Raw genomic sequence first — 288,358 nt, forward strand, 5'->3', positions numbered from 1 at the left:
CAGCGCGTAGCGCTGCACAGTGGGAGGTGAGCCGCCAGCAGCGGTGGATGTGGGGAAGTGAGATGGCGGATTTTTGAGAGCGGATGATCTGGACGTGTGTCCGTCAGAAACAGTACATTTGTAAGAATGGATGTCATGGACTGCTATATATATTATGAATTTTGAACACTATTAAGGTAAATACATTGTTTGTTCTCTATCAAAATCTTTCCTTTGCTAACTATGCCTATCAGTAGTTAGTGCCTTCAGTAGTTTGAATCTTTTATTTAGCTGGCAGTAGTAGCGCTCGCTGTATTGCAGTAGTTCGAGTAACGAAAATTTTTGTGAGGTAAGTGATTTGTGAAACGTGTAGGTTAATGTTAGTCAGGGCCATTCTTTTGTAGGGATTTTTGAAAGTCAGATTGTGTTGCGCTAAAAAATATTGTCTGTCAGTGTAGTGTTGATCAGAGTAGGTAAAGAGCGAAATGTCTGAGTACGTTCAGTTTTGCTCAGCTGTTTGAAAATCAAATAATGTAAGAGATTTATGAGCACAGTAATTTAATAATTTTTCTAAGGGGACGTTACATGTTTCTCGCGTGAGGATCCAAGGTGCGAACAGCCGATCGATGTAGTCCCACAGAGTCTCTATTGTAGTTTAATCTGTGCCGTTTTGTGGACACGGCGGTATGGTAAAATCATGCTGTTGTTCTTTGAACAACGCGCGTACAGTGCAGGCTGTGTGACACGTTTCATATTTCTGTTGATAATGCCATCGTGTCGACGGAAAACAAACTGCACATAGGGATGGAAATTGTGTTCAACGATATATGCGCACTTGTGTTGATCCATTGTGACTTCCATAATGGTGGGATCACCCAGAAAACATCACGAAAACATTCCCAGCCCACAAAACTCCCTCCTGGTTGCCGGGCTTTTGTTTTCAGACGATTTACGCCGTAAGCTTCAAAGTCCACCTGTCCCACGGAGCATAAAACGTGGTTCATCTGAAAAGGCCACCTGTCGACGTTACCTTAGGTTAGCTTAGGTTACATTAGATTAGGTTAAGTTCACGACCAGTTGTACTGGTGTGCAAATTACAGCCTTCGTCACAGATGAACAGCTTTCAGCGCTGGGGCATGAAACAGGCGCCGTCTGCGGAGGTCCATATGCTGATGTATCGTTGGAGAGACAGACACTGCTGGTAGCTCCTTGGTTTATCCGGGCAGGCAGTTGCTCAATAGCTGCACGGCTGTTCGGCCGCACACAGCTACGCAGCCGTCATTCACCCATGCCATCTACAGTCCGTGGTACACCCACAGCTTCCTCGACGCCGGCTTTTCATAGAGCCGTTTACATTTTCTCACATTGTCAGCAAGCTGTCATTCGTCACACAAATATAAATTTGATGCAACTCAGTATACTCTCATACAGTCACTGAGCAATGATAATTTTCCCGTAATCTACAGCTTCAGCATCAAACACTAGCTTACTGCTACTTTCGTCAGATCGTTTATGTATACAAATCGTTGATGTGTACCGCACTTCCCTGAGCCAAGCCTGACGATATCTTTGTCTGTGACGAACATTCGCCGCTCAGGCCACAGTACAGGAATCTGTTACTTAAGAGGTCTTGGAGGCACTCATACATCTGAGAATCGTTTCCGTACAGTTGGACCTACGTTAAAAATTTGCAGCGTTTCACTGTGTCAATTTTTCTAAATCTACGAATATAGTAACTGCCCCTTGCCCTTTACGCCTAATTCTCAGTATATCATGTGAGGTAAGAGCAACCTGAGCTTCGCAAGAGCAATGCTCTGTAAATCTGCATCTACATATATACTCCGCTAGCCATCAAGCGGTGTGTGGCGGAGGGCACAATCCGAGCAAAAGTCATATTCCCCCGCCCCCTCTGTTCCACTCGCGGATCGCGCGAGGGAAAAACGACTGTCTGAACGCCTCAGTACGAGCTCTTATTTCCCTTATCTTTGAATGATGATCATTACGCGATTTGAAAGTTGGTTGTAATAATATATGCTCTACATTCTCGGCGAAGATTCGATTTCGGAATTTAGTGAGTAGCCCCTTCCGTTTAACGCGTCGTCTATCTGCAAGTGTGTCCCACTTCAAACTTTCTATGAGATTTGTAACGCTCTGGCGTAGTGACTGATCGACAGAAGCTTTGCTCTCTCTCGAAAATGAATTATACGCGAACGTATGTTCAAGAATATTGCAGCAAGTTGACGTTGAGAATATTGATCTGTATTTTTGTGAGTCCGTTCTTTTGTCTCTCTACGCTTATCCCCAATGCTCGGCACTTTCCGCTAGGTGAGGGATTCGTGAGAAACAAAAGCCAACGCCGAGGGGTAGTCACTGTAAAATCGGATTGGGATTCCATCCGGACCTCACCATTTGTTTGCTTTCAACTCGTACAGTTACTTTTTAACGCGAGGGATAGCTATTTCTGTACCCTCGACACGAGAGTCTGTTCGGCTGTCTGATCCTATTTAGTGAGTGACTTTTTGAACACGAAGTTTAAATCTTCGTCTTTGATTTTGCAGTTTTCTCGTCCCACGTCAGGCTGGTCGACGAGAGACTGGTCAGAAGCCATTCCCCCGCATAGCGATTTTTGGTTACACCAGAATTTTCTACGATTTTCGGCAAGATCTTTCGCTAGCGTGTACGGAGAAAGCTGTTGTATCCTTCGCGCGTCGATCTTTAGTCACACGAACATGTACTAACTTTTGCCTGTAGACATCTCTCCGTTCCTTCATGAATCGAGAGTGCAACAGTATCTGTTTTCTTAACATTTTATTTTGTTATTAAGCCATGGTGTTTCTTTTCCGCCGTCAATCCATTTACTCGGTACATTTTTCTCTGGAGCGTGATTTAGTGGTAGTAGTAGTTTTATTCATGGTATATCGCTTTTACGACGATACAATACATGTCTTAGTATTAAAATCAAGAATAAAAACTACATAATTAATATATACAAGCAGGTAGACACTAACAGGTGCAGTTTGACAAACATCGGACAGATAGTCAGCTGCGGCATTAGAAACCATCCCGGCATTTTCCTGAAGCAATTTAGGCGAATTACGGAAAACATAAATCAGGATGGCCCAATGAAGAGTGGAGCCACCGTCCTCTCGAACACAAGGACGCTCTTTCTAAAAAAGTGCTACCTCGTTCGGTTTGTCGCTGGACTGCTGTACTGTTTTACAAAGAAGTTATTTAATGGAGAAGGCTAGTGCTACACTGTTCACTTCTCATTCCCAGTCACTGCATGCACTACACAAATTGTTCCATGACGTAACACGACACACACTTGTTAGCTGATGTCAGGAGCATTGCGACGATGCATGCTTTCCATTTTGTGTACGGCAGATTCCCATTTGCCAGCCAGAAATAAATTATTCGGACCTCTGTATAAGAAGTGGGATGTTGAGCTCAGAAAAAGGATAAGGTATTAGCATCACATGTCGCGTAGCTCTAGGGGTAAGTTTTAATCAGAAAGGAAGGAGAAAGTAGGAAAAACAGACTGAAAGCATTGTACGAAATGCAGGTATTTTATTATCAAGATTGTTATTTATTCGTGTCACTTCGTTCACCAACCCGGTATTCTGTTTTACCTAAAGTAGTCCTTCAGTGTATTCCTTAACAGGTACTTTTTTACTGCCATTTACAATAAGTTTGAAAAAAACTCTTCAATATCTTTGGACAATTTATTATACAGTTTTATTCCTTCGTAGGACACGCGGTTTTAAGGTTTATGTTTACTCTCTGTTGGTAAATGCAATATCAGTGCAGCACTTTTTCCATGATCATGAACAAAGCACTCTACGCAACAATTAGTAATCTTATTTTTATGTGTACAAGTTATTTTAGTAAAAGCACTCACGCCCTGCATCTACATCTGCATCGTGCTCCGCAAGCCACCTAATGGTGTGTGGCGGAGGATGCTATCTGATCTCTCCAAACCTGTTCCATTCGCGAATAGTGCGTGGGAAGAATGATTGTCGATAAGCCTCTGTATTGACTCTAATTTCTCGAATTTTCTCCTCGTGTTCAATAAGAGCGATGTATGTGGGAGAGGGGGGTTAGGGGGAATTGCACTACTGGACATAAAAATTGCTACACCACAAAGAGGGCGTACTACAGACGCGAAATTTAACCGTCAGGAAGAAGATGATTAGCAAATGATTAGCTTTTCAGAGCATTCACACAAGGTTGGCGCCGATGGTGACACCTACAAAGTGCTGACATAAGGAAAGTTTCCAACCAATTTCTCATACTGAAACAGCAGTTGACCGGCGTTGCCTGGTGAAACGTTGTTGCGATGCCTCTTGTAAGGACGAGAAATGCGTACCATCATGTTTCCGACTTCGATAAAGGTCGGATTGTAGCCTATCACGATTGCGGTTTATCCTATCGCGACATTGCTGCTCGCGTTGGTCGAGATCCAGTGACTGTTGGCAGAATATGGAATCGGTGGGTTCAGGAGGGTAATACGGAACGCCGTGCTGGATCCCAACGGCCTCGTATCACCAGCAGTCGAGATGACAGGCATCTTATCCACATGGCTGTAACGGATCGTGCAGCCACGTCTCGATCCCTGAGTCAACACATGGGGACGTTTGCCAGACAACAACCATCTGCACGAACAGTTCCACGACGTTTGCAGCAGCATGGACTATCAGCTCGGAGACCATGGCTGGGGTTACCCTTCACGCTGCATCACAGACAGGAGCGCCTGCGATGGTTTACTCAACGACGAACCTGGGTGCACGAATGGCAAAATGTCATTTTTTCGGATGAATCCCAGGTTCTGTTTACAGCATCAAAATGGTCGCATCCGTGTTTGGCGTCATCGCGGTGAACGCACATTGGAAGCGTGTATTCGTCATCGCCCTACTGACGTATCACCTGGCGTGATGGTATGGGGTGCCATTTGTTACACGTCACGGTCACCTCTTGTTCGCGTTGACGGCACTTTGAACAGTGGACGTTACATTTCAGATGTGTTACGACCCGTGGCTCTACCCTTCATTCGATCCCTGCGAAACTCTACATTTCAGCAGGATAATGCACGACCGCATGTTGCAGGTCCTGTACGGGCCTTTCTGGATACAGAAAATGTTCGACTGCAGCCCTGGCCAGCCCATTCTCCAGATCTCTCACCAATTGAAAACGTCTGGTCAATGGTGGCCGAGCAACTGGCTCGCCACAATACGTCAACCACTACTCTTGATGGACTGTGGTATCGTGTTGAAGTTGCATGGGCAGCTGTACCTGTAAACGCCATCCAAGCTCTGTTTGACTCAATGCCCAGGCGTGTCAAGGCCGGTATTACGCCCAGAGGTGGTTGTTGTGGGTACTGATGTCTCAGGATCTATGCACCCAAACTGTGTGAAAATGTAATCACATGTCAGTTCTAGTATATTTGTCCAATGAATACCCGTTTATCATCTGCATTTTTTGTTGGTGTAGCAATTTTAATGGCCAGTAGTGTAATATGTGGTCCGACTCCTGCTGAAAAGTGCTGTCCCTAAATTTCAGTAGTAAATCTCTCCATGATGCACAATGCACAACGCCTCTCTTGTTACGTCTGGCAGTGGAGTTTATCATCTTCGTAACGGTCTCCCGTCAGCTAAACGATCCCGCGACGACATGCGCCGCTCTTCATTTGATCTTCTCTGTCTCCTCTATCAGTCCTACCTTATAGGAATCCCAGATAGATGAACAATACTCAAGAATCTGGTGCCTTATAAGCCACTTCTTTCGTGGATGAGTTACATCTCCTTAAGATTCTTCGATGAATCTGAGACTCGTGCCTGCTTTTGCCACTATCTGTTTTATATCGTTATTCCGCTTAAGGTCACTCTGGATAGTTACGCCTAGATATTTTACGGCAGGTTCTGTCTCCAGGTGTTTGTCATCAACAGTTTAGCTGTACAGTAATGGATTTCTTTTCCTATGTATGCGCAATATGTTAGATTTATTTACGTTCAGGGTCAACTGACAGGTCCTGCACCATTCATCAATTCTCTGCAGTTCGTTCTGCAAATTCTTACTATCTTTTGGCGTTGATACTTTGATATAGACAACTGCATCATCTGCGAGCAGCCTTAAAGAGTGTCTGACGCTTTCTGCTATATCATTTATATATATTGTGAACAGCAACGGTCCTATCACACTTCCCTGTGGTACTCCGGATTTTACCTTCACATCTGTCGATTTAGTTCCGTTAAGAGCATCGTGTTGAGTTCTGTTTGCAAGAAAGTCTTGAATCCAGTGGCAGGCCTGCTCCGATACTCCGTAGGTTCGTATTCTTTTTTTCACTAAACGACAATGCGGGACGGTGTCAATGCCTTACTGAAACTAAGGAACACGGTATCAACCTGAGCGCCGTTGTCCACTGCGCTGTGCATCTCATGGAGGAACCGAGACAGCTGAGTTTTGCAGGATCTCTGTTTGCGGAATCCATGTTGATTTTTATAGAGGAGATGTTCATTTTCCAAAAAGTCATAATTCCTGAGCATAAAACGTGTTCCATAATTCTACAACAGAGTGACCTCAGCGATGTAAGTCTATAATTGTGTGGATCTGTCTTAAGGCCTATCTTAAAAACGGGAATGGCTGCGCTTTTTTCCAGTCGTTTGGTACCTTTCGTTGTTCAAGCGATCTACGATAAATTACTGCTAGAAGAGGAGCAAGTTCTTTCGCATAAACTTTATAGAATTTTGTCGGTATCTCATCTGGTGCTGAAGTCTTTCCACCACTAAGTGGTTGTAGCTGCTTTTAACTTCCGCTATCGCTTATCTCAATATTGCCATTTCGATGTTCATACGACGATTGAAAGGAGGGACAGTTTTACAATCTTCCGCGGCGAAACAATTTCGCAAGACCGAATTCAGTATTTCGGTCTTCTCTCTGTTATCTTCCGTTTCGGTGCCGGTGTGGCGCTGGGAGAATGAATAGATATTTTGGCCCACTTACTGATTTTGAACGCTTCTTTTTTTTTTTTTTTTTGTCAGCTGGGTTTTTACGTCTCTTGCATCTGAGATGAACTGCTCTTTTTTCCGTAGAGCTTTTCCAACACGGCTATTAAACCATGGTGGATCTTTCCCATTCCTTAAAGCCTTACTCGGAACATACTTGTTTAGGGCATGCTGAACGATGCCTTTGAACGTTTTCTATTTGTTCTCCACATCTTCGCCCTCATCACCGAATATTTGATGCTGACTTATGAGATATTCTGAAATTTGTATCTTGTCACCATTGCTGAACAAATATATCTTCCTACCTTTCTTAACATTCCTTGTAGGACCCGTCGTTGTAGATGCTGTCACAGCCTTATGATCACTGATGCCTTCATCTACGTTAACAGATAAGTTCAGGTCTGTTTGTTGCCAGGAGATATAAGACGTTACACTCACGAGTTGGTTCTCTGTCTGCTCAAGGTAATTTTCTGATAGGTCTTCCAGAACAGTGCCACACGATTCCCTGTCTCTGGCACCAGTTTTGATGGCATAACACTGACAATCTATACGTAGCAAGTTGGAGTCACCCCCTATTACAACGGCATGATCAGAAAAATTACTAATGATATTCTGCAAGTTTGACTGAAGTGCTCTACAACTACAGATCGTGATCCAGGTGGTCTGTAAAAGCATCCGATCACAATTTTTGACCGGTCTTTGATAGTCAATTTCACCCAGATCAATTCACATTCAGAATCCATGATAACCTCGCTATTGTATTGTAGTTAAAATCCCCACTATTTTCAACAGATCCTTACGATCAGTTCTACTATTGTTTTGATTGTTATTCCAACAGCCCTTTTCTGTAGTTTGCAAGCTGTGTTCGTACTTTGTGCATTTGTTACCAAGAAGAGAATTCCAGAGCTAAGAATTGAGTGGAAATATGGAAAGTATGTAACCAAGAAACACTGTCTGTTACTCAGTGATGACGGGACTGAATCAGTTTAAATTTTGCGCATTCTTCTACATCCATCGTTATTGTATAAATAGACCGCTAACAACTGATTATCTGTTCTTTTTAACACAAAACTGCCCCCGCATTCTTTATGGATTTATTGACACTTTTAACCATAGTGGATATGTTGACATCGTGATCGCTAATGCCTTCTCTGTACTGACAGTGCTGATAAGGTCACGCCCGTTTGTAGCTACGAGGTCTAAAATGTTTCCGTTGTGCGTCGGTTGTATCACCAGCTGCTCAAGGCAATTCAGAACTTCGTCGCAAGACTGTCTGTGCCTTCTGCAGGGAAATCTTAGACTTTCACTCTATACTCGGTAGATTAAAGTCGCCTCCAACTATAATTGCATCATCAGGATATTTCAACGTTACTGAGCTTAAACTTTTTTCGAGTGATTTTACAACCGTTACAGCGCAGTCGCGTGGGCCGTAAAAATTTTCCGTGATTAGTGTTCAACGTAGCGTTACTCGCGTTACATTTTAGTTGATTTGCTGCACCTATAATGTCTATCCTGTATTTTCGGTGTACGTTTTGTGTCTTGTTAAATTTTTCGGGCCTCTCTGCATTCAGTTTCAACCAGCTATTCGTTCCAAGCATAATTTGAGCGTCACAACTTCCTGGAGGTCGATAAACGCAGGGACTTTTTTAAGAAAGCTGTTAAAATCTCGACGTTAGAAGTGTCTGTTCTTCGTACCCTATCTGGAAATAACTGCGTTTAATTACTAGCCGCTATTATTTGACTGTCAGTCCAACGTCGGCAGGAAAGATGGGAAGCAGCGGCAACGTCATTGGCAGATTGTCTTTGTGTTTCTTGGGAGATGAGTAAGTGGCATCGGTAAGATGAGGCTGCAGTGATGTGACAAGATTGCTACAGATCTCACGATGCATAAATTTAGAAGAACAGTGAAAGAGACCCTCAAATAAGAGATTGAAACGATACCAATGATACTATGCTACACAACAGTCCTGGTCGTGCATAGTCGTACAGCAGATAGCATTTTCCATGACAACCAAGGATGACATCAACGATACTTCGGCATGTTGCCATCAGTGAGAAACAACATTCTGTACACATGGTGAGATGGCAACTGAAATCGGCGACACTGAACGAGGCAGATTTCGTGACAGACCATTATGTTAGTGCAAGTGATTATAAACCTATAGATTCTAACAATTTACAAAGAATTTTGAAATCGACAGCCGAAGTGTAGAGGCTGCTAACGTGCTATCCTACGCCCAAGGAGTCCCTCAATCAATGGCTATTAACTGCGGTAGTTTTAGGACAACTAGAATAGCGTAAACAATCTCAATAGTTTATATGTACTGTTTCCGCAAGGATACGATGACCAAAATGAATGAACAGAAAGAAGAGTATGCCGATTTTCGCCATAGGTGCGTAGTATCAACAGCAGCACTAGTTGTTGGGTAATTTCATAATGGGTCAATAGTACTTTCGTAGTGTTACAATCATACCGGACGGTATTTGTAAATTTGGTGACATTTGTTTTGTAGGCTGTGGTCCAAGGCATGTTTCTCTGTGTAAAATTTCGTGTCCTTATGTTGCAGAGGCTACAATAACTCAGAAAGCGGTTACAATCTGACATGATACTAGTTTATTATTTTTCCTCTGTTTCTTTGTTGTGCTGCTGGGTTTCTTTTCTTTCTTTGTAGAATCTGCAAATAGTAGACAATAGTAGTGATCATACATATAATAAGTGGCTTGAACTTTTAATTTATCATAAAGATATTAAATGTGGCAACTGAAATTCGTCATAATTAAAATACTCATTTTTATCTCTATGAATATTACTGCTGTGATACTGCAACCTGACCCCATTTCTCGAATGACATGAAAAAGGCAGCACTTACTCCGTGCAATGGTTAAACGGGGCATAGATGGTCATTAATTCACTTTAATTACTATGTTTCCTTGAGAAAGAATTACCATTTGACGTTGAAGAAATCTAGTATGGCTTATCATGTAGGCAAAATGTATGCAGTGAGCATGCTTGGGTCATAAATGTGATCCCATAAATAAATTTTCAAGAGCCTGAAAATACCGCAAATTCGAGGAATATTGCCAATACATTTTTTCTGGGTTTGTGACCGCATTGTCAATATGTAAAACTACGACGTATCGGTCACTGTTGCAAGTGACCGAAACGTCAGTAGTTTTACATATTGACAATGCGGTCACAAACCCAGAAAAAAATTTTATTGACCGTGACAATGGCCGCGGAAGCCTACGTTTATATCGAGGATTATTGTCTGGGAGATAGCACGTGCGGCTCAGAACGTCTCGACGAAAACTTATCTTCCGTAATCTTAAGCCTACTGAATGAGTGGTCTGGTCCTGATTTCTAAGGAGCTGTATTTATTATTATTTATTCATCTATTTACCTACATGACGTACCCTTGAAGCTGATTTTATGACTATTAATGATACATTACGTACTCTTGTAGATAGGTGCAGATGAAGTTATGTGGGAACATACTGCACCATCATTATACGCTGGTGCGTAGACGACTTGGTGAAACATTTAACCAGCAGTAACGGCGCAGACCACTTCAGTAACATGTGAATACACAAAATTTAAGATGCATTTATCATGACAGAGTTATTGTGAGATACATAATAGATATATTGTCTGTTTTAACGTCATTTAGCAGTTACAGTTTATGATTAAATGGTAATATTATGGTTGGTGAATATTTTATTTAGTACACAAATCAGCAGAATGATGTAAGCTGTTTCATTTGCGGCAATAGCAGAGGCCATGGACAATATCCAAACATCTTTAATTACATATAGATACGATGGGATTTAGAGGCTTGTTGCTAAAAATTTTACATACTAGTTGTACAACAAATAAAATAAAGGATAACTTCCATGCCATTAAATATAATAATACACACGAAGAAATTATATTACTGCCTTTTGTAATAAGCGACCAGTTACTTACAGAGCGGGCGTCCATATACTTGGATGCAGACTGTGTCGCATATTTGAGCAAAACTCTAAAGATATAGTACATGCAAGCTAATCTATATATCCGTATTTTAATTACAATAAAGAGACAACTGGTGTAATTCAGAATTGGAATAAACAATTTACGCAAGTGGATGCGTTAACACAGACAGTTTTGTTGTGACAGAAGTGACCTATCGACGAGAGATTCTAGGTGCTAAGTATGCAGCCGCCTCAGAGTGAATAAAGACATTCTATTAATCTCATACGAAGTAGAATGAAGCATAATGTAAAATGAGTTCCTGTTCATGTTGTTTCGTGTAAATATTATTATCAAAACTATTCATTACTTTTGTCGGTTTGATAAATTCTGTTGATGATTCCGTATTGTTCATGCATAATTAATGAAGTCGAGGTATGTAGAAGATGAGTTGTAGCTGTACCGTTCCACAAAGAGGTTGTAGTATAAAGAAGTCACCATCACCCGATAACTGCTTTCAACACTACTGTGCTTCACTAGACATGGTCTTATTACGAACTTCATGCACTTGTCAGTTTACAGTACAAAACCAACAACACAGCAGTGCAACGTAGCTTTTTCTCATACTCTAAGCATTGCGTACGGCGAAACCATGCTACGTGAAACAAGTCGTGTTATTTAACTCTAAACGATACTACCAGTAATCTGACAAACATCTGGGACACTCAGCTAAATTGTTAATTCAAAGAAATGGGAAGCTAGGACGCTCATCACAACAGACATGGCTCTGTCATCGTTTCCACAAATTTTTTGATCTACGCAGGGTGGATTGATATAAATATACAATTTTCTCTCAGAAATTAATAGTTTCTCCAGCTGTCAGCGGTTCTGTCAACCGATTGCTGACAAGATCGGTGGATCGCTTGCTTGTCACCAGTATAACGAAATAATAGCCAAGTTTTTCGTTCATTAATTTGCAACTGACAGGTTATTATTTTCTCGTGCAACCTGCTTTTGATGATGTGATAAAACAAATTAATTATCGGCGATTATATGTAACTGCAGCAGATCGTATCTGTTTTGTGTGGCTTGCTTCATTTGTTTTTCGTTGGAAAAAGGTATTATGATACGCTTGCGGCACCTTCACAAAGAACACTCCGTTTAATCTACTTTGATAGATGTTTTCATCACATAAAATTTATTCAGCAACAGTAAAAATGTTACTTTCTCATCCCGTTGAAGGTGGCGACGCGTCAAAGACAATGGCCACGTCAGCCGCTCAAATAACGTGCCCAGTTTATTTTACGGTCCTGAAGCAAATCCAGGAATTATTAGTTTCTCCGCGGTCGGAGGATGCTGATTCCGCCGCTGACTGTTCAGTTAATTATATTTACTAGTAAGAATTTTATTAAGCCCACGCTCTGTGTCGACATTTACATCACGCCCTTTGAAATGGAAATGAGAACGTCATTTTAACGCATAATATGATGGGTAAACAAATGCTTACGTAATTGGAGGTGAAAAAACAGAGCTTACGTGTGTACAGTGTAAGCAAAAAAAGAATATCTAACTTAGATCGTGCTGTACAGAAGCAAAGTCCCATTATAAAGATAATAAGTTAGGTGGCTTTCAAATATTGTGCAGAAAAACATCGCGACAAACATTTCCGTATTATCGTTATAAAAACTGTTCAAATCGATACACTAAAGTACTGGACTGCTTTAGATTTAAGTAAAGAAATACAATGACGTGTTCAGAATTCCAAACTGCATGCTTTGCCAATAAGACGTTAAAATAAAAGTGTAAAGCAGTGGCAGTAGGTGACGCGTCCATGTATAATGCAAAGTTACGTCCTCTAGCATGGAAAACGTCAAACACAGGCAACTACAGATTACCATTGGCGTAGGTTGGACACATTTATAACTGCCCTCCCGGCTAGCCACGCGGTCTAACGCACTGCGCCGGCCGAAGTGGCCGTGCGGTTCTAGGCGCAGCAGTCTGGAACCGCGAGACCGCTACGATCGCAGGTTCGAAACCTGCCTCTGGCATGGATGTGTGTGATGTCCTTAGGTTAGTTAGGTTTAAGTAGTTCTAAGTTCTAGGGGACTAATGACCTCAGATGTTGAGTCCCATAGTGCTCAGAGCCATTTTTTTAACGTGCTGCTTCCCGATCAGGAAGACGTGCCAGTCCCCGGAACGAATCCGCACGGCGGATTAGTGTCGATGTTGGCCAGTCTTTGGATGGTTTTTAAGGTGGTTCTCCATCTGCCTTGGCGAATGCGGGGTGGTTCCCCTTATTCCGCATCAGTTACAAACATTTGTGTTACACTCGTCTGATATGAGACGTTCCCCGGGGGAGGGACGGAGGGGGGGGGGGGGCACTGGTGGAACGAAAAGCACAATATACGTGGGTTCGGTGTGGGGGGACGGTGAGGTGGGTGGATTGCTGTGGCCTGTTGTGAGGTTGTGAACCACAGAGGGCTACGGCGGGACGAAGCCTCTCCGTCATTTCTAGCTCCCCGGTTCGATACAATACAATACAGTGCAATATTTACAACTACGTACATACTCTGCTAGCCACCGTACGGTAACTTGCGGAGGATATCCTATCTGTATGCCTCCGCATGACCTCTAATTTCTCGTTTCTTATCTTCGTGGTACAAATGGTTCAAATGGCTCTAAGCACTATGGGACTTAGCATCTGAGGTCATCAGTCCCCTAGACTTAGAACTACCTAAACCTAACGAACCTAAGGACATCATACACATCCATGCCCAAGGCATGATTCGAACCTGTAACCGCAGCAGCAGCGCGGTTCCGGACTGAAGCGCCTAGAACCGCTCGGCCACAGCTGCCGGCTATTTTCGTGGTCCCTATGTGAAATGTATGTTACCGGCAGTAGAATAGTTCTTCAGTCAGATTGAAATACCGGTTCTCTAAACTCTCTGTGAAGTGTTCTTGAAATGAATGTCTTTCTTCCCTCCAGGGATTCCCACTTGAGCTCCTGAAGCATATCCGTAACACTTGCATGGTGTTCGAGTTTACTGGTAAAAGGTCTAGCAGCTAGCCTCTGAACTGTTTCGATGTCTTCTTTCAATCTGATCTGGTGCGGATCCCAAACACTCGAGCAGTATTCAATAATATGTCGCACAAGCGTCCTATATGCGGTATTCTTCACAGATGAACTACACTTTCCCAAAATATTCCCAATAAACGAAAATCGGCCATTCGCCTTCCCTACCACAATCTTCACATACTCGTTCCGTTTCATATCACTTAGCAACGTTACGGCCAGATATTTCAAAGTCGTGACTGTGTCAAGCAGGAGAGTACTAATGCTGTACTCAAACATTACGTGTTTGTGTTTCCTATTGATCCGCATTAATTTACATTTTTCCATATTAAGAGCCAGCTGCCATTCATCACACCAACTAGAATATCCGCCTGGGTCATCTTGTATCAAACTACAGTCACTGATCTTCGACATCTTCCTGTAAACCACAGCATCATCAACGAAAAACCGCAGATTGCTGCCCACACTATCTGACAGATCATTTAAACATATGAAAAACAGCCAGGCTCCTATCACATTTACCTGGTGCACGCCTCATTTTACCCCTGTCTCCGATGAACGCTCACCGTCGGGGACAAATGTTGGGTTCTATTATTTAGAAGGTCATCGAGCCAACCTATTCCGTATGCACGTCGTACCTTCGTTAACAGTCTGCAGTGGGGCACCGTGACGAATGGTTTTCGGAAATGTAGAAATATGGAATCTATCTATTGCCCTTCATCCATAGTTCACAACACATCATGTGAGAAAAGAGCAAGCTGGGTTTCGCATGAGCGATGCTTTCCAAAGCCGTGGTGATTCGTTGACATGAGCGAAAAGTTCTGCTAGTAGCTACGACTACAATTTATTCTCTGAGACGCTGGGCAGAACAGGTAATTGGATTGTGGAAAGGGCCAAGGGTTGAGGTCAGTTTCTGCTTCAAATTGTCATTTATTGTAATTAGGCCTCCAACAAGAAATCTTAACAAGATAAAAATCCAATTAAGATAGGAATAAAATAATTCAAAACAACATACGCAAAGTGCAATACGAATGGCTGATGGCTACAATTAATTTCCACAATTTTAGAATATATTACCATAGACCTTTAAAGGCAGAAGGCCAACAAGAAATCTTAAAAAAATTAAAATTTCAATTCAGATAGCAATAAAATAATTAAAAGAAACAACATATGCAAGGTGCAATACCAATGGCTGAGGGCCACAATCAAACTTCAAAACAAACAACTATAAGCCTGAAATTTAAAATAACTGACAGCCGATAATTAAACACCGGTGGCACTCAGAAGGCCCCCAGGGAGATCGGTCTGCCCTCGCTCACTTAGGTGAGACAGGTGGTGAGCTCAACTATACTTGGTTTTAAGCGCGTCAGTTTGGAACCGCGTGACCGCTACGGTCGGAGGTTCGAATCCTGCCTCGGGCATGGATGTGTGTGATGTCCTTAGGTTAGTTAGGTTTAAGTAGTTCTAAGTTCTAGGGGACTGATGACCTCAGTAGTTAAGTCCCATAGTACTCAGAGCCATTTGAACCCAACTGTACTTGATGCGTCGGAACCCAACTAGGGGACAGCCATGGACCGACCGACACACGAGTTGCTTGAAATATGTATTAGCTGTCAAAATTACACACCATGTTGGACAGTGACAACAGGTGAGGAAAGGCCAGCGACCCCAGCCGACTGCACCGCGCGGAGAATTTCCCTCGTCAGCAGCAACCGACCGACTGCACTCAGAATGCCGACAACATCTAAAATCGTCGTCAGTAGATATAACGCTAGCTACACACACAACTTGACAAACACTTGCACGAAAAGCTGAACGATACACAACAGTAACTAAGCATGCACGAAGACAAATCGGGAGTCGATGCACACACACACACACGCACAGCCGACTCATGAACGATCGGCGAGCCAAAGCGACCGACCGACGATCGATCAAGACCGTGGCCCGGCTCAAGTGATGCGTGGCGGCAAAGGTCGATGCAGACCTCACAGCTCCACCCCGACAGCACTAGTGCCGTATTGCAACTCCCCAACTGGCAGGTCCGGACTGCGTTCCCGATGCGTCGCCAACCGACTGGCAGCCCGAACTCGCATCACGAACTCACGACGTGAACTGCGACCAACTGAGCTCGCCTACAACTACCAGGAAGTAATAGCAGTCGAGCAAAGATACTACGAGAGGGGACATATCGATACGCGCTGCTAACGCCGCTCACGGTCAGGCAACGCAGCAACTCTGTGACCGTAGTAATTTAGCTTAACGTAGTGAGGTGGAAGTACGTAAAAATCAGGGTGTAAAATATATGATGGCGGAAACACGACCTACGCACGGCTCATTCTCTAGGAGATATATTATCTTCGAACTCAGAATATGCTCTAGAATTCTGCAGCATACCGATGTTAATATACTGGTCTGTAATTTTGCTGGTTTGTTCTTTTACCATTCTTATGCACAGGAATCACCTACGCTTTTATCCAGTCGCACTTTTCGCTGTTGGAGAGATTCGCGACAAATGCAAACTAAGTAAGTAGGCTATGACGTAGAGTATTCTTCCTAAAACCGAATTATTTGTTTTCAACTCTTTCAGTTGTTTCTCTAGGCCAGGGATGCTTACGACTATGCCATCCATACGGGACTCTGTGCGATGTTCAAACGACGTTAATTTTGCACGATTCTACTGCGTGAAGCCGGCTGCTGTGGCCTACCGGTTTTAGGCGCTTCAGTCCGGAACCGAGTTGCTGCTGCGGTCGCAGGTTCGAATCTTGCCTCGGGCACGGATGTGTGTAATGTCCTTAGGTTCGTTAGGTTTAAGTAGTTGTAAGTCTAAGGGACTTATGACCTCAGATGTTAAGTCCCATAGTGCTTAGAGCTATTTGAACCATCTACTGTGTGAACGGTTTCTTAAATGTGAAATTTAAAACTGCGGCCATTCTTTTGCTACCTTCTGCTGCCAAACCAGACTGGTCAACGAGTGACTGGATGGAAGCCATAGACCTGCTTAGCGATTTTACATGCGACTAGAATTTTTTGGAGCTCTTCGCCAGACCTGTAGGCAATGTGTGATGGTGGTAGCCGTTGGATGTTTCATAGACGCTTGAATCTATACTATTCTTTGCCTGTCGTCATTTTCGCGTCCTATTTTGAATCTAGAGTGTAACAACTATTGCTTCCTCAGGATTTTCCGAATCTGATTATTACACAACGGTGGGTCTTTTCGGTCCTTAATCCACTTACTAGGTACATTCAAGGTAACAGTTATGAATTATATGAAGTAAAATGTAAATTATGAATGTAAATTAATTACAAACTGGGACGTGCAACCAAACACTTGACTCAATATGTAAACGTCACTACAGATATTCGGAATTAGGTAATGACATGTTACATATGTCTGACATTATTGACAGTGATGTGGCAAAGACGAATAGCGAAATTCTGCATGACCCGCTGAAGTGTCGGAACGTCTACGCTGTCGATGACCTCCTGAATGGCTGTTTTCGGCTCAGCAATGGCTTTGAGGTTATCTCTGTAAACCTGGACTTTATATAGTCCCATAAGTAGGATTCGCATGTCTTCAGATCCGGGGAATATGGCGGCCAATCGAGATCCATGCCTCTGGTATTCTAGAGTCAGAATACAGTCCCTAGAGTGCTCCTCCAGGACATCAAATACTCTCCTGCTTCGATGGGGTCGAGCTCCGTCTTGCATGAACCCACACCTTGTCGAAACCAGGGTCACTTTGGATAATGGGGGTGAAATCATCTTCCAAAAACTTCACGAACCGTTCGGTAGTCACCGTGTCATCATGGAATATCGCACCGATTATTTTGTGACTGGACACTGCACGCCACACAGTCATCCGTTGAGGGTGAAGAGACTTCTCGGTCGCGAAATGCGGATTCTCACTCCTCCAAATGCGCCAATTTTGCTTATTGACGAACCCATACAAATGAAAATGCACTTCGTCACTAATCCAAACCATTCACATCAAAGTTTTTCTGTGGCCAATAGTGTTGGCGAAACACAACCGTTGTTCTGTGGCCCTGGGACTTAATGGCTGATTGGTTTGAATTTTGTCTGGAAAAAGATCCAGGTCTTCAACAACAATTTGTTGCAGTGTCCCCCGGTTGATTTCCACTTGCTGTGCAGCTAGCCTGATCAATTTCTGAGGCTGGTTTGAAACAGCGAGTGTCTTCTCGATGTCTTGAGGCGTTTTCACCCTTTTTGGACGACCGATATTGCCAATACTGTCATCACAAACATCACCGTTTCTACCAAACTTGCGAATCAAATTCTTGATTGTTAGAACGCTTGGACCGGTTTTCTTCGGCTTCAACTCGGTCGCAAACGTCCTTTGAGCCGCAGTTGGGCTGTTATTGCTCGCATAGTAGGCCTTCACAAGCGCTATACGCTCAGGCACGCCGCTGTACTGTGAGATTTTCACGTGCAACTGGCCGACGATAACAAGGAAAGTGACATGCGCGCATGCGCATACTAATTCCCATCACGTCCTGCGGCCATATGTGCAGTTTCAACGTCGTAACGCAAACCGTTCCGAAGTTATGATGATTTTATTTTATGTAGCTCAATAACTGTCACCTAGCACTTGTCCCGAGCACGATTTGTAGTGTGTTTAAAATTTGCCCATGATTCCTCTATGTCCATCATTCTGGAACAAAATTATTACAGTTCATTGTCTAAGTGAGATGCTAACAAGTGCTTATAGGCTCTTCCTAGTAGAAACACTATCCTAGACTTATTGATTGACTCTCGTAACCATAGTCACTATGATGACATCATTGCCGGCCTAGGTGGACGAGCGGTTGCAGGTTCGAATCCTGCCTCGGGCATGGATGTGTGTGATGTCCTTAAGTTCGTTAGGTTTAAGTAGTTGTAAGTCTAAGGGACTGACGACCTCAGATGTTAATTCCCGTAGTGCTTAGAGCTATTTGAACCATCTACTGTGTGAACGGTTTCTTAAATTCTAAGTTCTAGGGCTCTGATGACCTCAGAAGTTGAGTCGAATAGTGCTCAGAGCCATTTGAACCGTTTTTTTGATGACATCATTGATCAGTAATCCCTGTCTTGACATCATCGATAAGGTCCGGCGTGTTTGTAGCTACAAGGTCGAAGGTACTCCTCGGCTGCTTACAATAGCTTGTTTGCAAACATGTAGGTACAGATACAGTCTTGCAGAGTAACTGTAAAAAAAGTTAATAACGGGGAGGCAGATGTCTGAGAAATATGTGTTTCTTGATGTTCTTCGCTTGTCGAGCGTCTCTTCCTTGCATTTTTTCAAGTGGGCGTCAGTTTCTTATTCTCTGTAATTTCGTACCTCTACCTGCACGATTGTAAACAGACTTCTGTAAACGACCCAAGACACATCTTAGTTACGCTAACACCCTCTACATTTTTCTGCGTTTTAACTCTTGCATGCTAGAGGACGTAACTATATATTCGACTAGGACACCCCATCTACTGCTACTGCTTTACACTGTTATTAAATCTAAAAATTACTTTAAGTCCTTCATTGGTAAAGCAGACAATCTGAAATTTGGAATATAGCTCATCTTAAAGTCAACTCATGCCAATACCTTTAATGTACCGATATGTACAATTTTATAATCCAAACTTGCTCATTTTTTTTCACGAGACTTTTTTATTTTTTTTATCAGTGGGTGTTGCTTCTGTACAGCAGGATATAAGTCATATATTATTTCTGTACTTGTACTGTAGATATATAAGCTTTGTTTTCCACCTCTTATTACGCAAAGTATGTATTTATCCATTATATTAGGTACTAACAACGGCAGTTTCAGATGCACTTAAAAAATGGTCTAATGTATAGGCCGAAACGGTCGTCGACTTGATAAATTTCTTATTACCTACTGGAGGGGCTTTTTTAAAAATTAATCCAAGACGCATTTCTCGACATTGTTATACCGGGAATGCTCTATATAGACAATTCTATTTAAAAAATGCTAAACATGTTGCATATATTTTTCATTTTCTTGTTTATGATCCGTTATTCACACATTCTGTAACAAGTGCGTTGGTATTTATAAGATAACTGAAAAATATCGGAGCCTTTCAGAGTTTGAAGACTAACGACGCAGAAGCAGAAAAAGCTGAAACACTCGAAGGACAGGCGTACGGCATCAGAAATCCCAACGGATCCGCGTCCCTCGCCCGCCTGCGTACATGCTTTCAACACAAACACAGCTCCGATAATTGTCCCACGGGACTCCCTAACAGGAACAACGGAAGGGGATAATCCGAGGACCAGAGGGAGACCGCTAACAAATATAAAGGCTAAGATGATGCCGGCGAAATTGGTTTCGTCGTGGGCGAGAGCTGCGGCGGGAGGAAGCCGTGGAGCGGAAATCTGACGTGCAGGTGGGGTGAGGGTGGGGGGGGGGGGGGGACAGAGCGGCACGCGGGTGCAGCCCGTCGCGCCTCTGCTCGGCTCGCTGCGGCTATCGATTGCAAGTGGCTCTACGCGAGTCGATGGTAGCGACAAACCACCGTGGGGATTTTACACCTCATACTGGCGACACGCTTCTATCTTCTTTCTCTCAAGCGTTAGAGCCACCGTGGTCGGGCTTGCCACTGATAGGCAACTGCTCATCAATTTGTAGACTATAATCTTCTTGCAAAAGAGATTAAGGGATGATGGGGAGCTATGGTGAACCTAAGGAACTTTTTTATTATTCCAGAATGAGATTTTCACTCTGCAGCGAAGTGTGTGCTGATATGAAACTTCCTGGCAGATTAAAACTGTGTGTGGGACCGAGACTCGAACTCGGGACCTTTGCCTTTCGCGGGCAAGTGCTCTACCATATGAGCTACCCAAGCACGACTCACGCCCCGTCTTCACAGTTTTACTTCTGCCAGTAACTCGTGTCCTACCTTCCAAACTTTGCAGAAGCTCTCCTGCAAAACGGTCGTGAAGGAAGGTAGGAGATGAGGTACTGGCAGAAGTAAAGCTGTGAGGACGGGGCGTGAGTCGTGCTTGGGTAGCTCAGATGGTAGAGCACTTGCCCGCGAAAGGCAAAGGTCCCGAGTTCGAGTCTCGGTCCGCCACACAGTTTTAATCTGCCAGGAAGTTTCTTTTTTATTATTGTTAATGATCGTAAGGCTGTACACTTAACATAATGGAATCTGTCCTTTAACATTCATGGGTTTTTCCATGCCTCAGTGCTGAAACAACATGAGTTTTGTATTTTTTTACATCAAAATTTTGTACTTTGACATTTTACTCTCACGCGACAGGAAAGTGACGCATGGAGTGGGGTCAAATCACATACAAACTGTAGCTAATTTATAGTTTTAAGGATCCTGCTAACTTACTTAAATTAAAGTGCTTTATGTGGTATCGTCAACATGGTACGATGGTGGGTCGATTGGCTCAATCCTCACGGTGATTTTGCCCGATTAGCATAAAGATTCTGAACTGTATGGTCTTCGAACGGAAACTTAACCTCATCATTCCTTACCTTATCAGTCCCTCTAAATTTCAAATTTCGTCTGTAGCACCACGCCTCAGATCCTTCGATTCTCTTCTGGTTCGGTTTTCCCACAGTCCATGTTTCACTACCTTACAATCCTGTGCTCCAAACCTATATTCTCAGAAACTTCTTCCTCAAAATAAGGCCTATGTTTGATACTATGAGACTTCTCTTGGGTAGGAACGCCCTTCGTGTCAGTCCTAGTCTGGTTTTGATGTCCTCCTTGCTCCGTCCATTATTGGTTATTATGCTGCCTAGGCAGCAGAATTCCTTAACTTCATCAACTACGCGACCAACAGGCGTGATGTTCTCACTCCTGATACATCTAACTCCTTTTGTCTTTCTTCGATTTACTCTCAGTCCATATTCTGTAAACATAAGGCTGTCCATTCCATTCAGCAGATTATGTAATACTTCTTCACTTTACTCAGGTGCCGGCCGCGGTGGCCGAGCGGTTCTAGGCGCTTCAGTCCGGAACCGTGCTGCTGCTACGGTCGTAGTTTCGAATCCTCCCTCGGGCATGGATGTGTGTGATGTACTTAGGTTTAAGCAGTTCTTAATTCTAGGGTACTGATGACCTTAGAAGTTAAGTCCCATGGTACTCAGAGCCATTTGAACCATTTGTGTGATGTCCTTAGGTTAGTTAGGTTTAAGTAGTTCTAAGTTCTAGGGGACTGATGATCTCTGATATTAAGTCCAATAGTGCTCAGAGATATTTTTGAACTTCACTCGGGATAACAATGTCATTCAGCGAATCGTGTCATTGATATCCTTTCACCCTTAATTTTAGTTCCAGTCCTGAAACTTTCTTTTACGTCCGTCATTGCTTCTTTGACGTACAGATTGAACAGTAGAGGCTAACGACTACATCCCTATGTTACACCCTTTTTAATCCGAGCATTTAGTCCTTGGCCGTTCCCTCTTATTATTTCCTCTTAGCTCTGGCACATATTGTACATTAACCGTCTCTCCCTATAGCTTACCTCTATTTTTCTCAGAATTTCGAACATATTGCACCAATTTACATTGTCGAACGCTTTGTCTAGGTCGACAAATCCTATGAAAGTGTTTTGATTTTTCCTTAGTCTTGCTTCCTTTATGAACCGTAAACTCAGAATTGCCTCTCTGGTGCCTTTACCTTTCCTAAAGCCAAACTGATCGGAATATAGCATAGGCTCAATTTTATTTTCCATTCTTCTTTGTATTATCTTGTCAGCAACTTGAATGCATGAGCTGTTTTAAGCTGATTGTGTGATAATTCTCGCATTTGTCAGCTCTTGCAGTCTTCGGAATTGTGTGGATGAAATTTTTCCGGAAGTCAGACGGTATACTGCAAGACACATACATTCTACACACCAGCGTGAATAGTCGGTTTCTTGCCACTTCCCCTAATGATTTTACAAATTATGATGAAATGTTATCTTTCCATTCTGCCTTATTTGATCTGAAGTTCTCCAAATCTATCTTAAGTTCTGGTTCTAAAAATGGATCCCCTACCTCTTCTAAATCGACTCCCGTTTCTTCTTCTATCACCTCCGACAAAAGTTCCCCCTCATAGAGGCCTTCAATGAACTCTTTCCACCTATCCGCTCTCTCCCCTTATACAACAATGGAATTCCCGTTGCCCTCTTAATGTTATCATTCTTGCTTTTAATTTCACTGAAGGCGGCTTTTGTCTTTCCTGTGTACTGAGTCAGTCCTTGAGACAATCATTCCTTTTTAGATTTCTTAACATTTTCCATGAAGCTATTTCGTCTTAGATTCTCTGCACTTCCTATTTATTTCATTCCTCAGCGACTTGTATTTCTGTATTCCTGAATTTCCTGGAACATTTTTGTACTTTCTTCTTTCAGCAATCAACTGAAGTATTTCTTCAGTTAACCATGGTTCCTTCGCAGTTACCTTCTTTGTACCTATCTTTTTCTTTCCAACTTCTGTGATTGCCCTTTTTAGACATGTCCATTTCTCTTCAGCTGTGCAGCCTACTGAACTAATAATTATTTCTGTGTCTACAGTCTTGCAGAACCTCAAATTCCTTTGTACTTCCGTTCAAAATGGTTCAAATGGCTCTGAGCACTATGGGACTTGACATCCGAGGTCATCAGTCCCCAAGAACTTAGAACTACTTAAACCTAACCAACCTAAGGACATCACACACATCCATGCCCGAGGAAGGATTCGAACCTGCGACCGTAGCGACTGAAGCGCGTAGAACCGCTTGACAGTACTTTCGTATCCCACCTCTTTGCATATTGAGTCTTTCTGAGTAATCTCATTAACTTCAGCCTACTCTTAAACACCACTACATTTTAATCTGAGTCTATGTCTGCTCCTGGGTACGCTTTACAATCCAATATCAGATTTTGGTATCTCTGTCTGACCATGATGTAATCTAACTGAAATATTCCCGTATCATCCGATCTTTTCCAAGTATACCTCCTCCTCCTGTAATTCGCTATTACTAGCTGAAATTTATAACGGAACTCAATTAGTCTTCCTCCTGTCTCGTTCCTTGTCCTAAGCCCATATCCTCCTGTTACCTTTTCTTGTACTCCTTCCCCTACAACTACATTCCAGTCCCCCATCTCTATTAGATTTTCATCTCCGTTTGCGTATTGTATTACCGTTTCAATATGCTCATATACTTTCTCTATCTTTTCATCTTCAGCTTGCAACTCGGCACGTATACCTGAACTATCGTTGTCGGTATTGGTTTGCCATCGACTCTGATAAGAATAACCGTATTGTTGAATTACTCATAGTAACACACTCTCTGCCCTACCTTCCTATTCATAGCGAATCCTACTCCCGGTATACCATTTTCTGCTGCTGTTGATATTACCCTGTACTCATCTGACTAGAAATTCTTGTCTTCTTTCCATTCACTTGATTAACCCCTACTTATTTGGATTGAGCGTTTCTCTTTCCACATTTTTTAGCTTCCCTGCCGCGTTCAAGCGTTTGACATTCCACGCCACGACTCGTAGAACATTATCCTTTCGTTGATTATTCGATCTCTTTCTCAAGGTCGCCTCCACCTTGACAGTCCTCTCCAGGAGATCCGAATGGGGGACTATTCCGGAATCTTTTGCCAAGGGAGAAATCATCATGACACTTTTTCAATTATAGAGCACATTTCCTATAAATATACGTTATGTGCCTTTAATGCAGTGGTTTCCATTGTCTTCTATATCCTCATGCCGTTGATCAATGCTGATTTTTCCGCCTTAAGGGGCCTTTTCCCACCCCAAGGACAACAGAGTGTCCTGAACGTCTGACCGCTCCTCCACCCTCTTTGACAAGATAGCTGGCAGATTGAGGGTGACTTCTTATGCCGGAAGTCATCAGACGACAATGCTAACAGTTAATCAAAGTTTAAGCAGTGGTCGGTTTTGAAACTAGGACCGAGGCCGTTTTGATTAGGAACCAAAGAAGCTAATCCTAGAGGATCGGGTCAATCATTTTCAATTATGAATAAAAAACAAATCAGTATAAACGACAGATACAACGCATTAATCGAATTTCGAACAATTTCAGTCAAAAGAGAAAAAATTACTTAAACAACTGTCGGACTGTTGCAAGTACCGCATTCTAAACGGCGTCTGTACGCAACTTATCCGCCTTTTTCAAATCTATCAGAGATTAGACAAAATTCTTGTTTCAAATCATTACACTTATGATATTTGATTGTAGCCGCGCTAGTTGGTGAAGCCTACCACTGATTCACATTCAGACGACGAAATTCAACTTGTCCCTTTTGTTTACGTTTTGTCTTAGCAGGACCTGCATTCTTTTTCGGAATTCTTTGTCAGCTTCCAATCTTAGCATTTTATTTGATATTCTGTTCCGATTATTTAATTTTCAACATCATTTTGCATTTCTGAATGTGGTCTTTACCAACATATGCTGCTGACGAAATCTTCTCCAACTTACATCCGGGTGGGTGCCTAAATTCAGGAAGAAGGTGTGCCACTGCAGCCAGAAGTGAACACCAGGAATGCACCCACGTGTGGAGTAGCCAGGAATCTAGCCTCACCTTTGTAACCCATAGTGGAATACTGCAATCGACATGTGAAGAACACTGAATTCGGGATCGAACTAAAACAGGTGCGGCTGCAGATGCACGACCTACCTGTGAGCTTCGGTGTAACATCTCTTTTCACACGAATACAACTTCAAGACGATTTGCTGCTCTTAACAGTCGAACAACACTACTACGAAAAAAAAATTTGTGCACACTTTTAGAGCCCATCGGTGTGGCCGAGCAGTTCTAGGCGCTTCAGTCTGGAACCGCCCGACCACTACTGTCGCAGGTTTGAATCCCGCCTCGGGCATGGATGGGTATGATGTCCTTAGGTTAATTAGGTTTAAGTGGTTCTAAGTTCTAAGGGACTGACGACCTCAGATGTTAAGTCCCATAGTGCTCAGAGCCATTTGAAAACACTTTTAGAGGTTTCCAATTCACTCAAGATTTATTGTTGAAACAGTGCTTATGGAGTACATGAAGCTATTACATTTGCTGACCAGTAGTGCAAGCGGTTTTGATCGACCAGCTATCGACCCATGCTGAAACACCCATATTAGTATTTGAGGTAGCCAGCCTCCACGGGCGTCAGGGCAGGGGCTGACTCTAGCACCAGGCGATCGTACAGATGGCGAATAATGTCCTGAGATACGTTTCGCCACACCTGCTAGACCTTTCCAAGTAGTTCTGTAAGAGTTGTTGGTTGACGAGTCACATGGAACACTTCTCGTCCTATGGTATTACACACGCGCTCGACTGGAGACGATTCCAGAGATTCTGCTGGCCAAGGAAGTAGGTGCATGTCTTGCAGATCACGCCGAGTTTCATGGGCAGTGTGCAGTCGAGCATTATCCTGTTGGAAAAACACATCACTTTCCTGCAGCAAGTATGGAAAAAAGAACGTCTCTAACAACATTCTGCACTTACCGAACGCTACTTAGCGTCCCCTCCAGAAACACCGAAGGTGAACGAGAGTTGTAGGGGAGAGGCCAATGTGTTTTGGACGAGCACACTCTACGAGACAGCGCTCACCAGTTCTACGTCGTACGCAAAAGCAATCATTACTCGACAGCAGGCAGAATCTGCTTTCATCTCTGAATACCACGGCGGGCCATTCCATCATCTAAGTGACCCTCTTACGGTAGCAGTTGACCTGTGCACATTGATGCTGTGGCGTGAGTAGGAGATGGGTTAGAGGTGTGCGTGCTAATAATCGGTTCGCAACAGTTCGTGTTGACACGGCTGGGTTCACAAGATGTAAGATCTGCCACTGCGATCCTGGCGGGTGTCTGTGCTGCGTGGGCTTCCAGAGCCTCGTCTAAGGGTGTAAGAATGTTCACGTGACCAATGGTACTGCATGACAGTTCTCGGGAAGGACCATCCCGCCACTCGGAAGGCCACAATTTAACCCTTATTTTGCTGAAGGAAGCGCTAATTCGTCTCCGTGGCATGGATGCCTGCTTGCTTCCCATGTCTGCATCGCACTAAGCCTTCTAGCTGTGAGCTTTCCCATATAGGTCGGGCTCTGGCAGCTATGCCACTACGCTATCTGTTGGTGGACGACGTTTAAACCATGAAACCATTATGAGTACATATATCGTCCCCGAGGCAGCGTATGTCGTCGTAGGATCAAAATCGACCCGTTTTTCAATAAGCACACTTTTCTTTTCAGAGGTGTGTTTGAATATGTATTCGCCACAACATTCTTAAATATGGTGGAGCTCTAAAAAATTGGTGCAGTTATAATGGGCTCGCCACTTGCCTCTTGCTTTGCCTTTCCCTGTATGGAGCACCTTGAGGAGGCGGTACTGAAAACCGCACAGCTCAAATCTAAACAGTTTTTCCACTCCTTCACTAACTCCTTCGTTGTGTGGAAACAGTGTACAGAGGCCCTGAATGAGATCCTAGACCACCCCAACAACGGCCATCAAAACGTCAGTTTATGATGGAACTAGAACAGAATTGCTGTCTTTCATTATTAAACTTTCTGACAAAATAAGGCATGCAGTTTCATAGCCTTAGAGGTCTGCAGAAAGAAGACACACACTGATCTCTACCTATATACAATGAGTTGTCATTATTCGGCTCAGCTGTATGCTGTTCTAACAACTCGTCTTCAAATAACAGGGAGAGAAAGAGTAACAAGTCGTTATCCCCTATGTTGGTCATCTACGAGAACTATCGAAGAAACGGCATCAAAGCTATCTTTGGACCACCACAAAAAAGACGAAAGATATGCTTGGCTCGGTAAAAACGAACTGCAAGACCCAGTACACACAGCATCCCGTGTAGTGTGACCTCCTGTACATCTGTAAAACACAGCACTGTACGGAATACGTTAGATGCAGAAGTCTTGGGCATAAAAATAAGTCATTAGTGACACAAAACAACCTCAGCGGGGAACGTATGTTCGAATTTCGGAAAATAAAAACATTGTGACGAACTAGTGGTTGTTGGGAGAGTATTATTAAAGAACCAATTGAAATATTGCGCCAGGACAATCTTGTCAACATCTACGAGGGCTACCAGCTATATTCGGCAAGAGCATTACCAGCTATACGCCGAGACCGTGCCCAGCAGTTGATGTTTCTCGAGTCTGTGCTATACTGAATGCACCGAGGGTCGAACAGAGTTCCGTTTCCTATAAGTGGTCGCCGAACACCGCTGGGGCATAGGGGTGGGGTCGGGTGACCGCGTTCAGTCATATATAGGGCGCCTGCGAGATCTTTACACTTCGCCAGAAGATGATGATAGTGACACTCATTGAAATGTCACGGAATTTCATTGCAACCACCCGGAGGGCACTGCACGAAGATTGCATCACTTTATAAGGCGTAGCCGTAAAAACTTTGGAATGTTGCACTTCTTTATTTGTTTATTAACATCATTTACTACATTTGCAACCGCATTATCATAATGAAATGTAAAAATATAACATGTTGCGTTATATGACCCATCCAGCAATTGTGTGCCACATTGTTGGATGTAAGGTCCGCCAGTTATGCAAAACACGGTTTTTACCGAGTTCTCAAATATCTTTCTGCACCCTTGTGACATCATCAGTGGATTTCTGTTTAATTTAATCTGTAATGTTAATATTTTTACTAAATGATTACAAAATTATGTGGATATTTAGTTTAAACAAACAATTCGTTTCTTTTTGTAATACCTTTACACTCGATTTGCGTGATATTTCAAGACCACTTGTGTATTATTTACTACGGGTACCTTGTCATCTGCAACGAAACGATGTTGATGAGAAAATTTGTTAGGAGCTAACCTACCGTTTCCTGCTCTAAACGTAATTTAGTTTGTCGCGATATTTCGCGCCTATATCCGTTTTTGCTTACGTTTTTATGTACCAAGACGTCTTATTCTCAGACTCATGGTGAGGTGTTTTGAAGCGCGCCTGAACATAACACGTATTTTCAAAAATAAGGTCGTAAATGCACATTGCACTTCACCAAAACACACTGTAATTGTGGTTGTTGTATGTCCCAGCCCAGTCAATATTCATGCTTTTAGGTGGTATTCCCTTTGGTGTGTAAAATGGTGAGTCTTTGCAGAGAGTATTGTGTCCATTCATCATGTATGTGTGTGTGTGTGTGTGTGTGTGTGTGTGTGTGTGTGTGTGTGTGTACAGGTAGACTTTTTAGCTGTTTATGTTGTCTTTTTTGTGAAGTTCCAATAATGTGTTAAGTAGTGTGCCCTTGGAGAGTGCAGTGTATTCATTTATGACCTGGTTTCCTTCTGCTATTGCCTTCTGTATGTGGAAGTATTCCTCAGTGGTCAGTTTTCTGTATAGGCAATGACTGGGTTTCAATACTCTTAAGTCTGTTTCTCTTGTAGTTGCGTGGCGACTGCAGGCTATTAGATGGTCAGCAAATGTGTGCCATATTACCCCGGCATGCACTGTATTACTAAATACGTTACAAAAAGTAGGCATCAAATGATATGCATTAACTACTCTGTCTCTGGAAACATATTAAGATTATTCCTACAATACCTGTATTTAGTAATGAATTACACAGTTGTTTTTACCTCTTAAAACTTACAGTAGAAAAATTACAAAAGCTGAAAAAACATCTATCATTTCGCTGCGCTGACAGTCCCAACTGATCGTTTCTTCATCGGGTATGATGAACTGTATGAACTACCACATGTGTGCAGACCATTCATTATCTTACTGTTTTGCAAAATGACAGGACACAGAGAAGCGAAGCGTCATATTCCCCACCCCACAAAATTTTAAAATCCTTCACCACACAGGTTGCATCAGAGATTCTTTTACATGTTTTAGCGGAAGATTCCACACTGAGGACCAAAAGAAACATAAAAAAGTTTAAAATTTCTTCTGCTTCTAGACATAAGAGAAATGTTTCCATTCTGGAAACATCCCCCAGGCTGTGGCTAAGCCAGGTCTCCGCAATATCCTTTCTTTCAGGAGTGCTAGTTCTGCAAGGTTCACCGAGCGGGGTGGCGCAGTGGTTAGACACTGGACTCGCATTCGGGAGGACGACGGTTCAATCCCGCGTCCGGCCATCCTGATTTAGGTTTTCCGTGATTTCCCTAAATCACTCCAGGCAAATGCCGGGATGGTTACTCTGAAAGGGCACGGCCGACTTCCTTCCCAATCCTTCCCTAATCCGATGAGACCGATGACCACGTTGTCTGGTCTCCTTCCCCAAACAAACCAACCAATCTGCAAAGTTCGCAGGAGAGCTTCTGTAAAGTTTGGAAGGTAGGAGACGAAGTACTGGCAGAAGTAAAGCTATGAGTAGCGGGCGTGAGTCGTGATTCGGTAGCTCAGTTGGTAGAGCACTTGCCCGCGAAAGGCAAAGGTCCCGAGTTCGAGTCTCGGTCGGGCACACAGTTTTAATCTGCCAGGAAGTTTCATATCCGCGCACACTCCGCTGCAGAGTGAAAATCTCATTCTGGAAACATCCCCCAGGCTGTGGCTAAGCCATGTCTCCGCAATATCCTTTCTTTCAGGAGTGCTAGTTCTGCAAGGTTCGCAGGAGAGCTTCTGTAAAGTTTGGAAGGTAGGAGACGAGGTACTGGCAGAAGTACAGCTGTGAGTACCGGGCGTGAGTCGTGCTTCGGTAGCTCAGTTGGTAGAGCACTTGCCCGCGAAAGGCAAAGGTCCCGAGTTCGAGTCTCGGTCGGGCACACAGTTTTAATCTGCCAGGAAGTTTCAAGAGAAATGTTACTTACATGGTGTTCAAACGCTCAGGATAAACTACACGGAAGGACGGAACTGGAGTTCATGTGAAACTCATTCATAATTTGTAAAACATTTATTATAAAAGACTGTAAAGTGCAAACATCTGATTTTACAGTACGTAAGCTTTCTGAATTTGCCAAACGGCTGTTGCTGCTCAATAAATTTAAAATGGACTGAATACAAAAAAAAGTCCTTAACAATTTAAGAACAAGCCCACAGGGCACTTATATAAAACTTGAACAACAAATAACGGAATTTACACTGATTTTAAGTTTATACATTTAGGAAAAATTGGAAAAAATTGTAAATGGCAATTACAGCACAATTACTCTGATGACGAGGACCGACTGACCTTCTAGAGCGTCAAATGACAATTCAGATTCACAAACGGGATCCCGACTAATATCAATGCAAGAACGTGATGGGTAATAAGGGCAATTAGTTACTTGTTAATGCTTCCCAATAATACATTGCCTCTATATCTAAGACCTCTTTAGTTAAGAAAAATGGAGAATTTCCAGATAATAAAATCTAAAAAAAATTACAAATTAAGGAACGACCAATCACGAATCTTCAAAAATTTAAACCTGGCCAGCGCCAGATAATAAAATTCAAGGAAATTCAGGAAACTATCGACGGCCCTGCAGAACATTTAACCAGAGTAAAACTCTGAAACTCGCATTTAGTAAAACACGAAATAGGACAATATCTCATTTGAAACAGGAAAAGAAAAAAAATTACATTTATTGCGGCAAAAGCCCGCAAAAAGCTTATGTAACTCAATTCTCTGCAGTGTTAGGTGATGCAGGAGCCGACAGGATCGGCGAAAACGATGTCGGCAGCCTATGCACACAGGTGGACGGTCCACAAGAAAGCTGTGGGGCCAACAGGTTCGGTGTCCATCGCGTCTGCCACAACAGCCGTAAGACTGGAACAAACGCGTCTAAGTTCCAGCACCACTAGCTCTGATGACGTTGTCGGGTGTTCGGTCACTAATGGATTCCATTAGCAGCCAACAGCTCGACAAAAATCAACAGTTCTCTGGACAAGGAATCACCAGTCATCCGTACAATTTTAAATATTTTCACCCTGTCAGGCTTATTGCTCAGCATAAGAACCAATAATACGAATACTAGAACCACATCTCAGGCATTGCAGCCCCTTGATTCTGCCCAGCAGCTGGAGGCAAGATTCCGTGACAGAAAACAAACTCAGACACCACCAAGATGACGAGCTTCCCCAGCAACAAAACTATTGGGCCAACACGATAATCCCATAATCCAGACGCCAAGCACCTAATGAATCAAAGTCTCCAAAACACCACATCCTCTGTGCATTAGTTCATACAAACTGAATCCCCCAAATAAGAGGAAGCTGACTTGAACGTACAAATGAAATAAATTTTGGTGCTCAAGTAATACTCGGGGCCATGATCGCTTACCATATTCCGCACTCGGGAATAACGTAGGTGAACCGCAGTGTCAAGAGGCATCGCACCGAATACTTACGGCCAGGGTGACCAAAACTGGCCCCCACACAGCGCATCACTCCCAGCCGAGCCGATTCCAACTCGATGCCGCAAACTACACAGCCGCTGACAGCAATTACCCGGTCACACCCGGCGGTAGAGCCGCGCCGCTGGTTAGAAAGCGTTCTCTGTGGCGAGGAACCGCTATTCTCTGGTGCACACGGCGGAAGATTTGAAAGAAGGAGGCAGCCACGGCTCACACGTGTTCATCCTGTATCGACGTAAAATCTAAAATCGAAATGTGTAACCTGTAACTAAATCTTTCGTAAGTAATCGATCTCTATTGTCGACACAACTCAACCGACTGATCTGCGCCTTGCATCATTGATGACTACTTGAAAGGAGAGGCAGCATTGGTCGTATGTTTTTGTTTATTATCGCAAAATCGATTTTCGGTCACCTAGTGACCATCTTCAGTGCTGTAATATATAGCTTAAATTAGTAAGCACTGGTGTCAATAAGCTTACGGCGATCACATAGACTATGGAGTAGCCAATCAATATAATTGATGACTACGTTGCTATACATGGTCTTCTGACACACAAGCAAAGTGATAAATAAATGTTTTGTTATATTGCTTGATAAATGTACTGCGTCACGCCTAATTCAGACCCTGAAGCAGGAGCGGATGAGTTAAACATCTGACTTGAAACCATCGTATAATGGAAACGGTACGTTTACGGACAAGGGTTCTTATCAAAATATTCCGTACTCACTTCCCTCTACAAGTCCTAGATGTTCGTAACTGAAATTTCCGAAGGCGCTGTATAAAATGCGGTAGACACTATCCGTATCTTTGAGGGTATAAGCTTGTGCTAGAGATTCGGAGACACTAGTACCATTTAGAAACTAATAGTTAACATCAATGAAAATTATTTAGAAACTTGTGACACCGAAAATGCAGATAAAATACCTTCTACACCATCCAAAATTTTTCAGCATTTAATATCCGTTGATAACTTGTACTATACTTCTCATTCTGAGTAAGCTTTATTACAGAAACTACAGTTAACATGTAATGGATAAAGTAGTGCATTCATTTCTGTCTGTGTATAATTGATCGTAATCATAATGTAAATATTGTAAGTTGTTGGGCAAAAGCTAAGGGTACTTTTTTTATTGTATGGATAGCAACGACGAAATGGCAGTAGCTGTGCCGTTGTTTATCTTTTTGCTTATAGAGAGAGTCTCTGTCGTGCTGCGGGACGAGAGGAAGCAGTTGGGCTTGAGTGATGAAAGAGTGCGGAAGTGATAGTTGGGCGCTCCAGCAGACGCGGTGTGAAGCTATTTACGCGTCAGTGTAAACGTATCCATGAGTAATTCAAATGGCTCTGAGCACTATGGTACTTAACTTCTGAGGTCATGAGTCCCCTAGAACTTAGAACTACTTAAACCTAACTAACCTAAGGACATCGCACACATCCATGCCCGAGGCAGGAGTTGAACCTGCGACCTGAGCAGTCGCGCGGTTCCGGACTGTAGCGCCTATAACGGCTCTGCCGCCCCGGCCGGCACGAGTAATTCGTTAACCCAAGCGTACTGAGAGCACGGTAGGTGTGGATAGGTGGTGGAAGTTTCAGTTCCAACTGTTGCCTGTTCCATAATTATCCGTGGTTCTGGAGACGACTTAGGCGTCTCAACCAGCAGCAGTAGCAGCAGCAGCAACAGCGGCAGCTCAGCACCATCGGTAGGCTACATTCTTCGTCATCCACACAGCTACGACGTCATAAGACCGTATAGTCATAAATATACTACTGTAGAGGCATTACACAGTGACATTCCTTTGTTGTTGTTATGGGCTTCAGTCCTGAGACTGGTTTGATGCAGCTCTCCATGCTACTCTATCCTGTGCAAGCTTCTTCATCTCCCAGTACTTACTGCAACCTACATACTTCTGAATCTCCTTAGTGTATTCATCTCTTGGTCTCCCTCTACGATTTTTACCCTCCACGCTGCCCTCCAATGCTAAATTTGTGATCCCTTGATGCCTCAGAACATGTCCTACCAACCGGTCCCTTCTTCTAGTTAAGTTGTGCCACAAACTCCTCTTCTCCCCAATTCTGTTCAATATCCGTGGTCTAGGGGTAGCGTCTTTGATTCATAATCAAAACGTCTTCGGTCCCGGGTTCGATCCCCGCCACTGCCTAAATTTTGATAAATAATCAGCATTGGCGGCCGAAGACTTCCGGCATAAGAAGTCAGCCTCATTCTGCCAACGGCCTTGTCAAAGAGGGCGGAGGAGCGGATAGAGGTTCAGGGCACTCTCTTGTCCTAGGGGTGGGAAATTGCCCCTAAAGGCGGAAGAATCAGCAATGATCAACCACATGAGGACGCAGAAGGTAATGGAAATCACTGCGTTAAAGACACGTAACGTGTATCCACAGGACATGTGGCCTGTAATTGAAGAAGTGTCATGATGATCTCTCCATTGGCAAAAGATTCCGGAATAGTCCCCCATTCGGATCTCCGGGAGGGGACTGCCAAGGGGGAGGTTACCATGAGAAAAAGATTGAATAATCGACGAAAGGATAACGTTCTACGAGTCGGGGCGTGGAATGTCAGAAGCTTGAACGTGGTAGGGAAACTAGAAAATCTGAAAAGGGAAATGCAAAGGCTCAATCTAGATACAGTAGGGGTCAGTGAAGTGAAGTTGAAGGAAGACAAGGATTTCTGGTCAGATGAGTATCGGGTAATATCAACAGCAGCAGAAAATGGTATGACAGGTGTAGGATTCGTTATGAATAGGAAGGTAGGGCAGAGGGTGTGTTACTGTGAACAGTTCAGTGACTGGGTTGTTCTAATCAGAATCGACAGCAGACCAACACCGACAACGATAGTTCAGGTATACATGCCGACGTCGCAAGCTGGAGATGAACAGATAGAGAAAGTGTATGAGGATATTGAAAGGGTAATGCAGTATGTAAAGGGGGACGAAAATGTAATAGTCATGGGCGACTGGAATGCAGTTGTAGGGGAAGGAGTAGAAGAAAAGGTTAGAGGAGAATTTGGGCTTGGTACAAGGAACGAAAGAGAAGAAAGACTAATTGAGTTCTCTAACAAGTTTCAGCTAGTAATAGCGAATACCCTGTTCAAGAATCACAAGAGGAGGAGGTATACTTGGAAAAGGCCGGGAGATACGGGAAGATTTCAATTAGATTACATCATGGTCAGACAGAGATTTCCGAAATCAGATACTGGATTGTAAGGTGTACCCAGGAGCAGATATAGACTCAGATCACAATATAGTAGTGACGAAGAGTAGGCTGAAGTTCAAGTTCAGGAAGAATCAATACGCAAAGAAGTGGGATACGGAAGTACAAAGGAATGACGAGATACGTTTGAAGTTCTCTAACGCTATAGATACAGCAATAAGGAATAGCGCAGTAAGCAGTACAGTCGAAGAGGAATGGACATCTCTCAAAAGGGCCATCACAGATGTTGGGAAGGAAAACATAGGTACAAAGAAGGTAGCTGCGAAGAAGCCATGGGTAACAGAAGAAATACTTCAGATGATTGATGAAAGGAGGAAGTACAAACATGTTCCGGGAAAATCAGGAATACACAAATACAAGTCGCTGAGGAATGAAATAAATAGGAAGTGCAGGGAAGCTAAGACGTAATGGCTGCAGGAAAAATGTGAAGACATCGAAAAAGATGTGATTGTCGGAAAGACAGACTCAGCATACAGGAAAGTCAAAACAACCTTTGGTGACATTAAAAGGAGTCGATTTAGAAGAGATAGGGGATCCAGTACTAGAATCGGATTTTAAAAGAGCTTTGGAGGACTTACGGTCAAATAAGGCAGAAGGGATAGATAACATTCCATCAGAATTTCTAAAATCATTGGAGGAAGTGGCAACAAAACGACTATTCACGTTGGTGTGTAGAATGTATGAGTCTGGCGATATACCATCTGACTTCCGGAAAAGCATCATCCACACAATTCCGAAGACGGCAAGAGCTGACAAGTGCGAGAATTATCGCACAATCAGCTTAACAGCTCATGCATCGAAGCTGCTTACAAGAATAATATACAGAAGAATGGAAACGAAAATTGAGAATGCGCTAGGTGACGATCAGTTTGGCTTTAGGAAAAGTAAAGGGACGAGAGAGGCAATTCTGACGTTAAGGCTAATAATGGAAGCAAGGCTAAAGAAAAATCAAGACACTTTCATAGGATTTGTCGACCTGGAAAAAGCGTTCGACAATATAAAATGGTGCAAGCTGTTCGAGATTCTGAAAAAAGTAGGGGTAAGCTATAGGGAGAGACGGGTAATATACAATATGTACAATAACCAAGAGGGAATAATAAGAGTGGACAATCAAGAACGAAGTGTTCATATTAAGAAGGGTGTAAGACAAGGCTGTAGCTTTTCGCCCCTACTCTTCAATCTGTACATCGAGGAAGCAATGATGGAAATAAAAGAAAGATTCAGGAGTGGAATTAAAATACAAGATGAAAGGATATCAGTGATACGATTCGCTGATGACATTGCTATCCTGAGTGAAAGTGAAGAAGAATTAAATGATCTGCTGAACGGAATGAACAGTCTAATGAGTACACAGTATGGTTTGAGAGTAAATCGGAGAAAGACGAAGGTAATGAGAAGTAGTAGAAATGAGAACAGCGAGAAACTTAACATCAGGATTGATGGTCACGAAGTCAACGAAGTTAAGGAATTCTGCTACCTAGGCAGTAAAATAACCAATGACGGACGGAGCAATGAGGGCATCAAAAGCAGACTCGCTATGGCAAAAAAGGCATTTCTGGCCAAGAGAAGTCTACTAATATCAAATACCTGCCTTAATTTGAGGAAGAAATTTCTGAGGATGTACGTCTGGAGTACAGCATTGTATGGTGGACTGTGGGAAAACCGGAACAGAAGAGATTCGAAGCATTTGAGATGTGGTGCTATAGACGAATGTTGAAAATTAGGTGGACTGATAAGGTAAGGAATGAGGAGGTTCTACGCAGAATCGGAGAGGAAAGGAATATGTGGAAAACACTGATAATGAGAAGGGACAGGATGATAGGACATCTGCTAAGACATGAGGGAATGTCTGCCATGGTACTAGAGGAAGCTATAGAGGGCAAAAACTGTAGAGGAAGACAGAGATTGGAATGTGGTGTCACCGTCAGACACCACACTTGCTAGGTGGTAGCCTTTAAATCGGCCGCGGTCCGATAGTATACGTCGGACCCGCGTGTCGCCACTATCAGTGATTGCAGACCGAGCGCGGACACACGGCAGGTCTAGAGAGACTTTCTAGCCCTCGCCCCAGTTGTACAACCGACTTTGCTAGCGATGGTTCACTGACAAAATACGCTTTCATTTGCCGAGACGATAGTTAGCATAGCAATCAGCTACGCCATTTGCTACGACCTAGCAAGGCGCCATTATCAGTTGCTATTGATCTTGCTAATCATGTACCATCAGACCGACGTTCACCTTTAACGGATTAAAGTTAAGTATTCCACCAGCTACGTCCGTTTTTTTCTAAAGTCTAATTTCCTTATCCTGTTCCAGACCTCACACCAGCCTGCGTGAGCTAAAACGCGTGGCTTTCGGCTTCCTCTATTAATACGGGTTGGCTCTCCTGCCAATCCACAACATTTGGCGACGAGGCCCCTACGTTCTTATCGATATTGCCCTGATTTACTTGTGTAATGGCTTCGCCACAATCTCCAGATGTACTGTCCGAATTTTATCGCTTACAGAATCAGCAGACGCAGGCCTTACTGGATGCCCTTGGACAGCTCGTCCAGGGTCAACGTACAATGCAAAACGATGCGGCAGCCGCCGCTCCACCGCTAACGCAGCCACAACACGCTGTTGCACCAACTTTTCGATCTTTTGATGCTGCACTGGAAAGCTGGACGGAGTGGTCACGCCAATTTGGATTCCATCTCGCCGCCTACAGAATTCAAGGTAATGAGTGGCAGCATTTTCTCCTTTCCTCCGTAGGGGTGCACACATGTGTGATAGTCAAATTATTTCCCCGACGGTACGTAGCAACTCTGTCCTACGACGAAATTTTGTCTGCATTAGATGCATATTTCAAAGAATCAGTCAATGTAGTTGCAAAACGGTATACCTTCTTTCGTACAAAACGTACAGCAGGTCAGACTAATAGGGAGTGGGTTGCAACCTCGCAAGGCCTTACTAGGGTTTGTGCTTTTGAGTGTCAATGTGGACTCCCTTATTCAGATACTATGGTACGTGATGCAATTGCACAGAACGTTTCTGATGTTCGTATAAGGGAACAGATTTTGAAACTAGTCAATCCCTCCCTTCAACAAGTGATAGACATATTGGATCGGCAGGACACACTTGACTTTGCCCAGGAATCATTTGAAACTTCGCCACCCGTGTGTCAGGTTAACCGGCCCGCCGGGCGTGCTGCACAGAACAGTAAACAGTCCTCGCGCCCAGCCAGGTTCTCAACCACATGTGCCGCGCAGGCAAGCAAATGCAGTGCTAAAATCATGCCCGCAGTGTGCTACTAGACATTCGCGTGAGAATTGTCCGTCACGCCAGGCTATTTGCTTTTTCTGTAATAAAAAAGACATGTTCAGAGTGTTTGCCAGAAAAAGCTCAAATCGGACACTCACAACCATTCCAGGCCCTTTGCTTCGCGCCGAATTCGAACCAAGGATACTCAGGCTCGTGAAACTGCGCCCATGGAAATTCATGTAGTTCACTCCACTCCGCCCAGTGCCATTCTAACAGTGACTGTGTTCGTCCCACAAATAGTGTGCGTCGACATTGCCAGAAATCCCGTCAAGTCGCAAGTGATTATGTACCAGTGTCAGTTCACATTCCACGAGACAGTCGCTCTTGTCGTCAGCAGGACAAACTTTTTGTAGATTTGGACATTAACGGCAAAGTGATACCATTCCAGCTCGATACCGGAGCTGCAGTTTCACTGATCAATCAAGACATGTACAAACAGCTGGGCACACCTCCGTTGCGTGCCGCAAATGTTAAGTAGTTATTCCGGACAAGATATCCCTGTATTACGACAGTGCAGTCTTCTTGCAACATACAAAGGACAAACAAAACTTGTGTCATTTTACATCCTTCATTCTTCTTCTGTGGTGAACTTGTTTAGTTTCGATTTATTTCAGTTGTTTAACTTGTCTATAGTGAATCAAGTCCTATCGGTGAACCAGACTGTGCCTTCAGACAGTGTTTCTCGTCTATGTGAAGAATTTGCAGACATTTTTGCACCGGGCCTTGGTTGCGCTAAGAACTATAATGCACATTTGGAACTGAAAGTCAACGCGCAACCGAAATTTTTCAGAGCGCGCAATGTTCCCCACGCATTGCGTGATGAGGTCGCAAAAACATTACGCGATTTGGAATCACAAGGTGTGATTGATCATGTGCAGGCGTCTATCTGGGCATCACCCTTAGTAATTTTGCGAAAACCTTCCGGAAAATTGAGACTTTGTGTGGACTTCAAGGCAACAGTGAACCCACAACTAGTGATTGCAACTTTTCCTTTACCCCGCCCGGAAGATCTTTTTGACAAACTGTGCCCAGGTAAATATTTTTCGAAGTTGGACCTAGCAGATGCGTACTTGCAAATACCGGTGGACGAAGACTCCCAGAGCGTTTTGGTGGTTAACACGCATCTTGGTTTGTATCGATTCAAACGACTGCCATTCGGGTGTGCATCCGCCCCTGCATTGTTTCAGCAATATCTACAAACTGTTTGAGCGTCGGTCCCTACTGCAGCAAACTATCTGGACGATATTGTGATCTCCGGAAAGACGGAAGAAGAACATTTAGCCAATCTCAGAACATTATTTCAGGTCTTGCGACAACATGGTCTTCGCTTGCGGAAGGACAAATGTGTGGTTTTTGCTCGTGACTTACCCTACCTGGGACATGTACTCAATGCCCATGGCATACATCCCAGTCCCGAGCACCTCCGTGCCATACAAGACTTGCCTTCGCCGCAGAATTTGAAGCAGCTACAGAGTGTGCTGGGAAAAATCAACTATTATCATAAATATATCCCACACGCCTCTTCCATTTCAGCTCCGCTTCATCGTTTACGCCGTAAAGGTGTTCCGTTCGTCTGGACGACGGAATGCGAACGCGCCTCTCGCCAGTTGAAATCGGCGTTGCTTTCCAATACTTGCCTTACGCCATTCGATCCCCGGAAGCCCCTTTTGTTGATGGTGGATGCATCGGATTTCGGGATCGGTGCGGTGCCTGCGCACAAAGATGGATCGCACGATCGCCCTATTGCCTTTGCGTCCAAATTGCTCTCATCTGCGCAAAGAAATTATTCACAGATCGAGAAAGAAGCATTGGCTCTCGTATTTGGTATTACAAAGTTTCATGATTTCTTGTATGGTCATCACTTTACCATCATCACAGACGACAAACCTTTGACATCGCTTTTTCATCCGAACAAGCCTGTACCTCACGTACAGCGCAGAAATTCATTCGCTGGTCTACTTTCCTCGCGCAGTACCGCTACAGTATTTTGTATCGGCCCACTGCTAAGCACGGAAACGCCGATGCGTTGTCCCGTTTGCCTGTTGCTGAGGATAGAGCATTCGATTCCTCCGAACTTGCTTGCATGTTCATTGATGCGGAAACCGATGACGTGGTCGAATCGTTTCCGATTGATTTTCGTCATGTAGCTCCTGCACAGCTGCCGACCCTGTCCTTGCTACAGTTCTGAGTTTTGTTGCTACGCAATGGCCCTTGTCAAAGTTACGGATCAGGGATCCGTTGGTTCGCCGATTTTTTGCTCATCAGCAGAGACTTTTGTTCGACGTGGTGTTTTGCTGTTGCGTTCTGATAATGATCAGTCCAGGGTCGTGGTTCCACGTTCGTTACAGTCCTCTGTATTACAGCTTCTCCACCAAGGACATTAGGGTATAGTGAGAACGAAACAACTTGCTCGTCAGCACTGTACTTGGTTTGGAATCGATGCTGCGATTGCGAATATGTGCTCTTCTTGCATGGTGTGTGCCGAACAACAATCAGCACCACCGCGGAAATTCTTTGCATGGCCAAAAGCCACTTCCCCTTGGCAACGCTTGCATATCGATCTTGCTGGTCCATTCTGGAATGCTCGATGGTTGGTTGTGGTAGATTCATTCACTAATTTTCCTTTTGTTGTCCGGATGTCTTCCACGACGTCATCTGCCACCATCCAAGCGTTATCTGCTATCTTCTGCATTGAAAGTCTTCCACAGACTATTGTTTCCGACAATGGCCCACAATTCATGTCCGCAGAATTTCAGTCATTCTGCAAGGCCAATGGTATTCAACATCTGACGTCTGCGCCGTTTTCGCCACAGTCAAACGGTGCCTGTGAACGATTGGTCAGGACTTTCAAGTCACAGATGTTGAAGTTAAAAGAGTCGCATTGTCGGGAGGACACGTTATTGCTCTTTTTGTCCTCGTATCGCTCTCAGCCCCGAGATGGTCGCTCGCCGGCTGAGTTGCTCCATGGTCGTCATCATCGAACCTTGATGTCTTTGCTACATCCGCCGCATCAGGTTCCTGTGCAGCGGCAGACACCTGCTTTTGCTCCAGGCGACGTTGTCTACTATCGTCACTACCGAGGTTCACGGCGTTATACGAGGATATGCATTTCCGGCGTTACAAGTTGCTCATTCGCTTAAAGTGAATTCAATTCAGTCTTTCAATAATCAAAACTAAATTGCTTGCCTTTTTCTAAATTTTCCACTACGTTACACTGAGGTTACTGGAAGTAACTTTTTTGCATAACATTTATTTAATCAGTAACTTTATTTAACATTTCAAAATTTAGTGTTTGGGAATAAGTAACTGCAAACTCAGTTCATTCTGGTTTATTTATTTTCTCGTGAACAGTTTTGCTGTCGAAAAGCATGGCAACCATCTGTTGCCACGCCAGTGATTATTTGTTTAAATTTCTTTGCCATTACCTTTCTTAAGATTCTGGAAATTCACAGCCCTACTGGGCTGGCGACCGTTTAACTATTGCATTTTTAGCTAATAAGCATGTTTTTGTATTATTAGTATTTTTGGTATTAAATATAACATTGTACCGTTTAACCTGTGTGCTTCGTGAGTGATTGTACTATTTTCCACCCATTTCAACATTATCATCAGTGTTTATTAGGTTTAGATTCTTCCTTTAGAAGGATCTGTAGTACACTTTCCTCCTACTAATCGGTACTATTTTCCTTCGGTAGCGATAGCCTTACTCACTGTAAAATTTCTATAGGCACACGCGATCACAGTCTATTATATTGCAACCCAGCAGGTCGAGTAGGAAGGGGGAGGTTAGAAACTGACGGTTAACATTAATGAAGATACTGTTCGACTAGCATCTGACATTTGGCTACCAATGTTCTTTTTTTGCCGTTTCTTATTTTCAAGATGTAAAAATGAGAAAAACCTGTGTAACATTCTTCTTTACAAACAATCGTTTTGAGTGGGATTTTCTTTCTTTTGCAGTATTAAAATTTACTATGTTTCCTTGCTTTGTAAACATGACATAACTTCTACTCTGATCCTACAGTTTACATTCTTTCTTATAAAGAAATAAAAGATCTTAGCCTCTAAGATTTTTAAAATTCAGTTTTCCTGTACTAAGAACTATTAGCCAAGACTTTGCTGGAAACACTGTGGTTATTTTCACAATGGTGCTTGAGATTACTGTTCTTGAACTACGAGAAATTCATTCGACACAAGACACATTCATTTACAGTTTTTCTCTATAAGAGAGATAGTCCCATTCCACTTTTTATTAAACACGCTATTCTTCATACAGGATCTACTTAGACAACACTGAAACAGAGCACTAGCAATAACTGCAATTTTCCTTGAAGTATGTTGCTTTACTGAGAGTAATGATCACGTTACTTGCTACGAGAGTGAGTGACTGACTAATGAACACCATATGCAGCGTATCAAGGCGAGAACAAGGTTTCCACGCGTACAACATTGCAAAGGTAAAAAGCGCAACTTAGACTGAGGAACAGGCCTACTGAGTAGCTATCTCTACATTAAACATTCATGTGTGGACTTTTATCCGAGCTTCAGATCGTTCCTTGTACAAATAGATCCTCCTCTGTACAAATACCAACCAAAAGCTCTCGCTGCTTGCGGATGAGTATCTGTGCCCATTTCTGTTGCCTCATTTACCTCTCTACGGACAACGAAGTCGATATTCGGAGATCATCGCTACCATGGGCTGCCCAGGCAGCCATGAGACGGCCGTCACGTGGTCAGAGCCACTGTCATCACACGGATAACACGCGGTACCATGCCATCCTGGACAGCACCATCGTGTCGGACCGCGTTATGCTTGCTTGTCAATGACTCACTGACGAAGTACTTTCCTAAACCTGGCTGCGACAATTGCGCCTCGAACACATATCAATAAAGCAGAAAAATTTCTCGCTTTCGACGTCAAGTCTCAGGATTCCATGTACGTGGACAACGTTTGACGTAACTAAATAACACAAAACACCGGAATGTGGAATGGATACAGAGAACCTGAATAGTCGCTCATAGAGGTTTGAAAAGAAGATACGGTTCCACAAAACCCTCTAGTATTTATCAGCTTCAATATTGAGACAACAGTTCAATTTATTTTGCACAGGCAAGCAGAAATTTCAATATTAGGTACACATAAAACATAGAAGCACTAAAAAGTAACAACTGTAACTCTACATTTCCAGAACACCTTATGAACATGAACTACAGGCCAACAGACATAAACCATCAGCAAAAAATTGTCAAATGTAGTAGCAGCCTCTCACAGAAATTAAAAACTGAAATATTTATGAAGATGGTGTCTGTTCTTTCAGACATGTCCGAAAGAACAGGTACCATCTTCACGTATATATAGTTAAGGCTCACCGGCCATTTGACCATCTTCTTCTGTGCTGATGCACAAACAGTGCCCGAACTCTTACGGGAATCGGCTATAAAGCCGCGAGTAATGAGTGTAATGGGCAGGGGCACTATGAATATAGTACTGCGGGACAATAAGTTGCGAATGAGTGTCTCACGGGAGGCGTGCCAGAGATAAGTCCCTGCAGGCTCGCTATATTTTGTGTCGTCGGTGGCTCAGATGGATAGAGCGTCTACCATGTAAGTAGGAGATCCCTGGTTCGAGCCCCGGTCGGGGCACATATTTTCATCTGTCCCCGTTCACTTATATCAACGCCTGTATGCAGCTAGGGGTATTCATTTCATTGTAACTTCATAATAACTTAAAAGCTACCAAATGTCGAACACACACACGAGTACTACACCCACAGAAAGGGATACATTTCACAATGTCTAAGATGAAAGCAAGAGTAAACATTTCCATGCAGAACACATTCAGCTGTTCAGCAACTCGTTTTCGTATCCTGTAAACAGTGAGGCAAAACAAGTGTAAAGTACAATTTGACAGTGCAGGCAATGTGAAGGGTAAGCGTATACTTACTGCTCGCGCAAATACACACACACACACACACACACACACACACACACACACACATGCACGAGCACAAATAAGATCTTTCACCTAAGGCAAAGTAATGTAAACCACAACAATGGAACACTCCCAAACATAATTTTCCCCAGTCTCCTTACCAAGATAGCTATTCATTAGATAATAAATTTGGTGATGTAATACATATCATAGTATTTGTCATTTAAAACTACATTCATCAATCAATTTTATCAGTACTTCCGTGTTTCAAAGGTAATAGTTTCATCAGTGACGTATGTTTCAACAGCAAGGAATCTAGTCCAAAGAAGCTACCATCATTGCTTGCGTTAGTTAAAATTTTATGTCTTCAAATACAGAAATACTAACATAACTGATTAATAAAATGTAGTTTTAAAAGACAAATAACGTACTGTCATATCTATTAAGTCACCCAGTTTATTATCTAAAAATATCCAAATCCTCTGAGACGGAGCGGCTATTGGGCGCACTTTAACAGCTTTCAGATGTCTTAACCACGCTTTTTGTTCTATCCGACATCGCCTTACGCGATTCGACATCCCATCTCTTTTTAAAGGTTTAGAATACAATTCAAAACACGTATCAAAAGGTACAAATTACGATTACATTTTCGCTTCTAATTAGAGAGATAGTATATTGAGTAGATTATAATTTCTCAGATTACCAAATGTTATCTGATTATGTGAAACATTGACAAATAGATACATAGTACCTCGTCGCCATTCTTAACCGAGAGCAAAGTGCAAATTGCTGTCAAAGACCAGCAGTGAAAAGAAATAGACGAAACCACTAGGCGACTTTAGGCAAGTGGCACACGATACATTTCTTTATTCACAACAAAGTTTTTCATCAGTACATCGTATGAATAATTCACTTTACATTGCCTTACAAAAGCTCTTTTTCTTTAAAAAAACATGGTCGAAAAACGGGAGAAGCCACTAGAGAACGAGGAAAAATGTCTTTTAACAAGCATAATTTTTAATTAATTACAGCTTAAAAATAGTTGCATCAGAGTAAGTTCATAAACACCATCATACTTGTATAATAATTTACAAAATATTGAAATATCCGCCGAGGAGTACAACAAATACGTTTGAAGAACAGGCGGCGCATATGTGTTGCCATTACCACCAGTAAGAACAAAATTCAGTGAAATAGTGAGCAAGCGCATAAGCGCCGCACAGGAAGGATACTTAACAATTTGAGAAGACGCAAACATCAAAATTCGATACATCAGTATCAAACATAGCACATGGTGCCCATCCAGACTGCCTCATCTAACTGAGACACACTCCTCATTTACCAAAGGTCAGTCTAACCGATAACACCATCAAGAATTACGGCCATATAAAACCAGTGCAACATTGATGATAATAATGGTGCAATGACAATTGTGCAAACATATATAGCTGATTCCCATAATCATATAGTGTACATTACCGCTTTCATTCCTTAGGAATCCAGGATCATTCTTTTACAATGGACATTGTGGACATAATCATACAATACATTTTTTTTTAATTCCTCTCATGCGGCAACCTCTTCATCTCAGAGTAGCACTTGCAACGTATGTCCTCAATTATCCGCTGGATGTATTCCAATATCTGTCTCCGCTACAGTTTTTACCCTCCACAGCTCCCTTTAGTACCATGGAAGTTATTCCCTGATGTGTTAACTGGTGTCTTATAATCCTGTGCCTTCTTCTTGTCAGAGGTTTCCGTACATTCCTTTCCTCACCGATTTTGCTGAAAAATCTCCTCGTTTCTTACCTTATCAGTCCACCCAATGTTCAACATTCTTCTACACCGCCATACCTCAAAGGCTTCGATTTTCTTTTCTTCCGGTTTTCCCACAGTCTGTGTCTCACTACCAATAATGTTGTGCTCCAAACATATATACCCAGAAATTTCTTTTTCAAACTGAGGCCTATGTTTGAAGCTAGCAGACTTCTCTTTGCCAGGAATACGCTAGTCTGCTTTGATGTTCTCCTTGTCCCTCCGTCTTGGGTTATTTTGCTACCTGGTTAGTAGAATTTCATCTCTTTGGCTATTTCGTGATCCCCAATTCTTTTTTTGTCATTTCTTCTACTTTCCATTACTTTCGCCTTTCTTCGATTTATTTCAAGTCTATAGTCTGCATTCGTTAGAACGTTCATGTCATTCAAAAGATCCTGTAATTCTTCTTCACTATCATTGAGGATCGCAATGTCACCAGCGAACCTTATCATGATATCCTCCGACCCCAAATTTTAATTCGAGTTGAATCCTTTATTTCCGCCATCGCTTCTTCGTTGCATGGGGGCGAAAAACTATGTCCCTGTCTTACATCTTTTGTAATCCTAGCACTTCGTTCTTTGTCTTTTAGTATTATTGTCTCCTCTTCGCTCTTCAGCATATTATATATACAGAGTGTATCAGAATTAATGGCGTAAACGCATACAGTTGAATCTACACGATACAAGAAGCAAAAAAGTCTCAATAAACACAGGGTCGAAAATGCATACCTTAAGAGCTACGAGCAACTTTTCATCTTCGATACCGTGAAACAAATCTCTTCTACTGCAAGTTCTTTGGTTTCCATATTTTGGGAAGTGGTAGTATGGACGAAAATAAGAACAAAATGTCCAGCTAACATGTGCTCTAAAACGCAAACTTTAGAAGTTACGAGCACTTGATTATTAGAAGAGTTGTTTCAAAGTAGCAAAGATGAACAAGTACTTATAGACCTTCCGGAATGCATTTTAGAGCACATGTTTACTGGACTTTCTTTTAATTGTTTTGGTCCATACTACCAGTTCCCAAAATATGGAAAACAAAGAGCTTGCAGTAGAAGAGATTTGTTTCACAGTATCGAAGATGAAAAATTGCTCGTAGCTCTTAAGGTATGCATTTTCGACCCTACGTTTACTGAGACTTCTATGCTTCTAGTATCAATGTCGAGAAGTCTTATGAACGTGTCTCGATTTTTCTTCAATCTTGCTTCCATTATCAACTGCAACATCAGAACCAAGAGATTGGTGCCTTTTCCTAGAGCCAAACTGATCGTCCTCTAACAGATCCTCACGTTTCCATCTTCGATATACTATTCTTGTCAGCATCTTGATCTGACTGCGCGATAATTCTCGCACTTCTCGGCTCGTACAATCTTCGAAATTTTGTGGATGATGTTTTTCCGAAAGTCTGATGTTATATAGACTGTCTCACAAATTCTACATACCAAAGTGAATAATTTTTTGTTTCCATTTTTCCCGGTGATTTTAGAATTTCCGAAGGAATGTTATTCATCCTTTCTGCCTTATTTGATTCCAGTTCCTCGAATGCTCTTCTAAATTCTGATACTAATACTGGAGTCCGTATCTCTTCCCTATCGGCTCTTGTTTCTTCTTCTATCACTTCATCAATCAACTCCTCTCTGTCATAAAGGCCTTCAGCGTTCTCTTTCCATCTATCCGCTCTCTCCTCTCCATTCAAAAGTGGAATCCCAACTGCATTCTTAATGTAACAAGCCTTTCTTTTAATTTCGGCGCAGGTTGTTTTGACTTTTCTATATTCTGAGTCACTCCTTCAGACAATCATGTATTTTTCGATTTCATGCAACCATTCCCTTTAGCTTTCCTGCACTTCCTGCTTATTTCATTCCTAAGTGACTTGTCTTTCTGTATTCCTACATTTTCCTTAACTTTTTGTACTTCTTTCTTCCGCCGGTCGACTGAAATATTTCTTCTTTTATTATTTCTTCTTTTACCCATGACTTCTTCATAGATATATTTTTTGTAAAGACGGTTTTCTTTCCAGTATCTGTGATTGGCCTTTTTTTAGTGATTTCCATCCTCCTTCAAGTGAACTGCCTACTAAGATATCCCTAATCGCATTGTCTACAGTCTCAGAACTTCAAGCGTTAACACTTAATTCTCTAGCGCTGCCGTATCACACTTGTTTGCCCATTGATTCTTCCTGACAAAACTCTTAAACTTCAGCCTACCTTTAATCACTACCAAATTGTGGTTTGAGTCTATACCGCCCCTGGGTAAGCCTTAACATCCAGTATCTGATTTCGGAATCTCTGCCTGACCATGATAAAATCTAATTGAAATCTTCCCATATCTCCCGACGTTTGACAATATACCTCGATCTCTTGTGATTCTTGAACAAAGTATTCGCTATTACTATCTGAAATTTGTTGCAGAACTCAATATCTCCTCTCTCTCATTGATACTACCAAGCCCATATTCTCCAGTAACCGTTTCTTCTACTCCTCCTCCTATAAACGCATTCCAGTCCCCCGCGATTATTAGATTTTAGTCTCCCTTTAAGTACTGAATTACCCGTTCACTATCCTCATAAATTTTTTTTCCAGCTTCCAAACCATGTTAAAACTTCTGACATTCCGTGCCCCGACTCGCAGAACATTATCCTTCCGCCGGTCATTCAATCATTTTCTCATGTTCACCTCCCTCTTGGCAGTCCCCTTCCAGAGATCCCAACCGGGGACCAGTCTGGAATCTTTTGCCAATGGAGAGATCATCGTGACAACCAAGTACAGGCCATATTCCCTGCTATACGCATTATGTATCTTCAATGCAGTGGTTTGCATTGCCTTGTTCATCCTCATCCCGTTTATCAATACTGATTCTACCACTTTTAGGGGCAGTTTCTTAGCCAAGGGCAAGACAAAGCCCTGAACCTCTTTCCTCTCCTCTGCCCTCTTTGGTAAGAACGTTAGCAGAATGAGTGTGACTTCTCATGCCGGAAGTCTTTGGCCTCCATTTCTAATAGCTTTGTATTCAAATTGCAAGCGGTGGCGGTGTTCGATCCCGGGGAGCGAGGATGTTTTGATTGCTGATCAAAGACGCTAACCCTATACCACGGGTGATGGTATCATTATTATGAGAAGTTAGCATACTTGAAGTTGGAGAAATCAAAGTTGGATGATGTCTGAAAGGCAATGATGGAGGGTATGGAGGGAGTGGGAGAGAAGGAATAGATATCATGTATGGTTCAGAGAATACGAAATTCCTTTCATGTAAATAACGATCATTATTCATTAAAATATGATATTTTAAAATCATTCTAAAATCCCAGAAAGGCAATTAACGGTGTTGGAATGAATTGTTTGGGAAACGTTCGGGGACAGGTCGAAGGGGAAAATAGGATTTAACTTGAGATATTAAAAAATGGTTCAAATAGCTCCGAACGCTATGGGACTTAACATCTGAGGTCATCAGTACCCTAAAACTTAGAACTACTTAAAACTAACTACCTAAGGATGTCACACCTATCCATGCCCCAGGCAGGATTCGGACCTCCGACCGTAGCGGTCCCGCGGTTCCAGAATGAAGCGCCTTGAACCGTTCGGTCACCCCGGCAGGCTGAGACATTAAAAACGAAATACAAAATTCTGTGTAGCAGTCTAACTACAAGTGTTGTTCAAAATGACAACTTTTAATTGAAAATAATGAGTAAGCATTGTGGAACAGCTGTAGCAGTCCTATTAGAAGGGCTTTCGGTTAATGCCACGTAGCATCAATTGGTAAGTAATAACCTACAAACATTTTATGGGTCAGTGACCAAAACGAGCGTACGACGCTACATGTATAGTGCATAATTAAGCTGTACTCGTGTTGGAAACCAGGTTTTAAATTGTAAGACATTTCCAGGGGCAGATGTGGACTCTGACCACAATCTATTGGTTATGAACTGTAGATTAAAACTGAAGAAACTGAAGAAAGGTAGGAATTTAAGGAGATGGGACCTGGATAAACTGAAAGAACCAGAGGTTGTACAGAGCTTCAGGGAGAGCATTAAGGAACGATTGACAGGAATGGGGGAAAGAAATACAGTAGAAGAAGAATGGGTAGCTTTGAGGGATGAAGTAGTGAAGGCAGCGGAGGATCAAGTAGGTAAAAAGACGAGAGATAGTAGAAATCCTTGGCTAACAGAAGAAACACTGAATTTAATTGATGAAAGGAGAAAATATAAAAATGCCGTAAATGAAGTAGGTAAAAAGGAATACAACGCCTCAAAAATGAGATCGACAGGAAGTGTAAAATGCTAAGCAGGGATGGCAATTGGACAAATGTAAGGATGTAGAGGCTTATCTCTCTAGGGGTAAGATAGATACTGCCTACAGGAAAATTAAAGAGACCTTTGGATAAAAGAGAACCGCTTGTATGAATATCAAGAGCTCAGATGGAAACCCAGTTCTCAGCAAAGTAGGGAAAGCAGAAAGGTGGAAGTAGGTTATAGAGGGTCTATACAAGGGCGATGTACTCAGATGAAATGGGAGATATGATACTGCGTGAAGAGTTTGAGAGAGCACCGAAAGACCTGAGTCGAAACAAGGCCCCGGGAGTAGACAACAGTCCATTAGAACTACTGACAGCCTTGGTAGAGCCAGTCCTGACAAAACTCTACCATCTGGTGAGCAAGATGTATGAGATAGGCGAAATACCCTCAGACTTCAAGAAGAATATAATAATTCCAATCCCAAATGAAGCAGGTGTTGACAGATGTGAAAATTACCGAACTCTCGGTTTAATAAGTCACAGCTGCAAAATACTAACGTGAACTCTTTACAGGCGAATGGAAAAACTAGTAGAAGCCGACCTCGGGGAAGATCAGTTTGGATTCCGTAGAAATATCGGGACACGTGAGGCAATACTGACCTTACGACTTATTTTGGAAGCTAGATTACGGAAACGCAAACCTACATTTCTAGCAATTGTAGACTTAGAGAAAGCTTTTGACAATGTTGACTGGAATACTCTCTTTCCAATTCTGAAGGTGGCAAGGGTAAAATACAGGGAGCGAAAGGCTATCTACAATTTGTACAGAAACCAGATGGCAGTTATAAGAGTCGAGGGGCATGAAAGGGAAGTAGTGGTTGGGAAGGGAGTGAGACAGGGTTGTAGCCTATCCCCGATGTTAATTCAATCTGTATACTGAGCAAGCAGTGAAGGAAACAAAAGAAAAATTTGGAGTAGGCCTTGGAAGAGCAGTTGAACGGAATGGATAGTGTCTTGAAAGGAGGATATACGATGAACATCAACAAAGGCAAAACGAGGATAATGGAATGTAGCCCAGTTAAGTCGGGCGATGCTGAGGGAATTAGATTAGGAAATGAGACACTTAAATTAGTAAAGGAGTTTTGCTATTTGGGGAGCAAAATAACTGATGATGATCGAAGTAGAGAGGATATAAAATGTAGACTGACAATGGCAAGGAAAGCGTTTCTGAAGAAGAGAAGTTTGTTAACATCGAGTGTAGATTTAAGTACCAGGAACTCGTTTCTGAAAGTATTTGTATGGAGTGTAGCCATGTATGGGAGTGAAACATGGACAATAAATAGCTTGGACAAGAGGATAATATAAGCTTTCGAAATGTGGTGCTACAGAAGAATGATGAAGATTGGATGGGTAGATGACATAACTAATTAGGAGGTATTGAATAGGATTGGGGAGAAATTTGTGGCACAACTTGAGTAGAAGAAGGGATCGGTTGGTAGGACATGTTCTGAGGCATCAAGGGATCATCAATATAGTATTGGAGGGCAGCGTGGAGGGTAAAGATCGTAGAGGGAGACCAAAAGATAAATACACTAAGCAGTTTCAGAAGGATGTAGGTTGCAGCAGATACTGGGCGATGAAGAGGCTTGCACAGTATAGAGTAGTATGGAGAGCTGCAACAAACCAGTGTCAGGACTGAAGACTACAACAACAACATGTTGGAAAGCTAGTGTGTCAATGGGTGTCAGATTTATAGCACTTCGTAATTAAATAGAACCAATTCAGCTGTACAGACCTCGGGTAAGGCAGGCCGAGTTGTACATCAGGAATGGTTAGACCCAAATAGGACAACCATCATGGCGTAGAGATATGATGTTACTACGAATGTCTTTTTCCGAATAGAAATGTTTCTTATTTTCAAAAATACAGGGTGAAAATGATTTAACTATATGCATAATAAGTATATTAGGTACGAAATGCAGACTTTACTCAACATGTAAATGTCACTACAGTTGTTCGGATTTAGGTTATGGTATGTTTGTGACGCCTGCCAACATTGGCGACGATGTGACGCAGACGAATGGCGAAATTCTGCATGACCAGCTGAAGTGTCGGTTAATCGATGCAGTCGATGACCTCTTGTTGGGTGTTTTCAGATCAGCAGCGGTTTTATGTTTAATGCTGTACACCTTGTCTTTAATATAGTCCCACAAAAAGAGTTGCACGTGTTCAGATCTGGAGAATATGGCCTCTGGGAGCCCCACAGCCAGAATGCGTTTCCCAAAGTCCTCCTCCAGGACATCAAACTCTCTCCTCCTTGGATAGCCTCGAGCTCCGTCTTGTATGAACCACATATTGTCGGAATCAGGGTCACTTCGGATAATAGGGATGAAAATATCTTCAAAGACTTCCACATACCGTTTGGTAGTCAACGAGCCAGGAAGGAATACTGCACCGATTGTTCCGTGAGTACATATTGCACACCACACAGTCACCCGCTGAAGGCGAAGAGACTTGTCGATCGCGAAATGCGGATACTCAGTCCCACAAATGCACCAATTTTGTTGATTGATGAACCCATCAAACTTGAAAGTGGGCTTCGTCGTTAAACCAAACCATAATGCGCACACTAATTCCCTCCACGCCACGCGGCCAACCGTCTCGTTTGAACTTCCTAACGTGAACCGTTCAGAAGTTGATGACGAAGAGGTCCCATACTCCTTGACAGAGCATAGGGGACGATGCGGGAGAGCCGCGGAGGTGGTTTGCCTTGCCACTGCCTTCCTCCGACCGTAATGGGGATGAATGACGATAATGAGGCATCGAACCCGGGACCCGCGCTCGGGAAGCGAAAACGCTACTGCGAGACCACGAGCTGCGGACGTTCGGAAGTTATGACAATTTTATCACGTATAGTTCAATAACTGACATCCCATACGCTCACTTTCTGCTCTCCCTCGTATGTTTTGTTCTTCTGGATAGAAGAAATCTTAATTCTCCACTCAGCCTAATGTTCACTTTGCAGCAAATAGTATCAGCTGCCGTTAAAGGGCCTGGAAGAGCTATTTGTTATAGACTACTATTCACGTATCTTCCATACTTTATCCTTGAACTTCTTACGGATAGTTACACACATGTGTTCAAATTCGGGCAACTTTCTTCCTAGAGCTTTATAAGGACTTGACACTAATAACAATTTTTTTAAGGAAAAGAAAATAATTGCATTTCTAGTTCCTGTTTCCACTGTGGAATCAACGTTTCTTGACACGCTGTTCCGCTGCATATTGAGAGATCCAGTCTAGTAACGAGTGCTTTTCGGAGAAAATTGAGATTCCATCTGGAGAGGAGCCAGAGACGTAGCTGCATTCACGATAAGAGGGAGCCGACGCAGCGGGAGGTAAAGTAAGCGGCGGTCACTCGGGACTGGGTTGAGAGCCCCACCTTCCGCCTGCCACCCACTCCATCCGCATCAATCCCAGCCGTAGTCGCGGCATCGGAAATTTGACTGTCGCCGGCAGACTCGGGACCCAGTGAATCTCTCTGCAGGCATGTCAGCCGAGGGAAAGAGCCGGAGGGGCGGAATACGAACTGGGCGACTTGTTGTTACCGCGTCAGGAGGTCGGGGAGGAGGCGCCCTGAAAGGCGGTGTGTGAGGAAGCATTTCTGCATGCGCGCTCACGCTTCCGCGTCGTGTTAATCGGAAGGGGCGGAGTGGGTGGCAGGGGGGTGAGAGAAGGGGTTGTGGAAGTTGAATTGCTTGGCGGCGCACCCCGTGCCACAGGTGCTGACAACGGCGACTGCGCTGCAGTGTGGGGTGGGGCCGGTCTGTGTCTCTAGGCAGCGGCGCTCATCACCGGAGACAATTTGCATAGTTCTCGCTCCGCGCCAGCACCTCGTATTCAGACAAGCGCGTGTTTGCGTTGTATGAGCTGAATTCATTATCTGCCCCACTGGCAATAACGCAGATGATTTTCACATCCGAAGCTACGTCCGGAAAAATTTTAGCCAGCTGTGAACATTCATGTAGTCACCTACACGTTCTGCAGGCTGCTGTTCACTAAAGAGCGGAAGGTTAATCGAGCACACAACGATGTACTGCAACAAATCAGTCCAGGCACAAGTAGTATGTACATTCACGTCGAAAACCCAATACTTTCGAAACTGAACACTGTGTTCGTGCAAGATTATGAACCTAGCTTCTTACATGAAATACGCTACTGGCCATTAAAATTGCTACACCAAGAAGAAATGCACATGATAAACGGGTATTCATTGGACGGATACATTTTACTAGAACTGACATGTGATTACATTTTCACGCGATTTGGGTACGTAGATCCTGAGAAATCAGTACTCAGTAGGCCTTGATACGCCTAGGCATTGAGTCAAACAGAGCTTGGATGGCGTTTACAGGAACAGCTGCCCATCTAGCTTCAACACGATACCACAGTTCATCAAGAGTAGTGGCTGGCGTATTGCGACGAGCCAGTTGCTCGGCCACCAATGACCAGACGTTTTCAGTTGGCGACAGATCTGGAGAATGTGCTGGTCAGGTCAGCAGTCGAACATTTTCTGTATCCAGAAAGGCCCGTAAAGGACCTGCAACATGCGGTCGTGCATTATCCTGCTGAAATATAGGGTTTCACAAGGATCGAATGAAGGGCAGAGCCACGGGTCGTAACACATCTGAAATGTAACGTCCACTGTCCAAATTGCCGTCAATGCGAACAAGAGGCGACCGAGACGTGTACCCAATGGCACTCCATACCATCACGCCGGGTGATACGCTAGTATGGCGATGACGAATACACGCTTCCAATGTGCGTTCACCACGATGTCACCAAACAAGAATGTGACTATCATGGTGCTGTCAACAGAACCTGGATTCATCCGAAAAAATGACGTTTTGCCATTCGTGCACCCAGGTTCGTCGTTGAGTACACTATCGCAGGCGCTTCTCTCTGTTATGCAACGTCAAGGGTAACCGCAGGCATGGTCTCCGAGCTGATAGTCCATGCTGCTGCTAACGTCGTCGAACTGTTCGTGCAGATGATTGTTGTCTTGTAAACGTCCCCATCTGTTGACTCAGGGATCGAGACGTGGCTGCACAATCCGTTACAGCCTTGCGGATAAGATGCCTGTCATCTTGACTGCTAGTGATACGAGGCCGTTGGGATCCAGCACAGCGTTCCGTATTATCCTCCTGAACCCACCGATTCCATATTCTGCTAACAGTCATTGGATCTCGACCAACGCGAGCAGCAATGTCGCGATACGATAAACCGCAATCGTGATGGGATACAATCTGACCTTTTGAAACGTCCCCTTAGAAAAATTAGTGAATTACTGTGCTGGTAAATCCCTTACGTTATTTGATTTTCAAACAGCTGAGCAGAACTGAACGTACTCAGCCATTTCGCTCTTTACCTATTCTGATCAACACTAAACTGACAACCAATATTTTTAGCGCAACGCAATCTGACTTTCAAAAATCCCTACAAAAGAATGGCCCTGCCTAACCTTAACCTATGCCTTTCACAAATCACTTACCTCACAAAAATCTGCGTTACTCGAACTACTGCAATACAGCGAGCGCCACTACTGCCAGCTAAATAAAAGATTCAAACTACTGAAGGCACTAACTACTGATAGGCATAGTTAGCAAAAGAAAGATTTTGATAGTGAACAAACAATGTATTTACCTTAATAGTGTTCAAAAGTCATAATATATATATCAGTTCATGACATCCATTCTTACAAATGTACTGTTTCTGATGGACACACGTCCAGATCATCCGCTCTCAAAAATCCGCCATCTCACTTCCCCACATCCACCACTGCTGGCGGCTCACCTCCATCTGCGCAACGCTACGCGCTGTTAACAGCCAACAGCCCAACACTGCAATAGCGAATATTACAACAATGCCACCCAGCCACAGACTGCACACAGCACAACCAATGATTTTCATACAGAGCGCTACATGGCGTTACCAATATAAAAACCTAAATAGCCTACTTACACTTATCAAAGTCGGAAACGGATGGTACGCATTTCTCCTCCCTACAGGAGGCATCACAACAACGTTCCACCAGGCAACGCCACGCCGGTCAACTGCTGTTTGTGTATGAGAAATCGGTCAGCACGTTGAAGGCGTCGTCACCGGCACCAACCTTGCGTGATTGCTCTGAAAAGCTAATCATTTGCATATCCCCGCATCTTCTTCCTATCGGTTAAGTTTCGTGTCTGTAGCACGTCATCTTAGTGGTTTAGCAATTTTAATGGCCTGTATCGTAAATATCTTCAGACACTAAACATGACCCATTAAAACAATATGGCTAGTGTCATAAACGTTTGGAGCGCAACGAATGGGACGATACTCGAAAAAAAAGCCAAGACTCGGTGTACCCATCTGTACCGACCGACATGTCATCCTCTGGCAACAGCACTACTGGATGCACTATGGAGGCCGTATGGTCAGCACACCGCTCTCCCGGCTGTCGTCAGTTGTTATAATCTAGAGAAGCTACTCAATTGGCTCCACCAGGTGGAGTGTACTCCGTTGAAGTCCTCACCCAAGGAAAAATCCATGGTAGTCCCTGGAACAGAGCGCGCGTCATCCGCATGGCACTCATGCTGAACACTCAGCTATGGAGGCGGCCGTAACACAGACAAAAGTTACAGGGTGGTTATAATTACACTCTCGCTGCTTGAGACAATGTAGACGGAAAACCACCAGTATGTACTGTATGCGTGCCCAATGTTACACTGAGGTGATAGAAGTTATGGGATACCTCCTAATATAGTTTCTGACATTCTTTTGCCCGACATAGTGGCATGGGCTGAGCAATTTTTTGGGAGTCCTGTGCAGATTTATTGAGCCATGCCCTCATTGTAGTACCCCATAATTGCGAGAGTGTCGACAGCGTCGTATTTTGTACACGAACTGACCACTCGATTATGTCCCAAAAATGTTCTATGGAATTCATGTCAGGTGATCTGGGTGGTAAATCATTTGCTCGTATTGTCCAGAATGTTCTTCAAAGCAGTCGCGAACAATTGTCATCCATAAAGCTTCCATCGCTGTCTAGGAACATTAAGTTCATCAATGGCTGCAAATGGTCTCCAAGCCGGCCGGAGTGGCCATGCGGTTCTAGGCGCTACAGTCTGGAGCCGAGCGACCGCTCCGGTCGCAGGTTCGAATCCTTCCCCGGGCATGGATGTATGTCATGTCCTTAGGTTAGTTAGGTTTAATTAGTTCTAAGTTCTAGGCGACTGTTGACCGCAGAAGTTAAGTCGCATAGTGCTCAGAGCCATTTGAACCCAAATGGTCTCCAAGAAACCGAACAGAATCATTTCCAGTCAATGATTGGTTCAGTTGCATTATGGAGCCAACATCAGCTTGCACAGTGCGTTTTTGACAATTTGGGTACCCGCATCGTGGGGTGTGCGCCACACTCCAGTCCTACAATCAGCTCTTACCAATTGAAATCGGGACTCATTCGACCAGGTCCGGTCTTCAAGTCGTAAAGCGTCCAACTGACACGCTCACGAGCCCACGAGAGGCGGTGCAGTCGATGCCTTGCTGTTAACAAAGGCACACTATCACAGTCAATTAACGCCAGATTTCGCCGCACTGTCCAAACCAATACGTTCGTCATACCTCCCACATTGATTACAGCGATTACTTCATGCAATGTTGCTTGACATTTAGCACTGGCAACTCTATGCAAACGCCGCTGCTCTCGGTCGTTAAGTGAAGGCAGTCGGTCACTGTGTTGTCCTTAGTGAGACGTAGCGCCTGGAATTTGATATTCTCGGCACATTCTTCACACCGTGGATCACTGAATATAGAATTCCTTAACGATATCCGAAGTGGAATGTCCCATGCGTGTATCTCAAACTACCATTCAGCGTTCAAAGTCTGTTAGTTAACCATCGTGCGGCCATTACTCTTCACGTTGGAAATCTTATCACATAAATGACCGATAACAAATGACAGCTCCGCCAATCCACAGCCTTGTTATACCCGCCGCCTGTATATGTGCATTGCTATTCAACAACTCTCGTCACTTCACTTTTTGCGAATAATGCTCAAACTGTCCGCTGTAGGACTTGAGTTATTAGGAATTTTAGTGTCATGACTTGCCATTAGGCACCTGCACTGGAAGCATCAATGTGCAATACATTTGCAGGCAACCAACATGGGTCTGGACAGGGCGAGCAGGGCGTTTCTCTTGCAGCTGTTCTGAGCTCATAGGCAGCACACTGCGCCTGGTACACGTGGCGCTCGGGGACCATAACACAGCTACGACACCTGAGGATGGGCTTATAACAGTCCGAAACCGGTCGTGTGAAAATAAAGAAATTTACAACTGAAGCGGTATTTTCAACCTCTGCTATAATGCTCATAAGTTCTTCCAACAGGATTGTTTGTAGCAAAAGTTTAATTATACTCAGCGTATACGTAAGAACATCGACTGCAAACACCGTCTTACAAGGTCTCGAAGTGTAATAAACTGTGCGTGGAGGACGAATTTTCGACATTTGTAAGCTAAACAGCCTTATAAACCGAAAAACTATGAGCTTGTTTGGTGGAACAAATAAGTCTCTAAGACACCATGTCTGCTGCTATGTGTCTCGGAAGTACTGCATTTTCGTCAGCTTACTTCATGTGCTTTGAAGCTCTTACGGAAGGTAATTGGTCACACGATAATCAGTCTGGTCTGCCAGTAAAAATAGCAAAAAGAAAAGCTTAATTTTTAAATTTCACGTTTAAGAAAACGTTTGCGCAGGAGAATCTAGCAAACATGCTGGCAATGGCAGAGACTTCACTACGGAATACATCGTAATAGGCATCCCAGGCGTAAAAAAAAAAAAAAAAAAAACTTAAGCAGTTGAAAACAAATAAGTTGTCAGATCCGGATGGAATCGCAGTTCCGTTCTAAAAAGAACACTCCAAGACTTTGACATCGTACTTAGCTTGCATTTATCGCAAATGTCTCGCCCAGCGCGAAGTCCCAAGCGACTGGAATAAAACTTAGGTGACCACTATATATGAGAAGAGCGAGAGAACGAAACCGCAAAACTATAGATCAATATCCTCAACAGCTGTTTGCTCTAGAATTATTGAACATTCGAATATAATAAACTTCCTTGAAACGGAAAATCTTCTTTCCACAAATCGGCACTGTTTTCGAAAGCAAAAAAATGGTTCAAATGGCTCTGAGCACTATGGGACTTAACATCTGAGGTCATCAGTCCCCTAGAACTTAGAACTACTTAAACCTAACTAACCTAAGGACATCACACACATCCATGCCCGAGGCAGGATTCGAACTTGCGAACGTAGCGGTCGCGCGGTTCCAGACTGTTTCGAAAGCATCACCCGTACAGAACTCAATTTGCCCTTCCCTCATATTACATACTGCGAGCTATGGATAAAAGGCAATAGACAGATCCGATATTTCTAATTTTCTGAAAAGCATTTGGCTCGGTGCACCATTGCTGACTGTTAACTAAGGTACGAGCATATGAAATAGTTCCCAGATGTGTGAGTGGCACGAAGACTTCTCAAGTAATAGAAGCCAGTACGTTGTCGTCGGTAGAAACTGTTCACCAGAGACAAAGTTGTCGTCAGGAGTGCCTCCAGGGAATGTGATAGGATCGCTATTATTTTCTCCATACGTAAAAGATGTGGCTGACAGGGTGGCTAGCAAATTGTGGCTGTCTGCTTTTGATGACATGGTGAATGATAGTAGTGGGATAATGCGGATTCTGGCCCACTTTTCATATCAAACTGGTATAGAACTAATTAGATATGTTAATTAATTAACCAATTAATCACCCCACACCCCCTGGTGATGTAATAGGTTTTAACCAGTTGGCACGTGGGTCCCATTCAGTTAACTCCCATCCCAGTCGCCTCGCCCTCCCCTCCCCCTCCCCAAACCGAACCCTCCCCCTCCCAACCTATGACATAATCCAAGATGGCGACCCAGGGAAAAAATTGCGTGAAATTCGCTTGGGGTTTGTCGAGCTGCTGGATTGGCAGGACCTCATGATAGTAAGCTAGTATAGCGTGCACAAGGTATTGTTTGAACAATTCCTTTAAGAATATTCTTTATTTATTTCTGAAAGCATTACACCTCCAAATTGACACTGATGATTAGACAATGTAGACGATGTTAAACAGTTGTGGAGCTTGTTTCATTCCGGTAGTGAAAAGAAGCACAATTTACACTGTCAAAGATCGCGCTAAATACTTCCGGCGATCCACCCATCAGCGTCACATCGCAGGAAGGAGCCACCTGCCAGGCTTGCAGTGTCAGACAGTTGTAGCCACAGGGCAGCACTAAGCAGGTCCCGTCTTGCTGAAAATACCTGCAGTCTTCCTCCTCCACCTTGGCACACTTTCTTTGTGGTATACAAATACCTCTTGTCATTGCTTCAGGAGTAATTAAATCTGGTGGTTAAGCAGTGTGGGGAATAATGTCACCCACATATCTTGAAGATGTCACAAAACTGTGTAAATACCGCTGCTTAAGAAGACGTGACAAAGGAAATATTAATGTCATAGTTTTCTTCACAAAACTGCTACTCGAAACACAACTGCATACAAAACACTGAAAACACTAGAAACTTAAACAAATAGCAGGGATATAGTATATTGTAAATTGTTTAAACAATGTGAGCATTGTGTGGAATATTTCACATGATTTGTAAATTAAAGATGTCACAGGAAGTAAATGGAACACTGCACAAACAGAGAGAGAGCTTTGTAGATGAAACAAGAATATGTAAACAATTTGAGATGTAATTATAGTTCTTATTCTTAGGAATACCGAGACACTATAACACAGAGTCTAGAAAGATCGCGGCGGGTTCTGGTGTACTTGTGAAATCGCCAAGTCTTCATCTAGCCTTGCTCTCTGTGACAACTCACGAGTTTTCGTGACGATCCAGGCCGTCGTAGTAGTTGGAGATCGCTATCAATCGGGGATTTATCCTAGCGGTTTGGTTTATAAAGAACTCTGAAATTCCTAAATGGTTCTCTCCTCTAGCTTTGGAAGGAAGAGGAGGAGGAGGAGGAGGAGGAGGAGTTGTAGTAGGAGGACCTACTGTGTGATAGTGTAGAGACACAGCAAATACCACTGCAAGGCAGAGTCCTCCACGATGCACTGACAAGGGGAGGCCGCCAATTGTGAAATTCAGATTCGATTCATACTGCGCATAATAAAAGCTCATGGCCAGAGGTGTAATGTGGCAAAGTACCAAGATGCACATCTCAGCCGTTGTCGAGAAAATCGACAGTTAAAAGAAACCGTTGCGGTGAAATACTCTCTACGATTAATAATTTTTCACAGCGTTGTGGCGCAGCCGTAAGTGCTCGGGTTTGTAATCCGAAGGTCGCCGAATCGAATCTCGCACCATGCAACTCTTTTTTTTTTTGTAATTCAAATGTGTATACACACACACACACACACACACACATATATATATATATATATGTGTAATTCCCGGCAATCAGTTGCAACAATTATGCATATAATAAGTTGTTGAAAGTCGTTTGTCGTGGGAACACTGGCGACTTCGAACATCATTATGTTTTCCGCAAACAAAGTTGTATTTCACAAATGTTATTAGTTGTCTTCATAATGTTAACCACATATAGTTAACGGAAGACGTAGAAACGATATTCCGAAACGAATACGTATAGCGTAAGTCAAACGTTCGAATTAGAATAGAGACCCCACGAACACAAATTCGCTGTCGCAGGTATGAAATATAAACTCCGTTACTCGCTCGTTACACTTGAAGGACAGATGTTGAATGGGCCGAAACGAGCCGCCGCATAACAGCGTAGTTGCTTGCTAACTTCGAAAGAAGGTAGATGCGGTCCCTAGCGCAACTTATAACATCGTCGAAAATCAGTGCGGACGGGAAAGCTCTGGTACACCCTGTTAAAAAAACGGAAAAATGGAGGCGGTACAATTGGAGAGCGATCCGCCTTCACCAACATGCATAAGCAATTCATTAATATATATATATATATATATATATATATATATATATATATATATATATATATATATGTATATATATATATATGTATATATATGTATATTTGAATTACAAAAAATAAATAATAAAAAAATTGCATGGCGCGAGATTCGATCCGGCGGCCTTCGGATTACGAACCCGAGTGCTTACCGCTGCGCTACGACGCCGTAGATAATTGTTAGTCGTAGAGAGTATTTCACCACAACGGTTTCTTTTAACTGTCGATTTTCTCGACAACGGCTGAGAAGTGCATCTTGTTGCTTTGCCACGTTACACCTCTGGCCATGAGCTTTTATTATGCGCAGTATGAATCGAATCTGAATTTCACAATTGGCGGCCTCCCCTTGTGAGAAGCACTAAATATGTCACAGTTAAATCACGATCCAGTCCGTGGCTAGATGTTGGAGATCGCTGAAACACTCGTAAATTCTGTGTACTCATGTCCCGATACCGACAAACAACGCGCCATTCCCCTCATATGCCGCAGCACGGTCGCTATGAGGTCAGTGAATAAAACTACATTTGCAACAGCAGGTGCAGTCGTGGACGAATGTCTATATCAGAGTGCACCAGCCCTGCCATGAAGGGCATCCAGGGCTGATTGGAGTGGTGGGAATTTAGGTGTTATCAATACAATCAGCGCCACCACTTGGCAGTGATCGATACTGAATTGCTCAGTTTTCCAAGAACACATGCCACACATGTGATCGCGAAGTTATCTCAACACATGCTGTGTATTAGTTTGCTATTCAGCAATCGAGAGAGAATTGCACTGGGACCTGCTCGTGCAGCTGCAGGCAAGAACCGACTGGCTGGTCAGCCAAAACTCTTCTTTGTACCTGCCACTTGCGGCGGCCTTAAGTCTGAAATGCCCATGTGTTCCAGCCACAGACTACCCTCAGCGCGCGCCCTGCACGTCGAACGGTGTCGGCCTAGGAAACCAATCACATTTTATCACTGCAATTACAATTAAATATTAAAATAGCAGTCCCAGTCTGATGACATTTGACAATGAGCTAAGTATCGGAAATTCAGCCTCCAGAAAGATGTGCCTCTGGAAATATCAGTTCTATAGCGCTCTTATGACTGGAAATAACTTTCCATGAAAATTGCTCATACCCCTTGCGGCTATTGGTGCACTGAAATTGCAATCTCCCTAGTCAAATCCTTTCCTACGACCGGATATACCCATTTTCTTCGTATACGTCGGTACAATGACCACAATAACATTATATCCGATCAGAAATTTTATAAGCGTGCTCATCGCAGTAGATCTATCTCACATCCCCAACTAAGTATAATACTTCACTAATAACTGAATGCTGCTGGAACCAAACAATACTGAGCGAAAATGCGCAATGGTGGCTCACTCCTCATTTGTTTTTCTTACGAGTGGTACCAGTGTCTCATAGGGAGAGAGACATAATTGTCTTATACGCGATCAGATGTTAAAAACACGATTGCAAAGACCATGTTATTATCACCATGCATAAAAAGAGAAATTAGTGTTCACAGGGAACCATACGGGTAATGTTTTGCCCTCGCTGCATTTCCGTGTGGAATAGGAAAGGGAATGATTGGTTGTAGTACAGGATACACTGTGCCACACACCGTACAAGGTCTGTGAAGTTAGCATATTTGTAGATGTAGTCCATCCATTGATAGACACCCAAAACTCACGGAAGAAAGCTATCATTTATTGAGATAAAAAAAGACAGAAGTTCTGCAGCTGATTGTCTCTCTGTAGAAATCTTCGCATTTGTCATTAATTTTATCACTGCAGTCACGTTGCGAGACGAATGTGAGAGATTGTAATATGTATGCCCACAAAACTTAAAAGGAACGCTATAGCTCTCACTTCTGAACTCCCCTTTTGTCACAGTATCAGTTACCAACCATATTCTCCAAACTTTGACGTACACAAATTGAATCCATCTGATTTCGCAAGCAAGAGATGTCTCCCGCCAAGTTACGGACCGCTGCCAAGTCTCTCAAAATCCCATCATGTTGCTATAGCACTAATCCATTAGTTAGAAGGCTGACAGGTAGAGAGCAACCACGACGAGATAAATGGCAGCTAACCTACAACAGGAAATTCACAACCAAGCGGCGTATACACGGACTGCACACAGAAATTCAGTAGCATATTACCGACAATTCATCAATATCGAATGACAGTCTGTAAATATTGTTCTGTACAGGTCCTAATCTCCTTAATCGTGTTCCTTTGGATACTACACTTGAAATAGGACCGTTTAATGGTGATCGAGTCTTCATTGACAAGACAGAGTCTCTCTCTCCTCCGTTATGTTTGTAACAGCCAATGGTGTAAACGTACGAGCTGTAAAATCTTCGATCACGCCTCCTGGTAGAGAACTCAATAAAATGTTACTGCCGGTCTGTCTTCTGATATATCGGAAAACAAATACCCAAATAACGTTTGCGTGTTACACTGACCACATGTGATGATGTCATTAAATACACATGTATCGGTTCACTGGAGAAGACGACCAGTAATCGAAGTCGCCTCCATGGACCTGTGTAAAATTTTGTCGCTTGTACTGGAGGAAGACCACATCCACTGTCAGTCACAGAAAGAGGGTTCTTGTGTTGTTATTTGATACATCTGCCATTTGCTGTAACACTTTGAAGCAGTATATGACTACAGCTGCGTACACAGCCATACATTTTGTTTCTCTACCATGACTTAGAGGCCTGTGTTAGGTACTAAAGTGCCAAAAATTGTTCAAAGGCTCTGAGCACTATGGGGCTTAACATCTGAGGTCATCAGTCCCCTAGAACTTAGAACTACTTAAACTTCACTGACCTAAGGACATCACACACATCCATGCCCGAGGTAGGATTCGAACCTGCGACCGTAGCGGTCGCGCGGTTCCAGACTGAAGCGCTTAGAACCGCTCGGTTACATCAGCAGGCGCTAAAGTGACATTAACAATTTTCGATTAATTGGCTATGAATGAAAGCTGGAAATCACACGATGTAAATAATGCTGCTGCTGCTCTCACAACGCACAGGAGGATTGAAGTGACAGGGAGAGGCTGTGTTTCTTATTGACGAAACATGTGGAAGAGATCACAACGTACAGAAACTGGAAGAGATTGCGGCATTGTGGAGCGTTTCCAAGCAGCCGTACATTACACTTAATCTCATAGTCCACAGTGTCCCAGCGTTCCATTTCGACTGATTAATCACACTGCAGTCATTATGCGATCACTCAAACAAGTGATGTTAGTCAATCATTATATGATAATCAACAGCGTATCTGTGGATGGATAGGATGGAAAAAATACTTTCGAAATGGTGTGATGTACTGAAACAAGCAGTGTAGTTTATACTACGATCAGTTTTAGAAATTCTACCATCTTTTCTGTAATTCCAGCACCAATGACACGGCTGCATGATACCCAATGTCTATATCGCCACTAATCAACCTCTCCACTACTTTGCGAGAATGTAGCTAGATGACTATGCAGAACATCCATCTTGTAAAAGAGTCCTGTTTCATCAGAGTTGCACAAGGCGTCATCAGTTAAACCTTCTTCTTCTATTATCTTCAGTATCTTGCTTACAAACTCATCAGCATACTTATCGTTTGCTGAGCGACTTTCCCTGGTGATTGTCAGCTGCTGAATGACATGTTTTTTCCAGTTTGATAGCCGACCTTCGCTCGCTGGAAACAAGTTACTACCACCAAGTTGTTTGTTAAATGCAGCTGCTTTTTCGCTTATAATCGGAATTCCCTTACTGCGTTGTCGTATGAACCATCTATAGACAGCTACGTCCAATTCTTATTCTCACTCTTTCACATATCCTTCTGATTTCCCAACTCACTATCCATTTGTGCTGAGTACTGTCGAATAACATTTTCTTTCTTTTTGATGTCACAAATCGATGCTCGTCCAACATTGAACTCAGCAGCAATGGCTTTCTGCGAAGAACCAAGATTTAACTTATCTAAAATTTCGAGTTTCTGCTTGAGGTCTAGCGTAACGCGTTTCCTTTTAGAAGACATGATTCCGAACTGTAAAGAAAGCTACAATTTCAAATACAGTATATAAAGCCTTTTTTAACTAAGCATTTTTGTGTACAACAATTCATTGTGCACGAGTTTCTGGATGTGCGCCGAACTACTAAGGGCCGGATTAGAGAGTCTAGTGCATTTCCGAGGTATCGGGGAAGTGGGGATTTTCCCGTGCGACCGTTTCACGATTGTACCATGAATATCAGGAATCCGAGAAAGCATCAAATCTGCTCCATCGCTGCGGCCAGAAAAAGATCCTGCAAGAATAGGGCCAACGACGATTGAAGAGAATCTTTCAGCGTGACAGAAGTGCAATGCTTCGACCAGTTTCTGCAGATTTCAATACTGGGCCATCAACAAGTGTCAGCGTGCAGACTACTCGACGAAACATCGTCGATATGGGTTTTCGGAGCCAATGTCCTGCTCATGTAACCCTGATGACTGCACTACACAAAGTTTCACACCTCGCCTGGTCCCGTAAACAACGATGTAGGACTGTTTATGACTGTAAACATGTTTCCTGATCGGACGAGTCTCGCTTCAAATTGTACCGAGTGGATGGAAGTCTGTGGGTATGGAGACAACCTAATGAATCCATGGAACTTGCATGCCAGCAGGGGACTGTTCACGCTGGTGGCGGCTCTGTAATGGTTTGGGGTGTATGCTGTTGGAGTGATATGGGACGCCTGATACGTCTAGATACGACTCTAACAGGTGATACGTACGTAAGCATCCTGTCTGATCACCTGCAATCATTCATGGCGGTTGCGCATTCCGACAGACTTGGGCAATTCCAGCAGGACAATGAGACACACCACACGTTCAGAATTGCTTCAGAGTGGCTCCAGGAACACTATTCTGAGTTTAAACACATCCGCTGGCCAAAAACTCCCAACAAATTAACATAATTGAGCGTATCTGGGATGCCTTGCAATGTGCTGTTCAGAAGAGGTCTCCACTGACCTCGAACTCTTAGGGAATTATTGACAGCCCTGCAGTACTCATGGTGTCACTTCCTTCCAGCAGTACTTCAGACATATTCTAGGCCATGCCCTGTCCCATTGTGGCACTTCTGCATGCTCATAGGCCCCTTCATGATATTACATAGGTGTACCAGTTTCCTTCGCTCCTCAGTTTAGTATATAGTACTAGTATGCCGTTGATTACCAGATAATGATTGACTGACATTACTTGTTTGAGTGAAAGCCTACATGACTGCAAGATAAGGAATCAATCAAAACGGAACCCCAGACATCTGCTACCCCATGACTGTGGAAGATGAGATTAAATAAAGAGGTGATCACTCTTGGATAGCTTCTTGGTAACACTCCACAATGCCACAGTCCCTTCCATTTTCTATATGTTGTGATGTTTTCCACATTTTTTGTCAATAAGGAACACAGCCTCTCTCTTTTATATCAGTCGTTCTGTTCTTTGTGAGAGGAACAGCAGCATAATTTGCACCATGCAGTAGTCATCTTTCAGTCTGAGCTAATGGATCGAAATGTGTTAACATCAGTTTAGTACCTGACACAGACCTCGAAGTCATAGTATAAAAACAACATATTTGGCTCTGTACACAGCTGAAGTCATACAATGCTTCGATGTATTACAGCAAAAAGCAAATGTATCGAACAACAGCACAAGAACTCTCTTCTTGTGACTGTAGTCAATATGCTATTTAGTACAGGCAACAAAATTTTACACAGGTCTGTGGAAGCGACTTTAATCACTGGTCGCATGCTCCAGTTGACGAATACAGGTATTTATTCCCGATATGTTGGAAGAGAGAGACGCGCTACCATCTTATTGAGTTCTCTACCAGGTGATGTGAGCGAAGTTTTTGTAGTTCGTAGATTTACTCCGATGGATGTTACAAAAATGACAAAGGGAGGGAGAGACTCTGTACTGTTAACGAAGACTCAGACACCTTTGCACAGTCGTATTTCAAGTGTGGTAATCATAGTAACACTATTAAGGACCTGTACAGAGTGATTTTTACCGTCTGTCATTCGATATCGATGAATTGTAGGTGTTATGCTACTGAATTTCTGTGTGCAGAACACATTACTCTGCATGGCTGAATTTCCTCCTGTATGTTAGTATGCTAATTTTCTCGTTGTGATAGCTCTCTGTCCATCAGCCTTCTAACTAACAGTACTGTGGGAGCATGATGGGATTTTGAGAAAATTAGCATGGTTCTGTAACTTGGTGGGAGACATCTTTCACTTGTCGAAATCAGGTGGATTCTATTTATGTATATCGAAGGCTGGAGAATATGGTTGGTGAACGATACTGTGACGAAAGGGGAGTTGATAGGTGAGATGTTTACCGTTTCTTTTAAGTATTTTGGAGAAACTTGTTAGAATCTCTCACATACATTTCGCGAAGTGACTGCAATGAGGAAATTCGCGGTTAATGTGAAGGTTTCCACAGAGAAAGAATCAGCAACAGAAGTTCTATCTTTTTTTCTCAATAAATAACGACAAAAGTTTTCCGTGAGTTTTGTGTGTCTATAAATATATGGACTGACATTTTAGTAGGAAGACTAAATTTACATTTACATCTATATGCTTATTTTGCAGACCATTGTAGGGTGTGTAGCGGAGAGTATCCTGTATTCATTCTCTTTAGTATTCAATTCGCAAATACAGCGAGGGAAAAAGCATACCTATATACTTCCCTATCAACGCTAATTTCTCCTTTTATGCATGGTGTCAGTAACATAGTCGTTGCGATAGTGTTTTTAACATCTGATCGCTTAAAAGACGATTACGTGTCTCTTCCTATGAGACACTGGTACCACTGGCCAGAAAAACAAATGAGGATTTTCGGTCAGTATTGTCTGGTGCCAGCAGCTTTCAGTTATGGGCGAAATATTATTCTTAATGGTGGATGTGCGATAGATTTACATTGATCGGTAGTTTTACAAAGTTCATTTGGGGTGAGTAGTTACTGCAGTCGTTGTTCTCACATGTGCAAAGAAAGTGGCTACGTCTGGTTGTAAGGGAGGTATGGAATTGACTTGGGAGATTGCGATTTTATCGCAACGATAGCCAAAATTGAGATGGAAGATTTTCGTTGAAAATGATGCCGAGTCAATTAGAGGGATATAAATATTGATATTCCCTGGAGGACATACTTCCCTCATTGTCGAAAGTCATCAGATTGTGGCTGCAATCATAACACATAATTGTAATATTACAGTGATACATATGAGAATGGTTTCCTAGGACGACACTGTCTCTCATGTGGTGCACGTAACTGAGCTAGCTTGTGGCCAGAATGCATTTCTGGTGTAAGGCTTTCGCAAGTGACAGGTACAAAGAAAAGTTTTGGCTAGCTGGCTACTCAGTTCTCCAGGGGCCTGTCGCAGCAGCGGTGGCCTCTGGATTGCTGAATAGCGAACTGATACACAGTATGCATTGGACTTTCTCCATGATCGCGTGTGTTGCATGTATTCTTCGTGGAAAATGGAGTGATTTAATATCAATCACTGCCAAGTGTTGGTGCTGGACGCACTGATAACGTCCGAAATCCTACCACTCCAATCATTCCCAGCATGCCCTCTGGGCAGGGGTGGTGCACTCTGACATACACTTGCATCCGTGACTGGGTCTGCTACAACAGTGGTAGCTTTTTCTCAGATCTTTGAGAGTTAGCACTATCAGCATATGTGGGGATTGGCATACTGCATTTGGGGATTGGGGCATGGCTGCATGGTATGTGTGAGTGTTTCAGGGATATCCCACATCTAGCCATGGCAGCTATTGCTATGGAATGGTTTGTGGTTTAAGTTTGTCTTGTTTGGTACTTCTCAATAGATTGCTGTGGACTCTGTCTTGCAGTGGTATTTGCAGTTGTCTGTATCCTAGCACGCTGCGGGCCATTTCTCCCCCTCCTCCACCTAATCCTTCCAGAAGTAGCAGAGAGCACCTATTTAGGAAATCCATAATGGTTTAGACACCCAATCGCTATGACAAATTCCCAATTGATAGCGATCGTCGACATGCAGCCATGACAGCTACCACTATGATTGGGTGGTTGGATCGTCACAAAAGCGCATGACTTGGCTCAGGGAGGAAGGCTATATGAAGACTGGGAGGTATGCCAGAACCCGCCGCAATCTTTTTAGACTCTGGGTCCAATTGTCGCAGTATTTCTCAGAATGAAAAGTGTAATTACAGTGCAATTTTTTAAAATATTCTTGCATCACCTGCTTTTTGCTCTCTCTCTCTCTCTCTCTCTCTCTCTCTCTCTCTCTCTCTCTCAGTGCTGTGTTCCATTTATTTCCTGTGACAATGCCCAAATTGTTTAAACAATATACAATATTCCATAAAGAATATTCCCAGTAGTTGTTTAAATATTTCATCTATGGCTTTCACAGTGATTTTTGTGCAAGTGTATTTTAAGTAGCAGTTTTGAGATAAATGTTCAGTTTGTGAAATGAATTGTTTAGTTATTATTTCCTGTGTCACAACTTCTGAAGCAACAGCATTTGCAGTGTTTTGTGACATATGAAGATATGTATGTGAAAATATTCCGCTCATTGCTTGAACAGCAGATTTAATCATTTCTGAAGTGGTTCATGTTCAACAATAAGTGGTATCTGTGTGGCACAAAGAAAGTATTCCAGGGTACTGGAGGAAGACGGTGGGTATTTCCAGGGTTACACGAAAGACCTTGTGTGGCCCTGCAGCTACCAAGAGTCAGATCCTGGCCAGTGCAGCAATCCAAGCACAAGGCCCCTTCCAGCAGGCAAGATGCAATCACCAGATGTATTAGGTGCGATCTGTGACAGCGTAATTTCATGGATCCTTTGGCTACTGGAATAAAAAAAGGACAACAACTGTTAAACATCGTCCAAATTGTTTAGCATCAATTTCGATGTGTATTACAATTTCAGAAATAAATAAACAATATTCTCAAATAAATTGTCTAAACAACGCTTTGTGCATGCTTTATTCACCTACTGTCATGAAGTCCTCCCAGTCCAGCAGTCCAACAGACTGAGCGAATATCCCACCTCTTTTCCCTGGGCCACTATCTTCGCTAGTGCCACATGGAGGGAGAGGGACTTGGGAGACGAGAGGTAAGAGAATGGAGGGGGTGGACTGGGCTGCTAATTCCCTGAAGGAGACCATGTACCAACTGCAGAGAACCCATGACATCATCAGAAGGTGGGGGATAATTAATTAATTAATTATTTAATTTGCATCATCAATTTGATATCAGTTTGGTATCAACAGTGGGCCAGGACCTACTTTTTCCTACTACTTCAAAAAATGTGTCGTCGTTTAGTGACCATAAAAAGATACTAAATATATAGTTGGGCAGCTGAGCGACATCTAGTTCTAAATGTTGAAAAACGTACATAAATGCAGATGATTAGCATAAATATACCAATAATGTTCGAGTACAACATTTGTAGTGCGCTTTTTGACACAGTCACATCGTTTAGCCATCTAGTCTTAACGTTGCAAAGTGAACAAGCGTGTAAGTTATGTAATAGGGAAGGCTAATGGTTGACTTTGGTTTATTATAAGAATTTTAGAAAAGTGTGGTTCACCTGTAAATAAGAACACATACGAGACATAAGTGCAACCCGTTCTTGAGTATTACTCGAGTGTTTTGGATCCCTATCAGGTCGGATTAAAGTAAAACTTCGAGCAGTTCTGTAGGGTCTGCTCCGCCTGTTACCGGAAGTTTCGAACAATACACGAGTACTACCGAGATGCTCCAGGAAATCGGATCAAATGTTTTAACAACACAACCGAACATCGTAGAGCAAGAACATCCAAAATAAGTTGAGAAACTTATGAAACGTATCATCATTGTAAATCACTTCAGTTAACGCATAGTTGACTCTGGAGTTGATAACAATCACGACATGTTCTAATGATCTCAAAAGCGACAGCAAAGGCATGTTGTTTCCCACACGAAGCTCGAATGCAAAATGCAAGACAAAAAGGAAGCAAGATTTTTCTGAACGATATTAACTACAGCACTAAAAATGAGTGGTCAAGTAGGTTTTCAAGTACAGACTAACCATTTTGCGTCCACACATCCACACTTCAACACCTAACCTGTTGCCCAAGGAAAAATAAGTGTTAATGGCATTCTCTTGTCACGTTTACTTGCAGTCACTAACCAACCTAAAAACTACAGCTGATAGCTACAATTATTAGTCTTTAATTAAATAAATACTGAAGTAATGTTGCTCGGTAAATTGTTCTCAGTTACAAATAAAAATATATGCACTTATACCCTTTACTCCCTCTACAATTTCAGTTAACACAGTGCTGTGAAATGACTGATGAGTTTCAACTACGTAATGCTACCAAATTATAGCATGAAGTGAAAACATGGTGCTTTAAAAATGAGTTTGGCGGCAAATATCATTAACGCTCCTAAATGATGCCATTCGTAATTATGATGCTTCAATGCAACAATTTGATATTTTAATCACTGCTGTCCCTAAACAGGTTGATTTTATCTTGCTCGACAAAATAGTCACTAAATCTCTGAATTACATTTTTATCACTCACCATTGTTTATCTTTAAAATTAAAATCAGCTTCCTCCTTTTTTTCAATATATTCCAGTTTTCTTTACAGCGTGCCACATTTTTCCTACTGAACACTGCCATTACATAGCAGTGCTTATCACACGCACTGTGGCATACTAATTAACTTTGTATGGTTCTGTACTCATCAATAAGTAATGCCTTTGCCTTACCTGATGCTACTCTGTCTCCAGTGTTAAGAAAATGTTTACAAATAAATATTATTTGTCACGCTATATATTCTAGAGTTTTGCACATCATTCAAATTTTTAGAAAAACATTGAAAATGCATAACCGAAAAATAATAAAAAATAAAATTACTGTTTTGCACAAGCAGTGAAAAAATATAAATTCTTTCACAAACCACGAACATCAGGCACCAGATCTTACTTTTAACTTATGGCACACATATTGAGATATTTCATACTAAATTAAATGAGAAGCATAGACGAAATGACTTTGTGAAATCTGTGAAGAAATCAGAAAGGAAATCATAGTTGGAACAACTGACTCAGAATATGGAAAAGTTGAAACAACCTTCGGTGAAATTAAAAGCAAGGGTGCCAACATTGAGAGTGCAATGCGATTCCCACTGTTAAATGCAGAGGAGAGAGAGGGGATAGGTGGAAAGATTTTTATGATGTGATTGAAGAAACAGGGGATTAAATATTAGAATCAGAATTTAAAATAGCTTCAGAACACTTAAGATCAGTTAAGGTAGAAGGGATAGATTACATTCCATCAGAATTTCTATAATCATTGAGGGACATGCAACAAAGCGACTATTCACATTGCATAGAATGTGTGTGTCTGGCGACATACTATCTGGCCTCGAAAAAGTATGCTCCACACAATTAAAGAGACGTGAGTAAGAGAAATATCGCACAATAAGCTTAACAGCTCATAAATCCAAGTTGCTGACAAGAAAACACATATAAGAATGGAAAATAAAGTTGAGTATCTCTTAGACGACGATGAGTTTATCTTGCTGCTGATGACAGGAGTTTTCACCTGAAAAATGCGCACGACAATGTAAAATGGTGCAAGATGTTCGAAATTCCTAGGAAATCTGGTATAAGCTATATGGATAGACGGGTAATACACAACATGTACAAGAACTAAGAGGGAATAATAAGAGTGATGACGAAGTGCTCGGAATAAAAGGGTGTTAGTTGGTGATGTAGTCTTTCGCCCCTCCTGTTAAATCTGTTCATTGAAGAAGCAATGGTGGAAATAAAAGAGATGTTCCTGAGTAGAATTAAATTTTAAGGTGAAGGTATATCAACGATACGATTCCCGCGATGAAATTGCTATCCTTATTGAAAGTGAAGAATAATTACATGATGGAATGAATGGAATGAACAGTCTAATGAGTACAGAATATGGACTGAGAGTAAATCGAAGAAAGACGAAAGTAATGAAGAGTAGCAGAAATACGAATAACAAGAAACTTGACATCAGGATTAATGATAAAGAAGTAGAAGTAAAGGAATTCTGCTACCTCAGAGGCAAAACAACCACTGGCGGATGGAGCAAGAATGACACCAAGAGCTGACAGCGCTGTCAAAATGGGCATTCCCGGCCAAGAGAAGCTTACTAGTATCAAACATAGGCCTCAGTTTGAGGAAACAATTTATGAGCATATACGTTTGGAGCACAGGTAGTGAAACACAGACTGTGGGCAAACCTGAAAAGAAGAGAATCTACGCATTTGAAATGTGGTGGTACAGACAAATATTGAAAATTAAGTGGACTGATAAGGTAAGGAATGAGGAGTTCCCACGCGGAATCAGAGAGGAAAGGAATATATGGAAAACACCTAAAAGACGTAGGGATTGGATGACACGACATCGGTAAAAAATTTCCATAATTTCCATGATACTCGGGGCAGCTGTAGAGAAGGAGATTGGAATACATCCAGCAAGTAATTGAGGACACAGGTCGCTAACGCTGCTCTAAGATAAAGAGACTGGCACAGGAGAGGAATCCGTGACAGGCCGCTTAAAACCAGTCAGAAGACTGATGACTCACAAAAACGTTAATCAATAAAAATAAACGAAAATTGGATCAGTGTTCTAGGACGAGAAGAAAGTGTGGGAAGTGGATGAGTCAGTACAGGAAGGGATTTGGGGATGGTAGGTGGATTCGGAAGGCGAGGCGGGATACATGCCTTTCCAGAATTTCAAGGCAGTTATAGAATTTAGGCGAGGCAGAGATCCAGACAACGTTTAGGACAGGGCGGATGAGGGATTTATAGTTGAGGATAATGGTAGAAGGATGTAGTCCCTAGGTCTATTTGTAGCTTTAGTCAGTTTCGGGGCTCTGTTGTGAACTGCTGGGTACCGAGGCTGGTACGGATTCCGCATATGTAGTCACGACTGCAGCATCTGTCACCAGAAAGAGAGGGGTTGAATAGACACGTGCGCAGAAGGTGGGTTGGGCAGCTCATAGAGCAGCCCCAGCCCAGCGCGGGGACAAACTTTAATCGAGGGTTCGGCGCCACGTATGAAACTGCCGTTCCCACCTCCCTACTGTCAAGCATTCGTGGTTTTTGGGATTGAAGGGACCAGACTGCTAGGGTCATCGGTCGTCAAGCATTCGTCTTTGTTCTCTTTCGATATCCAAAGGCCGCCCTCACGCCCTACTGTGTACTCCTGGTCTTCGTTAAATTTGTTGCTGCTTATTCAATCTCAGCCGCCTGCTTTATATCGGAATCACAATGTACCGATGCGTGAACTAAGATCCTGTCTTTTCGAAATGTGTATTGTGTCAGATTTCCAGGAAATTCTCATCTATGGCCTACTTCTCAAGCATCCTTTGTTGAAATGTCGCTCGTGCTCGCTATAACGCTTCGTAATTGTGCAATTGTTTGATCTACGTAAACTGATTGGAACAAAATCGCGACACCGAGAAGGAGTTGTGCGACTTCAACGAAGATGGTAGGGCGTGTTTCTACATCTAAAAGATTATGTCTGCACAAATTTCACTCGAGTCGGATAAGAGTGGCGCTTATACGACCCAATGAGGATGCAAATCAGGTTTGCTGTAAATACATGCTGCAATGGTCGTGAGCGCTGGTTACCTTTGAGATTGGAGGTTGTGTGTTGATTTTAGTGAAGAATGCCTTTAAGGCACGTACCCCACGAAAATTGAAGGAGGTCTCGTGTAGTAGGGCTACTAGAAGCTGGATGTTCCTTCTGTGGTACTGCAGAAAGACATGGCAGGAATGTAGCCACCGTACTTCGTTGCTCGCATCAGTGGTCACCAAAATGTACAGTCGCGGTAAGGCCGGGCTACGGACGGCCGCCTGGCACTACCGAGAGCGAAGACCATCGTGTTCGGCCTATAGCTCTGGCGTATCGTACTGCGTCTGCAGCAGCAGTTTGAGCAGCAGTTGGCGTCACAGTGACACAGCGAACTGTTGCACATCAAGTCATCTGTCGTGAAATCGTCAGTAACGCGTGGTACATCATGGATGGAGGATGGAACGCATGGAATGGAAGATGAAATGGAGGTGCATTCTGTGCTCTGGCGATCTCACATCCGACTTGCGCAACAGATGGTCGTATTATCGTTTGGTGTCTGCCGCAACAACGCATTAAAGCGGCATCGAATACAGGTAGTAAAATCACAGAGGTGGTAGTGGTATTTGAAAAATAGGATGATGGAGAGGTCTTGATAGCAAAACCTGCACACCACCGTGTTTCCTGAGATAACAGACAGCACTGCCATCTGTGGACCGACCGACACTGGTGCACTTCCCGATGAAGTACGTCGGACCACAAGATTCTTCTACGAATTGACATAGTAGTAGAACTGAATGACAATTTGAAAGGTACTGAAGCAGTATCAGTTTGGATACAGAAGACGCGCAAGAAAAACCTTTGTTAATTACCTAACGGGCAGAAAAAAAAATTAGATTATCCTCATAACTTCTATCGATCTAGAAAAACCTTCTGTCAACATACAGTACAACAGAATATAACAGACATATCATGGAAATGTTAGAGACACACCTAATCTGCAATATCTACAAACTAGGAGAAACAAAACTAGATGATCAAGGAACACCAATTGATTAAGATATGAAAATAAAATTACAGATACCTCCAACACCCCCCCCCCCTCCCATGAACCATGGACCTTGCCGTTGGTGGGGAGGCTTGCGTGCCTCAGCGATACAGATAGCCGTACCGTAGGTGCAACCACAACGGAGGGGTGTTTGTTGAGAGGCCAGACAAACGTGTGGTTCCTGAAGAGGGGCAGCAGCCTTTTCAGTAGTTGCAAGGGCAACAGTCTGGATGATTGACTGATCTGGCCTTGTAACAATAACCAAAACGGCCTTGCTGTGCTGGTACTGCGAACGGCTGAAAGCAAGGGGAAACTACAGCCGTAATTTTTCCCGAGGGCATGCAGCTTTACTGTATGATTACATGATGATGGCGTCCTCTTGGGTAAAATATTCCGGAGGTAAAATAGTCCCCCATTCGGATCTCCGGGCGGGGACTACTCAAGAGGATGTCGTTATCAGGAGAAAGAAAACTGGCGTTCTACGGATCGGAGCGTGGAATGTCAGATCCCTTAATCGGGCAGGTAGGTTAGAAAATTTAAGAAGGGAAATGGGTAGGTTGAAGTTAGATATAGTGGGAATTAGTGAAGTTCGGTGGCAGGAGGAACAAGACTTCTGGTCAGGTGAATACAGGGTTATAAACACAAAATCAAATAGGGGTAATGCAGGAGTAGGTTTAATAATGAATAGGAAAATAGAAATGCGGGTAAGCTACTACAAACAGCATAGTGAACGCATTATTGTGGCCAAGATAGATACGAAGCCCACACCTACTACAGTAGTACAAGTTTATATGCCAACTAGCTCTGCAGATGACGAAGAAATTGGAGAAATGTATGATGAAATAGAAGAAATTATTCAGATTGTGAAGGGAGACGAAAATTTAATAGTCATGGGTGACTGGAATTCGAGTGTAGGAAAAGCGAGAGAAGGAAACATAGTAGGTGAATATGGATTGGGGGACAGAAATGAAAGAGGAAGCCGCCTGGTAGAATTTTGCACAGAGCACAACATAATCATAACTAACACTTGGTTCAAGAATCATAAAAGAAGGTTGTATACATGGAAGAACCCTGGAGATACTAAAAGGTATCAGATAGATTATATAATGGTAAGACAGAGATTTAGGAACCAGGTTTTAAATTGTAAGACATTTCCAGGGGCAGATGTGGACTCTGACCACAATCTATTGGTTATGACCTGTAGATTAAAACTGAAGAAACTGCAAAAAGGTGGGAATTTAAGGAGATGGGACCTGGACAAACTAAAAGAACCAGAGGTTGTACAGAGATTCAGGGAGAGCATAAGGGAGCAATTGACAGGAATGAGGGAAATAAATACAGTAGAAGAAGAATGGGTAGCTTTGAGGGATGAAGTAGTGAAGGCAGCAGAGGATCAAGTAGGTAAAAAGACGAGGGCTAGTAGAAATCCTTGGGTAACAGAAGAAATATTGAATTTAATTGATGAAAGGAGAAAATATAAAAATGCAGTAAGTGAAACAGGCAAAAAGGAATACAAACGTCTCAAAAATGAGATCGACAGGAAGTGCAAAATGGCTAAGCAGGGATGGCTAGAGGACAAATGTAAGGATGTAGAGGCCTATCTCACTAGAGGTAAGGTAGATACCGCCTACAGGAAAATTAAAGAGACCTTTGGAGATAAGAGAACGACTTGTATGAATATCAAGAGCTCAGATGGAAACCCGGTTCTAAGCAAAGAAGGGAAAGCAGAAAGGTGGAAGGAGTATATAGAGGGTCTATACAAGGGCGATGTACTTGAGGACAATATTATGGAAATGGAAGAGGATGTAGATGAAGATGAAATGGGAGATATGATACTGCGTGAAGAGTTCGACAGAGCACTGAAAGACCTGAGTCGAAACAAGGCCCCCGGAGTAGACAATATTCCATTGGAACTACTGACGGCCGTGGGAGAGCCAGTCCTGACAAAACTCTACCATCTGGTGAGCAAGATGTATGAAACAGGCGAAATACCCTCAGACGTCAAGAAGAATATAATAATTCCAATCCCAAAGAAAGCAGGTGTTGACAGATGTGAGAATTACCGAACAATCAGTTTAATAAGTCACAGCTGCAAAATACTAACATGAATTGTTTACAGACGAATGGAAAAACTAGTAGAAGCCAACCTCGGGGAAGATCAGTTTGGATTCCGTAGAAACACTGGAACACGTGAGGCAATACTGACCTTACGACTTATCTTAGAAGAAAGATTAAGGAAAGGCAAACCTACGTTTCTAGCATTTGTAGACTTAAAGAAAGCTTTTGACAATGTTGACTGGAATACTCTCTTTCAAATTCTAAAGGTGGCAGGAGTAAAATACAGGGAGCGAAAGGCTATTTACAATTTGTACAGAAACCAGATGGCAGTTATAAGAGTCGAGGGGCATGAAAGGGAAGTAGTGGTTGGGAAGGGAGTGAGACAGGGTTGTAGCCTATCCCCGATGTTAATTCAATCTGTATACTGAGCAAGCAGTGAAGGAAACAAAAGAAAAATTTGGAGTAGGACTTGGAAGAGCAGTTGAACGGAATGGATGGTGTCTTGAAAGGAGGATATACGATGAACATCAACAAAGGCAAAACGAGGATAATGGAATGTAGCCCAATTAAGTCGGGCGATACTGAGGGAATTAGATTAGGAAATGAGACACTTAAATTAGTAAAGGAGTTTTGCTATTTGGGGAGCAAAATAACTGATGATGATCGAAGTAGAGAGGATATAAAATGTAGGCTGGCAATGGCAAGGAAAGCGTTTCTGAAGAAGAGAAATTTGTTAACATCGAGTATAGATTTAAGTGTCAGGAAGTCCTTTCTGAAAGTATTTGTATGGAGTGTAGCCATGTATGGAAGTGAAACATGGACGATAAATAGTTTGGACAAGAAGAGAACAGAAGCTTTCGAAATGTGGTGCTACAGAAGAATGCTGAAGATTAGATGGGTAGATCACATAACTAATGAGGAAGTATTGAATAGGATTGGGGAGAACAGAAGTTTGTGACACAATTTGACCAGAAGAAGGGATCGGTTGGTAGGACATGTTCTGAGGCATCAAGGGATCACCAATTTAGTATTGGAGTGCAGCGTGGAGGGTAAAAATCGTAGAGGGAGACCAAGAGATGAATACACTAAGCAGGTTCAGAAGGATGTAGGTTGCAGTAGGTACTGGGAGATGAAAAAGCTTGCACAGGATAGAGTAGCATGGAGAGCTGCATCAAACCAGTCTCAGGACTGAAGACCACAACAACAACAACCTTCAACACTGAACTCTTGTGCGGAATAATTAAATAATGATTTGAATGAACTTTCAGAAGAGGACTACAGGGCTAAAGTGTGCAGACGGAGGACTATTAAAGCGAAAGAAGTTTCACGAAATTCGTTATGAGAAGAAGGTACATCAAATTATAGGAGATATATCTAATCTATCCGCGAGCGTTAACTTCATGCAAGAAGAAGTAACAGAGAGAAAAAGTTGTGGATATAGGACACGTTATCGAAGGGATATTATAACGGGGGATTCATGCTTTGTGTGCATTTCGTTTAATTAATATGTTGTTAGTATTTATAAGGTATTCCCTTGTTTTTCCATTTTATTGTATATAGCGTTGTCTGCGTTGATTAAAAGTTGGCAATAAACAAGAATATAATATGTGTGGTGTCCGTATTCCCGTAATTTTTTTGTGATTGAATGTAATGTATGATGCAAAGACTTTACTGTGTATTTAATGATATGCAATGATGGCTACTGCAAGCGTCGTCGAACTGTTCATGCAGATGGTTGTTGTCTTGCAAACGTCCTCATCTGTTGACTCAGGGATCGAGACGTGGCTGCACGATCCCTTACAGCCATGCGGATAGGATGCCTTCCATCTTGACTGCTAGTGATACGAGGCCGTTGGGATCCAGCACGGTATTCCGTATTACCATCCTGAACCTACCGATTCCATATTCTGCTAACAGTCATTGGGTCTCGACCAACGCAAGCAGCAAGTCGCGATACGTTGAACCGCAATCGCGATAGGCTACATTCCGACCTTTATCAAAGTTGGAAACATGATGGTATGCATTTCTCCTCCTTACACTAGGCATCACAACAACGTTTCACCAGGCAACTCCGGTCAACTGCTGTTTGTGTATGAGAAATCGGTTGGAAACTTTCCTCATGTCAGCACGTTGTAGGTGTCGCCACCGGCGCCAACCTTCTTTGAATGCTCTGAAAAGCTAATCATTTGCATATCACAGCATCTTAAATTTCGCCTCTGTAGCACGTCATCTTCGTGGTGTAGCAATTTTAATGGCCAGTAGTGTATATCAGTGGAATTGCGACTATTCGTTGATGGACCCAAAAAAATAGACTCCAAGCGTCACTACTTCGCAGTAGCAATGTGTGCCCTCTGGTTCCCGTGGCTTACGGCACTATACTGAAGGAAACTTACAGCTGTATGGAACGTTTATTGAATAAAACTCAATATAACATCCACAAGTGGCAAATCTAGACTGTTTTCAAAGTAATTGGTAAGCTTGCAGACTTACAATGCGGGCAATTAAAGTACTGTTGTTGTCTTTGAGAATGGCATAGCCGTGATCAGAATTGCAGTTCGGATTTGGCCTGCCCGTACCCAAATGGAACTTGGTTGGAAGAACGTAGCAAACGTTCCATTGGTGAATTTGAAAGACATTTTGCTACCACCACTTCACATAAAACTTGGCCTTATGAAGTAGTTCGTTGTTGCACTGGACAAAGGGGGATCTGGTTTTATGTACTGAGTGAAGCCAAAGTCAAAGTAGATATGTTTGTTGGATCTCAAATTAGCCAGTTTATTCACGATCCTGATTTTGTCACAGCTTCGAGCCCTCTTGAATTGCACTGCTGGGATTATTTAAAAACTGTGTTCTGATATCTCTGGAAACATGAGTGTAGACAACAGTGATGTGTTGGTCAACGAACTACTGCAGCTTTACCGTAACTTCGGTTGTAACATGTCGATGAAACTCACACTTGGATTCTTTTTCCGCTGGGGCTCTTAAAGAAGTCTCCGAGGAACATCGGGAAAGATTTCATCAGCAACGCTATCAGGGGCAATGTGCAACACCTATGATGGCTGACTACTGTTGGAAACTACTGCAGGGTAGTAATCCCTCACATAAGGGGCGCAGAAAACGTCAGAAAATGATTTAGGTATGCGTGAAAAAATGTGTCATTAGCATTTCATATTCTTCATGCTGATGAATTAGCATTCACAGGCGAAATCATATTGTTTAAGCAACGCAAAAAACAAATACAATTAGGTTTGTTTATAAATAAATCTTCTGCTACCAGTCAAGATTTTCTTTATTTTACTATTTGCACGACGCGTTTCGAGAAATAATTCCCATTTTCAAGTGCGTTTTTATGATGTGTGTTAAGCCATTTCTTTTGATGTTGTCAGTGTGTGTGAGTCTGCTTCGTTTTGTTGACTTACTGTAATACATAAGAAACGCGATTTTTAGTTGGGTATCAATATTTTCTGTGAGGTTAGTGGCTAAGGTTTGAAAACAATTTGTACTTACAATTTTCTAATGGTCCATTTGTGTAGAGAGTCACACACACTTAACATCACACACAACTTGTACATTTTACACATCGAAAATATCTTATATAAGCAAAACAGTTACAAAGATCTTCTTATAGGTAGTTCACAGAGATAACATTATAGGTCTTCCACAGATTATGATATGCTTTTGTACAGAGGTTAATTTATCTTTACAATTTGGCTCATGAATTACTTATACTGATTTTACAATTGTGCTTATTTCTATGTTTTACTATTTTTATTTAAGTATATTATCGAAACATCTGAAGAAATTCACTGATTCACTTTCAAGTTTTTCATTTAATATTTTATCTTCATATTTTCTGTAATGTGAATATATCTCCAGTTCTTCAAGCAAATCCATTTTATGTCCTTTATCTAGTCGGTGGAGTACTTTGACATTTTGCTCTATTTTTCCAAATGGGTGTCCTGTATTATGTATGTGTGTTGCTATTGCTGATGTAGCGTGTTTGTTGTGGGTGTATGATCTAATGTGCTCTGTGTACCTGGTGTTGATATTTCGGCCTGTTTGTCCTATGTAGAACTTGGAGCATTCCTGGGATGTTACCTTGTATATTCCAGAGTCTGAATATGGATCATGATTACACTTTATATTATGTATTAGTTTTTGGTGTAGTTTATTGGATGTAGAAAACCCAATTTTTACTCCGTGATTTTTGAAAATATTTGCAATCTTCTGTGATACATTGCCTATGTACATAAGGATGAAATATTTTCGTGCTCGAAAATTTTACTAACTTGGATTTTGAAGACCAGTCCTATCGACAATATTCTGCAGGATAGGAGACTTTTTTGTATAGATTGAATACAAGAAGTGAGAATTCATATTCACGGTATGTATACCACCAGGATCTCTGATATCTTCTCTATTCTTTAGTGTAAGAGTAGATTTCATTGACCTGCTAACTATTCAGCACATCAACGGAGCCTACGCGGCGACGGCACGTCGTCTGTAATGACAGGAAGGAAACGTTACACAAACAATCACAAGGGTGGAACTACAGCGTGTGAGGACAGTGCAATGGTCGGAAATAAACAACACAATGAAACTAAGACAGCGGTCCTCTTCACAGAAAAAGAGACCAATAGTCAGGCCGAACTTGGCACTCCTAAGCTAACGGGTACCATGGTCTATAAGGTGAAATATCAAGGAATTGTAGTAGACAAAGGACTTACTTATACTACACACATTCAGGAACCCAAATAAAATTCAGCAGAGATGATCAGAGCATCGATACCTTTCTTCACTCTTAAGGGCTTGAACCTTGGCACATAGCTAAAACCTCACAATAGCGTCAACAGTGCTACTGTATATCGAGCGCCATCATGGGGAGCAAACGTGCCTTGAAGATTAAAAATTTACAATTCGTACAGGACAAATACCTGAAGTGGTGCGACCTAGGGACATTCAGGAAGTACTGGGAACAGATATTTTGCCGAAAATGTTATAGAACACGTGAAAAGATTTTTCAACAAAACAGAAGCAAGCTGATGCGTTGTTCGTCAACTGGAAAGCGTAGGAAGTCATGCCACGAACATGGCACAAAAACAGTGCCGAGAGCAGTTATTGCAGAGATAGAGTAGGTCCCACATTAGGAAAGTTAAAAAAGTGCTTTAATAACCTACTGTAAAAAGGACTAGACAACATAAATACGGTAATTCACAAGGAAAAAAGAATAAACTCTCACGAACCAAAGTTCAAGTCACCCAACAAGACGAAAAATCCACATAAGCGATAAATCTTCAGACACAAAAATACTTCGCACAATTCATCCACGCTGACACACATGTAATCACATAAAACACACTTATAACCAGCATATACAATAAACTTTAGTTTTTGTCTGAGAAAAATGACAACTTCATCCCAAAAATAAAATATTGCCAATTTCCGTTTTCGACAAAGTTTGCGCGGTTTCCCTTGGTTGATAGGTGAATGCCGGAAGTGAAAGGCCACGTCCAAATATTTCCAACCGGAATTTCCTCTGCGCCATGGCATATTTGCCTGAAAAGAGCCGCGACTGCTTCAGTTCTTAATGGGAAAGATTTGAATCAATCCGCACAATTACTTGGATTAGAGAAAAACATTGGAAGAAATGACAATGGAGCACGGATGAATGCCTCCAGCAGCCTCCATTACTCAGGCGTTGGGAATGAAAGATGAGAAAATCTAATCACAAGTGACGTTGACCCTCATGCGTATAGCAAATGAATGGGTTGTTCCATACACGCCCAATATTACCGTGCAGTAGGGCTACGAGGGGCTGAATGTTCCTTGTGTGATACTGCTGAAAGACTTGCCAGCAATGTAGCCACGGTTCATGACTGCTGTGACTGGAATGTATGGACGCACGAAAACCGGGCTACGGACGGATACATAGCATTAACTAGAGGGAAGCCCATCGTGTTCGGCGTATGGCTCTGGCGCACCGCTCTGTATCTCCACCAGCAGTTCGAGCAGCAACTGACACCACAGTGACACAAGACGATTACTTCAAGGACAGCTTCGATCCAGACGCCCTGTAGCGTACATTCCAATGATCCAAAACTACCGCCATTTGCCATTTAATTGGTGTGAAGCGAGAGCTCTTTGGAGGGCAGGGTGGAGGACTGTTGTGTTTTATAATAAAAGCTGGTTCTGCCTCGGAGCCAATGGTGCCCGTCTGTTGGTTGGAAGCAGGCCAGTTGACATCTGCAACCAACCTGTCTGCGTGCTAGACGGACCGGACGTACACCTGGAGTTATGGTCTGAAGTGCGATTTCTTACGACGGCAGGGGCGCTTTTGTGGTTATTACATGCACCCTGACTGCAAATTAGTTCGTCAGTGGTGCTGCTATTCATTAATAGCACTCCAGGTGGTATTTTCCAGCAGGATAACGCTGACCCAGATACCGCTGTTGTAATCCAATATGCTCAACAGATTCTCTACTTGTTCTCCTGGCCTGCTCGATCACCAGATCTGTCTCCAGTCGAGGACATATGAGACATCATCGGACGACAACTCCAGCCTCATCCACAACCAGCATTAATCGTCGCTTCACTGACCGACCAAGTTCTACAGGCATATAACTCCATCCCACAAACTGACATTCGCTACCTGTACGACACAATGCATTCACGTTTGCATGCTTCCATTTAATATTCTGGTGCTTACACCGGTTTTTTCTTGCATCGGACTTTCACTTTTTCAGCGGCTTATCTCGTGCTTACATTATCCTGTGCTCTTGAAATGTTAGTCACTTGAATACGTTACCTATGTAAATGTACTCCAGAAATTTCATTACTCTATACTGTAATGTTAATCACTTGAATACGTTACGTATGTAAACATACTCCCGAAATTTCATTACACTATATTAAATATTGTTTGGTGTTGCAATTTTTCTTTCCGTCAATGTATTCCCAACTGGGACGCTGTGCTCCATCACAAGCTCCTCTGGTATTTCACTCAAAAGTACCTGAAGTCGTGGACAGCCCGCTCTACTTTTATGAAAAGAAGGGAACCTCGCTAGGGGGCCCCAAAGACCACGCGATAGCCGATCGATCGCTATGAGACCCTCAGCCATTTATCATCGGATGCCATACGGAGTGGTGTGGGGTCATCACATCGCACTCCCGGCCATTGACGACGATTCGACCTTGGAGCCGTTACCTCTCAATCAGTTGCCGCCACGAGGATAAGTGCACACCCGTTCAGTCCTCCCACCAGGAAAAAATTCCTGACAGTGTCGGGAACCGATTGCGGATCCCCATAGGAGGATCTGTCGTGTTGATCATCGGCTGCGGAGGCGGACGCCATTAAGAGAAGTGAATGATAAGAAAAATTTAAAAAGTAATTAATACCTATGTTGGATTTCCCTAATACAATATTTTTTTTAAGAAAGTGCATCGCCGCACCACGTAAACTAATAGTGGACAATTCATCTACCTGATCTTGAAAGAATACATACTATCTGTCGACTTTAATAGCAATCAGCAATCCGAAAGAGTAATGGGTGAGGGTTTAGTATGATTCAGGTTACCGCACTGCAGTATGAAGTGATCAATGCTCGAATTCACTGTAGGCATTTACACGGTCAACAAATGGTCCCTTTGTTTAATACTGATTAAAGTGTGTAATATTTTTAAGAGCGATTTTGTTAAACACTGTCACCTTACTAACCTTCGTTTCAATATCTGTTGAAATTGAAATAATAACACAAAATCCTTAGGGAGATAACAGTGTAATATTATACTCGTATAATACTAGCGTGCACATAGTAATAATATAAGAGACAGTCAGTTGAAAACGGGACAGACGACCTCGTTGTTTGATCCTCTCGCCCCAAATCAACCGATCAAATGAAAACGAGACAGATAGAAAAAAAGAAAATTGTTTATCGTTTCAAAAGAAATCACTGTAAATACCAACACATTAATCCTACTGTGAAATAAGAGGGTCAATGCTTTCACGAAGAAAAGCGGTTGCTTACGGAACGGTGATTGTTGACCGAAGGAAATCGACAGCCATTATTTTGTTTCTTCAAGGCTCCAAAACTATAGGTATCGCATGGGGAAGGATCGGGGCTGTTTGGAGGATGTGTAAGGGCTTCCCAGATAAACTTCTGCAGGATATTAATACAACCTTAGCAGCTTGTGAGCGAGAAACATTGTTCCGTAGGCAACTGAAAACGTTTTGTCATGAAGGCATGGACAGTCTTGTCTCTCAGCTGGATAAATTTATTAATGTTGTTGTGATCACTTTTCAAATAATAAACAGTTTAGTTACTATTTTCCCACGTGTGTAGTTTTCATTTGACTGACTCTTATAGTAATAATAATAATAATAATAACAAAGCTAAAACTAAACAAAGGTCGCTACACTATGCATACATTGATTACTAAAAAGCTTTTGATAGTGTACCCCACTCATGGGTACTACAATTATTGGAAATATACAAAGTATATCCTAAATTGATACAGTTCCTAAATATATTAATGTAAAATTGGAAAACCACACTTAATATCCAAACAAATTCAAATAATATCAAATCAGAGCCAACACAGATTAAGAGTCGAATATACCAAGGAGACTCATTAAGTCCTTTCTGGTTCTGCCTTGCTCTGAACCCACTATCCGACATGCTAAATAATACAAATTATGGATATAATATTACAAAATCATACATTTGCTATACATGGATCATCTAAAACTACTGGCAGCAACAAATCAACAACTCAACCAATTACTAAAGATAACAGAACTATTCAGCAATGATATAAATATGGCTTTTGGAACAGACAAATGTAAGAAAAATAGCATAGTCAAGGGAAAACACACTAAAAAAGAAGATTATATATTGGATAACCACAGCGACTGCATAGAAGCGATGGAGAAAACAGATGACTATGAATATCTAGGATACAGGCAAAAAATAGGAATAGATAATACAAATATTAAAGAAGAACTAAAAGAAAAATATAGACAAAGACTAACAAAAATACTGAAAACAGAATTGACAGCAAGAAACAAGACAAAAGCTATAAATACTTGTGCTATACCAATATTGACCTATTCATTTGGAGTAGTGAAATGGAGTAACAGAACTAGAAGAACTCAATACACTTACACAATCACAATTCCACAAATATAGAATACATCACATACATTCAGCAACAGAAAGATTCACATTAAGCAGAGAGGAAGGAGGAAGGGGATTTATAGACATAAAAATACCTACATTATGGAGAGGTAGACAATTTAAGAAAATTCTTTCTAGAATGAGCAGAAACTAGCAAAATACACAAAGCAATCACTCATATAAATACATTGGCTGCACCATTGCAATTTCATAACCACTTCTACAACCCTTTAGATCACATAACATCAACAGATGCAAAAAAAAGTAAATTGGAAAAAGAAAACACTACATGGCAAGCACCTGTATCATCTAACACAGCCACACATCGACCAAGACGCATCCAACACATGGCTAAGAAAAGGCAATATATACAGTGAGATGGAAGGATTCACGATTGCAATACAGGATCAAACAATAAACACCAGATATTACAGTAAGCATATTATTAAAGATCCCAATACCACAACAGATAAATGCAGACTTTGCAATCAACAAATAGAAACAGTATATCACACCACAAGCAGATTTACAATACTAGCAAATACAGAATACACCAGGTTGGGATGGCTTTATCCGATGTTTATGTTCATGGCAGTATTGACTTAGAAACGAACTCGAGAACGTATTTCATGCTATTGCTCCACAGGTTATAGAAAAAGCTCGAAATGCCATTTTAACGGAATGCTGTAACTGAATCGAAATATTCATAGATCAGTCATAAAAAGTAGAAAATATATTACGTACCCTTGACGATGTTTCAGGAAGAATGATGAGCTTTACGTCATTCAGGAGTGTTTTTTGGAGAACCTTTTCAGATGGTTGAGCGTCCGTTACCGGAAAATAAACATCTTACGTAGAGGCGTCATCCAAATAAAAACTCTGTAGTCTTACGCGTAAGTTAAAGTTCACTCCACGTAAGAGATATATACTTCTGATATCAGATGAAACGTTTTGAAGCAGCCTTTATTTTAGTTACACATGGTGCCCAGTGTAATGCTCTCCTTCATTCTCGATTTAAAAGAATGGCAGGAGAGGATCAATGCAAGTACGAGAAAGCAATTCGCTGACACGAGAGTCAACAATCCCTGAACTGATTATATCAGCATCAGCATTTCGATAAATGATAGCGCCAGCAGCTGGTGCTCAGACAGATTTACTCATTATATGTTTCTGAAGTCACCATCAGCATTCGTGGAAATCTGACCACATCACATCCCGACAATAGCACCTAGGTCACGACATCATGAGGTCACTGCCCCATGAAAGCCATGCCCGGCCCCAGTGCCATTGCGCGAGTGTTATAATTCAGCAGGAGAAACATATTTTATGCCACAATACTATCAAATACGGATACAACCGAATTATGATTGAATCCTACGGTGATGATACTTGGTAGGTCTTAAGAAAACGACTGGTGTATCTAATGCTAACTATTACCTACATACCGATTTTTATTACTTAAGAAGTCTTTGAGCTAGTCACATATATGGGAGCCTACTTCGTATACACACAGCTTCGTTAACAGTCTGCGTTGAGGTACCGTCTCGAATGCTTTTCGGAAATCTAGGTATATGGAATCTGCCTGTTGCCCTTCATCCATAGTTCGCTGTACATGTGATAAAAGAGTAAGCTGGGTTTCACAAGAGCGACGTTTTCTAAAGCCGTGGTGATTCATGGACATGAGCTTTTCGGTCTCCAGGAAATTTGTTATATTTGAACTCAGAATATGCTCTAAAATTCTGCACCAAACCGATGTTGAGGATATTGGTCTGTAATTTCGCGGGTCCGTTCTTTTACCCTTCTTAGTCGGAGGAGTCGCTTTGCACTTTCCGCTAGTGGAGATATTCGTGATGACTGCGAGCTAAGTAAGGCCACAATGACGTAGAGTACTCTTTGTACAAGAGAACTGAGATTCCATTAAACTCTGGCCATAATTACTCCATCATTATGGAACTCAGTCTAAGTGAGATGCTAATAACTGCTTATCTGCTCTTCCTAGCAGAAGCAATCTCCTAGCCCTCTTGACTGATACATTAACTTTCGTAACCACAGTCGCTATGATGGCATCCTGATAGCTAATCCTCGTCTCTATATGGACGTCATCGATAAGGCAGGCCTGTTTGTAGTCCAAGATAATTCCATTGTGTTTCGGCTGCCTAACTTTCTGCACAAGGCAGTTTTCTGAAATTATGTCGAAAGTACTTCACAGATTGTCAGCCTGCACGTCCTGCAGTAAATCCATAAACGTTCCAATCTAAACTAACCATCAAATAATGTCCGCCTTCTTAGCTGAGTGGCAACGTATTTGCCTACAGTGCAACAGCTCCGGGCTCGATTCCCAGCTGGTTCAGAGATTTTCGCCGCCCATGGACATGGTGTTGTGCTGTGCTCATCACCAAACCGCAAATCGCCCAATGTGGCGTCACCTGCAATAAGACTTGCAATCCGACGGCCGAACGTCCCTGGATAGGGGCCTCCCGGCCAACAATGCCACGCAATCAATCCATTCTTTATACCACCAACCAGTATTGGAAGATTTGGGTATTGACGCACAACTGATCATAGACTTTCTTTAAATTACTCTAAGACTGTCGAGTGGTCGGTTGCTCTTCCTCTTCACAATTAAGAAAATATTCTGGGCTATTATACCGTGGACTAATGAATTTCACTTCAGAACCCGAAGTTTCGTCCCCATCTGTGGAGGACATTTTCAAGGGGTATCGTAGATTTGTTGAAAGTCCGATTCACACCCTGGCTCGCTACTGACTACAATCCCCCCTGAAAATGGGGAGAAAACATCGGGTTTTGAAGTGAAATCCCTTTGACCACAGTATAATAACCCAGAATTTTTATTACTTGTGGAAATTCCTGCCGTGAAAGTTTACATGTTAAAGCTCTTCCTCATGATTGTTGAATGGAGTGCTCGTTATTACTAGCTGGAATGGAAGCAGAATTCAGTTACTCTTCCATCTCTCTCATTCCTGCTACCAAGCACATATTCTCTCATAATCCTTCTTTCTCTTCCCCTACTACTGCATTCCAATCCCCATAACTATTGAACTACATCAAGCAAAGAATTGAAGGTGGAGGTTGTAATTGCTACTCTTAGATGAAAATGTAGGTACAGGAGAAGAATTCGTGGCAGGCCCAATCAAACCAGTCAGAACAATGATATATTTAAAAAAAAAAAACTCTTTTCTTTCTCTCTCACTTCACCTTGAGAGACACCTATTTTTCGCATATGGAAAATTACTAAGGATTTTATTACAACCTGACCCACCTTGAAAGAGACTCTAGAAATTTAATAGCCTGAGCAGACGCTGATGGAGCCTGGTAGGATGCTAAAAGCATGAGGTATTTTTATGATTCTTAGCTCATACAAACAGGATGCGGGGAGCTGAAAGCAAATGGCAGCGAGCCCATCCCTCAGCAAATTTTGCTGGACAGGCCCAGAGTCGTAGAGGGCAAACAGAGCAGCCCCTCATCGAGACAGGACTTTAGCAGAACACTGCCGCGCTACGTAACGTGGCGCCAGCAGAAGCCTGGGCTGGGGCGACAGTCTAAAGGAACGTGTCTACACAGTGGAGTCGTAAACTGGACATTGTGTGCAGAGCCACGTGTGACCAAAGTTCACAAGCTTTCGTGTTCGCCGATAGCGCAAATAGTCTAGTGAACCACTTCCCCCAGCTGCCTCCGTTGTATAAGAAAAATCCAGATCAGAGAAACGTTTGGAGATAGAATCTTTATTACTCTTCATTGCTAGGACTAACAAGCTCCAAGGCGCAGGCGATTTAGATAAAGATTTTTGAGATTGTATCTGTTCGTTTGTTGCGGTGGCAAGAGGTATGACTTAGGAAAAAAAAATCATCGCTTCCCCTCTGCGAAAACTTAAAAAAGCAAGTAACTGGCGGTTTCATTTTTTTTTTTTTTCCAGAGACGCAGGTTTCTTAACTCTTGCTCTGGTTCGACACGTTTCTGCTGTCGTCTGGGAGGGGAGATTTAGCGCCTCTAGATCTCTGTGATTGGCTCAAGACAGTGTGAAGGCGATGTCGTTCATGCACTTTTTGAGTAAACGGCTCTTTTTCTGGAGAGGAGAGAAGCACTCGAGTGCAGGACTTTGGTCTGGTAATCACTTCTGGTCGAAGCTCTGGCATCTGTGGTTGCTACTTGCGACCTATCCTGAGACTGACTTCACTTGCATGTAGTTAACACTGGGGAGCCCGAGGTGAAGCTCTTACTGTATCGACAGCGTGACTTCAAACATGTCGGACAACTCGTTTGCTGAGCGCAAACTCATTCGTTTTTGGTTTAGCAGTCTTGACGTTTGGTATCCTTGTGCCCTTTGTAGTATAAGTGAGCCAAATTGGTCCCTGGTATGACCAGTGAACTGGTGTGTCACACAGTGAAATCTACCACGATTTCACTGCTCTGATAGAGAGTAAATTGCGATCCGTCTGCCTGATCGCTAAACTGTGAGATTTTTGCATTTGTTTCGTGGCTGCGGTCGATTCACAGGTGCCGCCTCTACGTCTCACCGCCGTCTCACACATCTCGTCAGCTGCAAGTTACATCATCGCACGAAGTAAAGAGGGTAACGTACTGCCGCTCTGGCATTATCTGGGTGTACAGATTTTGACCGCCACTTGCTCACAGCTGCACCTATGTCGAGAAACTTTAGTAGATTTGATTAATCAAAGTCTTCTCAGCTCAGATCAATTAAGCTTGCGTTATCCAAATATTTAGGGCCAGAGTACTTGACTCACTGTTCACCTAGTTAAACTGTCTCCGCCACCGAGGATACACACAGTGAAGTAGCAAATAACCTGTTAGATGTATAGAGTATATAAAATTAATAAAATAAATTAAATAAAAATATTAATTATTTTTATCTGTATGATTGTCTCTCCTATGAGTCGTCAGGTTTTAATTATTCGGTATCAGACGCTTGACAATGGCTTTTTCGTAAAGGCAATGTTACTCGTAGTTGACCGTGAAATAAAACTGAAATAATCGGACTTCGTAATTAAATCGTTTCCAAAGACTGCTGCGGTAGGTGCGGACTCATAATCTAAATCTCAATATTTCAATAATTTGCCAGCCATGCCAAAACGTCGTACAGAGGTGATTGTCTACTAAACATAAAAAAGTTACACAGTTAGTTAAATCAGATATATTCAATGAATAAGCCTACAGTTCATAATCCTACTTACTTTCATAAATATAAATTCTTTACAGAATCGAGTGCCTAGTGTGGTTGCAACTCGCAGTAATTTTCTATAACATGAAATATGGCGGTGTGCCAGACAATAAACTAAAATACGTGCTTCTCGCACCACTTCAACCAGAGCTCTCTTTTCTTAATCAAACATACGAGTAACGTAATTGTGCTTTTGTTTTATCAGCGACACAGCGCTGCAGTTGTGTGCCATAGGCTTTATTTATTTGTCACTGATTATTTATTTAATTAATATCTCGCGTTTCCGAGGAAACTCACGCTCGGCATGCAAATGTGCCTTTATATTGCCCCCTGAATTGCGAGGCGAAAGGACACACCTGCAGGCGAGCAATTCACCTAAAGGCACAAGAAAATCTAAGTTATCTACAACTATTTACATGACCTACATTATACACATTATATACAAAATTTGAATGACGCGGGTGCGCCGTAAAAGTTCTTATGTTGGCAGATAGAGTGCGCGCATGCGCAGAAGCGTCTGTGTGACTGCCGTTATGTCGTACAGTTAGATCGCGCGGCACAGTATTGCAGTTCATATTGTTCGTGTGCGCGCGTTTCTCAGTCGTTGCACAAAGAAAATATTCAACCAAGATTACATATGAAGACTACATTCTATGACAGGTAACTTAGTTTTAAATTTACAATATTCGTTATAACACAATACAACTTAGATTGTTGAATGTTCTTAGTTACATAGTATTGTTTTGAAATACTTCAAAGAGAAATGTCCGTATGTTTCAGGTGCGTTGACCTATACACATCGTGTCGTTATCACAGTTCATATTCATCTGCTGCACAATAATTTTTTTTACAGGTTAGTATCGTCGTGGTAAAGTTTTTTTTTGATCAGAGTAACATCGTTGTATAACAACGTGATTAATACATAAGCGTGTCCATTTCCTATTTCCATTATAGTCGTTGTGATGCAGTTCGTAGTGAGCTTATTACAGATCAGACGTGACCCGTCGAGTAATTGGTCTACGTGCAGTTCGTTTTTTACATTCCGTGGAAGCTTGGTTGCAGATCCTCGGATGGCACATAGCTGGCGTCGATCCTTGGACAGGCCAGGTAAGAGTGTCCGTCACATTTCGAGAACATTTCATTCCCTGAAGTTCCAACCAAAATTCTTCCACCCGTCGTGTTGTTTTCTGGACAGGCACTTTGTGTCCATTTAATCCAGTTAACATCTTGAAGTTGGGTACTGTAGTAATGTCACTAGACGATGCACGAATTATGCACTTCACATTTTCAGTTTTTTGCTGAATATAGCTCACCTAAATGTTCGTAGTTATTAATCAAGGAAATCGTTCATCGCGTTTACATAGGTACGATGCATAATGAATGACATTAACCGTTTCCTTCACATAGGTTTCTGCGTAGTTGCAGAGTTAGTAATGTTCGTTAATGTCCGTGAACAGAGGTTCACTATGCAATGTCTTTTTGGCACTCGTTTTGTTCAAATTTTTACATGATACATCAGTTAAAAAAATAAGTAATTATACATACACACGTCACATATTTTCTTAGTATAAACATAATACAGTTGCACATAAACACGTTTACATCATCATTACATAGCTATAGGTTATTACATTGTGTCACATTTGATTACATGAATCGCAGATATTTACGTCCTCTTTATCGGTTTCGTGATGTCATCTGAAATTAAGATAGGTTAGACACAACATTCATTACATCAGTAGGCAAGACCAGGCGTTTTCACTACTCAATAAATATTCAAAATAGTAAGAGAGAGAAAATGTTCGATTCCTCGCGTTTTGTGCGTGTGTGTAGAGTGTCTGTGTGGCCTTGACTACTGATAGATGCTTTTCGTGTTAAGAGATGTGCGTCTAATCTATTTCTCAAAGTAAAAGACCGCTTCACAGATGACGTCTGTCAGTTCGTCAGGTGTCATACCAAGTCTGTGGTACCTACAATAACAAATGTTCCGTGAAAAATTAATATGTCATTCACTGCTACGTAATCATAAATTTTACTTTAATATTCAGTCTTCTCGGTGGAGCCGCGGCGTTGAAAGAAAAGTTCTTCTGTCTTCAACTGCGACTGTGGAACGCTGAAATGAAAATTTCTATACTACTTATTATCTGTGTTGTAGCAACAGAGTTTTTCGAGTTGCTTAGCAATATTTTGATGGGTATGACTTTGACATTATTCAGCATGAAATGCTCTAAGATCTCGGTGTGCATATAGCCCAATAATTTTGTTAGTTCTACGATGTTGTAACAGATACGCACCAGGGTGCGGTATGTTAACAATTATATAAGGTCCTTCATATAGCAGACGCCACTTAGCGTTGCGTCGTTTCAGTGCAACAGATTTATGATGAGTACGAAGTAGTACAAGCATTCCTACTTCGAATTTTTGTTTTCTTTTTATTATGTTTCTGTAATGTTTGTTTCGTATTTGTGCGTGATGTGTCAATGTAGTCAATACTTCTTTTATTTTCTGTTCAGGTGTGATTTCCTTGTCTGACAACTTAGGTAATGGTTCTATCCACTGATCGTTCTGTTTGCAATTGAACATGATCTCGTTAGGTGTGTAATTTGTATCGTAAATATTTAAGTTATTGTGTACGTCTTCGAAAAGACTTAGGTAGGACACCCAATTAGTATGTTTTGATGAAATATAGGTCCTCATGAAACGATTTAATTCTCGGAAAAGTCTCTCGGTCGCGTTACATTGTGGACTAAACCTCGAAATAAATATACTTTTAATGTTATTGTCCTTCAAGAAATTTCTCCATTTGTACCCAGAGTAGTATGCCGCATTATCTGACAGAATTGCTTTAGGTTTTCCCACATGCGTCAGGTAATCACTTGAGAATCTTCGTATTATAGCACTTGCAGTGGCGGATTTTAAAGCATAAAGTTTAACATGTTTAGAAAATATATCGTAAAAAGCTAAGATATATTTGACGCCTCCAGAGCTTGCTGGATGCGGTCCACTGATGTCAGTACACAGAATTTCCAGGGGTTTACTGGGTAAAATAGAATGTAAATCTGTTTTTGTGGATAAATTCTGAGGTTTTGATTTTTGACATATGACACATGTTTTCAGTTCCCTGTAAATTTTTCTTCTCATATTGCTAAAATAACAGTATGTACTGAGCTTCGCTAAACATTTTTTTATCCCATAATGACCCCAAACTAAGTGTGTGTGCCAAATTAAATTACGTTCAGACTCTTTGGGAATGCATACACACCAGTTAGTAGCATTTGGATGTCGGCGGTAAAATAGCACATCATTGTGTAACTTGTAATACTTAGTCAAAGGATGATTGTGTTTTTCTACCAGTAATGTTATTATTTTATACCAGTGAGGATCAGATTTTTGTAATTCAGCCATGTTTCTGCACATATCAATATAATATTGGTGATACTGCTTGTCTTGCATTAAGAGAATCCTGTAGTCATTTATATTTTCTAAGTCACTGTTGGTATCATTCATACCTTGTGGAAGTCTAGACAAAGTGTCTGCAATGGTGTTGTCCTTACCTCTTATGTACTTAATTTCAAAAGAGTAGTTCTGAAGTGTAACTGCCCATCGTGATAGTCTAGGATGTACAAGTTTACAAGTTAACAAAAATGTCAGGGCCTGGTGATCGGTGTAAATTACTGTATGTTTTCCAAATAAATAATAATTGAATTTCTTGAATGCCCATACTATGGAAAGTGTTTCTAACTCAGTAGTGGAGTATGTACGCTCACATTCAGTTAGAGTGCGACTCGCAAACCCAATAATTCTTATCTGTTTCTCCTCTTTATTCTTTACAACTTGAAATAAGCAACAGCCCAAGCCAGTACGTGAAGCGTCACAAGTCATACAAAAATCTAAATTGAAATCTGGATGGCTCAATATGTTAGCATTCACTAAAGCATGTTTAATTGTATTAAAGTCATTCTGGCACTGTTCCGACCAGATCCAAACTTGATTCTTTCTGAGTAGATTTAGCAGATGTTTACTGTTCAAAAGTGGTTGTGGCAAAAAACGTCTGAAAAATGAACATAGCCCAAGGAATGATTTTAACTGCTTTTTAGTTCGAGGGCTAGGAAAGTTTCTGATAGCATCTAATTTACTGGGATCCGGACGTATGCCCTGTGAATTAATGATATGTCCTAAATACTTTATCTCACTGCAACCAAACTTTGATTTTCTAAGATTGGCTGTGACTCCAGCTTGTGCAAATTTTTCTAAAATTCTTTGAAGTGTGTCAACGTGTTCATTCCAGGATTGTGTAGCTATCAGTATATCATCTACATAGTGTGTGACTGTCTCAACTAAATCGTCGCCAAGCACGGTATCCAGGGCTGTAATGAATACCCCAGAGCTGACATTCAGTCCGAAGGGTAGAACACAAAACTGATAGGTTCGCCCCCCGAACATAAATGCAGTATATTTCCGAGAATCAGGAGTGATACCCACCTGCCAAAACGAATTAGCGAGATCTATTGTGGAAAAATATTTTGCATCTAGAAATTTCTGTAATTGCTCTTCTAAATTTTCAGGTTTTGTGTGAACCGGTAAAATTATTTCATTAATAGCTCGTGCGTCTAACACTAACCTAATGCTTCCACTTGATTTTTTGACAACAAGTAGAGGACTACAGTAAGGTGAGGTGGATGGTTCAATGACCTTCCAGTCTAACATTTGTTTTAATTCTTGCCACACAGCAGGTCGTTGAGATAACGGTACGTTATATGTCTTATGGTAGAAGATCTTGTGAGGCTTAACTTCAATCTTGTACACATACGTGTTGATAACACCTAATCGTTTGGTAAAAACTTGTAAATATTTGGATAACACTTCCTGTAGTTTTATACGTTCATGTACACTGAGAGCTGTAGCTTCACTTATCTTATGATCAAGCAATGTTTTCAAGTCCATTACCTCTGCGTCAGATGAGTGTGTTTGCATGTCTTGAATGTCTTTGTCAAGTACTAACTGAACCTTGTACCCTGTACAGTGTTTGTCATGCTTTAGAGTTCTCCTGTCCAAATCAATAATAATTACACTGCCTTTATCATTTAAAATACATTTACCTTTGGAGAAGTCTATAATGCAGTCCTTCTCGCTCATAATATCTATTCCTAATATGCAATTAGTCACAAGGTTTTGTACAACCAGGAATGGCCATTGTACGGTTCCATTACCTATTTTAACGTTTACAAAAACTTGCTTCGTAACCCTACATGACTTATTACCTAGTGCAGTAGTTATTTTACAGTTTTGGGCAGGAAACTCAGGCACAGGTTCCAATTCACACATCTTTTTATAAAAATTAAAAGATAAAACGCTCACAGCTGCACCTGTATCTAGGATAATAGTAGTTGGAATCCCACCTACTACACCAGTAGTGGATGCTAAAACAATTTCATTTGTGTTTAAACGACATTGTGTACTGTCTTGTAAAAGTTCATCTGATATATTGTTATTGTGGTTGTATCTTATAAATAAAACAGGTAGTTTTTGTTTAGAATTACTCGGCATATCATTATTCTGTTGTTCAAGTGTGGTGTCAAATAACTGATTAACATTGAAGCCGCCCCCCAAGGATTCTTCAGCCACGACCTGGGGCAAAGTAGTGACTGTTTCTAGTTTGTTGGATTAGCATTTGTACTAGGTACTGACACAGATTGAGGTTGTGCATCAGGTGTCATTTCTATTATATTCACATTCGGATATTGCCTATTATGATCTCCAAACTTTTGCGGTTGTTGTTGCTGTTGCGCATTATAACTTACCTGTCGGTCGTAAGGTATGCTCCAATTTTGACCTGGTGGCTGCTGTGGTAAAGCAGAGTTTGAATGAAAGTACTGATCGTTACGAGTCCAACCTTGATGCTGTCTTGGCTCGTAGTTATTATTATTTCTATTTCTGTTTGTGTTTTTGTTATTACCTTTGTATCCGTTGTTACCGTTGTAGTTATTACCGAGGTGCCTTTTGTATGGATTGCCGCATGAAATGTTATTACTGTTGTAACTATTGTTTGTATTGGAATACGCGTGTTGATTTTGATTTCCGTACTGAGACGGCATGTGAGTTTGCTGTTTTTGTTGTACCGCGTATCCAACTGTGGGCGCGCCAGAATTGTGTTGGCAAGCCTGCATGTTTTGCATACCACTAGTGTAAACATTGTGGCTGCTGTTTTGCCGCGCGAAGCGCTGATCTTCAAGTAACATGTCAACCGAATCTAAAGCTGTTAAAAAATAATCTGAATCGTCATCCGGGATATGTAGGAGTTTTTCTTTAATGTTGAAAGGCAATTTGGCCTTCAACGTACGGAGTATATCTCGCGTTGCGACTGGTTCGTCTAAAAAGTGTCCCATGTTCAAGTATTTTTCAAAATATCTGCGTAAGTTACCATTTTTACTGTTAAAAGTTTCAGGTTCTAAAATTTGTCTTCTGAGTCGCTCCTGAACGGATTGCGACCAGAATTTGTTCAGAAAAGCACGCTCAAACTCACTGTACGTGGTACATACGTCAGCTTGACTGTATGCCCAGACAGCTGCATCGCCTTGGATGTAACCGACAATATATGAAATCTTTTTCCGGTCACTCCAAGTGCGTGGAAATGCGTTACTAAAAGATTTGAGAAAAATCACCGGATGAATAGTTCGTTTTTCTGGGATAAAAATCTGAAATTGCCTGTGTTTCATTAAGCTTTCGTCTTCCTTTGCATTATGATATGGATTTGTCCCACTGTAATTACTGCTATGTCCAGCTGGCGAGTATTTACGATAATGTTGCTGTGGTTTACCATGATAATAGCTTGTGTTTGTGTTTGCACATCGTGGTATGTGTTGTAGTTGTGGTGTGTTTTGTTCTTGTGTGTTTGTCGTGTGCGGTATGTGTGTGTCATACTCGAATGTGTATTGGTTCCTGAACTGTGCATTTTGACTGATATTTTCGTTACATTCAGACTGTGGTCGATCGGTGAATTGTCTCATGGGTGCAGTGACGGATTGTACTGCGTCACTGATCAGCTGTTTGTTATTAGTAATGTATTGCGCTACGGAGTCGTGCACAATTGTTGGTAAATTTTCACGTAAGCATCTATCAAAATGTTTGTCTTTGTTGACTACCCAATCATGAAATTCTTTATTAATATTTTGAAAATGAGCTGTGGCATCAGATTGTAAGATGTCAGTCAGGTGTTGTTCAACATTGTCAAATTTATTCTGTACGTCAGTAATTCGTTTTTCAAGGTTGTCATGTACTGAAGGATATGTTTGAATTTGTTCAGTAAGAACTTCACACGTGACATTAAGGTTTTTTACTTGTGTCTGTAAAAGTGCTACGTCAGTTGTAGTCTTTTCTTGTCTCGTATTAAGCTGGGAAAATTTAGCACTGAGTTCAGTCATCTGTTTGGTCAATGTGGCGTCTATAAGTTCCACACGCTTACATAAAGTGTCATTACCTGTCTTGAGTGCTATGAGATCAGATTTGATTCCGTCATTTTGTGTCTTTAACTGTTTATTTTGTGTCTTTAAGGTTGCCATGTTTTCGGCGTTCTGTTTCATTAGCTTTTGTAACATGTTGGCAATATTTACCGTTTGCAAGGTCTCTGCCCCCGCCGCGTCATTAGACGTGACGTCATGCATTAACATGGGCTCTGATTGAGACTTTGAAATTTTTGTGGTGGAAGGCCTATTGTCAAAATTTTCGGCAACACTTGCGTCAATGTTTGATGAATCGTCACTACCGGTTGCTGTCGTAAAGTCATTTTCTAACATTTGTCTCTCGTCCGAGTCGGATTGCGTCTGAATAGTACGTCTTTGCTGTTCCATTTTTGCGTATTGTTTTCTAGTTATTACCATGCCACACGTGATATATGTTTCAAGAAAATATTTGACACTGATTTTAAAATAAAATGCAGTTGAGCCTGAATCGCTCGTAGCAACAATGGCTGTCTGTTAATTTAAAAATATAAACTGAATTTGAGATTATTGGTAATGGCTGCTGACCATGTTACATGATATCGTACAGAATTGTTGCATACGTTATTGTTTAGGGAAAAGTACTGAGAATGAAATTTATCACTGAAACTGTTATGCGGAAAAGAAACACTACAGAGTTTTACTGAAAAGCTAATACACTGAATTATACGTCTGGTCAAGCCTGCTAATGCAAAGATGCTGCGTCTTACCTTATTTTGCTGGAAGCTTCTTTGCGTCTTCCCGCAAAATTTTATAATTGGCAAATATCTTCTGATTTTTGTTATTTCTCATATAGTCAAGTACAGGTCCAGAAAGTTGATTTTTCACATGAAACAAAGAGAACAATGTAACAAATGACAAAATAACAAGTCCGACACGCAGTCGCCAATATAAAATTAATAAAATAAATTAAATAAAAATATTAATTATTTTTATCTGTATGATTGTCTCTCCTATGAGTCGTCAGGTTTTAATTATTCGGTATCAGACGCTTGACAATGGCTTTTTCGTAAAGGCAATGTTACTCGTAGTTGACCGTGAAATAAAACTGAAATTATCGGACTTCGTAATTAAATCGTTTCCAAAGACTGCTGCGGTAGGTGCGGACTCATAATCTAAATCTCAATATTTCAATAATTTGCCAGCCATGCCAAAACGTCGTACAGAGGTGATTGTCTACTAAACATAAAGAAGTTACACAGTTAGTTAAATCAGATATATTCAATGAATAAGCCTACAGTTCATAATCCTACTTACTTTCATAAATATAAATTCTTTACAGAATCGAGTGCCTAGTGTGGTTGCAACTCGCAGTAATTTTCTATAACATGAAATATGGCGGTGTGCCAGACAATAAACTAAAATACGTGCTTCTCGCACCACTTCAACCAGAGCTCTCTTTTCTTAATCAAACATACGAGTAACGTAATTGTGCTTTTGTTTTATCAGCGACACAGCGCTGCAGTTGTGTGCCATAGGCTTTATTTATTTGTCACTGATTATTTATTTAATTAATTTCTCGCGTTTCCGAGGAAACTCACGCTCGGCATGCAAATGTGCCTTTATAAGTATTCAATCGATAACTTGTTTAGTGTAATTTATGACTTGTTTTGGGATAAAAACATGTTATTAGGACACTAACGTTTGCCTACATTCTCAAACATTTAAATAGCCCCACCAGAGTTACCTTTCAACCTTCTGCTTGCGACGTCGGTGTCTACGAGGGTTGTTCGGAAAGTAAGGAACGATCGGTCGCGAAATGGAAACCACAGTGAAAATCAAAACTGTTTTCTTTGCACATTTAGCTACACCTTCCAGGTACTTCTCTACATAGTTGCCGCTCCGACTTATACATTTGTCGGAGAGTTATACCAAATTTCCAACACCATCGTCATAGAAGGCATCCGCCTGTGCTTTCCGATAATTCTCTACACTGGTCTACAACACATAGCCTGCGCCCAAGTGTTGTCTTCATATCTAGCCATGCAATGAATGATTTCACGACCGGGTGTTCCAGCTGCCAAGAATTCTTCTGGGTTGTAAGGCCATAATCCAGGGAACTAAAAGAGTTCGTATATACCGTTTCATGTGCACAGAAATGATACTCACGACGACCTAATTAGGGCTGTGTTGTGCGTGATCGAACACTTCCCGTCGAAAAGGCTGCAGGAGCACCTTCACTGCCCCTGCAGAGTGCGGCTGATAATTCCCATGAAGAAGGAAGTGCGTGGCAGTTGTGTTAAGTGGGCTGCATTCTTTAATTCGAAGCCTCTCAGCGGGCCCTCCTGCTCGGCGGGAGACATTGTTGTTCTAGGCACCTTTACTCGCCCACTGCGGGCTCACAACTGAAAAGAGCGTCTTGATATGATCGACTGGCCTACTAGAGACACTGCCCAAAACGTCTGTGAAAAGCCTCGTGTCGGATTTTCACAGTCGTATCCATTTAGCGACCGATCGTTCCTGACTTTCCTAACAGCCCTAGCGTAACTGAATTATTGTTGCCGATATTGGTTTTCTGTCTATTCTGCTGAGAATGACTCTATTACCGAAATGTCCTTAGTAAATCACTCTCTGCCCTACCTCCCTGTTCATAAGGAATCCTACTCCAGGTATACCATTTCTTCTGCTTTTGGTATTACTGTATATTTGTCTGATTAGGTATCCTCTCCCTTCTTCCCATTTCACTATACTGACCCCCACTGTATCCAAATTAAGCCTCAGCATTTTCCCCTTTAGATTTTCTAGCTTCCCCATCAAGTTCAAACATCTGATATTCCACGCCCGTTTCGTAAAACGTTACCCTTTCGTTGGTTAATCAATTTCTCATAGTCATCTCTCCCTTCCTGGATATCCGAACGAGAGCTAGTCTTGAGTTTATTGCCATTGGAGAGATCATCACGATATCGCATCAAGTACACGCCTATGGATTTACAAGGTATGTCTTTCATGCAGTTGTTTCCATTTCCTTCTGCATCCTCATGCCGTGGATCGTTGTTGATTCTTCCGCCTTTTGAGGGAGTTTACCACCCCAAGGGTAAGAGAGTGCCCCGAACCTCTGTCCACTCCTCCATACTCTTTGACAAGGCCTTTGGCGGAACAGGTGAGCTCTTATGCCGAAAGTCTGCGGCCGCCAGCTACTGCGAGACATGAAACCCTAAATGACAACGAGGACGAGAGAATACAACTGAAAAGATGTGATTTTGCATTAGAATAATATCTGCTCTTACGCAGTGGGGAAAACAATCCAGTGCATTAACAATCTTGGTTTTGAGTATTTGGAACATCCAATGTACAATGCTGATCTAGGTGCAAGTGACTTTCACATTTTTGGGCCGATGAAGGGTCACCTACGTCAATTTACCGCAGGAAGAGGTTGAGAAAAGTGTGGATGCGCACGATGCGACGAAGATTCTCCCACGATGGAATTAGGAAGCTTGTCAAGAGACAGGTCAAATGCGTAGTGCTTGAGAGAGATCACAGAACTATTGTTACACGCAATGGTTTCTTAATTATCTATACTTTTCGACTTGTCCTCTTATGTTTTACTATGTGGTAGGAAGTATAACATCCCAGCACAATAAGAACTAAAAGTTTATAATTTTTTATGCTTTTCGTTTATCTGAGTAAATCCGTGACTCTCACCTCAACACTGTTTAAAACGCCCGCCTTCCTCTAAAAATACGGCATCACTTTTGGCAAGTAAGCAGGTACACGTGGCACAGACAGCGGCTGAGCGAATTAATCTCAATTATATCCTGACGACACAGCCGCAGTCGCTCATTTATCTTTGTTACGACAGCAACAAGGCCGCGTGTGCATATTTAAACAAATCAAGTGCCCGCCTCGACGCTAATTTTGACTTGTGGCCATGCATAAGCGATGTAGTCAGCTGCAATGGTGCGCTGCAGTGGTGTCTGACCTGTTTCACACTTCTAAAGCGGCATAAGAGGCCGCACACTCATAAAGAACAAGGGATGTTGCAGAGATTTTTTTGTCTAGATGCATGTAAAGAAGAGTTCTCACATTAAAAAAATCAAAGGCATTATTTTTCAGCATGCCCTCGTAGCTAACTCATTGTAACTAATCACTAACCTAGTCATATAATACATATTAATTCTAATTTGTTTCATCGAATTTGCTCCATCACCATAGGACTAGGTATTAATTCCGGTTCTTAACTCAGTAGCATTGCTCCCAGTAAAGTAAGCGTGATTGAATTTTTGCTTTTACTTATCGCCTTCGTTCTGAAGTTTCGGATGGAGGTCGATTTGTAATTGTAGAATCTGTTTGGAAATTTGTGGTAAGTTCTATGGGACCAAACTGCTGAGGTCATCGTCCCCTACGCTTACACACTACTTGAGCTAACTTAAACTAACTTACGCTAAGGACAACACACACACATCCATGCCCGATGGAGGACTTGAGCCTCCGACGGGGAGAGCCTCGGGAACCGCGACAAGACGCCAAAGACCGTGCGGCTACCCCACGCAGTGTAGAATTTATACTCTCCAGAACTATGTACAAGACGTTCCCACAAGATTCGCGAGGTTTTCCTGCACGGAAGCAATAAGTTGACAGTTCTGTGAAGTTAACAGTGTACCATACCGTCTACTTGTAGCTTCTGCCTCTGCAGCCGAATGGGCATCTCCTTGAAGCATTCGTGATCACTAAACAAACCCTGCGTTTCTTGTATCATCCAAAGGACTATTCAGGATGGTGTATAGAATATATGAGTCTGGAAACATATCCTCATATGTGTGTTTGCAAGTGAGATATTCAGCTGCAAATAATTGTTAAAATTTATGCTGAGCCTTCAACTGTCATTTATTTTCCTCAATTCGCTTCGCTACTAGATTCGGTCAAATGACCATTATGAAGCATAAGCTGGCATAAACGGCTGGAAAGTTATACCATAGCATAATTTTCTCCTTTACGCCTACCATAGTTCGAGCCTACCATAGTAGCAAAAAATTTTGTACAATAACAGCTGTGTACAATAGTTTACGTGAAGAAGCAAAGTTCACAACGACAGCTAGTAACAAACTGACCTGTTGTTGTGAACTTTGCCTCTTCATGTAAACTATTGTCCACAGCTGTTATTGTAAAAAAACTTTTTGCTACTATCGGAGGCGCAAAGGAGAAAATTACTCTTATTGTGGTAGAACTTTCCCACCGTTTATGCCAGCTTATGCTTGAGAATGGTCATTTGACCGAAATTAGTAGCGAAGCGAATTGTCCAAATTAAAGGACGGCTGAAGGTTCACCATGAATTTTGACGTAGCATCAAATTCAGGATAAATGACATCCTTAAAATCTCGAAGGTATCAAGATCAGGTGTCGATAGGTGCGAGAATTTTCGTACAATCTGCTTAATAGCTCATGCATCCAAGTGGCTCGCAAGAATAATTAACAGAAGAGTGAGAAAGAAAACTAAAGATGTGTTGGATAACCATCAGTTTGGCTTTAAGAAAGGTAGGGGCATCAGACAGGTAGTTATAACTTTGCGTTTGGTAATCGCAGGAGGGAAAGAAGATCAGAGTTTGTCCCGTCGGCAGCACGATCGTTAGAGACGGAGCACACGCTCGGATTACGAAAGGATGGGTCAGCAATACGGCTGTGCTCTTGCCTCGAACGATTTAGGAAGATCGTGGAAAATATTAATTTGGATGGCCAGATGAGAATTGAACCTCCGTCCTCTTCAATGCAAGTCCGATTTGCCCGATCCAGCTCAGTTTGATAATGGGAGCAAGACTTAAGAAAAAAATTATGATACCTTCATGGGATTTGAGAAACTAGAAGAAAGAAAGTTCAGTAAAGTAAAAGGTGCAAAATTTTTGCAGTTGTCAGGAAAATAGACGCAAGCTATATGGAAACATTGGTAATATATTCACAAAATAAGTACGAAACCACGTTTTACCCTTGGTAACGACGATGTTGTCGCTGAAATTCTGCTTACGAAATATCTGTTTATGGAGCATGTTCTGAGTTACCCTTAACAGCCCGCCCGGCTTGCCGCGCGGTCTAACGTGCTGCTTTCCGAGCGGGAAAGCGTGCCGGTCCCCAGCAAGAATCCGGCCAGCGGATCATTGTCGAGGTCTGGTGTGCCGGCCAGCCTGTAAATAGTTTTTAAGGCGGTTTTCCATCTGCTTGGGCGAATACGGGCTGGTTCCCCTTATTCAACCTCAGTTACACTATGTAGACGACTGCTGCGCAAACACTGTCTCCACATACGTGTACACCATAATTACTCTACCACGCAAACATTTGGGGCTACACTCGTCTGGTATGAGGTATGAAACGTTCCTGCGGGGGGGGGGGGGGGGGGGGGGGGCGCGGAGAAGTTCCGCACCACAATAACCATGGGTTCGGTGTGGGGCGGCAGTGAGCTGGGTGGGCTGCTGTGGCCTGTTTTGGGGTTGGAAAATGGTTCTGAATCAACCGGAACCGATTACCAGAAAATTGTAATTTTATCCTTTATCATACTCAAGACCTTTAAAAAAAAACGAATCTACGTCATCCGACGATGTCTGGTCCTCCAAATGGTAAAATGTTGGTCATGAGAGGGCAGTGTCCGTCTAGAGTTCCAGCCGGTTATACAGCTTCAATCAGCAGGAACACTTGGTCGTTAGGATTGCCAGACGCTGGTTTGAACCATCATCCTCCCGAATGCGAGTCCAGTGTGATAACCAATGAGCCAAATGAGTCAGCAGGTACATTCTGTATTCAATAAGTCGAATGTTCATCGAACCAGGCACATGTTTGCTAAAATACTCCGTATGATAATATATTCGTTAGAACTCGACGATGTGATATTGTGCCGAAGCTAGTAGGACTCATCCACCTGCTGACTTGCATCTCCAGCTTACAAGGTCCTGTATATGAAGAAGCAAGTCGGATGGTCTCATAAAATACACTTAGGTGACAAGTCATGGGATACCTATTAATACTGTACCGGACCTCCTTTTACCCGACATACTGCAGCATCCTTGGTCTAGGGGTGGCGTCTTTGATTTATAATCAAAATGTAATCGGTTATGGGTGGGAAAACCCTCACCACATATATTTCGATTAATAATCAGCACTGGCGACGGAAGACTTCCGGCATCCTCATTCAGCCAACGGCCTTATGAAAGAACGCTGAAGAGCGGACAGAGGTTCAGGGCAATCTCTTGTCCTTGCGGTCGGAAACTGCTCCTAAAAGTGAAAGAATCAGAATTGATCAACGGCGTGAGGATGCAGAAGGCAATGGAAACCACTGAATTAAAGACACATAACATGTATTCACAGGACATTTGGCCTGCAATTGATTAAGTGTCATGATTCTAGAATGAAATTTTCACTCTACAGCGGAGTGTGCGCTATTATGAATCTTCCTGGCAGATTAAAACTGTGCGCCGGACCGAGAATCGAACTCGGGACGTTTGCCTTTCGCGGGCAAGTGCTCTACCAACTGAGCTACTCAAGCACGACTCACGTCCTGTCCTCACAGTTTTAATTCCGCCAGTACCTCTTCTCCTACCTTCCAAACTTCACAGAAGCTCTCCTGCGAACGGGGCGTGAGTCGTGCTTGGGTAGCTCAGTTGGGAGAGCACTTGACCACGAATGGCAAAGGTCCCGAGTTCGAGTCTCAGTCCGGCACACAGTTTTAGTCTGCCAGGAAGTTTCAAGTGTCATGATGATCTCTCCATTCAGTAAAGATCCCGGAATAGTCCCTCACTCGGATCTCATGGAGGGGACTACCAAAGCAGAGGTGACCATGAGAAAAAAAACTGAATAACCAACAAAATAAGAACGTTCTACGAGCCGGGGCGTGGAATGTATGTAGCTTGGATGTGGTAGGGAAGCTATAAAATCTGAAAACGGAAATTCAAAGGCTCAATCCTGAGAGAGTATGGGTCAGTGAAATGAAATGGAAACGAGAATATGAACAGCAGCAGAAACTGTTATAACGAGAGTAGCATTCGTTATGAATACGAAGGTAGGGCAGATAGTGTGTTACTATGAACATTTCAGTGATAGGTTTGTTCTTATCGGAATCGAAAGCATACCAACACTGACAACGATAGTACAGGTATACATGCCGACGTCGAAAGCTGAAAATGAAGAGATAAGGAAAGTATATGACCATATTGTAAGGGTAATAAAGTACGTAAAGGGAGATCAAAATCTAATAGTCATGGGGGACTGTAACGCATTTGTAGGGGAAGCTGAAGAAGAAAAAATAACAGGAGAATATGGGCTTGGCTCAGGTAAAGAGAGAGGAGAATCGCTAATTGAGCTCTGTAATAAATTTCAGATGGTAATAGTGAATATTATGTTCAAGAATCAAAGGAGGACGAGGTATACTTGGAAAAGGCCTGGTGATACGGGAAGATTTCAGTTAGGTTACATCATGGTCGGACAGAGATTCCGAAATCAGATATCGGATTGTAAGACGTACCCAGGAGCAAATATAGATTCAGTTTCACAATGTAGGAGTGATGAACAGTAAACTGAAGTTTATGAGATTAGTCCGGGACAATCATTGCGAAAAGAAGTGGGTTACAGAAGTACTAATGAATGCCGAGTTACGTTTGAAATTCTCTAAGGCTATTCAAACAGCGATAAGGAATAGAGCAGAAGATAGCGCGGCTGAAGAGGAATGGACACCTTCAAAAAGGAAAATCACGGAAGTTAGAAAGTAAAACATAGGTACAAAGAAGATAACTGCGGAAAAGCAATGGGTAACAGAAGAAATACTTCAATTGATCGATTAAAGACGGAAGTACAAAAATGATCAGGAAATTTCAGGAATACAGAAATACAAGTCGCTGAGGAATGATGTAAATAGGAAGTGCAGGGAAGCTAAGACGAAGCAGCTGCATGAAAAATGGGAAAAATTGAATAAGAAATCATTCTCGGATGGACTGACCAGAAAAGTCTAAATAACCTTCGGTGAAATTAAAAGCAATGATGGTAACATAAAGAGTGCAACGGGAATTCGCCTGTCAAATGTAGAGGAGAGAGAGGATAGGTGGCAAGAGGACACTAAAGGCCTCTGTGAGGGGAAATATTTGTCTCATGTGACAAAAGAAGGGCCGGCCGCGGTGGTCTCGCGGTTCTAGGCGCGCAGTTCGGAACCGCGCGACTGCTACGGTCGCAGGTTCGAATCCTGCCTCGGGCATGGATGTTTGTGATGTCCTTAGGTTAGTTAGGTTTAAGTAGTTCTAAGTTCTAGGGGACTGATGACCACAGCTGTTAAGTCCCATAGTGCTCAGAGCCATTTGAACCATTGATAGAAGAAGAAACAAGAGTCGAGTAAGAGGAAATAGGGCATCCAGTATTAGAATCAAAATTTGAGAGAGCTTTGGAGGACGTAAGGCAAAACAAAGCAGAAGGGATAGATAATGTTTCATCAGAATTTCTAAAATCATCGGAGAAAGTGGCAGCAAAACTACTGTTCACTTTGGCGTGTAGAATGTATGAGTGTGGCAGCATACCACCTGACTTTCGGGAAACTATCATCCAGATAATACAGGAAACGCCAACAGGACTGTTGCACAATCAACTTAACAGCTCACGCTTCCAAGTTGCTGACAAGAATAAAATACTGAAGTATGGGAATGAAAACTGAGGTTGTGTTAGATGACGAGCAGTTTGGCCTTAGAAAAGGAAAAGGGACTGGAGAGCAAATTATGACATTGCGGCTGACAGTGGAAGCACGGCAAATGAAAAATCGAGACACGTTCATGGGATTAGGCGACCTGGAAAAAGCGTTCATGTAAAATGGGGCAAGATTTTCGAAATTATAAGAATAATGGGGGTAATCTATAGGGAGAGACGGAATGAGGAGGTCCTTCACAGAATCATCGAGGAAAGGAATGTGTGGAAAACACTGAAAAGAGGAAGACACATAATGATAGGACACGTAGTTAGACTTAAGGATTAACTTCTATGGTACTAGTGGGAGCTGTAGAGGTCAAAACCGTTGAGGAAGGCAGTGATTTGAATACATTCAGAAATTATTGAAAACGTAGTTCGCAATTGCTACTCTGAGATATAACGGTTGGTGCCGGAGAGGAATTCGTGGCGGGCCGCATCAAACCCGTTGAGGGGACTGAGGACACAAAAAGAAGTGCATCAACTCGACGTGGCGTGGACTCAACAAGTCGTTGAGATTCCCTGCAGAGATAATGAGCCATGTTGCCTTTACAGCCATCAATAATTGCGAAAGTGTTGCCGGTGCAGGATTTTGTGTACCAACTGTCTGTTTCCAATAAATGGGCGATGGGTTTCATTGCGGGCCAACTGTGTGGCCAAATTATTCCTCGAATTGTTCTGGATGCTCTTCAAAACGAACGCGAACAACTGTGTCCTCGTGAGTAGGCATTGTCATCCATAAAAGTCCATCATTATCTGGGAACATGAACATGAATGGCCGCATGTGGTCACTAAGCAGCCGAACATAACTATTTCCAGTCAGTGATCGCATCAGTTGGACCAGAGGACCCAGTCCATTCTATGCAAACACAGCCTACACCATAATGGAGCCACAACCAGACTGCATAGTGCGTTGTCGACAACTAAGGTCCATGACTTTGATGGGCTGCGCCACACTCGAACCTTACCATCTTCTCTTACCAACTGAAATCGGGACGTAATTGACCAGGCCATGGTGTTCCAATCGTCTACGTTCCAACTGATATGGTCACTAGCCCAGAGAATTACTGCGGGCAATTTCGTGCTTTTAACAAAGGCACTCGCGTTGGTAGTCTGCTGATTGATGCGGTTTTTTCAAGTATGTTGCTTGTCTGTTAGCACTAACAACTCTACCAAACGCCGCTTCTCACGATCGTTAGTGAAGGCCGTGAACACTGTGTCGCTCGTGGTGAGAGATAATCCCCGAAATTCGTATTCTCGACATACTCTTTACACTGTTGATCTCGGAATATTGAATTCCCTAATGATTTCCGAAATGAAATTTCTTATGCGTCTATCTCCAACTACCATTACGCTTTCAAAGTCTGGTGATTCCCTTCGTGCGGCCATAATGAAGTCTGAAATATTTTCATATGAATCACCTGAGTACAAATGACAAAGGCACTGCCCTTTTATATCTTGTGTACGTGATATTTCCGCAGTCTGTATATGTGCATATCGCTGTCCTATGACTTATCACCTCAGTGTGAAGCACTATGAATTCTCTACCCTTCACGGTAAAATTTATCTCTGTGTTTATCTTCCAGACAGTAGTTTAAGGAAGGCGTAGCGTCAGTACCAGTCAGAACGTTTATCGCTTTCTCTAGAACTCATCCGGACTGGTAATGAAAAATGGCGAAATAAGGCATAATGCCTTGTCGGAAGGGGGTAATGGATGCCGCACATTAAGCCGTCTGAGGGACCGCGCGGCAAAAACAGGAATCGCGCCTAAGAGGGAGCTGTGGGGATGACAACAGCTGCGCTGGCGGAGCGCCACGACCGCCGGGCTGACCCCAAAGTGCCAGGCTTTGCGCGCTGCGATGGATGTATGGCCGCGCGCTGCGCACGCGCGAGAATTATGGCGGAGAGCAGCCGCACTCAGCCAAGGGGTGCCGTCCGCGTCGGTCGAGACTCGTCCCTCCTCGTTAAATCGGACGTGAATCAGCATCGGATCGCGACCTGCTTTCCTGCTGCCAGTGCACCGCTGTCGGTCGTTTCTTTCGATTAAGGTGCACCGACGGCGCGGTGGAAGGGTCCCATATGTTAAACGTGACGTCACTTTGCCGGGCGCTTCACCTCGGCTGCATTAAAACTTGAGTGGTTGTGATGTTCTCCGTAATAAGTTTGTTCCCAAATGTAAACAAACTGCGAGGGGCGTTCAACAAATAATGCAACACTCTTCTGCTACTCCAGTTTTCGTTTTAAGAAATTAGAAATTTCTTGTGGGGCATCGTGGAAAATTCCCGCTTTATCCCCTTCAGATTCATAAAGTTCCCATAGGTGGCAGCGCTATACCTACGCTTCTGGGTTTGTAACGGTAGTGAATTCCTCGCAGAGAGCGGTCGTTGATTTCTTTTGGCGGAAAGTCAGAGCGGCACAGATATTGATAGGGGCTTGCAGAATATCTACGGACACATGGCGGTGAGCAAAAGCTCAGTGAGTCGTTGGGTGAGGTGTCTGTCATCATCGCAACACGGTCGCGCAAACCTGTCCGTCCTTGGACATGCTGGCCGATGGTACACATCTGTGACTCCTGCAGTGTTGCAACGTGCGGACATTCTCATTCTAGGTGACAGACAGATCACATCGAACACCGCGCTGCACAGCTGGTCGTCTCTGTTGGCAGGGCTGACACTCGTCCGCCAGCTGCAGTACTCAAAGGTGTCTGGCCGCTGTGTTCCACGCCGCCTAATAGAAGACCAAAGAAAGCAACGAATGACTATCTGTGCCACATTGTTTGTGCGTTACTAGGTTGATCGTGACAACTTTTTGTCGAAAATCGGCGATGAAACATGAGTTCATCACTTGGAACCGGAAACATTGGGGAATCATGGAATGGCGGCACACCATCTCCCCTCAGAACAAAAAGTTCAAAGCTGCAGACTTAGCTGTTAATGTCATGGCGATGGTGTTCTGGGAGTTCGAATAAGCTATCCTTTTTCATGTTCTCCCTCATGGTGCAACGATGAACTCTGAAATGTATCAGGAAACTGAAGAAATTACATCAACATGTTCGTCGCCACGAAAAATGAAAACTAACATCATCTCCATGACAACACAAGGCCTCATGCAAATCTGTGCACCGAAGAGGACAGTTCTTCGTCATCCGCCCTACAGCTCGGACTTCGCACCTTCCGACTTCCATTTGTTTGGCTCAAGGCGTGCTCGGCGGGAAGTAGTAAGTGGATGATGGTTAGGTTATTGGTGCAGCCAAACGTTGGCTCTGAGGTCGATCGGCAGAGTGATACCACGCGGGCCTGCAGGCCCTCACAGTAATGTGGCCTAAGGCTGTCACACTGAACGAAGATTATTTTGAAAAGTGGGGTTTTCTGGCCAAATGATTGGGGAATAATATGGCGTAGTGAAATCCTGAATGAAACCAATCTGATTTCAGAACAGAAAATATGTTACATTACTGATTCAACGCCCCTCATATAAATTAAAGGGAGTTTAAAAAAGGTGCCTTCCACGTCATCAGCCGGCCCAGCATTTCTCCTAACCTGCAAAGCGTTGATCAGACACATCCTCTCCTACTCGAATGTCTGCTAGACCGGTATCTCCTGGATATCCACATTGCTATGTTTCTACTATCCTGTTGCTTCCAAAGAGCTGAAAATTGGGAACCGCAGCTGCTGTATGTCATATTATGCAGAATAAAGTCTGTTTTCTTATGTTGTTTTCTGCACTCAGCTGCGTTTGTTTTTATTTTGTAACTTTCTATCAATTTCGAATCGACCACATTTTGCCCTTCAGGCATTTCCTGTACACTGTGACATACCACCGCATATACATCAGGTTAACGTCAGAACCGCCTGGTGTAAATATAAGACTGTGTAAAGACAGTCGACAAATTTTATTGTTCTTCTAGGTTGCACACATTTCTAAAGTTATGACCTGTTTTGGCTGCATAGAACCATCTTCAGGAGCGTAGAGATAAAAAATTTAAAATAATTAACCAGCAGATGATCTACAACACACAACGCTGGTGTTATCTTTCTAAGTGGGTCACGTCCTTTCGATTTTTGTGTGTCACCGATGTGCACGGCAGAGAGAGAGAGAGAGAGCAAGAACGCTATCATTAAACATTCTTCGGTCTTCTCGTGGCACACACAGTCTTTGACTCTGCTCAGTCTGATACATTCTTAGCAGAAGTGTGGTAAGTGATTGACGCATTCTGTAGTGCTCTGTTGACTTGCGATTTTGTCAGTTAGAGGAGGAGGGATTTATTGTAAAGGCAACAAAGACGAATATGATGTATATATTGGAAAGCAAAAGAGATAAAAATCTTGATTAATGTTATTATTTTTTGAAGAGAAGCAGTCTGCGATAAGTCTGCAGCACTGCGCACGTAATTTATAGAAATGATTATTGGGAGCTAGTTAACGTGGTTCACTTACTCAGAGCTGAGAGAAACACCGCCCCACTTCCCTGAGGAATGCACTAACTTATTAATTGATTAAACTGTTTGGTTTTCTTAGAAATTATCTGCTAACATTGTACTCTTTTAAAATCATTCTCTTTGTTAAACATTGTACCGTCCTGACATACGTTGTTTGTGAAGATCACGTGAAGTTTTAGTCTGTCATTCTGAATATGTACTTCATATTAAAATCATTGCCTTCGAATATGATTTTATAGGAATAGTTACTCTCACCACCCCGCTGGTTACCGTTACGCATTACCGCATGTGCTATGTAATAATAGTAGGAAATTTTACTTACATTTATAAATCTAGCTTGGAGACTGACTGACAGCTGTTTGCTGCTGTGCTTTCGAGAAATCTGCAACAATGTTGTCAAGTCGCAATTTAAGTAGAAATTTTGATTAGGGATAGACAATTGTGTTACTTCAGTTGCGCATTTAACATAGATAAGTTGTATTCAGACAAGTTACAGATAAATTCAAATTAGGTTCTGTTTAGTCAAAGGTTAGCATTTGAGTTTAAATTGCATGTTTTTGGATACATAGTTCCAGAATTTTATAGAATGTGAGGTAAAGTTGGGCTAAATTTCATAAAGAAACAAATGTGGTGGAGAGGTTACACCATATGCAAAACGAAATGTGCCAAAACTTACCTGATTGTATCACACACACAAATCACCTACTCCAAGTAAATTCTGGGGAGAGGAGTGATGAATTCTGACGCTACATTCAATCATATCCCAGGTGTTTTCGATCGGGTTCGGATATGGCGATCTGGGAGCCAGCAGATTAACTGGAACTCGCCACTGCGTTCCTCAAACCACTCCATCACTCCACTGGAATGACGCATTATCTTGCTACAAAATGCCACTGTATGATACTCCTTGCCTATCATGGTGCCTTGCACGAGCCCCACTAGATGCATGAATGCCAACGTGAATGTTTCCCAGACCATAACGGAGCCACCACTAGTTGCTTATTCCGTCCTACAGTGCAGGTGTTAAGGAACTGTTCGCCTGGAAGACGACAGATTCGCGTCATCCCATCGGCATAATGAAGAAGGTATCGGGATTCGTCAGATCATGAAACACACTGCCACTGGGCCAACATCCAGAGCTGATGGTCAGGTGCCGATTTCAGTCGTAGTTGCCAATGTCTAGTACTAAGAGTGGCACAAGCATGGGTCTTCGGCTGCGGAGGCCCATCGTTAGGAATGCTGGATGCATTGTGTGTTCAGACACATTTGTACTCTACTCAGCATTAAAGCCTGATGTTAGTTGCGTCACAATTCGCCGCCTGTCCTGTTTTACCAGGCTCCCGAACCTACTATGTCTTTCGAGAACAGTTACTGTCTTCATATATATAGTTAAAGGCTACCCAGACATTGACCTTCGTCTGTGCGAATGCGCACAGGTTGCCCAAACTCTTACGGGAATCGCCAAAGGGTGCGCGAGTAATGAGTGGATGGGCAAATGTCTATGAGGTACATTATATATGTAGAATTGTGGACAGTTGGGAATGTGAGTCTCACGGGAGGCGTGCAAGGGATAAGTCCTTGCAGTCGCCCTATTCATCTGTGTCCTCGGTGGCTCAGATGGATAGAGCGTCTGCCTTGTAAGCAGGAGATCCCGGGTTCGAGTCCCGGTCGGGGCACACATTTTCAGCTATCCCCATCGAGGTATATCAACAACACCTTTCGGCAGCTGAGGATTACAGTTAGTCATCATTTATTTCAGGGAAAAGCTGCACGGTCATCAGCAGTATTCTGTTCTTTCGAAAACAGCTACTGTCTTCATACATTTCTATTAGAGCGTTGACAAGGGATTTACGGTCGACTGAGTCATACGCATTCTTGAAGTCGACAAATGTACATATGGTGGGCTTATGTCTAATAGATCTGTATTCCAACGTTATTTTTAAATAAAAAAAAAATGTTAATTATTATGTTTTTGAGTCATCAACTTTCTGACTGGTTTGACGCATCCCGCCACGAATTCCTCTCCTGTGCCAAACTCTTCATCTCAGATTAGCCATTCTAATTTACGTCCTCAGCTATTTGCTGGATGTATTCCAATCTCTGCCCTCCGCCGCAGTTTTTTCGCTCTACGGCTCCCTCTAGTACCACGGAAGTCATTCCCTGATGTCATATTCTTTTCCTCTCTGATTCTGTGCAGAGCCTCCTCATTCCTTACCTTATCAGGCCACTCAATTTTCAACATTCATTCATCTGTAGCACAACGTCTCAAATGCTTCGAGTCTGTTCTGTTTTGCTTTTCCGACATGTTTCACAATGAAGCCACTCTTCCGTAGCATAGTAATTGAAGCAAGTGGTTTATACTGTTTGGGATATGTCTATGATTGTATTGAAATATAGGTCTCCCTTTCATTTCTTACTATATGTTAAAAGACTCATATACTGTCGCCTGTGGAGAGTGAAATGGAACGTCAGGACAACAGTAGATTTGTTTAATTAACCTCTTATTAATTATTCCAGTCCTTGGCCGTGGTACATCAGGAATAGCCCGATAGAGGTGTCGTGTTGCCGCACATGTGAAACAATACATGTCTGGCGTTACTGAGAGCTCAAAGAGTAGAGCCGAGTGTGGCGTCACTTGACTGTCACTTGAATGCCACAGTCAGCAACGTCTCTATCTGTGACCGTGTTGACAGCATGACGTCGCAGCCGACAGTATCGCAGAGGAGGCCATGACCTCCCTCCAGCAAGTGGGTGGCTCTCTGCTCCAATGACGGCTGCTCAGGGCAGGCTGCTTCGACCTGTGCTCGAACAGTGGGCCCTGTATTGCATTCTGCGATGTCGCTCAAAGTGCTGCTCCAGGTGTCCTAGGCTCGTGGTGTGGGCTTTGGTACTGAGATGATAATATTTTAGTACTTTAATGGCTGAACACTTACAGTTCTTATAGCACGTTCGTAAAGGACTTAAGGCACCTACTCTAGACACATGTGGGATGGCAAGTGAGGAAAGGCTTTCGTCCTTCCGCTGGCATATTGCAATATCTGCTGTTGCTAGACCTGGTCACTCCGGTGAACCCAACTGAACTATTTACTACGCTACAGTTTCTGGCGGTTGGCCCTTCTGGCATTGTTTTGCCTCATAAGAATTATTGTAACAATTGTTCAAATGTTCAAATGTATGTGAAATCTCATGGGACTTAACTGATAAGGTCATCAGTCCCTAAGCTTACACACTACTAAACCTAAATTATCCTAAGGCTAAACACACACACCCATGCCCGAGGGAGGACTCGAACTTCCGCCGGGATCAGCCGCACAGTCCATGACTGCAGTGTCTGAGACCGCTCGGCTAATCCCGCGCGGCATTGTAACAATTGGTTTCCTTAACCCTATCACTTAATCTTACAAATTTTTATAGGGCCCCTTGCCCTGCTCCTTAACTCAAGCACCACGTAACTTATTTCATTACTAACCTTCTTGCACAATAGCTTCTAACATTATATTCCAAACATACAACTCAAAATGACTCGATAATTCTTTATACTACCCCCTCGTGCATTCATCTTCCACCTGGTTCTTTTACGCTCGAGATATCCAATCCACTGGAATCCAAACAACGGATGGATTTGATCTCAATCTTATGCTTCACCTTCTATACACCAAATCAAAGACAAAGCTCAGCAGAATAAGTGACACTGTAGTGGTTGGTATGGGAAGCAATAATGTTGTCTCTTTCTGGTACTGAATTTTCTGCTATAAATTTATATGCTGCACTAAGGTTTCCAGGAAAACTCGTCCCTCCTGGTGGTTCAGAAGCATGTTTATTGATTGTATTAATTCTGGCACTAGAGTTTGATTTAAGCTGGTTAGATTTATGGCAGGCAGCACTTCCCTGGGTTCCTCTGGCAAATGCAAACGAGGCTGCTAAATATTCAGGTGAGTTATCTCAGAAACCGCGACGGGAATAAGGAAAGTAAGTCCCTTTATCTTGCACGCTGTTCCATTTAATAACAAACCAGTCCTACTTCATTCTAGCATCTTTGCCGAAGCAAGTTTCCCCAACTCAGCACTACTACCCACTACTGCCATTTTGAAAAAAAGTAGCGAACAATCAATGGGCCTCGACCTTCTGAAAGAACAATTCTGCCTCGATCACTTCTTTATTGCATTCTCTTACCTCTTTTTGTCCCATTAGTAATTTCAATGCGTAGGAATTCTGCCCCTTTCTTATTAGCATATTCGGACAGATTCTGATTTCCCCTCAGTAGCATTTCTGTAACTTAGCTTCCTCCATTTCTACATATCTTCCCCTGTCTTTTGAAATTAATAACAGTCGCTGCGTTTTCACTCTTACAAATTTCACGAATATCCTCTAGTTGACAGGAAACGCGTGAAGTGTGTAGCACTCTAACGTGCTCGTTTCCCTGCTACTGGTATAGAAATGGAAATGTAAACTTTCACGCCATCAGTTCCCATCGATACTGTGGCTGCCTGTGACATAAAAAGGTAAGTATTTATGAACGGGTTATAAAACAGCCCCAACTCCGGCAGTAATTCCTTCTGCACTTCCCTTCCACACTCTAAATTCTGATCTTGCGGCAGCAAGTTTATCCCTAGCTGACCTCTCACAGCTTGATGCGTAGCCTCTTGGAGTTCCATTACTTTCCTATATGCTTCCCAAACAGTATCTTCTCTGGACTGCAAGCATTTTGTCAGCACTGTTTCCTTATCTAAGAGTTCTACTTCGGTTTATAGTTCCCTGATAAGTGATTAATTTGCCTGTTCTGTAGCTCTGGCATACCGCTTTACGTTTCCAGTCCGTTGTCATAATAGTCATTGGTTAGTTAATACGTCGTCCTCTAAACTTTGCATAGTGTGCCAGTCACTCACAGCTTTGTTCATTTTTGTTCACTGCTTAACCTCTGCTACGGTGTCGTTAATCATTCTAATGAATTCTTCATCAGTAGTGTCAAATATTGTTTTCAATAAGCCGACTTCCAGTGTCGATACAAACCCTCTTGCTTCGAGGACCAGAGTCATCCCCTCAATTTTTTGTACGCTCCACGTACTCTCTCACATATCATGGCACTTCCTCTGAGTATGCCATGCCTTTCCGTCCCTTGACGGAATTTGTCGAATGCTTCTTCTAATCTTCTCATCTCGTTACGCATCTCCCATGAGTTGAATACCACCAGCGAATACCCAGCGATGACTAGTGATCAGTAGGTGGTCTTCCTGCTTGACGGTCAGCACTCCCCTTCCAGGTGCTTCATCCATAACGCTTCCATCTGTGGTTCCGCTATGAACCGCATCATCTTGCCTTCTCTGCACCTCACTTATGTGCAGGAAAATGGAACACCTATTAATTTCCTCCCCCTTAAACTCAATGCTGCTGGGTAGATGCCTATACTAATTGAACTCAGTCTAGGCTTAACCTAAAAAAAAAAGTTAAATGGCTATCTTCTAGGTCGTAATTCATACGGTTTCCTCGTTACCGTTTCATTCACTACATCGTCCGCTACCTCACTCCTCACTCTCCCTCCTATCCCTGGAATAACTTCCGGACTCCCTTGGAAAGATTTCAACCAGCGTACATACACAGTTGTCGTTCTCGTAGGCAATTGAGTCTCGACATTTACCGGTGACGTAGTCTACCACTTGGTACGGTCCTGATACTTAAAAAAAAAAAAAAACTTCTTTTTCTGTTCCTTCGGCGTGTACGAAGTTGGTTGCAACACACACTGACCAACCTTATTCTGTGGCATTCTTGCCGTACAGCCCAAGGCTTCTTCCTGTTTCTCCAGTGCTCGTGTATTTGCTCTCTGTACCCTATTCCAGATTACCCTAATCACTCTGACAAATTCCTTAAAAGACTCTCCAGTCTTCCCTTTCTCCCATTTGGTGAGATGTACGTGAACGTAGTATCCAAATTTCTTTGCGATTCTCCTATGCATTACTTCAGTTCTTTCATTGGCTTGCGGATGGGGACGACTCATCCTTCACGTCTTCACATTCAATAACTTAACACAGTTTCTTGAATGGATTTGACATGAAGCTCGTTCCGTGGTCTGTTACTATTGTTTCAGGTACTCCAAACTTCAGTGTCGTATTATTCACAAATGGTTGTACCATTGTTACTGACTGCTAGTTTGACATAGCAACCATTTCTATTTATCTTGAAAAATAATCTATGATTGTACCTACTTATTCCTTACAGGAGTGTTGAACGGAGCTGAAACATAAATTTCTGGAAATTGGAATGTTCAAAAATTTGTGTGAGATCTTATGGGACTTAACTGCTAAGGTCATCAGTCCCTAAGCTTACACACTACTTAACCTAAACACACACACCCATGCCCGAGGGAGGACTCGAACCTCCGTCGGGACCAGCCGCACAGTGCATGACTGCAGCGCCTTAGGCCGCTTGGGGAAATTCGAATATTGCTAATGTTTCATGCAACATCTCAAATGGTACTCTTGTTCGACACAAATCCTCTCACTATGAGTACAGTATGCAATTCCGTACATACTGGCTTGCGACCATTTGCCTGTTCCTTCACCAATATCTTTCTGCTGCTCTTCCGTTGGTACATCTGCAACCTCCATGACCGGCTAATATGTCATCATGAGCTCCTTGTAGCACTCTATTGCTTGGTGTCAGCTTGGTTTCTCTGCATAGCAACCCATCCTGCATACAAAACTATGACTTCTTAAAATACTGCTTACATCCGCTCTCTGTTAAGTTTGCCATTCCTTGTGCTCTTTACCCCCAACACGTAATACTTCTACTTTTGTACTTCATCCATCGGCAGTTCCGCGTTTCTTCCCAGGTTTATCTGTAACTTCGAAATCAAATTCACTTAATCTTATTGCCCATCGCGTCAGCGTACTAGAAGGATGCTTTAACTCCAACAACTAATTTGTTGCTGCATGATCTGTTATTACTCTAAACACTCTACCATACAAATAATATTTGAAATATGTGATTCCATAAATAAGGTTTAATATCTCTTTCTCCATTGTGGAATAATTTATTTTTGCAGGATTTAATTTATTGATGTGCAAATACCGGATGTTCTACGCCTTTTACCTATTGTATCAACACACAGCCAAGTGCTTGGTTTGAAGCATCACATTATAAAACAACTTCTCTATTAAAATCCGGAAATACCAATATCGGACTCGATATTAAGCTTTAGCTCCTCGTAGCACTCTTCTGGCCACACAAATTTAGTACCCGTTTTTAACATCTGGGTCAATGGTTTGGCAATATCCGCAAATCCTTTTACGAAAAATGGTTCAAATGGCTCTGAGCACTATGCGACTTAACTGCTGAGGTCATCAGTCGCCTAGAACTTAGAACTAATTAAACCTAACTAACCTAAGGACATCACACACATCCATGCCCGAGGCAGGATTCGAACCTGCGACCGTAGCGGTCACGCGGTTCCAGACTGAAGCGCCTTTAACCGCACGGCCACACCGGCCGGCAAATCCTTTTACGAGCAAGCGGTATTTATTTAATCGTTTGGCTAGGGCCCCCGCCCGGCAGAGCGTTCGCCGGTTGCCGGTCTTTCAATTTGACGCCACTTCGGCGACCCGCAGTCGATGAGGATGATAGGATGATGATGAGGATAGTATAACACCCAGTCCCTGGGCGGAGAAAATTCCGCGACCCAGCCGGGAATCGTACCCGGGCCCAGAGGATTGACAATCCGTCACGCTGACCATTCATCTACCGGGGGCGGACGCGATTACGCGGTAATAGTTCGTGACTCCTAAGAATGATTGCAACTCCTACGTAGATTCTGGTACAGGAAATTCGCACACCACTCTAATTAATCTTAGGTCTGTCTAACCCCATCTTCATAGCCCCATCTTTACTTATGATATGATCTAGGTATGCTACATCTTCCATCAAAAAATTACACTTCTCTGTACTCAGTGTTATCTTCGCTACTTTTAACCTCGGGAATACATTCCTTAATCGCTGCATATGATGTTCCATGTCACTCCCATAAACGATTATGTCATCGAGATACCCTAAGCATTGCCATAGTTTTAAACCTATGAGTAATCTGTCTAACAATATATGAAACGTTGCAGGTGCATTTTTTTAATCCGTAACGTTTTCTAACAAATTGGTATCGTGCCCAGGGTATCGGAAACGTTGTTTTGTGTCGATCCCGTAGTGTAACCTCTATCTGGTGATAACCAGTCTTCAAATTGTTGAACAATATTTGCGTTGCCCTAAATCGTACAAGGTTCCTGTGATATCTGGCAAAGGGAAGGCGTCCATTACGGTTTTCGTATTTAGATGTCTGTAATCACAAAAAACCTATATTTCCGCATTCCATCCATTACTTCTGGCACAACTACTATTCCTGCCCCACATGCAGTTCCTTCGGTTAGTCTATATTTCAGCTGTTGATGGTAGCTTCCTCCAAAATTGGCAGTAAGTACTTAGGTATTATGTGTGGTTTGCGACAGACTGGTGATTCATTTCCCATTGGTATGCACAGCCTCGTAATGTGTGTAGCTGGTATTGTCCCTTTTGGAAAAAGTGAATCCTTAAATTCCAGAAGTAATGTTTCGATCAGTTCGCTATTGCTTCCCTGTAGATGCTTCACTTTTCCTCGCAATGCAGTTTCAATGGCGTTCGAGATTGTCCACGGCTGATACAGCTCGCAAGCCATTCGTCTTCCTCCAGGATATCCATATTAGTGGTTGACAACCCCTTTGTTAATCCTATGTTCTCTGCGCTAAAATTGTCTATAAATTCAGGTTGTTTCTTTTCAGCCTTTATTTCTTGTACATGTACAATACCTCCTGAGCTTATACTCCGTTCTCTTTTAATTGTTCCGCCATACACATAATTCCTGCCGGTAAGCTAGACACAACATTGACGCAAACTGATTTCCCTGTACTCTTAGGTACACAATAGTGCATATCAAGCCTTAGTGTGATCATTTGTGGTTAAATCTGTTCGTCTTTCATACCAGACCCCCTTGACCCGCTTGCGACATCACTACAATGGCTTCTTTTGACTGAGATTTTTCTATCCAGTTTCACCTTTTGTTTCCGAAGATTGATTATGGAACATTGCTGATACCATAAACCTAATCCTAGAATCATGTCGTAGCTCCCACTTACGTGTAGCACTATCTCCGTACATTGTTTAAATCGACCAACATCCAGATAAAAAGTTTATGTTCAGTCAACCTGATGGTGTGAAATGTTTGTCCCTCACTCCACACAATCTGTGCCGTGGTGAGTCCCATTGCTTACGTTTCACCAGATCACTACCAGCGACCGACACATGCGTCCTTGTCCCACTAATATCCTGCAACCCTTTTTCCCTACTATTCCTCTTATCGCGAAATTCACCTCTGCATAAGATTTCGTAGATTTTAATCGTATCTGGAAAGACCATAAGTGGACCTTAGGCTCCTATTGGCGTTTAACGCCTTATTCTTCCAGTCCTCTATTTCTAAAACTTATTTTCTTTATTCACATTGCCCTGAGACTAGCGACACTGCCTCCTTACATACTGCATTCTTCCACATCTGAAATATTTTATATTAGCTGCAAAGACTGTCTGGTTACCCTGCATTCCAGTCGCACCCTATACCTAACTGCACTGCTCTGCGTAAATCCCTCAGACCCCCTGACCATACACGGCTTGACATTTCTGCATGCAACCTCTTAAGAAAGCACTAAGTACCCTCTGCTCAGATTCTTGCCAATTAATTTCACTGACTGCCTCATCCTGTCCTAATTCACAGGTATATCCATTACTTTTCCTTACCCTATCCGCAAATTTTTCCACAGTTCAAAAATGGTTCAAATGGCTCTGAGGACTATGGGACTTAATTGCTGAGGGCGTCAGTCCCCTAGAACTTAGAACTACTTAAACCTAACTAATTTAAGGACATCACACACATCCATGCCCGAGGCAGGATTCAAACCTTCGACCGCAGCGGTCACGCGGTTGCAGACTGTAGCGCCTAGAACCGCTCGGCCACTCCGCACGGCGTTCTACAGTTTCCGTATTTCTCTTAGTTATTATGCCTCATTGTTCCCTGTAGTGAATGGCGGTATTTAGTTTCATATATCCCTAAATTAACCATTCTTTCAATTCTTCAGATGTTGTGTCTCCTCTAAGAACTTCTGTATACCCTACATAAGTTTAAGCTTCCCCTGTCAGTCTCAGTTTGGCAGCACTCAGGAATTCCTTATCATATCAACCTTCCACCTCGGACAGATTTCCAAGGTTTCCCACAAAGGCCTGCACTTCCTCGGTTGCCTTACCAGAAAAATGATTAATTTAACTTGAGACTGAAAAACCTACATCCCATTGTTCTGAGTCTGATGCTCCAACACATGCAGTTCTGTATTATCCGTTGTAAATTGTGCTACCTTTTCTAACAATATACGCACGGCTTCCAACTCTGAAACATCTTGCGTCTCTGGTTCCGTCGAAGCTTCGTCCTTGACAACACTCATTTTGAGAAGTAGCATTCACAAGACGAGAAAATAAAATACATTAACTTAATTTTTATGTCTAGCCATTAGCCATCTCGACTCCCAGCATTGTCTAGCCATATGCCTCTAACGATTATATATATATATATATATATATATATATATATATATATATATATATACACTACTGGAAATTGAAATAAGAACACCGTGAATTCATTGTCCCAGGAAGGGGAAACTTTATTGACACATTCCTGGGGTCAGATACATCACATGATCACACTGACAGAACCACAGGCACATAGACACAGGCAACAGAGCATGCACAATGTCGGCACTAGTACAGTGTATATCCACCTTTCGCAGCAATGCAGGCTGCTATTCTCCCATGGAGACGATAGTAGAGATGCTGGATGTAGTCCTGTGGAACGGCATGCCATGCCATTTCCACCTGGCGCCTCAGTTGGACCAGCGTTCGTGCTGGACGTGCAGACCGCGTGAGACGACGCTTCATCCAGTCCCAAACATGCTCAATGGGGGACAGATCCGGAGATCTTGCTGGCCAGGGTAGTTGACGTACACCTTCTAGAGCACGTTGGGTGGCACGGGATACATGCGGACGTGCATTGTCCTGTTGGAACAGCAAGTTCCCTTGCCGGTCTAGGAATGGTAGAACGATGGGTTCGATGACGGTTTGGATGTACCGTGCACTATTCAGTGTCCCCTCGACGATCACCAGTGGTGTACGGCCAGTGTAGGAGATCGCTCCCCACACCATGATGCCGGGTGTTGGCCCTGTGTGCCTCGGTCGTATGCAGTCCTGATTGTGGCGCTCACCTGCACAGCGCCAAACACGCATACGACCATCATTGGCACCAAGGCAGAAGCGACTCTCATCGCTGAAGACGACACGTCTCCATTCGTCCCTCCATTCACGCCTGTCGCGACACTACTGGAGGCGGGCTGCACGATGTTGGGGCGTGAGCGGAAGACGGCCTAACGGTGTGCGGTACCGTACCCCAGCTTCATGGAGACGGTTGCGAATGGTCCTCGCCGATACCCCAGGAGCAACAGTGTCCCTAATTTGCTGGGAAGTGGCGGTGCGGTCCCCTACGGCACTGCGTAGGATCCTACAGTCTTGGCGTGCATCCGTGCGTCGCTGCGGTCCGGTCCCAGGTCGACGGGCACGTGCACCTTCCGCCGACCACTGGCGACAACATCTATGTACTGTGGAGACCTCACGCCCCACGTGTTGAGCAATTCGGCGGTACGTCCACCCGGCCTCTTGCATGCCCACTATACGCCCTCGCTCAAAGTCCGTCAACTGCACATACGGTTCACGTCCACGTTGTCGCGGCATGCTACCAGAGTTAAAGACTGCGATGGAGCTCCGTATGCCACGGCAAACTGGCTGATACTGACGGCGGCGGTGCACAAATGCTGCGCAGCTAGCGCCATTCGACGGCCAACACCGCGGTTCCTGGTGTGTCCGCTGTGCCGTGCGTGTTATCATTGCTTGTACAGCCCTCTCGCAGTGTCCGGAGCAAGTATGGTGGGAACTGATTCCATACCGGGTGTGCTCCGTGGCCTTCAAGATTACACTGCGCACCTCTGACAAACACTAACCAATCGTGACTTGCATTAACTCTAAAACTAGACAGATCTGCTGGTTTCCACCTGCAATAAAAAATCTACTTTACAAAATGTACGACCATCAAACCTTTCCACCATGGCCTAAATACAATCAAAAATATTTTGGACTCCCCATACCATAGGCTGTAGTGTCATACGTTGCTGTAAGAAGACTATGTCAGTGATCTGACACCAGTGATAGATGCCCCTTGGATTGTCACCGCTAGAGAGTGAAGTGAGACAAACTGAAAATAGCAGATTTTTTAAATTCTTGATCCTGGCCCTCGTAACACCATGGAACAGTTTGGTGCAGGCGTCCAGTTGTCTCTCATATGAAAATGATAGATATCTGGCATTGCTGACAGTGGAGAGAGTGGGGCCAAGCATAGGATCACTTGAATGTCACTGGCAACGTGACGCCTAGATGACACCATGGCAGTGCAGCTGACGATACCATGAAGGCGTCTGTGACCTCCATCCACCAACAGGGGCCTTCTGCTCTGGTGGCGGCTGTTCTCATGACAGAGCAGGCTGCCCCATCTCGTGGTCAAACAGCGGACCCTGCACTGTATTCAGAGATGTCACTATGGGCATCACAGGCTTGCGACATAGGCTGTGATTCTGAGACAAGACCATTGCATTACAAGAATAGCTGAGTGCTTACATGCTCAAGACTATGTTCGTTTAGGGCTTAAGGCATCCATCTAAACATTGCTGTGGTGACAAGTGAGGAAAGGCTTCCGTTCTTCTGCTTTGGTGTTGCATCATCATATGTTTCGCAACGCCTGTCAGCTCTGGCATACTTTTTGACCGAGTACAGTCTATACACACTAAATAGTGTGTGTCGACTATACTGGGTCAAAAAAAAAATTTATATATATATTGCGTGTTGACTGTACTCGGTCAAAAAAGTATGCCATAGCTGACAGACGTATGCGTTATTACAAGATACAGTAGATACAATTTTAATTATATTTATCTCCTTTTTATGTTCTTCCAGAAATATAGGTGTTGATATCGGACATTTTATGGCTGAGTGATATAGGACACTCTTATGGGACTGGTACTGTGTTGAGTTTGATAGTTTGATTTGATCCCTATTAATTGGTCTGCGAAAAATCTCGAACCCTCTTCTGTCACCTGTAATTGGCATTTGAGATCTAAAAGTCGCACAGGTAAATTTATTTCTTTTTACGTGAACACTGCTAACCATTAAAAAGAGCTGATCAATTTGGTCTTCCATGGCATTACATACAATTAATATCATTAGCATACCTTGAATATAACTAAATATCTAGTTTTGTAGGTGAATGATTGGATAAAATTTTTTTCTAATGTCCTTATAAAAATGTTGGCCAGTATACCATGCTATCGAATTAGCCATTTCAAGGCCCTCTAAGTGTTAACACTTTACGTTAAACTCGATATAATTCTATTTTGCTAACACATTTAAAAGTCATTAATTTTGTAATGTTTTCAGAAGTTATTTCCTTTTTATTATCAATAAGGGTCTCCTCTAATATTTCTAAAGTAGTTTGAATCAACACATTGATGTAAAGATTTGTAATATCGAATGGTACAAGTTTAGTCTCTTGGCTACGTATCCGAATTTTGTTTACCAACTCCTGGCTGTTAATTAATGAAAAATTGTTTTGAAAAATATAAGATACGTTAATCTACAAGTGGAAAAATCTCGTTAACTCACAGTACTCACTCTTAATACCTTGGATGGCCTATTTTGTGCACTTTAAACTGGGATCATAGCTTACGAGCCTCTGAATTCATATTAATCAATTGCTTTACCAAACGGTTAGAATCACCTATAGTGACCGTAATTTTTCTTTATAAGGAAGTGGTCAGATCCACTTCCAATTCGGAAATATTATTCCCATCAAAGAGTTTGATTACATAGTCATCTTTACTAGCGATACTTACGTGTTTACTTTACCTAATTACGTTACAATGGCTTCTTCTTGCCAAAGTTCAATATAATTAATATTTTTCATCTCCCTTAGATCCATATTTTGTGAGCCCTCCCTACTAAGATCGTTTTTACTAATAATGATACAAATATCACAGGCTACTCTGATCTGCTGGGAAGCTTCCATTTTTACATCACCTAGCCCGATTTTAAATTCTGCAACTAAATTTTCGATTACAACTGTATCTTTAACATTAGACATAACGTCATACTTAAGCCGTCTACTCAAAAGGGTATTTTCTTCCAGTGTTAAATCTGTTTCCGTTTTGTTAACAACTCTGTTGCTTGTATGTTTGAAATCTACTGACGTTATGACATTCCACGGCAGGAAAGGAAACCAACTTCTAAGTTTAGCTTGCTTCCTCTCACGTCTTTCGTAAATTTCATCTTTGCATTCACTTAACCATTCGTTAATAAAAGGCCATACCATGTCAATTTGAATGTTAAAATGCACCTGAAAACACTTAATTCTGAAAGCAAATAATACGCCACTTCATTCAGGTTGTCTTTCTTTCTCCGTAGTACATGTATTCTGTTCGATAAGGAAACCCTTGAATGCTAGGTTGCAGAAGGCCAATGACGCTTACGGCATCCGACGTCCGACATATTGTGTATCATGCAACCACAATATTGGCTATAATGGCAACACTTGGCGGGACTGCAGGTATTCAATGGTGAGCATAGCATAAGCTACAGAGTGTAGATGAACTGCTTAGTCAACGAGCAACACAACAGTGCTACAGCGCTAGTGGTGTTGATACAAAGCAGAGCAATGGCAACGATAAACAAAGCAAAAATTGCTTTATATCTGCAACGATTGCCGAAGTTGCTATTTCAACATCAGAAAGGAAGCCGATTGATTTCGAAGAGTAAGAAAAAAATGGCCGATGAAATATTAGCGTTTCTGCAAGATGAGAATGTGTGATGTCGTATACGCTCGACTGTGTGGACAATGTACATGAGGAGCACAATGACGATGATACGTGCTTAACGAGTGAAAGTGATAGCGAAACAGGTGTCGAGCCTTATAGTCCATCATCCTTGTCGGTAGAGAGACACAAATTCCGTTTCCAGTGAAAAGTAGTAAAGCACAATCGTTTCCCAAGGAAAGGATACTATATTTACTTACAGACACGGAACATCATACACAGCAAACTAAAAAAAGTTATGAACAGACTTCAAATTAGCGAGCCCGTAGCAATATGACCGTGTAGCGCATTAGAAAAACTGCGGATATTCAAGGGTGACACAAGGTTCACTTGTTACAAAAACTAGTGTTTGCGCGTTTCAAAGATGTTCGATACAATTAACAGAATGTACGTGATAGTGACCCACTACGTTGCGAACATCAAAGTGCAAGCGACATAGAATAGAGTGATTTCTACGGAAGCAATGGATGGTTGCATATCTTCAAAGAGTGCTGCAGAATTGGAAGATGTAAGATATCGAAGTCTGAAACAAAGGGTCAACTTGACAATGGTCAGCGAAAATTTGAATATGAGATAAAGAAACTTATCCTACCATTAAGTAAGGAATCTGTTTACAACTCGTACCAACCGATGTTTGAAGAGGAGCTGAATATAAAGGGACCCTGCAAACAGAGGGAACAGGAGAGCTGTATCAAGATCAACTTACATCGACGCCTTAACGTATTATACAGTTATGCCGACTATTAGTGTACATGTTAATTGGTTAGAAAGTTATTTATTGTGCTGCGAGAAGTTGTACACGCTACGATTCATTCTTGTGTGTGCTATCTTGCAAAGGCAGTAGGGGCTAATTATATCACACAAAGCAACAGTGTGAAAATGGGTGAAAGAGAACTTCAAGCAAGGTACGAGTACTGTTTTTGGCCAATAGTTTGTCAAGATAACTTGCTTTTGTTTAATTGTTGGAGTACGTATAAAAATACTCCTTTAGAGCAAACTACTCCTTTAGAGCAAACTACCCCTCCTGAAAAACGTGTGACACTGCGTTCATACGACCTGGAACCACCTGAAAAATTCAGCCTCTGGATTTTCTTTTCTCGTGCCTATAATACATATTATCGCACTATTTGCAGCTACGGCTGAAAGTATACCCAATTTCACGATAAGCTCTACGACAAACTGTTTCACATTCGGTTGCATGCCATCATATTCCACCAGTTCTCATCAACCCGTGGCACGAATACGTCTCTATATCCATTCTTTAAGAGAGGATACCTTGCTGAAAGTCATGTTTATACCTCCCAAGGAGTTCGCCTTCGATCTTGATGGCACGAACACTTGTAGTCACTGTGGCACGCCGTTTTTCATTGGCTATTCACGATGCAAGTTTATGTTTTCGTTTGAACATCTTGATTGTCGACGATGTCCATTTTGAGAAGTGTAATATAATCTCTGCACGTACCGGACATTCAATTTCCGCAGGCCGGGGTGGCCGAGCGGTTCTAGGCGCTACAGTCTGGTACCACGCGACCGCTACGGTCGAGGGTTCGACTCCTGCCTGAGGCATGGATGTGCGTGACGTCCTTAGGTTAGTTAGGTTTAAATAAACTCCTGGAAATTGAAATAAGAACACCGTGAATTCATTGTCCCAGGAAGGGGAAACTTTATTGACACATTCCTGGGGTCAGATACATCACATGATCACACTGACAGAACCACAGGCACATAGACACAGGCAACAGAGCATACACAATGTCGGCACTAGTACAGTGTATATCCACCTTTCGCAGCAATGCAGGCTGCTATTCTCCCATGGAGACGATCGTAGAGATGCTGGATGTAGTCCTGTGGAACGGCTTGCCATGCCATTTCCACCTGGCGCCTCAGTTGGACCAGCGTTCATGCTGGACGTGCAGACCGCGTGAGACGACGCTTCATCCAGTCCCAAACATGCTCAATGGGGGACAGATCCGGATATCTTGCTGGCCAGGGTAGTTGACTTACACCTTCTAGAGCACGTTGGGTGGCACGGGATACACGCGGACGTGCATTGTCCTGTTGGAACAGCAAGTTCCCTTACCGGTCTAGGAATTGTAGAACGATGGGTTCGATGACGGCTTGGATGTACCGTGCACTATTCAGTGTCCCCTCGACGATCACCAGTGGTGTACGGCCAGTGTAGGAGATCGCTCCCCACACCATGATGCCGGGTGTTGGCCCTGTGTGCCTAGGTCGTATGCAGTCCTGATTGTGGCGCTCACCTGCACGGCGCCAAACACGCATACGACCATCATTGGCACCAAGGCAGAAGCCACTCTCATCGCTGAAGACGACACGTCTCCATTCGTCCCTCCATTCACGCCTGTCGCGACACCACTGGAGGCGGGCTGCACGATGTTGGGGCGTGAGCGGAAGACGGCCTAACGGTGTGCGGGACCGTAGCCCAGCTTCATGGAGACGGTTGCGAATGGTCCTCGCCGATACCCCAGGAGCAACAGTGTCCCTAATTTGCTGGGAAGTGACGGTGCGGTCCCCTACGGCACTGCGTAGGATCCTACAGTCTTGGCGTGCATCCGTGCGTCGCTGCGGTCCGGTCCCAGGTCGACGGGCACGTGCACCTTCCGCCGACCACTGGCGACAACTTCGATGTACTGTGGAGACCTCACGCCCCACGTGTTGAGCAATTCGGCGGTACGTCCACCCGGCCTCCCGCATGCCCACTATACGCCCTCGCTCAAAGTCCGTCAACTGCACATACGGTTCAAGTCCACGCTGTAGCGGCATGCTACCAGTGTTAAAGACTGCGATGGAGCTCCGTATGCCACGGCAAACTGGCTGATACTGACGGCGGCGGTGCACAAATGCTGCGCAGCTAGCGCCATTCGACGACCAACACCGCGGTTCCTGGTGTGTCCGCTGTGCCGTGCGTGTGATCATTGCTTGTACAGCCCTCTCGCAGTGTCCGGAGCAAGTATGGTGGGTCTGACACACCGGTGTCAATGTGTTCTTTTTTCCATTTCCAGGAGTGTAGTTCTAAGTTCTAGGGGACTGATGACCTCACATGTTAAGTCCCATAGTGCTCAGAGCCATTGGAACCATTCGGTTTTCGTCACCTTCCTGATATAAATGGTGACTCATTAGCAGCTAATAGTTTTCCTGTCATAATTGTTAACGATGAGCCTTACTAAAGATTGACCCTGCGACCTCACACTGAATTGGTCCCTGTAAGATTATTTGCTGAACCAATCTTTTGGATGTATTGGGTTCTTTCGCACACTGTTTAATGTGAACTTAAGATTTTACGTAGCTTGGTAACAGTTCAGTTTCTTCAAAGTGTCTGTTTAAATGGATAGCCGTGCCCGTATTTTTGTTCTGACTTCCAGATATTTTGTTACAGCCTTGGATATTCGGACAGGTAGGTAGTTCACAATCTTGAACATGGCTGCTAGGAGCAACCGTGAGTAAGTTTCCAATAAATGAAGTACACAGCCAATCAGTTGTCCATTATTATTTCTTCTGGACTTGAATCGTTTTCATACCGCTAAAGTAATCCCTTCCAGAAGAACAAGGAGTTAGCTACAAAAATGCTCTTATACTGTTTCATTTTGGTAGCACTTAGATTACTGTTTCGTACGTTCCAACAAAAAGTGGCAGAGGGAAAAGATAAATAATATATAACTGACCATATATTACGCCATTAACCACCGACATTTGGCTCACTCTATGGCAGTCTATCGGAGCGCTGCAGCCGGCTGTTACGCGCTTAAGTAGACGTTGTTCTCTTCAATAGTCAAATCCGTTTTAATCCTACAGTTTAAATGGATTTTAATCAAATTTGCAATTGCGTAGGCTTCTGGACAGAAGCCAGTTGACGTAAAAGTTTCCTGAGCATAGTACAGCGTCATAATGTGAAAAAATCTATATTAAAGAAACCAAAATTTCAGCCACGGTTGGACTGACCATCTTATGGGTCTAATTTTTTTTTAACATTTGAGAACTCTTATAACAGCTTAGTCATATTATGCGTATGTGACCAGAGCGCATCGCATTTAGAAGACGGTGGAAGAAAACATATTTCCTGTTATGAAAAGTATCTCTTCTTTCTGTAAGTATTTTGTTCACAGCAGTGATGATGAAATAACATCACAAATCTAGCAATATTCTGTTTCTTTTTATTGACAATGCATTTCACGGTACGTAGTGTGAAATACAAAATTCATAAACATATGTATTGACATTAAAATGTTGCCTTTAGTTCGCTAGTATGTTTAAGGAAGAAATTTGTGCGTTCTCGTCTGATACAATTGCTCAGACCTCACTTGCTACGGTAATGCTCTCATCAGGGTTTCATTAAGTGCTGTTGCTTTAACAAATGTTCCTTCGTAAACGCAGTGGATATTTCTGGTATCGTAGAACCGTCACGTGAAAGTTCAAAAATTCTTCCTGGACCCTGTTCTGTCTTACCACTGGATAACGGACGAAGCTGCCCGGCAGTTACTTCATGAATAAATATTATTTGTGGCCCAAGAATAACACTGGCGTTGAGAGCGTACTGGGCCCGTAGAAACAGCAATGAAAACATGACGCCGCTACTACCTCAGCGCTGTGATGTTTATTTAACGACATGTTTAATTCTCTTTTTCTCTCTACAGCTTCACGTTGCCAACCTTTAATCGTGCAGTGACATTATTTCCAGTCTCGTTTATATTCGAACACTTGTTGATACATGTTACAGACAAGTTATTTGGCACTACCTCTACGAGCTGGCGACAGGTGGAGTGTCCGGTTTGTTAACATGATGAGCCGCGATGAATTTAGCAGCTTTTTCGTAGTATTAATTCAAAATATCCTTCATTGTCTAGACTGGTCATTCCTGAGGTAGCAATATATTTTAAAATTATTGTACATTTTTATGGTTGTGCGGTATCCACTGTTATATTCAACCGCTACTGCCTAGTATCATTCGATGCACTTTGGAGGAGTGCTCGTATAGCAGCTGACGGAGAGGGTGGAGACACCGTGTGCAAGTGGGAGATGTGGTTGGACTGGGGGTAGAACTGATAAGTAAAAGGAAAACGTTGTCCACCAGATTTTATGTTCTGACAGCTATGCGTGTTTTGGTAAGATGAGTTAAACATTGACAGAAAAATAATGAAGTATTTCAGTCCCGAAACATTTTCTGTGATGGGAACATTGCTTTAAAGCGTGTAGAATGCTATTGAACTGTGAAGATTTAGCAAATAAATTTTAAGTCTTGGCAAAAAATTACTTCGTCAGTGGATATATGGTTTCAGTTTTAATCATACTGGTAGGGACTGTAGAATCCATAGTAAAGATGTGAAGTAAAATCAGATCCCTCTTCAACAGGAGGACCAATCTGTGTTTGTGTAGGCCAGTAATTGCTTGAGTGCTCCGTGTTTCACTATGAATGATCAGCACAAACTTTTAACCCGACTGAAAACTCGCCATCTATTTTGGGCGATGACAGTAAAGCCATTTCTGTTTTTCGTTTTGACTAGCCAACTCCTGAAGTCCTGGGAAGGACATCGAATGCTTTTGCTGGATAAGACCGACTGTTGTATATTTAGTACTCCGTATTTAGTATTTTCTGTTTATACCATTTGTTATTGTAATTACTGTAATGCTGATTTTATTTATTTTGCAGTTTTCTGTCGCTTTGCTCATCAGACATATGGCTCATTAGATGCAGCTCTCGAATTGTGTCGACTGTCAACAATTGTTTTCATTTCATCACCGCTACTGCATCCTACATAATTATCGTTAGGCATTATATAAAGGCACTGTAAAGGGTATTTTTACCACCTTTTGGACACTAGATATTAGCAGCGCCTGAGGTCATAATAACAGTCCAATCATTCTCTTATGTCCATTACGGTCATTATTTGGACTTTATTATCCTTGATAACTCGTAGAACGTCATCTTTTACGAGAGAAATTAATTTGACGGTAAACAGCCTCTTACAAACAACAGGCTTCCAGTAGTATCATGCGTGTGTCATCATTATGGTTCCATGGAACATTCTCATCATTTTATCTTTACCTGTTCGACATCCAAGATAAAACTTCATCCCTTACTTATAGGGTACCAAGTACAGCACTTACATATCAGCCTTATATTGCGAGGATGCTCTCCGTCTTGAAGTTGCTTTCTTACTCGTTTCGGAAGGATCTAATCTTTCATCACATTTTTCCTGTGAAATGACTACTATTACGTAGTAATAGGCGCTGGGAGAGTCGCAAACAGGGCTTATCACAAAACGATTCATACAATCAACTAACAACGTGAACATACTCTCCGGTTTCTGTTTGACAGATCGATCTCTTTACATACCGAATCCCTTTACCCCCAGAATCCGCCAGGAATGGACCTCCATGGCACGCCGCACTGCTCTGCAGATTCAGTCCCCCTGCCTCGTATGACGTCCCAGGAATACCTCTAAAAGAAATCAGCACACCAATCCGATAACAATCTAGTTTCCTTTTACCTCTAACTATTATAACTTATACCAAGTTTTCCGCGAATAAACTCTCAGCCTTATATATTTCTACGAACAGCAACACAGGTTCTCGCAATCTCAGTTCAGCAATAAACGTGCATAACTTCAAATCCCAATGACCACCACGCGCATTTGCATCCTAACATTCTTTCCGAGTCATCAGTTTTGTGACTGATCTGATGCGATCCGCCACGAATTCCTTTCCTGTGCCAGCCTATTCATCTTAGAGCAGCACTTTCTACCAATCAATTGTCTGTACGTCTATCTTTTAAGAGATTCTTGCGGGACATGGCTGCTCGATACAGGATGTCAAGTTAAATACCTTTCAGGAGTCTAGTTCCCAAACTTATTTTATTTGGCTACTAGTTATGCGATTTACTACGCAATCTTCAGGTCCCTGACTGGCATGTAGGAATATTCCTACACGCCAGTCAAGGGCCTGGAGATGACGTAATAAATCGCCGAAACTAATAACCAAATAAAATAAGTTTGGAGACTAGATGGCTGAAAGGTGTTTAATTCGACGTCCTGTAAGTCCCCAATTATTTGTTGTATATATTCCAATCTCTGTTTTCATCTACGGTTTTCACCCCGTACAGCTCCCTCTGATACCATGGAAATTATTCCCTGCCGTCTTAATACATGTCTTGTCATCCTGTCCCTTCTGGTGACTGGTTCACCCGAGTATTCTGTAAGCCATCTTCTGTGTTCTGTTTTCCCTGAGTTTTAATTTCATATATTGCTACTTTCCCTGTTTGTAATATGCTTTAGCGCATGTGAGATGGAGTGACTGTGTGGTCGCTTCGAATGCATGAGTGTGTAAAAATTTTAGAGTTTATCTCCACATTCCTTTGAGAACTTCCTCAATCCTTACCTTATCAGTCCACCTAATCTACAACATTTGTTTGTAGCACCACATCTCAATGGTTGGATTCTCTTCTTTTTCGGTTTCCCTGCAGGCCATGTTTTACTATCATAATGATGTTCTCCAGACGTACAGTTTCAGAAATTTCGTCCTCAAATTATGGCCTATGTTTGATATTAGTAGACTTATATTGCACAGGAGTGCCCTTTCTGCCAGTGCTAGTCTGCTTGTTATGTCCTTGATCCGTACATCACGGGCTATCTTGTGGCCTAGGTAGCAGAATTCCTAAACTTCGTCTCCTTCGTGATGAACAGTTGTGATATTAACTTTCTCACTGTTGTTATTTCTCTCTCTTTTCATTATTTTCGTCGTTCTTAGATTTACTCTCAATGCATATTCTATACCCATTAGACTATTCATTTTACTTCTGCATCTATCTCTACAACTACGTAGATTCTCTGCAAGCCACGGAGCGTGAGTGTAGGGTACCCTGTACCACTACTTGTCATTTCCTTTCCTGCTCCATTTGCAAAAAGACCGAGGGAGAGAAGACTATGTGCCTCCGTATGAGCCCTAATTTCTCACATCTTACCTTAGTGTCCTTGCGCGCAATGTATGTTGGTGGCAGTAAAATCGTTGGGCAGCCACGTTCAAATGTCGGTTCTCTAAGTTTTCCCAAAAGTGTTTCTCGATAAGAACGTCACCTTCCCTGCAAGGATTTCCATTTGTGTTCACGAAGCATCTCCGTATCACTTACGTGTTGTTCGAACCAATCTAGCAGCCCGCCTTTGAATTGCTTCGATGTCTTCCTTCAATCCGACCTGGTGTAGATCCTAACATTCCAGCAATACTTAAGAATAGGCCGCACCAGAGTCCTATATGCGGCCTGCTTTACATGTGAACCACTCTTTCCTAAAATTCTCCCAATAAACCGAAGTCGAACAAGTGCCTTCCCTATCACAATAGTCACATGCTCGTTCCATCTCATATCGCCTTGCAACATAATGTCCAGATACTTAAACGACTTGACTGTGTGAAGCAGGACACTTGTAATACTGTACCCGAACGTTTCGGGTTTGGTTTTCCTACTCATCAACTTACATTTTTCCACATTTTGGGCCGGCTAACATTCATCACATCTACTGTAAATTTTGTCTAAATCGACTTTCATCTTCCTACAGTCATTCAACCTCGACACTTTACCGTACACAACGGCATTATCAGCAAACAACCACAGATTGCTGCCCACACTGTCCGCCTAATCTTTCATGTATACCGTTAACAGCAGCTGTCCTATCCCGCCTCCCTGGGGCATTCCAGACGATACCCTTGAACACTTGCCGTCGAGGACGACATACTGGGTTCTATTGTTTAAGAGGCCTTCGAGATACTCACATATCTGTGAACTTATTCCTTATGCTCGTTGAACCGTGAATTTTACTTTCAAAATCTTTTATTAAAGAATTTACTTTATTTACTAGCGATTCATCAAGAACATCAACACACTATGTGAGCGTGGAAGTAGTTGCCAAGGAGTAACAGATGGAAACAAATTAAGTTTCAACCAATGGAAATTTTGTTCATAAAAGCCTTTTCAAAAACAGATTTTAAAATTTATAAGCAGAAAAGCACCCTCGAAATATCAAGTTACAATTATTCAGAGGCAGAATAATTTTTTTAGAAGCTTCCGCTCCATTTGAACACGGCAAAAACATTTCAGGAATTCGGCGTTTACCCAAATTCTATAAATTCGTTAACACCGGATCCGACAAACATGACAGAGGCATCTATTAACCTACGGCAGACCGACAGACAGACAGTAACTGCCTAACAAACGAGCAAGCTGGAGGCGAGTGACTGACCAAGAAAACAAGTAGAATTTAACAAGTAACTGAAACAACATATCACGGATCACTTAACTTCTAGTAACTGCGATTTCTGGTGAAGACCTGGCGCAGCACCCCCAACGCTCTCCCGAACCGTCCGCTGCCAGCTGCTTCAACGGACGCAGGAAGGCGCGCCGGTCTCCCGTCTCACGGCGTCGCAGCTCGACCCGGCCAGACCGACGTCGTGGGTTGACTCCTGTTGCTCTCGTGTCGGTTTCGAAGTCACTACCCCTCGCTACACGGCGCGGTACACTGGACTGACGTGGCAACCTCACATGCGCCGACGCTCACGACGGACAAGTCATCCTGTGTCCCAGTGCGCGACCGATCGACCGATCAACCGATCGATCCGACCGCCAATGACCATTGCCCTGAGCAACTCGAGCAGACTGGCGGCCTAACACATACTAGCACTCTGGACAACAGACAGGCACTGCCAGCCACACACTGGTCCGGCTGACCAACTAACCATACTCGCCGAGACTGATAGGCTGACACTTCTCAGACTGACTGACTCAGATTCACCAACTGCCGAGCTCATAGCGACCCTTAAATGCACGTTAACAGGCAACTTTTCCCCTTTCCCACCAGAGGGAGACACCAAAGCTGCGATTGCCACAGCGGCGCCACCGCCAGAAACGGAGGGCGACTGCTTCACACTACGCGCTGCGGTGCGCTCTTCAAAACAGCAAATTTTACCACGGCTCACTCGTACTTTCGTTAACAGCCTGCAGTGGGGTATCGTCTCAAATGGTTTTCGGAAATCTAAAAAACTGAATTTGCCTGTTGCCCTTCATTCATATTTCTCGGTATGCCATGTGAGAAAAAAGGACAAGCTCAGTTCCGCATAAACGATGTTTCCAAAAACCATGCTGATTCGTGGCCATAAGTTTGTTATATTCTAACTGAGAAAATATTTGTTATATTCTAAGTGAGAATATGTTCAAGGATTCTACAGCAAATACAAGGTAGGGATATACCAGTGCTTTTGTGGGTCAATTTTTTTATCCTCCTCCTGTACTGGAGTCACTTGCCATTTTTTCCAGTTGCTTGGGACTTTGTGCAGGCCGAAGGTTCAAGATAAATGCAAGGTAGGTTAGGGGCCAATGACGATGAGTACTCTGTAAAATCGAACTGGAATTCCATTCGGACGTGTTGATTTATCCGCTTTCAAATGATTCAGTTGTTTCTCTACGCCAGGTACGGTTTTTGCTATGTCGTCCATACTTAAGTCTGCCCGACGGTCAAATGACGGTATGTTTGTACTATTCTCATGTGTGAGCAATTTCTTGTACGTGAAATTTAAATCTTCGACTTTGGTTTTGCCATCTTCAACTGCCACACCATACTGGTCAACAAGGAAATGAATGGAAGCCTTAGACCCGCTTAGCTATTTTACATGAAAACAGAATTTCCTCCGGTTCTCTACCAGATGTTTTACTAAGGTGTGACGGTGGTAGTTATTGTATGCTTCGCGCATAGATATTTTCACAGATGCATTAATCTCTACTTACCTTCGCTCAACGTCACTTGCGCGTTCCCTTTTGAACCGAGAGTGCAACAGCCTCAGCTTCCTCAGTATCCGCCTAATACCTTTATTAAAGCATAGTGGGTATCTTCCATCCTTTATCTACTTACTGGGTACATAACACTCCAGACCACGAATTACAATCTGCTTAAACTTCCCTATAATTCCCCTATATCCATCTTACTGGAACTAAATGATGGCAACTCATTGTCTAAATGAGATGCTTATAACTGCTTATCTGCTCCAGCTAGCATAAACACTCCCATAGCTCTCTTGACAGATTTATTAACTTTCGTAACCACAGTTGCTATAAAGACATCACGACCGCTAATTCCCATTTCTGTAATGACATTATCGACAAGGTCCGGCCTATTTGTAGCTACAAGATCTAAGATATTTCCACTGACTGTAGGCTGCCAGATAGCTGCTCAAAACAATTTTCCGAAAACGTGTACAGAAGTATTTAGCATGGCTTTCTCTTTATTCCTCGCTACGAATCCCTAGACATCCCAGTTTATACTCGACAGGTTAGTTGCTTGCAACTAGTACTGCATGATCTGTTTTTTTTTTTTTTTTGTTTTGCGCGCTACTGACCGTAGACTTGCTGTAATTATTCTTCACTTTTACTGAGGATAGCAATGTCACCAGCGAATCTTACATCCATTCGCTTTGAATATTAACTCACTCTTGAACCTTTCTTTTATTTATTTCCGTCACTGCTTCTTCATTGTATAAATGGAACAGTACAGATGAAAGACTACATCCCTGAGACTACATCCCCGACTGACACCCTTTTTAATCCGAGCACTTCTTTCTTGGTCTTCCATTCATATTCCTTCTTGGTTCTTGTATATATTGTATACTACCTGTCTTCCCCTATAGCTACTTTTGTTAGAAATTGGAACATTTTGCACCATTTTTTGCTGTCGAAAGATTATCCCAGGTCGACTAAACCATTGAACATATCTTAATTTTTCTTGTCTCTTACTTCCGTAACCGCAACATCAGAAATGTCTCTCTAGTGACTTTACATTTTGTAAGTCCAAACTGACTGTCGTCTAGCAGAATCTCTATTTCCTTTCCTATTCTTTTGTATATTATTGTTGTCAGCTACTTGGATGCATGAGCTGTCAAGCTGATTGTTCGATAATTGTTGCACTTGTTGGCTCTTGCGATCTTCCGAATTTTGGGAATAATATTTTTCCGAAAGTCAGAAGTATATCGCCAGAATCAAACCTACATACCGTCGTGAATACTCGTTTCGTTGCCACTTCCCCGAACGGTTTTAGAAATTCCGATGGTATGTTATCTATCCCTTCTGACTTATTAACTCCTGTCTTCCAAATATCTTTTAAATTCTGTTTCTACATACCTTATCTCTTCTATATCGACTCATTTCTTCTTCTAACACAGAAAATAGATCTCCCCCCTCACAGAGGCCTTCAATGTACTCTTTTCACCTATCCGCTCTCTCCTCTGCATTTGACGGGAGAATTCCCATTACACTCTTAATTTTACCATCTTTGCTTTTAATTTCACCGTAGGTTGATTTGACTTTCCTATATGCTGAGTCAGGCCTTTCAGAGATCCTCTTCCTTCGATTTCCTCGCATTTTTCAAGCTTTCTTAGAGTATGCATGGAAGCCACAATTTTGTTAAAATACGCAGGGAGGAATAGAATATAAAACAGAATGAACTTTCACTTTCTAGCGTGGTGTGTGCAGATATGAAATTTTCTGTCAGGTTAAAAGGGTGTGCCGGAACGGGATTCGAACCTGGGACCTTTGCGGGCAACTGCCCTAGCAGCTGAGGGTCAGAGTACGACACATAACCCGTCCTCCCAGCCTTATTTCCGCCAGTACCTGTGCAGACGTTTAGTCGGATGTGATCTAGGAAGAAAGATGTGCTATAGTATGCATATAAATAACAAAGAAACTCCGGTAATGGTGTACATAGCACCGTGGATACTTAAAGTTAAACGTGGACAAAACACTTTAAGAAAAGGATGAATATTGTTATCTCGGAAGTTGAATGGATAAAAAGAGAGGGTACAAGAAGGACATACTAGCCAGGATTGCAGAAGGCAAAGTAGTATTCCATACATGAAAATTCGAATACTGATATCAATAAGTAAGGATGGGTTCAAAATGTAAATAATGGTGAACAAAAAACTGGTGCTGTTAAAGCCACTGAGATGTGGTGTTTCAGGAGACTTCAATATTGTTCGAGTAAGGAATAAAAACTTTCTCCAGTGTATAATGAAGAACATAGGAAACCGAAAAGATAGAACGTTTAGGTACATTAAGAAAAGAGTTGTTGCTGAAGACTGTATGTGGATGGAAGGTACAAGTAAAGATGTGCAAGGGCAGCCCTAGATACGAGTATGCGGAACGCAGTTGCACACTGCAGTGAGCCAAAAATAATGTGTAGAAGGTACGGAGCAGCAGAATGGGAGGGTTATTCGTAAGTTCCCGCTGGGCTTCAGAAGACGACGCATATCAGTGGACAGAGTTTCTCTCCAAGTGCCAAAACATAATGCGCGCATGGCTTAGTTACATAATGTACCACTACGAGGCAAGCGTCTCAGAACTTTTAGATAAATCATCTGCTCTGTATTGTCACAGTGAATTAGTTAGCGCCTGCAAACAAACAACAACGAACAGATTTGCAAAGTGGGCTGCTGTCTCTGGGCTCTCCTGGCCGGCGGCAGGAGCAACTTCAACGAATTTGCACGCAAGTACTGATGTTTGCGGTAACGCAGATGGTACACATTTTGAGCACCTGTTATAATTAAAGTTAAAAACTTGGAGTGTTTCTCCATGCACTGATGTATGTCTATTTTCTGTGCGTCTAATAGCTTTCTGTCAAAGTAGTATTATGTTTGTGTGATAAATAACACTGTATATCTCGAGCAATGATGAGACTTTTTATAATAATTACAATGCCATTTCACAATGACCCTTCGATTTCAGAATTTAGTTTTTACCTTCTTTAAATACATATCGTACACAAAATGCAAAATTTAATACACAGACTAGGTATACTGCCTTGAGAAAATACAATAACTGTCTTATAAAAATTATTATATGTTTCAGCCTCAGATCACACAAAGGCTTCATTACTGACTTTCACTTGTTAGCAGACCATCTATAGATGTCCTAATGGTGTTTTGCAGGCTGATAACATTAGGACTAACCAGGCACAAATTTTATTCGCTGACTACGAATTGCTTGATATCAGGCCGCCTTCACCATTTCAGCAATCCGTGCGCGGTTCTCGTATCGACTCAAACTTCAGTACGTCACACTGTACACATACTTGTTTCGTAGTTCGCTAAATTCATCACCTAATCCTAACAACATTATTTGGATTCCCGCAACAGGGAGAACGAGACAAGAGCAATGTTGATATCGTCGAGTGCCCGCCTAGTCTTGTAATACATTGATGGAAAAAAATCGCAACATAAAAAAACAGTTTATTGGGAATAATGAAGTTTCTGGAACAGATTTGTGTAGATATTGTAAGACAAGCACGAGATAAGCCATTGCAAACGTGAAATGCTGGTACATCAATAACCGGTCTAGCCACCAGAATGTTGAAAGAAAGTATACAAACATACATGCATTGTGTGGTTCATGTGCCAGACGTCAGTCAGTGGGATGGATTTCCACGCCTGTTGCACTTGGTCGGTCAATGTAGAGATGATTAATGCTGTCTGTGGATGACGCTGCAGTTGTCCGATGATGTCCCATATGTGCCCGACTAGAGACAGAGCTGGTAATCGAGCGGTCAAAGGCAACATGTAGACACACTAAAGTGCATGTTGTGTTACAACATCGGGGTATAGGCGAGCGTTATACTAACACTCCCACGAATACTGTTCATAAATGGCAGCTCAACAGGTCGGATCACCAGACTGACTGACAAATTTACTGCCAGATGCCAGGAATAACCACGAGAGTGCTCCTTCAGGTTGTTTGCAAGCTGTCATCTGGCCTTCTAATGAACACACCACCGTCACTGGCACCAAGGCGGGACCATCTTTCACCAGAAAACACAACAGACCTGCACCCTACCCCCAATGAGCTCTTACTTCACACCAATGATGTCGCAAATGGCGATGGTTTTGGGTCAGTGGAATGGAAGCTACTGGATGGAACTGCCATAGAAATAACCGATTTGGAACACTTCGTTGTGTCAGTGTAGTGCCAACTGAAGTATCTGCGCTAGCACAATACAAATGCAGGAGAACACAAATCCGAAAACAATTTATTGACCTCACCAAAACGAAACAATAATAATACAATCTCCAAAAGCACAACAGACTATCCCAACTGCAGTTCGTCACAAATATAAAATAGCAAATAATAATAGAAAAGACCTGACTCTTCACAGGGAGAGATCACAGTCAAACAACGCTACAATGTCAAGATGTTCGTCGACTGTACCAAGTCCAAATGCAAAGGACCGGCAAGCAGGAATAAGCATCTGGTCTCGGTTGCCAGGGTGGCAGCTCTGTATACTTCTAAGCAGTGCGTCGAACTCCTCTTCGCCTACAGTGCGCCGCCATCTAAACCACATTTGGTGCATGTATCTGCCAGAACTATTTGCAGTCACGTGCCTGGCGTATCAAAGTATTTCCTGGGCTATCTGCGACTCTGGTGAAGCTGTTCTGCACGTTCTGTGAACGTTTAGTGGTCCCTGGTGGCCACTGATGGAGACTGGGTGTTGTGTTGTGGCCTCTGGTAAATATTTGTGTTGACAACACAGACAATGTAGGTTTTCCTGGTGATGCAGGCATCCCCATGTTGGTTGGGTGCGAAGTGGGATGTCAATGCAGTAGGCGCCATGATGTCTGAAGGGGTTGGCCACAGTAGATCCCGCAGGGATGAGTGGAAGGGACATATTGACACCTTGGCCTCAGGGCCGTTGGCGACAGGAGACCTGGGCCAGGGGCAGTCGCCGGTACAGCATCCACCTCCAATGGTGTATGGACCTATGCCAGAGGATTCGCCTGGAGTGTGATGAGTGGCAATGACGAAGGTGGCGGTCAGGCAGGGAGAGGAGCACCATTATCTCTGAGGGCCAACAGCCCTGGAAGCAGCAGAGCATCCAGCTGTGGACCACACCAGGGTGAAGCTGGTTAGTGTGCTTCCGGCACACCATGCTATCATTGGGGGGTGACTGCCACCATAGTGCAGTCGAAGAGCCGTGATACCCTGGTGGGGACACACCGGAGAGTTTTCTGGGTGAGCACCATTGGCCAGACTGGATCCTGCAGAGAATAATAAGGCAATGGCAAATGCAGAGAATCTGGGTTGGGAGAAGGAAAGAGGAGAACAAGGGGGACTGATAAGGGGAGCCATGAAGTTTTCTCACCTGGGGTTGACCCATCCTGAATAGTGGACTGGTAGGAGGAAAGAAAGATGGTAAAGACATTTTCGACATCTGGACTTTAAGTGTATGACAAACCATTAGGCAAATCCGTTAGATGTAGGATGAAAGGGAGTGGTATGAATCAGCTGGATGCCCAGGGTGGTGCAGAAGGAGGAAAATTCAGCTGATATAAACTGGGGGCTGTTGTCAGTCACTAACGACTCTAGCAGGCCCTCAATGGCAAAAATGCAAGAAAGAGCTTGGATGGTATGGGCGGATGTTGTGGAGGACATGCGGGAGATATAAGGAAACCCATCACCTGCGTCCACAAGGATAAGCCAGGAGAACTGGGGAACAGGAATGCGAAATCCAAGAGCAAACAGCACCAAATAGAAGGAGCAGCGTGTTACAGGAATATGCATTGAGGGGGTGATGATTGGTGCCATTGACAAGAGGGACATGAGGCCACCATGCGGGTGTTGGCAGCATTTCTTCTTGTTGCAATGTAAGCTAGCATCCTCAAGAACATTGAAGAGGCGCCAGAGGTTCCATGCCAAGTCTGGGGTCATCAAGGTAGTTAGTCATTCCCGGAATGTCTCTTGTCAATGTTTCCAAATAGCGCTGGAAGATGGCCAGAGTACTGGCGACCATTGATGGGAGGCAGTTGTAGCAGAAGAGCACAAAAGAGGTATTTATTACCAAGATCGTTCTCAACCACTCATCCAAAGGCAGCTGGAGGTAGGCATCCCACAGATGAATTTTGGCAAACACCTTGCTGCCAGCCAACCTAGACAGGATGTCATCAACATTAGGTATGGGACAGGAGTCAATAACAGACCGAGAACTGACAGTGGCCTAAAAATCCTCACAAATGCAAAGAGATCCATTCAGCTTCTCAAGAACCACGATAGGTGTAGCCTAACGACTATGTGGGACCAGGGTCAGGATGCCCTCCGCCTCTAGGCAACAAAGCTATTGCTGTAGTTTGTCACAGAGGGTGAACAGGTACTGAGCGAGCATTGTGGAACTTCAGGCCCTACAAGGGGAGGACTTTGCTATGGCCTTCGAACCTGGAGACCCCCCAGAAATGTGGCAGAGAACATGTCTGGGAAATCATCTTGAAGCTGGTGCAAGTGATTATAAGCTGACAATGAGTAGACAGGTGGAACCACGTTATGTATCTCGAGGCCCAGTAAGTTGGTTGCCTTGGGGGTGATGGGGACCAAAACACAGGTCATCACATTGTGAGTGAGGTACTTGACCCAAGTCAAGGACCACCACTGTAGTTGGATGACGCCGTTGTTGTAGCTCTTCAGAGAAGTGTGTAACGCATGAAGCGGCGGTTAACCCAACTAATGTTGGGAGTCCCCATCGATGATAGTGGCGGAGGACGCTGTATCCTCGTGAAAAGGAAGAGGAGTGCCATCCACCTGCACAGTCAGAGTGATCACTGCTGCCATGTGCAGAAAAACTGACGGCATGAAGGAAATTGGCGTCAGAGGGTCCGTCTCATCCATCACGGAGTCGGAAGGTTCCAAAGCGGTGTGGTCAATGGCCATCAACAATGACGACCTATGGACCACGGCTTTGTGACCCTGCTTTCTGCAGGCCGAACTGGTCATCCTCTGGGAGCGGCTATGTTACCTCTGATATGTGACAAATCATTCACTACAAGAGGGCAACTGTTGTCATTGGTGCTGCTGCTGTTGTTGCTACCACTACGGCTTCCGTTGGCGAAGTTGGGGACCGGCAACCTGGTCCTGGAGGGCGGGGGCGGCCTCAGGAGGGGGCTCTGGAACAGTAGCGGTGACTGTGGTGATGTGAACTGGCGTCGTGGGAGCGGGCGGCGAAGACCTGCATAGGGGACTGCAGCGTGGAAGCGGAGTGAAAGGACTGTTCATGAGCGGGGATAATGGATAACCAGGACTCTTTCAGCTTCAGAAGATCAGTCCACAAGATATCTTCTGGGGAATGGACAAGGATTATATCATTAATGAGTCACGAACCGTAAGACTGCTTGCAATTGGGACTGCTACAGAAAAAACGACAGTCACAGGAGAAACCTTCCAGCGTAGCAATCCATTCCCTACAAGACTGTGCAGGAATCTTCTGACAACAGAAGAACCTGTGACGTGCCAGCGCCATGCGGACCTGTGAGTCAAATAATCCAATAGTCTAGAAGTCAATGCCTCGTAGGAGAGAGCATCAGGTTCCTTATCAAGATGCAACTGTTGCAAAATGTGATAATATTCTGGGCCCACGTAGGCGAGAAAAAATTCCCGACGCTGAACGTTGCTGGTAACATCATGAGCAATAAAGTGTCGCTCCAGATGAGCCGCGTCATTGCCCCAAGGCTCAACGGATTTGTCGAAATTGTGAAACGCAGGGGGCGCGCATGGAGCCCCAGAAGCGGGGAAGCCCCGGGTAGGATCCCTCCATAGTCATCTTTGGGAGGGGGGGGGGGGATGGCCATCGCCTGTAAACGCTGAATAATGAGCTCGTTCGTTTGTTGCATACGTTCCAACAGCGTATGATTGACGCTGTGGTTTCATCAATATCTGGAATACCGTCTGCCATAGCGGACAACAACTGGGCAAACGCGAGAAACTCAAACCTACTCGTCACCACTGAAGTATCTGCGCTAGCAGAATAGAAATGCTGAAAACGCAAATCCGAAAACAATTTATTGGACTCACCAAAACGAAACAATAATACAATCTCCAAAACCACAACAGACTCGATCCCATCTACAGATCGTCACAAATATAAAATACTTACTCACTGGTCATACCGGACTCGAGAGTCCATTACCGCAGCAACGTATTTTCGCCATCTGTCCCTGTCTTGGGCTATTTCCTTCCATTCCCCTTCAATACCTAGGCTCCTCAAATCGTCCTTCACATTGTCCTCCCATCTACGCCTCGGTTTCCCCACAGGACGTTTTCCCTCTAGGTGCCCTACCAGTACTCTGCTCGCTGCCCTGCCCTGCCCTGCCTCATCCATTCGAGCTACGTGACCCGCCCATCACAGCCTACGTGATTTAATAATACTGATTATGTCAGGGCTTGAATAGAGTTCGTGAAGCTCTTCGTTATGCAGTTTTCGCCGCTCTCCGCTAATGTCATCCCTTTTTGCTCCAAAAATTTTCCTCAAAATTTTGTTTTCAAATACTCTAAACGGCTTTTCATTTTGCACAGTGAGAGGCCAAGTCTCACACCCATACAGCATAACTGGTAGCTAATAGTTTTGTATATTCTAATCTTTAAATTCCTAGACAATAGCCGTCATGAAAGTAATCTATTCAGTGAGAAGTAGCACGCATTTCCCGCCCGTAATCTCTTCTTCAGTTCGGATTCAATCTCATTTCTCGAAGTGATGTCCACACCTAGATACTTAAATGTGTTCACTTTTTCAAACTGCATGTCTCCAACTCTTAACATTTCCTGATCTATTGCTATTGGCATTCTAGTAATAACCAGGTATTTAGTTTTGTCTTCACTTATCCTTAGACCTACATCTTCACTAGCCTTGATTAACGCATTCGCATTTGTTGCTACAGATTCTTTCCTATCGCTAATGATGTTTAGATCATCTGCATACACCAACATCTTAATATTTCCATTTTACTCCACACCCTCTGAATTACCTGCTGCCATTCGTGATCATCTGCATACACCAACATCTTAATATTTCCATTTAACTCCACACCCTCTGAATTACCTGCTGCCATTCGTACAATATATTCTAGGACTAAATTAAAAAGTAGCGGAGACAGGTCATCTCCCTGCTTAAGTCCGTTCTTTATTACAAATTCTTCTGACTTCAATTTTCCACGCGTACTCTACCTTTGGTGTTTTCCAAACGCATTTCTACACTCCTGGAAATGGAAAAAAGAACACATTGACACCGGTGTGTCAGACCCACCATACTTGCTCCGGACACTGCGAGAGGGCTGTACAAGCAATGATCACACGCACAGCACAGCGGACACACCAGGAACCGTGGTGTTGGCCGTCGAATGGCGCTAGCTGCGCAGCATTTATGCACCGCCGCCGTCAGTGTCAGCCAGTTTGCCGTGGCATACGGAGCTCCATCGCAGTCTTTAACACTGGTAGCATGCCGCGACAGCGTGGACGTGAACCGTATGTGCAGTTGACGGACTTTGAGCGAGGGCGTATAGTGGGCATGCGGGAGGCCGGGTGGACGTACCGCCGAATTGCTCAACACGTGGGGCGTGAGGTCTCCACAGTACATCGATGTTGTCGCCAGAGGTCGGCGGAAGGTGCACGTGCCCGTCGACCTGGGACCGGACCGCAGCGACGCACGGATGCACGCCAAGACCGTAGGATCCTACGCAGTGCCGTAGGGGACCGCACCGCCACTTCCCAGCAAATTAGGGACACTGTTGCTCCTGGGGTATCGGCGAGGACCATTCGCAACCGTCTCCATGAAGCTGGGCTACGGTCCCGCACACCGTTAGGCCGTCTTCCGCTCACGCCCCAACATCGTGCAGCCCGCCTCCAGTGGTGTCGCGACAGGCGCGAATGGAGGGACGAATGGAGTCGTGTCGTCTTCAGCGATGAGAGTCGCTTCTGCCTTGGTGCCAATGATGGTCGTATGCGTGTTTGGCTCCGTGCAGGTGAGCGCCACAATCAGGACTGCATACGACCGAGGCACACAGGGCCAACACCCGGCATCATGGTGTGGGGAGCGATCTCCTACACTGGCCGTACACCACTGGTGATCGTCGAGGGGACACTGAATAGTGCACGGTACATCCAAACCGTCATCGAACCCATCGTTCTACCATTCCTAGACCGGCAAGGGAACTTGCTGTTCCAACAGGACAATGCACGTCCGCATGTATCCCGTGCCACCCAACGTGCTCTAGAAGGTGTAAGTCAACTACCCTGGCCAGCAAGATCTCCGGATCTGTCCCCCATTGAGCATGTTTGGGACTGGATGAAGCGTCGTCTCACGCGGTCTGCACGTCCAGCACGAACGCTGGTCCAACTGAGGCACCAGGTGGAAATGGGATGGCAATCCGTTCCACAGGACTACATCCAGCATCTCTACGATCGTCTCCATGGGAGAATAGCAGCCTGCATTGCTGCGAAAGGTGGATATACACTGTACTAGTGCCGACATTGTGCATGCTCTGTTGCCTGTGTCTATGTGCCGGTGGTTCTGTCAGTGTGATCATGTGATGTATCTGACCCCAAGAATGTGTCAATAAAGTTTCCCCTTCCTGGGACAATGAATTCACGGTGTTCTTATTTCAATTTCCAGTAGTGTATGAGTCTAACATACTTCTTCGGTATTCCAAGTTCCAAAAGACTTCTGTACAATTTTTATTGCAATACTGAATCACATGCTTTTGTAAAATCTATGAAGAGATTATGAACTGGTTTACTGTATTCCCATTTCTTTTCCAAAAATTTGACGCAGGGTGAATATTTCGTCTATAGATGATCTGTACCTCCGCAAGCCGGCTTGGTAATCCCCCACAATTTCATCTGCATATGGTTCAAAAATGGTTCAAATGGCTCTGAGCACTATGGGACTTAACATCTGTGGTCATCAGTCCCCTAGAACTTAGAACTACTTAAACCTAACTAACCTAAGGACAGCACACAACACCCAGTCATCACGAGGCAGAAAAAATCCCTGACCCCTGCATATGGTGTAAGCCTGCTTAGCAGAAATGTAAAATAACAAATAATAATAGAAAAGACCCGACTCTCCACAGTAGAGGTCACAATCAAACAATTATACAATATCAATATGTTCTTCCACTATGCCAAGTCCAACTGCAAGAGATCAGCCAGCTAGAAGAGCCAGTGCGCCGCTGCTCTGTATACTTCCTAGCGGTACGTCGAACTGCCCTTTGCTGGCAGTGCGCCGCCCTATAAAACCCATGTGGAGGATGAATCTGCTGGAACTATTTGCGACCACTTGCCTCAGCGAACGAGTAGCGATCCCGGGCAGCCGTTGGTGGAGACCTGGCATTGTGTTGCGGCGCCGGTAAATATTTGTTTTGACAACACAGACGACGTAGGTTTTCTTGGTGAATATATGCCCAGTGATGCAGGCATCCCGTTTTGGTTGGACGTGAAGTGGGATGCCAATGCAGTAGGCGCTACGATGTCTGATGTGGGCGGCCACAGCACCAACTGCTGCTCAGATTGCTGCTGCAGATGCCATACGATGTGCCAAAGTCATACGCGGAAACGGTGGTCTTCCCTCTCGGTATTGTCTCGTAGCCGTCTGGATACCCGTGTTCTTACAACCGTACATTCTCGTGACCACCGCTTCCAGTAATCATGTACAGTGGCTACATTCCCGCCAAGTATTTCTGCAGTATCGCAGAAGGAACATCCAACTTCTCATAGCCCCATTACTGGACCTCATTAAAACTCACTGAGGTGTAGATAATGGCGTCTTTGTCGCCTTAAAGGCATTATATACTGTTATTAACTCATGGAGACCTATCTCAAAAGCATCTGTCCCTCAGGATCGTTACCGCGTGTATTTTAGACAAAACTGATTAGTATCCTCATAGTAGAGCTAGTAGGACCACTCTTAGGCGACCGGCAGGAAATTTGTATAGACGTCTTTCAGATGTAGGAACACACCTACCAACTTTCGTTTATGTCGCCATAGGTCCTTCTGGTGTAGCGATTTTTCCCTTTACGTACATGCCTTACAGAGCAATAGGAAAGGACTCAGTATATCAATATGTATTTAAAATTCTCCTGAACAGATACAAATTTCCTAATTGCATAGTTGTTAGCTGGAGTACTAAATTAACAGCTAACCAGACAAAAAAAGAGGTCTGCCCACGGTACAGTTCCGGGTTTACCTGTTAAATGGCTTACGGTTTAGTGTGAACTGTCTTGGTCTGCAACGTTGTTCAGTTACGTTAGTTAGCAATAACGAAGCAACAGTTAAATATTACGTTAGTTAGCAATAACGAAGCAACAGTTAAATACATTATAGATATGTAAGGAACCGGCATCTAGAAAGCAAATCGATATTTTCTGTCGTTTTCATAATTTGTTACGTCTCTATTTTCCGTAATATGTCTGTGAAAGTAATGTGTGTTCCTGAGTCTTGGATCTATCATATCCCGTATTGAAATGTATTTTCATTGTCGTTCTACACCTGTTTTATAGTTTGTTAGTGTAAAGACAGAGATAATATTCAATATAGTTATTTATTTACTAAAAAAATGGTTCAAATGGCCCTGAGCACTATGGGACTCAACTGCTGAGGTCATTAGTCCCCTAGAACTTAGAACTAGTTAAACCTAACTAACCTAAGGACATCACAAACATCCATACCCGAGGCAGGATTCGAACCTGCGACCGTAGCGGTCTTGCGGTTCCAGGCTGCAGCGCTTTTAACCGCACGGCCACTTCGGCCGGCCATTTATTTACTAATGGGTGTTTTTAAGTGTGAAGCTCTCCGAGCCGACAAATTCAACACACGATGTAATTGCATCTAACTAAACTGGAGTGAATTACTGAAAGAGTAACACACGATAAAGAAGACTCACAATAACGTTACAGAACGTTTCAGCGATTTACTGTCGGACGGTTACGTAACTTAGATTCGCTTGCCGCGTTTTTATGAAAGACGTTTCCCTTTAAAAGTCTGTTTCCAGATATATGCCTCAAGCTGAAAGCGAATAAACATTTGAAAAGAAGAAGAAGATAAACACAACTCCGTTTTACTTGGAAGTTAAAGGTCACACAATCGGCGTTGTGGAGATTTCAAACGTGTGGAAGGCCTCTTGATAATGGTTCAGTCATTGAATCACATATAAATAATGGCACATTCTGTTTTACATTGTGTATTTTTAATTATGGTTCGTTTCGCGTTGCACTTTGTACGCTCTAAGTAAGTCTTTGTGTGTGTGTGTGTGTGTGTGTGTGTGTGTGTGTGTGTGTGTGTGTGTGTGTGTTTGTGTGTGTGTGTTTGTGTGTGTGTGTTTGTGTGTGTGTGTTTGTGTGTGTGTGTTTGTGTGTGTGTGTGTTTGTGTTTAGGACACACTGGTACGTTATTTCTGTACTATTCGTCTCCACTATTATGTGCAAGAGTGAAAGATCCTAATTTCATCTTCAGCCTTACCGCTTATTTCGAAATTTATTATCAACTGACATTCGCAGATGAAACAAGTCATATTTTAAGTACTAATGGGATCTATTGTTCAAAAATAATATAACATATCCACGACAGATAAAACCTTTGTCCTGTGCACGGTCAACGATCTGTGGAGCGCATAGCGAACAGTCACGGAATCGAGTGTCGCTGCTGCACGGTTTTAACCTGCCTGCTGCATAATGAATGAGTATTAGACTACTTAACTGTACAGGTAATTAAACGACAGATTTGTTATCATGTGATGTCTAGCATCAAAACCATTAATTCGCAAGTGTTTCAAAACATTCCTGTTGTTTGCACATGAATCTGTTCAGATGCATTAAATGGGTTCCAGATGCAGGAAGTATTCTGCTTTCAACAACGAAGCCTTTCATGTAACTGTCCTATCAGTACAAACACAACAGCGTTGGAGGAAAAAGAAGTTATTCCAGCTATGGAACTGGAAGGTTTCGCTTGATTTGTAACGGAAAGGGAAAAAATACATCCAATTTCCCTTTGGAGATATTTTTCAGTATGCAGTGACAGTTTCTACAGTGAAATTGTGCCATTACGGTCTGTCACATGTATCGTGTTGCCGTTTCAACTCCCTCATTGCGTCAACCAGATACGTTTCACTTATTCTCATTTAATATCCCATACAGTCCTTACCAGAAATCTTTAGAATATCCTTCCTGGGAGATACTACAATGAAAAACTTCAAGTCTCAAAGCAAAGCAATTGAAATATCGAAGAAAGCGTGTCAGTTTTCGTAGGACATGTGTGATTTGCAACATGCTGGCCAATGTCGCTGAAACAGCAAGCAATTCCCACGGCAATGGATTCGATGTCGCTGTCGGCTGCCATGTTTTAGGCACACAGTTAATCGTATGCATACAGACTGCAAACAGTCGTCAAACATTCACAGTAAGCCTGTGGAAGCAGAACAATTGATAGTAATAGTTAGACATTAACCGACTGCAGTGTTCGTTGCATAATGAGCAGAGAACAGGCGAGAATTTATAGCGCACTGGTCTGGCTAAATTTGTTTCCATGCTGAGAGTAACAGGTCTGGAAACGTTGAGTTTTATAAACACAGACTTTAGTTAGGATGGTACAGTACTAAAAATACATCGATGGATAAGACATAGCTACTTAGTTTATTTCTCAGTAAGATTAAATACACAGGGAAGCCTCTAAGTTTTTCAAATAAAACAAACCTCATTAACATTCCACAACTTTATTCTTCACATATGGGCATCTGTTTCAAATCATATTCACGCTGGTGACGAACATGTTTCAACGAGAGACCAGTTTATTGATACCGTCACTGCAGAATGTGTGACTTTTTGGCGGAGCCACGACGTAAACTCTGCTTGCAACGCACATCAGTGTAGTGATGAATACGTGAAGATGTTTTGTAAGTTTTCGAAACAGATAAAATCGGACGGCGTCATGTCGGGACTGTATGGAGGATGATGGATAACAGGGTGCCAAACCAGTCGGTTGTTCCAGATATCGCAGCGCTCGTGTGTGGTCTTGCATTGTCATCCTGAAGGAGAGGGTGCTCCATGTGTGGACTAACTATTGGAACTGTAAACCCGATTACAGCACGCTCTTTCTCAGCCACCGACGCAGTTACGTTGTACACCCTTATATTATACGTTAAATTTTTACATCTACACCTACACAGATTCTCCGCAAGCCACCGTACGGTATATGGTGGAGGGTACCATGTACTACTACTAATCATTTCCTTTCCTGTGCCACTCGCAAACAGAACGAAGGAAAAACGACTGTCTATATACCTCCCTATGAGCCCTAATTTCTCTTATCTTCGTGGTCGTAATGCGAATGCATGTTGGCGGCAGCAGAATCATTTCGCAGTCATGTTCAGATATCGGTTCTCTAAATTTTCTCAATGCCAACGGCCTTGCCGCAGTGGTAACATCTGTTTCCGTCACAACACGTAAGTCTAGCTCTGTGGGGTTTGGCTAGCACTTTGATGGGTCACGGTCCGGGTCTGCCAAGCGCTCTTGGCAAGCGAGGTGCACTCGGCCATTATGAGACTAATTGAGGAGCTACTTGATCGAGAAGTACTGGCATCGGTCACGAAAACTGACAACGGGCGGGAGAGTTGTGTGCTGACCACATGACCTTCTGGATCTGCAACCGGTGACGCCTAAGCGCTGAGGACGACACCCCAGACGGTCGGTACCGTTGGGCCAAGTACTGTTCGGACCGTGATTTTTTTCTTTTTTTGAAATTTTCTCAATGTTCTTCGAAAAGAACGTTGCCTTCCCTCCAGGCATTCGCATGTGAGTTCCCGAAGCGTATCCGTAACAGTTACGTGTCGCTCGAACCAACCGGTAATAAATCTAGCAGCCCGCCTCTGAATAGCTAGGGTGTTATTTCTTCAGTTCGACCTGATACGGATCCAAAACATTCGAGTAGTATTCAAGAATACGTCACACCAGCGTCCTACAAGTGGTCTCCTTTACAGATGAACCTCAAGTTCCCAAGATTCTACAAAGTCAACTGAAGTCAACCATTCTCCTTCCCTACCCCAGTCCTCTCATGCTCCTATTTCATATCACTATGCAACGTTACTCCCGATATTTAAACGACGTATCTGTGTCAAGGAATACACTACTAACGCTGTATCTGAACATTACAGGTTTGTTTTCCCTACTCGTCCGCATTAACCCGAGGCCCTTTAGCGGCAGACGGCTGGAGATATGTAGAGATAATGACTGAAGCAGTACAATGTTAACTTTTATGGTTTAAAAAGCTTTCAGAGCTTTCAAACGAAAAATTCGGGGGCATTATTATTCAGCGCGTCCTCGCAGTTAGGCATCTCTGTACCAACATGTATGTGAGAAGTTACTACAGTAGCTCATATTTCGTTCGTAGCACAAACACACACTTCCATCCAATACTCAGTGACTATAAAGAATACCCCAAGATGCAAACTATTAACTGTTCCCTAGCGAAGTTGTGCCACAACTTCCTTTCTCCTCCAGATCAGTTCATTGCCTTTTCACTAGTCATCCGATCTCTTCCTCATGTAATCTCCAGAATTATCCCATAGCTCCGCAGTTAAAAGGCTTGTTTTCTCTTCGTGTCTGTAATATTTAACACTCTTGTTTCAGTTCCGTGCACACTCAAGACATATCGAGATGCTCGTGTACTGTGTGTCACAGTTAAACTACAAATCATCATCAGACAAACGGTCACCTATACCTTGCAGTTCAGCTGGACAAAAAGAATAACTTCGCGAAACATTTCGGAAATGGCACACAAAACAAGTAACGTTTGACAAGGGGCGGCGATGGGGGTAGGACTAATGGAAACTGCTAGGGATACATTTATTCGCCATGAATGTCGCACAAGATTTTATTGACATTTGTTTGAACGCAACGAGTTTAGTCAAACATCAATAAAAAAAAATAAAACACTAATGAAAAAGAGATCACGTTGAGGACTGTCAAATGAACAAGGAGACAGTGTAGTTCCGATAACAATTACACAAGGAATCATATTTTATCTAGATGTACAATGACGAAGGTTTACAGAAAAGGTGACTTACTGTATTAAAGAGTTATGAATATAACAAATAAATACAGAGGAAATAGATTCTAATTACCTTGTCTCAAATAATGAATACCGTTGGGCAGTAGATGCAACGTATCATCGCAGGAGCTACAAGATAGCCGACATTAAGGTCAAATTTGAATTTTTATACTTTTCTTTAGAGTCCGCAACTGCTCCCGCTGCTTGTATGAAATTTCTATTTCACAGAAGCCTGCGAACCGGAAGGAGATTTTTGTTCACATCAAAGGAAGTAGGTGTAAAATGATTGATTTTTCAGCTAGTCCGGCTAACAACCAAAAAAGACGTAATTTCAAGTCATGTTATAAAGGAAAGGTGTGGGACTACGCACTTTACGGACGCTTACCGTCACGAGATTGTGTTTTTCTTGGTCATAGCTTATGATAGCATTCACACCACACAATCGCAATAAGTAGATGCAAGGCTTAATTCATGATTATGAAAATAAATTTGTATAAGAAATGTATCCTGTAATTTACGTCGCAAACTAAAATGCTAGGCTTAGAACCAATGTAATGTTTTAAGAGCTAATTTCCAAACAATACTGTAGGATTTAATCAAAGGAAAGCATTTAACAAAAAAAAAATTTTAAACTCCAGACACCACAAATTTGGCACCTTACCCTTGTGAAAACAAACTATTTTTTGTACATTCACTTTAGTAATTACTCGACAAAAAGTTCTACACAGCCGCTCTTACCTGTTGTCGATTACTCTTGGATTCGTTGTAATGTATTATATTTCTTTTCCAGCTAATCTTTTCCTGTGGAGATTAGAAGTATCTTCTTGTGATCAGTGTCATACATACTGCACTAAAAAAGGCCATACATACATTTGAGATAATGAAATAGCATATAATACAACACACACACACACAAACACACACAGTTTCAACGTATATTAATTGTATGTCCGTTTCATTATCATGCAGTACGCATGAGACTGATCACAAGAAGATATTTGTAATTCTGAGAGGAAAAGACTAGCCGGAATGTAAATATATTACAATACTATGAATGCAAGAGTATGAAAGAGTGTCAGCAACTAAGAGCGGTAGTCACAGGATCCGAAAACGGTACTTGTGCTCTGATTGTCTCACGGTTAATACGTGCTGTAGAAATGAATGTCACTGCTTCCTGCTTTATAGTGAAATATGCGCGCGGAACACCGTTGATGGCAAGAAACAAGTTGTTTTTCACAAGAGTATAGAGGAATCAGTTGACATTTTTCGATGAAGACTATGTAATAAATAGAAAGTCATGTTCAAATAATATGCCTGGCATAATCTGTATATGGTTCAGGCGGCAGGTCGACTCTCGTTGGGCTCTAAATATTTTTTCTGCTGGATACCTAGATCATTTAAATATGGAATTCGTCAAATATATTTTAATTAACTCGTATGTAACCATCATTTTTCAATAAAAATGCACGTCTTCTATTTTGTAATCACATAACGCATGCAAAATTCTGGTTTTCATTGCAAATATAAATTCTTAAGTGTCGATAATTTAGAAAAGATTGTTGATGTTAAGAATACATCCAGAGTTTTTTGGAGAAAAATGAAAAATCAAACACTTTTTGTTTGAATACGCCCATTGTTTTGTAGTACAGATGTGGTCTCACACTTACCAGAGTGATAAGCGTCGTAGAAACATAGAAAACAATTTCCACGGCGTCGAGCACACTGTTCAAATGCTGCACTTTTACTGTTGTCACGGTACCATTGCTACTGTATCTGAATGCAATAGAGCTGATGTAGAGTCAAGTTAAGGATTTTGTCGCGAGAAATAACAAGACATTTAAGCTGTGAAACGTACTGGAACTAATGCACGAAGCTTGGTGACATCACTGCCGAACGATGGCGAAATGCTGAACAGCACGTCATAAAAGAGGAGGAAATATGGATTTTTTGATGGCTTGAGATTCTGTTGCTGATCGCCTCGTTCTCAACGTAGTTGTACTGAAATGTATTCCTCGGTGTCCGATAGGGAAGGAGCTCAGATTACCAGACGACTGACTAATCACTTCAGCGGCTTTAATACTTAACTACTTGGGAAATGAGCAGTGGGCAGTTACGCCACGTATAGCTGTTGCAGAAAAAATACCATTCTTAAAGTTAGAAATTTTCATCACTATGGTTTTTTTATTACAATACTATGTTAGCTACGATCGAAAACTTGTTATTTTTTCCGTCACGCCACCTAAGAAGTGTATCGTCTAAATTTTTCCATATATAGTTTCCTTCTGTTCAAAAATTAAATGACATTCAAAGCTATATTGTTCTCTGCTTCACATCTTTACTGCTACTGTTCGCATCATTGCAGGTTAGACAGATCACTTGCCAGTTCAGTGTCCAAGTTAAATGTGCCGGTAAAGCTGTTGTCCCATATCATCGCTGAGTCGACGTACGCGTAACGCACAGGATGGAACGAATCCTCATCATGTTTCTTCACCATACCCGAGATACCTACGCTTCCACTCCACGAGAAACGAAATCTAATGAGGTTCCAGCAAACCCGGAAGACTAAATAATGTAATATTTACGTATGATTTGTCGTTGTAGTGAACGGAGTATTGCACGCTAGGCAGTCGAGAAACGTTGCATCACTGGAGCTACAATATAGCCGCCATTACGTGGCAAATTTGAATTCTTATACTTTTCTTTACAGTCGCGCAGCTAGAATAACATTTCTACGTCACAGGAGCCTGAGGACCGTAAGGAGTGTTAAACTGTTATAGTGAGAAATATTTACAACGATAGTCATTTACAGTGGCATAGTTGATTTTGTGGTGCAAAAATAGGTACTTTACGTAGACGTAGTTACAGGCGCCTATCATCACGAGATTGTATTTTTCTTGGTCATTGATAATAACAGCATTTAGGCCACATAACCGCAGTACAAGGTTCATGATTATCAAACTAAATGTGGCTAAGAATAACTGCCCTGTAATTTAGGTCGTAAACGAAAGTGCTAGGCTCAGAACTCATGTAATGTTTTACGAGCTAATTTTCCAACAATACTCGGAATAATTCAAAGAAAGTTATAGGAGCATTTAAATACAAAACCTAAAATATGTTTTTCAAACTCGAGAGAGCACATCCTTGACTACGTTAACTCAATAAGGACGAATAGTATCATTTAGGACCCCAGGCACCATAAATTGCTTTTCCATCGTTACAGACAATCCAACATCTTCAGTCGATTATATGGATCCCGACGAATGGTCTTTCACTAGCTTATCCGCTCTAGCAGCATCAAATTGACTGGACTTCGACGCTGAGCAGCAAGGGCTTCGAAACGACAGTAATCGTAAAGCTAGACAACAGTAACCGACACTACAACAAATAAAACACACAATGAGGCACAGCATTTGTTGTGGACTGGCAAGACAGCCAGTCCACAGTGACGGGTAACCAAAGGCACGCACTTAAACTCACGCAGGCTGGCGTGAGGTCTGAAACAGGATACGTAATGAATGCTATAAAGAAAAGTACGCAGCTGCTGGAATACTTAACTTTAATCCACAATTGGTGAACATTGGTCTTGCTACTGTACATGCTTCATTAGATACATAGCAAAGGATAAATGGCGCCTTGCTAGGTCGTAGCAATTGACTTAGCTGAAGGCTATGCTAACTATCGTCTCGGCAATTGAGAGCGTAATTCTCAGTGAACCATGGCTAGCAACGTCGGCTGTACAACTGGGGCGAGTGCTAGTAAGTCTCTCTAGACCTGCCGTGTGGCGGCGCTCGGTCTGCAATCACTGAGAGTGGCGACACGCGGGTCCGACGTATACTAATGGACCGCGGCCGATTTAAAAGCTACCACCTAGCAAGTGTGGTGTCTGGCGGTGACACCACAGCATTACAATGTAGAATCCTAAACACTACGAAATTTTAAAAGAAATAATAACCTCGGCAAGCACATGCGTCCTGCTAAAATATAACACTCTTAATCAACCATTCGGAGAATATTACAGAATACTACACCTTAGTACAGAGAATAATGGCACAATGAAAAAGGTCCAACTGCAGTGTCTTCCTTTGCTAACTTATCAGCTCGATATTCATACTTGGTCAACAATTATTCCGGTGACGGCGGCTATAGACGTCCGTCATGGCAGACCACTGTAAGTCAGTCTGACTGACCACCTCTGACAGCGCTGAAAGTAAAGTTCACAAACTTTTCACCGTGCCGACACGCAGCTTCACACAGTCACCGACCAAGCTGTCTACCGGTGTTGTGACCAGCCAGGAGGCACGGGGAAAACCGACCTACTCGATGCAGCTCCAGGCTTAATTTTGCGAACAGGCCGAGACGCTTCAATCGCCCTCACCACCAACTCCCCGTCTCGGCAGGCCAGGGAAGTCACACATCTGCCTCCGTAAACATACCTGTGCGTAATGACCATTGATAGGCGTACTCGCACTGATCAACGTTATGCACAATTTGCCGGCGCCGGAACAGCTAAGATAAACCCTTTCCCATATTCACGTCTAGGCTTCGCAGCAAGTATCTCTGCCTACAGACTTCAGTCCGCGCAGAAAAGGCAAACCGTACGTTGTGCACAGAACCAACCGATGCTTTACTGGTGATACTGGGAACCTTCTCTGCAGAAATTGCGGTATGACGTCGTAAGACCATTCACAAAAATCCAACAAATCGTAGAACAAAGGAAATAACTAAGGCCCGACTTCTGAACTGGGTAGAAAACGTGGCAGAACGACAGGGACAACAGTGAAACGAGCTCATGAGTTCAACTTTCCCCGTGTATTCGGGAACGCCTTAACCTTGGTTATTGTTAGTGTATATGTTATTCATATTCTGACTGGACTGAACATCATATGGCGACATACCTGATTGCGAATCTTCAGCCATTGACGTCATGTGTCAATAGGCTGAAGAAACAGGAAGCCTGCATCTATGTCTTTTTAGATGTAAAGGAAGCTTTTGACACTGTCAACTGGACTGTGTGAAATCTTTATGGGAGCTGGGGGAAATGCAGAGAGCAAAATGTTATTTCTGTCTTGTATAGAACTCAGAAAAAAATGGTTCAAATGGGACTCAACTGCTGTGGTCATCAGTCCCCTAGAACTTAGAACTACTTAAACCTAAGGACATCACACACATCCATGCCCGAGGCAGGATTCGAACCTGCGACCGTAGCAGTCGCACGGTTCCGGACTGCGCGCCTAGAACCGCGAGACCACCGCGGCCGGCATAGAACTCAGATCTCAGTTGTTAGAGTCAAGGAACAAGAAAGGCGTGCGTTAATTTAGAAGAGAGTGAACCAGTTATGCAATCTGTACACTGAGTAAGCAGTAAAGGACACCAAGGATAATTTTGGAAAAGGAATTAAAATTCATTAAGAAGAAATAAAAAGCTTGCCGATGAGATTGCAATTGAGCCAGAGACGAAAAAGGACTGGTGAGTTGGGGTCAGCATATCGACTGAAACTCGCTACTGTGTTCCTCGAACCGCTCCATCACACTCCTGGCCTTGTGACATGGAACATTATGCTGCTGAAAAAAGCCTTTGCCGTCGGGAAAAACGATCGTCATGAATCGATGTACGTGATCTGGAACCAATATACGACACTCTCTGACCGTCACGGTGCCTTGCACGAGCTCCACTGGACCCATGGATGACCACGTGAGTGTTCGCTAGAGCATAATGGAGCCGCCACCAGCTTCTATCCATTCCACCGTATAAATGTCAAGAAGATGTACCCGTGGTCTTTGATTCATAATCAAAACGTCTTCGGTCCCGGGCTCGATCCCCGTCACTGCTTAAATTTTGATAAATAATCAGCATTGGCGGCCGAAGAAGTCAGCCTCATTCTGCCAACGGCCTTGTCAAAGAGGGCGGAGGAGCGGATAGAGGTTCAGGGCACTCTCTTGTCCTAGGGGTGGGAAATTGCCCCTGAAGGCGGAAGAATCAACGACATGAGGATGCAGAAGGCAATGGAAACCACCGCATTAAAGACACGTAACGTGTATCATGATGATCTCTCCATTGGCAAAAGATTCCGGAATAGTCCACCATTCGAATCTCCGGGAGGGGACTGCCAAGGGGGAGGTTACCATGAGAAAAAGATTGAATAATCGACGAAAGGATAACGTTCTACGAGTCGGGGCGTGGAATGTCAGAAGCTTGAACGTGATAGGGAAACTAGAAAATCTGAAAAGGGAAATGCAAAGGCTCAATCTATATACAGTAGGGGTCAGTGAAGTGAAGTTGAAGGAAGACAAGGATTTCTGGTCAGATGAGTATCGGGTAATATCAACAGCAGCAGAAAATGGTATGACAGGTGTAGGATTCGTTATGAACAGGAAGGTAGGGCATAGGGTGTGTTACTGTGAATAGTTCAGTGACCGGGTTGTTCTAATCAGAATCGACAGCAGACCAACACCGACAACGATAGTTCAGGTATACATGCGACGTCGCAAGCTGGAGATGAACAGATAGAGAAAGTGTATGAGGATAATGAAAGGGTAATGCAGTATGTAAAGGGGGACGAAAATCTAATAGTCATGGGCGACTGGAATGCAGTTGTAGGGGAAGGAGTAGAAGGAAAGGTTAGAGGAGAATATGGGCTTGGTACAAGAAAGGAAAGAGGAGAAAGACTAATTGAGTTCTGTAACAAGTTTCAGCTGGTAATAGCGAATACCCTGTTCAAGAATCACAAGAGGAGGAGGTATACTTGGAAAAGGCCGGGAGATACGGGAAGATTTCAATTAGATTACATCATGGTCAGACAGAGATTCCGAAATCAGATACTGGGTTGTAAGGTGTACCCAGGAGCAGATATAGACTCAGATCACAATATAGTAGTGGTGAAGAGTAGGCTGAAGTTCAAGACATTAGTCAGGAAGAATCAATACGCAAAGAAGTGGGATACGGAAGTACAAAGGAATGACGAGATACGTTTGAAGTTCCCTAACGCTATAGATACAGCAATAAGGAATAGCGCAGTAGGCAGTACAGTTGAAGAGGAATGGGCATCTCTCAAAAGGGCCATCACAGAAGTTGGGAAGGAAAACATAGGTACAAAGAAGGTAGCTGCGAAGAAACCGTGGGTAACAGAAGAAATACTTCAGTTGATTGATGAAAGGACGAAGTTTAAAAATGTTCCGGGAAAATCAGGAATACAGAAATACAAGTCGCTGAGGAATGAAATAAATAGGAAGTGCAGGGAAGCTTAGACGAAATGGATGCAGGAAAAATGGGAAGACGTCGAAAAAGATATGATTGTCGGAAAGACAGACTCAGCATACAGGAAAGTCAAAACAACCTTTGGTGACATTAAAAGCAACGGTGGTAACATTAAGAGTGCAACGGGAATTCCACTGTTAAATGCAGAGGAGAGAGCGGATAGGTGGAAAGAATACATTGAAAGCCTCTATGAGGGTGAAGATTTGTCTGATGTGATAGTAGAAGAAACAGGAGTCGATTTAGAAGAGATAGGGGATCTAGTATTAGAATCGGAATTTAAAAGAGCTTTGGAGGACTTACGGTCAAATAAGGCAGAAGGGATAGATAACATTCCATCAGAATTTCTAAAATCATTGGGGGAAGTGGCAACAAAACGACTATTCACGTTGGTGTGTAGAATATATGAGTCTGGCGATATACCATCCACACAATTCCGAAAACGGCAAGAGCTGACAAGTGCGAGAATTATCGCACAATCAGCTTAACAGCTCATGCATCGAAGCTGCTTACAAGAATAATATACAGAAGAATGGAAAAGAAAATTGAGAATGCGCTAGGTGACGATCAGTTTGGCTTTAGGAAAAGTAAAGGGACGAGAGAGGCAATTCTGACGTTACGGCTAATAATGGAAGCAAGGCTAAAGAAAAATCAAGACACTTTCATAGGATTTGTCGACCTGGAAAAAGCGTTCGACAATATAAAATGCTGCAAGCTGTTCGAGATTCTGAAAAAAGTGGGGGTAAGCTATAGGGAGAGACGGGTCATATACAATATGTACAACAACCAAGAGGGAATAATAAGAGTGGACGATCAAGAACGAAGTGCTCGTATTAAGAGGGGTGTAAGACAAGGCTGTAGCCCCTACTCTTCAATCTTACATCGAGGAAGCAATGATGGAAATAAAAGAAAGGTTCAGGAGTGGAATTAAAATACAAGGTGAAAGGATATCAATGATACGATTCGCTGATGACATTGCTATCCTGAGTGAAAGTGAAGAAGAATTAAATGATCTGCTGAACGGAATGAACAGTCTAATGAGTACACAGTATGGTTTGAGAGTAAATCGGAGAAAGACGAAGGTAATGAGAAGTAGTCGAAATGAGAACAGCGAGAAACTTAACATCAGGATTGATGGTCACGAAGTCAATGAAGTTAAGGAATTCTGCTACCTAGGCAGTAAAATAACCAATGACGGACGGAGCAAGGAGGACATCAAAAGCAGACTCGCTATGGCAAAAAAGGCATTTCTGGCCAAGAGAAGTCTACTAATATCAAATACCGGCCTTAATTTGAGGAAGAAATTTCTGAGGATTTACGTCTGGAGTACAGCATTGTATGGTAGTGAAACATGGACTGTGGGAAAACCGGAACAGAAGAGAATCGAAGCATTTGAGATGTGGTGCTACAGACGAATGTTGAAAATTAGGTGGACTGATAAGGTAAGGAATGAGGAGGTTCTACGCAGAATCGGAGAGGAAAGGAATATGTGGAAAACACTGATAAGGAGAAGGGACAGGATGATAGGACATCTGCTAAGACATGAGGGAATGACTGCCATGGTACTAGAGGGAGCTGTAGAGGGCAAAAACTGTAGAGGAAGACAGAGATTGGAATACGTCAAGCAAATAATTGAGGACGTAGGTTGCAAGTGCTACTCTGAGATGAAGAGGTTAGCGCAGGAAAGGAATTCGTGGCGGGCCGCATCATACCAGTCAGTAGACTGATGACCAAAAAAAAAAGTCGAGGAACTGTTCCATTGGAAGACGACGAATTCCCCCCCCCCCCCCCCCCCAATCGGCTTGATAGTGAAACTATTAGGATTCCTCAGAAAATGCAACGCTCTGCCACGATGCCAACCCTCAACGCCGATGTCCAATGCCTATTTCAGTCGTAGTTGGAATCAACATTGGTACATACCAGTGGTGTCTGCTGCGGAGGCACATCGTTAGCAGTGTTTGGGGCACAGTGTGTTCAAGTATTAAAGTGTGATGTTAGTTCCCCCACAGTTCGCCACCTGTCCCGTTCTACCAGTCTGCCCACCCTACGATGTTCGACACCTCTAATGAGGGGTGGCCGCCCAACTCCACGACGTCTGGACGTGGTCTGACCTTGGTTTCGCCACGTGTTGAAGACACTCACCACAGCGCTCCTCGAACACCCGACAGGTCATGAACTTTCCGAAATGCTCGTGACGGTCCTCCGGGCCATCACAATCTGCCCTTTATCAAACTCAGACAGATCGCGCGCCTTCCCCACTCTACACACGGACAGCACACTCACAGATATTACATGCATCGTGTATGTTTCTGACTAGCAGTAATTCCTCGCCACGTGACGTTGCTATCGCCTGGACGTGTTTATATCAATAGCAGGTAGGTGGCCATAATGTTCTGGCTGATCAGTGTACACAAAACGGAAAATTTTGATAACAACGTTATGGTTAACCTAATAATGTCCGTCTACCCGGGAAATCGAATGAGCCCAGTAAATCGAATGAACTCTATGCGGAAAGAAAAATAACTGAAAGTCAATTAAAGCCATGTCTACATCACAACTCCCTCTCCTCAGAAAAGTTCTGTAACAATAACAGTATTCACGTATTCACAAATGACAACACACAGCCAGAATTATTAGGATTAAAAGGGTTAACGCTGAAAAAAGACACAGCTCCGAAAAACTTGCTGTTAGACACATCCCGGTAAGAACGTAAAATCAAGCAAAAAATTGTGTCAGGGATCAAAAAGTTTAAACATTTGCATGGTTATGAAATCAATGTAAAACGGGTATCGTTTCTCATGAAAGTAATGACATTGGAGTACGATAATACATAAATCTATTGGAGCTGTGAAAGCATCTATATGACTGTCTCAATAGCAATGGTTAAACCTGGAGTAGAAACAATACAAAGAAACTTACTAAATTATTAACAGAATTTCTTGTGAAGGAACAGAATTAAAGAAAATGATAATTTGTCAATACAGAGGAATAGAGACAAGAATAAGAAGACCGTACAACTATGAGCCTCAATGAAATGTATAGTGTTTAAATGTGACAATTATGGCGTCGTAATTCAGCCAGCAAGAAAGACGGGGAAGGGCTGAACCAACAGGGATTTTACATGCTTCAAAAAATGGCTCTGAACACTATAGGACTTAACATCTGAGGTCACCAGTCCCCTAGAACTTAGAACTACTTAAACCTAACTAACCTAAGGACATGACACACATCCATACCCAAGGAGGATTGGAACCTGCGACCGTAGTGGTCGCACGGTTCCTGACTGAAGCGCCTATAACCGCTCGGCCGCACCGGCCGGCTTATACGTTTCAATTACTGGTAGACTACAAATTAATTTACATAGTTTCAGTCGGAGAGTATTAAATTAAGCTTGTATTTCGATTTTTAAAAAATTAATTAAAAGGACAAATAATGAGAAACTCATTTAAATTTAAATGTCAGTTTAAATGATTTACAAAAAATGTAAAGTTAACTTTAAATCAAGATGAATTCATCTTCTTTGAACAAGACGTGCCCTGTGCATGGCACAGAATGTAATAAGGCTAAAGCCATAATAAAGGCAGATTTACGTAAGTCTAGACAGACACAAAAGTCAGTACCTGAACAGATTAGAACGGCCGTAATTACTCGTATGGTAAGAATAATACGTGACTTAAGCTTGACTGATTAAAAAAGAAAACCTGAAACCATATTTAAAACTATGAAAATCAATTTCATACCAATATCTACACAAGATAATTTTGAACCCAGGAAAATACATCAACTGAAGACTTAACACATTTTCCAATAACAAGAATAATTCAGGTGCAACAGATTCAGGTATGTGTTGAGATCCCAACCCATATTAAAATTTTCTGAAGGTGAAGCCCACAAGCTAACATACATATTCATAATAACTTCAAGTATAAGCTTAACTCGGAGAGAAATATTAAGTACAACGGCTGCGGCTGGAGAAAACAGCGCAAAAGACATAATGGTGAAAACTCTCAAGCATACTCACTCCAAATGACGTAAACAGCTGGCTAAGCAAGCCGATGAGGCGTGAGTAAGTAGGGCCCAATCCTGGGTAACACGTATCAGCAATGGAGTAAAAGAGACTATTAACGTCAGTTTCCCGCAGACAAACTATTTTAATTAGATTTCCATCACACAGCTGTATATCAAATAAATAACCCTTACGGTGCATTGAAATAATCTGAGCTCTTTCCAAAAACTATGACAACTCAACAGATTTTTGTATTAGTTAACCAAAAGCTTCAGCAAACCAGCTACAAATATTTGAAAAATTGATTTCAGCAATAAAACTGGTATATCAGAAAAATTTTCCTTTTTAGCAAACCATTAAAGCAGCCGCATGACGTTCAGAAATCATCCGTACACATTTTTAGTCCACAGCAGTTCGGAGACAACAAATGCTTCCTGGAAAAAAAAAATTATCTGAGCCACCTGCATATAATGGGCGCACTACATAATTTCTTAGACAGAATAGTCCTTTAGCATTAGATTCAAGGAAACCAGAAAAACAAAAACAAAAATATAAATAGTCCAATAAGATCGTAAAACCGACACACATTCTGAAATTAACAATTAATAGCGGTCTCTGTCATGTTTGTCGGATTCGGTGTTAACGAATTTATTGCTTAAGGTGTAAAGGCCGAATTCCTGAAATATGTTTTTGTCTTGCCTATCATCTTGAGAGGCGGTATATGTGTAATGTAGAGCATGTTTGTATATTTTATGTAAGACTGCATTTCATGGGTTTTTATTTAAATGGTCATTTTAGTATAAAAGTTGCCACCCTTCCACCGTAAGAATTTTCTTTTAAAAACAAGTTGCACTTTCGGTGGCAAGTAATTTTTTTAATGTGAGTGTTTTGTACCATTTCTATCCCTCCTACAGGGTCCATAGTTTATGTGTTTGTGTGAGTTGTTAAAATTTTTAGTTTAAGGTAATCTGGTGTGTTGCAGATTTGCACCAGTGAAGTCTTTCTGAGGTTGTTGCGAGCGGTCGTGACTACGGCTGTGTTAAAAGGGAGCTGCAAGCTTCTCAGCCCGATACCTCGTACCGTCAACAAAAAAAATTGTAACTTGATATTTAGAGGGTGCTTTCTGATTAAAATTTTTAAATCTGTTTTTTTTTAAGAAAGGGTTTTTAGGAATAAAATTTCCATTTGTTGAAAGAAATTTGTTTTCATCAGTTACCCACTGGCAACTAATTCCACGCTCATATAGTGTTATTAAATGTGTTAATGTTCTTGATGTAGTCGTGCGGTAGCGTTCTCGCTTCCCACGCCCGGGTTCCCGGGTTCTATTCCCGGCGGGGTCAGGAATTTTCTCTGCCTCGTGATGACTGGGTGTTGTGTGATGTCCTTACGTTAGTTAGGTTTAAGTAGTTCTAAGTTCTAGGGGACTGATGACCATAGATGTTAAGTCCCATAGTGCTCAGAGCCATTTTTAATGTTCTTGATGAATCGCTAGTAAATAAAGTAAATTCGTAAAAAAAAGGTTTTGAAAGTAAATTCACGGTTCAACCATACTCCGTAAGTTTAGAAAGCCCGCATTTGCAACAGACTGTGCAATGTTTCTTTGGCCATCAACGTACGTCTCGCGTAAGGACGACGAAGACAATATAATGAAGTCAGGACCCTTACGGAAGCGTAGAGACAGTCGCTTCCTATCGCTCCTTTTCCAAGTGAAATGCGTTGGTACGAGTCACCCTCCGACACGCACCGTATGGTGGATTGCATAGTATGTGCATTGGTGTGCAAAATTTATAAACTATATTTGCAGGCGTGTCACTCTGAAGTAGCACAACTCGACGAACTTCTATAGTATAGCACAGTACAATATGGTAGAGTACATTATAGTACAGAAGGTAGATGAAAGAAATACACAATGAGACGAACAGAAATGACGCTTTTATTCAAAGACAATAATTACACTGAAGTCACGACCATTTTTGATGCTCGATGTACAACGTGTACCCATGTTGCCGACAAGGTTGGTAAAGGCTTCCGTTGGTAGGGCGTTCCACTCCTCCACCAGCTCGATTGATAGCTGCTGGCGGGTCGTTGGTGCCAGCAGACGTGCGATAGTTTGTGTCCTACCGGTGCTCGATAGCATTTAAGTGGGGGATCTTGCAGACAAGTCCATTTGCCGGATATCCTCTCGTTGCTAGAGCTCCTAAACCTATACTGTTCCAAAATGGTCTTGTTCGACAATGTTCCTGGGTGTATTACTCCATCCCACCTCTCGCCATACGAATTACTACTTACAAGAAATCAGCTCTCACCCGAGAAGTGCATGCAACTACACTCCTCTCTGGTCCGTTCCCTACTCTCTTGGCAGCGTCGCAACCGGTGCCCACCGATGTGCGGGTCAGTGGAACACAGTGTACTGGTCTTGAGGCAAAGAGATCATCCACTTGTAGTCGCCGTGCTACTGTAGAGTGTGAGACTGCGTACCTTGTAGTCCTGTTAAACGTGGCTACAATTGGACCCGCTGTTTGAGGTGAGTTCCTTCGTGTCTGTTGTACACTGTGCATGGGGGCTTAATTAAATACAATGCAAATAATTTTAACTTTCGTAGCTGACTGTCCGATTACGAAGTCTCGTAACCGGTTGGCCCTCACTAGTATTAGCACGCAATCTGACTGCATAGAATAACAAGAAAGAATGAAAGGAAATTTCCGTTACCACAATTAATTAATTAAGTCCCCAGCAACTATAAAAGCTATGAAACAACAACTACGAACAACAAAGCACAAGTGTAACTGTTCTGTGTGGGGAAGTGTGATTCAACGTACACATCTCAATAAGACAAGGTATTTTAAATACCATTTACACTGAATTAATTAAATAAAACTGAAATACTATAATTGCACATAGAAACCCGAATTACAGTCTAATACATGAACACAAGCCAGATGCTTTGTTGACTGAACCTGTGACCAAGAGGCATTGTTAGTTAGGAAATTAAAAAAAAAAATAAAAAATGTTTTTTACCTTCATATATATTGACTAAAAATACACTCTGATCATTACAACGTCTCCATTCGAACAACATCTGCTGTCTAGCCCATCAAAACAACTGCACACGACATGGCCTCAAATAATACAGCTATCAACATCCTCTCAGCAAAGCACTAACCACCACAACTTCTGAACAAGCACTGCCAGTGGAGGCGGCGGAATAAAACTCTTTGGCGCGATCTCTGGCGCTGTGACTCAGTGTAGCCACCTTTCAACTGTAGAGGTCATCTGCTATTGTGGTGGACCGTAGTCGCCCATCTCCTGACCTTCGGACAGCAGTGCCCGTGATTCGTATTGCTTCCCATGAATGTGAAACAATGCTGTGAGCAATACCAAAATCCTAGGGTACTCTAGTCACGCTTCGCCCTTCTTCCAGTTTCCCTGCGTGACGTCATTCAGATGTTGTCTCCTGGTCATTTTTTAATGAAAAATGCCGTCAAAATGCATCCTAACTACTCGTTGATCGACACACACTATCTTTTCCTCTTCATTCAAATCCCGCACCATTTGGCGATAAGTTAAGGTGATCTCACGCCATATTAACGTCCAACTACCTGTAGACGACTGGGAGAATTCCGGCAGCATCCTTCCGCAGTTTCATTCATTTCCATCTCATAGATATTAAGTTAATCATTTAATCTAGCTCACCCTTAAGTTTTCAGAGTAGTCTGTGTATGAAGGGCCGTCAAATGAAAACGAGAGAAATGGAAAAAATGGATGTAAACTGTAAAAAGTAATCGCCGCAACGCATAATATTTGCTTATCCTATTGTGAGACAAGACGGTGAGTGCTTTCACGGAAAAATACACACATCAAAAAAAGGTTTGCATACTTCGGTTCCGAGAGTCCTGGAACCTGTACAGTAAACTGGAATAGAGAACAACATAAACATCATTTCCGCCCTTTTTATTGCTCATGAAAACCATACATTGCATGTTGTACCACCATACAGCGAGACCTTCCGAGGTGGTGGTCCAGATTGCTGTACACACCGGTACCTCTAATAGCCAGTAGAAAGTCCTATTGCACTGATGCATGCCTGTATTCGCCGTGTCATTCACCAGTTCTTCAAGGCACCGTTGTTCCAGATTGTCCCACTGCCCAACGGCGATTCGGCGTAGATCCATCAGAGTGGTTGGTGGGTCACGTTGTCCATAAACAGCCCTTTTCAATCTATCCCAGGCATGATCGATAGGGTTCATGTCTGGAGAACATGCTGACCACTCTAGTCGAGCTATGTCGTTACCCTGAAGGAAGTCATTTACAAGACGTGCACGAAGAGGGTGCGAATTGTCCATGAAGACGAATGCCTCGCCAGTATGCTGCGGATATGGTTGCACTATCGGTCGAAGAATGGCATTCACGTATCGTACAGCCGTTACGACGCCTTCCTTGACCACCAGTGGCGTACGTCGGCCCCACATAACGTCACCCCAAAGAAGTAGGGAACCTCCAACTTGCTGCACTCGCTGGACAGTGTGTAAGGCTTTCAACCTGACCGAGTAACCTCCAATCACGTCTCCGACGGTTGTCTGGTTGAAGGCATACGCGACAGTCATCGGTGAAGAGAACGCGATGCCAATCCTAAGCGGTCCATTTGGCGTTTTGTTGGACCAATCTGTACCGCGCTGCATGGTGTTGTGGTTCCAAAGATGGACCTCTCCATGGACGTCGGGAGTGAAGTTGCGCAGCTTGCAGCCTATTGTGCACAGTTTGAATCGTAATACGACGTCCTGTGGCTGTACGAAAAGCATTATTCATCATTGTGGCGTTGATGTCAGGGTTCCTTCGAGCCATAATCCTTAGGTAGCGGTCACTCACTGCAATAGTAGCCCTTGGGAAGTCTGGGTGAGGCATGTCATCGACAGTTCCTGTCTCTCTGTATCTCTTCGATGAGCAAATAACATCGCTTTGGTTCACTCTGAGACGCCTGGACGCTTCCCTTGTTGAGAGCCCTTCCTGGCACAAAGTAAGAATGCGGCCGCGATCGAACCGCGGTATTGAGCGTCTAGGCATGGTTGAACTACAGACAACACGAGCCGTGTACCTCCTTCCTGGTGAAATGTCTGAAACTGATCGGCTGTCGGACCCCCTCTGTCTAATAGGCGCTGTTCATGCATGGTTGTTTACATCTTTGGGCGGGTTTAGTGACATCTCTGAACAGTCAAACGGACTGTCTGTGATACAATATCCACGATCAACGTCTGTCTTCAGGAGTTCTGGGAACTGGGGTCATATAAACCTTTTTTTGATTGGTGTATTTGCGGTTGTGTGCGGGCAAACATGGAAATCGCATAGAGAGGGATCGGAATTGTATGGAGGACCTTTAAGGGCTACCAAGCGAAACTTATGCAATATTTTCGATACATCATTGGCAACATATAGTCAAACCCTTATATTTGGAACCTTGAAGACAGACGTTCGTGACCGGTGATTTGCTTCGGGCGAATAGGTGCACGACTGTGTACAATCATGGTCCCGTGTCAACGGCAAACACTATTCCATGACGGAACTAGCCGTCTTACCTCACAGTGGAATAAATGTATTAACAGTTAAGGCGATTACTTTTGAAATACGAAACAGTTTACTTACTTTTCCATCTCTCTCGTTTGAATTTTACTGCTTCTTATAGACGTGGCGTGGCTAATGTATGACAGAGGGATAAAGGGATTTCTTTGCTGGAAATTCATCAAATTAATTGTCTTGTATGTGAGCCATGGAAGAATCAACAAAGTAAAGTAAAACCGAGGATAAGGAAATTTAAAAAATTGTTACAAGTGTTTACTGTGCGGAGCACAAAAGGTTTGATAAAAAATCATTTTTCCTGATGGATGAAATCCAATTAATAGAAGAACTTTAAGAGTCTACGTAGTTTTACTGTGTAATATGCCAAACTGTGTGTGTGTGTGTGTGTGTTTTTGTGTGGATGTGTGTCTGAGCATGTATACAACATATGAAATATTTAACCCTGTAACACATTCCCCCATTTTTTCTAACGTAATTAAATAGTGTTGTGTCCACCGATCTTATCCCATGCATGAAACACACATCTTTCATCCTTTTCCCCTGATCGGCCCAGCCGTTTGCAGTACGTTTGCTGGTTTCTTGCATTCTACTTCTCTTCGATATCGTCATCTTTCCCGTGAATGTAGACGAAAACTGTAACTTTTAGAAAATTTATTGGTGGATGTCCTTAAACAAATCAGTTATTTATATCACCTTTCTTATGTCTTAAACATTTATCCTTTATTTCATGATATCAAAAATCTTTCTCGAAATGTGGTTTACTTGGTAAAATACATATTACGGTTTACTTTTTTAAAGTCTCTTTTCGCTTGGACATAGACTTTCTGTAGCGACCTGTTATGACTGTCTTCTGTATTACTTTTATCACATTTTAGTTCCAGATGATCATATGTAATTATATTTCAAATGGTTTCAAACTAAAAACCGATATAACCATCACTTTGTTCCAGTAATAAAGAATATGTGGACTATTATAAAAGGGAAAGCCTACGAGTTACAAGTGTTTTGATGGCTTTCTTAAATCTGAATCGGCCTTAAATACGCAATGGGTGCCGTTCAAATCATGCGGAGTATTCAGAATCTGCGTGAAACATTGGAAATATAAATTGGCGGTGAACCGTTGTGGGATCGCTAGCTCGCACCACGTCTTCCAGAACACAGTGTTTGGCTTTCAGCGGTTGTCCGGAGAGAAGCAGTTAGTGAAGCAGCACGCACAGCACAGGTCTGCGGGGCATCGGGTCTACCCCCCACCCACAACCACCCCAACGAGTGGCTTCAAAGTTGGTCTAGCTGAGCATTATCCGGACACAAGGGCCGTCCAGTGGCAACGGGAGCGGATACGTTATTCCTCTGGCCGACCAGATCTGGAGGCGAATAGTGGGTCGTCGTCATGCACAAATATCGTGGCGGCTTCAAGATTTTCCACTGTTTGTCATCGCACAGCGGCTTTGTATGCTCGGCGAGATACTTTTAGTTCGTTGCTTCGGTGCCGAGGCCACGCCACATTCATAAAGACCGAACTTCCTCACCTCTGTGAGCGTGATAATTGTGATTGGTTCGGTTCCTGCGACTGTTTCTGTCTTGCTGCTTCTGTAACGGACTCGGATTAGCCTCCTGTTCTTCTTGTTCCCCCTGTTCCTGGGTCTGGCCAGGCGATATGAGGAGTGTGTCGCTCTTATCATAACGTAACATCTTCCATTTGGTAATTCTCATCGAGTTATAATTTGAATGTGTGTTTGAAATTATTAGGGTTTTGTAAATTTCTATGTTCAGTGTCAATAATCATGAGGTCCAAAACATTTTTCTCATTCGGTATCTTGTGTAGTAAATCACCAAGTCGTTTTCTTTAGATGTTTGGAGCTCGCAAACTTGTGCACCTGACCGGGGCAAATCTTGTTTCTTGTATTTTGCAGGGTTACGCTTCCAAGACAAGCTTGTGTTTACGTAGGTGAGGTTCACCAGGCAACCGTTCGGGTCTGTCCTCCACTTATGTTTTCCTTCCCGTCCGGCGGTGAACTATTTATCGTTTATGCCTCGTGGCGTGATTTCAAGCTGAATCTCGGTTGGCCGCTGAACTTCTTTATTCTCAGGTGTAAGTGAAGGTGATTGCCTTGGCCTGTTTCCTTGTTATCTTTTAGCGTCTTTTCGCAAACGTTTTGTCTACGCTGCTAGCGTGTAATTTGAAGACTTAAATTTTACTCGTTTTCCTTTAAAAAATACTTCTCTGCTCATCAGGCTACCATTTTATGTTTGTGCCTTTTGGCGCTATCCCACTGGTTGCTTAGAAAAGGTGGAGTTTGGTGCGCAGGGTATCTGGCTTCCCCTCAGTAATTTCAGGCCCGTTCGTCAGGACTGCATTGCCCAACGCGTGCTGGTTTCATACCAAGCAGTTTTAACTGTTTCTGTTTGCCTTTAATCAACTTTAGAAGTAATTTTAAAGTAAAACGCGTAAAACTTAAGTCTTCAAATTACACGCTAGCAGTGTAGACAAAACGTTTGCGAAAAGACGCTAAAAGATAACAAGGTAACAGGCCAAACGCAATCACCTTCACTTACACCTGAGAATAAAGAAGGGTACACCTGAATTATTTGTTGTATTTTAGTCAAACACATTCTAAAGATGTTTGTGGCGTACCTATTTGGAGACTGTTTTCTTAGAAACTTTGAAGGGATTGTTACGTAACTTCAAGTAGTGAAATAATATTTTGCTTGTATTATTAAATATTTCAACAATAGTAACCAGTAGCACACAAGATTTGTATATCTTTGGAAAGAGAATAACATTTGTTGTCAATTTAGATTCACATTCCTGTGAATGACTTTTGGAGAGTTGAGAGTAAGTATTTGAATTAACGCTACAAACTTTTGTTATCTGATCTCATCGAAATATTTGATAACATTATTGACACGTTATCAGTAATTGCTCGTATATAATTTTATCTAACTGAATAGTTTTGTCTCAATATGTCAAGTTCCTGTTGGCCTAATTGATAAACTTATTTTGCTGAGAAATGTTGGTTTATCTTGATACTAATAACTTTCAAACCTTCTTTGGCCCGGTCCTTGCACTCCCAGCCAACCTCCGTCAGCAGTGGGTAAAAATGGCAATGAAACACACGTTCAGAAAAAACTGCAAAATTTTCTGTTTCTCTGCGCGAGTAAACGCGGAACACAGCGTAACGTGCGTAAATAAGCAATAACTGAGCCCCAGAAAGATTTATTTTACTAAATCATCTATCGTCTAGTTTTCATTTGCAACAGTCCTCTAACAAATAGCTCGATAGCTATGTTCATCTCAACGAAAGGGCGAGTGGACAAAGTGTGTGTGTGTGTGTGTGTGTGTGTGTGTGTGTGTGTGTGTGTGTGTGTGTGTTAGAGTGCACACGTGCTTCGCATCCATTATTGGTGATAAACGGACAGAATACATTTCGTAATTACACAGTAGCCATTTTGACACCGAACATAGAAACAGAAGGCTACAGTCACGGCTTTTTCCTGTTTAATGTCTTGTCTCTTTGCTACATTAACTGTATCACTGATGATACAGTAATAACATAAATGCTATTGTTCGTAACGTGCCATTTACCGTACTCACTCAGTGATGACAGCTTTATGGGAATTCTCTCATCAGTGTAATGATAGCATATTATTTTTCACAACCGGATTAACTGATAGTGTTTGTTGCAGACGCCTACCGCTACTCAGAAAGTATAATCATATAAAATGCCGTTTATCTTCGGTACATCAAAGAGCCGCAACTTATTTCCAACCTAGTTGGTAATTTCGCCAGGGTATTTTAATGGAAATCTATCTGAAGCGGGTTATCTACACTACTGGCCGTTAAAATTCCTACACCACGAAGATGACGTGCTACAGACGCGAAATTTAACCGACAGGAAGAAGGTGCTGTGATATGCAAATGATAAGCTTTTCAGAGCATTCACACAAGGTTGGCGCCGGTGGCGACACCTACAACTTGCAGACATGAGGAAAGTTTCCAACCCTTTTCTCATTCACAAACAGCAGTTGACCGGCGTTGCCTGGTGAAACGTTGTTGTGATGCCTCGTGTAAGGAGGAGAAATGCGTACCATCACGTTTCCGACTTTGATATAGGTCGGATTGTAGCCTATCGCGATTGCGGTTTATCGTATCGCGACATTGTTGCTCGCATTGGTCGAGATCCAATGACTGTTAGCAGAATAGGAAATCGGTGGGTTCAGGAGGGCAATACGGAACGCCGTGCTGGATCCCAAAGGCCTCGTATCACTAGCAGTCGAGATGACAGGTATCTTATCCGGATGGCTGTAGCGGATCGTTCAGCAACGTCTCAATCCCTGAGTCAACAGATGGAGACGTTTGCAAGACAACAACCATCTGCACGAACAGTTCGACGACGTTTGCAGCAGCATGGACTATCAGCTCGGAGACCATGGCTGCGGCTACTCTTGAAATGTACTCAACGACGAACCTGGGTGCACGAATGGCAAAACGTCATTTTTTCGGATGAATCCAGGTTCTGTTTACAGCATCATTTTGGTCACATCCGTGTTTGACGACATCGCGGTGAACACACATTGGAAGCGTATATTCGTCATTGCCATACTGGCGTATCACCCGGCGTGATGGTGTGGGGTACCATTGGTTACACGTCTCGGTCACCTCTTGTTCGCATTGACGGCACTTTGGGCAGTGGACGTTACATTTCAGATGTGTTACGACCCGTGGCTCTAGCCTTCATTCGACCCTTGCGAAACCCTACATATCAGCAGGATAATGCACGACCGCATGTTGCAGGTCCTGTACGGGCCTTTCTGGATACAGAAAATGTTCGACTGCTACCCTGGCCAGTACATTCTCCAGATCTCTCACCAACTGAAAACGTCTGGTCAATGGTGGCAGAGCAACTGGCTCGTCGCAATACGCCAGCCACTACTCTTGATGAACTGTGGTATCGTGTTGAAGCTGTACCTGTACAAGCTCTGTTGTACTCAATTTCCCGGCGTATCAAGGCCGTAATTACGGCCAAAGGTGTTGTTGTGGGTACTGATTTCGCAGGATCTATGCACCCAAATTGCGTGAAAATGTAATCACATGTCAGTTCTAGTATAATACATTTGTCCAATGAATGCCCGTTTATGATCTACATTTGTTGTTGTGTAGCAATTTTAATGGCCAGTAGTGTAAAATTCCGTGCCTTTCCCGAGAGAAAGCAATGTTTCATCATTGTAGAAAGAGTTTTTTTCTATTTTTGGTATCGAGGTTATGAAGGAATAACAATTTAATACCAAACATTTAATAGTTTGTATGTGAAACAGGAGGACGATTTCATCGATTTCCCTGAAGAGTGATCAGTGATCGACGTATAATGAAGGTTCGTACAAAATCTTTTTAAAAAGTACACTGTTCTGTAACCCATATTCAATATTTTGTCTTAGCTAAAAATTTTTTGATAGGTATTCTCTCATTTTGAGATACTCTTAATAATTTTAATTAATTTATTATTCTCAGTATGAAATCGAAGTGACGATCCTCCACCTCCTCCAGTAAATAATAAACGCTTAATGAAAGTTGTGTCTGTCTACTGTCGGAGGATGCCTCCAGAACTAACTCAAATTTACATTGTCACTAATGTTTTCTCCTATTACCTTCAAACTCTGCAGATGTTGTTTTGACGAGGCGATGACTTACAGGTCCTAAACGTTTCTGAAAAATCATGGCTTGGGCACAGCTGAATTGTCATTTTGTTCGACATGAATTTTCGGTCATAAAGAGACTATCTTCAGGTATATACCTACAGCGATAAGACTAAAATTAAGGACAATGAGGAATTATAAAAACAGTAGTGATATAGTAGATATTCTATCGATTACCTAACTGACGTCCGCAGCCCGTGGTCGTGCGGTGGCGTTCTCGCTTCCCACGCTCGGGTTCCCGGGTTCGATTCCCGGCGGGGTCAGGGATTTTCTCTGCCTCGTGATGACTGGGTGTTGTGTGCTGTCCTTAGGTTAGTTAGGTTTAAGTAGTTCTAAGTTCTAGGGGACTGATGACCATAGATGTTAAGTCCCATAGTGCTCAGAACCATTTGAACCTAACTGACATCATTAGTAGATGCATGACAAGCATAATGTCACAAACCGACATATCAATTTATCTCTAGGCCTGCTGCGCATATAGCACACAGTAGATCGGTGGCGTGAAGCACATGGCAAGACTGAAGACAGGCTTGTGATCTTGAGCACATCGTAAAAGCTGGGAGACTAGCAAGAATAGGCACCAGCGCATTCTAGTGCTTATATCTCAAGTATCAACCCGACATGTGGCTCTTTCCTATCCTTGACACCATCACACATTGAAAAGTAGTAACGAAAAACATGAACACATCGCTGTATCAACTGAATGGTTAAGAGTAACGTTTTTCAACTAATATAAAAATTTTCGTGTGCCCTACGACCATAACAGTAAATCACTGTAGAAAACAAAATGTTTTGGAAGAATGAACACACCACCTAGTGAAACCAGCAACGAACTTTTATAAACAACTCAAAAACATATTACTTTATTTTATTATATAAAACACAGAATGGCAAACGGTGCAGGAACTGAGGATAGTATTTATTCGTGGGCGCCATACTAGCGTACCAACACTGCCGCTGCTTACATCTAATACTTTCCCCTCTTTGGGGAAGTGTGAGGGGGAGTTTGTAACCTTTCGGCTTTTACTCCCCTGTTTACTTGTGTGTGTGATTATTTCTGTACTTTTTTGATGTCTGTGAGATGTGATGTTTGTTCTGTGTGAGTCTGGTACTTGCCAGAGGTTTGGCGAGATAATTGTAGTATTTTGGGTAGGAGTAGGATTTGGGAATGGGTATTGGGATTTTTCTCTTCGACTTAGTCGTCGAAGATCGTCATGGGGCGATTGTGTTTATCGCGGGACATGTCATACCGACCTAGGGAGTGGATGAGGGCGTTTCCCGACCTGGAAGTACCTTCATAGAAGGCCCTTGCCAGGTCTTGGAAACGCTCTCTCAGGAGTGGGATTTCCGCAGCGGCATGTAAATCGTCAATAGGGAATCCAAGGGGTAAACGCAGTGCCCTCCTGAGGGCGCGGTTCTGCAGCCTCTGGAGAGTGTCCAGGTGCTGCTTCGCCGCGTATCCCCAGACAGGACACGCGTATTCCATGACTGGCCGGATCAGGGCCTGGTATACGTTCACTCCTACTGAGCAGGAAAGGGAGCTGGATGAGTTGAGGATTGGGTACAGGATGGACATTCTGGCGCAGACCTTCCTATGGACTTCGTCTATGTGGGGTTTCCACGTAAGACGAGAGTCCAAGGTTACGCCAAGATACTTGGCGGTTCTGCGCCAGGGGAGTTGGAGGGGGGGGGGGGGGCGTTGAGGAGGTTCGCGCCTTCCGAGCCTACGGGTAATCAGCATCGCCTGCGTCTTTTCAGAATTGATGGTGATTCGCCAGCGACGGGCCCAAGTTTCTGTGTCATCTAAAACCCTTTGTAGCCTACGGATGACCAGGTCCTTGTTCGCGTTTCTTGTGTAGAAGGCTGTATCGTCAGCGTACTGAGCGGTGTGCACCAGGGGGGCCGTTGGTGTGTCCGCAGTGTACAGACTGTACAAAACGGGCCCCAGGACCGATCCCTGTGGCACCCCAGCACGAATACGCCTCTTGGTGGAGATGGCTGTTTCTACTTTGACAGAGAAAGTTCTGTTCGAGAGGTAGCTTTTGATCTGCTTAACTATACTCCTGGGGAACCCTTGAGTGTACAACTTGTAGAGTAGCCCTCTATGCCATACCGAGTCAAAGGCTTTGGCTACGTCTAGTAGCACTATCCCGCAGTAGCCTCTGTGGTTGAAGCCCTCTGTGGCTGCTTCAACCACTCTCATGATCTGTTGTGGGGCAGAGTGGTTCTGCCGGAATACGAATTGGAAATCCGGCAGAATTTGCTCTCTGGTAATATGTTCTTGTATGGGTCTTAGCAGGAGGCGCTCATAGATCTTGCTGAGAGTTGGCAAGAGGCTAATCGGCCTGTAGTGCTGCGGGAATAGAGGGTCTTTCCCTGGTTTGTGTATTGCGACCACTTCCGCGTGTTTCCAGCAAGCTGGGAACTCGCGGTTACGAGTAATCTCGTTGAAGACGTTCGCGAGGTGTTCGATCGCCGTGGGTGGGAGGTTTTTGACCAACTGGTTGGTGACATTGTCATGTCCTGGCGCCTTTTTGGAGGGGAGGGACCTAATTACTTTTGCCACGTCTTCAGAGGCAAAAACTGTGGATTCGTCTTCTGGGTCCTCCTCAGCATTGAGGAAGACGGCCAGTTGACGACGGACCACTCTTTCATGCTCATCATCCTGGGGTTCAGCCGCTTGGAACTGCTTCTCGAAAGTGTCGGCGAGGGCGTTCGCCTTTTCAGCATGGCTGTAGGCCATACCCCGCTCGCCGTGCAGTGGCGGCATCCTAGCGCGTCTTTTTGTGAATTGTTTGGTTGCTTGCCAAAGTGTGTGGTCGTCTACTTTGAGGGTTGTGAGGCGGTTTTGCCATTGCTGGTTTCTGTGCTCATTGAGCGCTACCTTCAATTCTCTCTGTAGACGATTGAGCAGCCTCCTTGTGGCCTGGTTTCTGGTTATCTTCCACTCTTTTGCCACTCTGTTCTTATGTCGAATTTGAGCTAGCAAGTGTTCCGGGAGCTGTATTTGCGGCGGCGGGCCATCCCTTTGTGGAGGGGTGGCCTCTTCTGCTGGCTGCAGGATGGTACCTGTTAGATCTTGTAGCGCTTGTTCTACTGTTTCGGCAGTAGGTGGCGGAGCGCGAGCGATATCAGAGGCGACAGTTTCTCGGTATCGCTCCCAGTTTGTACGTTTGTAAGACGTCTGGTACCGTGGGAGTGCTACCCATTCTCCCACGTCGACCTCTAGGATCACTGGGTTGTGGTCGGAGGACATTCTGTTGATCGTCCTCGCGGTCACAAACCCCGTAATCCTCCTAGTGAGAGCTATGTCTAACACGTCGGGCCTGCCTCCATTTTTTGGAAAATGTGTGGGCTCGACTGGACCCCATGTTTCGAAATGGTGGTTGCGCGCTAGTTGTTGCAATCTGGCGCCTGCTCTGGAGGTTACTCTAGAATTCCAATCAGGATGTTTGGCGTTGAAGTCGCCCCCTATTATGAGTTTGCCTTCAATTTGCCCTAGAGTAGCTATGTCTCCCTCATCTATCTGGTCTTGTGGGGGTCGGTAGATTGCAACGATTGTTAGGGGTCCAGTGGCAGTGGCTACTTCCACTGCCACTGCTTCGATTTTATTGGTAGCTGGTAAGAATACCTGGTGGTGGGGGATCCCTCTTTTTTTGTATATGGCCACTCCTCCGCCATGGGTTGGCCTGTCTTTGCGATAGCTAACATAGTTGGGGACTGTCACTTTTGTTCCCGGTTTTAAGTGGGTTTCCCCCATCATGCATATGTCGATGGAGAACTCCTTCATGAGTTCTCTGAACTCGACCTCTTGGTTAACAATGCCGTCTGCGTTAAAAACGCACATTGTCAGGCCATGGATGTTTGGTCGTCTATCCATGATGGGGTTTTGAAACTACTGAGGAAGTCGCAGAGGGGAGCGACTGCTGGACTGTTGCCTGAAGGGCAACGAGGATCTGTGTGTTCTGCTTCTGGGCTTCCCTGAATTCCTTCATCATTTCCATGACGAGGTTCATGGTCTGCACCATAACGCCTAACAACTGGTCCATGGAGGGGGGGGACTGTGTGTGGGGTTCCCTAGAGCTTCCTCTGACTTGGTGGACCTGGTCGCTGTTGTTGTGTGTTTCCCGGTGTGGTTCTTGTGACTGTGATTGGTGTTGTGGTGACGGGGCCACGCTTTCGTGGTTTCTCAGGGGAGAAACCACTTCTGCATATGTTGCCCTGGGTGTGTCCGGTCTTGGTTTTAACCAGGCCTTGTCTGTGTGTGTTGTTGTATTTCGTTTTCTTGTGTGGTTGGTTGGGTTTGTCGTGTTTTGTTTACGTGTGTGGGGGGCGGCCTTTGCGCCCTTTGCCTGCTGTGAGTGTCTTTTGTGGACCTCACAACCTTGGTAACCCGCTGTGTGGTTTTTGCCACACAGCGCGCACCTTATTTGTGGGTCCGTGTGGTTGAGTGTGCATGTCCTGGTGTCGTAGGCCTCGGCGCACTTCCTGCATCTCACTGGCATGGTGCAGTGCGCAGCTATGTGGTTCAGGCCCTGACACCTGAAGCACTGTAGCGTCTTGTTTTTACGGCGCAGCAGCTCCGTGGTGACAGGCACTGCCAGGACCATCTTAATCCCCCTCTTGTTTTGGGGTATGTCAGGGAGTGTTACCTGGTAACCAACACTGCTAAAACCCATTAACTTCTCTGATGGGTAGTTGCTTGGATGCTTTGGGGAAGGGGACCAAACAGCGAGGTCGGATTAGGGAAGGATGGGGAAGGAAGTCGGCAGCGCCCTTCCAAAGATCGTACCGGCATTTGCCTGAAGCTATTTAGGGAAATCACGGGAAATCTCGATCAGAATGGCCGACGCGAGCTTGAACCGTTGTCCATCCGAATGCGAATTCGGTGTGCCAACCACTGCGCCATCTCGCTTTGTGTTTGAAGGGTAGCAAATGTAAACAATACCAAATTTACATTTTAAAATGTTAAATGGTGTAAATATATAATTCTGCTGTAGACGTTCCCATCACAACTGTCCTTTTTCTATGTTATACAAATATTTATCAACACAATCCCACTATGATTCATAAAACAGACACCAATGTGACTTTCAGTCTGAATTCATCTGTATGTACTTACCAAACAAACTTTTGAAACTATCAGATGATATCTTACTGTATGGAAATTGCATCCACAGAAAGTAACTTCCATTATTTTGGTAAATAATCATTACACAAAAGATGATTACCTAAGCCATACTAACAACTAATGTGAAGGTTGGCATCAATATTAGAATATTTAATCATATCAAGCGAGAATATCACCTCCAGGGGAATCGTACCAGCTTTGCAGTAAATTCGGTTTAGAAACATGACAATGAATTGCAGGCTTACCATTTTATTGATGTCACCCCTAATGATTCCATTTATTTGATTCCAGCGAGTTTCGTTCGGTTGCAGTTTCTACAAATGAGCTCTAAGATTGCGTTGTCGAGATGTCACAAGACTCTCTCTTTCTCAACATCACTTTTTGCAGAGTCTTCTATTTTCATGGTTTGGCAAATATAATTAATTTTAACTTCGTGACCGGGTGTCCTTCCTCTCACATTACTCGTCAGTAAGAAAGGGAGCCAAGTGCGTCATCTGACCGTAAATCGTGTAATTTTTTCCACTTGTTATCTTATCTCGGTGTATCATGGTATCATCACATCTCGGTGTATCGTGTTTTCTATGGCAGAAACTGGAGACCAGTCCAGTGTTTGCCTAAACGGGGATGTGAAACCGCCTGCAGGCTATTCAGGGCGACCGATGCAGCAAACGAGTAATCATTAATCCGCTGTAGGAATCGACCTGTGTCTTGTGCACCTCCCCGTACCGCAAGCTATTGAGCTGGACCTTTTACACATGTGGGTCTTAGACGTAACATTACTAACGTTTAAAGATTTGTCGGCTATTTATTAAACACATCATAAGACGGTCGAGTAATTTTCGATGAGTATTTAAGGAAAGAGAGTTTTTGTAACAGGACGTGACAGGTCTTCCTGGCAGACTTCTTTATATTTTCCTTAAGGCCCAAATGAAGAGCATTGCCTCGTGCCATTTAGTTTACCTTTTAGGAATCAATCACTCTGAAACAAGATTTTTTGCCGTTGGTTTCCAGAGTATTATCGTGATTGTGCTTCCAACAGCGCTGTTTTTTGTGAAGGTGAACCAAAAGAAGTTGTTGTTCTGAAAAAAATCGATGCTGAGGACAGCATAACTCAACAGGATCGCCATGTAGTTATCAGTGAAACAGGCATATCTTGCCCAAGCATTTAACTGTGAAAAGGATCTGTTCATGGCTGGCTCTGCATAGTTTCAGCAAAATCAAGAGCAGACTCGTGTAAAGAGCTTCAACGAAATGCTCAAATATTTTACCGACGAACTGCAAACCTCGCGTACAACATCGTAACGTGGAACGGAACTTGGATAAATTCGTACGACAGTTACAATTAGGCGATTCGGGGAAATAACCATCCGAATGGGGCGTCTCCTGCTCTGGCGAAAAGAGTTCCATTTGTGGCAGCCATTCAGGGAGTAATAATTATTTACGTCCGTATTCCAATGGGGGATCGATGCTGACGGCTAAGTTCAAAATGTCCAAATGTGTCTGAAGTCTTATGGGACTTAACTGCTAAGGTCATCAGTCCCTAAGCTTACACACTACTTAACCTAAATTACCCTAAGGACAAACACACACACCCATGCCCGAGGGAGGAGTCGAACCTCCGCCTGGACTAGCCACACAGTCTATGACCGATGGCTAAGTCCATAACTAAACGTTAGCATCAGCTTCACGGTCCCAGATGTTAGGAGCAGAGAATGTGAATGGCAGTCAGACCATAGCAGACTTGTAATACAATCGGCCACTTACGAACAACTTCAACTAGCAGAACTACTTTATCAGGTTAAAAAAAAAGAAAGAGAGAGAGAGAGAGAGAAAGAGAGAGAGAGAGAGCAGCACCAAGAAGGAGCTGAGGAGATTCACTTCTGAAATACGGCCAGTCGCATAAGAGTGGGGCTAGTAGCTCCACTATGAGGATGCAAATCAGGTATGCTTTGAACAAAGGCTGTAACGGTCGTGCACTTTACTTACCTTTGTGAATGGACGTAGTGCGTTAATGTTAGCCAAGTATGCCTTTAAGGAGGCAAAGATGCCATCGTCAACACCTCACTGAGTGTCAATGAGGTCGTGTAATATGGCTACGAGAATATGATTGTTCCTTCAGCGATATTGCAGAAAGACTTGGGAGGAATGTAGCCACTGTACAGGACTGCTGGCAATTTACGGCTGCTTGGTACTACCGAGAGGATAGGCCACTGTGTTCGGCATATGGATCTACGACTACATCTACGTGATTACTCAGCTAGTCACAATAATGTGCCTGGCAGAGCGTTTAATCAACCACCTCCAAGCTGCCTCTCTACCGTTCCACTCCCGAACGGTGCACGGGAAAAACAAGCACTTAAATTTTTCTGTGCGAATCTGATTTCTCTTATTTTATCCTGATGATATTTTCTGCCTATGTAGGTGGGTGCCAACAGAATGTTTACGCAATCGGTGAATAAGACTGATGATTGAAATTTCATGAGAAGATCCCATCGCAACGATAAATGCTTTTGTTTTAATGATTTGCACTCCAATTCACGTATCGTGCCTGTGGCACTATCTCACATATTTCGCAATAGTACTAAAAGAGCAGCCATTATTTGAACTTTTTGATGTCATCCGTCAGTCCCACCTGATGCGGATCCCACACCGCACAGCAATACTCCAGAATACGGCGGACAAGCGTGGTGTAAACAGTCCCTTTTGTAGATCTCTTGCACCTTCAAAGTGTTCTGCCAATTGATCGCAGTCTTTGGTTTTCTCTGCCCACAACATTATCTATGTGATCGCTCCAATTTACGTTATTTGTAATTGTAATCCCTAAGTATGTAGTTGAATTTACAGGTTAAAGATTTGTGTGATTTATCACAATTTAGCGGATTCTGGTGCATCGTACAGCATCTACAGCACTAGCTTGAGCAGCAGCTGGGACTACACTGACACAATGAACTGTTAGAAATCTGTTACTTTAAGGACACCTCCGAGTCTAGCATCCATTCCACCGATCCCAAAGCACAGCCATTTGCGACTTCAGTGGTGTCAAGCGAGAGCTCAAGTAGGGTAGGGTTGAGGTCTGTTGTGTTTTCTGATGAAAGATGATTCTGCTACGGTGCCAGTGATGGCCGCTTGTTACTTGGAAGGAGGTCAAATGAGGACCTGCATCCAACCTCCCTGCATGCTAGACACACACTGGAGTTATGCTCTGCGGTGTGATTTCGTATGACAGAAGGAGCACTCTTGTGGTTGACCTACGCACCCTGACCGCAAATTTGTACGTCAGTTTGCTGATTCAAGGGAGAATTTTCCAAAGGGATAACGCTCTCTCATATTACGCTTTTGTTACGGAGTGTCGACATGTTGCGATGGCCTGCTCGATCACCAGATATACCTCCAATCGAGCTCATATAAACATAATCGGAAGACAACTCGAGCGTAATCCATAAAACAGTATTGACAGTCCCTGTATTGATTGACCAAGTGCAACAGGCATGGAACGCCACAAACTGACACCCGTTGCCACAATGCATGCACGTTTCCATGCTTGTATTCAACTTTCTAGCGGCTACACCGGTTATTAATGTACTGGCATTTGTCAGATGCAATAACTTATCTCGCGTTTATATTAACCTGTGATCTTGCAATGTTAATCACTTAAATATGCTACCTAGACAATACTTTTTGGTGTTGGGATTATTTCCGTCATTGTGTAATGAGAGATCAAAAGGTTAGCGTTCGTTGGTCAGTGCAGAATCGGTGTGCCAATCGGCCAAAATTGCCGTGATGATTGAGGCAATCATCCCGCACCATGTTGAAGAACCTGTTTGATAAGAGACTACTATTCATTCCCGTTGCGTCAAGAAGACCTAACTGTCTTCTGCACATCCTAGTCCTGCAGGAATCTCCGATGCTTCGAGGCCATTTTTAAAGACCGATAGCGTGATAATCGCTCGGGGAGAGATTAGGACTATAGAGGGATGCTCGAGTCTCCTCCACATGACATGGCGTACCTTCTGCGTTATGTTTGCGATAAGTGTGTTCTCACGAAGCAGCAGTACCCCTTGGTGCAGCATTCCAGAATGATGGTTTTCGACAGACAGGCTGCCCCAAACACATTCTTTATTCTTCGACAGATGCCTAACGGTGTTTTACCTTCAGCAGACAGAAAAAGAATACCAGCACGTTGTTCGTGTTTCAATGCATTTGATATTAATGTCTTCGTAGTTTATATTTCCACATTTACGCATGCACAACGAGAAGACACGTATGCCAAAAAAAAAAAAAAAAAAAAAAAATGGTTCAAATGGCTCTGAGCACTATGGGACTCAACTTCTGAGGTCATCAGTCCCCTAGAACTTAGAACTAGTTAAACTTAACTAACCTAAGGACATCACACACATCCATGCCTGAGGCAGGACTCGAACCTGCGACCGTAGCGGTCTCGCGGTTCCAGACTGCAGCGCCCAGAACCGCACGGCCACTTCGGCCGGCACACGTATGCCACTCTAATCTCTTGCGTACATATCGGTGCTTACATACGAGCATCGGAGCCGCACTACGTTGTATATAAGCTGCATCAGCCTCCTCAAACGGACACTTTTTGCTAATGACTGCATTAATATATAAAGGCGTGTGACGAGGGCCTACCCTCGGGTAGACCGCTCGCCTGGCGCAAGTCTTCCGATTTGACGCCACTTCGGCGACTTGCGCGTCGATGGGGATGAAATGATGATGATTAAGACAACACAACACTAGTCCTTCAGCGGAGAAAATCTACGACCCAGCCGGTAATCGAATAGTATATTTTACTAAAGATGATCGATTTCGGTGTAGGATCAGATCGTCATGGGATCAAAAAATATCTGTTTTTGGTCGCCGCTTATTTATTGAGTACCAATGCTGAGACGTTTCGGAGTACCTGATGATGACGAAATAGTGAAAATATGTCCTCATACATTTTCGCTGTTTGTTCTTTTTTTGTCGTCGACGTGTATTTCCGACATATATTCTGAAGTTGATGTGCTGTCAGTTCCAGCGAGAGCAGCTCTGTAAGTGATGTGTTCGTAGCAACTCATTCTCTGCCCTAACTTTCTCTTTACAACGAACTGATCGGTTAAATTGGTATGTAAAAGGAGATGATAAATAATCATGGGGGATTAGGACGTGGTAGCAGGGGAACGAACAGAATTCAGAGAAACAGACAAATGTGGGCTTGTAGCAGGAATGAGATATGAGAAAGCCTAATTGAGTTCTGCAATAAATTTCAGCTAGTAATAACGAACACATAGTTAGAATTTCACAGAAGTAGGAGGTATACTTGTAAAAGGAGTGGAGGCACGGGAAGATTCCAGCTGGCTTACATCGTGGTCAGACAGAAATTCCGTAATTAGACACTGGATGGTAAGGCGTATCCAGAAGCAGAAACAGACGTGAATGACAATTTGATAGTGATGAAGCGTATGCTGAAGTTTCAAAGAATCGTGCGGAAGGATCAACATGGAAGGCAGTAGGATACTGAAGTACCGAGGAATGACTCGTTGGTTTGAAGTCTGCTAATTTACGTTCATTAGAGTGAGAGGGATAAAGTCTCCTATTATACTTTGCAGAAGTGATGTTGGAACGGAGAAGAGATTTTGTTGGTTTCATAGGGAGTGAAGAAGGGTGCAAACACTTGGACATAAAATTTAAAAACACTTTAATGGTTCAACCTTACTCGGGCAGACGTCTTACAGTGATTTCTATCTTTACGCATCAACTATTACCCTCTGTTACTCTATTTGTCAGCCCTATTTCAGGAACTTCGAGTTCCTGCGATCTACGTCTCACACTCACATACGGGTACTTTGTTAGTAACTCGTTTCGACAATACACAGTCAAATACTCTAGCCAGCTTAAGAGACGAGTGCGACGCAGGGTCGTTCCTTCATTATTCTGACACAAAGAAAATAATAATGGCCGGCCGCGGTGGTCTCGCGGTTAAGGCGCTCAGTCCGGAACCGGGCGACTGCTACGGTCGCAGGTTCGAATCCTGCCTCGGGCATGGATGTGTGTGATGTCCTTAGGTTAGTTAGGTTTAAGTAGTTCTAAGTTCTATGGGACTGATGACCACAGAAGGTAAGTCCCATAGTGCTCAGAGCCATTTTGAACCAAAATAATAATGGTCAATCATTGCAGCTCTTGCAACTAGACACCACATTCATATAAGGAAGTAAGAGTAACGCAGCACTTGTTCCTCTGTATATCCTGATGCATAGAAAATACCAAATATTCGTCGTTTCTACTACCACAGCCAAACTCTAACTTTTATTTATTAACAGGCTGCAAACTCAAGGTAATGACTGTTGCTGGGTACCTATCAGAAAATCAGTTTTATTTCGTCAAGTGTGTACAGTCCTCTCGTAGTTTTTACTGCAACAGCAACAAAGTGTCACTTTACAGCGACTCTGAGGCTTGGCTGTAGTACTGCTTCTTCTGCTTCGTGGTGCTGACTCGAACCGAGCCTGTGACTGATTGCTGCTGACCTGATCATGTGCGCTCCTCAATTATATATTGAATTTTTCGGGACTTCTGTATGAGTTTCTCTAACAGTGTTGCATCCCCTGTCAGCTGTCAAAGATGTTTCTATCGATCGAAATGTTTCCAAAACCTTCCAGAAGCGTCTCAGTCAGGAACACCCCACCTCGGTTCGCTTGCACCTTCGTCTTTTGCCTCAGTCAGCTGGCCGCTGTTACATACGGGCCTGAGATTCTAGGGCAGTGATCATGCCCACACTACTTTCGCAAGTGGAAACTGCTATATTCGATCCACTTCGCGGTCACGCACATGGTGTCATCCCAGAACTTTGCTTATGTCTTGTGCTAACATTACTACTTAATCAAGATTCCTTTCTTTTCATAGCGTCCATAACGCTTCTTACATTAGTAACATTTAACAGTCATAACACCTCTTATACTAATAAAACTGGTAGCAGTGACAGTTCTTATTATTAAAATGGCACAGCTATGATACCTCTTACAATAATAACACTTAATAGCCATGACACCAGGTACGTTATTCCTGTAAACGAGCAAACGAACGAGCTACCTGCACCAGAGTTGCCCCTAACGGCACCCAAATAAACTAGGAACAGCTGACACAAAGGAAAATTTCAGTTCTCAATGTGCAACTTTAACCTCACCCCCAATTTCTATCGTCATTTATGTGTAAGGTACTACTTTGAACACCCTGTGTACTATTCATTCTGTCAATATTTAAAATGAGATTAGCGACGTACTTAACATCTAAGTAATTGGGAACAAGTTAATACATTAAATGAAGGAATTTTGCTAGTCTGGGAAGAAAAATAACACTTCACAGACAAAACGCGGACGCAAGGAGGAGACTAACACAGGCAAATAGGGTATTTATTGGGAAAGAAATCTACTAGTATAAAATGTAGATATTAATTTGCGAAAGAAGTGTCTCAGGCAGTACTTAAGTGGCACTGCATTGTGTGAAAGTGAATGGTGGCTTGTGGGATGTGTTACTCAACACTTCCAATTGGTCATAAACATAGATGTGGCTGAAAGAGAAACTTTTGTTTTCTTTTTTTTTTTGAAGAAAACCCAATGTACCGCTACCGCCCCAGTCCGAACACCGTCTCAGGTGTACTTACGGTGTACGCAACGAATGTGACGAGAAGAGTGTAAGAAGATCTTGGCGCCTAACTTTACTGCTATTTACGTCCGGCAAGAGCGTGAATAGAGCACTTATTTGGTGGAGCGGACACAAGAAAGAATCATGATAACAAGGGGGACCGGACTCTATACTTTCGTAAAATAGTTATCTGAGGTCTAATTATTTAACAGCGCGTCACTCACCGCCTCGTTACTATAAGATTGCGTGAGGTGCTTTTAGAATTTGTTAAAACATGTCTACGTGGAGAGTTCTTACTGACAAAAAACGTAGACATAATCTCAGGGATTGTATTTCGTGTTATCACATTAAAATATTGCTGCAGGATATCATAACTGTAGCGAAATTTAATTAAAAGGAACCTTTGAATTAAAGAAAGTATTTCCCTTTTTAAACGTAATAATCTTTGTTTTTCCGGAAGCAGCCAATGTCTGAACTGAACTGAATGTTCTTAGTTTTTACATTAATACGACATAAATTAATGTATCCACTTTCATTTGTATAATAATTATGGTACGAGTCTTTTAAAGGGTCCGTTGATGTCAGAACGCAATGGAATTATAATGAAATTATTTCTCGCAAGATGTCTGCCAAGAACTGTCGATTGTTCGTTCATTCTTGTTAGTTATCCAGCGTGCTGAAAACCGTACAAATAATATTTTTAGTTCTGCATGAAGGCCACTATGCACATGAAAGAAAAAAATACGCAATCAGCATAAATTACCATGTAAAGTTCAGAACTTACAATGCGAAACGGCCGCCTTAGCGTGCGTTATCTTCAAGGCTAGAACAAAGAGAGTAATAACGATGGTCTTTTTAGTTTCTTTCGCCAGCCAGTAAAAGAACAATTAATTACAACAAAGATCCTATAGTTATATTTTAGAGTCTGTTTGTATCATTATTATTTCATTTAATTGTAAATTACTGATATGAGAGATAATTGCTCGGGCATTTTCAGTGCTTTTTATAATTTTCATTTTACTTTGTTCTGTGAATCTGACTTGTCGTCGCACGATTTAATATTTTGTACCGTGTATCGGTACACCACTGCCACCGAAAGTAGAGCCTGTTACTGAGATGGTTTGCTTGCACGCAGTAACTATACAGCCTCGTCACAGGACCAAATAGGGTTAGGAAAACCACGGCAGAAATGGTGGCAACACAGTTTTGCAATAATTTATTTAACCTAGGACGCCTAAGAGCTGAGGATCTGTTGATTCCAAAACTGCTTTTTTTCCCTTAGTCTGTGACCAAGGAAGTATCATACAACGTTTTCCCTTTCATTCATTGTTAACTGAATGTTGTATGAAACTTTAGTGTCAATATGGTTTATACAGAACTCCTCCCTTGCAAGAAAAAATGAAACTTGTAATACGGGTTCAACGACACTTCTTAGGTTTCCATGGAACAGAAAATGTTTCCATATACTATTCTGTATTTCTCTCCTCTGCAACACTGTAAGTCTATGTTTCTTGTTGGTTGGCGTTCTTGAAGTTCTCAACGATCAGTGATTCTTTATGACGTTAGCGGTTATTTATCTTGTATACAGCCAGTTAGTTCAGTTCTCTACATTTCATATCAGGAATGTCTAAAAGAATACGTGAATAATCTTTGAAAAATTTCTGAATGAAGTTTTAGATGAAAATTCCAACTCAAGAAGTGAAATGGAGGAGAGTGCTGTGTAGTAAGATTCAGATTGCGAAAGTGATCTGAACGAGAGAGACGATGAAGATAATGTAGCTTCAGGCAGTGACAATCGGGATTTGACTGTGGCCATGTCTGGGAGAAGTTACGTAATCACACAGAACCAGATTACCTAGTAAGTCTCTTGAAAATGAGGGAGCAGGTATTGTTTGCCATTGTCCTGGAGAAACCTTGATGTTAATTTTTACACCCGACATCATGAGTGTTACAGTGAAACATTCAAGTGAAGAAGTAGTTAGGGTAAATGTTACTTTCATTACTGAGAATGAATGGTACGCCTTTATTGGAAGGCTGATACTTACGGGTGAGAATAAGGACAATTCCGTCAGTGTACACGATTTCTGGTAAAACCTAATCGGCCAGCCTGTTTCCAAGGGCACTGTGTCAAGAGAATATTTCAATCAATTTATCAGAATGAAACTTCTTGGCAGATTAAAACTGTGTGCCCGACCGAGTTCGAGTCTCGGTCGGGCACACAGTTTTAATCTGCCAGGAAGTTTCATATCAGCGCACACTCCGCTGCAGAGTGAAAATCTCATTCTGGAAACTTGTCAGAATCATTAGTTTTGATGACAAAACTACTCACCTGCAAAGAAAGGAATCAGACGGTTCATAGCAGTCCACCACGAAACTTCCAACAAAGAGAACGATATGTTTCCCCTAGGACCTAAACCAGGATTGCATCTAACCACTGATGTCATACCCAGCCTGTTTAGAGTATGCTGCCCCTTCAAAGAATTTATGAAGAGGAAACCGGGCAAGTAGGGCCTATGTCATCCTTAAAGCATGTTGTTAGACATAATAAAGATATGTCATGAATGTGGAACGCTGCACAGATAAAGTGCAGAGTTTGTCTAAGCAAGAAAGAGGTTCAGCAGCTGTCGTTAAACGACTGGCAGTGACTGAGAAAAATACTTGTCGACATGTTACTGCTGACCGAGTGTAAAAGTCAGAGGAATTGGAAGAAGAATTGTACCAAGACTATAAAGTTACTATAGTAACAACACGCCAATCAAATGGGAAGTATATTCCAGAAATACTGAAGGACACATCAATTCGATGGCTATATTCGTCAGTATTCTTATTCACAGAGCCAACAACATGTAGGCCCCCAATTACTTTGGTATTCTACATAGTAAAGACAAGCATAAGTAAGAAGATGTCGCTAATGTTATCAACAATACACCAAGATGTAGGTACTGGAGGAGGAGAGAAAAACAAAATCTACATTAAGACATATTATAATTCCTCTAAAGATAGAATTGATACCACTGAGCAAATGGCTAATACGTATCCCTACAATCGGGGGGTGGGGGGACATAGAGATGGTGTCTGTCAGTATTTACTCTGTCATGCAACCACCATATTCATCCAGAACAACCACAATGACGTGAGAAGAAACTCAGTTAATGGAAACTTTTCTTCTGCAAACTGAGTTCGAATTGGTGAATTGGTGAAACTGCAGGTAGGATAAAGAAGTAATAATATAGAAGGTTATGTAAGGAAATTGTTCAGTCAATAACAAGTATTTTTCAAAAGAAAATCAAGGAAGCGGCTACACACGTAGATCAGACTTGTACAGGTTGGTGCCATGTTTGTGAAAAAGAAGCTAAAACAAAGAAGGAGAAGTAAAGCATTCTAAATAAACCAAAACAGTATTGTGGACAGTATCCCAATCATGTCTGTAACATGCATTCACAAATAACTGTGAAGTGTGTCTCCTAACTTGAAGTTGAGGAATCAGTAGTTTGCATAACATACCAACATGTTTGTATTTTGTATTATAATGTGTTAAATTTTTATTAACTCAGTCTAATATTCATAACTATTAACAACATTTATAAGTTACTCTCTTAGTTAAGGTACACAAACCTTTTTTTAAGTTGTAAACTGTTATCAATAGTCCTCTTTGGATAACTGATGGACAAGACGGTTTGGAAAATCATGGGAGGTTTCATAGAAAACAGACTTAAAATGCAGACTGCTTTGAGATCAAATATGAGAGTGCAACAGAGACAAAACGTTGTTCGGTGTCTTCAATTTTTTACAGTGTTATTATTACTAATGTTGTCATTTCTATTGTTTTTGCTATTTTAATTGTGAGAGAAGCCAATGATATGATTTGGAGCTCACGACTCATTTCATATGTATAGAGGTTAATAACAAAAACTGGAGCCATCACCTTTAGCTACAAAAATTTAACAATTTATTCATATCACTGTCGTATGACATCTTCATTTCATGGCAATACACGTATAGTTGTTGTTCTAGGGAATGCTTCAATCCTGTAGCAATCGTCGCAGTTCTGCTGTTTAATTTCTCTACTTTATATCTAAAAGCAGTTCAAGCGTTTTATAACATAGCATAAAGAAACGAAGAGAAGAACATACAGTAATTTATGCTGTTATAAAATATGTTCATGTGGCCTTTTTGTCGTAACCTTATTATTATTGTCAATTCCTTGCTCAATGTAGATAACTTGAGGGATATAGTGATAACGGCTAAGCTATGAATCAGAGTTTTTAAAATTCAATTTTTTTTTATTTCATTTCAGTAAAAGGTTTAGTTAAATAAAAAAAAGACAGATAAGCCTGTAGAGCACTTGTCCGCGAAAGACAGAGGTCCTAGCTTCATGTCGCGGTCCAGTACCGAGTTTTAATCGGCCAGGAAATATTTTCATATTGTTTGTGCGAGTATAGAACGTAACTGCTTTTTTATATTTTCGCTAGTGTGAAACCGATCGTTAGTAATCCGTTTGAACCGATATCGTTTTCGTGTTAGGACTGATTTCTATGATTAACACCCACATTCTAATCAGGGCATCAAATATATGTTACTCTACATTCTGTAGTTGCATTACTTTTCTGTAGAGGTTACCAACGTCCGGAAATTGCTTGAAATTACGGGCCATAAAGAAACATAAAAGAACAAAATGAGGCATTTGCAAAGAGTGACTTCTTGTTTCACGAAGAACGCGGGTCTTAGCTTGTCGCAGTGTGGTAGCACGGTAGCAGTAGCACTGCCCTCTTACGTCTATTTCCCCCTTCTCGGGAATCAGTTTTCGGGAAAATTCTCGCGCTTCGTAGTAAGTTGAAAAATGGACTCCCGACGGCGCCGATAAGCGATCGGAAATATCCTCCGCAGCCGCTGGTGGCTGAGGCGATGCAAATCATCCGGCACACCGCCCCCACAAGAGGGGTGGGATCAACATACCAGCATCGCTGCGTTGCGGCTGCCCCAGCCCACGACCTAATCTGGTAACGCGGTCCCCAACAGTTGGCGCCTCTGCTGCCCTAACGCCCTACCCTCTGTGAACTGCTGTTCGAGAGCGAACCACAACGCTCTCTCGCTAGTGCGCCAAATTTGGTTCTCTGCCAAAACTTCTGCCGCGAATAAAAAATAAATATGTGGTCATAAACAGAGACGAAATACGGCATCGCTATTAAAAAGCTCCGTCGAAGGAAATACAGAGGGTTTCTAGCGTTATTAACTCAGAGATAAAAAAGTACTTGGCCAGTTTTAACAAAATCTCTGTAATAAACGTGAGTATTCACGTAGAAGGAACTCTGATACCGCTGCAACACCGGCTCTTACATTTCTACGGTAACCAGGACGCTCTCTGTGATAGCTTTTACGTTTCACCTCACAAGGTTTTCTGAATCCGTATTCGATCGACTAGTGTCCGAACTAAATAGTGTATTGTATTCCGTTAGTGTTTTATTTTTAATTTTTATCCTCGTTATCACAGAGAAAACGTTTTTTCACTGTGGTATATTTCAGTACGTTAGTTGCTCAATCGGTTAGTCCTCTCTGAAAATTTCAAGCAACCGATAAATATTTTCTGGGATGTCTTCTTTATTGTAGTGTTCGTCTCAAGTTCGCCAGGAACCCCGTTGCAGAGTTACGAGACAATTTGTGAGCAAGTGTCTCCGAAAGCTATTCACAACAGTAACAAAATAGTTGACATGTAATTTCATAGACGACGTAACCGTCATTATGGAAATCATGAACGTGCTCGAACTTGAGATGGAACCAGCCTGTTACAACTTCTGCACGAAAGCAGACGAGAAGCGTTTCGAGCGAATAGGGCAGCGGGTAACAGAATCTGCCAAAGAGTCAGCACGGCTACGAAGAAAATGGAGGAGGACCTCCTTTCGAATCTTAAAGAATTACTGTGTGGTCCAGGAATCTCTGACTAGAGATATGTATAACTTAAATACAAAAAACAAAAGCAAAAAAAAATTAAAGGCTTTTTCTCGGAACCGTATTTTTCAAACTGGAGACAAACATATCTTGAGGACAGTACATATGATGTTTATCGGAATTTGATGCCGAGATTCTAAATTGAAGTCTCTCTCAGCATGTTTAGCCGTTCTGTGATATCTGCAAAAGTCTATTAGCGGTGTACGTTTTGTCTCGATTTTGTGGACGAAGAAAATGCCATTTGTTTTAACACGTCACCATTTTGCTAGGACCTAATATTTTTCTAAGATTATCCTACGTGTGTTGATAAAAACATGTTGAAAATGACTAATATAAAATTATTTTGTTAAAAGTCCAAACTTTCTTTGTGAATTCTCACTGACCACCGATGTTTAGACTGCAAGGGGTTCATCTAATTGGTGCAACGGTTACACGGAGCATTCGATGTGGACAGAAAAATTATTTCACAAGAACGAAAGTTTAAGGAATGAAACTATATTATCCGATGTGATTCTTTAGTTTCTCCATGCATATTTACTGATCGAACAGTGCACGGGTATACTGCCGATTCAAAGCGTCCAAAGGACACTGTTCGATAAATTATCAGATTTAAGATTACTTCTTATTTTACTTGAAAAAATAACAAATCACGAAAAGCATCTATTTTTTGTGCGTTCAGGGGTAAATAGGACTGTGCTTCCGAAAGAATTTCCTTCTTGCATTGCAGTGTCACTTAGCACACTCATTGTTGTCGTAGGCTTTAAAATTTTCTTACATTTGACCCGAATGAAGATATACGAATGAGCTCCACTATGGTTTGGATATGAGCTCTACTAGATCGAACTTGATTGAACCATCACCAAATGAACGTTGCTTGTGCTCCCTCGAGGTTACAGTGGTTTTCATAATTTTACTGTATTAGCATTTGAAATTACTGGAATTGTGTGAGATACAATTATCACCGCTGGACGTATGGTCAGCTTATAGTAATTTCTAACGTTCCATGCTTCACTCTGCTAAAACGGGGTTCCTATAGAACCGCTTCGTTGTCCGCTGCGTACCTGTTCGACTGTTAACCCTTTTTCTCAGGAGCGGGTGGACGTATCAAAATGTGACTGTGAAAATTTTAAGCTTCTATGTCAGTTCAATCTAAACATACGGCCATTAACTCACACGTTTTGATACTCGAAAACTCACTCATCGAAATGTATAGGGTACTTCCCTTTGACTCATAATAATGAAGTTTGGCAGGAAGCAGGTTTTCACAGTACAAGTAAAGGAAAAAAATCCGAAAAATATCATTTTGTTGTCATATCACACGAAAAAATACTTTTTATCATTTTTACCCAATTATATGTCTGTCCGACTATTGTGACTCTTTTCTCTTGCACAGGTTGCAGTATCAAGTTCAGATTTATGTGCTCTTACTAAAGTCTGTGACCCTTTGGCGCTGTAAGGCATTTAAGCTTCTAAGTCAATACAATAAAAAATGCATCAATTTATGTCACCTATTTGAAACTCGAAAACCCACTCATCCTGAAATCTAAAGGGCACTTCCAGTTGACCTGGAATCATGAAGTTCACTGAGGCTTTTTGCGGATGATGCTGTAGTATATCGAAAGGTTGTAACAATGGAAAATTGTACTGAAATGCAGGAGGATCTGCAACGAATTGACGCATGGTGCAGGGAATGTCAATTAAATCTCAATGTAGACAAGTGTAATGTACTGCGAATACATAGAAAGAAAGATCATTTATCATTTAACTACAATATAGCAGGTCAGCAATTGGAAGTAGTTAATTCCATAAATTATCTGGCTGTAGGCATTAGGAGTGATTTAAAATGGAATGACCATATAAAAATAATCGTCGGTAAAGCATATGCCAGATCGTCATTCATTGGAAGAATCATAAGGAAATGCAATTCGAAAACAAAGGAAGTAGGTTACAGTACACTTGTTCGCCCACTGCTTTGATACCGCTCACCAGTGGGATCCGTACCACATAGGGTTGATAGAAGAGACAGAGAGGATCCAACGGAGAGCAGCGGGCTTCGTTACAGGATCATTTAATAATCGCGAAAGCGTTACGGAGATGATAGATAAACTCCAGTGGAAGACTCTGCAAGAGAGACGCTCAGTAGCTCGGTACGGGCTTTTGTTGAAGTTTCGAGAACATATCTTCACCGAGGAGTCAAGCAGTATATATCTCCCTCCTACGTATATTTCGCGAAGAGAGATTAGAACTCACAGAGAGGCATACCGTCAATCCTTCTTTCCACGAACAATACGAGACTGCAATAGAAGGGAGAACCGATAGAGGTACTGAAGGTACACACCGTCAGGTGGCTTGCGGAGTATGGATGTAGATGTAGATGAAGCAAAGTTCTGCAGTACAGGTAATGAAAAAATCCGAATATTGATGAATGTCCTTATATAACACGAAAATTTTTTTTAATCATTTTTCATTCTTCTGTTTGTTTGTCTACCCACAGTTTAGACCTCTTTTTCTCTTAAACTGTTTACCGTATCAAATTCAATTAAGAACTATGGTCCCTTGGCGTGTAAAACTGCTAAGCTTGTGCTGTTGTCAGGCGGTGTGCACTCACCACTTCTGAGGCCATTGAAGAGCTACTTGAATGACAAGTTCCGCGACCGGTCACGAAAACTGACAACGGCCGGGAGAGCGGTGTGCTGACCACATGACCCTCTGAATCCGCATCCGGTGACGCATAAAGGTCGAGGATGACCCAGTGGCCGGTCGGTACCGTTGGGCCTTCAAGGGTTTCGACGATGTTTGTTTGTTTATTCTACATCAATGCAATTAAAAGATACAGCCATTTATGTCACATATTTTGATACTGGAAATTCATTCATAAAGACGAATGAGTTACTTCCCTTTAACGTAGAATCATGAAATTTGGCACAAAGCACGGTTTCACGGTACAAGTAAAGTAAAATAGAATCTGAAAATTGTAACTTATAATTATATCATATAAAAATATGTTTTTGCCATTATAACATACATTGTAATCATCCGTCAAAAGAATTATAGACGAACTTTTCTGCGATCACACATAAAAATTAATTTGTAGTCATGTTTCAGTAAGTGAATAAAAAATATTTTACTAAATATTCTACATCTACTTGTATAAACTAAAGTCGCCTGCTCTGCTTTTTGTATATCCAGACTAATGTGAGTAACTACTGAAGAGACTTCTTGTCAGTGTCTACACTGATCGACCAGAACTATTGTAAAGACTTCTTGTCAGTGTCTACACTGTCAACCAGAACATTATGACAACCTGTCTAATAGCCGGTATGTCCACCTTAGGCACAGATAACAGCGGCGACGCTTCGTGGCATGGAAAACAATGAGGCCTTGGCAGCTCGCTGGAAGGAGATGGCACCGCATCTCACACAAAAGTCACGTAATTCCCGTAAATTCCTGGGAGGGAGGTGACGAGCTCTGAAGCCACCTCCAAACACAGCGTAGATGTAGTCGATCGGTCCAAATCTGGCGAGTTAGGGGGCCAGCACATCAACTGAAACTCGACACTGTGTTCCTTGAACCACTCCATCATTCTCCTACCCTTGTGACATGAAGCACTGTCTTGTTAAAAAGTGCCGTTGCTGTCGGGAAACATGATCGTTAAGAAGGGATTTGTATGGTCCGCAGCCAGTGTACGATCATGGCGGCCGTCATGGTGCGAGAGCCCCACTAGACGCATGAATTACCATGGGAATGTTCCCCAAAGCATAATGGAGCCGCCACCAGCTCATCTCTGTCCAGCAGTGCACGTGTCAAGAAGCTGTTCGCCTGGAAGGCGACGGATTCGCGCATGATGAAGAAGCTATTGGGCTTCATCAGACCATGCAACGCTTTGCCACTGCGTAAAAGTCCAATGCCGGTGGTCTCATGCCAATTTCACTCGTAGTTGCCAATGTCGTGGTGTTAACATTGCACACTCATGGAGACCCATCGTTCAGTTCAGTGCACAGTGTGTTCAGAAACATTTTTACTCTGCCCAGTATTAAAAGTCCGATGCCTGTCTTGTTTTATCGGTCTGCCCAGCCTACGAAGTCCGCCGCTCAACCCCCTGACGTCTGAACGTGATTTCAGCTTGGCTTCCCCACCTGTTGAAGACACTTACCACAGCACTCGTTGAAAGCCCGACAAGGCGTGCAGTGTCCGAGCCTCCAGGCCATCACAATCTGCGCTCAGTAAAATTCAGATATGTCGCGCGCCTTCTCCATTCTACACACGGACAACACGGTCATTGATACTACATGCACCGTGCGTGTGTCTGACTAGCAGCCATTCTTCACCAGTATTAGAGGCTGAGATTAAAAGAGCTTTGGATTGCTTCAGATCAAACAAATCAGAAGTGATAGATAACATTCCCACAGAGTACCTAGACGTATTTACGTCTTTAGCAGGTTGGTGGTCATAATGTTCTGGCTGATCAGTGGATACTATCGAAAACAGGCAGTTAATTTTGCTCGGAATCCTCAGCGTACGAGTTCTGCCGGCCGCGGTGGTCTAGCGGTTCTAGGCGCGCAGTCGGGAACCGCGCGACTGCTACGGTCGCAGGTTCGAATCCTGCCTCGGGCATGGATGTGTGTGATGTCCTTAGGTTAGTTCGATTTAAGTAGTTCTAAGTTCTAGGGGACTGATGACCACAGATGTTAAGTCCCATAGTGCTCAGAGCCATTTGAACCATTCTTTTGCACGAGTTCTATTCGCACTGCGACTATTTATTTTTTAACTGGTCTTCTGAGGTGTTTGATACGGATTGATACGAATTCTTTTACTGAGAGAATTACTTGATTTCAGAGTAGCGCCACATTTCAAATGCTTCGATTCTCTTCTCTCCAGTTTTCCCACCATACAATGCTGTGCTCAAAAAGTACATTCTCAGAAATTTCTTTCTTCGATTAAGGTCGGTATTTGATACCAGTAGATTTCTCTAGGCCAGTAATGCCCTCATTGTCCATGCTAGTCTGCTTTTATGTGTTCTTTGCCTTCGTCCATCATGGGTTACTTTGATTCCAAGGTAGCAGAATACCATAGTTTCTTCTACTGCTTGACCACTAATTTTGATGCTACGTTTCTCGCTACTCCCTTTTCTGCTACTTCTCATTACTTTTGTCATTATTCGGTTTAGCTGCAACCCATATTATATATTCATTACTGTTCATACCATTCAACAGGCCCTATAATTCCTCTCCGGTTTCACTGGGGATAGCAATGTGACCAGCGAATTTTATAACTGATAGTTTTTCACGCGGAATTTTAATTCTACTCTTGAACCTCTCCTTTACTTACCTCATTACTTCTTCGATGTACAGATTGAAGAGAAGGAGGGGAGCTATGAGCTTATCTTGATTTTTCTTCACTCTTGCTTTTATTACGTAGTGCAGAATCCGAACTGCCTCTCTGGTGCTTCCATCTTTTCTAAAGCCCAGCTGATTGTCATCTAACAGATCTTCAGTGTTCTTTTCCATTCCACTGTATATTATTCTTGTCATCAAATTGGATGCGTGAGATGTTTAGCTAGATTTTAGAAAATTTTCGAACCTTCCTCCCCTTGCTATCTTCGGAATCTTATAGATAATATTTTTTTCGAAAGTGCGGTGGTTCGTCGCTAGTTTCATAAAGTCTACACACCAGTCTAAATAGTCGTTTGGTTACCATTTCCCACAATCGTTCTAGAAATTCCGATGGAATGTCGCCTGTCCTTTCTGATTTATTTGATCTCAAGTATTCCAAAGCCCGTTTAATATCTAATTCTAATACTGGATCCCCTTATCGGCCTTATCGCATTCGGTTTCTTCTTCTATCACGTTAGCCCCCTCATAGGCGACTTCTGTGTACTCTTTCCCCCTTTTCGCTCTTTCCACTGCGTTCAGCTGTGGAAGTCCCACTACACTTTTAATGTTACCACCATTGCTTTTAATTTCACCTAATGCTGTTTTCTACTTTTCTGTGTGCTAAGTCAGTCGTTTCGACAATAATTTCTATTTCCATTTTTCAAATTTTTCCTGCAGCCATTTAGTTTTGTTTGCTCTGCACTCCCTATGTATTTCCTCCCTAAGCGATTTGCGTTGATGTATTTCTGTCTTTACCTGAATATTTTAGTACTTTCTCCTTGAGCCGATCAACTGAAATATTTCACCTGGTACCCAAGATTTCTCCGCAGTTACCTTCCTTGTACCTACATCTGACAGTCGAACATCTGTTGCCAGTTTAGAGATGTCCACTCCTCTTCCGCTGAATTGCCTTGTTGCAGTATTCAAATCCATAGCGAAGTTCAAAAGTTTCTCATCATTCCTCACTTCTTAAGTATCTCACTTCCTTCCATACTCTCGTTCAATATGATTCCCTCATACTCCAATTTACTCTTCGTCGTTACTAAACCTTTATCTATATCCGCTCTTGGGTGTGCCTTACAATCCAGTATCTGATTTCGGAATCTCTGTCTGCCCACGACGTAATTCACTTGGAATCTTCCCGTGTCGTCGGGTCTTTTTGAAGTATACCTCCGTCTCTTGTGACTCTTTCGAAGAGTACTCGCTGTTACCATCTGAAATTTATTGCAGAACTTAGGCTTTCTACTTTCTCATTCCTGCCGCCTAGACCACATTCTTCCGTGACCCTTTCTGTTATTACTTCCCCTACAAGTGCATTCCAATCCTCCGAGATTATTAAATTTTCATTTTGCTTTAAATACTGATTTCTTTATTTGTTTTCTTGAATCATCAGTCTTCTGACTGCCATGATGCGGCCAGCCACGACTTCCTACCGGGCGCTTGCTTACCTCTTCATCTCAGAGCAGCATTTGGACTCTACGTCCTCAGTTCAAAAAGGTGTGTGAATCCCAAGGGGACCAAACTCTTGAGGTCATCGGTCCCTAAACTTACACACTACTTAAACTAACTTATGCTAAGAACAACACACACACCCATGCCCGTGGGGGGACTCGAACCTCCTGCAGGAGGGGCCGCGCAATCCGTGACATTGCGCCTCTAACCGGGCGGCCACTTCGCGCTGCTACGTCATCATTGATTTGTTGAAACTATTCAAATCTCTTCCTTCTCTTATAGTCTCTGATACACGGATTGCCGCACCTTGTTGCCTTGGGACATGAAGGACTGTGCCGAAGGGGTACTAAACTTCATTCTTGGCACCAAAAAATTTTAAAAAGCATTTACTAAACATAAATCAATCAAATCAGTTAAAACACTAAGCTTTCCTTCATAATGATTGTAAGGTTTGACACATGATGGATCTCAAATACAGCATGACGAAAGTTTGTTTCATATCAAATCACAATACCAGTGCTTCGATTTAATAAAGGTATTAAAGAAAAAGTTTTCAAAAAGTTAACACTTGCGTGAGGAACTAGTGTTCTTGAAATGTGCGTAAGGAAAATCACTGAAAACGTTACTGGTCAAATAAATTTATCCTACTCAGCAAAGCATCTAGCAAGAACAGGAGAAATATGTACGTAAGTAAACTCTGCTTACGAGTAAGCCCCCAAACCTCGTACCCAGCCTTCGCCTCTCTAAAACTTAAATACCAATAGTTCACAAACATGAACACTTACAACCATTGCCGGACCAGTCTCGATGTCCAGTTAGCTTTAAGTGGCAAGGAACTGTGGAAGCCGAAACGTCGGAAAGTTTTCTTAAGCTCCAGACCGGGACAAAACAATTATTTCCGACCTAATTAAATGCGTCAAGATATTTACAACGACAAGACTTAGACTCTAAACTTCACGGGACCTTGTAATGACAGAATTAACATAACACTCGCACATAGTAAACGTAAAACAGAATAATAACTATTTCAAAATGTGGTAACTCATTAGAAAAGGGTAAGTTAAAGATCGGAGCCACATCACGCAAGGGGAGATCACTGCATTAATAATTAACTTAAGCCAAGGGACGGATCAGTTACTTTCGCAATTTTAACAGCTGGGAGTTGCACTACAGACCAGAAACCGTTATTAATTCTTGTCGAAGTTTACAGTCTTGAATGGCGACATGATTGCCAGAACAGTCCACCCAAAGGCTTAAAGCGTCTGTTAACTACTTAAAGCGTCTGTTAACTACCTTGCACAAATCCGCGTTAGGCGGCATGCATGACAACCGATCAGTTACAAAACTAGCACGAGAGAACAAAACTCGAGTAGCCATATGCAACTAGCAATTAAGATCAAACCATGTTTACGGAACCATTCTAAAATTTAATTGCCAACAAGATCTCACGAAACTTACGGTACATAGGAAACACCTTCTGAGATCAAATAACCGGTCAGAATACACAAGCCATTTATCAACGGTTCATCTTTTAAAAAAGGAAACTCTAACGTCAACACACTGCAAATATGTACATCAATACCATCTGAGGTTAGGATGGCTGAGTAGTGACTGCATTCGACCGCTGTTGCTCTCACACTCTAGGCAACACGGAATCAACAGTTTCAAAATTAAACGTAAGATAGGCCGTGGTGATGGTACTCCAAACGATCACTTGCAAAGGAATACACACATGTGTACAACGATACCGTGTCAGATGGCTTAACGCAGAACATGAACATCTACACGGAAGAATGTTCTCGAAGTTGCTCAACCAGCGTAATGCAGGCACGTGACGGTTTTATAAAAGAGGGCCTGCTTGTTTTCTGTTTCGGTTGTTCTCCTTAACTGAAGTTGTTGTTATTGAAGTCCTGCCTGTTCGTATTTGGTAATTTTACTTAACTGAACCTGTTACCACTGAAAGCCTGCCTGTTTTCTGTTTGGTAATTTTACTTAACCGAAGCTATTATTAAAGAAAGCCTGCCTGTTCTCTTTTAATTAAATTAAGAACTATTTCATAATTTGGGTGAGCTGGAACTGTTATTAATCATCAGTCTTCTGACTGGCGTGATGCGGCCCGCCACGAATTCCTCTTCTGTGCTAATCTCGTCATCTCATTCCATTTGCAATCTACGTCCTCAATTATTTGCTGGATATATTCCAATCTCTGTCTTCCTCTACAGTTTCTTCCCTCTACAGCTCCCTCATGTCTTAACAGATGCCCTATCTACCTGTCCCATCTCCTTATCAGTGTTTTCCACATGTTCCTTTCCTCTCCGATTCTGCGCAGAACCTCCGCATTCCTTACGTTATCAGTCTACCTAATTTTAAACATTCATCTGTAGCACCACATCTTAAATGCTTCGATTGTCTTCTGTTCCGGTTTTCCCAAAGTCATATTTCACTGCCATAGAATGCTGTACTCCAGACGTACATTCTTAGAAACTCCTTCCTCAAATTAAGGCCGATATTTGATATTAGCAAACTTGGGCAGGAACGCCCTTTTCGTCACTGTTAGTCTACTTTTGATGTCCTCCTTGCTCCGTCCTTCATTGGTAGCCTAGGTAGCTGAATTCCTTAACTTCATCTACTTCGTCACCAACAATCCTGATGTAAAGTTTCTCGCTGTTCTCATTTCTACTACTTCTCATTACCTTCGTCTGTCTTCGATTTACTCTCAATCCATACTCTGTACTCGTCAGACTATTCATTCCGTTCAGCAGATCATGTAATTCTTTCACTCAAGATATTAATGTCATCGTAAAACATATCATTGATATCCTTTCACCTTGAAGTTTAGTTCCACTCCAGAACCTTTCTTTTATTTCCATAAATGCTTCCTCGATGTACGGATTGAACAATAGGAGCGAAAAACAACATTCCTGTATTACACCGCTTTTAATCCGAGCACACCGTTCTTGGTCGTCCATCATTATTTTTCCCACTTTCGAATATCTTGCACTATTTGACAGTGCCGAACGCTTTTGTCAGGCAACAAATTCTGTGAACGTGTCTTGATTCTTCTTAACTCCTCCTTCCATTATCAACTGCAACGTCAGAATTGCCTCTCTGGTGCCTTTACCTTTCCTAAAGCCAAACTGATCGTCATCTAGGGCATGCTTTTATTGTCCTATTATTAAGATCTGATATCTTAATCTGTGTTGTAATTAGCGGAAATTGTGATTGCCAAATATTTTCTGTTTCAGAGGTATTTATGTCAATGAAATAGCACAGCAAATAACACATGATGGTACGTTGGCACTAACGTTTCGCCTCACGCCCATTTATCCACAATTGATGGGTTCAGCTAGCTCGGCAAAATTTGGGGAAAAAAAAATACCAAAGAAATTTACCATGATGATAAAACGAGCTACCCCCTCTTTGGTATTGGGCAAGCGATACATGTAAATTGCTCAGGTCGTTGACTGATCTACTTAGACTTCCTCCGCCGAGATAAGATGACCGAAATAGTAGATTTCCCGTCGTGCTAAGTCAACCTTTGACGACTCGACTGTCAGATCAGTCTCTATGAGCCGCACCAGTACCCCTACAAGTGTTCCAGATGTTCGGAAAACGACTTTCTGTATGTTACTAAGTCATGAATATAGTTGTAGACGCATTTGAATTTACATCACTAGCACAGATTCAAGCAGTCTAGATAGTACCGACGCTCCCTTGGCTAAGGCAAACGGAACCCAATTGAATTCATGTAAGTTCCAGTCCGTTGTCAAGGCGGTAACCGCACGAACTCTATGGCTAATGGAATTTCGTAGTACGCTTGATTTAGTCAGAGTATCGTGAAGAAGCCCGCCCGGTTGGCCGTGCGGTCTAACGCACGGCTTCCCGGGCAGAAGCAGCACCGGTCCACGGTACAAAGCCTCCCGGCGGATTTGTGCCGAGGTCCGGTGAACCGTCCAGTCTGTGGATGGTTTTTAGGTGGTTTTCCATCTGCCTCGGCAAATGCGGGCTGGTTCCCCTTATTCTGCATCAGATACACTATGTCGGCGATTACTGCGCAAACATGTTCTCCACGCCACGTACGCGACGCATACACCACCATTACTCTACCACGCAGACATAGGGCCTACACTCGTGTGGTGTGAGACGTTCCCTGGGGGGGGTCCACAGGGGGGGCCGAACTGCACAATAACCCTGGGTTCGGTGTGGGGCGGCGGAGGGGTGAAGTGGACTGCGGTAGTCGTCGTGGGGTTGCGGACCACTGCGGTTGCGGAGGGGACGGAGCCTCTCCGTAGTTTCTAGGTCCCCGGTTAACATAACATAACATTGTGACGTACGAGGCTCCACAAACCAGATAAAACAATCAAGTATGTCTGGGAGAGGTTCAGATGGTTCAAATGGCTCTGAGCACTATGGGACTTAACATCGATGGTCATCGGTCCCCTAGAACTTAGAACTACTTAAACCTAACTAACCTAAGGAAAGCACACACATCCATGCCCGAGGAAGGATTCGAACCTGCGACCGTAGCGGTCATGCGGTTCCAGACTGAAGTGCCTAGAACCGCACGGCAACACCTGCCTGCTCTGGGAGAGGAACAGACCCGAAGATCACCTTGCGATTTAGCACTCGGTAATCTACAACCGACCTATGACCGCTCCCATTATCTCTAGGAACCAGAAAAATCGGAGATGTGTAAGGTGATGTTGACGGCCGGATAACACCGTTCTTAAACGTCTGGTCTATCAATCCCCGCAATTTAGGTGGGGACAATCGTTAAGGTGATTGCCTAACAGGCAGCTAATCCGCGAGTTGCATACGATACTGCATCCCATTGGTGACCTCTAGTTTATTAGTTAATACATCGACAAGCTCCTGCAAGACTTTATGTAATTCCTTTATTTCACCAAGAGACAAATGCCCTACTTCATACTCACCAGAGTCAACACCTGTCCTACACGCGCCTGACCACCTAGCATACTTGTGTAATCTAAACTTGAATGACGGCCGAAACTAATAATAATAATAATAATAATAATAATTTAAAATTATCCTTTTCATACAATGAAATCGCACCTTAGCAAAAGTTCATTACTCAAACCGTTTACCTCAAACACATCAATAGGCTACGAAAAATCCTTAATTCTACGAGAAACTCTCAACAGTCCCACCAAGGTAAGCACTTGACCACACATAGTTCTACAATTCTTAACTAAAAGTTTAATATTGCAACGTACCTACAACAAATAAAGCCTATGTTCGTCTGTGGAAATGGACTCGCTAAGCAACCTGAGTTATCAGTAATCGGAATCCAACCTGCATAACACTGTGTGTCTGTTGTATTGTAAGTAGGCTGCTTAGGTTTTCTTCTTGTATGAAAATCACTGGCTGTGCTGTGTGCAGTCTGTGGCTAGTTTGCATTGTTGTCTGCCATTGTAGTGTTGGGCAGCGGCAGCTGGATGCGAACAGCGCGTAGCGTTGGGCAGTTGGAAGTGAGCCGCCAGCAGTGGTGGATGTGGGGAGAGAGATGGCGGAGTTTTGTAATTTGTCATGAACTGCTATATATATTATGACTATTAAGGTAAATACATTGTTTGTTCTCTATTAAAATCTTTCATTTGCTAACTATGCGTATCAGTTGTTAGTGCCTTCCGTAGTTTGAATCTTTTATTTAGCTGGCGGTAGTGGCGCTCGCTGTATTGCAGTAGCTTGAGTAACGAAGATTTTTGTGAGGTAAGTGATTTGTGAAAGGTACAGGTTAATGTTAGTAAGGGCCATTCTTTTGTAGGGATTTCTGAAAGTCAGACTGCGTATAAATTTTTCAAAGGGGACGTTTCAGTATGAATGACAGTTTCACTGTCATTTAAACCCTCAATAGTTCGTTACATGAAAAACTTAAAACTAACATTTGGATAAGCAATCTGACTGCATATTTGTATAAGAATTTTTCAAATGATGCAGAATCGGGCTTGTGTAACATAATTTACTGCATTAGAGTACATGACATGTGGTGTGTCAGTGTCTCTGTTTTGGACCTAAGTTTATTGCTCACCTCTTTAGATGACTGCCTTTTTGCAAGTGGTTTACAGCAATTCGCATCAGCATACAGCAGAAGCGGCTAAAGCTACTAAGAATGAATTTAATAAAATGGAGTTTGCTTGGGTCCTGTTAACCACTAAATAACTTGTAAGAAGCGATTTCATAAATTAAGTTTATTTAAAAACTTGAGAAATTATCAAGACCAATAATAGTTCGACAATAATGGCAAAACGCCTGACAGTGGCCTTATACACGGGAGCAGTGATTCCATTTCCACCGTTAATGTTGTTACTCCCAGTCTGTAGGTAACACAGGATTAACAGTTCCAAAATTAAACGGAAGATAAGCCGTGCTGACTCTGCTGCAAACGACCACTTGCGAAGAAATACACTCACGTGTACAACGATACCGTGTCAGATGGCTTTACGCCGAACATGAACATTTACAAGGAAAAATGTTCTGGAAGTTGCTCACCCGGCGTAATGCAGAAACGTGACGGTGCGAACGATGAAGCTCGCACAGGCCAAACGTGCTCCCATGTCCTCGGGATTAAGCTGCTTTCCAAAACGGTATCTCACGGAAGAATTCCGCAAACTAACGGCGGATGTCTTCCTGCAGACAGGACTGCCCCAACTCAGTCCGTTTATGTTGCCTTCTTTTACGCTCCGCATACTCGCGCTAACACCAGGCAACGAAACCAGAGATTTACAGAAGAAGGCTACACGGCCACAACCCTGACCGATTCGATCGCTACTGTCTCCGTTAAGCCACTTCCTCTCTCCCCACCCACCACCCTGGTCACTGCCAAAGTCACACTCAATCTCTCGACTCACTGCCGCCACGCCTGGCGCCCTCTTCTCTGGCCAAAGATAAAGCGTGAGGGAGCGTGACGCGAGATATCGAACGCGGTACGGCTCGTTTTCTATCCTCTACAGCTCCTTCTAACACCAAATAGGTTATTTCAGGATATCGTAGCACATGTGCTTTAACCCACTGTCTTCTTTTATTAAGTTTTTTCCCCATATGTTCCTTCCTCCGCCGATTGTGCAGACAAGTTTCTTACTGCTTTTATTGTTAGTTCACTTAATTCTCAACTTCCTTCTGAAGCACTTCTCAGATGTTCCGATCCTCTTCTGTTTCGGTTTTCCCACTGTCTCTGATGCAAGGCCATACAATGCTATGCTCCAAATGAACGTTCTTGGAAATTCTTTTCTCAAATTAGGACCTATGTTTGATACCAGCAGACTTCTTGACAAAGAAAGACCTTTTTGCCAGTGCTGGCCTCCGTTTTATGTCCCACTTGTGCTACACACTCATGTGTTCTTTTGCTGCCTAGGTAGCAGAGTTCCTTAACTTCGTCTACCTCGTGATGTCTTATTCTGATGTTAAGTTTCTCACAGTTCTTATTCCTGCTACTTATCATTTCTTTCGTCTTTCTTCGAATTACACAAACGACAGCGAGGTGAATGTGTTAGCTCAGACGAAGACTCCACCACAGTTGATTCCTCTGACACTAACACCAATCACAAGACAAATGAACAAAACATGTACAACCTCCTTTGTTGATGGACAACATTTTCTAAGGACTCTACCAGATTGAGATTCATTGGGAGAGTCCTTAGAAAATGTAATCCATCAACAAAAGAGGTGGCTTATAAAACACTCTGTCGACCTATACTTGAGTATTGCTCATCAATGTGGGATCCGTACCAGGTCGGGTTGACAGAGGAGATAGAGAAGATCCAAAGAAGAGCGGCGTGTTTCGTCACACGGTTATTTGGTAAGCGTGATAGCGTTACAGAGATGTTTAGCAAACTCAAGTGGCAGACTCTGCAAGAGAGGCGCTCTGCTTCGTGGTGTAGCATGCTGTCCAGGTTTCGAGAGGGTGCGTTTTTGGATGAGGTATCGAATATATTGCTTCCCCCTGCTTATACCTCCCAAGGAGATCACGAATGTAAAATTATAGAGATTCGAGCGCGCACTGAGGCTTTCCGGCAGTCGTTGTTACCGCGAACCATAGGAATGGAAGGTAATGACAGTGGCACGTCAAGTGCCCTCCGCCAGACACCGTTGGGTAGCTTGTGGAGTATAAATGTAGATGTAGATACGACACTACATAACGAATAGTGATACACAGAAAAATTACCTATTAAGTAAGGTAGTTCGTGTCCGGTTATTGTTCCAGGTGGCACGTAAAATATCTAAATGACTACATTAAAATATAAAAAACTGTAACGTGAGTAATATAGCTAATTAGCACACATATAATGACGAGAGTGAAATAACAATCAACACACTCAACAGACGAAACTAAATGTAGAAATATTAACACACATATAAAATAGAATAGAAACTTGTAAATAGTTTCAGTAGGATAGATCGTGATTGATTATTGTACCAGGCGCCACGTTAAATCTGTAATTAGCCTACATTTAAAGAGAAAAACTGTAACCCAAGTAATGTAGTTAATCAACACACGTACAGTATAAGAACACTAACAAAACGTAAATATTGGAACAGTTCTGCGAAAGATGAATCGACACTGGACATTCGAAACATGAATTATCTCTTGTAATAAAGAACGGGACGCGCTGCTCAGCGCCGTCGGGCTCGAGGACACGAACCGAAACCACCCCCCCGTGCAGCGCCAACGAGGGGATGTCTCCAACATGGCACCATGGCCCTCACAAAGTTTATCAGATGGCGGGCCCTGGTCATCTAAATGCAGCCTGGAAAAAAATTCAGTCTTGTCTTTAAAACCAAAACGAAAATCCGATATATATTCATTCGAAAAGCCATATTAAACCCAGAGTAGATAGTTGTAAGTTGTGTTCCATGTACAAGACCGCAGAGAATTATAAAGTGGGATCTTTGGCGTCTGCACCTGTCGAGAGTCCTCCCCAAAAATTCTTCACTGACTTTGTGGAACCGTTGTTAAAAGAGAGCACCAATACATATTGGTGTGTAATAATGTTTTTACGCGGTACACATGGCTTTACCACACCAAAACAGTGAAAACACAACTTGTGGTACTGAATATAAAAATATTTTTACCACTTTTGGACCACCTCAGTACATTCCCCCTAAGTGGTAATGCGACATGCATTACCTCAGGTGGACTCAAAAACTTTTGCAAAAGCAGGGGCATAAAGAGGGAACCAGACCACCTTACTGTCCTGAAAATGGTGAAACAGAACCTGAAGGCAGTGCTGATAGCCTGCAGTACTAAGGATAGGAAAACTGGGATCATGCGACCACGTGGTTCCGTAAGTGTACTCCTAAAGAGTTACTGCTGAGCTTTAAGCCTGCCACCCAACTGAGCAACCTCTTGTCTATTAGTCTCCTGTTGCCAGAACAAAAATCAGTAGAGAGAAACTGCCTGTTCAGCGGCAAAGACAAATACGAATATTTTGAGATCATATCAGCTTCAGACCAGGCACTACAATATCGGATGATGGCGAAACCCACACCAGGTAGGTGATCAGTTTTTTGTTATCAGTTTTGAGGTGCCTAGTTAAAAGAGCAATAAAGTTATAAAAAGCTCCTACGCCGATTTAGCGGGCCAGTTGAGATCCGGAAATTAATAATGCCGATGACGGAACTCTCTTTGGATCTCGAAAAGGCGAGTGTCATAGGTGCTCACATCCCTCAGATTAAGCTAAATTTCGCCCTGAGCATTAAATATTAATCAAGGGAACTCGAACGGCAATTGAGATAGCAAGAAGTAATATGTGCCAAAGGTTGGCACCATTGTTCTGTAGCATATCTGAAGCAAAGATGTGGATGGCCGGCCAGAGTGGCCGAGCGGTTCTAGGCGCTTCAGTCTGGAACAGCGCGACCGCTATGATCGCTGGTTCGAATCCTGTCTCGGCCATGGATATGTGTGATGTCCTTAAGTCCCATAGTGCTCAGAGCCATTTGAAAGATGTGGATGAGTGTGAAAAGGAAAGTTACTTAATTCTGAACTCACGCGTGCTACGGTTCTCTCTCCCTTGTCTGCGGTAGCTGAGTAGTTGTATATGAGTCGTCTGTGTTTCGGAAGTGTCTGCATGGAACAAAGTTTTAATCCTACGTACTGACAAGGAGTTGCTGTTGACCATTGGGATGGTGCCGCAGACGCGGTCGAATGTGGCGGCTGGGCAGTTGTTTACATGAGTCATCTATGTTTCAGGAATGACTGCATGGTACGGAGTGAAATTTCTTCGAGGTGGAAGCAGTATGACTGTAACACATAACGGTGTGCACGTTAAGCATGAGCGGTGCGTTGAGAGCCTCCGTCGACCGTAAAGTGTGTGTTTAGCATCGCGTGACGGGTGACGATCGCTCCCTACAAGCGTATGTTGTGAGTGTGTTCAACGTGATTCCTTACATTCATGGTGCGTTCTGATTATTAAGGTTGGTGGCATTTTATGGGTGTATATAGGGCAGGTGGAGCGGCGGATTCTATCTATGTGGATACAGGCTCGTTAGACTAGAGTTATGATCATTACTAAAGTGATCTTTTAATGCAATGCGGTGTGATGTTTCGTGACTTCTCTGCCTTTCCCCCCACAATGGCAAGTAACTAACGGAGAATGATGTATGTTAAGAATACATGCTGTGAAACTGTGTTATATTCGTGTATAAGCCAACCATTTGAATTGTTTCTAAAATACTTGTCTTTCGGGGAACACTCTGCACTTAAGTAAGAAAATAATCTCGTTCCTTTGTAAAAGGGGCTTGTCCATGGACCCGTTTCTTGCTAATGGGAATGACAGAAAGTAAAAGATTCCTACCTATTCAGCTCCCGAAGCCATTCGGAGTAATTTCAGTCAGAGGCAGCTGATACGTTTGGGTGGTTAACCATTTATGCTTTAAATAATGGTTTTGATTGTTTTTGGAGGGCTGAGTTGTGATTTAAAAGGTGTTGTCAGACATACATATTGATTACAAATTGTGTATACTGTCTTACTTCGTTGTTTTTTTTTCTTAGAAAAAGGAAAAAAGATCTTAACTGCTACTTATAAAGGTATACTTGGTTAACGTATTAGTTAAATTTAACTACTTGTCATTGAAAATTTAATTCTGGGGTACCTATGACAGTAAGCTGTATTCTTAACGTAATGTGGTAAATGTGAAATGGTAAATTCTGCAGGTGTTGTACTCCAAGAAAAGAGTAAAGCATTTTGTTGTTTTTAAAAATAAATTTGTCTAAACTTGGTAGTGTGTCTAACTTTTTCGTGTTTAGCCACTGCGAATAGGTCGTCTTCTCAGTATACCCACACTAGATAAATACGGAAAGTAATAAAAGATGGCAAACATTTACCTTCATTCAATGGTATCATTAGGAGAATGTTAGGAAAGCAGTCTATATACATCGGTTACAAAACAAAATGTAGTGAAACTGATGAAGAGTTCCCGTAATATGCACAGCCAATGAGCGGATCCAGACCTTTATTCAGTCACTCGTAGATTAGTCTGGCGTTGAAACTGAGGACAGCGAACAGAGAGCGAAAATATTGTATTACACATTTCATTGTGTAATCCTGTTCGATTCTCCGCTCAGGGATTAGGTGTTGTGTTGTGCTTATCATCATCATTTCATCCCCATCGACACGCAAATCGCCGAAGTGGCGTCAACTCGAAAGACTTGCAGCAGGCGAACGGTCTACGCGACGGGAGGCCCTAGCCACACGGCATTTCCATTTCCAGTATATATTCACAGATGCGGATGATATCATACCAATAGTCGAATACTGTACCGACTCCCCGAGGTGAGATACTGACAAGAGCGCCTACAGTATCGAAACGGTATTACGAGGTGTGATCAAGTTTCTTAAATTATCTTTATTTATTCATCAGTGTCAACTTTGGACCCTTCAAAGTAATCTCCCTCAGATTTGATAGACTTGTACAAGCGCTTTTTTCAATCTTGGAAACACTTCTGGAACTCACTTTTGGTTATGGTGTTGAGCTCCTTCACCAGTTCTATTTATCTTATCAATGGTGGCAAAATGACGTCCATTCATGGATCTCTTCAGCCACGGGAATAGAAAAACTTGGAGGAAGCCATATCAGGCTTATACGTTGGTTAAGGCAACACAGCGGTTTTACTTTTTTGCCGATAAGTCACAAACAAACATCGAGGTGAGAGCGTGTGCATTATTGCCGTATTTCTGGTCGTTTTCTTTGGACTGCTTCGCGCAAACGGCGCATAACTTCCAGGTAGTATACGTGATTTAGCGTACAAAAGTAAGGGAGGACACACGATGAACTATCCCATTGTAATCTAAGGAAGAGGTAAGAAGAACTCTCACCTGTGATCGAACTAGTACAATTTTCGATCTTTGTGCTTCAGGCAGTTTCCATTTGGACTTTTGGGCCTTGGTTTCGACGTCATACCCGTATACCAATGTTTCGTCACCTTTTATAACCTTCTTTGGAAGTTCTCTCTTGTTGTCGACTCCATTCAGCAATTCCTGAGCGATGTCTGCGCGACGTACCTTCTAGTCGAAATTCAACAATTATTGAACAAACTTCGCTGCAACACATTTCACGCCACAAACATTTGAAAAAATTGCTTTGCGTGAGGCGAAAGATATCCCGACATCTTCAGTAGCCTCTCCGATGACGATTCGGCGAATTTTGAGGATCATTTTCTTTACTTTATCCCCACTGTCGTCAGTAATTGATGTGCAAGGACGTTGAGGGCGATCGCCGTCTTCAGCGTCTTCTCTATCCTCTTTGAAAGGTTCTTAAAAATCTTGTATTATTCATAGAAGACTCACCAAAAGCCACAGTCAACATTTCGGATGCGCTGCTGGACTTTATTCCATTTTGCAAGCAAAACCGAGTGTAAATTCTTTGTTTCATCTTCTCCGAAAGTAAAATTCGCACTCCAAAACACGTATAACCTTTTCGACTGTTAGCAATAAACTAAATATTCAAAACAGCTTTAAGTTCAAACATACGTCGTGAACATGAGTAACAACAAGATAAAAAAGTGTAAAACCTACGCATAAAGCTCGCGAAATGAAAAAAATAAATGTTCGTTCCTTTTTGATCACACCTCGTATATGCAATCGCTTTATTTAAAAACAAGTCCTCTAAAAGTGAACTAGTGATTCTGGTTTGATTTTATGCTGAATATGCAACGGAATTAGCCACAACAGTAGCATTTCAGAAGATACACTTACCTCCTGAATGGTTAGTCAGACTCACATCTGTTTCGTCATTTTTGAAAGTATGAATGCTGGCAAGCTCTGGTATTACAAAATGTAGCGTCCTTTTCTCCTGAGGAGCTGCTAGAACTCCACTTCAAAAGGTACATAACTGGAATTATGCGTATTATTAATATTAAAAGGGTGAGCGTAGAATAAGAAATACACATTACGGAATTAAAAACGGACTTGATGAAGATGATTTCGTTGTTCTGTGCGGGATGATAAGGAGACGTGAGTTCATACTTCCGGATGTACAGGTTAAATTCGTTATGTGCCCCATCTCATGCATCATATGAGTTTCTCTTTTACGTATTATCATTATAGTCATTCCGTTATTATCAATGAATTAGTAATATTACGGACTATATCAGTATTTTATTCCGATTTCGCCGGATGCAAAAATTTTCGTGGTGTTTAAATCTATGGAACATCTTTTGCTTTGCTTGTTTTTCTTGTTAACGATATGAACGTAACCTACAAGGTGGGAGCTCTGCTGAATACAAAACCGGAAGACCCTGGCCACGAAGTTTAATAGCATCCTTTTTATAACCGTTCACGTCTGTATGACCAGATCTCGTTTTACAGCGTGCGGGTTTGATGTCCCTCAAGGGCAGGTGTGGGGTACGAACGAGATGAGCTCCGGAAATAGCGGTGGGCTCTGAGAACGCTGTACTGGAATACAGAATTGTCTACTCGACGGACTTGCTCGTGTGTGGTACTAACTGCGAATTTTACCGGTGGGAAATATGTCCAATACCTGACGGCATTAGAATCCGAATTGGAATTCAGCTACGAAGACAATGGTACCAAGTCATATTTTGTAACTGAAGTTTTAATGGGATTCGTTTCGCACGCGTCCCAGCAGGAATTGCAGACTAGTAATATACGGCTAATGACTGTCATGCGTGGTTCTGCGCTGCTCTCGGGGTTGCACGTTCAGAGACAGAATTGCGTCCAAGCAGGTAATCCCACAGATACTAGGGAAATCCTCGTTTCAGATTTTTCTGTGCTAGTACGTTTCGTCATTTCTCCGTGTAATGTAGTTAATTCCTTCACAGTGAAGTGCTTTGATTGTATGCCCATAGATCGATATGGTGCAACACCTGAAAGAAGTTTTTACTTAGTTTACAAAGTATTCTGTGCCACTGATGATTAAAAATGAGTAGACTAGAAACGCATACGTGTGAGATCAATACGATACAAGAAATGAAAGAATTGATGTCAGTTAGGTTGTGAACAAGAAAGACTAATTAAAGGAAGACTGATTAAAACTGAAGAGCTCGAAATGCCTGCATTTGAATTATATTGTCAGTACATGGCCTCTATTGGGCACAATTATTCCGCTTGCTACTTTTATTATTACCATGTAAATACTTTTGTAAATGAACATTTGGTCTCACGCTTTTGTTTTAAAGAAGTTCATTCCATTTTATATTCGCACTTGCGGTGTAAGCTGACCCTCTGTACTATGTATTGATTTATACTTTATTGTTACCTGCTGTAGTCTGCCTGATTCGAAAAATTCCCGTCAGACGTTCATAAGTAGCCAGTTTTGGAAGGAGAACTTAGTCTCAAGGTACATGAACCTACGAAACGTGCCCTATCTATTCGCCCACACTGTTCTATAATTCCTTCGCTTCCAAACTACTGTAATATGTGAAAACTTTTGTTCGACACATTTAATTAATTACTCCTTAAATTCAAGTGCCACGTTCTTACATGTTCTAATCGCTTTCACATTACAATTAAAGTCATTCATCAACCACGAGCTTACATGTTTACCACTGCCAATTCCCTACTGTACGACCATCTTTTAATTCTGTAACAACTGTCTCGGTACGAAATTAAACCTGAAATTAAAAATTATTATTTTAACCACGATCGCTTTACTCACACACGCATATGCATCCTACCACGCTATGGTTCTGAAGCGACAGACTCACTCCTTCGTTCCAAACGATCTGCAGAAGCCAGTCTGTCCCTTCTAGTGCTACGGAGCGTCCCCACGAACGATGCCGTTGCACTGTAGCAAAGAAGAATAAGGATGGTTTCGATACGTCAAGCACAGGACCGAATCTGTATCCTCGCATCCGGTAACTAACCGTTTCCAAATCCTTTTGAAACAAGGACTTGTGAAACAAACAAAAAAAAAAAAAAAAAAAAAAAATCCCCTCCATGACTGAAAAGGAATTCCCCAGTAATTGGAAACAATCGCAAATGGCAATGGTAGCCTGATATCTTGGCAACGTTATCTTATCTTCCTTTTTATAAAAATTTATACTTTTCACGTATCACATCCATTTATACCTATTATTTTTTATATTTACAAACATATATTCAGTTTCACATAACATTGTTTAGGCAGGAAAAGATCAAACTGAAAATATCACTACGGTCGCAGGTTCGAATCCTGCCTCGGGCATGGATGTGTGTGATGTCCTTGGGTTAGTTAGGTTTAAGTAGTTCTAAGTTCTAGGGGACTGATGACCACAGCTGTTAAGTCCCATAGTGCTCAGAGCCATTTGAACCATTTTTTTGAAAATTTCAGTTACATTTCGTTCAGCCCATTTCAAACTTCATGAAATGTAAAAGTCCATACTGAAAACAGTATGTATAGAAGCACTGAGAAAAATTCTTCACTGACAAGTGAGTGTTTTCAACGCCAGCACGGACGAGAGTGTTCCACGCCAGGCATTACTCTTACCACTATAGGATGTAGATCTGATGACGATTTCTGCAGTAGATCGAAAACGGTCACACACAAATAAAAAACAACTTGTGCGTGACCACGACTATGTTTGCTAAATAAATTATACTGTGTATTATACTTCTATCTTGTAATGCGGCTACATGTCTGTGAAATCCTCTTAAAGGAAGCAATAGGTAAGTCAAGTGGACTAGTAACTATAAATGTGAGACTCGGATGTTGGAAGTTTCCAATTTTAATGAAAATTTGTAATGTCTTATTGCCTCAAACAAGCTGTGCAAGGAACTGTTCATGTAATTACACGTTGAGCAAAGCCGATAACATTAGGAAACTACGAACAGTACCTCAGCATCAAATAGCTAAACACAGAAACTTCTGTGAGATATGTCTTATTCAGACACCACTTAAAAGAAAGAATGCTGCATGAGCTACTACATTTATTCAACATCTACATTACGAATCCTTTCTGACTTCAGTCCGTTGCCGCGGTGCCCCCAGAAACTCTGTAGTAATCTCTCTTGAAGTTGGAGCTCAAGCTTCTTGACATGTAAATGGCTTGCAAACATCTGCTGAAGTTCGCCATACTTCTGCGCATTGTTGTTTCCTATGCGGCGTTACTTTTTATCTTGTGGTCCCTGTTTGGCGATTTAGAAGATACTATCCAGTGAAGAGCGTTGCTGTTTCTTTGATAGACTACGCGATAAAAAAAGGCAAGAATTTCCAGCACCGAAGATTGAGAACTCATAAAAATAATTTTAGTTGCTTACTACAAAACATAGCGTCTCCTTATTACAGGAACTTTGAACCTGAGGCCTGTGAGAGGGTCTTAGGGTAATATGACGAAGGGGGTAAGATGACGAATAAGATAATTAAGGTTGAAAGCCACAGGTCTTATCGCTACTTATCATGGACCTCCAGCGTCAAGGAAGATGTATCCAGCCTTGAGTATTGCTAATAATTAACAATAGAGTGTTTTGGAGTTCACTGAATGTAACTTTTGGAAGCCACTTCGTAAGCTACAGCGATTGTAAGGTAAGCATTTCTTATTTCTTCCTGTAAATTGCATGAAATAGTGCTGAATAGGCAACTTAAGAATAATTTTAGTTTCCTGGTAAACTGATATCCTGAAATGTTGTTTGATTTAAAAATGGCGATGTCTGCTGACGAATTGAACAGAGGCTTCCACAAGTTTGTAAACTTATTTGAGGAATTATTATGCCTCTCATATTTAACAGGTTTTTGAAGTATTATTGCGTTCTAATTTAAATTTTTGATGACTACACAATTCCAGTCTAGTTATTACAGCAAAATATTAACTTTGATGCACTCAAGGCGCCTTGTCATCTGCTTCTACTTGTTGGAACAGCGACAAGTGGCGTTTTGTAGATGGTAAAATAGTCTTCATTAAACTCTAAACTTCCAAATCCGCAATAGCTGTCAATTGTGTTTTCACTGTGTGACGACCGCTTTGATACCCTGAAGGTATATCTTCAGGTCATATAACACTAATACTTCAAATGCCACAACTTCCAAGGTGCAAGTGCGCATAAAAACATGTCATCCCTCAGTAAAATCTTGGGTGAAACGGGAGGTGGACATCCGATCCAATCCATGCATGATCATTTCGGATCCTAATCCAATCTGCCGTTTCATCCAAGGTTTTACCGAGGAGTGACATGTTTTATGTCCACTTGCGCCGTGAAAATCGTGGTACATGAAGTATTAGTGTTATATGACCTGAAGATATACCTCCAGGCTATCAAACCGATCGTCATACTGTGGGAACACAATAAACAGCTACTGCGGCTTTGGACATTCACTCAGTTTAATGTAGACAATTTTCCCACCTCTGATTTTAAATTGATTGGTTGTCCTTCACATTACGTGGAAGGTTTTACCTGTGATTGTCCGACCTGTAAGGTTGTTTATAATATTTTTAGTATTTATTATTTACTACTGAACCTGGTTCAGAATTGCTAAATACGTGTGAGGACTGGATATCCATCCTAATTTCCTTCTACTTCCTCTCTCTCTCTGTCCATCACCCTGTTCCCCCTAACTCTCTCCGGGTCCTCCTCCACCACCATCGGTCCATCTCCTCCTTCCTCTTTTCTATGTCCGTTACGACCCACTCTGTCCATCTCCTCTTCTATCCTCTCTAAGACTCTCTGACCTTGAGCCGCGTTTCGAGTTACTGCAAACAAAACCTCGACTGAAAACTGAAGTTGCTTAAAATGATTCGGTAGATCAGTTGATATCATTGGTATAAGCTGTATGAAATAGGCCTCTCCAGCTTTTGGGTCTGTGAGGACAGGAGCTTCATTAACAGTAGTTCGCTTAGTTTCAATCTGCGAACGGTTAGAATTACAAAGTTTCGGACGATTGAGATTTTTTGCAGTAGTTTAATCATAAGCCAGCAAGCCATAAACACTACTTTTGCGATTTATATTAAAATCGATTATGAGGATGAAAATAAAAAAGCACATTGCTGGGTACTCAATTTTTGCATAAAATTATATATAAGGAGAAAAAAATGTATTCGGCAGAAACCATTTCTTTAATCATTTAAATGCCCTGCTATGATAGTTAAAACTGACTGAGAAAGAAGACGAAACCACACATTTTCACAGCACAATACAACAAAGCGTTTTCTTTCTCGCAGTTAAATTTAACATAAAACCTTCGTATTGTTGTTCAAAACACACACTGGCAGAATAAAATCATAACACCAAAAATTTAGAGTAATTAAATTTCAGAATGAATTTGTGTATGTAACATGTTTAAGTTCCAAGATCATAGGTTAACGTAAGAGCGAATTAAACAAATGTAAAGATGGAATGCTGGTACATTAATGACCGTACATTAATGCTGGGAATAATTGCCAGAAAGTTGAATGCAAGCATGCAGACGTGCATACATTGTGTTGTATAGGTGCCGGATGTCAGTCTGTGGGATAGAGCTCCATCCCCCTTGCAAATGGTCCGTCAATATAGGGACGGTTAACGCTGTTTGTGGATGACGCGAGAGTTGTTCTATGATGAAGTCCAATATGTGCTCGTTTGAAGACAGATTTGGTAATCGAGAAGGCCAAGTTAATATGTCGAAACTCTCTAGAGCATGTTAGTATACAACAGCGGTATGTGAGTGAGCGTTATCCTGTTGGAAACATTCCCTGGGTTGCAGTTCATGAATGGTAACACAACAGGTCGATTCACCAGACTGATTTACAAATTTTCAGTCAGGGTGTGTCAGGATGTGTAGGATAACAACAAGAATAGTCCAGCTGCCAGACGAAATCGTACCCCACACCATAATTCCAGGTTTAGGTAGAGTTATTTCGCCTGCAGAGAGGGTGGTTTGCAGACCCCAACTGACTTCCTCCTAATGAACACGTGGACATCATTGGCACCGAGGCAGAACCAGACTTCATCGGAAAACACAACAGACACTCGTCCTGTCCTCCAATCAGCACCCACACTGAAGTCGCAAACGGCGTTGGTTTGGAGTCAATGAATCGCAGGCTATGGGGCGTTTAGCTCGGAACTGTTCTTGAAGTAACCGAGTTGTAACAGTTTTTCGTGTCACTGTAGTGCAAACTGCTGCTCAGATGTCTGCTGCACATGCAGTGCGATGCACCAGAGCCATGCATCCAAAACGATTGTCTTCCCACTCGGTAGTGTTGCATGGCAGTCTGGATCCCAATTTTTTTGTGACCGAACATTCTCGTCATTACCTTACCAGCACTCCTGCCAAGTCTTATTGCAACATCGCAGAAGCAACTCCCAGCTTCTCGCAGCTCTATTATACGTCCTCGTTGAAACTCAGTAAGGTGATGACAATGGCGTCTTCATCGGCTTAAAGGCATCTTTGATTGACATCAAATCACCACGTCCAAACTCAACGGTAACTAACTCTCACGGCCGTTACAGCTTGTATTTATATTAAACCTGATTCGCGTCTTCTTAGTGGGGCTACGAGCGCCACTCTTATGCTACTGGCGCGAAATCTCAATAGACATCATGTTTTAGATGCAGAAACAGGCCTACCAACTTTCTTTTACATCGCACAATGTCTTCTCATTGCTCCCACGTTTTCCGTCAATGTACATAGCCTACGTCCGCCCGATTGTGTAATAGAGTAAAGTGCAAAAATCTGAAGTAAATCGGTCAAGAAATTTTCCAGATATGTGCTAACAACGTTTACCTTTTATATATTATACATTGCTTACCATCCTTGTTAACGAAACCTTTATTTAGTATTAAAGCCACTTAAAATGATTGCGTAAATCGGTTCGTATCACTGGTATTATTATATATTATAAAAATAAATAAAGCGAAATCCTTCCCATGGTCTAAAAAATTTATGTTGGTTGGGAGGTTTGTCTCTCTCAGTGGTTCACGGAGCTATGCCGGATGGAGCAATGTTCCTGGTAGGGTCACCTATACCAGACTGATCACTAGGTCAGATATCAGACAAAGAATGTTCCCCACTTGGGGGCTCCCTTCTTGAGAGAATGTAGCGGCAACCACTTGGGCCTTTAGCTGAGCTTGACATTGCTTCCACTTGCTAGTGTTTTCTTTTTTGTCAGCCACAGCGACAATATTAGGTTGCGAGACCCGAGGGTGTCCTTCATTTTCATTCTTCGATGAGGGAGGAATGGCTCCTCAGGGGTGTTGAGGTCAGTCTTCCTAGCGGAGCAAACCCCTTAAGAAGAAAATTGGTCCTCCAGGTTGTGGATTATGCGAAAAGGCTAGTAACGTATACATATAAAAGTTTTCATACTCGAAAGCCTCAAAATAAGCCTTGGATAAAAAACCGAGATAATGGACAACGAGCAGGTAAGGAGAAGGTTAATTATGGACCAAGAGACATGCTCATTCATGCCACATGGAAAGTACAGGGTCTGTCGACACATGTGATTGAAGGGAACAAAATACCCAAAGGTTAAGATATCAAATTGGCGGTCATTAATGAAATCAAAAAGAAGTTAAAAGTATCAAATATCAAGAAGATTACATTATACAGTAGAGTAGCATCTGAGCGAAGAGCATGTGGTGAAGTGGCAGTATTGTCAGGCAAAAAAGGGGTAGGTAGCATAGAGCAGTATGCACTAGTAAAGGAAAGGATCATTATAGTGAGAGTGAAATTTGATAGAGGATATGTAACAGTTATAGGAATATACACACCATAAGAAGGAAAGTAGGATGAAACAGATCTATACTACACAGATAAATATGTAGAAACACTTGAATAAAACGAACAATTCTGATCATGCAAGCGGCCATCGTCAAGTCAATAAAATTCCTCTGGGCTGTTGAACACATTGTCAATATATATGACTATCTGACGTTTCGGCCACTATTGGAAGTGGCTTTCCCCAGGGCTTTGTGCTGAGTGAGTCAGCACATTGTCTGAACTAGGTCATAGATCTCTTATTGGTTACATAAAGCTAAATAAAAATTTAGCTTCAGGGGTGGTAGACAAACAATACAGGGGGAAAACCATGGGTATGAACCACTATCTTGTTAAATGAAAGAGGCATTGTCAATACATAAAACTATCGAAAATTTCGGCCACTATTGCAAGTGGTCTTCCTCAGGGTTTTGTGCTGAGCTGACTGAGTCAGCGCAGTACACAGCCCTGAGGAAGGCCACTTCCAATAATGGCTGAAACGTCGGACAATGTGGTCATCTACCCAGAAGAATTTAATTGACCAACACTTTAATACAAGAGTAGGTGAAGAACCCATCCCCTAGTTGACCGGCAATGAAGATAAGATACTATTAATAACAGTGGAATAAAATTGACAAAATTTGCCACCTTTAATGAACTGTAAGTAATCAATATTTTTTTAAGAAGTAAGACATATGTAAATACACATAGTATGTATGAAGCCACAGAGCTCTTATTGATTACATAATAGTAAATAACAATTTAGCTTCAAGGGTGATGGACACACAAATATAAAGCGATAAAATCATGAGTATGAACGACAACCTTGGTAAATCAAAGATCCAGCTGTTTGGAAAATGGAAGAAACAGAACAACAGGAAAAATTGAAGAAACCAAAACAAAACTTTTAAGGTGCTCCAACAAGAGAATATCATCCATTTCTGCCTAGAGTGACATATATATCACGTAATATTCTACCATTGTTTTCCCTTCTTGCCCACAATTAACGTATTGAAAATTCCTATAGTCGTATGTCTCTCAGGTAAGGAAGTTCAATTGCCGATAGTTAAGAGGGTTTCTGGATAGAAAGCAGGAAGAGGACAGTGTCTGGTTGTTCATTTTCTGAAGACGTTTTCTGAATAAGGTTATGTCTTGGAATAAGAAGTATGTATTATTTTCTGAAGCAATGTACCACACAATGTTAAAGGTGCTGAAATTTATATCATAGATTATTCAGAATATGCAATTCATTATTATCGTTCCATATCCTGTTTTTAATTTGAATGGCATATATGTTACACTAGGCAGTATAATGTTTCCTTCATTCTCAGAGTCCTGTCTGAGCATGAAATCCAGGTTGTTATTGAGGAGGAGAAAGGAGATTCAGTGGGTATATTTATTGAACCCTCTGAAGTTAATATAGAGTCGGATGAAGATTCAAGTTAAGAAGATTGGGGTGGCAAGATAGATGAGCTTGGACCAAGGTAACGTCATGCTCGTGCAGAAGCAGTACTGACCAACAAAAACAGGTTATGTAGCGAACCTGAGACTGACTGCTGCTGTCATGATGATAAAGTAGAAAATGTCATTTCAAATGAAACGGAAATGCTACAGATCTGAAAAACTGCAATAGAAGATTGGAGAAAGGGGGTTATGGAAAGTGATAACTCTTTAGTTCCTGAGAGTAATCACAGTAAATACTGAAGCTTGTCTCCATTTCAGTGCCTTGAACTATTTTGGAATGATGAAATAATTAAATTTCTGAATACTGAATCTAATCTACAAAATACACATTGTTCAAGAACTTCCCAGATCCCGAAGTAACACACAAGAGATAAAAGGATTTTAGGAATTCCAATTCTGTCGAACTGTAGTCCTGTACCGAGCAAAACATGTTACCGGGATTCGAGGTTGGACTTAAGAAATGAAATGGTACACAACATGGTGAAAAGAGACAGTTCTGAAGGAATTGTTGGATTCATTCACTCATGTAATTAAACACAAATCAATATAAACGATAAAATCTGGAAACTTTGTCCTTTAACAGATATGTTATGAAACGTGTTTTGTCTGCACTTTCAGAATGAACAAAATTTGGATTATGTTGAAAGCATGATAATGTATTTCGGCTGGCATGAGCGCAAACAATTTCTGAAAGGTAAACACATTATATTTGGGTAAAAAGCAAGGTGCGTAAATGCAAACATGGTTTACCTAGTGGATTTTCAAATATGCCAAGAAACTGATCGATAAAGGAATGATGTGTACGAGAAAGCATTTGGAAAATGTGTGGCACCTCTGGTTCAGATGATTGATTCACTTCCTGATCTGTCCTTCTGGTTTTATTTTGACAATATCTTTGGTTCATCTAAAAGAACCAGTTTGTGCTGCGACTGGTACAGTTTGTGAGAATCGTCTGCCTATAAGATGCCAGCTTATAGCCTCTAAAACATTGTCCAAAAGGAATAAAAGAGGAGATTTTGATTACAAAAGTAGCAAGGAAAGTGGAATCATTATTACCAGATGGCTAGATAATTCTGCAGAAACAATTGATTCGACCATCCATGGGATCTATCCAGTGAGCTTTGTGACCCGATATTCAAGACAAGAGAAGAGAAGAATATTTGTACAGCGACCACATGCCACTGGAGAATACAACAAAAATAAGGGGGTAACTCACCGAATCGATGAACACGTAGTGCTATATAGAAGGAGTATCACTAGAAACAAATGATGGTGGCAAATGTTTACGTGACTGCTGGATGATTCTGTACATAATGTGTGGATTCTCTACAGAAAGATAGGTATGAATACGTCACAATTGAAATTTCTGCAGTACATTGTGAAATGTTACCTGTCTTCTAATGTAACAATCCCTAGAGGTCCTGGTCACCCTGCAGGTAATCCTTGTCAAAGTAGAGTGCTCTATGACATGAGATACGATGAAAAACATCATATGGTAGCTATGGTGTCATAGAAAAAGGAAGACACTTTGGTGCAGAAAATTGACAAAGAACACCAAGAACAATTCGCAGCAAATGTGACGTTGATTTGTGCATAGAGTGTTTCGTATCATATCACAGAAAATGAATACTGTTGCCTAAACATAATGTAAATGTCATACACTGCTTTATTTTATTTACTGTGAGGTATTTCACTTAAAATGTATGCTATGCCCAGCGTGAAATGTGTGCTACACCCTCTTTTGCTTAAATAATTAATTACCTTTTCCTTTAGCTTGTTGAAGTACTTTTAAGTAATGACAATGAACAAATAAATATCTGATTTGTAAAATTCAGAAGTGAAAATTAACTAGGGCAGATGTTGGTTAAGGAATCTGTCTCAGTGCAGACTAACTTTGCTACTCTAACGAATGCCTTCTAGCGAAGCTCTGATTGAAGAATGGACAAACATTAAAAATATCGCTAAAGAAGTACTAGATGACAAACTCAGAACGAATCGAAAAGGGGGACTTAATGATTCAAATGAAGAGGTAGTGGAAGCTATAGAAAAGGAAAACTAAGCATATATGGAGTTTTTACAGAATCAGACTGTGAAAGATAAAGAAAAATATAATTTCAGATTAAAAACAGTCTTTGTTGGGAAATTATTTAAAATTAATGACGCGTTTCACCCTTTTGGGAATCATCAGGTTGTCTATAAAAACAAGAAACCAATCAGTTACAAACAAATAGTGGCAGGATTATAGCGCATATACAGATGGAGATACTCCAAACATCAGCTAAAAACAACAAACAAAGATACTGCAAATATAAATATAATTCCTTCTGAAGACAGGATAAATCACTATATGAAATTTTTATGTAATCCAGATGCGGAAGAGCTAATGGAAGAAGAAACAGAGCAAGGGACAGAGTTAAAACAAGCAATAACGAAAGCAAAAAATAGTAAAGAACCTGGATTAGATGGTGTTAGCTCTAAGAAATAATAGTATGTTTTGGAATAGTGATAGATTTCAGAATGCTTCATCTATATAATATGTGTTAACACACAGGTGAAATACCAGAAGAACAGAGATGAACTAAAGTTATTTCACTGTTTAGAAAAGGAGAAGTAATTAATTGCAGGGAAATCCAATTTTCTGAATGCTTCTTATAAATTCTACAGCAAAATAATTAGTGAAAGGCCTTAAAACATCCCTAATTCAATTTTACTAGAACAGCAAGCAGGCTTCTGTAACTGAAGATCTTGGGCTAACGTTATTTTCATTCTGAAACAAATTATACAAAAAGACAAGAATTCAATCTGGAGGAACACCTAGCATTTATCGACTTTGAGAAAGCGTTGACCACAGCCACAGAAAAAATCTCTAGCAATAATGGAGAAAAAGGGGTTTTCCAGGCACCTGATGAAATCATGTCTAGGTTTACACAAGAAACACCAAATTGAAAATAGAAACTGACAAAGAGCTGACACCTGAATCAGCGATAAACCTCCGAGTAATGCAAAGTTTTAGTATGACATCAACACTGTTCAATATTTACATCGACAGCCTATTCAGCGAATGCATGACGGACAGAATACCTCAAGGTATAAGCATTAGGAGAGATAAATTTCTAAATCAATGCTTTTTGCTAACGACCAGGTAATAATACAGGACAGTGAAGACAAATTAAAAATAGTGGTAGACAGATTAAACAATATAAGCCTAAATTGAAACCTAAAGATATCAACAACAAAAACAAAAACAATACTCTCTTGAAAAAACACCCGATAGCACTAACACAGGAGCCAATAACGTAATAACAAAACATATGTCCCATTTATAATATCTAGGATTTGACATAAGTTTTAAAGAAGTGAAAGATATAAGTAAGGAATTGACAACCTATCAACATGTATGTGGAACGATAAGAAGAACATTAAATGATAAAACGAGAAGAGGAACCCCCAACGAAATTTTACAAATATAAAGTTGTGGCGGTACCCACGGAAGTATATGGAGCAGAAAGCTAGATATTTAGATCAAAGACGTAAGACAACTTGAAACATCAGAAATGAGGTTCCTTAGATCAGCGAAATGCTGCACAAGACAAAACACAATACGAAATTAATAAATAACCACTGAAACTGCTGTAAAGCCATTAACTGAAAAGGTAATAAGAACATGTACTGAGTACATCAGCTCAGAGAATACCTCGACAGGCACTGGAATGCAATTAAATTGGAAGAGGGGGTGTAGGATACCAGAGGAAGGGATAGTGAGAGCTGAACATGCCATAAGGCTTAATCCTGGATTGGCAGTGGAAGAAGAAAGAGAAATATAATAAGTATGTAGCCTATGTCCGTCCAAACGTTTACTAGAGTGTCTTGTAAAAATCTGAAGAAAATCGATCGAGAACTTTCGAGATTTTTCCCAACAACCCGTCCTCTTTATATATTATATGGATTACTCGGAAGTCACCGTTACAAACTTGTAGGACTTGTGGGGGTGAGTGAGTACATAATATTTTGAACAGGAACTCTTGTCCGGAGACGTACCGTTTCCGTTGAACGACGGTTTCAGTTTAGATGTTTAACTCATCCACTTCTGCTTGAGGAAATGAATTAGGTGTAACACAGTACAATTATTTGTAAACAATTCGAAAGGAAACGTAACGAAACGCACATCTATCACTAAAGTACATTTGTTTGTACCAACACTTAAACACTGCATGTTTACATTATTCCAAAACAAAAAAGAACAGTGGATCGATGCGGCGTCCACGAACGTAGTTACAGACATCGTACCTACGAAGCTTGTTGCGGTACACACTCTCCATCCCACCTGGTGTCTATTCGGTTTCTAGTGCAGCGACCTGAGCTCGTGGCAGCAGATCGTCCTCTGTCTCTACAGGAGTCTCGTTAAAAAAATGCTTCAAATGGCTCTGAGCACTATGGGACTTAACATCTATGGTCATCAGTCCCCTAGAACTTAGAACTACTTAAACCTACCTAACCTAAGGACATCACACAACACCCAGTCATCACGAGGCAGAGAAAATCCCTGACCCCTCCGGGAATCGAACCCGGGATCCCGGGCGTGGGAAGCGAGAACGCTACCGCACGACCACGAGCTGCGGACCAGGAGTCTCGTAAATCGAACTTCGTATACCTCAAGACGTAGTGCAAAGAAGATAAATACGGAGTTCCCGCCGGCCACCAGTTGGACCCTATCATCTGTTGAGATGTCTCCGAAACACACGTGGGGAGTGAGGTGGTGCACTATCATGCTGAAACCACATTTCTTAACGGTCATTCACTGGCACAGCTTCCAAGAACAGGTACAATACGTTTAGTAGGAAGATAAATTATCAGGTTCAGTGGAAAGATACGTGGATGAGTCAGACATCTCAACTGAATCCATACCCACAGGGTGATTCAAAATTCGTGCCGCAAGGGATAAAGTCAGTGTTAGTGGAGATAGTGAGTGCTGCAACGAGAGGAACGACCCACTACGACTGCACCACCGAAATTATTAATCGTGTGCCGGGCGTAACACCACATGGCCGATTGTGTGTGAGGCAACTGATTAATGTAGTCCAGCGGCAGGGAAATAACAGGGCGCTGCTGATAGCAGCAGTATAGAGTGGTGCTGTTCTGCAGTGTAGTAACTCGTACAGCGCTGAACATAAATCGGGAGAATACAGAAATCGTTCTCATCCATGCATGAGGCATGTGCCAACAGGAACCAGCGACGGAATACAACAGGTGACATCCAAACAACAGCCTAATCAGCCTAATCACAGAATGAGTGGCCGTTTATTGGAATGATTCAAGTCTACAGGCAGTGTTCATAACAAAAGACGTACTGGACTAACACGCAGAGCATCAGGCGATACATAATCAGCAGCCGGACTAACTAAGGCGATAATGAGTCCATCTCGCTCGACAAGGATGGTAGCACAGCAACGCGGCGTCAGTGAAGCCCCGTAGTCCAGGCTGTTGTCCTCCAGTCGTTTCCATCCCTATCGAATGCACGTTGTGCGAGAACCGTCGAGCAAGAATTTCAGAAGTCTCCAGATACCGACAGCGTGAACAGCTCCACCGATACCAGATCTCAATTACTCTTTGTGGATCTGTTACTCTTTTTGTAAGAAATTTTCTCTCCACTCCGGTTTGCCAGTCAGTATCATGAAACAGAAGACTAAATGTATTAGTATACATGAAATATGCAGCATATTCAGTTTTCAAATGACCTAGAACAGGCGGCTAATCATAGTATGCCTCGCTTCCCCCACGCTATCTGGATCGAATAATGGTTCAGAAATGTTGAGTCTCTTAGTGATATTAAGAAACTTGACTACCCACTTCGTAAATGAAATGCAGGCTGTAATTTGTTTCACGAAACCAATCTTGAAATTAGATTGTATCACTGAGTAAGCAAACATGACAAGAGCACTACCGAGCGAGGTGGCGCAGTGGTTAGACACTGGACTCGCATTCGGAAGGACGACGGTTCACTCCCGCGTCCGGCCATCCTGATTTAGGTTTTCCGTGATTTCCCTAAATCACTCCAGGCAAATGCCGGGATGGTTCCTCTGAAAGGGCACGGCCGACTTCCTTCCCTAATCCGATGAGACCTATGACCACGCTGTCTGGTCTTCCCCAAACCAACCAACCAACCAAGAGCACTAAGCCGGCCGGTGTGGCCGAGCGGTTCTAGGCGCTTCAGTCTGGAACCGCGCGACCGCTGCTGTCGCAGGTTCGAATCCTGCCTCGGGTATGGATGTGTGTGATGTCCTTAGGTTAGTTAGGTTTAAGTAGTTCTAAGTTCTAGGGGACTGATGACCTCAGATGTTAAGTCCCATAGTGCTCAGAGCCAAGAGCACTAAGCTGAGCATATCACAATATTAGCTGCAAACAGAGCTGAAGCCTCTTAATTTAATTTGCAATTATAGAACTGAAGGCTCTTTAATTAACTTTACGCGTCAAGTAAGGTGATGTGTAGTTAATATTTTAATTACAGGTCGAGTTTTATTATGAATACTGTTAGAGAACACGTACATATGATATCATTTTAAAAACTCATCGCACCTGAACAGAAGGAGCAATCAGTAATCATCAGTGGTCTGAGAGAGAGGATCAGAAGAGAGTGCGCTCTTAAGCTACGTTAGAATTCGTTTTGATACGCACTAATCCAGTGAGTGGATACTAGAAGTGGCACAGAACATTATAATAGCAAGTGGTGTAGCTTCTCCAGATTGCTGTCAAATCAAACGAGGTGCTCATCAATAAATTCCCCTCGGAAAAATTAGTTTGTTCAAATGATATACTACCACACTCTTTCCCCTCTTTACAGGCCTTCAGTGTAGGGCAGAGTGTTTTACCTTTGTGTAATTTTCTGACTTTCACCTCTAGTCGACCCTGTAATAGAAGTTAAACATATTTTCTTATTCCATTTTTTAATGACAGAATTTCATTTTGAAGTACTACGCTCTTTTTCTGATATGCTACAATTATTCTGGAAAAATAAGGTTTTTTCCAGACGCGGAAACATTTTCAACATATGTACCTAGGAAAAAATACTCCATTAAAATTTAAAAAAACATTGAAATCGAGAAAATCTTGTCAATACTGTATTTCATATGTACATTCCATAAATAATAATTGATTAATAATCGCTAAGAAAAATCAAATTAAGCATGAGTATTATCAAAATCCTGTTAGAAGTTAAATACATTTTGAAACAGAGCTACTGGAATCTAACACAGATCTCTATTTTCAATAAAAGTAATATTGTTAAGACATTAAAGAAACTGAGCGCATCATACGTTGCATTGTGACAGAAGTTCTTTCGTTTCAAAGTACAAGATGGAGTACGAAAAATGAAGTGTGGCTGAACTGATCACATGCTGTATAAATAGATTTAAATATATATATATATATATATATATATATATATATATATATATATATATATATAGCATTTTATTCGCCAAGAGATTCTGTACCTAAGGAATTAACAGTATAATCGAAATAACTTTAATTTGTTGTACAATAATTGAATGTGGAGAACTGTAAATGTTTATGAATGCTGTGCAAAACACAACCACATGTCTGACAGAAACTGCAGAAAATTGAGGAAATGTCTTATGAAGGTCTCAAGTGTGCATTCCTTCATCTAGTTTTAAGGTCAGCCACTAGACTGAAGCACCGACCGAAACCCATCGTGTGTTCCCAGGTTCACTTTACTACAGGTAAAACACTCTCCCATACTACTTCCAGCTATAAGCTCTCGCCTCTGAGCTTGTTAATGGAACACTAATGATTTCTTAATACCGAGGCCCTTGTTCGCAAATGCTGAGGAATTTATTTTTACTTTTGTGTTTGGTGAATGTAGCGTTCATAGGATCATTTTTTTTTTTTTAACGTTTCCCTGCACTTTCCTTGCAGATCCTATGCGTTTTATTCCAACATGTACCGTTCTCCTTTCTTTTCCGGAACATTTTTGTACATCCTCCTTACGCACGACCAGACAATAGTAACATTCATTCCGTACTTGGCGAACATGCATGGAGCCATCCTTTCACTCTCGTTTCTTTGCGGCGTCGCTTTGGAAGGGGCCATACATATCGGAGTCTTTCACAAACCACTACTAAAGAATCACATACCGTGAGACCAGGGATCCATGGAGGCCAACGGTGTAGTGTGAGATCCGTTTGCCCCTTGCAGCCGATCTGTCGTTGATGCTGCTTTTTATTATAAACATTTGGCCGTGTAGTGGTATTTTGTCCTGTTTGCAAATTAAAGTTACAGCATTTTCTAGTAATTTTGGAAATGCCATGTCTACAACGTATCTCGGTAACCAGAGTTGGCCAAAAAAAGAAGTCGGACTTTAATCTTTTCTAGGGAAACAGCGCAAAACACGTACGACGAGTCTCTCGTGTTCGACTATGTGATGTGGCTAGTGTGCAGCCCATAGTCTTGTCACAATTCACTTTTCCACTTAAATGCAATGCAGTCGCATTTCAGAACATTAAATGAGCATAGAATTTTTTTTCTATTTACCAGGCCATAACAATTTGCAGTGTGTCAAAGTCACTAATGACAGCGGGTTCCCTGATAACTTTGCTACCCTCAGTGAAAGTGAAGAAGAATTACAGGATCCATTGAATGGAACGAACAGTCTGGTGAGTATGGGATATGGATTGAGAGCAAACCGGAGAAAGACAAAGGTAGTGAGTAGTAGCAGAAACGTGAATAGTAAGAAACTTAAGATAAAAATTGGTGATCTTGAAACAGACGAAGTAATTCTGCTGCATTGGTAGCAAAATAAAGCATGGCATCCGAAGCAAAGAAGACATAAAATGAAGACTACTACAGGCAAAGAGAAGTCTACTGGTATCACACATAGGCCTTAATTTGAGGAAGAAATTTCTGAAAATGTTCGTTTGGAGCACAACATTGTTTGGCAGTGCATCATAGACAGTGGGAAAATCGGAACAGAAGAGAATCGAAGCTCTTGACATTTGGTGTTACGGAAGAATGTTAAAAAGAAGGTGAGGTATGAAGAGGTTCTCCTCGCAGCGGGCCCGGAAAGGATAGCAGGGTCACCTGGCGAGGACGACTGCTAATCAGATAAATGCGCGGAAAATGTAGTATCAGAGGGCGTGCTGTCCGCGCGTAGAATGGGGAGAGCGCGCGATCTGTCTGAGGTTGACCGATAGCAGAATGTGATGGCCCGGAGGCTTGTCACGAACATTTCGGAAACTGCACGACTTGTCGGGTGTTCGAGGGGTGGTGTGGTGAGTGTCTTCAACACATGCTGATATCGAGGTCAAACCACGCCCACACGTCGCAGTGTGGGGTGGACACCCCTCATTACAGGCGTCGGACGTCGTAGGCTAGGCAGACAGGTAAAACAGGACAGGCTGCGAACTGCGGCCGTACTAACATCAGACTTCATTGCTGGGCAGAGAACAAGTTTGTCTGAACACACAGTGCATAGAATACTCCTAACGATGGGCCTCCGCAGGCGACTACATATGCGTGTGCCATTGTTAACACAATGACATCGGCAACTACGACTGAAACGTGCATGTGACCATCGACATTGGATGCTGGCACAGTGGCAGAGCGTTGTATTGTCTTATGAATCGCGGTACCTTCTTCATCATGCATTTGGGAGACGGTAGCGCTGGGGAACAGCTCTTTGGCATCTGTACTGCGGGACGGAGACAAGCTCATCACCCCGCTCCCCGGAATTTGCGGGAATGAAGTGTGTGAAGATGTGGTGTCAACCCGCTCCAGCAACCGGCTAAGGCCTCATTGCTTCCATATCACGATGCGTCACCGCTGTTAGCCGTGCCAAAGGTAGACATACTGGCTATCAGGCAGGGGGTCATAATGTTCTGACTGATCACTAAACACTCAGATTTTGCTTTGTTAGAAGGCGTGATACTGATGTAAGCGTTCTGAATCTAATCAAACCTACCACAGTAGACGAAGACTCAATACTCTAATCTACACTCCTGGAAATGGAAAAAAGAACACATTGACACCGGTGTGTCAGACCCACCATACTTGCTCCGGACACTACGAGAGGGCTGTACAAGCAATGATCACACGCACGGCACAGCGGACACACCAGGAACCGCGGTGTTGGCCGTCGAATGGCGCTAGCTGCGCAGCATTTGTGCACCGCCGCCGTCAGTGTCACCCAGTTTGCCGTGGCATACGGAGCTCCATCGCAGTCTTTAACACTGGTAGCATGCCGCGACAGCGTGGACGTGAACCGTATGTGCAGTTGACGGACTTCGAGCGAGGGCGTATAGTGGGCATGCGGGAGGCCGGGTGGACGTACCGCCGAATTGCTCAACACGTGGGGCGTGAGGTCTCCACAGTACATCGATGTTGTCGCCAGTGGTCGGCGGAAGGTGCACGTGCCCGTCGACCTGGGACCGGACCGCAGCCACGCACGGATGCACGCCAAGACCGTAGGATCCTACGCAGTGCCGTAGGGGACCGCACCGCCACTTCCCAGCAAATTAGGGACACTGTTGCTCCTGGGGTATCGGCGAGGACCATTCGCAACCGTCTCCAAGAAGCTGGGCTACGGTCCCGCACACCGTTAGGCCGTCTTCCGCTCACGCCCCAACATCGTGCAGCCCGCCTCCAGTGGTGTCGCGACAGGCGTGAATGGAGGGACGAATGGAGACGTGTCGTCTTCAGCGATGAGAGTCGCTTCTGCCTTGGTGCCAATGATGGTCGTATGCGTGTTTGGCGCCGTGCAGGTGAGCGCCACAATCAGGACTGCATACGACCGAGGCACACAGGGCCAACACCCGGCATCATGGTGTGGGGAGCGATCTCCTACACTGGCCGTACATCACTGGTGATCGTCGAGGGGACACTGAATAATGCATGGTACATCCAAACCGTCATCGAACCCATCGTTCTACCATTCATAGACCGGCAAGGGAACTTGCTGTTCCAACAGGACAATGCACGTCTGCATGTATCCCGTGCCACCCAACGTGTTCTAGATGGTGTAAGTCAACTACCCTGGCCAGCAAGATCTCCGGATCTGTCCCCCATTGAGCATGTTTGGGACTGGATGAAGCGTCGTCTCACGCGGTCTGCACGTCCAGCACGAACGCTGGTCCAACTGAGGCGCCAGGTGGAAATGGCATGGCAAGCCGTTCCACAGGACTACATCCAGCATCTCTACGATCGTCTCCATGGGAGAATAGCAGCCTGCATTGCTGCGAAAGGTGGATATACACTGTACTAGTGCCGACATTGTGCATGCTCTGTTGCCTGTGTCTATGTGCCTGTGGTTCTGTCAGTGTGATCATGTGATGTATCTGACCCCAGGAATGTGTCAAGAAAGTTTCCCCTTCCTGGGACAATGAATTCACGGTGTTCTTATTTCAATTTCCAGGAGTGTAGTTATGTCCCTCAACAGACACTCTGTCACTGAGACTAGTCTTTGGCACTCGGTGCTAATTGTCCGACAATTGGAACTGGTCGGCAGCTATAGATAACTTGCTCGCAAGTGGAGGCAACTGAAGAGAGGATAATACACAGAAGAAATATGCAGGCAACTGACCGAGAATCAGCTTGCGGTCGCTTTTATCTTGTGCTCGACTTATTAATTTACTACTCAGAACTATTTAGGAAATACAGAAAAATAGTTTCCGGTTTCAGGGCTTGCTGTTGCAGCAGATGTAACTATCGGCGGATGACTGTCCTATTAGAATGTCTTGTAGCGGAAGCCATCTAGTAGGCGACTGACCAAACTACGCTGAGACTTCCTTTTGTGATACCCTCTGGTACTAAACGATGTGGTTGGTGGAGACACAGGACTTTGCAAAAGGGGCTGGGGTTGATGATTGTAAAAGGGTGCTTGAGGGGAAATGACATAAAGGAGGAGTGGGAAGGTTCTCGGAAATCAGCTATCGAATTAATTTCGAAAAACCTGAAATTTGTTCTTTTTTTCATAACTGTACAACCAGATGTGAATTTGCAGAATCGTATGTTACAGTAATAATTGAGGTCAATTATGTGATAGAACGGGAAAAACTACTTTTTCCGCTTACAGTGTTTAGTCCCTTTTGTCCAAGAAGACTCCTTTGCTTTTTTTTATCTTTCTTCTAACAGCAATATGGGCTGCTGTAGAACATTCCTTTCTCACAATTTATAATTTAGTAAATATTTCTTTAAAAACGACATAACCATTACGCTATGACACGTAAGCCACAATTGTAACGTTTTTCAGAATAAGCAAAAGCTCATCGTCATTACACCTACAGATGTTGCATGCATGCTGCAGTCACTTTGTAATCAGTTCACCTGGCTGACCTTCTACTGTTAGTTTCTAATAGAGTACCCTCGACTCTTGCAGATGTTGGTGTTCTTGTTTCCAGTTTAATTTCTTTCTGATAGTACTGAGAATTCGTGGCTAGATAAATGAATGGTAGCCCGAAAATATTTATGTCTGTACAGTTGATGAAAGAAGAATCAAGCAATAGATAGTTAGCCCATGTAATGGCTCGATACTGATAACATTATACGTGTGTGTGTTTCGCATATATTGAAGGACAAAACATTATTAGATTGTACCTAGTGAAGCAAAAGAAATAAAATTTATGTTGGCGTTGCGCCATTAGCTGCTTATGCAGACAGACGAAACTGCATTAAGAGAAGTGGGGTAAGACGTTATTACACTCATAATTAAGCATCAGATTTTAATATATCGTTCAATGCAGACTTTTCGGAAATGTGTATCTCAACTGGAAATATGTATTACAACGTTGATAGATTACTAAAACATCATTAGTTTAACCTGCAAGATGAAATACGAACGCGGGCCGTTACTGCAGCTAACGAAACGAGAGCGAAACCTTCCAAAGCCGCGTGCGAAAAAGTGTTAACGAATTTATCGCCAGTGAAAGTTTTGTTCTTCGGGAATGAGGTTTTTAATACATTTTCCTGTCTCCGAGGCTCTTTTTGATTAATGAAAAAGGAAACTCACTCCTTTGTTCTTGTAAAACGTAAATATCACGTTACGGTAGCGGGTTTTCCGCGGGCGGGAAGCGCATCTGTGTAGTTTATTGGACGAATCTCACTTTGAAGCGTTCCGACCTGTCAGCCTGTCGGTCATTTTCCGAACACTGCTGGTGGAAAACGGACGACGAGATTGTAAATTGAGAATGCACACTGTGTGCTGCAGCTACGGTTGCGGATTAGTGTAATTGTTCATTGCTTAAAGGAATAAACTCGTTGATCTCATATTTGTTCAGAACAGGTTCGGCTTTCCCTTACCGAGATTTGTACTAAAAAGGAGATGAAGTAAACATATATAATGCTATGCGAGAAGTAATGACATGAGGAAAGAATCCGATTCAAAGTTGTCGAGAGTCACTGCCGGATGTCGCAGAAACTCATATTATCTTTCAGTACTTAATTAACGTTTTTAAAAATTCAACAGAAGATGAATCGGACATAACCGAACTTTCTTATTACAACACGGGAGTAATAAAGAATAAATGTGTCCTACGTAGCCCATTAGCTACACTTTATTCTAAGAAAACCAAAGACACACCATGTCTCAATCATTCCTTGTCAAAGAGGGCTAAAATAAGCTTAGACCTAGCCGCCGACATGTTACTATTACTACATGTCTAATCTGGCGACAGTATCATCTCTAAGGGAAAGTATTTAACTAAAAGCCTAGAATATTCATATATAGTGAAGCAGTTCTAATACTCCTCCCGAGCGGGTACCTACGCACATTGAAGCCCTGTTTCCAGGACGGGGAAATTCGCCGGCCGCGGATCGAATCTGTCCAGTGGATTAACGACGAGGGACCGTGTGCCGACTAGCCCGGATGTGATTTTTAGGCGGTTTTCCACGTCCCACTGGGTGAATACCGGGCTGGTATGGATGGAGAACATAAAGTTCGATATGTCTTCGAGGAAGTAGTAGGCCAACAGCACTTACCTGCTTATTAACTAATTCCATAATTATTGGCAACAGTGAAGTGCTTCACTACGCAACTAATCATCACAGAAATCCAGTCGTCACAGTTACGTTACTACACCAGGCTGAGGAACAAGGATGGAATATGTCAGAATGTCTCATCTACATCCATTAAAATCGGTCACATCTTATTTGAACGAAGCCAGCACTGAAGATGAGCTATCCAGTGGAAACAAAGCTACATAAAAAATAAAGAGAACGACAATAAATACAGTTTAGAGCACGAACTGGCTACCGGCGGACCACGGGTTAAATTCGGACCGCGACTGGTTTCATTCCGGCCCACGGAGGAAATTCGTGGGAGAGAGAGCGCGTAAAACGCCCCTCAAACTTTCGTTATTCTTGCAAAACGTCTACAAACTGATCGTAAGAGGGAGAATATTAAGGTATTGTCGGTATGAGAAGCACTAACGAACAGTATTGATGCCGACCAAAATATACTGAGGGGAAAAAAGTCATAGGTACCTCTTAAGACCCCATTTTGACCAGCTTAGTGTAGGAACTCGACGTGGCATGGACTCTGAAAGTCGTTGGAAGTCCCCTGCAGAAATGTTGAGCCATGCTGTCTCATAGCCATCCATAATTGCGAAAGTGTTGCCCGTACAGGATTTTGTGCATGAACTGACCTCTCGATTACATCGCATAAATGATCGATGGGATTCATGTCGGGGTGGCAAAATTATTTCCTCTAATAGTCGGAATATCCTTGAAACCAATAGCGAAAAATTGCGTACCGATAGCATGGCTTGCGGTCATCCACAAAAATCATATCGTTGTTTGGGAACATGAAGTCCATGAATAGCTGCAAATGGTCTCAAAGATGTCGCGCAAAACCATTTCCAGTTAATGAAGCATGAAACACAGCACACACGATTACGGAGCCACTGCCAGCTTGCACAGTGCCTGTTGACAACTAGGGTCCATGTTTCCGTCGGGCCTGCGGCACACTCGAACCAAAAATGGTTCAAAGGGCTCTGAGCACTATGGGACTTAACATTTGAGGTCATCAGTCCCCTAGAACTTGGAACTGCTCAAACTAACTAATCTAAGGATACCACACTCACCCATGTCCGAGGAAGGATTCGAACCTGCGACCGTAGAGGTCGCGCGGTTCCAGACTGTAGCGCCTAGAACCGCTTGGCCACAGCGGCCGGCCACTCGAACCCTACCGTCAGGTCTTACCAACTGAAATCGGGACTAATGTCACCAGACCATGGTTTTCCAGTCGCCTGGGGTCCAACCGATGTCGTCACGAGTCCAACAGAGGCGCTGCAGGCAATGCTGTGTTCTTAGCAAAAATATTCGTGCCATTCGTCTGCTACCATAGCCCGCGAACGCTAGATTTTGGCATTAAACGGTCGTAACTGATACGTTCGTCTTATGTTGCACTTTGATTTCTGCGGTTGTTCACGCAGTTTTGTTTGTGTGTTAGCGCTGACAACTCTACGCAGAGGCCGCTGCTCTAGATTGTGATGTTAAGGCCGCAGACCACTGCTTTGTCCATGATAAGAGGTATTGCCTGAAATTTGGTATAATCGGCACACTCTTGACACTGGATCTCGTAATACTGAATTCCCTAATGATTTCCGTCACATATCTAACTACCGTTCCGCATTAAGATTCAGTTAGTTCCTGTCGTGCAGCCATAACCACATCGGAAACTTTCTCACATGGATCACCTCAGTACAGATGACGGCCTCTGTTACTGTCGCTTCTTTGGTGAGCTTTCCTTGCTCGGCATGTTGAGCAGTGTATGCATGAAAACGCTGTTCCTGCTGCTCCTGTGGGCAAGAAAAGCCGTACACATACGAACTGGTCTTTGGTGATGTGGTGATGATTTACTGCGTCTTCTGCAAGAAAATTATTCTCCCAACAGGTCATGCCAACGTCTGCTTATTTGCCCAGTTCACGGACGAGACTGCTGCGGAATAGCCCCGCTTTATCGTAAACGGTGCTGCTCTCTGTCCTGTAGCAGCAGAAAACCTGTGTCTTCATGTGGTAGACGAGTGGAGTATTCACTCAGAAGATACAGACTGGTCTTCAGAGATCGGTTCTGCTTCCTTTGCTGCGTCGCGATGAGTGAATCTGCGGCCTTTCCCCCACACCACAGCTGGTACTGTAACACTGGTCGAACCACTGTTATGCACAGTATGATGCCGTGTTGTGATGTGACGCCGTCTGCCGGTTGAGAAGCGGGTATAGAGATAGAAGGCGCCCTGTGGCTCTGATTTTGACGTCTCGGACAGCAGGCACCCAGGAGAGGCTTCTGTCTAGGGTTACCCTTAGGTAATTCGCCGGCTTGCTCCATGGGACCGAAGCGCACAGATTTCGACGTGGGAAATCTGGCGGCAGCGTTCCTCGAGTGAAGATCACTGCCTGGTTCTTCACTGCGTTGAATTTCAGCTGCAATTTCGTTGAACATGAACCCATAGTGTGGCACTCGAGTTGGAGACGGTGACGCATAGTGCGCACGTTCATGCCGCGGGTATACAAAGCTGTAGAGCGCCAATTCGACGTGCCGCCCGCGGAAATTCGGCAGTACAGCAAGAGGCTCAGTATCGACCCCTGTGGCACTTCCGCAAGTACCTGTCGGCCTGTGGACGAGCCATCGTCTGCCCTAATGCGGAAGGTTCACTCCGACAGGTAGAATCTGACGACGACTGCTTGCTCTCATCGCTGCTTTCGAAGCGGCCGTTCAACCTCTCACCACCTGTCCGTTCTCTTTCCCCACGTACTTGGACAGCTACCTGTCGCCCGCGGTTGACGCGGCGTTTAGTGTCTCGTCGGCGAGTGAACTGCCATTCGCGGAAGAGTGCGTTCTTTTCCGTGACAGCTGACAGGATGTGCAGTGGTAACTGACTGGAGAAGTCTCGTCGTCTCAGTTGTCGTCTTGGAATAGCACCATTTGCTCCTCGGAGTCTTCTTCAGCTGAAGAAGTCTAGGGCTGCGTCGGCCCCGATTTCTTCGAGGTTTGCCGTGACTTTGAGTGACTCAGGCATTCCCGTGTGGAGATGTCTGCAGCCTAAGTTTCACTGACCAGATGAAGGGAGGCGCCGATCACACCCATCTCATGAATGACTGGGACATGGTCAGATGAAAGGAAGTTCCATGTTTCAGTGTACTTGAACTGTTTGATGGCCTTCAGATGTGCAAAATCAATCACGTCTGGTCGGCCCCAGGTGGATATGTCCATGGGGTCAATGAACAATGCAGGAGAATCGGAGCCCATTGGTAACGATGAGACGAGAGTTCCATTCCAGGTTATTAGCACTGAAATCCCCTTCAAGAAAAGTCGCCCCTCCAGCGACAGCAGAGCACTGAAATATGCTTTCGAGGACACTGCAGCGACCTAACGTAGATGGCAATGGCGCCCATGGAGATGGCTCTGTCGCCTCGGTAAAAGCAGTAGTTCGGTGCCCATATGTTCAGGGATTTGAGAAATGTTTCCTGCATCAGACAGACGTCTACATCCTCATACCATAGGAAATGATGGAATTCATCCTGCTGGAGACACAGTCAGTTGAGGCTGAATCTGCGTGTCGACAAGCCGTCGAAATGGTCATTATCCATGATGACGGTATTTGCCTAGCGGGCTGCCCTTACTGCTTCGACGAGTGTCGGAATTTGTCGCATGAGCTGGCTGAGTGCCAGTAGGAGTGTACTGAGTTCGCTGGCGTCTGATCCCGCGGCTGCGACATTGTTCTTTGTCGCTGGGGTGCTGTCCACCGGCTGCTGTCTGTGTTATGTACGCTGCGAGGTTGCGTGTTGCCTTCTGACGGCGCAGGTGTGTTGTTGGTGGATGACGCTTTTCCTTGGCGGCGTCAGCGAAGCTGCGTCCTGGCTGGACATGTCCAGTGGTTGTCTTGCGGTGAAAGGCGTTGTGGCCATTGTAGCTTGCCACATGTGACTCGCCACAGTTGCAGCAAGTCGGAGGGTCTTCTTGCTTCAGTCCCTTGTCTGCTGCGGTCTGGCGCACTGGGCGCAGCGAGCTGGCATGTGACAGTAGCGCGCCACATGGTCCACACCTTGGCGTGAGTAGCACTGTGCTCTCCTGCCTTTTGAACGAAAGGGCACCACAATCACTGAAAAGTCCGCGGCCTCGTCCATCTCGAACATTTTTCGAGTTTCGACATTATCAACCAGGACAACCAGGAACAAGAACAGGTTCCTATATGTGCTAGGTGATTTTCTCAGGTTGGTGGAGTGCAGAGGGAAGCATCGAGCTGAAGGCTGCTGCTTCAGGAACTGTGGCTCCATCTCGACGGGAGGGTGGCGGAAGACCACGTTCAACAGCTTCTGCGGCTCTGCGTTGAGAGTAAAATAATGCCACTTTTCTTCTTCCACAAGCTTCATGAGCTTACGGCAGTTCCTGATGTCGGAGCCTCCCCCGTAAATGCCGGGGCTTTGGGATGGAGTGGATCTTCATGTGGAACGTCTCGTGGCCTTCTGACCACCGAATGGTGATCGCTGGTGGGCAAGGCGGTTTCTTCAGCCATGGCAGCATCTTCCCATCCTCTTGGGCTGCTGTCAGTATGTCTCCATACCGGTTTGCAGTCCCAGTCCCCACACCAGCCGGTCGCATCTGCTGGAGCTCAGCAACTCTAGGAGTGGGTCGATGAAACCATCTTCGTCTGGTTGACACAGGGATGCGCCACACTACCTCTCCGCCCTCTTCATTTGCTGTTTCGGCCTACACTCTGGACAGGGTGGAAGAGGATTCCTCTACTCCTGTGGCAGGGCGCTTCCGTGAGGTTCGGGACACATTCCACCCCTTGATCGGTTGGGTTCGTCTCATCTACCTTCGGTGCTTCTGCTGCTGCCGCTTCGACCACGGCTGCGGCCGATGTCGCTGCTGCTGTCTCATCTGGATAGGTTGCGGCTCGTAAAGCAGGCTCGTTTCCGACCACACCACAGGCACCTATTTGCTCCCAGGTGTCGCCAGAATTAGCAGCATCAGTCTGCGAAGATATGTGAACAGTACACCAAGTGGAAACAATGGTCTTGCCCCCCTCATGTCGATAGGGGTGTCCGCCAGTAGCAAGGTGATGCATAATGTCTGCCATGTCTGCAAACCCTAGCGCCTTGTTCTGTCTAAGCATTGCCTCTTCGGTCTGACGATCCCGCGAAATTTTCACCGTTTCTGTCTTCAGTTGGGCGGTAAGGTCTTCTATGGACAGGCACTTCCTTCTTCTCTCTCGGGAGTCAATGCGGTGTTGAATCAGAGTCTTAATGCGTGAGTCCAACGCGTTGTCCGAATCGTAGTCTGTGCCAGGATCAGCGTCCATCGAAAATGGAGACCAGGTACTGCCCGATGGCAGTCGAGGCACGAAAAATCCTGGTCGACCGCTTTGCCATGGCAAGACTCCGGAAACACCACAATTCGCTTCGAAAGCGCACACCAGTTTTCTTTCTAAGAGCAGGAAGCCTTGCCAAGCAGACCTTGCCACTCAGGGTGTCCTACCAGAGAGCGAGTAGGTCTGGACCACAGCGCTGCTCGTGCAGGAATATGAAATGATAGCTCTGCCAATGCACTGCTCTTTTACAGCTTATTAACACGATACTATCGCCATCTATACATGTCCATATCGCTAGCCTATGATTTTTGCCACCTCAGTGTATTCTCAGTGTTACCAGTACGAACTAAGCGTGTGAGGGACGGTGTTATTGGTTTGACAACTAACCATTCTGTTGTGTGTATTTTTGCGGTTTGGATTCTGTATAATACATCATATGTATGCTAAGGCCAAGCTATTTATTCTCTTTAAACTTTTTTAAGTGAAAGGAAAGATTATGGTTTAATTTATTTAATGGTACAGAAGTAACTCATGTCTATGCGATTATTCATCAAAAGAATTTTTGGACAAATATTTAGAAAATGCTTGCTTATAGTGTTTCTCAATATTAACATACTTGAATGATTTGCCTGTGTCTAAAAGGCGCCGATTACTTGCTTACCTCATTGCTGTATTTTGTTTTTATATTCTTTCTCGTACGATAATATATAATTCTTGTGTATCACTATGGAAGTATTAGAACACCGCAGCTTTTGAAACTCAAGCGAATTTATAATGAATTAGCTGCAACGAGTTTCTTTTATAGGCGTTATTTTTCACGATGACGTTTCAAGATGCCTGGCATTTCATCTTCAGATATTTGCGTTTATTTACTTGCCGTGAACATTGTTTGTTTAGCATCAGCGTTGCAGAATTTTGCAGCGTAAGTTTTTATGATGCCTCTTGAAAACCTCATAACTAAAGAAGCAGTGTTTACATCGCATAAGTAAATGTAAAGGTCAGAGGATGGGGTGAACATAAAGTTAATATACCCTCAAAAACGCTGCGATCGAGACACATTTTGTTGGCATGACATGTCGGGATATGGGTGCCACTCATATCGATGTGTTACACAATGAAAATTAACGTCAAGGACGCTGTAGTTTCTGTGCTAGGAGCATTGTTGTCGCGTCACGTGACGGGGCAGTCCGTGAGCTTGAATAAGCGCGTGAATCAGGCCCGCGGATTATCAGAGGTTGCCCATGTCTGGTAGAGTATACGTGCGTTGCGTATCAAAATTGTAGATATACTCGTATTAAATGATCACCTTCTCTTAATCAGATATCGTAAAAAGCAGTTAATTGAAAACACAGATTTAGCGTGTAGCAGGCATCAAAATTCGGATATTGGATAAACGACAGGCAAACGTTATTTTGAGTACGGGAAATTCCCATATCTTTGACCGAATATTGACAAAATATTAGAAGCCAAACTCGTACGTATCTAGTATTTAAGTAGAAAACAACTCGCAAATAATGGGAGCTAATACTGCAGCAAGGAAATGCATTTCACTCCTCGTTTACCTAATGCTGCTTAAGGTCTATAGTTTCTGAGGGTGGCTAATATAAGACGGAGATCTCTGTCAAAAGAGCGTCATTCCAATTGTGTCAAAAATAAATAAAAGGAACGTACTAGTATATGTTAATAAAGTTTTTCGTTTGACTGAACGTGCATTTTTCCACAAACAGACACGGTTGCTGCGCTCGTACTGTGGTTACTAACATAGTTTAACTTATAGCTGTATAACCAATGATGAGATGATAAATACAAAGCCTTATCACCCTTAATGAGAGACATGTAGAAACAACATGTTTGCAAATAATTATTCCTCCTGTCACCTGTCCTTTGGTAACGTGATATACGTGTTAGCGGTGTCATGTTTTGCGAATGTAATTACAGCTCTGTTTAGTAAACTTAGCAGGTATTTGCAGAAATTACTCACGGTGCCACGGGTAAGCAACACAGTACGATCTAATTTCGCAATTGCTGCCAGTGGACGCGTGATCCAATCTCCTGTTGTTAGCCCCTTAAATGCTGTAATTCGCTTATCACCATTTTTTCTGTGACTATGATACAAGCAGCACAGCGGATATATGAAAATAAAGACAGCAATGACGGAAATACTTCAAATTATTATCGAATTTAGTGTACAACTTCCAATACACCGAGAAACCGTTTTCCAATTACCGGTCTTTAAACCCATTTAATAAGGTCATGTTATTATTTTTTCACCCTCACGAATCTTATAGGCTCAATATCCTTCGATGACCTATTTTCCTTAATACGTTCTTTGTCTTCTATAAAAATTTTCCATTGTAGTGCTCTTTTCCGTATAATTCTCTTGCTTGTATTCTTACTGGAACCTCTTCATTCCACTTTTACGCAGTCTATCCACAACTTTCGGTGGCAACACGTTTCAAGTTCTTCCACTTCCTTTTTCTACGACTTCAGCATGGTCATCAACGTCACATTAGCCAAAAATACTAAAACTTACAGAGACTGACGAAGAAGAAATTGTCATTTTGCATACTTTTTTGATCAGTTTTATACGTTAAATATCTTCATATTTTTGCATATTTTAACCCACTATAAAACTTTTGAAACAAGAGGGACTAACCATTGCTCAATATTATAACCCTTTTTCCAGTAATTCCAGCTGAGGAATCCTTTTTTGTTATTTAGTCAGTGCAATGATACTAGTTCACCTTGATATGACCTTCAGTGCGAAAAAACCGTAGAAATAGAGTGTCGTTTTGTGTGTGGCTATTACTGTCTGTATCTGGTGCATGAAGATTACTCCTTGAAATGGCATAATAAATGGAATTCAGATTTTACGGAAAATTGCAGCGTATTAAAGTACTAATACTAGAGACAGGTATTAACTGCCCTTTGATGGGGGATAATTCATCGATCATCGAATCATGTTAGAAACTTCACTTCGTACAGCGTAATAATACATACCTTTTTTTGAAATGCGCTGTGTTGTTACAAGACAGTCGATGTTAAACATTACGTGTACACATTTGCTTCCGCGTTTTACAATAGACGGCAGTAGTGGCTAGTGATGGTGCAGGTGATAGGTCGTAAGTGTCATAAAATAAGCTTAGGCATTTGCAAACATAATGTAATCAAAATCTTAAACGATTTATGATTGCCATACAAAGTTATTCCTGATTGGATATGTCAATTTACGACTCCAACTCTTGTAATTTGATGGAGGTTTTAGTTTTCTGCTTTAACGTAAAGAACTCTGCGGATGACGCTCATAAAACGCTGCCGAGGCATCTATTAGTGAAAGAACGTGCAGAGAATGGTGCAAAACTGGATCGATTAACGTGTCTCCTCAAACGACACCCAGTTTCTCAGCGCGAGATTCGTATACTGCCCGAAAGATGGAAGAAAGTAGTGTCCAGTGAAGGCCAATAATTTGAATCGTCATCATTTTGTAAGTTTTTCACAATAAAGCCTCGGACTTTGAGAAAATGTGGCGGAAACAAAGCTTTAGACCGAATAGCAAAGAGCGCGATTCATAAGGCCAGACAACACTTTTCCATTGTCCTGTGACACTACCGAGAGTTGTCCACTTTGGAACTTCATCTGCTACACCTGACGAGTGGTGTCAGCTAGAAAACATCTGGGTTTCCTAGCACTGTAACGTGCTATTGGAGTATCAATTCTACAGCTTGTGATCCAGTGTGGGCAAGATTAAACTTCATTCTGAGACAGTAATGAGCGTTTATCCCGTTTCCATCTATTTGTCTTCCTCCATTAACCGAGTTTACTAATACTTCATAGTATAACAATATTGGGTAAATGTGACATAGTTTCTGTCACCTTATATGATCGCTCCTATACGATCTCTTTACGGATATGAATGCATTATTAATAAAAAGCTAATTTGTTTCATACTATATGCAAAACTTTTGCATATTGTCTTCCTGCACAATATACTACCATTTATTTCTGTATGAAACCGCGTGACGGTCAAATAAAAAACCAATGTTTTGTAATCTGTAATACTAATATTTGTGTTCAATTCCAACCATTTACTGTAATCGACGGAATTATTTGTTCTGTAGGATAAGCGTATGAAAATCTGATTAAAAATTAAGTCGTCATTATAAATGTAAGTTATATATTAGTCTCACAGTACTAAAACAGCCAAGAAATTTGCCATGTTCTTTAAAATTGTCATAGCTGAAAACTATGTATGCTGAACATATGTGGAGGTTTCATTCAGATGTCATATACAAAAGAAATTAACAGATTCGTTGATATACCATATGTTTCAAGAAAAAGGCTGGATGCGGGTAAATACCAGTATTTGGAATTTTGACAACGTGCGGTCGCTTAGGAGGTCAGCTGCTCTGAAAGTTTGTAGATTATTTATTAATGATATATAATTAAACTGGATGAGAGATGAGTTACACAAACTCTGATAACATAAGAGTGTAGATGGATTAATGAGATAAATGTGGTTGTACATACTATCATTTTCTTTTTTCTTTAGTTTAATCTGGTGCTAACTTCTTCATTTCAGTTGCTTTTGTGGGTGATCCTTAGAATTTAGAATCGTTGAGGATACACGACAGGAGAGTTTCAAGTGGCACGCCAGTGCCTACCCCCTGTTGACCAAGGAAATACGGCCTTCGCAGAACTGCTGGAAGGGGAGCGACAGGTAGATGGTGCCCTCTTAAGTTATCATGAAGAAAGTCGTCTTGGCTAGCTTAATACTGGCGCCCAGCCCATTGTGAAGTTTATTGCACATATCCAGTTTGGATAACCGAGCAGATGGACAATGACCCTTTACACCCCTATTTATTTATCCATTATACATTTCATAATCAACAGTAGTTGGTAGCTGTTTTTACTGTACTGTAAGAATTTACGTGTTATAACTGTTACCGTATGTGTAGCTTTAGGACGGAGGAAATCTCATACCTAGAATAGCAGAACTGAAGATGCCTTTGTTAATGTTGTTTCCAATACAAAAACAAAAATGAAATTAATAAATAATTCTTAGTTGATTCTCTAACAAACTGTGTTAGCTGGGATTTGCTAATGTTGATTTAATAAGATGAACAATCTGGAAAATAGTGTACCAAGAAACACTTCTGAATCGAATACAACACAAGCAGGCAACTTGAGTGAGAGAGAAACGTGACCGTATTTAACTACTCATTGTTTGCTTTACCCACTGAGCCACAGTGATTAATAAGCTGGATTTACACTGAAGAAAATTTTTGGTTTTCTTAAATAATATCATAAAAATTCACGGATATTCTGTTACGTGAGACCATACACGATACAGTTACGCCTGCTGTTCCATGTAAAGTGATAATCTTCAATGACAGCAGAGGCTTAAAATTTTAACATTGCTTCCTACAATTCAAAATAAAGAAGTACGACGGCCTTTAACCGTATACCTGTTCTGCAACAGCAATGTTGCACCTTGCTTCTAAATAGTGTTTGTATGTAACTGAGACTGGTCTGGTTGAATTCTAAGAATTCCCTCTCCGTATGGTTCATCTGTATTTTCCCATGCTGTCCTTAAGATATTTCAGGCTAACGCTGGATAAGTCCGTTTGTTGCGCTATGGACCAAGTCATCTGGTTCAGTCGTCTAATCCTAACTGATACTCCACGTGTAACGACTTCGATTTCTATGTCTAAATCTAACGCATCTCCACTTACATTATACACTACACCTTACCAAATGTAATCGAGGGTAACTTTTCCCCGTCTGTATTACATTCTGGGATGGTACCAACAATTCACAATACAATACTGTGCGAACTCACTAGTCAATTAGTGGATGGTAACAGAATAACTATATAAAAATGCTGTTTAATGTTCCCACGGTAATTTCAGATTACAACAAATTCACTCGAAAACTGCATAAAAATTTCGCTTTAACTGTGTAGTAATTCGAATACCGTCAAATGACGGTAAGAGATATAAAATTTATTCTTTTCCCTTCAGTTGGTGTAATTAAAACCGTGAAAAGACACGACAGTATTCTAGTAGACATTCATTTGCTGGGGCCATTGTCCCACTGCAATGTGGGGTCGGCCTTGTTACTATGGATTTGGCGATGTTAGTGTCGGAGGGTGGCTGGATGCCCTTCCTGTCGCCACCCCATACCCCCCAGGATGGAATTAGTGCACCCCAACTGTCTTCATCTAGTGTCAGACGTGAAATAACGCCAACTCTTTTCAAATGCTCGCAAGTTGTGTAACGGAAGCGGGACATAGGGACCAGCCCAGTATTCATGTATGGGGATGTGGAGAACCGCCTAAAACCCACATCCAGGCTTGGTGGCACACTAGCCCTCGTCGTCAATCCGCTGGGTGGATTCGATTCGGGGCTGGCGAACCTACCTGAGTGCAGGAAGCAGCACACAGCGCTCCTGGCTAACCTGGCGGGTCGCCCTCCCGGTTAGCTGTGCAGTCTAACGCATGGCTTTCTTGGAGGGAAGGAGCGCCTGGTCCCCAGCACGAATCCGCCTGGCGGACTTGTGTCGAGGTCTGGTGATCTGGCCAGTCTGTGGATGGCTTTTAGGCGGTTTTCCATCTGCTATGGCGAATGCTGGCTGGTTCCCTTTATTCCGCCTCAGCTACATCATGTCAGCGATTTCTGCGCAAACAAATTCTCCACATACACGTACACCACCTTTACTCTACCACGCATACATAGGTGTAACACTTGTCCGGTGTTTCCTGGGTGGGTCCACCGGGGGCCGAACCGCACAATAACCGTGGGTTCGGTGAGGGGTGCCGAACTGTTGAAGCAGACTGCAGTAGTCGTCGTGGGGTTGTGGACCACTTCGGCAGCGGCGGGCACGGAGCCTCCCCGTCGTTTCTAGGCCCCCAGTCAATTACAATACAATACAATCTGGCGGGTCACTAGTACACATTACGGATAACATACGTTCAATAATTTGCAATATTGCTATAGTAGCAATTTCGGACTCAATCTAGTCATGAACCCACTACTTTTTCTAAATTTTCGATAACAGTTTATTCACTGTAAAGGTGTAACGCTACGCTTATGTAGGCGAGCTACTCGTCCGCTTAGAGTTAGTACAATGTGAAGTGAATTTGTGAAGCTGTGCGGCCCCAAGGCCAAGACCGCATCGCGGCTGTGACGGCCGCCGCAGCCGTTCAAGGCGAGCCAGGTGCGTCAACAAACGGTCAACTGGAAGTGGGTAAATCCCAGTACAGGGAATTCAGCGACGTACGGTCGCTTAGGAGAACAGACAATGCTCCAAGAACTGGCAGAGTGTCTGACATTCTTAAAGAAGGTTAAGTTACAGCTCCCTGAAATACGTCAATAAACCACAGTTACATAGTAAATCGAATTTCCGAAAAACGAGGCACATCCGATGACACTATATTTCAATATCTTTAAAACTAGAGAAGTTAATATTTCGCAGCGAATAAATATCTTCACCACTGACCTCTGGATTAACAACTTTTAAATGCTTCATGTGATTTCAACAAACGATACCTCAGGTGATAGTATCGAATGATAACTATCATCCCTGAAAGGCGCTTATCTCTATCTACTTTACTTCTTGGTTTATTATGTCTCTAATATCTTTGTTACTATGTACATATTTATCAGAACATTGTATTCTAAATGTTTGCACAGCAAATGAATACAATAAGAATACCTCATATTTTGTCATACTTCTGCACTTATTTAATGAATGGCTACTATTTTGCCATTAACTTTATTTAAAAATCTTGACTTCAGGTGCTATTAAAATTGTGATTATTTAAAAGTAGCAGTCGCATGTGTTAGCGCACACCATTATTGAAAATAAATGCCCCAAATAATTATTTAAATAATATTCAGTGACGATCTGTTTCATTTAATGTAAAGGCACTTGTGTGAGAGTAGTGGCTTATTTATTAATGGACAATCCTTTATTTATATTCTGTATGTGACCAAATGTGTATAATATTTCTTTTATTTTAACATTGTTGTAATATATCAGTTTAGTCCAGAATGTGATCAAATTGAATCAAATCATGCTTCCAAAGCTGAATATTGATGTTTTCTTGGTGGGGATAACCTTCAGCCAACGGAAAAGCAAACAGCGGAGGAAAACTATGTGGGACAAGTGACGACTGGGACTTTTAGCATGAACAGCTCAAGGGAGCGACTTTGACGCTTTGTGTCGAGCTGTGGAAGAAGGCAGACCTGTCGCGAGTGATGTGGATGATTCAGTTGTGTAGGTGATTGATTCTGGATGGTGAACAGGCGCTTTAATATTCTAACTTTTGCAAGGTCTCTAACTCACAAGAGATATGAATGTGACCCAGAGTATGACCCTATTTTCTTCTGCAAGTTTTGCAGAAACTTGTATCACACGTGACAGTTTGAAAATCATTATGTTAAACTCTGAATTGTTTGGAGCTGATGAATATTTTGTGTATGATAATCACGAAATGGAATTAAGTTTTGCTTATTCTTTATTACAGTTTAGTTTCGAGATTTTGTTACCATTCTCGTAATTGCTTTCAACGTAACTTTACTGTATTTGATAATCATATTTTTTGTCTGTATTTTAACTGAATATCGTATGACCATTTCTCGTTGATTTGAGATGTCCTTTCTTAAATAAACATTGTTCGGCATAATTCTGTGTCGTCTACATCAGTTACAGATGTTACAATAGAAACGTCGCTTTTAAACTGTTCCTTTAACATTTATTTTTTATTTATTTGTGGTTTATTAACTCGCAATTCTAGCCAGTGCATAGATGTTTGACTCCAGGATGATAGTTGCAAGTAATTTTTTGCTGCGAATTAGCTGCAGGGGATAAAAGCAGATGTGTGTGGATTGACCCTATGACTACATCGAGCACTTCATTTTAAACAGAACCATGCATAGCCCAAATACTTAAAGTACTAGTAACCACAAGTAAAGACACAACCGGTTTCCTCATATGGGATGCTATTATGAAGAGCAACTACACTAGCAGAAGTCGATAGGTACAGTCAAAAATGGTTCAATTGGCTCTGAGCACTATGGGACTTAACATCTGAGGTCATCAGTCCCCTAGACTTAGAACTACTTAAACCTAACTAACCTAAGGACACTACACACATCAATGCCTGAGGTAGGATTCGAACCTGCGACCATAGCAGCAGCGCGGTTCCGGGCTGAAGCGCCTAGAACCGCTCGACCGCAGCGGCCGGCTAGGTAAAGTCGCATTGGGGTCTTATTGTCTGTGAAATGAATCTAATTGCTGCAGAATTGCAATTGTAATTGTAAGAAGTTACTACATTCTGTGATCCAGATCCCAGAGCTGTAGCATGATAGGCAGTTTGAATGGGGGCTCTGAGCACAAGATTTGGCAGCAGTTATGTGTGTGAGAGTTGGTCGCAAAATTTTCGTGTGGGGAAGTTAGACACAGAACTCCAAGTAAAAAAGATGAAGACTATGCACAGGCATACTGGGTTGGAATCTGCAAAAACCAGCAGCAGCAGAGACTTCGACAGTGTGCAAACAGCAGCAGTGTCTGGGCCGTCACGGACTACTAGCACTCACTCCGAATTAATCAGCATCAGCAAGGACATCAGCATTGCCATTGGCAACAGCAGCGCAGTAATAGCACTCAGGTGTAGTGGGACGAATACAAAGCTGGCGAAGTTTTATTTTTGAATTGATATCAGAGTAATAGACTAATTAATTAAACCAATTAATTCCAACGCTGCCCCCTCGCCTCTCTGGGAAATTCACCCCGCTACCACCACTCCTCTCCAATAATTCCCCCGCCTGAATTCTCTATCTCTCACCTTCACCTCCTCTCCCCTTCCACACCACATGCAGAAATTGGCAGGAAACCCTCTGTGTGCACAGATCTGTTAGTGTGGATGGATGTAGGGTAATCTCTTTATTTCATAATTTTTGGGATGTGTAGGCATTATCCTGTTGAAAGAAATTTCATGCGTTCACAATACCACTCGAAATTGGAGGGAAAAGCTCAGGAAGTGGAAAATATTATCCTGATGGATCATATAACAACTAAATGTCCCAATCACACTGCAACAGAACATCAATCTAGATCAGTTTAAAAAATCATAAGCACAGATACAGATATTCAAAAATAGTACAGCTAAATACCTCACCTAAGATCATATAAAGATCCTATACACACCACAAGGATTGTGAAATACTGCAAAAAACTGTACCCCAACATGGCTAAAAACCTAGCAATTGTATCATACGAAGATCCGCTGCACACCATGAAGATAGTGAAATGTAGCACCCCAACACACCTATCCAAAAACCTCGTCCTCGGTACCACAAATGAGTCTAAAGCTCGTGTATAATAGTATTTGCAGCTTCAATGTGTGTCGAACAGAAGCCGAGCACTATGAGTACACAGCTCCCTCATATCAACTCGCTGCAGCTTTTGGCCACTGACTGCGGCATGTGCGCTGGAAATGGCAAGTGCCACTCGCCTGCCAAGCTGTGGCCGCAGGAACTAGCATGGTGGCTGGCACTTAGACCACTACAGTCTCAAGCAGCGGATGGCTGCTTTTTATTGCACAGGCCACAATGAGTGTCCACCGCCATTGGAGTCACGTTTAATCCCAGTGGCGCTTCTTGACGGCTTTCGGTGGTTCGTAAGGCCCCAGGTGACTTGCACGAGTGGCGGCTTGCTTTGTTGCTATCATCTCCCAGACATCCATAGAATACCGGCACATGGGCCTCCTGAACTAGGGAAAAACAGTTATGTTCGAAGTGCTTTCAGTCTTCTCAGAAAGGCCACCAAGCATATTTCCCAGAACAAAACTGGGCGTTCCTGACTTGTAGAATCCTGTAGTGTTGTCCTCTTCTTGTAAATATTGAGCATTTAAATGCCACTGGGGGAAACACCATAATGTTTCATCAAGAACAAACAAAGTGCTTCCTGGAAGGTCAAGTGCAACTTAAGTGCCACCCAGCACCTGAAAAACAGACAAAGAGTGAAGTGCTTCCTGTCTTCCCACCTGCAGACCGAAATGTTCTGAGATGTTTTTTCGAGATATGTTGGAAAAGCCAACCCTGTGAACAACAGCAAAATATCTGTTTGCTGACCACCCCATCTTGAATGTTTATGAGCCTGCAGATTTTTCTTTTCCTCAGATTATAGTCCTGTAGAATGAGGATAATTCAAAGACATTCCTCAGCTTCTCCAGTGACCTGTTCTGCTTGAAACACCTGGGAACTTAAATGTCACTGTGGAAGTACCAGGGCATTAACTTCATATTTCCTGTCTTCCCACATGCAAATCGCTAAGCGTATTTTCCAGAACGACCGAAAAGACTGGAGGATACTCTTCCCTTGTGAACAGTAGCAAAATACCCGTCAGCAGCCCACCCCATCCCAAACGTGTACGAGCCTGCAGACCCGATATTTCCTCAGAATATCATCCAGTAGTAGCCTTCCCATTGGTTCCCACCAGATTTGTCACTAACCTGCAGGACTAGAAATTGATGGGAAAATCTCAAGCTGTGCTGAGCTGTTGATGCGGAAGCAGTTATGTGGGTGTGTGTACAGTGTGCTCAGTTTATAAGATGTTGGTGTTGGACAGAGAGGATTTTCATAACTGTGTTACCAGCAAGCTTGCAGCTGAGGACTGTATCCATATCTTCACACATAAGGATTGGAAAGAAAAGATAATGGGGGAGTGTAAAAGGAATAGTTCCTGCCTAATAATGGTGATGCAGTGGGATGGCTTGAAGATGCATTTTGCATCTGATATAGATGGTAGCTTCAGCTGAAACTGCCTAGCTTGTTGGACATGGCTAGCTAATCTTCCTCCTCCATTGTGGAGGATGCGATTGCCATCAATCCGGCAGGTAAGCGGAGGTATATTGTGTGCAGGGCATCACATTGATAGTAGTAATATGCTGAACTAATGGCGCTTCCCCCTGAAGTCAAATAGATGGGGTTGCAGCGAACCATTCTTTTCCAGAGCCCGAGATCGACCGATACTTATTCAAAACCCCGCTGCGTCATCTAGCAACACCTCGGATATAACGTAAGCGCGATAGCTCACTGGTCTCATCTGAATTCAGCGGAAGGACTATGATTCATCATTAGTTGAGATTTTCCTGTTCCTCTCAGCAGAACAAGAAGCAGATGAGCAACTCCTCAGTGCTTAATAATATTATCTCTGTGTTAGTTACTTCTGTGTCTGTTACTGCTGTTAATACTGCTTGAACAGTTCTTCTTCTTTGCTCAACAGCATACCTGGGACCTACAGTGGCGGCAACCTCCAGCTTGACAAGGCCTGCCGCAGTGACCTATAGCTTTGGAGAACATGCAGCAGCAGCAGCCGTGACATGAGGCACATGGAATCCTGTAGTAGAACTAGCCACCATGTTGGAACAGGACAAGGATCAGCTATTGTCCACATTACTCATCGGTATGTGTGATGAAGAGAGAGAACAGCAGCAGCAGCAAAAGAACACAGATATAGCTCTCCACAAGCCACAGAAGTGCACCAGCGGCATTCAGTATCCGCCACTGCAATATACTGAGCAACATTACTCTCAGACAACACGGCACAGGTCGTTACTGGCCTCCAACATACCCACCATCCATTGAACCAAGGGACAGTCCAGTGATAATGCAGGGACAATGTGCAGATGTAGTGGCTAAGAAGATCCCAGTTGCTCCCAGTGCACTACTACTGCTATTTATTTTTAGGTATAATTTAACTATTAGTGGGTCAATGTCTCTGTATGTAGGCATAGAATCATCTGGTGACTTGCAGGTCGTGATGAAAATTGAGAATGATTTGGAACAGTTCTTCAGCTTATGTATCCATGCAGTGCCAATGTCAGCTACTATTTCCCCAATAGGTACAGTCTCCATCCAAACTAAATTTCTGCATGGACAACCTGGGTTTTGTTATGCTCCCATCACATCGAGGCAAATATGAGCGGAATTTAGTACATATAAGAACGGTTACTCAGGAAATACTGTACTGCTGTGAAAAATGAATCAGTGGATTTTGACGAGAAACTTTTTTAAAGAACCAAACTACATCACAAAGAAGTGAAACGTATCTTTTATATACTTCTTTGTCTAAGGGAATTGAATAAACAAATTTGTTACTATACATATTTGTTGTTGTTATTTACAAAAACCGTATCCCCATTGCACTGTGTACACAAACACACACACACACACACACACACACACACACACACACACACACACATACATGTTGAATTACCTATGAGTTGCACTGCAAATACTGCTGCACTGGAAACTGCTATTGCTGTGCTGCTTTCTAAGAATGGATTGGTGGCCAGGGGCTTATATTGTTAGCCAGTAAACAGATTGTATTATTATTTAGAAAGTGCATTTTCTGTGCAGACTTACACTTTCTCTAATGAAAGAATGCATATTGACACTAACAAACTAAAAGTAGGCTAAACTACAATGCAAGTGCTGTTTTGAAAAGTCTCCACACTAACACGTGTTTGTGCTATTCAACCTGCATAGTGGATTGTTATGATATTGTTATGTTTGCTTACAATATGCCTGTGCATAGTGACTTGCTAGTCAGTGTGTCACAGTTCAAGCATTAGGTCGTGAGTGGGCGATGGGATTCACCAATGCAGAAATAGCCAAAATACTCATTGTGGATTAAGAGTACTGTTAAGGAATGTACAGGGTGTTTCAAAAATGACCGGTATATTTGAAACGGCAATAAAAACTAAACGAGCAGCGATACAAATACACCGTTTGTTGCAATATGCTTGGGACAACAGTACATTTTCAGGCGGACAGACTTTCGAAATTACAGTAGTAACAATTTTCAACAACAGATGGCGCTGCAAGTGATGTGAAAGATATAGAAGACATCGCAGTCTGTGGGTGCGCCATTCTGTACATCGTCTTTCTGCTGTAAGCGTGTGCTGTTCACAACGTGCAAGTGTGCTGTAGACAACATGGTTTATTCCTTAGAACAGAGGATTTTTCTGGTGTTGGAATTCCACCGCCTAGAAAACAGTGTTGTTGCAACAAGACGAAGTTTTCAACGGAGGTTTAATGTAAGCAAAGGACCGAAAAGCGATACAATAAAGGATCTGTTTGAAAAATTTCAACGGACTGGGAACGTGACGGATGAACGTGCTGGAAAGGTAGGGCGACCGCGTACGGCAACCACAGAGGGCAACGCGCAGCTAGTGCAGCAGGTGATCCAACAGCGGCCTCGGGTTTCCGTTCGCCATGTTGCAGCTGCGGTCCAAATGACGCCAACGTCCACGTATCGTCTCATGCGCCAGAGTTTACACCTCTATCCATACAAAATTCAAACGTGGCAACCCCTCAGCGCCGCTACCATTGCTGCACGAGAGACATTCGCTAACGATATAGTGCACAGGATTGATGATGGCGATATGCATGTGGGCAGCATTTGGCTTCGTCAATAAACAGAACTGGCGCATATGGGGAACCGAAAAGCCCCATGTTGCAGTCCCATCGTCCCTGCATCCTCAAAAAGTACTGGTCTGGGCCGCCATTTCTTCCAAAGGAATCATTGGCCCATTTTTCAGATCCGAAACGATTACTGCATCACGCTATCTGGACATTCTTCGTGAATTTGGGGCGGTACAAACTGCCTTAGACGACACTGCGAACACCTCGTGGTTTATGCAAGATGGTGCCCGGCCACATCGCACGGCCGACGTCTTTAATTTCCTGAATGAATATTTCGATGATCGTGTGATTGCTTTGGGCTATCCGAAACATACAGGAGGCGGCGTGGATTGGCCTCCCTATTCGCCAGACATGAACCCCTGTGACTTCTTTCTGTGGGGACACTTGAAAGACCAGGTGTACCGCCAGAATCCAGAAACAATTGAACAGCTGAAGCAGTACATCTCATCTGCATGTGAAGCCATTCCGCCAGACACGTTGTCAAAGGTTTCGGGTAATTTCATTCAGAGACTACGCCATATTATTGCTACGCATGGTGGATATGTGGAAAATATCTTACTATAGAGTTTCCCAGACCGCAGCGCCATCTGTTGTTGAAAATTGTAACTACTGTAATTTCGGAAGTTTGTCTGCCTGAAAATGTACTGTTGTCCCAAGCATATTGCAACAAACGGTGTATTTCTATCGCTGCTCGTTTAGTTTTTATTGCCGTTTCAAATATACCGATCATTTTTGAAACACCCTGTAGTTCATTAAGATATGGTGTATGTGACAAGGTACCCAAATAGGTATCAATCATCATGGGAAGCATTTATCAACGTCTTCACCCAGTTATGTGAAAGTGATACTGTCATACGCGAACGATTGATGAGAGAAGAGGGGGGGGGGGAATTTAATGCTTTGCTGCTGTTGCAGTTGATCTGCATGTTAGTTCCTGTACAACCACACAGTGAAGTGGCATGTGTCAGGTAAGTGTCCTATGCATTCTCCATTGACATACGCTCCAACCCTATCACATCTCTTTTCATTAATATCTGCATAGAGATGATAATGAGACTCCTGTTAACTTCAGTATTTGAGCATTAAGATAATATACTTCACACGGATCATGTATCCTGTGTAGTAATGATGCCACATTTACCAATTTAAATCGCCATAAACTGCAAAAGCATCCATTATTGCTCTGTTGACAGTTACCACTGGTTCATCAGGTGGACAGTCAGTGTAGATAGAATGTAAATGTGAGATATGGGACAGTGAACCATCAGCTCATAGGCCCATTTTTCATAGTCAGAACACTGAACGTGTGCAAGTATTGCAGCCTCCTAACATACAACCATCTACAGATGCTAGCAGATGTTCCGCTGCAGACTAGGAGGAACCTGTGGCAGCCAAATGATGCCTGTCCAGCCCTTAGTGCATGAAGCACTACATCATGTGTTCACAAATTGTTTCCTAATCCTTGTAATGGACGCAGAGGACCTGTACCTTGGCCAGATTTGATGCCTGTACACTTTTCTGTGGGGATACTCTAACTATATCTGATGATATGCAATAATATATTACATCAGCCTTCTGAGACGTCTCCACTGAAATGCTAGAACGTGTGCAACAGTCTGTATGCCACTGCAGGTGACCATTTTGAACACAACCTCTGAAGTTCCATTATATCGATACTGGTCAACTTCCACATAACTACTGTATGTCCTTGAATTGTTCTTTTGTGTGTCTACCACAGGTATTGCGCAAGGGTCGACGTGGCAGCTTTTCAAAATACGATGTCTCGTAGACGACTCGCATTAGAAGCCTGTTATAAACACCGCTAACACTGAAATTTACCCTACTTTTAGTTTGTTAATACCAATAGGCATTGTCCCATTTAAAAAGGCGTATGTTCTGCAAAAATACACCTTGTAGTTATTATTACTATTATTATAATCCGTTTGTCAACTAACAATACGAGACCCTGACTATCAATCCATTCTGTGGAGATCGCACCTTTATAGCACTTTTCATTTCCGCAATAACGTAGGTGCAAATTTTAAGTGATTCACCCCGTAAATGTCAATAGGGTGTGAAAACCACACACATGACATTAAATTTGAGCATGAGTACAAAGAAAGAAAGGAATTACAACGGTGTGCAGTTGATGATGGAGTGTGATAGCATAGAATTCTGGTGTGCTGATATAGACTCTAGATAGCGGGACAGGTTCTATGATGTCAGAGCCCAGTTTATGGAATACTGACACTGCACAGGAGAATATGCTATAATAGTTTATATGACAACATAATCAAAGAGCATTTAAGATCTGTCTGCCATAGATAGACACTCCATAGCGATTCATACAGTAGAGTAGAAGTCCCACAGATTCACCTTTACTTAATACTTAAAAGTTATCTGTCAGAGGCGCATATCCCTTCACCCAGTGATCTATATACAAGTGGAACAGAAAAGGGACTGACTGACAGTGATATAAGATATTCCTCAGAATGTGTTGTATGCAGGCTTTCTATCCATTGCAAACATATTGGAGCAATTCAACACTGAAATCTTTAACACAACATAACACACATACTTGAATCCACACATCACCCCTCTCATTTCTGATTAGCTGTACTGGTATTTCTATAGGAAGGTGTACTATAATAAGTCATACATTGGCTCAACTGGTATAGTAATACATTCAATAGATTCAAAGAATAGGCCCCATGACGACTTCAGATTGCAGTAGGTTCCCAACTAACTGTAGGATCCTCAGCCAGCTGTACAATAGCGATCCACACACTCTTTTGATAGATGACAGTCTAAGTTTTTAAACTAACACCGATTTTTGCTGTAGACATACTTTTGTGTGATGGGAATTTGATATTGACGTAGACCGAATGTTAAACTCGACCCATCTCTCCTCTAAACAGAATGTGATCTAATGTCTGGGCTCCCAATACATTTTTCAGTGTTTGATCTTATAAATTACAAGTGTTTTACGTTTTACATAGGATACATACGATATCCAGCAAATTTCTGTTCACTACTCACCTGCAGCATTCAGGCTTACTTTCCACAGAGAATAAAGCCTCTGCTATGAGTTAGTAACATGTTATTCTCATCTGACATTCCTACATAGTAAACCACCGAGCGGCAGGACGAGAATGTTCCATGACATCAACATCGGTTTGGTTCTGATCTTAGAACCCATAACGTCTTCAATGATTTCAGAATCCAAGATAGCAGATCTGTGGATATGAAAGCAGTCAAACAAAAATACTTGCTCCAGCTTCCATGACATCACAATCATCTATCCCCCCCTCCCCGCCAATCACTGATCCTCAGTGGAGACTTACTAAATACCAAGTGAACCCACCATTTGTGCTTTGTACTCCACAGAGAAACATTCATGATTACACACTCGACTGTAATTTCTCCCTCCCACTAACAGCTCCATGATGTACATGATGTGACAATTGACAAATTTAAGCAGCAGGAGCAGCAGATTCCGGAGCAGAAAATGGAGTTACTACCTCTACTCTTCGATTTCCACCACACCCAACGTCTGTGCCACATGTCGGGCCTCACCTAAGTCATTAAAAGAGTGCAGTCGTTTAGCGCAGCCCAGACAAAGAAAGATGGATACCTGCCTGCTTGAGGCGCAAGTAGTTAACTTGGAATCTGCTAGATGGCTCATGCATGCAGTCAGAGTGCCAGCCACAACAGTGATTCCTGCCACTGCAGCTTGGCACATAAATGGTGGAGGCCCAAGCGTGTGGGCTGGAATTAGTGCCAAACTGCCGCAGTAAGCAGATGTAGTGGGTCTGTGTGCTCCTGTCAGTCAGTACGCGTTTAACGCCCATGGAAGCTGCAAGTATTATTATTCACGCTCCTTAGACTCAATTTTGTGGTATATAGCTAAGGTTTTTCGATAGTTGTGTTCGGGTAAAGTATTTCATGGTCTTTGCAATATGTATTGGATCTCTGTATGATCTGTAGATGAAGTTTTTAACTGTACTTTTTTTGGAATATATATTGGACTCTGCAATTGTGTATATGATTTTTTTCAACTGATCTAGATTGATGATTAGGGTATGTAATTGTTGTTTGACCTAACAGGGTAGTACTTGGACCTTCCTGGGCTTTTCCCAACTATTTCGAGTGGTATTGTGAGCTCATGAAAATTCGTCCAATAGGATAACATTTTTACGTCCCAAAAGCGGTGAAATAAAGGGAGTATCCTACATCTGACCACACCAACAGCTGAACAGACTCTGGGTATTTCCGCCATTGTCTAGGAGTTTAGGAGTGGGATGGGGAGGATGAAAGGGGAAGGGGGCTAAGTGTTGGGAGGCCTGAGGATTTATCAGGATGGGAGGAATTTCTCAGACGGCTGGGGTAGGGGGAGGTGATTTAATTGACAAATTTAATCAAATAGTCAAGTAATTTAACCTGAATTTGATATCAACATTTCGCCAGTTTCAGTTTCGCCCCACTACTGCCAACATGTCTGACAAATTAAGTACTTGTGCCAATAGTGCTGATAGTGTGAATCCATAGCGATATCGTCAGTAATGGAGCCTACAACGAATGAGCGATCACCCAGTCTGTGTGGCTCAGATAATACCAGTGGCCCAGTTAGTCCCAACCCTGAACGTAAGAGTGAAAAAATGGAATCTAATGATGGCAGGAAGTCCAAAATCATGGAGGGGAAACAAACCGCCAGACGATACATCGTCGCAGCCAATGCATATTTCGCTAGAAACGGAATCTAGAGCGGGCGCAATGCAGTCTAGTATGGGGTCTTTGGGTACAGAGCTAAGGCTTGTGAAAACACAACTAGGTTCGAAAATTGAAAATGTAGGGACACGTGTAACAGGAAATGTAAAAGCTGAGGTGGAAAACTTTAGATCTGATATGGAAGGGATGATTGATTCAAGATTAGAAGGTAAATGGTCAGACATGGGCAAGAATTCTGAAGAGGCTGCCTACTAATGACTGGAGCCGATAAAGTAGAAAAGGTTATCGTGGGAAAAGTTAGAAAATATATGGGTAATGATGTTAGATTTGTATGCTGAGGCAGGAAAAGGATTGTAGCCTAAGGCCAAATATACTTTAGGAAGTGACGTCTGAATTGATTAACAATTTGTCAGGTAGTGAAGCAGAATGTGAGAAAGAGGTGCTTAAGAATATAGAAAATTGTTAAACTGTATTAATGAAAGAAGCTCTGCAGCATGAACAGCAGTTTAACGACATTAGGTCATAATTAAATTATTAAGCAGAAAATCAAGCTACTACTGTGATAAGTGTTCCGTGGGGTAATTCAAGAACGACAAAGTGTTTTGCAAATGATGGAAAACACCACCCAGCTTTCTTGCTGCATGTAGAGATTGTTTTGTGAGAGAATGTCGTAAGAGACAAAAATTAAGTTCACTAAGAGTCCTTGAGGGCAATGTACGATTATGGGAACTTTAATGAGCGCTTAATTTACTATGTATGAAGTGTTTGAGAGTTGTTTCCTAAAAAAAATTCTGGAGTGAAGTGAAACAATCGTGACTTCAGAATGAGTTGCTAAAAGGACCAATTATCATACACGGAAGTAGGTCGACGCTGGATTTTTCAGTGTGTCAGCTGGCTAAGTTGAGGCATATAAATCATTTGCTGGGAGTGTTGACAGAGATCACGAAGCTCGAGAGATGACTACCAGAACTTTTACAATGGGATCTTTTACACAGTCACACAAATTCCACTGAAGCATTTTTACATTTTATTGAGAAACCTGCGCATGTGTTAAAATTGAAGCCACATATTTGGAACAATTGAGGAGGAAGTGGGTATCTTAATGGGAATAATAGTACTATCCACTTTAATCACAATGATGATAAATATAATTATCACCACAATGGTAGCAATAATTTTGAAAGGCGAAATGAGAATTTTCGTAATGGAAACCAAGACCGGGAACGAAGTACTGTGGTGCCGGAACACAAATTTTGGTGCTTCGAGGTTATCAGACCTTATGAAAATTTTAATTGTTTGTGAGGGCAGAAATGTAGTGTAACGTAATTAAAGTATTTGGGGTGTATTTCGTTTAGTCATTATATAATAGATGTTATTTTGGAAGAGTTACGAATACACTTGTATCTACATAAATATACATTTGTATGTAAACTTTTCGGGACAGGTTTGTTTTATGTTTAGGAGAACAATTCTAGGGATGAGTGTTTTATTACACAATTAGGATAAGGGTGAATTTAGAATGCAGTTTTCTGCTGAGTTGAAGGGAAAGTTAAACGGGCAATTTCTGCACAGGGAAGTATAAGTTTTAAAGTTGCAAACAAGATGCAGTAAAATTATAGAGACATGACAAAATTAAACTTCCTGGTTGATTAAAACTGTGTGCTGGACCGAGAGTCGATGTCGGGAATTCTGACTTTTGCAGGAAGCTCCTCTACCGACTGAGGTACCCAAACAGAACTCACGACCAGTGCTGGCAGCTTCAGTTGTGTCGTACCTCGTCTCGTACATTACAAACGTCACAGAAGCTCTTCAGTAAACCTCGCAGAACTAGTACTCCCTGGAGAAAGGATATTGCGGGGATATGGCTTAGCCACAGCCTGGGGGATGTTGCCAGAATGAGATTCAGGCTCCGCAGCGGAGTATGCGCTGATATGATTCTTCCTGGCAGATTAAAACTGCGTGCTGGACCTTCTGCAAGGTTCACAGAAGAGCTTCTGTGAAGTTTGGAAGATAGGAGACGAGGTACTGGCAGAATTGAAGCTGTGAGGACGGGTCGTGAGTCACGCTTGGGTAGCTTAGTCGATACAGCACTTGCCTCCGAAAGGCAAATGTCTCTCGGCAGCTGTCGTCCTTCAGCAGTGATTGTGACTGTGGATTGATGCATGTTTCGGTGCAGTACAATGCTGAGTGTATCATGAATTACGGCAGAGGCGGCTGGACTGCGAACCATCTAAACATCGACTCCAGAACACCGATCGTTTGCTGTGTTTGTGAAAGTGTAGTATTACAGTGTTGTGACATGCAAGTAGGGTATTCCATTTATCATCTTATGTATTTATTTGTTATGTTATGAATTTTAAAATTGGTGCGCCTTAATGTTCCAAGTCAGCAAGCTAATGTCCCACATTAAGTGGAGGTGTGTAACGTCACAGGTATGTAGGCAAGCTAATCGTAAGGTAAGGAGAATTTAGGCGACAGATAGTCGCTTAGGAGACTGACAGTGCTCCTACAAATGGCAGAGTGTCAGACTATCTTAAAGATTGTTAAGTTACTGCTCTCAGAACTTTGAAAATAAAAGATAGTTATCAAAGTGAATATGAATACATCTGCGATCTCAGAAAAATAAGGCGCAGCCATTGACATGACAGTTTTTCAATATCTTTAAACCTACAGAAGTTAATATTTCAGAGCGAATAAATATTTTCACAATGATCCTCTGAATTAACAACATTTAAATGCTTCATTTGAGTTCAACAAACGATACCTCAGATGACAGCATTGAACGATCGCTATTGTCCCTGAAAGCCACTTATCTGTATCTATTCTATTTCTCGATTTATTACGTCTTTTACTTCTTATTTATTGAGGAAATGTTTATGAGAACATCGTGCTCTCCAAATTTACACAGCAAAGGAATAGCATAGCTACCACATATTTTGACGTACCTGTGTATTTATTTAACGAATGGTTTACTATTTTGCCAATAACTTTATTTAAATGTTGATTGCAAGTGCTATTAAAGACCTGTGTTAATTTAAAAGGGGTGGATGGTATGTGTTAGCAGACATCACAGTTGAGAAGAGAATCAAAAGACGTTTCTGTCAAGAAGGCACAAATAATTCTTTATATAACATTTAACGATGCTTCGTTCCGCGCGGGATTAACCGAGCGGTCTCAGGCGCTGCAGTCATGAACTGTGTGGCTGGTCCCGGCGGAAGTTCGAATCCTCCCTCGGACATGGGTGTGTATATTTCTCCTTAGGATAATTTAGGTTAAGTAGTGTGTAAGCTTAGGGACTGATGACCTTAGCCGTTAAGACCCATAAGATTTCACACACATTTGAACATTTTATGCTTTGTTGTCACTTACCATATGTATGCTTCTGCAAGAATACTGGTTGATTTATTTACGGACAAATTTTTATTTATATTCATCGTACATGTTCTGAATGTGACTGGATGTTTATAACACTACATTTATTTAAATATTGTTTTAATATATTTAGTGTGGGAAGTGATCAAGTTGAATCAAATCATGTCTGTAGAGCTTAAGAACGATGTGTTGTTGGTGGGGACGGCTTTCAGTCAATGGAAAAGCAGACAGTGGTTTGACACAATAGGAGTCAGTTGGAGACTAGGAACTTCGAGTGAAGACCTCAAGGGAGCGATTCTAACACTTCGTGTTGAGTGCTGGAAAAAGACAGATTGATAAGGTGATGTGTGATTCAGTTGTTTAGGCGACTGATTCTGTACAGTGAATGGCTGATACAGTGCTTTAATTTCTGAAGGAACTCATGAGAGAGCTGAATGCGTCACAGCGTATACTCCTACCACTACTATTGTAATTTAGGATGCTCTTGCATAAGTAACAGAAAACCCTATCTCTATGTGGCCACGTATAACCATCTTACTAAATTTAGTTTCGTTTTCAAATAAAGTACACTATTTGAGAACAGACCTGTTAATAGGAAAAGCTAATTAATAGAGTTACCCTTCTTACAGGATTTGACTGTGTGTTGTGTGTAATGTATATCAGACTATTCAATTCCTTTCCTAAAATCTTACCCAGAAGTGAGAAAGAATCGTATTGAAGCTAAGATAACTCAGTTCCAAGTTCATTTAGTGGTTTAAATTATGTAGTAACGGTCGTTGACCTATCCAGGAATGAAACAGTGAAGTATTGGAAAAACAGAAATACGAATTTTGCCTAATTTCTTGCTACTGTTTTAAGTTGCTTCTTCAAATAAATATATACGTTATGTTTTTAAGAGAGAAAAAGCCCAGTAGATAATTTCAAGGAGGCTAAAAAAATTGCCCGGGGGGGGGGGGGGGGGGGAGGGACGTTCAGAAAAGCTTTTTTCATAACCAAAATACTTAAATATTAAAATACTTAGATACTAAAGCCCACATTTTTTATACTGAACATTTCACTTCAAGAAAATTTCTTTCTTACTGGAATTTACTTTCAAAAGCTATTACTCTTTGAGCTTCTACACAAGCAAACTTTCACTGTAAACTCTTTAACTGTAGTCCCTGACACATACATCTCATTATTTAGACAAAAACAATATAAATGGTGACTCTTTATATTAACTAGGCACAGGATATCGGATTAATCAAACACCAGGAAGGAACCCTATACAGGTGTACGATTAGACTTAAAATTACAGGCTGAACCAGTTTCCTTAAAGTTCAAGAATGATTATTCAGTAATAAAACACAGTTTAAATAATGTTTCACGCTGTATAAAAGTAAAATAACAAACAAATCTTATCTAATGGCTGTAGGCTTGAGTGCGGTGAATAATTATGACGGCTACACTACCCACAGTACAGCCTGCAAGTATCTTGCTGTATGCGCTCAATATCTCTTCTTGACGTCGTTCAAATTTACATTCAGCAGCCCAACAACTCGGTGCTCTGCCTTGAGCTGATTGCAGTCTTCATGCGAGGCGTTTTTGTGCAAATTTACAGGCAGAGCTTGTCCTTCTCCACAAGGATGTTGCCTCAATCACTGCTGCCTACAGACTGTGTGACTTACCTCCCGGGTTTGCTCTAAGTAGCACGCCAATTTGCCCTTGCCACCTTTTCCAGACTCCACACCCACTTTCGTTTCAAACAAAAGCACCCTGACTTTTACATAACACCTATTTCTTACATTGCTCCTAAGCGTGACCATTTCTTACAGTTGTCAAATTCACATCAATATGAGCAATTTATAGACACAAATATTTTTAAATACAAAATGTCATCAGAAAGTTATTTAACGTAATAAACGATTTATGTAGTGTTTTACTTACATTACTCACATACAATGCGAAGAACTTTAACCTCCAGTATAGCAAACTTTCCTTTACATATACAGAAAATATAGTACCAATATGCGAAAATTTTTTAAAGCAAAAAATTATAAAAATGTTAGATGAACCATAAACATATAGTGTTATAAGAGGAGGAATCTAAATTTTTCGCTTGTATTATGGAACTGAGGATAGATAGTGTTAGTAACTATTCTTTGTATTACGTATGATAAATTGAAAACCATCATGCTGAACTCCCAACTGTTTTGACTGGATGAATATTTCGAGTATGATACTCACAAAATGGATTTAGCTTTTGCGTATCTTTAATTTCAATTTAGTGTGGGGATTTTGCTACCATACTCATAGCACTTCCAATGTGACTTAACTGCATTTGGTAAGGATATTTTCTGTTTGTATTATAATTCAGTATCGTAGTACCGCTTGCCGTTTATTTCAATTGTCCTTTCTTGAATAAGTAATATTCAACATAGTTCTCTATCGTCTACATCAATTACAGGTATTAGAATAGAACACTTATTATCAAATTAGTCATTTAACTCTTATTTTGTATTTCTGTGTATTTTATTAACTTACAATTATAGCCAATGTGGAGACAGTTTGACTGTAGTGTCAGAGCTACAGGTGATTATTTGCAGCGAATTAGCTGTGAGGCATGAAAGCAGATCCGTGAGGTTCGTTCCTATGACTACATAAAGCTGTTCTTTTCAAACAGAGCCGTGTATAGCTCATGTATGTATCGCTTTTTGAACACTATAGACTGGCCACAATATTTTTGTACACAACCGCATGGAAGAGGTATAAATTACCTATCACGATACATGCAGCAAAATAGTAATGATAATTTCACGTATCGCACGTATTGTAAGTAGACTGTTTAGGTTTTTTATGTTGGTAACGCCATGTACCGCTCTGTATGAAAATCACTGACTGTGCTGTGTGCAGTCTGTCGCTGGTTTGCATTGTTGGAATTTGCTATTGTAGTGTTGGGCAGTTGACTGTTAACAGCGCGTAGCGTTGCGCAGTTGGAGGTGAGCCGCCAGCAGTGGTGGATGTGGGGAGAGAGATGGCGTAGTTTTGAGAGCGCATGATCTGGACGTGTGTCCATCAGAGACAGTAAATTTGTAAGACTGGATTTCATGAACTGATATATAATGACTTTTGAAAACTATTAAGGTAAATACATTGTTTGTTCTCTATCAAAACCTTTCCTTTGCTTAGTATGCCTATCAGTAGTTAGTGCCTTCAGTAGTCAGAATCTTTTATTTAGCTGGCAGTATTGGCGCACGCTGTATTGCAGTAGAATGAGTAACGAAGATTTTTGTGAGGTAAGTGATTCATGAAAGGTATAGGTTATTGTTAGTCAGGGCCGTTCTTTTGTAGGGATTATTGAAAGTCAGATTGCGTTGCGCTAAAAATATTGTGTGTCAGTTTAAACACAGTCATTTATAATTTTTCTAAGGGGACGTTTCAGTATTAGTAACTATACACTGTGAAACTTCATCAACCTCTACCTACGAAACAGTTGGTTGCAGAAAAGATTTTGTAATTTATTAGATATATTAATGGAAGTTTTAGGAGTGCACTGGCTCACACGAAGACATATATCGTTTGGGTGCTCAACTGCTACTGCAGATGACGGGCGGCAGTTGTCGACAGTTTTAGTAGTGGCGAAGGCTATTCAAATAAGCGTCACTGGTATGTGGAACTTTTTCTCTAAGGTCTCGGAATGGAAAAGCGGAAGACGAGATGCGAGTCGGACGGCGTGCATAATACATGAAGTATAATACAGTGCCGTAAACATTTCCTACGTCTTTCCAAGACTGTTTTTGCTTTGTTTTAGAAAACAGTCATGTTTGCGCCAGACGTACAACGTTCGCCCGCTTTGATGTCGTTCCAGAGCATATATTTTATAATTATTAGTACATATTTATGCTCTTAAGAGGGTGTTTGATCTTGAATATTACATGATTAATCAATTTGTTCTTGTTAACTTATTCTCCTTCGCTTCCCAAAATCTCTTCATTCTTTGACTATGTTTCTGTTTCCTTCGTTTTGTTCGTATTTTCTCTGACTCCTTCCTTTCCTTACTTCAAATTTTGCGTTCATAACTTCGTTTCTTAATTTGTCTCATTATCATTTCCCTTTTGATATGTTCTTGTTCTCGGTGTGCTTGGAATCAAATGATTCTTTTTAATTGAATTGTTTAGTACATCAAAAATCTTCTTAGTGTCTCTTTGTTCATGATTCTATGTAGTTTTGTGTGTCCATAGAATGTTAGTCGGCGTTTTCTAATAGCACCTGCGTCTATGTTTTCCTTGAATTCTTTGGCAGGTCTCTTTCTCCGTATACCATCACTGTGTATTGCTCCAAAAGTTTTTCTGGAGATGTTACACTCCGTTTCTTCTGTCCCTGCAATACCTGACTGCGGTCTTGTCTGATGCAAACAGTGTTTCTGCTAACACATCATTATATTAATTTTTGATTTTCGTCTATCTATCAATGTTTCTTTTATTTCAATCCGTCTCTGTGACTTTGTACTCTCTTTTTCCTCTCTCTACATTGGATGGCTTGTTTGATCCTCGTATTTGTACATATTTTCAGAGTTCAATCGAATTCTTTCACCCTTGTAAGCTTCTCGTATTACTGGTGCATGGCTTGTGCCTTGTTGTTGTTTCTTTCTATGTATTTCATTTTCTCTTATCTATCCATCTGTTTTGACAGAAACTTTATTTAAGTTTTCCAATGTTTATTGTGTATTATTGCTGAGTACAGCCAGGACATCAGCAAATTCCAGACTTTTATGATTGTTTTGTTTGCACTTGTTCTTTCTAACCAAATGTCTTTTCATTTTTCTTCCCATTGTTTGATAACCCTTTACGACTGCTGTGTGTATCTCCAGTGGTTCTGAGACTTCTCACATAAACATTATTTTAGAAATTGTGTCTGTTGTCTATTCAACGTTATAGTGTGTCAAAGCCAGTCTGCCTGTCGATGGAGTCCTCCTAAAGACCACACATGCAACTGCAGTCTCACGTTCAAGAGAGTGGTAGATTCCAAATCTGTCAAGTACATGGTCTCCCTTTCCTGGAGCTTGGTATTTATCAACCTTCGCATCAGCTTACAGTTCTCGTCTGTTGCGTGGTGCCTTGGAAAAGGAAGATGGAAGGATGGGAGGAAGGAAGATTAGAGCCGAACGTCCCGTCAACAGCGATGTCATTAAAGACGGAGCACAAGCTCTGATTAGGAAAGGATCGGAAATGAAATCGATTGTGCCTCTTACAAGGGGGTCATCTCTTCATATGCCTTAAAAGATTTAGGGAAATCACACTAAATCAAAATCTGAATGGCCTGACATGGATTTCAGCTGCCGTCATCCCGAATGCGAGTTCACTGTACTAATCACTGCTTAACTTCACACTGTATTCTTTAGAGAGAATTTTGTAAGTGATCAATAATAATGTGATGCCTGTTTCATTATTAGGATCAATACACATTTCCGATCCTGTGTGAATTTCTCTGTAATCCATATTTCTGTCATCAACTTATCAATTGCTTTTTTTTGATGTTTTGGTCTTTGAGTTTCAATATCTCGGCAATATTGTCATATTTTCCTGGATCTCTTGTTTTTTATTAATTTTTCTTCATTTTTATACTCTGCTCACCATTGCAGGCGGTTTCGTACCTACATTTTTAATCGTTATCGTGAAGTGTTTTCTTCAGTGTTCTCGCAGTTGTGCAGTTTATCACAGTATCTTTTAGCTTATAGAAGTTCAGGCATTTCTTTTAAGAATTTTGCTGTTTTCATTAGTATTTGTTTCTAGAGATCTGCTGTTCTCGCTAAGCAGATATCTGGAGGCTCATAACCATTTATCTTTTTCCTCCATCTTTTACAGAAATTTCCAGAGATATTTCTCCTGAAGTCTTCCTCGATTTTATTTAGTCTGCTTTTGGTCGATATCCGTTTTACTCTTCTAACATCACTTTAAAATTGTTTCCGGACCTTTTGAAAATCCTGCAATGTTTCTGTTGTGATACTGCTAAAGTTCTTCTATTCCTCAATCGTTCAATCAGTTTCAATATCTATGTTTGTGTTTCCTGGGAGGTTGTCCCCAATTCAATGTCCTTTGAACTTTCTTTGCGAGAACTGCCCAATTTTTGTTGTATTTTGATTAATTTCTTCAGTCATTTTTGTCTTTGTTTATCTTCAATCTTTCTGGATACAGTCTCATAATATGTTTTATATTTTATTTCTATTTATTCATACTTGCCTAATATTTGTCTACTGGCGTAACCACAAGCGCCAGAATGAAGATGCAGAACGCAAGAGCAGAGAAGGCGGTGAACAAAAGAACAGCCAATGGTGCGCGGAAATGGATTGCCCCGCACCATGAGCGACACCTGGAGGAAGGGAATAATTACAAGCGTCACTCCACATAGCCTCGGCCGCTCACGTCGGCACCGGATCAAGGACTCTAAATTACATTGCTGTCGCTCCTCGTTTGCGAGTGGTACTTGTACTTTTCCAAAGTTAAGTCTTGTCAATTTGTTTTCTAGACATAAAACTACCAATGTTATTTGTTTGAATTGTTGAATAGCATTCCTAGAACGCAACATCCTCTAGACACCCTATCCCTATAAGCAACTAATAGGCAAGACCCCACACTTCGTATGTAGCAAGTGATTGTCAGAATGGAAACATACTTTACGGTTACTTACGTTCAATATATACAGGGTGTTACAAAAAGGCACGGCCAAACTTTCAGGAAACATTCCTCACACACAAATAAAGAAAAGATGTTACGTGGACATGTGTCCGGAAACGCTTAGTTTCCATGTTAGAGCTCATTTTAGTTTCTTCCACCTACGCTCAATGGAGCACGTTATCATGATTTCATACGGGATATTCTACCTGTGCTGCTAGAACATGTGCCTTTACAAGTACGACACAACATGTGGTTCATGCACGATGGAGCTCCTGCACATTTCAGTCGAAGTGTTCGTACGCTTCTCAACAACAGATTCGGTGACCGATGGATTGGTAGAGGCGGACCAATTCCATGGCCTCCACGCTCTCCTGACCTCAACTCTCTTGACTCTCATTTATGGGGGCATTTGAAAGCTCTTGTCTACGCAACCCCGGTATCAAATGTAGAAACTCTTCGTGCTCTTATTGTGGACGGCTGTGATGCAATACGCCATTCTCCAGGGCTGCATCAGCGCATCAGGGATTCCATGCGACGGAGGGTGGATGCATGTATCCTCGCTAACGGAGGAAATTTTGAACATTTCCTATAACAAAGTGTTTGAAGTCACGCTGGTACGTTCTGTTGCTGTGTGTTTCCATTCCATGATTAATGTGATTTGAAGAGAAGTAATAAAATGAGCTCTGACATGGAAAGTAAGCGTTTCCGGACACATGTCCACATAACATATTTGTTTTCTTTGTGTGTGAGGAATGTTTCCTGAAAGTTTGGCCGTATCTTTTTGTAACACCTGAAAAGTTTGTGGGGCCGAAGTTGGATGGGACAAAGGGGGCCATAATATGGTGTTGGTTTTTTGTTGCTAGGTGGGGCGCTTGAGAGATATGAACGTCAACTATGTTTTTAAATGGGATGCTATAATTTGGAACTTATTTTCTGATAGCGGCTATCGAGACGAATCCAATGATGTGCAACACTAAGGTCATTGAAGGTCAACGAAGGTAAAAAGGTGGCATGAACGTCCATTTACAGAAGGTGTCAGAAGTGGTGACCATTGGTATCAATGCAGTTCTGCAACCTTCTTATCATAGATTGAGTGGTGTTCCTTATAACATCGGCACTTAAGCACATGCTCTGACAGTTCTCTCTCGCATATCTTCAGGTATAGTTGGAACGTCTTTATAAACAATGTCTTTTACGAATCCCCACAAGAAAAAATCCAGAGGTGTCAAGTCTGGCAAACAAGACGGCGACGACACATCTCCTTCTCGTCCAATCCAATGATTTGGGAATAGCCCCTGTAAGTCATTTTTAGCCATCAGCGAAAAATGTGCCAGGCAGTCGTCGTGTTGATACCACATACTGTTTCCTGTTCCTACAGGTATTTCTTCCAATAGCAGACCTAATGTTTCTTGCAGGAATTTGGTCTACTTCCTACCGTTAAGTTATCCTTCGATGAAAGATGGGCCTATAATTCTCTCCTCAAGAATCCCGCATCGTGCATTCACCGACCACGGTTTTTGGTGTGCAGCTTGCTGCAGACAACATTAATTTTCAGTTTGCCATTAATGCATGTTAGTCAAATTAACAATTCCATAGTTCGTGAATGTAGCCACGTTAGTAAATAAAATCAAATTAATAAATGTGTCATCCGTCTGACTCTGAATTTGAGCCCATCGGCAGAATTCAATGCGACATACAGTCCGTACCAGTTAATTCTTGGTAGATACTTATGTGGTAAAGATGATATTCTTGGCGATGCAGAACGCGAACAACACTACTCTGATTCATGCCAGATTGCCTTGTGATATGACACGAACTAACATAAGGATCTCGAACCACAGTGGCAAGAGTACCAATTTCCATTTCCTTATTAGTCACTTTTCTTCGCCGTGTATGTTTCCGATGCGTTAAAGATCCAGTTGTTCTCAATTTATCATACACATATTTAAAGGTACGACGTGTAGGACGAATGCACTACTGGCCATTAAAATTGCTACACCGAGAAGAAATGCAGACGATAAACTGGTATTCAATGGACAAATATATCATACTAGAACTGACATGTGATTACATTTTCACGCAGTTTTGGTGCATAGATTCTGAGACATCAGTACCCAGAACAACCACCTCTGGCGGTAAAAACGGCCATCATACGCCTGGGTATTGAGTCAAACAGTGCTTGGATGGCGTGTACAGGTACAGCTGCTCATGCAACTTCAACACGATACCACAGTTCATCAAGTGTAGTGGCTGGCGTATTGTGACGAGCCAGTTGCTCGGCCATCGTTGACTAGAAGTTTTCAATTGGTGAGAGATCTGGAGAATGTGCTGGCCAGGGCAACAGTCGCACATTTTCTGTATCCAGAAAGGCCCATACTGGACCTGCAACATGCGGTCGTGCATTATTCTGCTGAAATGTAGGGTTTCGCAGGGATCGAATGAAGGGTAGAGCCACGGGTCGTAATACATCTGAAATGTAACGTCCACTATTTATAGTGCCGTCAATGCGAACAAGAGGTGGCCGAGAAGTGTAACCAATGGCACCCCATACCGTCACGCCGGGTGATACTCCAGTATGGCGATGACGAATACACACTTCCAATGTGCGTTCACCGGGATGTCACCAAAAAAGGATGCGACCATCATGAGGCTGTAAACACAACCTGGATTCATTCGAAAAAATGACGTTTTGCCATTCGTGCACCCAGACTCGTCGTTGAGTACATCATCGCAGGCGCTCCTGTCTATGATGCAGCGTCAAGGGTAACTGCAGCCATGGTCTCCGAGGTGATAGCCCATGCTGCTGCAAACGTCGTCGAACTGTTCGTGCAGACGGTTATTGTCTTGCAAACGTCCCCATCTGTTGACTCAGGGATCGAGACGTGGCTGCACGATCCGTTACAGCCATGCGAAGAAGATGCCTATCATCTCGACTGCTTGTGATACGAGGCCGTTGGGATCAAGCAAGGCGTTCTGTATTACCCTCCTGAACCCACCGATTCCATATTCTGCTAACAGTCATTGGATCTCGACCAACGCGAGCAGCAATGTCGCGATACGATAAACCGCAATCGCAATTGGCTACAATCCGACCTTTATCAAAGTCGGAAACGTGATGATACGCATTTCTCCTCCTTACACGAGGCATCACAACGTTTCACCAGGCAACGCCGGTCAACTGCTGTTTGTGTATGAGAAATCGGTTGGAAACTTTCCTCATGTCAGCACGTTGTAGGTGTCGCCACCGGCGCAAAGCTTGTGTGAATGCTCTGAAAAGCTAATAATTTGCATATCACAGCATCTTCTTCCTGTCCGTTAAATTTCACTTCTGTGGCACGTCATCTTCGTGGTGTAGCAATTTTAATGGCCAGTAGTGTACGTTAAGGATAACTTCCAGCGTATAAGTCTCTAGCTGTCACTGAATTTCGTTGGCATTCTCCGTACATGAGAAGCATATCGACTAGTTCTTCGAAGGAATACATCATTTATATTCTCTTGATTCGGCGATACTAGTCTTACCGTTCCTATTAGTGTTGTATTGCGAAACCGTCGAACGGTGTTTACATGTCAGTGGCACGTTAGATGGATACTCCGTATTCGGCGAATATTTACTATTTGCATGACAGAGAATTGTTAGAGTACGTGCTAATTGCCGTAGCGATGAGGAACATCACTCAATCCATGATAAGATCACAGCACTGAATTGATACCAATGGTCATCACATCGAACACCTTCTGTAAATGGACGTTCATAGCACATTTTTGACATTCGTCGACGTTCAAAGCCCTTACTGTTACACATCACTGCATTCGTCTCAATAGTCGCTATCAGAAAATAAGTACCAAACTATAGCATCCCATTTAAAGACAAACAAAGTTGACGTTCCTTCTCTGACGCGACCCCACCTAGCAACAAAAAACCAACATCATATTATGTCACCTGTTTTATATATATATATATTGGTGTTTTGCCCTTAAAGAGCGCACTCGCTGTGTTTCTGTTTCCGGTCCTCTGTCCATGCTTTTTGTCGGCTTTGTGTCTTCGGCTTCATCTTGATTGCCTTTTTGGTTTCCCATATTTCTTTCATCTTCTCGCTGTGATCTTGCTTTCGTTCTTCGGTCCATTTTACGCCTGTTCGTTTGTCACATTGTATCTCATGTAGTTTACTTTTCTTAATGATGTTTCTGAATTTTATTCTGTCGTTTATTGTCTCTGCTGTTATGTTGAGTTGGTTCAGGTCGTTTTTCACCTCTGCCACCCATTTGTTGTTTCTAGTGGTTACCCAGTCAAAGATCTGTTTGGTCAGTCTGTGTGATCACATTCTGTATAGGTGTCCATAGAATTGTAGTCTGCGTTTTCTAATCTTTTCTGTGATTGTCTCCGTATGTTTGTATAGTTACTCTGTAGGTTTCTTGATCCATATTCCATTGTTGTTAGTTGCGCCAAATATTTTCCTCAGTATTTTCCGTTCTACTTTTTCTAGTTGTCTGATATGTGTACGCCCTAGGATTAGTGTGGTCTCTGCTGCATGTAGTGCGTCGGGGAGCACCACCGTGTCGTAGTGGCGTAATTTGACTTTTTGTGAGATAGACTTCTTGTTGTAATGATTCCATATATATATATATATATATAATCAATTTGGAACTTTTCTCATATGGTATTTGGCATTTTCGTTGTTGTGAATTTTCGTCTTGACATAATTCTTATGTTAAAATTTTAACAGTAATGTACGAGATGTTCTGCATTCTAGTTCGTGTATATCTGTGATGTGTATGAGCCCTTGATTTGCTTATACTTTTTCTCTTCGCCTAGCTACGCGATGAACTTCCCTTAATAGAATTTTGTCATATGTTTTTGATATTTGGCTTGTTATTTCTCCCACATCTTCTTAAAAGTCTTATATTTCTTGCTGTTTCTGTTGCGATCGTTATCGGCGCTTGTGAAATGATGACTGTGTATCTTTTGTTTCTGATGTGAAGGTCGTTTTGGAGGTCATTTCCGATGCTAAACTGAAATCAAAGATTTTGTGTGTGACTGATTCATCTACTGCAGATCATGTGCCAAACATTGACGGTGTTCGCCTTCTGACAGAGGATTTTTTTTTTTTTTTTTTTGTATAACTTCTAATTTTCTATAACGAAGTTGTTTCCGTCGGTGAAACGTAACTCTTGCGATGCGAGGATTTGCAGGTCAAATTTTTCTATTGAAGCTGTAAGCTGTTTAAGTTTGCGTAATTTGACCAGCGAATTTTCGTTGAGTGTGGCAATATAATTTTTGTGAAGAACCTCCAAAGCTTCTTCTTTTCATTATGTTCCACGTCTTTCATAAACCGCTGAACGGGAAAGTCCAGTACATTATGTATGTCTGCTGTTGATACGCCATGAACATTTCATGCTAAAGGTGCTTGTGGTGAAATCTGCCAGAGTCACAATTTTAACGGCTGTGAGCTCAACAGAGATCACTACAACCATCTTCAGATTGAATTGTCGCAGAAACAGAACGAACTTGGTGAACAGACTCTGACAACACGCACTAATGGCTAATGGGTTCAGGTCTGGCTTAGCATTTGCTAAAGAACTGGGTGTTTCATTTCCACAGCACCGCCTAGAGTAGCATCTGATAGGAGATCTAACAACAACCCCCATAGGCAGAATATACACTAATGGATATTAAAACTGCTACACCACGAAGATGACGTGCTACAGACGCAACATTTAACCGACAGGAAGAAGATGCTGTGATATGCAAATTATTAGCTTTTCAGAGCATTCACACAAGGTTGGCACCGGTGGCGACACCTACAACGTGCTGACATGAGGAAAGTTTTCAACCGATTTCTCATACACAAACAGCAGTTGACCGGCATTGCTACTCGCATTGGTCGAGATCCAATGCCTGTTAGCAGAATATGGAATCGGTGGGTTCAGGAGGGTAATACGGCACGCCGCGCTGGATCACAACGGCCTCGTTACTAGCAGTCGAGTTGACAGGCATCTTATCCACATGGCTGTAACGGATCGTGCCGCCACGCCTCGATCCCTAAGTCAATAGATGGGGACTTTTGCAAGACAACAACCATCTGCACGAACAGTTCGACGACGTTTGCAGCAGTATGTACTAACAGCTCGGAGACCATGACTGCCGTTATCCTTGACGCTGCATCACAGACAGGAGCGCCTGCGATGATGTACTCAACGACGAACCTGGATGCGCGAATGGCAAAAAGTCATTTTTTCGGATGAATCCATGTTCTGTTTACAGCATCATGATGGTCGCATCCGTGTTTGGCGACATCGCGTTGAACGCACATTAGAAGCGTGTATTCGTCATCGCCATACTGGCGTATCACTCGGTGTGATGGTATGGGGTGCCATTGGTTACACGTCTCGGTCACCTCTTGTTCGCATTGACGGCACTTTGAACAGTGGACGTTCCATTTCAGATGTGTTACGACCCGTGGCTCTACCCTTCATTCGATCCCTGCGAAACCCTACATTTCTGCAGGATAATGCACGACCGCATGTTGCAGGTCCTGTACGGTGTTGCAGGTCCTGTACGAGCCTTTCTGGATACAGAAAATGTTCGACTGCTGCCCTGGCCGGCACATTCTCCAGATCTCTCACCAATTGAAAACGCCAGGTCAATGGTGGCCGGGCAACTGGCTCGTCATAATACGGCAGTCACTACTCTTGATGAACCGTGGTATCGTGCTGAAGCTGCATTGGCAGCTGTACCTGTACACGCCATCCAAGCTCTGTTGGACTCAATTCCCAGGCGTATCAAGACCGTTATTACGGCCAGAGGTTGTTGTTCTGGGTACTGAGTTCTCAGAATCTATGCAAGAAAATTGATTAAAAATCTAATCACATGTCAGTTCTAGTATAATATATTTGTCCAATGAATACTCGTTTATCATCTGCATTTCCTCTTGGTTTAGCAATTGCAATGGCCAGTAGTATATATATATATATATATATATATATATATATATATATATATACAAGCAACCCAATAATTTTGCCAACGTATTTCATTCGGGACCCAAGCATATTTATTTCAGTCTCCTATTAGTCACTATCCTCCTCCTTCACCCTCTCTGTACATTTCCTCCTCCTTCTCTCTCTCTATCCACCTCAACCCCAAAGTGAGATTGGTCGTTTTTACACCCACAGCATTTCGTTACAGGCAGTAAGCAATGTGTGTAACGAGTACAGTTGAAATCGATCCAAGGGCTTAGGAGTAGATGTTGAACATATGTGTGAGTGACATGTTTTGCGCACATGTATGATTTGCTCCACACGGTTCTAGAGAGGATGTTAAATTTATAAGTTGCGTGAACTGATTTTCGGTCACAAAACAAGTTCACAAGATAATGGGGTCGTTGCAGTGCTCGTTCTCTCGATGTGGTTGACACCCTGAACAGCAAAAACAAGAGACGAACTGCACTTCATGCTTTTAAAAGTGACCCCAGTCAGCTAAATACAGGGAATAAAGAGCAACAGATCGTTTTAGAGTATTTTTGCCTTACCCTTTCTCCTTCACAACCCCATTCCTAGTGGTAGCTGATAATCTAACAGTTTTTATACAAGTAATAAGTCATGTATGTAACAAACAAGAGTGAAAATGATGGAAATGTTGAATTTCAAAGTCACCCCCTTTTCATTCCCAACTACATTGAATGTAGGTGTTTCTTGACACATAGTACTTCTTTCCAAACAGTAAGGTACCATTAAACCGACAGTTCCTTAAATAATGCTACTCACATGTACAAAACAGATTCATATTTCTTATTTCTTTACATATAAGCTACTACATTAAATATTCGGCGCTAAGCATGAGTTGGGAAAAGTTTGGAAAAGGTTTGAAAATATGTTTATAGTTTGTTGGAAGTGATCTATTGCCAAAGACTGGGTTTGTCTGTTTTAGGTAATTTGTGCTCAGTTTTAAGAATACCTAGTTTCTCACACATCGCATTGTTTATGACACCTCGTATCCTGAACTGTTTGTCGTACGAGGATACTATTTTGCTGTTACCTTCAGTAGTATATGTGGACACTGTCTGGAAAATGTATTGTGAATAGAGTTAATAATAAACACATAGTAAAAGGTCATGATGGATGCGGCAGTATTGCTGCTTGAACAGCGGAAATGTAGAAAGCTATAAACTTCTTCCCCTTTATCATTTTAGGAGTGAGGGCAGCGAGAAAAAAGTTTCGTAAAGGTTTGAAATTGTGCTGAAAGTTTTTTGAAGTTAACTAAGTTCTCTTGTTCTCAATTATTGAATAAATATGACCTGGGTATTATCACGCGGATCGTAACGCTTTTGTATTAATCGCCCCCCCCCTCCACCCCACCCCCGTTCCGCCATTCTTCCTTTTATTCCGATAAAGATGGTTACTGCACGCACCGTGTTTCTGTCCAGATAGTAAGTGATATGAGTACTAAGTTTGGCTGAATTTGGTCAAGTAGTGTAGGATGAAATGTGGAACACACATATATACAATTTTATATTTCTGAAGATACTAACTGAGTACCTAGCGTTGCCTGTGTATATACTTATTTTAGTCCTCTATTAGGCTGTTTACTCCCACCTACCACTGCCCATCTTCTCTCCTCCACCTCTCTGTATCAATTTCTCACTCTTTCCTTTCTCTGTGCAGCTCCTGCTGTCCCCTATTTCCATCTCCTCCTTTTGCCAATCTCTGTCCATTTCCTCGTCCCTGCCCATTTGCCGTATCCTCCCATCTTTGTCCGTCTTATCCTTCTCCACCTCTCCCCCTCCATCCTTCTCTCTCCAAGTTATCACACCCACACCAATAGAGTGATTGTGGTTCTTACTCCTATAGTATTTCTTTCTGGATAGTAAGTAATACAATTACCAAGTTTGGTTGAAATTGATACAGAGGTTTATGAGGAGCCTTTTGCCTCTGGCTCTGCCCACATAGGCACTTGACACATCTTTTTCAGATGAGAATCACATGTTGTAGTGCTAAAACACATGCAAAATATTTTGCTTCTAAATTTCTGTCTCAGGTGGAAATTTGGTTTTGCGTTATTTCAATTTCACGTAAGTAATTTCCCTAAATTTTACTGATCAATATATTCTTTTCTTATGAGTTAAATATCCTGCTGCAGCAGGGAAAAGAAGGGAACTAACGAAAAAATGTTTCTATTCGAGCCCAAAAAATGTAAATATGTTCGTGTTTGTTTAAAAGACCTTGAAAAGTGAGGTATACAGCTGCCTCATTCTGCCTCCCTCAACACATTTAAAAATTTTCCCAAAGATTTTGGCATGATAATGTATTCATACTTTCTCGTGCAGAGAGAGGAGAAGACAGTGGGAGTGAGAAAGAGATGGAAAAGTAATAAATGCTGGAGGATAGTAGACAGTGGTTGGTGTTATGGAAAGAGCGAAGGAGAAAATGGAAAAGATAAAAAGAAAGGGACATATTGGCAGTGAAAAATGACTGACAGTAACAGAGCAGTGCTAGGTAAAGGAAAAGAGTGAAGGAGACTGAGGGTGGGGGGCAGGGTAAAGAGAAAAAGAAAGAGGCAGTGGGTGAGAGACAGTAGTAATGAGTGGCAGTATATGACAATGACAGCAAGGAAGAGATAGACATAGACAGTGAGAAAAAGACAATTGCAATGGGAAGAAATAAATGAGAGAGTAGCATAAGAGAGATCAAGAGCAGACAGTGACAAAGAAAGAAGATCGTAGTAGTAGCACAGAACGAAGCGGACTCTGGCTGGATATGAGCAGAGAACTGGTTGTGTACAACAGTTAGGGGAGCTTGAGGGAACCTGAGGTGAGTAACACGTCAAAATGGCGAAAATATATTTGCATTCCAAAATTTTTGGGGAAACTTTTAAGTGTGTAGAATGAGGCAGATCGTACCCCACTTTTCATAACAAATAACATACTCGTATTTTCTGTGCTCTGATTGGAGCGTTTCTCCTCTCGTTTCAGTGTGAACCAGGACTGCAGACACGTATCTGTAAAGAGGCATTTTACTTAATAATTAGGTAATTTTGTTTCCACAGGTGTTGACTTAAATTTCATAGATACCTCTCGTATGGCTACACATCGCGAGTAACTTTCCATTAACGAGATCACAGGTGACGAAAGCGGTAGCGCGGAGCAGGATGTCTGGAGCGGGGCGGTGGCTGCGAGGCGCCGTTACATCGCCAGAGCACGTCTGCGCGCGGCCGAGGTCGGCGGAAGTCGTTGAGCCGGCGCCCCGAGCAGGAAATGGGAGAGGTCTGCGGAACAGCAGGGCTGTCCAGTCACGGCCTGCGCTTCTCCCGCTGTCCGGAGCTGTCGCCACTGGGGTCTCGTCACCTTTCCTTTTGCACCCCCTCCGGTCTACACGCTACACAGTGCGAACATTACCGGCCTCCGGTGTGGGAAGCCACTGCGATTTCAAATAGCCTGCTTGTACGGTATGGAGTCTTCTGTCTCGCCCCGTGGAAGTGTGTGTGTGTGTGTGTGTGTGTATGTGTGTGTGTGTGTGTGTGTGTGTGTGTGAGAGAGAGAGAGAGAGAGAGAGAGAGAGAGAGAGACAAGAAAGAGAGAGAGCGACGGAGATAAAGTGTCTGATAAAGAATGAGAGTCATTGACTGAGTTTTAAAGTGAGAGTGATAAAGTGATTGTGAAACTGCGAGAAAGTGTTAGTGTGAGAGTGATAACAGCTTCAGGGGATAGGAGCGTTAGTTACATTTTCTTTCGAACTCG

The 288,358-nt window shown here is 42.5% G+C and overlaps 1 non-coding gene across 1 annotated transcript; it reads left to right on the forward strand.

The window, feature by feature from the left end:
- Nucleotides 1–117,117: 117,117 nt before the first annotated feature.
- On the forward strand, nucleotides 117,118–117,191 carry Trnat-ugu. The gene has a single exon. It is a non-coding gene; the product is annotated as a tRNA-Thr (tRNA).
- The last annotated feature ends 171,167 nt before the right edge of the window (nucleotides 117,192–288,358 follow it).

The sequence above is a fragment of the Schistocerca piceifrons genome, chromosome 4 (genome assembly GCF_021461385.2).
Source record: "Schistocerca piceifrons isolate TAMUIC-IGC-003096 chromosome 4, iqSchPice1.1, whole genome shotgun sequence".
NCBI classification, from domain to species: domain Eukaryota; kingdom Metazoa; phylum Arthropoda; class Insecta; order Orthoptera; family Acrididae; genus Schistocerca; species Schistocerca piceifrons.